General features: G+C 40.8%; 11 protein-coding genes and 1 long non-coding RNA gene across 23 annotated transcripts in view; 4 read left to right on the top strand and 8 right to left on the bottom strand.

Moving 5' to 3' along the window:
• Positions 1–28,194: 28,194 nt before the first annotated feature.
• Positions 28,195–30,877, top strand: LOC120545348. Its single transcript, XR_005636679.1, has 3 exons — positions 28,195–28,302; positions 28,596–28,761; positions 28,887–30,877. It is a non-coding gene; the product is annotated as an uncharacterized LOC120545348 (long non-coding RNA).
• Positions 30,878–34,763: 3,886 nt separating this feature from the next.
• Positions 34,764–40,253, bottom strand: dynll2a (dynein, light chain, LC8-type 2a). Of its 2 annotated transcripts, none has more exons than XM_039779581.1 (3): positions 39,857–40,253; positions 39,181–39,337; positions 34,764–36,572 (listed from the first exon to the last, which is right to left on the bottom strand). In XM_039779581.1, the coding sequence occupies exons 2-3, from the start codon at positions 39,310–39,312 to the stop codon at positions 36,435–36,437; spliced, it is 270 nt and encodes an 89-aa protein (XP_039635515.1). In that variant the 5' UTR covers positions 39,313–39,337; positions 39,857–40,253; the 3' UTR covers positions 34,764–36,434. The 2 variants fall into 2 exon arrangements, with proteins under 2 accessions (XP_039635515.1, XP_039635514.1); XM_039779580.1 differs by having other exon boundaries at positions 39,181–39,341; positions 39,857–40,238.
• Positions 40,254–41,441: 1,188 nt separating this feature from the next.
• On the bottom strand, positions 41,442–44,708 carry srsf1a (serine and arginine rich splicing factor 1a). Its single transcript, XM_039779573.1, has 4 exons — positions 44,262–44,708; positions 43,499–43,677; positions 42,322–42,494; positions 41,442–42,144 (listed from the first exon to the last, which is right to left on the bottom strand). Exons 1-4 carry the CDS (start codon positions 44,447–44,449, stop codon positions 41,947–41,949), a joined length of 738 nt encoding a protein of 245 aa, XP_039635507.1. The 5' UTR covers positions 44,450–44,708; the 3' UTR covers positions 41,442–41,946.
• A 4,959-nt stretch (positions 44,709–49,667) lies between these two features.
• aldoca (aldolase C, fructose-bisphosphate, a) lies at positions 49,668–53,460 on the bottom strand. Its single transcript, XM_039779561.1, has 9 exons — positions 53,407–53,460; positions 52,566–52,704; positions 52,180–52,391; positions 51,948–52,002; positions 51,693–51,853; positions 51,527–51,610; positions 51,217–51,391; positions 50,909–51,108; positions 49,668–50,427 (listed from the first exon to the last, which is right to left on the bottom strand). The coding sequence occupies exons 2-9, from the start codon at positions 52,675–52,677 to the stop codon at positions 50,335–50,337; spliced, it is 1,092 nt and encodes a 363-aa protein (XP_039635495.1). The 5' UTR covers positions 52,678–52,704; positions 53,407–53,460; the 3' UTR covers positions 49,668–50,334.
• A 2,018-nt stretch (positions 53,461–55,478) lies between these two features.
• On the bottom strand, positions 55,479–63,509 carry rskra (ribosomal protein S6 kinase related a). The gene is made up of 12 exons (XM_039821948.1): positions 63,399–63,509; positions 62,200–62,442; positions 62,026–62,109; positions 61,878–61,946; positions 61,194–61,263; positions 58,701–58,808; positions 57,903–57,943; positions 57,795–57,822; positions 57,371–57,460; positions 57,007–57,095; positions 56,807–56,917; positions 55,479–56,710 (listed from the first exon to the last, which is right to left on the bottom strand). The coding sequence occupies exons 1-12, from the start codon at positions 63,426–63,428 to the stop codon at positions 56,411–56,413; spliced, it is 1,263 nt and encodes a 420-aa protein (XP_039677882.1). The 5' UTR covers positions 63,429–63,509; the 3' UTR covers positions 55,479–56,410.
• Positions 63,510–68,632: 5,123 nt separating this feature from the next.
• On the bottom strand, positions 68,633–92,713 carry LOC120552939 (protein KIAA0100-like). Of its 6 annotated transcripts, none has more exons than XM_039790995.1 (41): positions 92,592–92,713; positions 91,871–92,003; positions 90,549–90,675; positions 90,322–90,371; positions 90,051–90,192; positions 89,844–89,962; positions 89,651–89,711; positions 89,393–89,576; positions 87,958–88,081; positions 87,728–87,852; positions 87,557–87,624; positions 87,317–87,453; positions 86,885–87,039; positions 86,259–86,452; positions 85,818–86,115; positions 84,029–84,234; positions 82,897–83,947; positions 82,604–82,795; positions 81,916–82,118; positions 80,755–80,873; positions 80,430–80,653; positions 80,121–80,311; positions 79,831–79,930; positions 79,506–79,705; positions 79,119–79,416; positions 78,875–79,032; positions 77,903–78,109; positions 77,345–77,444; positions 77,053–77,235; positions 75,662–75,783; positions 75,415–75,570; positions 74,901–75,022; positions 74,632–74,812; positions 73,288–73,374; positions 73,033–73,041; positions 72,608–72,718; positions 72,393–72,528; positions 71,827–71,951; positions 71,634–71,735; positions 70,211–70,345; positions 68,633–69,951 (listed from the first exon to the last, which is right to left on the bottom strand). In XM_039790995.1, exons 2-41 carry the CDS (start codon positions 91,939–91,941, stop codon positions 69,766–69,768), a joined length of 6,759 nt encoding a protein of 2,252 aa, XP_039646929.1. In that variant the 5' UTR covers positions 91,942–92,003; positions 92,592–92,713; the 3' UTR covers positions 68,633–69,765. The 6 variants fall into 6 exon arrangements, with proteins under 6 accessions (XP_039646929.1, XP_039646939.1, XP_039646930.1 ...); XM_039791005.1 differs by having other exon boundaries at positions 86,885–87,003; positions 92,592–92,712; XM_039790996.1 differs by having other exon boundaries at positions 91,871–92,000; positions 92,592–92,700.
• Positions 92,714–92,870: 157 nt separating this feature from the next.
• Positions 92,871–97,914, bottom strand: glod4 (glyoxalase domain containing 4). The gene is made up of 9 exons (XM_039791048.1): positions 97,693–97,914; positions 97,477–97,526; positions 97,238–97,358; positions 95,341–95,485; positions 94,549–94,685; positions 94,358–94,444; positions 94,148–94,261; positions 93,970–94,056; positions 92,871–93,868 (listed from the first exon to the last, which is right to left on the bottom strand). Exons 1-9 carry the CDS (start codon positions 97,798–97,800, stop codon positions 93,803–93,805), a joined length of 915 nt encoding a protein of 304 aa, XP_039646982.1. The 5' UTR covers positions 97,801–97,914; the 3' UTR covers positions 92,871–93,802.
• A 149-nt stretch (positions 97,915–98,063) lies between these two features.
• mrm3a (mitochondrial rRNA methyltransferase 3a) lies at positions 98,064–102,965 on the top strand. The gene is made up of 4 exons (XM_039791026.1): positions 98,064–98,720; positions 99,864–100,108; positions 101,975–102,136; positions 102,247–102,965. Exons 1-4 carry the CDS (start codon positions 98,341–98,343, stop codon positions 102,840–102,842), a joined length of 1,383 nt encoding a protein of 460 aa, XP_039646960.1. The 5' UTR covers positions 98,064–98,340; the 3' UTR covers positions 102,843–102,965.
• A 526-nt stretch (positions 102,966–103,491) lies between these two features.
• Positions 103,492–165,074, bottom strand: nxn (nucleoredoxin). Its single transcript, XM_039791039.1, has 8 exons — positions 164,766–165,074; positions 118,948–119,065; positions 114,488–114,621; positions 112,489–112,589; positions 112,257–112,363; positions 111,336–111,515; positions 110,653–110,777; positions 103,492–104,584 (listed from the first exon to the last, which is right to left on the bottom strand). Exons 1-8 carry the CDS (start codon positions 165,072–165,074, stop codon positions 104,402–104,404), a joined length of 1,257 nt encoding a protein of 418 aa, XP_039646973.1. The 3' UTR covers positions 103,492–104,401.
• An 811-nt stretch (positions 165,075–165,885) lies between these two features.
• txndc17 (thioredoxin domain containing 17) lies at positions 165,886–167,971 on the bottom strand. The gene is made up of 4 exons (XM_039818867.1): positions 167,678–167,971; positions 167,412–167,493; positions 166,642–166,717; positions 165,886–166,426 (listed from the first exon to the last, which is right to left on the bottom strand). Exons 1-4 carry the CDS (start codon positions 167,820–167,822, stop codon positions 166,358–166,360), a joined length of 372 nt encoding a protein of 123 aa, XP_039674801.1. The 5' UTR covers positions 167,823–167,971; the 3' UTR covers positions 165,886–166,357.
• A 250-nt stretch (positions 167,972–168,221) lies between these two features.
• kiaa0753 (KIAA0753 ortholog) lies at positions 168,222–191,867 on the top strand. 4 transcript variants are annotated; one of them, XM_039786579.1, is made up of 18 exons: positions 168,222–168,664; positions 169,326–169,619; positions 172,036–172,303; positions 172,463–172,572; positions 172,662–172,724; positions 173,143–173,364; positions 174,567–174,744; positions 175,844–176,031; positions 176,233–176,363; positions 177,016–177,168; positions 178,771–178,860; positions 180,134–180,185; positions 180,414–180,473; positions 180,613–180,783; positions 180,966–181,047; positions 181,275–181,395; positions 187,608–187,841; positions 190,854–191,867. In XM_039786579.1, the coding sequence occupies exons 1-18, from the start codon at positions 168,536–168,538 to the stop codon at positions 191,002–191,004; spliced, it is 2,697 nt and encodes an 898-aa protein (XP_039642513.1). In that variant the 5' UTR covers positions 168,222–168,535; the 3' UTR covers positions 191,005–191,867. The 4 variants fall into 4 exon arrangements, with proteins under 4 accessions (XP_039642513.1, XP_039642521.1, XP_039642507.1 ...); XM_039786587.1 differs by having other exon boundaries at positions 175,841–176,031; positions 180,417–180,473; XM_039786573.1 differs by having other exon boundaries at positions 175,841–176,031.
• A 14,397-nt stretch (positions 191,868–206,264) lies between these two features.
• Positions 206,265–288,358, top strand: part of pitpnm3 (PITPNM family member 3) — a 112,747-nt gene continuing 30,653 nt past the window's right edge. The window contains exons 1-9 of one of the 3 annotated variants that reach the window (XM_039778747.1): positions 206,265–206,705; positions 229,231–229,326; positions 248,227–248,337; positions 263,702–263,772; positions 263,938–264,158; positions 279,637–279,826; positions 283,460–283,582; positions 284,361–284,548; positions 287,818–287,975. In XM_039778747.1, coding sequence (XP_039634681.1) covers positions 206,687–206,705; positions 229,231–229,326; positions 248,227–248,337; positions 263,702–263,772; positions 263,938–264,158; positions 279,637–279,826; positions 283,460–283,582; positions 284,361–284,548; positions 287,818–287,975 — 1,177 coding nt within the window. In that variant the 5' untranslated portion in view covers positions 206,265–206,686. Of the gene's footprint in view, positions 206,712–229,230; positions 229,327–248,226; positions 248,338–263,701; positions 263,773–263,937; positions 264,159–279,636; positions 279,827–283,459; positions 283,583–284,360; positions 284,549–287,817; positions 287,976–288,358 lie in introns of all 3 variants that reach the window. The other 2 variants (XM_039778732.1, XM_039778738.1) reach the window with 2 other exon arrangements.

Raw genomic sequence — 288,358 nt, 5'->3', positions numbered from 1 at the left:
CTCGCTTTATGAAAGAAAACAATCAGACCTTTACACAGAATAATAAAACCCTTTAAAGCAGGAACCAGTGTTGCCAGATTGGACTGAGAAAAAGCTGCCCTACTAACTATTTGTGGAACAACATCAAAATCGGCCCTATCGCCTCCAGTGTCAAAACAACAAAAAATCAAAACCTGGAAGGTTACAATAATGAAAAGAGCTATTACAGAACAATGACAGGAATAGGGGGAAAGTTTTAACTTATAAAAACTGTATATTCAATATTCAATAAACTGAAATCGTTTGAGCTGAGCCGACTAAACTTAGAGCCCTGTCAGTCTCAAGTGGGGGGAAATCGCCCAAATGGTACAAAAAGTTGCCCAAATTATCAAAACCCCATCGATAAAATCATTTTTATTTTTTTATTTTACCAGCCCAATTATATAAAAAGTAGACCAACTGGGTGAAAAACTGCCCAATCTGACAACACTGTCAGCAACTGCACAGCATGCACATTCAACTAGGAATATGATTATATTGGCTGATCATATTCAGACACATTTCTGTCCAAGCCCAAAATCTACAGAGGTAAAACACAGGTCGTCATTTTAGTTTCTCAAAGGGAGCTTTATTATAAATAATATATTCAGGGAAAAATTGAATTACATTTGTATTTTTATGTTTTAAATGAGAAGAAATTCACACAACATGCACAAATCAAGTGCAAACTCAAAACTAATGGACCACGACTAAACCTTATCTTAAAGTAACAAGTATCTAAATGCTATTTTCTGTAATTTGTAGTTGAAAATGTATCTCAGCCTCAGTATACCGCTGTTTTATTTTTTCATGGTTTCATACGTATGTGTGCGTGTGTGCGTGTGTGCGTGTGTGCGTGTGTGCGTGTGTGCATGTGTGCGTGTGTGTGTGTGCGTGTGCGCGTTGAAGATCTCCTGGCTGTCCTCCTCCCAGCTGCTGCTGCTGCTGCTGCTTCTCTCTCCTGCTGGCTGCTGGTCAATATTGACTCAGGGATGGAAGCAACAGCCACTTTGTCAGGGTGAACAGGGGGGGGACCTGCTATCTCTATGGCGTCAGGTAAAAATTAAAAAATCATCGTATGTCAGAATAAAAAAAAAAACTTTGATAAAGCTAGCACAACATGCTCAATCACAGCAACATTTTATGATATTGTGAGGTTTATATTTTTTGGGGAAAAAAATCCACCACTAAAGATTCTGTTAGCCATGAAGTGAGAAAAGGTCTCATAGGCCTTTTTGTCAGCAGACATTTTGACTTGTCATAGTAGAAGAAACACAGGAGTTACTAATGACGTTAACAGTTTCACAATCCCTGGACCGTGAAAATGAAGCAGCTAAATGGAATTCAGCCATCATTAAGGCAAGACACCACAGGTGAAGAGAGTCAACATTTTAACTAATAAATATTATCATGAAACATCCCCAGTTACTTACATTAAGATCATGTGTTTTTGGTATTACAAGTTTTCTGAAAGGTAAATATGCAAATTGTGCATATTTGCTAATTTGCACCTTTCCAGAACAGAAATCTAAACATTGGATAAAGCCAGATTAAAAGTTATTGTTTAATTTAGTTGACATACGTATAGGAGTCAAAGGTATTTACACAGGGATTTTTTAAATTTGTATCACTGAATGAATCAGAAAACACTGTCATACAGCTATAGTCATAAAAAAATTAATTTATGCCAGGTTTTTAGGAATAAAATGTAGAAATCTTCAGAATATAGATATTTGAAACTGGAAAGTTTGGTGTATGTAAGTGCTACTGAAATGGAGAAAACAGCCTTTAAAGATATCCAGAAGCAAAACCTATAGACGCAAATAGAAAAAGTGTAGTAAAATAAACACATTAATGTCTATTTTGGTTGTTTTATTTCCACTAGTCTAAAAGAAGACATGTTATAGAAGCAAAAATGGCCCCAAATCTTAAAATTGACCACTGCATGAAAAAAAACACAATGCTTTTGCATGTAGTATCTAGTCTTCATTTAATTATTGGACACCTTTGTGTGTCCTACTGGGTCTTCCTTAAAAAAAGGCATTTTTCTCTGGATATGTTTTTTCTCTCATTTATCAGTCCTTTTTAAAATTCAAACATAAGAAATAAGCTTACAGAAAAACAGCAAATAAAAGTATTAAAGGTTCCTCTAGGTGTTACATTCCAATATGTTCAATGCGGAGCCTTCTCTATCCAATATTAACAGATTTGTAGACTTTACACTGTAATATGTTTTTGTGCGTAAATGTAAAACACTACTTTTGCAATGCTTTTAATTCTTTGTCATTATTATTATTATTATTATTATTATTATTATTATTATTATTATTATTATATTTTGTTGGATTTGAAAGCTTTTAGAAACTATTTTCTTGACCACTGACGCAGGCAAAGAGGTCGACAGCAGCGTCACATTGAAACAGATTGATTCAGAGAAAGTAAATGAGCCAAAAAAGCACACACAGGCACACCGATGACAGGACGACCACACCGTTGTGTTTTTAGGTTAAACTATGTGGTGTCACCACTGTTAATCAATAAAGATCAGCTCCTGACAGAAATACTATTAGTTGATTTCACACATTTATTAGAAAGAACACCCACTCAAAATGTGCAGGACTCAACACACAGAAGGTTTCTGTTGTTCATTTCACTTCTATTTTTGTGAGTTTGGAGATGAAATCATTTGATCCTTCCTGGAAGCATAACTGTACCCAAATATGTCCAACAGTGTGCCAACTGTGAAGATGATCCATTAGCCACATGTATTCCATGGTTATCTATTAGTGACTGTTCAACTGGTCAACTCTGGGGAGATTTGCATGACTCTGACACCGGCTCACGAGCTCCAGTTCCATACCGGTGGTTCATTTTGCATAGTCCTTTGGTGAAGGCATGGAAACATAGGACTCCTTTTGTTTAGGAGCTAAAGGTTATAGCTGCACACTGTGAAGCTCCTCTGAACCTCCTGTTGAACTCACTGCTGTCCCCTAGTGAACGACGGGGCATCATGCAGGTAAGGCTGCTGACCCACTCTCATGCACGCACCTGCAAAACTGATGTTTCTTTTGGTCTTTTTCTGTCATATTTTATTCATTCATATCGACTTATATTCGATTTTTATTCTTATTTAAGAGTTTTATTGCACTGGCCACACAGTGTATAAGCGTAGCATATAACAATAAAGTTCAAACACACACACACACACACACACACACATACACACACATATCACCCCTGACCTTATTTTTGTTTGAGCAGACCAACTGTGCCAGGTCCATGTAAGGTGTGTCACCGTGCAATAAATCTCCAGAGAACACAACCTGAGTGAATCAGATCCAAGCCGTTAGCTGCTGTACTCAGCGGGAAGTCAAACACACGCCTACAAGGAAGAGTTTGTGACGAATTATGGTGCATGATAAGAAGTCTCTTTATTTAGCAGTGCATTTGGAAACGAGGCTGGAATGCAGTTATCAGATGTTTGCTTTGTGCTCGTTAACATCCGAACACTGTGTGAACTCTTTGTTGTGCTTTGCAAGAAAGAAAATCTTTGCAAATTGGACTCATTCAGGCAACAGCAAAGTGTTGTTGTAGGTTCCGGTATGTATGTATGTATGTATGCACTGTGAGAGCTTCTACCAAAGAGCACTATAGGAAGAAGTATTCAGCTTCTTTACTGCAGTAAAAGTACATTTAGAACAATGTAAAAATACTCTATTACAAGTAAAAGTATTCATTCAAAATCTCACTTAAGTAAAAGTACAGAAGTATCATTAGCACCATGAATGTACTTGAAGTATCAAAAGTTAAAGTGAAATTGCACTTGTGAGTTGTATATTATTATACAGCCTATTATCTTATTGGATTATTTATAACTTTATTTACATATCATGTAGAGACAAGCTATCACATTTATGTCTGTAGTAGAACATAACATATTTTATTGAAAGAATGTTTTCAGCGAATTGCAGGCTTTTAATAAACACAAAAACAAGTTGGGATAAAATCAATTGACATGTAAATAGACTTATTATAGTTTTATTTCTTACATTCTCCTGCTGCATTTGTGTGAAAAAATATTTTTTGCAAACTTGAACTGTTCCATAATACTATTTTGAATAAAGATGTGTATATTTTTGTTGCCATTTTTCTTATATTTTTGGGTTCCTGGCAGCTTTATACTTAAAGTGACAGAAAATCAGACGTCATAGATGAGTTTGTGCTGAAAAACGGACAGCATATCTGTGGGGTAAAGACCGTTTAAAGGATGCTAAAAAAGACAAAAAAGAATGCATAGAAAAATAATTTTTAAATCAACTTGAACACAAGAGTTAATGTTGCCGTTGGTCACCAGCTTTATACTCAATGCATCATATTTTATATGAGAATTATACATTTTTGAATGTAAAATCTGCAAGATTGTCAGATAAATGTAATGGAGTAAAAGTACAATATGTCCTTCTGCACTGTGGTGGAGTAGATTTAGAAAGTATCACAAAATGGAAATACTCAAGTAAAGTATAAGCAACTTCAAAATTTTCAAGTACAGTACTTGAGTATCTGTAGTTACTTTCCCTTCATGAAGTTAGATTGGCTGCAGCATGGCTGTTGTATTAGACTGCATTAGTTAAACTAAGTGTAGCTAATAAACTGGCTACAGAGTGTGTTTTCCATTTGATCTGGGCAATAAAAACACGCAGTACATTTAATCTGAACCAATGACAAAAGCAGAAATAAAACTCCCTTAAAAGTCAAACTTATTCCCTGTCGTACTGCAAACACCAGCTCAAATCTCCCATCTGTATTGATTAGCCAGTGATCAGAGTGCCCTGATGCTTTAAACCAGCAGGACACCGAGGGACAACCCAGAAGACAGCAGTGCTACATGTGATTTTGGTTGGCTGGCTGCCTCCCTGCCTGGTGTTTTTCTTTGTCCTTGTCTGCGCAATTAGAGATTCAAAAGTAATTACCTGCTCGGCTTCCTCTGCGATTAAACGGCAGGTTCACAGCACCCTGATTAATGCCGAGGCATGCACACCTGCCATTAGCAGCCGCGAGAGGTGGAATGTTCTGACTGAAACCCTGAAGAACAAACACACGGCTATCCAAGCCTGCACAACTTTTTCATTACACAACATGAGCAAAGACACAAAAGTGACAACAATGTATATCCAGGCCCATGCTCTCACTGGACTCTAATCACATTCATTTAGACACTTTTACTCTCTCAAGTGCACTTTTATTATGATAATTTTTTCATCATTCTATCACACTCCACATCTTGTATGAAACGAGGTGAAGTGCAGATATATTATATGATAGTATTAAATACTGATTTTCAACAACCTGTTTTCAGTAATGGAAAGTAAGAATGTATGTTTACTTAATTTTGAGGTACTCATACTTCATTGAAGTGTCAATTTTCTGCTACATTAGACTCTCTACATTTCAAAGGGAAAATATTGTCCTTTTTAATCCACTACAGAAAAATATGCAATAGACAGTGTAAAATAAGCTCCACTCACCAGCTACAACATGTAAATGCTGAGTATCACTTTTTATTAAGAGTACTTACTACAAACTTTGTACACACAAGTTTAAAAGTTGTAACGAATGCCTTGATTCATATTTGATTGAAGTCATTATTTATTGATGCCATAGAAGTGACACGTCAGGCACTGGGCCCTCTATAATGGCTCAAACCCAACATTGTTTTATCAGCTTGATACATTATTACTCTTCCTAGTTTAAGGAAAATTGCGTAGAATCATGATTTTGAACTGATTGTAGATGACATTGACTGATGTAGATGATGTAGATGACATTTTCAGAATTCTGCAGACACAATACTTGAGTTTGGAGACTGTATAATGCCTGGTTAAATACAACAGATTGTTGTAAGCTTTATATCTGTGATTGGTGTTAACTGTAGCCCTCCCAAATACTGCAAACTTACCTGTCTGTGAATAACTTTGGTCTAATGAAAGGGATATAAATATTTGGTTATGCATAGCCCATAGGCTGAAAAATGGAAAACATGGAAAATGTCCTTATTTGATGTTTTCAGCTCATTTCTGTATTTTGTCACCTTTATCTCAGGTGCAAGTCTGCTTTGTGATAAAGGCAAGGGCCAACACTTTTAATAAGGTCAGAAGGTTGACTGCTATTGATTATGATTATGATTATTATTATTATTATTATTATTATTATACAGTCCCCATACAGTAGTGGACTCTGTGGGACCCCAAACAACAAAGAGGTAAGCCAATGTCAACAAAATGCAATGCTATAATTTTGAGGTACTTTATTCGAATATTTCCACTTTTTCTTACTCTGCAGATAAAGATTTTACAAACAAACCATATAAGGAGCTTACAAAGAACAACATAATATAGAATACATTTCACAACAGCTTATAACATTTTCAAATGAGCTCCACTCCAACCTCACCCATTTCACTATGTGTGACAATCACATGTTCTCTTGGTCTGTTTGTCTTGCCTCTCAAACTATGAGGGTGTTGCATGCTTGGTACTGTTTTTATGTTTTTCTTTTTATGCATCTGCCTAGGGACAATAGATGAAAATGAGCTATGGTGCTAACTCTAGCATATTTACATTGTGTACTGATGTCCATTAATATGCACTGTCCCTATCTAAATAAACAATTAAATAAAAAATAAATCAAATGTTGGAGTAACTACATTCTTTATAACTACAGTTTTTACATTCATTATTAATTAAAATAAATGATACATTACTATTTATCAATGCTCTGTAGATTTATCAGAAGTAATTATAGTGCTATATAACTTTCCATGTTTTAACATTTTAAGCATGTCACATAATAGGTAGGCTACTTGTGATACTTTTGAGAATATTTTGTTGATAATTCTTCTCTACTTCTAATTAAGTAATATGACTTTTGCTTGGAATGTGGAGTATTTCTACCCTGTGGTATTTTGTACTTATTACATAAAATCAGTGAATAGAACCTCAAAACACAAACACAGACCATGTGAGTTAAATGTGGGCTGTTATCAAGCCATTGAAATTATTCTCTTCCTCTTAGGAAATATTTTAAAGACACTGAAATTCATGAGTGAATTCTCCTCTCGCTCTCCCCGTCTACTATCCGACACTCATAGATCTTTATTTTGGCCATAAACGCACCAATAACACGAAAATGTGACGGTAGCAACAATGACCTTTAGTGTCAAGATGTTTTTTTCTGTCAGCAATTCATTTGCCTGGTCTAACAGACGCAGTAGCAGGTTATCTGTCAAAGTCTATGAGCTCTTTTTATTTCTTTTTTTTTGTGAACAGTTAATGTGTAACCGAGTGTGCGAGGAATCAGCACATTTCCTTTTACTTCATCCACCAATCGATGTTGGTGTGGCTTCGCTGCGAGGGAGCTAAATGGCATCATTGTCAAGAGAGCTACAGTAACTCATCTCATCCTGTCTGGAAGCTTGACATGAGAGAAATAAAGTCATACTGTGTGTTTTAAACTGTAAACTGAGGAGAAAGCAGTGGTGTAGTCTATGTGATACACGGGTATACGCCATAAACCCACTAAAAAAGCTCCAGAATTTCCATATACCCACATAAAAAAAAGTGCAATGATAGGTAACAACGTAGCTGTGTGACAGAACTGTTCACTTCACTTTGTTTTTCGCTAATACGGGTCGAGTGATGTGAACGCAAGAGAGACTATTGTAGTATTCCAACTGCAATAAACTAGACTGTACCGCTGGGAGAAATATAGCAATGAATAACTGCTTCTTCAACAAAAAGCTGATTGTTATGAAACACCTGTCATCACCAGTGACATAGACATCTAAACTTCATCTGTGGTCCCAATTTATCATGATAATCTCCAATCTTTTCTTAAGTGTATATAATCTGTTTTTACTGTAAACATGAACTTTGATAGGAGAGGTCTCACAGGAGCTCCTTTAACTCTACTCAGCTATTGAACAATTAAGATGCTGGCCCTGTGCCACCTAATGGGAAACCCAGTTATCTATTATTTCATGAGTAAAGAGAAATGCTTCTCACTCGGTCAACCATGGCGTCTGTCTTGTCCCCCTGAGATTGCTTAAAGCACCTACAGTTCCATTCTTTATAGTCATCATCAGACATGACTCTCTATTCCAGTAAACTAGGACCCCCTGAAATGCTGCTTTTTCGGATCCTGTTTAGGTCTGGTATTTTGGTTATTTGTGCTCAGATCAGGCTAATTGTTCTGCAGGAGATACATATTAACTTTAGGTTCCCAATCACTAAGATGACACAAGATAATTAAAGGGATAAGAAAGAACAAAACTTTAAATTTTGTTGATTTTTTTTCCATACTTGTAAGGTTAATTCTTGCGAGAGCTGTACTTTCACCTCTTCAGGCCTTGAAAAATGCTTCCTATGAAACAGTCCCCCCCCAAAAGCATCTACAGCGGGTCTGTAGTTAGGCACAGCAGTGCTTTGAGCTAAATGCTAACTTTACAGCTGAGACTAATGTGAATGTCATACGTTTTGCGTGTATTTGGTCATAAACCAAAAGTGCCGCTAAATGAAAAGTTATGGGGATAACCAAAGTTGTCAAAAATCATCCAGATGGAAATCTGTCCCATATATATTTCACTAAAAGCCAAAAATGTCAACCTCATGGTGTTGCTAGAGGATGACTAAAGTCAGTAGGATCCATCCTCTGGAGACCATGAATGTCCTAATAAGATCATGTCAATACATCTAATTAATGATAAATAATAATAATAATAATAATAATAATAATAATAATAATAATAATAATAATAATAATAATGAACTACGTTTTTGAGATATTTCAGTCTGAACATCTACAACAACAGCTACAGTAACATGGCAAAAAAAAAAAATTCTTTGGTTTAATTGCTCACTTTGTCATGAGTGTTTCTTGTGAGCCAGAATAGGTTGGGAAATCGCTGTTCTACTTCATATAAAAAACATTGTGGTTCATTTGTAAAACCTAGACTGGAAGTTAGATTTTTTAATTTAGATCTGCACTCAGAAACCCATTTTCCATATCCCCCGCCGCCCCTCCCCTTCACCACCAGTGGACTCTGGACCTCTGTCTCCACGCTCCTCTGCTCATCCCGAAAATTAATTCATCCGCACATCTCTGTCCCTCCAACACCACATTAACCCCGACCACAGGAGGCATCCTGTTGGAAAAAAATGTCCCTCACTGGCTTCACGGTGAAACATCAGTTTGACCTTTCCACCTCAGACCCTCTCTCTCTGCTCTTTTCCCACCCTCGCTTGCTTCACCCAGATTTCGACATGCTCACTCTGCTGAATGGTCTCAGGACTGACCAGAAACCAGACAAGTGTTATTAAAAGTGGGTAAAAAAAGATTTTAAGCAAGTATCATATATCAAAAACATCTATCTAGGATATAAAATGAAGCCTCCTCCCTCTCCAAACATGTCTGTTGTTGCCATGTTTTGTGAAGAAGACTCATTTCAGAGGGTCACGCCACACTGGCTGCTTTCTGGAGGACAGAGAAACTGTAATTGGGGGCCATTAGCTGTTGCCCAAGACCACTCATGCAGGGTCAGTTTGTAGATTGAGACATGGTGACTGCACAGTCCCACCGCCTGCATCAGTGTCCCCTACTTGTGTGACTTCCCCACCACCCCCGACCTCCCTGACCAATAACCCCACACACACACACACACACACACACACACGTACGCACGCACGCACACGCACATACGCACGCACAAACACACACACACACACACACACCTCCCCTTGTCCTTTGGTTTTTGCGTTGTCTTTACACCGAAGTTTAGACCAATACTGATCCCACTGGCTCTGACATTCATATCAGAAACTAGAGACACACACACACACACACACACGTACGCACGCACGCACGCACACACACGCACATACGCACGCACAAACACACACACACACACACCTCCCCTTGTCCTTTGGTTTTTGCGTTGTCTTTACACCGAAGTTTAGACCAATACTGATCCCACTGGCTCTGACATTCATATTAGAAACTAGAGACACACACACACACACACATAACCACACACACCTCCCCATGTCCTTTGGTTTTTGCGTGGTCTTCAAACAGACCTTGAATGGACTCAGGGCCAGAAAGACCCAACAGCAATCAAATAAAGAGTCCCTTTTATAACAGGCTTAAAATCCTGGGAGGGCAATCTAACCCCATCAGTTACCTGTCTGACAGCACCTGCACTGCTCTGCTGTGAGGATCAGCACTATCTTACCTCTGGTTCAGACCTGCACTGTGACCCTATAGTGACATCTTCAATGTATAAAAAAAAAGTCAGAGAATGGGGAATACCAAAATACTTTAATTTAACACAGATTCAAAGTTTTCATGAAGAAAATTAACATTATCCATTACAATACTGATTTTTCATAGTTTATTAACATTAATTCCTTAAAAAATACTTCATTAGTGAGCATTCCCTGGCAAATAAACAACTTAGTTAAGAAACTAAACCAAACCAAGCTAAACTAATCAAAACTAAGCTAGACTAAACTAGCCTAAGCTGAACTAAGATGAACTGATTGCTAAACTAAACTAAACTAAACAAAGCTAAAATGAACGTAACTTGTGATCTCAGTAACATGAAAAATGTTATCTTAAGCACTGACAAAAATGACTAAAATTTGAGTTACTAAGTTTAATTACTCTAATATCATCTGCACATGCCCAACAAAACGCCCATTAGCTCTGTGCTTAGTACTTTTTTTTTATATAAATCAACTTTTTGTGTGATTTTCTTAACTCCTCATTCTGTCTTGCCTCAAGATACAGACATTTGCTCCAATAAAACAACTAACATAGGTATTTCTCTCCAGTGACAGAAACTCTCACTTGAAGATTTGAATAGGAGGACAAAATGTTGTGTTATAGCAAACACTTTTTGCAGTGCATGGAGGCAGCGCAGGATCCCCCATGCAGCCACAGAGCCAGTCAGTGAAGCCGGAGTTTCACAGTCGCTCTCATAAAGACTTGACCTGCTTTATGGCCCTATTGCCCAACATCACATGCCTTCAGTGCAGGGATATGATTTGAGATAAGGCAAGAAAGTACCGAAACAAGTCTCCCTCTCCTCCTTCCTTATGCTGCTCATTCAGGTAAATGGATAAGATGGGGAACAGATTGGGGTTTTGTTTTTTTAAACTGCTGTGACAATAAATACAAAGTCTACTGAGTGAAAGAACGTCTTGTGTCGCATTATTTCTCAATATAAGATGAGAAGTCGAAACTGAGACCACTTCTTTGGAAGATTTCAAAGAAGGTCTTAATCACTCAGATGCCCTTATAGCAAGTTTGATAAATCATGTCTTTATGATAAGCTGATAACCTTATCCTTGACAGCAGCGCACAGCGAGGGCAGTAAAGGCACAGGATTACGAGGTTCATAAAGGGTTTGGCTCAGATAAGATGGTTTGTGGGAGCGAGAGACAGGACTGATGACTTTAGGCCAACAGAAACCAGGTTTTCTTATTGACAATCAGGCTGATTCAGACACATTTTACTGCAAAACACCTGAATGTTTGGTCAATTTTTTGATTTTCAGTTTTGCCAGGAGCAGAACACTTTATGTGTTTCCAGTAGTGCCTGACTGTGCTGACAAGGTCATAAAAATATTGCGGCCCATGAAAGGCAGCCATTCCAACCTTTAACCTGCTCTTCCCTTAGTCATGCAGGATGTTTGCTAAGATCTGGTGACTTTAAAACTAAGTGTTATGTACTTGTCTGCATAAGTATGTTGTTTTTATGTTTGCTTTTTTATTAAAAAAATCATTAAGGCACGAGGGGCAGCGAGATAACTCCTCTCTGATGCCTACCACCTGCAGTTTTCAAAGTCTGATGATCTTTATGTGTACATTGTTATGCCAACGGTCCCAATGAAATGCCTCCCCGCTGATTCCCACCTTTCTAGTCATCAGAATGGCTCCATTAATGAGCCTAATGGCACATGAGCGATACCACACCAGAGTGAAACTGCTTCAGCAACTTCCCGTATTGCAACGCAACCCTCCATGGCTGCACTCCATTCAGAGGAAACCATTAGAACAAACTGCTCTTGGGTGCAGCAAAGCAGACCGGGCACCATCATTTATGAACCAAATCACCTCTGGGTGTCCTATGCAAGGACAAAGCACCAACCGTCTGCATGCAAACTCTCACAGAGCAACCCTCAGGTTCTGAAGACATGGGGGAATAACAACAGTTTTTCTCCTCTTTACATATCCAGAGTTGTTGTGGTATGGCCAGTCCAATCAGTAACAATTAATAGCATGTAGTTTCCCTTTAGTGTTGGAAAATTCCGCTTCCTGTTGCACTTCATAATTATAGATTTTATTGCAAATAATTCTTTGTCCTACAATAATTTAGTGATAGTCCAAATGTAGTAAGCTCTATGTACGTATGTTTTTGTATGTTTTTATGTGAATATCCCTTCTTTCTTATTTCTCACTCATCAAATTAAAATTTATATCCATCCATGTTAGGTTGTGAAAGCAAACGCTTCTGGTTTGATGTATCAAATGTCTTTAGAGGAGCGCTTCCAGGACTCAAAAAGTTAGATTGAGGTGCTCTTTGGATGGGATAAACATAATGTAGAAACCAATAAGGAAACTCCAAGGCACTCTCTTTTAGGAAAATACAAAGCCTTTATTTATGGCTTAGTCATCATAAATCTTTAAGTACTCCGACGCGTTTCGGCATACAAGCCTTCGTCAGGGAGTCAATCAGGGAGCTTCTGGTTTGATGGCTGGTTGTTGACTCTGAGGTGTTTAGCTTTTCACACAGATAAAAAATATATATAAATGTATATATGTTTCACATGCAAATATATTGTCATACACTACTGTCAGTTACTAACCTCACAAAAAATATGCATAGATTCTCATTTGTGTTCAATTAATCAAGCATCCAGTTGTTTTTTTTGTCATTTTATATGTATGGCTCACTAAAGCTGTAATTCTAATTTTGAGCCTGACTGCTTTGGAAAGCATTGTGAAGCTTTTAGACCAATACTGATCCCACTGGCTCTGAAATTCATAGCGCACACACACACACACACACACACACACACACACACACACACACACACACACACACACACACACACACACACACACACAAACACACACACACACACACACACACACACACACACAGAAAGAGAATTGTTTGACAGAGAAAGGTTTCCCTCTTGTGGTTGATATGTGGAAGTGCATAAAAGCAAACTGACAATAAGCCTCAGCGAGCACTTCTGATTGGCCAATCTAAATACTCAAGACTAATTAGCTTCACGGTATGTTCTAAAAAAATATAGCTCTTTGCCTAGAAATATCTATCTATCTATCTATCTATCTATTTATTTATGTATCTATCTAACTATCTATCTATCTTATAGCACGGTTTGATACGTTAGTCTTTCAAATTGAGGCTACTGCTTTTGGTCAATTTTCTTTAAAAAACACAGAAATAATTTGCCATCAACTCCTGGAGGGACTTCAGGGACCATCATTTGGATAGGAGATTTTCCAGAAGTGGACGCACAATTTAGATGACATGTGCTACACATCATCGATTGTTCTTCATCAACATCCATCGGGTCTTGCATCTACAAATTAAACGGTAATTAAAATCCTATTCATATTACCAAGAATGTTTTATATCAAACTGATGCTCAGGAGCTTGTCTTGCTAAGGATTTGAACATGTCATTTATCAAAACAATATTACTTTTGGGTGTTTTTTTGTTTAATTTTGGTAACATCCGAACGTCTGCATCCAAGGAACAACCCTTGTTAACTGGTAAGAGAGGCCAATCGGCAGATGGAGGCAGCAGGAAAATATCATTATACTGTACATTCCTGATTGTATAGTTTATTTATTGTTATGATTATGATTGTTTGTTGTTGTTTGACAGTGGCAACACTGGAATAATGCTGCAGAGAGGAACAGCGGCTACCAAAGTGATGGTCATCTCTCCTGGATCCACAAGAACTAAGACGTAAAAACACAAGCCTACCTCACAGGACTATTTTAAGAGGTAACCTGCAAGTCTAGCTCACAGTGGCACAGGTGCCTACCTTACAGTTTCATCCCCTAATGTTTTTATTAATGCATATTATTATTATTATAAATTTTCTACTGTACTATAATAGTTACAAAATGGCCTTAATGCACATTTTCGAAATGTTCTTAAGTTTGTTTTCCAAATGTTGCCAATTCTGCATATGTTCAAAATGTTATTATGAAAGTATATTTTTACAGACAGCAGAGAATATATTGCAGATTACATATGTAAATATTTTAAGTTGACTTTTGAGGAAATTTTAATCTAACTCACAGGACTATTTTTAGAGGAAAAACCCAAAATGTGCCAAAGATGCTTGTATGCTGAATGTTCTTACACATGTAATCAAAAATGGTCTTAATGTTCCTTAAATAGTCGTAATAGTGTAGTTTACCAAATATTGCTAATGATGTGTATTTGTTGCCTTGGTCCTTTTCTTAGACCCATTGTGTTATTCAAGGTAAAGCTAGATAAGATAAATCACTTATGATAAGAATTTGATAAGTGTTCAAACTTGTCTTAAATTAAAAAAAGTCAACTATAGGTTATGCCCGTCACGTTTGGTAAGGGTTAGGGGCAGTCTCTGATGAGTAATTTAAGAATTGAAGTTTATTGCCATAGTCTAAAGCAGACACTACTAGGCCGTTTCTGTTTGCTACTAGAAATCTCTTGTCAGCGTCCTCCAACAGGGTTCATTTTCTTTTTTTCCATTTTTTGAAAGTAGCAGTATTCATGTTGACATTGCTCTTTGATTTTGAAGTTTTTATTGCTTATTTTGCATAATATTCAGAATAATTCATATCTTAATCAATTGTCTATAGCCCTGAGAATAACGTTCATTGCAATCAATATTGGTTGCAGTGAAGACTGATATTTTAGGAAAATGTTAAATTTAGTTATTGTATTATCTACTGTGCCTGTCTACAGTAAACTGCGAGAAAATAAAGTAACAACCTAAACAGAATATTATTGTAATTTCCAAATAATCACAGAAATATGCTGCATTTATTTTGTTACTGTATTAGACTGTGAAATCATTTAACAGTGTGAATACAGAAATATACTATATTTCTGGTTTACGGACTACTACTATCATTTTACAGTATGGATACCGTAAAATTATGGTATATTGCTGGCGTCTTTGCTGCCAGCTCTTTACTGTAAATTATAGAAATACAGAAATATACCGTTTTTCTGGTTTACAGACTACTACCGTAAAGTCATTTTACGTATGAATACCGTAAAAATAACGGTATACTGCTGGCGTCTCTGCTGCCAGCTCTTTACTGTTATTTTACAGGAAAATTATTTACAGTGTATTTATCTATCTACATTAGGAACATTTTAGAGGTTATACATTTTGGTACAAAGCTCTCCACATACTACTTCAGATTACTTTAATAAAGCTTAGTGCGAGACAGTTTCACTCACAGGTTTACAGTTATGTCATACTGTTTAACCGTTATGATGCAATAAAAAGTATATTATGTAAACAGAAGAAAAGAATCATGCGACTGACTTGATGTTTCACTATCAACTAACACGGCCCTGGTACCTCATATCTTTACTGTTTTTCTGAAGTGCCTCAGTGTTTGTATGGGGGATGAATGAATATTACATACAAATTTTAATGAAGGAATAGATGACTCGGCTTATTACGTAATCAGTGTTTTTATGGTTTCAGCCATTTAGATGGCACATAACACATAACTACTACAGTTTTTCTCAGTCGCTTTGGTACATTTCTTGACATTTGCAAAACAGTAAGTGCATTTCTCAAAAGAATTTGTACAAATAGCAAAACACCACGGATGACCTGCAAAAGCCAGTCTCTTGCTCAAAATCCTCAGTTCCTCTCTCCAAAGTAAATATCTGAGTCAATGAACACGTCAGTGCCGTCAGAACGACAAGTCCTTGTGTCACTGTGTACGGATAAGACAGTCAAATTGCTTAGTCATGTTGTCAATATAACAGTGTACTCTGGAGGGATGTTGTGATGTAAACTATGGCTAACGTTTTGATGACAATTACAGTTTTTCTCAATTGTTTAAACACATTTGCCCACTCTGACATCACATTTTCAAAACAGTTAACACACAGGATAAAACTGAAGCTCAATGGCCAAAATGACTCATTTTGTTAGCAAAATGCTCTAACACCCACAAAACATTAAAAGCATGCAACATAAGCAAATATTTCCATCAAACACCACATGACAGTCACATAAATGGGATTGATAAAACATCTGCATTACTGTAGACACGGTTTGTTCTGCTAACAGGGCAATACAGTAAAGCTGAAATACACAGTGGTATACATTACAGTAACACTGTGAATTACCTGTTCTCATTCCGAAAAAGCCTGACAATAGATGCCACAGTGCTCCGAGTCAGAATGGGCTGGACCCTTTGTCCAGCCTCTCTAAAGGACAAGCCATGATTGATGACATGGTCAATAATTGTTGCCCGAATATCATTTGAAACTTGAGCTCGATTTTGTCCTCTTGCTGCTGCAGCTCCTCCACCACGCATACAGGCTCCTCTTCCTCTGGCCCCTCTGCCATGGCCTCTTACTCTATGGCCTCTTTGATACATGCTTGCAAATAGCAACAGAGAGGTGGCATCTTTTATAGATGGATGAGGACTGATTGCTGATTGAAGAGTTGTGCATAGAGTTTTATAATTATGCAAGTACTTTCTATCAGCTGTGAATAGATGTTTTCCTTTTGTTCAACACAGTGAATTCAATAGAGTTCGGGGTCTTTCAATGAGATCTGTGGTAACTGTTTTGACAAAGGGTGTGAAAAATGTGTGAAACAAATGAAAAAGTGTTAAAACATTTGCAAGAGAAGACTTCTGCTGTGCTAATAATGGGATGATGAAGATAAAGCGGATCCCAGTTTCATTTAGTGTGTCTTAGCAAATGAGAAAAACTGTATTGTAAATTGCAGGTTACACCTTAGTGTATGTGGGAGTTTGATTGCAAAAGACTGGACAAGATTCACATTTACGTTTTTACTGTTTGTACTGTCATTTGTTGACAGACCATGTCATTGCGATACAGAAAGGAAAAGAGAGCACTGCATAGCACAAAGAAAAAAATGTGAACATAGGACAATCTCCTTAGGGAAAACTGTACATGCAGTGCTGTAGGAATTACAGTGCAGTCTTCCTTCACCTCCTGACGTTCCTGTCTGTTGGGCCACAAATTCTCATCCACATCACAACGAATATCTTCTCTTGCGCAGCGTGGAAACAATCTTTTAGTGTCTTATCCAGCATCTGCAGGCATCTCCTGTGATGTCATTACACGCTGCATCCATGGCAGCCAGAAGGGTCATCTGTGTATGTGGCTGGCGATCATATACTTTCCATCTCCATTCTGAGAAAAAATCCTCAATGGGGTTAAGGAATGGGGAGTAGGGTGAGAGGAACTCCATCAGCATCCTGTTGTGGGCCGCAAACGATTGCCTGATGATGTTGGAGCGATGGAAACTGACATTGTCCCAAACTATCACATACTTTGGCATGTAATTTCCAATCTGACCCCTCTCTTGTTCAGAGATGAGATCCCTGTAGAGAGTGTCTAAAAAGGTGACAAGACGCTCTGTATTCTATGCCCCAGTAATGGGAATATGCGTTAGCACACCAGTCTCAGAGATAGAAGCACCCATGGTTATGTTCCCGCCCCGTCGGCCTGGCACATCAACTGTAGCTCTGTGGCCGATGATATTTGGACCACGCCTTCTGCGTTTCGTTAGGTTGAAGCCAGCCTCATCCATGTAGATGAAGCGGTGCGGTGGTTCACTTGCTTCTCAGTTCCATTATACGCTATATCCAGAAGACACAAAATGAGTTTTATGAATTACATGCATTTTCATTTTGGGTACGATACAGTTGCATCAAATGTATACAGCACATATTGCATATTCTTTTCTACAGCTATAGCAAATGTGTAAAGGTCACACTTACTGTACTGTATATCACTATACGATGTTGTACTGTTTACTGGGAGGTACAGTTGCTGCATGCTCATACATGTTTTACCTGTACGTAATGGTAGGGCAGCTCCTTCACTCTTTCACCATTTCTTTCAAATGGAACAGTGTACAGCTGCTTCATATTCATTTAGTGTATTTTTGGCACCCTGTCAATGGTTGAGATGCTGACTGTTTGGATGTTTTCAAAGATGTTGTCCTCTATAATGGCACTCTTTATCTCCCTTAGTCTTATGGCATTGTTTTCTACAACCATGGTGCAAATAGCCTCCTCCTGTTCAGGTGTGAAAAGGGGCCCTCTGCCACCCCTGTGAAGTTGTCTTGCAGTCCTACGTGGAAAAAAATATAGTAATGCAAAACACAAAATTGAGTAAGATAAAATGTCACTGTTTACAGTTTTTCTCAGTCGCTTTGGGGTGTTTTTCACATCATCCCTAACATGTGCAAAATAATAAGTGCATTTCTCAGAACAATTTGTACAAACTGCAATATACATTAGATATGTTTCTAAAGCTAGTCAGTCACTAAAAATCCTTAGTACATCTCTCAAGAGTAAATATTCATGCCAATGATCATGTCAGTGTCATGAGAATGATAAGTCATTGAGTCATTGTTCACGAACAAGGTCGTCAAAATGTTTAGGCATGTTGTCAATGTAACTGTGTACTTTGACAGTATTACCTGATGTAAACTTAGACCACAGTTTGGATGACAGTTACTGTATTGAAAATGCACAAGGCATATTACATATTACTGTATGTGGGTTATTGATTGAAAGAGACTGGACAGGATTTTGTTTTTCACAGCTTTTACTAGTGCTACTTTATGAAAGAAGAAAACTAAATCATTTACAGTAAGAAAAAGGCAAGGGGCACAAAGGGAAAAAAACTTAATTAAATTAGAAAGAAACACAGGAAACACCCCTAAGGCACTTGCCCGCAGCACTGTTCTAGTGCTGTCTCTACACATCCAGATGTTCCTGTCTGTCGGCCCACATATTCTCATCCACATCACTCCGGATATTTTCCCTTGCAATGCAACGTGGAAAGAATCTTTTGGAATGCCTTATCATCCTCTGCAGGCCCCTACTGTGATGTCCTCACATGCTGCATCCATTGCAGCCAGCAGGGTCATCTGTGTGTGTGGCTGACGATCGTACACCTTACACCTCCATGCTGAAAAGAACTCCTCAATTGGGTTAAGGAATGGTGCATAAGGTGGGAGGAATTCTATGAGCATCCTCGGGTGGGTCACAAACCATTGCCTTATGATGTTTGATCGATGGAAACTCACATTATCACAAATGACCACATACTTTGGCAAATCCTCTCTAAACAGACCCCTCTCATCATCAGGGATGAGAGCCCTGTAGAGAGTCTCTAAAAAGTTGAGTAGGTGCTGGGTGTTGTATGGCCCTATAAGGGGGATATGGGTTAGGACACCATGCTCCAAAATAGCAGCACACATGGTGATATTTCCTCCCCGTTGGCCTGGCAAATCCACAGTAGCTCTGTGACCGATGATATTCCGACCCCGCCTTCTGCATTTGGTCAGGTTGAAGCCAGCCTCATCCACGTATACAAAGTTGTGAGAGGGTTCATTTGATTCCAACTCCATTATACGCTATATCCCAGAACACTAGGGGTGGGAATCACCAGAGGCCTCACGATACGATATCATCCCGATACCAGAGATGGGAAGTAACGAAGTACAAATACTTCGTTACTGTACTTAAGTAGATTTTTCGGATATTTCTACTTTACTTTACTATTTTTTTTGTGGCAACTTTTTACTTTTACTCCTTACATTTTAACACGAATATCGGTACTTTCTACTCCTTACATTTTAAAAATTGGCTCGTTAGTTTAGTTTTGTACAAGAGGTCGTAATTTCGGAGAATAGCGCGGACACGCGCCTCACACCGCGAGCGGGCGCGTGCGCCACACAGAAAAAAAAGTGAGAAAAAAAGAAAGAGAGACTGCTGTCCGGAGGATGATCAGTTGAGATGGTGTGTGTGCGTCCTTGAGAACTGTAAGTCGTATAACTTCTGTTGTCAGTTCATGTAAGCCTGTTGTTGTATTGGTCTATAGTTCCTGCACAGTTAAAGTAGGTTAGCTAGTGATTTAGTTGTTTGTGTTCTTCACCTGTTAGCTAGGTTTCACGTTGCTACACGCAACGTCATTCCCAAGCATCAAAAGAGAGAAGTTGTCCGTGTTTTACAGACACACCTGGGGGGGCGAAGTTGGAAACCAGCATCAGCTTTAAATACGGTCCTCCTAATCTAGTTCTCACTAGCAAGTTTCAAATAATTTCACTGGAGTTACCGTTATTATTTTTCACGTGATCAATACCGAATTCAATCTAATTGGATGGGAATATACTGTAGGCTACGTTGCATGTAACGCACCACTACAAGACGACTCGACAGATTCGGCCGCATTCTGCATTCATTTGCGGCAAATAATTGCAACATGATGGTGGTAACGTTAGCACTAGTAGTATGGACGGCGACATGATTGAAAATGAAGAAAACAGAGATCCCAGAGATTAGGCAGACAAGCAGCAAGACATTCCCAATCATCCCTGGCCTTATCTGAGAGAGATGTTTGAGATAGGCTAAGAGGCATCAAGTATGACTCCTGGCCAATGTGCTGTGTAACTCTAAAAGTATGGGGAACTTCTTAATTAATCTATGTTTAGTAATTCATATTGTATCCTTTATTTTCTTTCTATATTTGAGCACACACACATGCATGTAGATTCCTTTAAATGTTAAGGGGACGATTAAAAAAGAGAAACTGGATCTGTGAATTCTCACAGAATCACAGTTGAATTCATATCTTGCTACTCAGTCAGAATCTTATTAAGCTGGAGTCCCAGTCTCTGTCACAATAATCATATATGTGATGTTTGGCAGACATCCATTTAAAATGTAGACAATGGCATATAAAGAGCCTGGTTTTTATGTCCACTGAAGTTTCTCATCTTGCACTATAGTAACGTGTGTGGTCCAGGTAGCTTTGCATAAAAAGTGGTTGTCATTCGCAAGGCTACTTTTACTTTTATACTTTAAGTACATTTCAAAGCCTGTACTTTGTTACTTTTACTTAAGTAAAGAAGTTAAATCAGTACTTCTACTTTTACCAGAGTATTTTTTAACACAAGTATCTGTACTTCTACTTAAGTACGGGAAGTGAGTACTTTTGCCATCTCTGCCCGATACTTATGTCACGATACGATATTATTGCGATTTTAAACATATTGCAATATTCTGCGATATATTGCAATGTATTACCTTTTTTCCAACTTCAGATTTTTCCGAATTTCAAATGATGTTCCGAAAGGACAATTTTGTCAACATCTGTTTTATCTAAAAAGATACATTTCTCTGTTTGTTCATCTCACTTCAATTTTATTGGTGCAAAATGTGATTGTCAAGCAGACAAAGTGACCAACATATATATCATAAAAAAAATCGATACTTGGCGTCTGTGTATCGATACAGTATTGCCACGAAAAATATCGCGATACTATGCTGTATCGATTTTTTCCCCCACCCCTACAGAACACACAGTTGAATTTTTTTTGGTAAGGAAGATAAAATGTAACATAAAATGTACATATATTGCATGTTCCTTCCACAGCAATGGAAATGTGGGCAGTTTATGCTTACTGTACTATGTATCACTATAAAATGTTGCTGTAAAGTAGTTACATAGATATATGTTTTACCTGTACATACTGGTACCGTAGCTCCTTAACTCTGTCCTCATTCCTTTGGAATGGTACACGGTACAGCTGTTTCGTACTCATCTGGTTTCTATGCAGCACCCTGTCGATGGTTGAAATGCCAACCGTATGGATGTTTTCAAAGACATTGTTGTCGTCTATAATGGTCCTTTGTATTTCCCTGAGTCTCATGGCATTGTTTGCTCGGACCATGGTGCAAATAGCCTCCTCCTGTCGAGGTGCGAAATGGCGTCCTCTGCCACCGGTTTGAGGTAATCTTGCAGTCCTATGTTGGGAAAAATGCAGTGATGCATTACACAATTTCACATAGACAAAAACTATGCAAACACACATTTTACTGTAAAACATACAGGTGGGTGCATGTAAGGTGCAGTATGTATCTGTATAGAGTATATTTCTGTATGCTGTGAAATACAAGTGGACTACTGTAATATCAAGCATTGTAGGAAGCATACAGTATACTGCTTATATACAGTAACAGTGCATTGTACATTGGTGGACATAACTGTTCTCTCTTCAAAACGTTTGAACTATTGAGGACACGGTTGATCTCCCAATATTCGGCTGCACCCTTCGACCCGCCTCAGCCATTGTAAGGCCATGATTGACAACATGGTCTACAATAGTAGCCCTTATGTCATCAGATATGCGCCTATGTCCTCTTCTGCCTCTTCCTCTGTTTTGTCTTCCACCATGCATCCTTGCTCCTCTTCTTCCTCCTCTTGGGCCAAGAAACGAACAGGAAACAAACAGGAAACGAACAGGAAACGAACAGGGTCAACAGCCAAGAGTCTTGGCTGTTGACCCTGTTCATTTCCTGGTCCATCCATTATTAAAAAATTGCAACTCTGTCTCTGTTGAGGTCTGTCTATATATGCTTGCCCATTGATTGTTTATGAGATGCACCTTTGAGCAATTTAGACAACTGGTTGATTATTGGTTGAACTAACACTTTACATTCCTTCATGAGTGAGGGTCAAGTCTAATAGAAATGTGTTGAAATATGCTTGACAGTTTATGACAAATAGTTCAACAATTTTGCATGTAATGGCTTATGCAAGGAACTAATGCCTAGATGTTTTGAGGGGTAAGACTATTCAACAGAAAACCATCTACTATATTTTGATCAACATGACATGAGCAATTGAAAATGTGGAAAAAAGCTGACACTTGTATATTATCAATTAAAATATGTACAAAAACAATTGCAATTTGTTCAAAGGAATAAGAAATTGCTTTAATGATGTGCACAAGTGACTAGATGATTTGGAATTTGTACAAGTAGTATCAAGAATTGCACTTTTGATCTAAGAAATGCACCAAAGCGACTGAGAAAAACTGTAAAGTATACTTACTGTATATTGTAAAATGCAATATTGTATGAAGCATTACAGAAAGTATACAGCAGGGGTCACCAACCTTTTCTAAACTGAGAGCTACTTCATGGGTATTGAGTCATACGAAGGGCTACCAGTTTGATACTCTTCTGAAATAACAAATGTGCTCAGTTTGCCTTTAGTTATATATGATTATTAATGATTAATGATGCTCATCTATGTGAAAACACTGATCATGTTAATGATTTCTCACAATAATTATCAACAATGACTTAACAAGGTGGGAAACCGATAATATCAATATTCAATTTAAATTTTTAGAACAGGCCTGAGGGCTACTCATGTGGTCCTTGGGGGCTACCTGGTGCCCGTGGGCACCATCTTGGTGACCCCTGGTATACAGTATTACAGTACAGTGCCTATTGTTAGATTACATACCTGTTCTGTCAACGAAAAGTCTGAATGATTGAGGACACAGTTGTTCTCCCAACATTTGGCTGCACCCTTCGACCAGCCTCGGGCCATTGTAAGCCCATGATTGAGAACGTGGTCTAGTGTGGCTCTTATCTCATCAGGAACGCACATATGTCCTCGGCCTCTTCTGCCTCTTCCTCTGCTTTGCCTCCTAACTCCTCCGCCACACAGCCTCACTCCTCTTCCTCTTCTTCTTCTCTCTGGCTGTTGACCCCGTCCAATTCCTTGTCCTTCCATTATCAGACATTGTAACATTGTGTTGTGCTCCAGCTATATATATATATACTTGCCAGTTGATGGTTCATGAGATGCACCTTCGTTAGAGAAAGTCAAGATTCACCTGGGTGGAATTTACCAATTCAGGACAGATTTAGAAAAAAAGTCTAATTGAAATGTATAGAAATATGCTTGACATATTATGACAACTTGTTCAACCATTTTGCATGTAAAGACTTATGCTATGAACTAATGCCTAAATGTTGTGGGGTGAGACTATTCAACAGAGACCCATTATAATACATTTTGATCAACATGACATAAGCAATTGATAATGTAGGAAACAGCAGAGAATTGTACATAATCATTTGCATGGATGCACCAAAGCATTTGCAACTTGTTCAAAGAAATGAGAAACTGCTTTTTTGATGTGCACAAGTGACACAATGATGTGAAGATTGAACAGGTAGTTTTGAGAATTTCAATTCTGATCTGAGAAATGTACCAAAGCGACTGAGAAAAAAACTGTAAAGATCCCCTCCACTCAAAAACTTGTTTTTCTTTTGTTTCCCCTTAGTCTATATCCACGACGTTCCCCTCCAGGGATTGCTCTGGTGGTGAGAGAAATTCCGCCAGATGTCCCTCTTTTCGGCCAGATGTCCGTCCCCTTCCTCTTTCTTTGTGTTGTTGTTCTAACCTCTGGTGGATTTGTGAGGACTATGGTTAACTGCTCCTCAGATCTCTGCAGGGTAAATCCAGACAGCTAGCTAGACTATCTGTCCAATCTGAGTTTTCTGTTGCACGACTAAAACAACTTTTGTACGTACACATGTTCCACCAAAACAAGTTCCTTCCTGAGACTGTTTAGCAGAGGCACCGTGGCTCCGTCCAGAGCTTAGCACCGCCCAAGACGATTGTGATTGGTTTAAAGAAATGCCAATAAACCAGAGCACATTTTTCTTCTATCCCACAATGGTGTGTGGACTAGCCAGACCCTCCTTCGCAGCGCTGTGGAGGAAGGTCTGGCATTGCGAGACTAGTTTCCCCTAAAATGTCTAACCGTGGCTTTACTGACTTGTATCTGTGCAAGGTTAGTCACGAGAGAGGTGCTTTCACATTCCTCTCCTGAAGGGGGAGATGTCTGTGCACTTCCCTGAAATCTGACATTCAAACGTATCCTGGGCAAATTTGATACGTCACTGATTCGCAAGCCAATCGCTGTTTAATATGCAAAAGCCAGAAAGAAAACCTGAAACCTCATATGGACAGTGGACTGTCAGTACGGAGAGCGGAAACACACTGTCATTGTAGCTGTCAGCCACTGCCAGTTACAAGCTTACATGCTAACAAACAACATAAGCAAATCAAAGATGCTAACTACACTAACCATTCTGATACGTCTGCTAGTCGCCCATTTGGTGCACAACAGACTCCTCATCTGAGTCTGGATCTGACTAATGGCGGGTTTAGTCCATGGTTTAGACAGAACGCCAGATCACAGGCTGGCAGCGGAGTTCCTGCCTCCTGTCTGAACCCGGCCTGAGGGTCAAACATGTATGGCTGAATCTCTCTGACGTTTCTAGCCATCTTGATGCACACTGCTTTTTCACCGCTCAACCTAGCGATAGCAGCTGGTGAGCGGGGACATGAAGCCAGATCCAGAATTTCTCAATGAGGGAGAAAGAGTAAATTTGCTTCCAGACCCTTTTTAGAGTATACCTTTTTACTTTTTACATGGGAAAACGTTCAACTAAATATTTAATATAGCAGAATATTTTTTCAAACTTTAAAATGTGTCTGAAGGGGGACTCTAGGTATGAGCTCAATCTTTTCAGGTTTAAAACAGAAGAAACAAAGGCTTCAGTGCTGTGGTAAAATGTGTTATTGTCCTCCAAAACCATATGATCATTGAGCATAAACAAAAGTCTTTGTGGAGGCAACGTTCAATGATGTGTTTTTAATTAGTGTTATTTTGTGTCTATGAGTTTAATGCAAGTAGCCTACCTGTCTATTTCACCTTAATAACATACCTTAAAGTGACTATATGTTACTTTTATATGTTTATGAAACTGTATAATTTTTCATCTGATGTGGGATGACGGGTCACAGATTTTGGCATACCTAACCCTAACCCTAACACCGGAAAAGCTTGTTTTAGTGAGTATGCAGGAGATAGATAGCAGGAGATTTATGTAGGCCTAACTGTATTGTAATGTTATGTTAGAAGTTATCTGCTGTAGTTATGGCTGATACTGGGGCAGGACCATCACAGGAAAGAAGGAAATTATACGAAGAACAACTGAAAGCTAAAAGGGAAAGTGAAAGATAACGGGCGATAACAGATGGAGACAATTACGGGATTGTAAATGATTCAAAACCCACCCCGAATTGGCCCTCATGTACAGTACAGGCCAAAAGTTTGGACACACCTTCTCATTCAATGCGTTTCCTTTTTATTTTCATGACTATTTACATTGTAGATTCTCACTGAAGGCATCAAAACTATGAATGAACACATATGGAATTATGTACTTAACAAAAAAGTGTGTAGTAACTGAAAACATTCCACTAATTATCTCTGACAAAGCACACCTGTGAAGTGAAAACCATTTCAGATGACTACCTCATGAAGCTCATTGAGGGAACACCAAGGGTTTGCAGCGCTATCAAAAAAAGCAAAGGGTGGCTACTTTGAAGAATCTAAAATATAAGACATGTTTTCAGTTATTTCACACTTTTTTGTTAAGTACATAATTCCATATGTGTTCATTCATAGTTTTGATGCCTTCAGTGAGAATCTACGATGTAAATAGTCATGAAAATAAAGGAAACGCATTGAATGAGAAGGTGTGTCCAAACTTTTGGCCTGTACTGTATATAATATGTCTATTTCATTCATAAAAGAACTTTAGAATGTGTGATGTGGTTGTACGTCAGTAGCAGACAGTAAATTACGTCCTCCTTCCATTTAGCGCCAACGTTTTATTCCTTTTACTCCGTGTTTGTGTTGACCTACTATTTTCTTTTCCCTTGTGCCTCTGTAACGTTACTTGTGTAAAGCGTCCGTGGGTTTCATGAAATGCGTTATATTAATCTAAGTTCTTATTACGTTGGTTGCTACAACAATCTCTTAATGCTTGCGCTCGTGACAAAGTGACAATGATACCTGGTTTAGCTCACCAGACATCCAGGCTAAGTTTGCAACACTTGAAATGCAACAATGAAATGCAACATCTGTAAGTTATTCTCTTATTGTAAATGAATTATTTTCTGTCTGAGCAAAACTTTCATCGCAACTGTATGACCTCCCCGTAAGGCTAACTCGGTAATATAAAGTGGGTAATACAGCACCGTAAAGAAATGATCTTTATGACAGCAGGTTGTGGTAAAAACCCTAGCACTTTAGTCCAAAGGGGCCACTGGCATCAACACAAACTGAGAGTTACATATAGCCACTTTAATTCTGCAGCTTCCAAAGGAAATCAACATGGAACAGTATACAAAGTAGAGACAATACAGGCTGATAAAGCAAGGAAGTGTTCATTCTCATATCTGTATTGTTCCCAATGTGCACGGCTACTGAAATTAACATATTAATGTGGCACCTTTTTTTATCGACATCCCTGATGTTTGAGTCTGAGTCATTTGCCTCCTTGTTATGCCGGTGTAAAGTCCGCCCACTGGTCATCTCACTGTCTATGAGGCATCTGCAGAGCACAAACATGAAGCACATCAATGAGAGCGAACAAAGCAGGAGGATATTTTCAGCCTGAGCCAAAACAACAGTCTATTTGGTGCAATTTAGGCTATTCAAATGTTTTTCAGTAAGAACGTGTGAGGAGCTATAGAGCCATTTATAAGCATAAGGATAGAAATATGTTGTAATAAAAGGATGTTTAGATTTGAATGTCTCAGTCTGGTGGGAATTGAACAGTGTGAGACTGCTGGAGCTAGATTTGCTTTTACATCATAATAAAAGTATAGAATAGTTAGAAAACGGTTTGGCAACATGATAATTTTCACTTAACAAACCAGAAACAAAGAGATCTACAATCTGATAAATCTTTGTCAGTTGTACGTTTTAAGGTCACAGTTCAAACATTAACAGAATTTTCATCACCTAAATGTTTAATCCTGCCGTTTCTTTGTTCAGTCAATTATCTGTGCGGTCTACATGTGAATGTGCTCTGACCATGAATTACAGCTTTGTGTGGGAAGATGGATGAAGGCAGCCAGAGGCTACAGTATGAAAGAGAGGCAGGCAGGTATGTGGAGGGGGAGGATACGCTGATGGGAAAAACAAGAGTGGAACACAACAGTGAAGGTTTGGTGAAAAAGCAGACAAGCCTCTGACGCACTTCTGACGCACTTCTGTTTTAAAGTGTGAGTTAATTTTTTTGTTTTACATTATTCAGTATTTCTGGGAAACAGACCAAATAAAAGCTTTGATTCCTTATGTATTTCACTCACTAAAAGGGAGCTAAAAACCAGGACATTCATGTGTTAAAATGATTTTCTTTCCTCAAAAGCATGTAGCTGTGGGAATGGCACCTATGAGTTTTGAATATTTAGGCAAACTGTTCCAGTTAACTCCACAGAGTGTCTCAGTTTGCTCTCAGTCTGTCTCCAGAAATTATTCATTAGTCACTTGTCCTTTAATTTGTCTGCTTTCTCAGCTCCAATGGCTCTGCGTGCTCTTGTTTCTACTGCTGTCCACTCACAGACATCACGTAACTTCGGCACAAACTCTAAACACACAGGACTCGTGCTCCTTTTTGTCAACGAGAAAACAACTGCCACGTCATTGAAACGGAACAAAAGATCTCAGCTGTTGGTCATATTGTAGGTTGTACTGAAGGAAAACATAAAACATGTCATTTTTCTATGATTACATCCCATTGTAATGCACACCATTACATCAGCCCTGATCCTGACACATAACCTCTGTTCCTGTTTGTCGTCTGCAGACATGTGTACACAAGTTTTCATGGCCAACCTGACAGCACCAGCTCTGCACGCTGAGCTCACTCTGACTGAAGGTCTGTTTATCAGTGAAATCAGCTGATGTAGTATTTAAACATGGCTCTAGACGACACATTGTTGGACGCAACTAGTTTGTGCAGCATTAATGGGAAAACAAAACAGGCAATTCTCTACGAGGATTGAAATGCTACAACTGGGAAGCAAAAACATTATTAATTTGTCTGAATGTAGCAGCTTATTCTGATTTGTAATTCTCTAGATTTAAAGTGGTACTCGTACTACGTAGTATTTTACTTACATAATGTTGGGGGCTTGAAAGACAGATATATTAAAGAAAGAATGGTTAAAATGTATGCTACAAAAGTCGAGATATCCTGACATCAAGTCGTTACTTATGGGTCTTTTCTCCAAAAACGGATGCTACTGTACGTCCCATAATGCAACTTGAAAGCATCTTTCTGTTAGACCCTGTTAAACACCCACATTTTTCATTTTTCTGCACTTAGGGAATAAAAGACTTGCAGGCTTTATTTTAAAAAAGAAATCATAATTAGGGTTATGTTCTTGATTCTATAATAAAAATATGTTTTTGTATTTTACATTGCAGCTAACGGTAAGCATCGTGATTCCTTGTCCACTAGGCAATGATCAGGGTAGTACTCCACATGATGCAAAAATTACATTTAAAGTTAGTGGAGTGTCCCTTTAAGAAATTACTGAGAATATGGGAAATGTGGAAATGAAAAGAAAAGAATGACTTGAACACAGCATCGACAGATAGATAAGTGTCCTGGCGAGCCATATGGCTAACCAGCACAACAACTGATGTCACAGTTACGTGGTCTGTGCTCATCTCTGACTGAAGGTCTCACACACTTGTTGCTATGGACTGTTTTTCACACCAGACCACTTGAGCCTCCATTATTCAGAGTAAACACACAGTGAATCCAACACTACAGACATACTGTGTGCCTTGCAGCTTTAACGCAGGAATACTGAAATCTACATAGTATGTTCTTCTCTTTATTATCCATCATGTTCAGTCAGCTTGCACTGTATGGATCTCTGTTGTCCCATTCTGTTTGTCTATTGTGTTGTGATTTATTGTAGAATTGTACAACTAGCAAAAGCATTTTGGCAGTGTTATTTTTGGAAGGATATGTCTCAAGGTCTGTTTTGAACCTCTTCATCACATTTTCTTAGCGTCCAATGTGACTTAATGTGACCTAAATATGTCCAACAAACAGTCCAAAACTCAAAGAAATGTTATCTATGATTATCTAAAAAAAGCCTAATTCTCACAGTATAGAAGCTATATGTTACTCTTTTTTGCTTTACAACTGTCTTAAAGTAGTCTGGATGACAGTTCATTTACACACTTGGAGCAACAAGACAGGCCTGCTTGGTTCTTTCAGGGAATGATTGTAAAGATTAACAAAGAATAAGTTTACAGCATTTCCTTTACTCTTTCATGGCTCACTTTACACCAAAGAATAACAGTTACTTTAGGTACTATGATATATAACACATTGACAATGAAAATGCCGATTTCTCAGTTTAATCAATTAGTGTATTGCAACTCCGTGCATAATCATAACACTAGAAAGGCAAATACTGTTCATATAACAATCCCTTATCCAAAAACTAATTTTATGATGAAAACTGTCCTGTATAGAGCTATTGTCATCTGGAATAACATTCCTATTGAAGTGCGTCAGCTTTGTAATAAGCAGTCATTTAAAAGAAATCTTAGATGTTTTGTGTTGATGTAGGTTTTTATATGTTTTGATTAAAGTAATTATATTAATATTGTATTAATATTTAGTCCTACTATGAATGGAAACTAGAGTGTATGTATGTATGTGTTTGTGTATGTATGTATAGATATGAAATGTGTATATGTGATTTTGTTATGATTGAAATGTGTATATTGTTGTAATGTAATTTTTTTTTTTTTAGAATGGACCCCAGGGAGACTAGCTGATTGCATAGACTTTCAGCTAATGGGATCCTTAATAAATAAACAACAAATATACAGCATTTCCTCTCTAACTGGGAGGTTTTGGGACTGATTGCTGTGGACAAAGTACACACGGCGATACACTGGTAAGAGTCAATGAGGTTTAACCATGTATCAGCTCATTTAAATAGCTCACGTTACTGGATTGTGTCAACAGTTAACTTCATTTAATATTGTATGAGGTGTTTTCTTTTGCGGGATGCAAATGTTCCACCAAAACGAGTTCCTTCCTAGACTATTTAGCAGAGCCACCGTCGCTGCGTCCAGAGCTTACCACCGCCCAAGACCGTTGTGATTGGTTTAAAGAAATGCAACCAACCCAGAGCGTTTTTTTCTCCTATCCAGGAGTGTATTTGTGGAGGGGCCAGACCTTACTCTGCAGCACTGTGGAGTAAGGTCTGGCAGTGCGAGACTACCAAACATTAGATAGATATTGCTGGTATGGCGCTGTTACGCTACAATTTGATACCATATCATAATTGCTGTCTGTGGGACAGTAGCTTCTTTTAAAGGACTGATTTGACATTTTGGGAAATACCGTTAACACTTATTCCCTTTCTTGCTGAGAGTTAGATGATTAGATTGATACCACTATCATGTCTCTACAGCAAACTTGCCAACTGTGAGACATCAAAGATAGGGAGGATTTTGGGTCTGGGGTTCTTCCACCCAACAAATTGAGTTTCCAATATTTTGTTTCCTGCATTCTGGTGACTTAAAGAAGGAAAATAACTAAATAGTAAGTACACTACAACAGCTTTTTATGTTAAATACTTTTAATTTGGTTTAGTTTTATGGCCCTGGTACTTGAGCAGAGTACCAGGAAGAGGCAGACTCAGCGCATGGTCGCTGCAAACTGTGTGGTCGTTTATACTGATGGCGGTGAAAACCGTCAGAGCAGCGGTCAGAGTGACTTCAAAAATTGACTTCTTCTTATCTGTAGCCAATCATTGCATATGTTAGTGTTACAAAATCTTGGAGGTAATGGGCTCAGCGCCCAGACCCTCCGCGCACAGTGGCCCAGGCCGCAGCGTGAAGCCGCCGACACACGTGTCACTACCCGACGTGAGTCGAGTGCAGGTGTTGGAGCTTCGCAAAGGACGACTTGTGAGGCTTGTTCCAAGTTATTCAGATACAACGCTCACATCTGCAATCAACTCACATCGGGTAGCGACTGCGTCATACCGAAATTTGTGAAATCCATAAAATAATAAACAAACAATAACAGAAGATGGAAATCATTTCAAACGTTTTAGCTATCTATGGTTGTTTGATTGCTAACGTTAGCTCAAAACACCATTCAAGTGACAGCCTTTGTTGTGTTTGACTGCTAACTTGAAGTGAATGAACTTGGTTATGTAGGTCCATTTTTATTGTATTGACATTACAGAAGTCTCTCGTTAGCAGTTTGCAGCTGGATCCTGATCCCTTGGCGGTTATGCCCTAACCCATTTAAATCTGAGCATGCGCAACTCACATCTGCGCTCGACTCACATCGGGTAGTGACAATATATATATATATATATATATATATATATATATATATATATACAGTACAGGCCAAAAGTTTGGACACACCTTCTCATTCAATGTGTTTCTTTATTTTCATGACTATATATAAGTGTGAAATAACTGAAAACATGTCTTATATTTTAGATTACTCAAAGTAGCCACCCTTTGCTTTTTTTGATAACTCAGCAAACCCTTGGTGTTCTCTCAATGAGCTTCATGAGGTAGTCACCTGAAATGGTTTTACCTTCACAGGTGTGCTTTGTCAGGGTTAATTAGTGGAATTGTTTCCCTTATTAATAAAAAAGCAAAGGGTGGCTACTTTGAAGAATCTAAAATATAAGACATGTTTTCAGTTATTTCACACTTTTTTGTTAAGTACATAATTCCATATGTGTTCATTCATAGTTTTGATGCCTTCAGTGAGAATCTACAATGTAAATAGTCATGAAAATAAAAAGGAAATGCATTTGAATGAGGTGTGTCCAAACTTTTAGCCTGTACTGTATATATAGGTCTGAAAATATACATTTACATGAATCCAACATATTATTTGTAAAGATAAATGTATGATAGGCTTACTGGCCTATAGGTAAGGTAGCCATCCACAGATACAGTTACTGTTCCACATTTTAACATTACAACATGATGTATAAATATATGATTATGTCTACAATTATTATTTTAACACCTTAGTATTTTATGCCCCATAAAAAGGTATATCTAAAGGCCCTTGGCCACCCTACACGTTATTGTAGGCCCAGTTTAATATGCAACTCAATTCTATATATTATAGTACGGGGGTCCCTGCTCCGTCTCTTTGTCAGCTAGGGGGTTAGGGGTCATTGGCCTAAAAAATGTTGAAGACCCCTGGTGTAGACAACTCAAAGGAAGCGCTACCCTTGGGGTGGCACACAGCTCGAAATTGCTGCAGTGCTCCACTCAAACTTTAAATTATTTCAACTTTGTTGCCGCTCACCTTTCAAGGCACAACCATTAAAGAGGTAGCCAGAAGAAATGATGATGTATACAGTACAGGCCAAAAGTTTGGACACACCTTCTCATTCAAATGCGTTTCCTTTTATTTTCATGACTATTTACATTGTAGATTCTCACTGAAGTCATCAAAACTATGAATGAACACATATGGAATTATGTACTTAACAAAAAAGTGTGAAATAACTGAAAACATGTCTTATATAGCCACCCTTTGCTTTTTTATTAATAAGGGAAAAAATTCCACTAATTAACCCTGACAAGGCACACCTGTGAAGGTAAAACCATTTCAGGTGACTACCTCATGAAGCTCATTGAGAGAACACCAAGGGTTTGCAGAGTTATCAAAAAAAGCAAAGGGTGGCTACTTTGAGGAATCTAAAATATAAGACATGTTTTCAGTTATTTCACACTTTTTTTGTTAAGTACATACTTCCATATGTGTTCATTCATAGTTTTGATGCCTTCAGTGAGAATCTACAATCTAAATAGTCATGAAAATAAATAAACACATTGAATGAGAAGGTGTGTCCAAACTTTTGGCCTGTACTGTACCTTGTGCTGCACTTTGCCTCGGAAGTGTCTGCACTATGCTCTGGGCCCTACCCCGCAGTTTCTTCTCTTATCATGTGTAGGCAGCTTAAGCGTGGAGGACAGGGAGGGATATGAGAGTGATATCAATAACGTTACTCATCTAACTCTTGGTAAGAAAGCAAATAAGCATGTTTTCAGAATTATCAAACTATTCCTTTAAATTCTAGCTTAAGGGAGGCTTACTGTCCTGAAAGACCGCTGGGTACCCCCCCGTGGTCCGATAACTCAAAGCAAGCGCTACCCTTGGCATGGCGCACTGCTCGAAATTGCCGCAGAGTGCTGCGCTCAAAGTTCAAATTATTTCAACTTTGACCTCGTTGCTGCTGACCTTTCAAGGTGCAACCACTGAGATAAAGAGATAGTCAGAAGTGAGGATGATGAATACTTGTGCTGCGCTTTGCCTCTGAAGTCTCTGCACTATGGGTCTGGATGAGGTGACCCAATCTCCCTACCTGCACCTCTAAAGCTCACTAATTTACTTTAAGTTATAGCTCGTTTGTATATATCTAGATCTTTCCCCATTTCTGTGCTAAGCTAACAAGCTACTGTCACTAGCCTCATATCTACTGCAGAGACATGAGAGTGGTGTTTATTATGAAGTTGAAGAAGTGTACTTTCCAAAATGTCAAACTACGTCCTTTAAGTCAATAATTAATTCTCAAAAGTGATTTATTTTTTGTCCATCAACCAATCCACTGTTTTCAGGAAAAAAGGGGCGACGACAAAATGAAAGGCCACAGTGTAATAAGTCAACAATTAATTTTTATTTTATCGAGTTTATACGATTTTGGTTCTGTAGCAACCTACTGGATAACTCTAATGAAGTGCAATTGTACTCAAGCCGGTTACAGTTGAGAGCAATGACAGGCACACGTTTTGTGCAAATTTAACAGCATTGTAACGGCTCCTACATATACACAGCAAAAATACATGCCAGAAAAACAATTCTAAATCAGTTAACATTGACAAAAGTTAGGAAGACTTCCCTCAATGTCAATCCAAGCTAACACTTGAAAGATACACATTTTACCCATTGTTGGATTATGCAAGAGAGCAACTTAAAACCTTGTCTTACAGCACAGAGAGAAATGTGTGGTGTTATCCAACCGCATGACTAAATCCCTCCAAACTGCCCTCTTAAAAGAATCTAAACATTAAGTTTTGCCCTTTCCAATTAATTATACTGACATGACAAAATAAAAAACCCCAAATCAGTGTGCTAGACAAGGGATACGCCTCCTTGCAGTTGCTTTAAGAAGAACTCCTAAATGCTTCGTCTTTCCTGCATGTCTGGCAGTACACTGACAATGCCAAAATAAAAAGTATTACGAGCCACACAAGACAACACGTGAATCAGAAACACAGGGGTCTTGGTAGCCTTGGTAGAGTTGACTGCAGATGTTTTTCTCTAAATCACCTTCCCGACGCTGCTTTACATCGGGTCAGTCCAATATCTACATACTCAAAAGTTAAATAAACTATTTAGCTTCAAGGTGAGCTTTTGTTTGGGTCTGATGACAGTTAAAGAAAGTGTGGTCATTATCCTCCAAACATGCAGAAACACAGGATTATAGGACTGATATCTAGGTAGGTGAGTTGGAAGGTTTGAGTGACCAGTCTGTAGTGTTATTACTCGGACATTACAGGCTAAACAACTGTTTGGGAGCTTTATTTGCTCTACCGTGCCTCACAGTGAAACTTGACAAACTAAACATCCCTGGAAATGCATGCACTGGCTTGTGTTGGTTCCAAAATGTCAACTGTGTTGGATGACATCTTTTCTGAAATCCGTTGGATATTTTATATCCAAATAAACATTAAAGGTTTCGTATTTGCACGTACATATATAATTCCTTTTAAAATTAGTAAAATAGCAACTGAACTATGAACTGAACTCATGCGGTTTGTTCTCCTGGAAATCAAAGGAATGCCGTGAAGTAACTCATCATGTGAAACGACTATTTTGCCCCATTCATCGACTTCTTTCCGTGTTCCCGTGTTAAAATCTAGATAATTAAGTGTTAAACTGGTGCACGCAGTAGGATTTTACCATCTAAACCGACAGATGGAGTCTCATAACAGGTTCTGGCAATGCCACTTGTGAAGGAAAGCAGATGCACCATTACATTCTACAGCTTTCCTTTATTTTACAATCAAGGGCCACGTTGAAATCTTTTACAACCTAGAATTTAACAGTATCAACAAAAACTACTTCAGTTGCATTCAAATGGCAACTATCGAAAAGTAAACTTACTGTAACATACATTTAATAGTGTATAGTCCATGCATTTGCGCATGGCCTGGTTTGCATCATTATGGTATGTCATTATTAGTGTATGGGAGACATCAGCCACCAGTGCATTTCCAATTTAGGTTCAGGGAGAAAACCTCCTCAACACCCTTCAGGAAATTCTCAGCCAGACTTGAAGAGCAATATAGCCACTTGGCCCAAGTAGAAGTAAATGAAATGCTTTGTCTCGTGGGTGACGTAGCTGCCGAAGTTCCTCCCGACGATGCAGTGCCAGGTGGGGTTGTACTTCTTGTCAAACTCCTGAAAAAGGTAAAAAGGAGAAGATTAGTGAAAACCAGTAAAATCCAGGACCAATGGCTGCAATCTACAAATCCTACCGTACATATCATGACTAACAGTGCAGATCCACCTGGCCGTGCGACACTTCTATCGTGTCGCGCTCCAATGTATTCCTATGGGTGACATCAAGCAACTTTAACGCGCCCGCAAAGCATCCCAGGAAGGCGGCGCTGCATTTGAAAAAATGCTGCGTGTCCAAAAAGCTGGCCAACGCCCATCTTTATGCAAATGAATCCGTTGAACACGACGCGACTATCCAGTAGAAGTAGACGAAAATCTTTTAAACTGACCTTTGTCGATCTGAAATGAAGACAGATTCAGCAACTGCACGGCCCATTTCTCTCTTAAAATGTTTTCAGAAACACGTTTCGGTGAACCTTTTTCGTAAAATACGAGATCGTATTCTCAACGAGCCACCATGATGGTCGTTTTGAAATTCGGGAGTAGCCAGACCCACGTGATGTGTTCGTCCAATCAGCTGCCGGTCAGGGGCGTGAAGCATCAACCATGGATGTATGACGTGGCGACACCACGCTTCAGTCGTGTCGCAAAAATGGATCTGTACGGTAAGGCCACAACTAGGGCTGGGCGATATGGAGAAAAATCAAATATCACGATATTTTTGACCAAATACTTCGATATCGATACCGCAATGATATTGTAGTGTTGACTATTGGTGCTTTCACAAAATATTTACACAATGAGATTTTAGATAAATAATCAGCAGTAATGTGGATATAATGACTAAGTGGGTAAAGGTGAATAGTAGAACAGTTACAGCAGTCTGGTAAGTTCAGAACATGACATCACTTTACTGTAATGCAGCCTTTAAAACCAGGAAAAGACAACACTTATGCCATATTGCCATATTCAAAATCTAAGACGATATCTAGTCTCATATCACGATATCGATATAATATCGATATATTGCCCAGCTCTAGCCACAACAACCATTGAAGCTACTGAAGTAAGGTTTTATTTGAATTATTTCAGAAATTAATTTGCTGATCATGTTCCTAATTAGTTGTTTTGGGTATAAATTGTCAGAAAATACTGAAAAATGGTCATGAGAATTTCCCAGAGCCCAAGGTGAAATCTTTGATCTGCTTGTTTTATTCAACCAACAGTCTAAAACCTAAACATATATTGAATTTGCTCTCATTGTGGAAAAAAAAAAAAAAAGTATATCCAGTCCTCACATATGAGAAGCTGAAACCAGCAAAGGTTTGGTATTTTTGACTGGAAAATAAAACCATGGTTATCAAAAAGTTGGTGATTAGTTTCTGTTAATTGTCAAATAATTTCACCTCTTAGCCTTAGGAATTTGGGGGTTAACTACTTTAGGAGTGGCTGTGGTTCAGATGTGGAGTGGGTCGGCCCTAAAACACAAGATTGGCGGTTGCATCTTCAGCTCCTCCGGCCAAATGTCAAAGTGTCCCTGAACTGGCTGTCCACTGCTCCTACAGCTTCGGGTGTAATGCAGGGATTGAACTTCACCAAATTGTACCGTACGACTGTATGTGACAAATAATCAAGTTTCTTCTTATTTTAGGCCAACAAATAAATAGGATAAACCTTTATTGATCTCAGGATGACTGAAAAGGTCATTAAAGTATCAAGAATTAACAAACTCAAAACCTACCTTTTTAGACTGGCTTTTGATAAATACGTTTTATGGTCATTAAGGTGCTCTAAGTGATGTGACGCGTTTTTTAGGCTACAACATTTTTCGTCACATACAGAAAACATCTCCTCACTATCTGCTAGCTGCCTGTCCCCTGAACACACTGTAAAAAAAACGTGGTCTCTATTGACAGCCCAGGCTCCAAAACCGGAAACAAAAACACACTGCGCCAACCTGCGCCACCAAACATAACAAACAGTGTTCCAGCCAATAACCGATAAGAAGGAGTGGGGGGGGGGATTAGTGTGCGTGCACATGAAGGGGGTGTGGGGAGTGGAGGAGAGAGAAGCATGAAGAGGGAAGTTAGCTAGAGGAGAGCTGTCCCAGACCACGACCAGGAGCCTAGCCTCCCTTTTGTTTGACAATACTTCGAACTTCAACAAGAAGTGACGTCACCCGACATCGCTTAGAGCACCTTTAATGCTCTTAGCTTTTATTTTATTTTTTCAGTGCCTTCTCTATTGTCTTTATTTCAATATTGTATTTCCCTTGTGCATTTGTCTCTACTTGTTTGACTTTTATATTAATTACTAGTGTTTTTAGCTTGTCAAAGCACTGTGAATTGCGCTGGCCTGTGCTGACAGTGCCATACAAATACAGTTTGATTGATTTAGATCATGTTGGGGAATCAGTGTACATAAAATGTAAAAATTCTAATACTTGTGAAAAAAATTGTAGACACCTTCTGCTTGGTGTCAAAATGTTGGTAAACTCAGTGGGTTGGGGGGGGGGGGAGGGGGGGGGGACTTGGAGTACTCCTGGCTACAGGCGTGATCAGAAGAGCCTCTCCACATTTAAACTAAAATAGATGGGAGAATAAAAAGGCTCTGAATTTGCACATCATGTGCCAATGATGTAAGCGTAGAGAGGAGCGTCCTGTCTCACCTTCTTGATGTAGGCTGCGATGTCCTTCTCTATGTTGTACTTCTCCATGGCCTGGGTGGCACAGTCCACCGCGTCCTGCTGCATGTCCTCGGACATGTCTGCGTTCTTGATCACAGCTTTCCTGTCAGTCATGGTTAAGGATGATGATGATGCCTGCCTGCCTGAGGAAGAAAAAGAAACGAGTTCACTGCACTGAAAATTAACACCGCACGTGGCGATGATGGGGATGGCTTTTAGGCCAGTAGGAGCATCGCAAAAGCATCAATCATACGCAGAAGATTGGCCGTTTGGTACCGCGTTTTCGATCATGTGCACTGATTCCTCAATCATAACTCAGACTCGTGTTGTCATCTATATATTCCTAACTAAACGATGTCCTGAGTGTTGCATAGATTGGCTGCGAAACTTGATACAGGTGGAGTTAAATTACTTGGCGAAATCACTTTCCGATAAATGCAGCTTCTGCATCACGAGACCAAAAGTATCTAAATGTATCCAATTACCGTGCTGAGGAAAATGCGCCTGCTGGTATTCATGCCAGTACAGTCGACATGTCTAACCAGTCGAAATACATTAAGACATACACCAAAGCTCACCACCGTGAGAGAAACTCGAATCAGAAATATGCCAAGACATGCAAGTCAATGTTTTTCACATTGGGGAATCTGCAACTCACCTTTTCTTGAGCCGAATGAAAACACTAGTTTCAAAAGATGATGTAGGCTATTTCAGTCTGCCTGGGGTACAAGCTTTAGATGATGCTGCGGCTAATTGCTTTAAAAAGATTTCCACAATAAGCATGTAGGTAGGTTGGTTCTCTCTGCTGTGCTCCAGCAGCTCCCCGCCCCTGTGCTGCATGCTGCACCCTGCCATTGGCTGAGCTGCAGCCTCCCGTGTGTTCCAAGCGTTTTTCTCCAGCTCCTGTCTGCCGGCATCTTATTTCATCCCACAATGCATCATTGACAGTGTACACCACTGACTGTGGGCTAAAAGGAAACGAGACCTTGGCAGCGGGTAGGTATCGTTTGGCTCTGCGTGTGTTGTGTTCAGGCTTTTCATCAGTTGTCGTCCTCGGCGGAGATCCTGGAGCTCTCGACACTAACCCTATGCTCCGATACTGCTAGTGGATCTAGAGCTGCACTGTTGCTTTTATACAAAAGCCTAATTTCCCATTACATTGGTTTCAGCTTTACAAATATGGTTTTTAATTGATCATTTGTAGTTATTAATTCAGGTAGACCGACACTGTAGCTTTAATATTCCGAAAAATAGAGCACTAAAAGTCATTTATACATGCCAATAGTCACATGACTTGATATTTGGGTTTATGTTTCAAATAAAAACAAACTAAAGTGTCCTTGTTTGAAAGGGTTTTATTGAAAATGCTAAGAGAAAAAGCAAGATTAAGCAAAATAAAACATACAAACTACTCCCACACAAACCCCCCTCCCGCCCCCCCAACTTCCCCAATTTTTTATTCCTTCATACCAGGCATCTACGACTCCATCCTTTGATCCAACTTCCTGGTCCTCAGTTTCGTTTTCTTGTAAAATAAAGCCATTACCACTGAAAAACTTTAAATAGGCATTAGGGGGCCTAATAGAAAAAAAAAAGTTGCTCTGGGACTCCCGTTAATTAGTTCTGAAATCAAACGCTCATTTGAATCCTGGAAAACTGATCCCGTTCCGAGCATCCATCCTTGCCTATCCCTTCCCTAATCGATCCACTCATCCAGCTCCAAGGATTGGGATCCACTGAGCCACTCCTCCAATCAAAACCTTGAAATACCAGGAAGAAAATCAGAGGGAGACTGTTAGAATAAAATGTCAAGAATTTTGGGCCTAATTTTCCATTTTTGAGCACTCATGTCAGATCAAGAAAAAAAGAAAGCCACTGAGCACAAAAACTATCGCTCCCTGAAGTTAAAACATTTTAACCAATGAGGACATTTAATTTTTTTTTTTGCAACAAAAGTAGTGATTCAGATTTTTTTTTACATTTGACAGCAAAGATGTTACACTTACATCACAACACTTGATCTAGGACTGCTTATTTCTGTCACAAGCCAGAGTAGCATGTTAAAAATTGTATATTTAAACAAAGTACAGCACATATGGCTTTGTTAAGTATGACATGCATGAAATAGCAACCTATCAAAACGTTCAATTTATGGAATATGAAGCGTACCATTGCCTCGACCTGATTGCTCCTCAATTAGATGTCCTATCCTGACCATACAAATGAAATGTGCTCCACAATGGTTTTATTCCAAATCACTTTAATCCTTCTCTTCAGATGTCTAAAGGAAGACACAAGGGTAAAATACAGTTAAGCATTGGGCTCCCCATCCAAACAGCCCACCCCACATATCCAATAAGAAAAGCTGTGTGTTTTTTTTTTTTTTAAATAAACAAAAATAAAAATCAAATTTTCAATACTTCCAAAAACATTGAGTGTATTTATGACAACTCAACATTTTTGAAGTTCGACACAGCACAATTCCTAATGTTGCAAAAATTCAGAGGACAGAAAGAAAGGGAGAGAGAGAGGGAGTAAATAAAATGACAAAACAGCTGGAGAGGGTGGGGGGGGGTTAAAGGGCGAAAGAGGAGGAGGGGGTACATCTACATACCATGATCACCCACAAGGACATCGGGACATGAAATGCAAAAATTAAAAATCAATTGCTGACATTAGGAGAAACTCATAAGAGGTAAAAACAGGAGGGTATACATCAAAAGGGCAACACATCGGTGGTAGAAAGGTTTAAGAACGGGATCGAGAGCGGCTGTGACGAGGCGAGTAGCGGGGCGATCCTCTGCCACGGCCCCGGGAATTGCTTCGACTGCGGCTGGCGCTGCGACTGCGGCTCCTGCTCCGACTGCCACGGCTGCGGGAGCGTGATCTTCCGTAACTTGGGCTGCGGGGACCGTCTAATTTCACACGAATGTAAGCAGTCTCTCCCTGGCGGACACAAGAGAACTTGACATTGAAAAGGCAACATTCCTTCCTATGGTGGAAATACCATAGATGGAAATGAGGGCCAGGTGTGTTTCAAACATGTAGCATACCCGGAAGTACTCACCTCAACACAGCAAAGAAAAAACTATCCATGACAATTGATCAAATCAGTACACATACCTCATGCGAGCGGAATTTGGTGTTGTCCAGCTTTCGGACGGCATAGGTCATGTCTTCTTTGCGCACAAATTCTACAACTCCGGTTCCGTCTCTGAAAACGTCAGCGTAGCAAACGTCGCCTGCTTCACGCATGTGGTCCTTCAGGTCCTGCCAGCTGCCGCTCTGAGGGAGTCCTGAAACATTTAAACCAAAGTTATATTTGCTGACATATGGTGAACTTTCCAGATTTATGTGCAAAAAAATGTCAACACACGTCAGAAATACACAACTGATTTGTTTGCCCAAACAAAAGCTGTAGGATTGAGCGATACTGGAGTATTTCAATTCATTCAATTGCTGAGACCAAATGTAGTTGAAAGAAGACCTGTGGTTTCCTATAAATTTATTTAGTATGAAATATAGCAAAGTACCATGTGTTGTACTGTGGCATAATGTATTGGTTGTGTGTACTGTACTACTGCGCATATTTTCTATATATAGATTTAGATGCATGTCATCTATTTCTAGGGTGCCTTCTAATCATTTGCCTGGGGACCACAGATAAACTAACCTTCAAGGCTAACTCTGGCTCATTTACAGTCATTTGTATATCTTGATCAATGAGCATTGTCCTCATCTACTATTAAAAAACAAATCATATCAAGTCTTACATTGTGAAGATTATTAATTGAGTTCTACAGCCACAGCGGAATGTGAGGACACAGTTTACTTTCAGTAACACCACAACAATTACAACAGGTAATATCCCATTGCTTACACTTGCCTCCCTGCATAAACTAACCGCAAATTCAATTTTTTTAAATGGTACATGCACCAAATTAATAAAGAGGTTGTTCTCTAAATACACTTCTGACTGTAACTGGAGTATTCGCAATTGTTCAAAGTAAATGTGACAGACAAGACTGACAGTCACCCCAGGGTTTATAACATCGATAGTGTATGTTTGCATGTATGAGCCATATTTATCCTATTTTACTGTCCTAAATGCAGAGCACACTTAAAGTGAAGCTTAACTTTTTGCAAAGTTTGTTGTGATCTAAACTCTTAAAACTGCAAACAACCTTAAAAAGTTACACTCAAGAAAGGGGCATTCAGCAAACCATCCTTCAGACCGCAGTCTAAGCGATATGCTTGTATAATAGTAAGATTTCTGTATATTAGCCAAATAACTGCTTACCCGACACAATGACCCTGTACTCGGAGCGTCTGGATGGGGGCCCATATCTGCCCCTGGGAGCTCCACCGATCCCACCGAACCCTCCTCTCGAGCCCCTACCGCTCCGAGGAAACTCCACACGCAGCCTGTAGCCGTCATAATCATAACCATCCCGCCCATAGACCGCATCATCTGCGTCCCTGTTAACAAAACGTTACAGTTTAAACGTTAGCTGACACATGAAGGGCGGGCAGCGAACTGTGATGCACATAACGTTATGGAGAGAATGCAGCCATGCTGGCGGCTAGCTTGATCTGGTTTACGGCTGCTAATCCTCCGTGCAGGCGTGCACGCAACTAACGTTCAGTAATTTTGCCTCAATTTGTGCAAAGAGAAACACATTATAATTTGATATTCATTCATTGCACCGAAAAGCCACTGTAATAAATAGTATGCAATCAAGCGCAACGTTATTGGTGCATTGACTTAGCTAGCTAGCTAACTAGCCAGAAACGATGCCAAGTGTCACGTTAACAAACGTTACATGGACATTCAAGTGGTAAGTAACTTTAACGTTAAACAGGCTGGATCTTTATTATAGACGTCATAAACAAGTGACGTTCAAACACAAAATCGAAACCGGAACAGCACCATGTTTAGTTCCGATAACAAGGTATAGCTAGTGAGTCCAGGGAATGGTCCGAGCCCGCGTTAGCACACGAGTTGGTTAGCCACACAATGGCCTTTGGCCTACCGCTAACGTTAGCTAGCTCCTTCACGTTACCTGGGGTCCTCGAATTCAATGAAGGCGAACGGCGGCCCCCCTCTCCGGTTCTTCAGATCGATATCTCGAATTGTCCCGTATTTGTAGAACACGTCTTCCACGTCTTTTGTGCGAATATCAGGAGGAAGATTTCCCACATATATCCGGCAGTCGTTGTTCCCAGCGGGGCCTCGCACAACACCCGACATGGCAGCTAATGATAGCTCGTTACTTAAGCTAACGGTTTGCTGTTTGCGAGATCTTTAACGGCCGGCGGAGCCACACCGACACTCCAAGCTTGTAAATCGTCGAGCAGAGAGAAGAAAGCAATCAAACGGGCGCCGTTTCGCGCTACAATCTTTAGGATATTTAGTGGGTAACGTTAGACAGTACTCCGGACGAGGCGCCCACCACTACCCCTGCTTGTTCAGGGACCGCGCTCCTTTACAGAAACATTTCTGAATACCGGAAACACCGCAGCCAGAGCGGACACATCCGCCTTACAAAATAGTCCGCCAAATGAAATGACTAGGTGTAGTGATGAAAATCTAGGGTGACCAAACGTCCTCTTTTGCCCGAACATGTCCACTTTTCACCTACAGACATACACAGGGACCAGAGCAGACATACACAGGGACCAGAGCAGACAGGGACCAGAGCAGACAGGGACCAGAGCAGACATACACAGGGACCAGAGAAGGCATACACAGGGACCAGAGCAGACATACACAGGGACCAGAGCAGACAGGGACCAGAGCAGACATACACAGGGACCAGAGCAGACAGGGACCAGAGCAGACAGGGACCAGAGCAGACAGCTGAGCAGAGCAGACAGGGACCAGAGCAGACAGGGACCAGAGCAGACATACACAGGGACCAGAGAAGGCATACACAGGGACCAGAGCAGACAGGGACCAGAGCAGACAGGGACCAGAGCAGACAGCTGAGCAGAGCAGACAGGGACCAGCGCAGACATACACAAGGACCAGAGCAGACATACACAAGAACCAGAGCAGACTTTTGGAAATCAAAATATGGTCACCCTATGACAATCAGTCTTTTTTTTTCTTTTTTATAGTAGCACATTACATGTAACTGATATAATGATAGCCCACTTTAACTCATTTTATTAATTGGTTTACTAACAGTGCACATTTTTAAATATTGCGGTAAATGTACAAAAAGACAATTTTTCATCTGTAGTCCCTGGACATATAGTAAAGGTTTATGCTTATGCTTTTAAAATAATTTTAAAATGTTACAATAATATAGGTTACATGTTACAATTTATGTTGCTGTAAAAATACGGGCAGTTATATCTCTAAAATACTTGGGAACACTGATAGGCTACCATCTCAAGTAATTACAGAAGAATAAAACCATCACCCATAACCTTTTGTTAATTCAATATTTACCTTGATTCCAGGCAAAATATGTATGTACAAATCCTACATAGACCTACAATATTTAATTACATATTTTGACCTGGTTAATTAAATAGACACGGTTTCTGCTTTTTATTTTATTGATTTATCTACTGTTTTGTGAACAATGTGATAATTCAGCAAGTTTTCAAAAGTGATAAGAAGGAAACCAGTCCATTTTTTTTATTTCTCAATGTATGTGACAGAATCAATAGAAAAAATACATTTGGAAAGAGAAACCAAAAGGTAGCCTAGTGGTGGAAGAAGTACTCAGAACTGTGTAGAAATACTCATTATGCAGAATGGATTTTATTGTATCACTTTAATGTTGCAGCTGGTAAAGTAGGGCTACTTTTAATTACTTTATATGTAACTATATTATATGTAAATAAGTAAAGTAACTAGTAACTGAAGTTATGAAATACATCTAGTGGAGATTTTCCCTCTGAAATTCATTAAAGTAGAAGTACAAAGTAACATTAAATTGAATTATTCAAGTACAGTATAGGTACCTCAAAATTGTATACAGTACTTGAGTAAATAAACTTAGATACTTTACACTACTGTCTATAGGAAAAAAATGGGACATTACATGCACATTACATTACATGCATGCTTGCAAAAGTCAGGATCCGGTATTGGAGACTGCGCTACTCAGTATGACACGATGTGCCCTGCTATGACATGAACTTCCATGATTACCTTAGAATTTAATTTTGAATTTTCCATTATCTTTAATGTGACTATTATTGCCACTGTTCATCACACCCCCAACCGGCCCCGTCAGACACCGCCTACCAGAGATGGGAAGTAACGAAGTAAAAATACTTCGTTACTGTACTTAAGTAGATTTTTCGGATATTTCTACTTTACTTTACTATTTTTTGTTGTGGCGACTTTTTACTTTTACTCCTTACATTTTAACACGAATATCGGTACTTTCTACTCCTTACATTTTAAAAATTGGCTCGTTACTTTAGTTTTGTACAAGAGGTCGTAATGTCGGAGAATAAGCGGACCACGCCTCACACACGCGGCCCGGCGTGCGCGCCACACAGAAAAAAAGTGAGAAAAAAGAAAGAGAGACTGCTGTCCGGAGGATGATCAGTTGAGATGGTGTGTGTGCGTCCTTGAGAACTGTGAGTCGTATAACTTCTGTTGTCAGTTCATGTAAGCCTGTTGTTGTATTGGTCTATAGTTCCTGCACAGTTAAAGTAGGTTAGCTAGTGATTTAGTTGTTTGTGTTCTTCACCTGTTAGCTAGGTTTCCGCGTTGCCACACACACGTCATTCCCAAGCATCAAAAGAGAGAAGTTGTCCGTGTTTTACAGACACACCTGGGGGTGGGGGGCAGTTGGAAACCAGCATCAGCTTTAAATACGGTCCTAATCTAGTTCTCACTAGCAAATTTCAAATAATTTCACTGGAGTTACCGTTATAATTTTTCACGTGATCAATACCGAGTTCAATCTAATTGGATGGGAATATACTGTAGGCTACGTTGCATGTAACGCACCACTACAAGACGACTCGACAGATTCGGCCGCATTCTGCATTCATTTGCGGTAAATAATTGCAGCATGATGGTGGTAACGTTAGCACTAGTAGTATGGACGGCGACATGATTGAAAATGAAGAAAACAGAGATCCCAGAGATTAGGCAGACAAGCAGCAAGACATTCCCAATCATCCCTGGCCTTATCTGAGAGAGATGTTTGAGATAGGCTAGGAGGCATCAAGTATGACTCCTGGCCAATGTGCTGTGTAACTCTAAAAGTATGGGGAACTTCTTAATTAATCTATGTTTAGTAATTCATATTGTATCCTTTATTTTCTTTCTATATTTGAGCACACACACATGCATGTAGATTCCTTTAAATGTTAAGGGGACGATTAAAAAAGAGAAACTGGATCTGTGAATTCTCACAGAATCACAGTTGAATTCATATCTTGCTACTCAGTCAGAATCTTATTAAGCTGGAGTCCCAGTCTCTGTCACAATAATCATATATGTGATGTTTGGCAGACATCCATTTAAAATGTAGACAATGGCATATAAAGAGCCTGGTTTTTATGTCCACTGAAGTTTCTCATCTTGCACTCTAGTAACGTGTGTGGTCCAGGTAGCTTTGCATAGAAAGTGGTTGTCATTCGCAAGGCTACTTTTACTTTTATACTTTAAGTACATTTCAAAGCCTGTACTTTGTTACTTTTACTTAAGTAAAGAAGTTAAATCAGTACTTCTACTTTTACCAGAGTATTTTTTAACACAAGTATCTGTACTTCTACTTAAGTACGGGAAGTGAGTACTTTTGCCATCTCTGCCGCCTACCAAGAGTCTGGGTCTGCCGAGGCTTCTTCCTGAAAGGGAGTTTTTCCTCGCCACTGTCACAACAGCCACTGCTAATGCTTGCTCTTGAGCAGGGACGGACTGACAATCTATGCGTTCTGGAAAAGTCCAGAACGGCCGTCCAACCGACGGCCATCGGCACAAAAAAAAAGTCTATTAAAGCGATATTAACAGCCAACAGCAGGGGGCGCAAATACAATCACTTATATGCTGCGTGTAAAAATAAAACTGAAGATGAAGAGTTGGCCTACATCATTAGACGTGAGTTAATTTCACATCAGCAATACTGGTAAGTGCCAGTAGCAGGAAACTAATACTTAATATTATTATATGCTGCCTTTATCCCTATCTTAGCGAATTGCATAGTCAGCTCAACATGAGTGTGCATCATGATTATGAAAATGATCGTGCCATTTAGTGCTGTAACACTTAACGTATTTAATAATTTCTGTTAGGTTAATTTAAAACATTAAACGCGTTAGAAATTAATCATTTTCACTTGATTTCACTTGGTTGTATATGAGAGGTTGTAGTGAGCTCAGTTTTGCTGCTAGGTGAAGACTATGGTATTAAATTAAACGGGAAAACCTCAGGAATGCATTGGTACCACCTTAAACGTGATAACAAACAGGGAAGGGGGCTAAATAATTCACCAAATTTAACCAAAAGTTTAACCAAAAAATCCTAGCTTGCTCTTTCTGTCTGTCTTCCATCAGAGTGCAGTTTTTCCTTGTCTTTCATATATGTGTTTACTATTGTGGAACTAGCAAAGACCTGGTGGTTGTTTGTGAAAGCTTCACAGACAACATTGATAGGGCCTAGTCATTTTCATCATTTCACAGCCTTAATATGAATCAAAAGTGTAATATGTCATTGAGAAAATATTAAATAGGTGATTCAATGCTAATTCTTTAACACAAAGCAACACGTTATATACATTTATATTTGAATAGTTATAGTATAAAGTAACTAACACTGTGTAGTTTGGGTATAGGCCTACAGAATATCTCTGTTTAGGTACAGCAAGTATCTCAGAAAGTGTTGTCAGGAATACTCTGTACTGTTTTATAATTACAAGTTTGTGTAATTTGGGGTTTCTGTAGCCAGTGACATTTCTTTATTTGTATTTTATTTTCAATGCAGATGTAATGGCATTTACATTTTTAGTTTAATTTGAAGGCTGAGGCTTCATTAATAAACACAACCCCAATTCTCATCATTGGTTTTGAGTTGTTACTTGCTGTGAATACCTTGTCTTATAGGCAAATAGAGTATTGTGGCATAGTATCAGGACATCCTGGCTAGTGTCTATCGCGCACAGCTACGGGTGAATAGCCGGATGATGGGCCTATTTGGGAGAAAGTCCAGATCTGTTTATTAGCCCCAGTCCGTCCCTGCTCTTGAGGGAATTACTGTAATTGTTGGGGTTTTGGAATTTATAGAGTGTGGTCTAGACCTACTCTATCTGTAAAGTGTCTCAAGATAACTCTGTTATGATTTGATACTATAAATAAAATTGAATTGAATTGAATTGAAAAGAAGCAAGAACCTACGGTGAGTTTCCCTAACTGTGTGTAGTTAGTTTCTTCCTCCTGTCAGGACGAAGACATCACATAATCTTTGATTAACATCAAGCAAAATGTCCACACCAGACTGAACCTGAACACTGTTTTATTGCTTGAATGCTTACATTTGAACTATGTTTATCAGACTATTAGAGAATACTATTCAGAATGACAACACACACACACACACACAACATCACATTGTGTTCCAAGTTACTGCAATGCTGATTGTGCTTTCTACCCAGGGACTGCAGAGGCAAATTAGCTTGAAGCTAATTCTGGTTACTAACAAAACTAAAGTACACATACCCACCTACACAGAGAAGCTTTTCACAACCTGAAGATATTTCCACGTAACAAGAAGGGGAATTATATGTCAGAAATTCAGTCATTTTTACTATTTTGGAAACAAACTAACACCATTGCTCTGCAGCCTAAATTCAATTTACTTAAAGCACATGGCCAGTTATTTGTGATACTAAGTAGTAAATGCTTAACTTATGGCACTGTCACAAGATTAAACTGTACATCCATCACAATAGTAAAGCAAAACATCTTTTATTCAATACATGCTTTATAAATACCCAAGCCCATGTTCTGATTGTCCTCATTTGTCAAGGCAGGAATTTGATTTCATGTAACATCATCATGAGTGTCAGAATTCTGAAATTACCTAATTATCTACATTATAATTCCTCCTTTTTATGGTAATGGAAGAAAATACACTGCTAATTGAAACATGGCTTTCCCATGTACTCAGTATGCATGACAGGAACCATAGCTGCGCTGGCCAGCCTCGCCGTAGTTCTCTCCTCCAGGGTACTTCCCCTGACATGCCAGACTGTTCACCTGGAAACAAACACTGGTTAGTAGTACGGGTAGGGGGAGAAATTAATTCAGCATAGTATTATCGCAATATTTTCTGTGGCACTACTGTATCGATACACAGACAAGTATCAACCTTTTATTATAAAAATTGCACATGAGAATTTAACTTTTTAGGTACTAGAATAATTAAATCTATTGCTTTTTCAGTTTCCCATTTTGCAGCAATGAAATTGTAATGAGGTGAACAAACAGAGAAATATATCTATTTAGATAAAACATGTTGACAAAGTTTTTCAAGTAATAATTCCAAGTTGAAAAAAAAGGTCATTCATTCATTCATCATTTAGCTGACGCTTTTATCCAAAGCAAGAAATATCAACAACATATCGCAGAATATCGCAATAATATTATTGTGACACATTATCGTGTTAATATCGTATCGGGGGGCCTCTGGTGAATACCAACCCTAGTAGTAAAGTAAAGTATCAAGAGGTAGACGTACCTCTGCTCTCTTGATGAACTGCTCAGTGGCGGCTTTCTCATTCTCTTTATGTCCTCTCCAGGCTCTGAGTGCAGACGCCTGCAGGGCTCGGCCGAAGGAGAACGTTAGGATCCAGGGTTTGGCCAGAGGGCAGTTGTTGATGGCATTGAGGTTGACAGAGGCCTCTTCTTCACTCTGACCGCCTGAGAGAAAAGCCACTCCTGTGGTGGACAAAAGAATATCATTTTACTTTCATTTTGCTGCTGCAAACGTCAAACATATTTGCGTAAAATAAAATCCTCTCCAGACAGGACCGCGCTCTGGGTTACCTGTGACAGCTGGTGGGACAGTGCGGCGCAAGGCGGTGACAGTTGCCATAGCAACCTCCTCTGGGCTGTACTTGGTGGGGCAGCTGTGTCCAGAGGTAACCATGTTGGGTTTGAGGATAGTACCTTCCAGGTACACATGGTGGTCCGACATGGCCTTGTACACTGCAGTCAGTACCTGCAACACACAGATAGTTTCACCAAAGAGACAGCAGACAGGTACTTCCCTTCCTCTCCATCTCACTTCTTACTCTTGTAGTAACAATGTTACACACCCATGCACATGCTGTATGTAAGAAAAAAAGAAACCCACCTTCTCAGTGATGTACTGGCTGCGTTTCAGGTCATGATCTCCATCAGGCAGAATCTCCGGCTCTATAACGGGCACGATGCCATGCTGACCGAAGGGAAAAGATTATCAGAACAAAACAGATGCATAACATACATGTATAGCCATGGTTATATTATGAGGTTCTGACCTGCTGGCAGATACTGGAGTAGCGTGCAAGAACATTTGCATTTTCTGTTATAGCCAGTTTAGATGGATTGGTGTCACTGATTTTAAGCACACAGCGCCACTTTGCAAAGACAGCTCCATCCTTTTTATACTGCGCACAGCGCTCCGACAATCCATCCAGACCTGTGGAAAAGGTAAAAAAATTATTGGTAGTTTATCTTGTAATATGCGTTCCTTTTTGTGAATGTGAGTGATGTCGGAGATGTTTGTGTCTGACCCTGTGTGGTGGTTTCTCCACAAGTTCCTGCCAGGGGGACGACACCCTTGTCAACCTAGGAATAAGGAACAGTGAAGTGACAATCGTGTCAAATTCTCAGAAACAACTAATAATCAGCGCAGAATGCATTGCCATAATAATACACGTTTGATCCGAAAATCCACCTAATACCACACGGGTTGGTACGATTTGATGCTCCACATTTATGTTATTTGGAACTAAACTGCCGCACCTTGATGCCGACCATGATGCCCCTGTCCCTGATCATCTTGACAAAGGCTACGCCGTTATCAGTGTGCTGATACAGCGTCTCATGGAAGAAGATGACCCCTCCAATGCAGCCGTTGATGCGATCGTCTGCACTAAAGAGAATCTGCCGGTACTGTCTGCGGTTCTCCTCTGTGTTCTCCACCCCGACCTGAGCCAGCCGCTTAGCCATGCTGCCTGAAATGAACATATGTGTTGTGCAAATGAGATGTTAATAACCATACTATGCACTCTATGAACTGGATGGTGTTTATCAGTGACAGGACTGACTGTTGAGTGTGATTATCTCAGTGTAACATCAATGGCATACGTGTTGTCTACAGTTTGCAGTAAAGGAAGGGTGCTACAGACCGACAGACTCGTCTGCAGCCAGGATGCCCTTCCCTGGAGAAACTATGCGTAGAGCAGTCTCATGTAGCTCCCTCTTCTGCGCCTCGGAGAGTGTGGGGGACTGGTGCGTCATCCCGAGTGCCTGATTGTCCTACAACCTCTGGTAGAAGATGCAACCTCATGATTGTATTTTTTTCTTCTTCACATTAACAACCATAAAAAGACAGAAATGATCCATCTATGAAGTTTGTTAAGACAGAAAATGCCTTCATTGGGTCATGAGGGCTGAACCTGCTCAGCTTCTGTAGATGCAGTTCTAAAAAAAAGAAAACCATCAAGTGTCTGGATATTCAAGCCAGCCATACAACTTTGAGTGCACGATTATTTGATAGTGGAAAGAAAAGATTGAGTACACCCTATGATTGTAGGTCATATGAATTAAACCACTCATAACTGAACAAATACCATAATTATTAAGATAAGGTTTATTTTTTTTTAATTGATCCTTAGAGGTGAAACTCACATGTCAGAGTAGCACAAGAAGCAGACTAACGAGGTAGGAAACTGATAAAAACAGAGACATTTTTATGGTGTAAAAGATCAAGTGAAGTTTTAGAGTTGCTGCAAGTAAAAACACTTCAGTTTTCAGTAAACTTAAATAAGATCAAATATGAAGTCCAAATACTTCTAATTGCCCTCAGTGCAGTTCTATTTACATCAACTTGCTAAACGCTGCTGATATTAATGACAATTAATACATTCGACAATTCATATTTGATACAGGTGCATATAGATTTGCCCACTGAAGTCAGTGAAATAACCCGAAAGTTAAAAAAAAGAGATGAGCAGTTGAAGTTCTTACCTGACAGAAATCCAATATGTCTTGTCCACTGATGTGATGAACACTGACTGGAGACTCTCAGTCAGCTTTAGTTTGTACCCAGAAGTATGTCACACCTCATAAGCCGACACCCCTGGGCGGCGCTTGTACACCCACATCTGCCCCACATAAATTAGAAGGTTTTTGATGAATCATTGTTCTATTTAAATAAAGACAGTTGTTTTTTTGTCTTGCAGATGCTTGTTTTTCATGCTGTTATGGCCACCTTAGCATTTCTTCAGTCACTCAATCTCAATGTAACTCTTCTAAACTTGCTGTGTTGGTGTAAATTGGATGTCCACAAGTATTTTACAAATGTAAGTTTTGCATACATGCTGTAGTGTTTTAACTGTGTCAACTTTGTGAAATCATGTATTCTGTCAGCACCCTCTATGCCTATAGCAACCTAATTTAAGCGTTGAACCATACCCCATGGCGTGCTATTTTTATTTTAATTAGTAACAACGTGCCCAGAGGAAGGTTTCAAGTCTCTTGATAATTTGGTCTTCATCCTCCAATTCTCAGGGGTGTTTCAGTCTCAGAGCAATTCATGCACATGGTGGGTTCGTTTCCGTGAGCTTTAAACTGTAAAGAATGTGATGGAATGGCTTCAGAAATAGAAATCATTTTCAGGTTCCAGTCAATGTAAATGAACATGGTGAAATGGCCCAAATTAGACCAAAATGAGGTCAGCTAAATCATTTCCATTTTGAAGACAGATATGTTTTTTTTCTACTTTTGGTTGCATCTGTTCACACATATAAATATAGAAGCTGGTTATTTTATATACAGTGTGAGACAATGTTTGTTTTAACATGTTAATAAAGAGACATTAAATGATGCAATTACATTTCTGCAAGCTAAACAGGATCATATATATGTTTCAAATTGAAATTGATTGTTGAATTATGTTGAGCTGCATCGTTACATGATACGCTCCGTTCAGGAAACTCATGTGTTCTGTCATATAATGTTACTATTCGGTCAGACTCAGTGCAACGGCTCGCCTGCATTTCAGGGGACTCCTCTCTTCACCATTGTGGGTCAGTGTGCCTCTAAAACTAGATATGGGTCACTGGACTGCCTGCCACTACACAGACATCGTGGACCTGTCTAAGACAAGGGCCTGAGAGGAAATCCAATGTCAGGAGGCAGTGGGAGGAGGAGTCGGTGCACTCCCTTTCAGAAAGATGCAGGTTTAAATAGATACGTGACTTCAAGAAGTACAGCAATTATACGTGGCTGCCCCCGCCGGGGCTCTCAGCTTTTTTCTTTTTTACCTAATTAAAAACATTTAATGATGATACTTTATCTAGTCCTCAATTTTCTGTCCTATTAAGCTTGTCCTCGATGGGTTTGTGAGCGCTCCTCTAAATAGGTCGACCGAGGCTGAAAGTTGGCCATAATGTATCCAGGTACAACATTCACACAAAAAACTGGTTTAGAATAAGACATTTGTTGTATGTTTTAGTGTGAAACAGCATACAACAATTTATTTATTTCACACTGGTGTCACTGAACCTGCAGAAACATTTCAAATAGACCATTGACAGGAGCTCATTATTCTTTATAAGTACGATTGATGAAGGTTGTTAAAAAAAAAAAAGAAGGCCCTTAATGTTAATTATTATTCATTTATTTTATTTTAGCCGAAAAGTTGTCATGCAAGCTGCATTATTGCACAGTTTCAGTGCACTCCAAACTTCTATATCTAATTTGCAACTGCCCTTGAGATTGAATGCTCATTCTTGAGCAAACAATCACCACAAGGTCCAATCAATAGTTGTTCTGGAGCTTTCGACTGTATTACACAATCTCGACAGGTCTATTTGATTAATATAGCCCAATATCACACAAAAAATGTTTACAGTCTGTGCAGCATTTGATACTCTTTGTCCTTTGACCCTCCATTTGGATAAGGAAAAACTACCCCGAAACAAATCACCTATAACGGGGAAAAACTCTAGTGCAACAAGTGTCATGAAATTGTCGGTGTTCAAATAAGCACTTTAAGGTATGTGTAGTATTTAAAGAACGTTGCAGTACAAGAGAAATAATAATATAAGTTTTATTTTCACCATTTAAACAGTAAAACACAATTCACACTTCACACAGGATTTAATGACTACTCTTAATGAAGATGCACATAAATAGTATTTCAGCATTTGTAATGACTGCTTTTGGTGATAAGGTAATATTCAAACAATTAATACAAGTGCATGTGAGAGTAGCTCATAGATCATAACTGTACCAAAGAGTGCAAAATGTTTGCTTACAAAAGTTTCATTTCAAAATGTAAGGATAAACCTCTTGAAATGATCTGACACACTGTAAAGCTGTGACGTAAATGTACAGCTAAAATCTCACAGTATCTTACTTAACCTCATACAGGATCATACTGTAAATGGCCATGCATTCTGGGAGAAAATAATAATATTACAGCACTATCTGCGAATGTTACTGATTACAGGTATTTACTGTTAATACCAATGCATCTTGGGAAAATAAAGGAAAAGGCGGGAATTACACTGCAGCCAGTATATTACTGTAAATTTGAATAATACGGTAAGAAATGTCTACGTGTAGTTACAGTAAAATACCTTAACATTTAAAAACAGTATGCTTACTGTGAATTACCAGTAGTTTACAGGCCAAGCTGCTGCCAGAATATTACTGTCCATTTATCGATAAATAAACAACAAATAATGATAATCATTTAAAAGGTACCCTTCAACTTTGCTTTATTATATACTGACAGCAATAAAAATGGAGCAGAACGTGGTTGAAATAATAAGCCAGTTGGCTGCAGGAACACAGCAGGTTACACATCTGTAAATATGGTTAATTCAGAGGAAAAGACAACTTTCCCACACTATAAAAATATAAAAGCAAAGTCTAAGACGTTGTGATGTGTATCAGAGAAATATTCATTATTTGCAGAGTTTCTCATTTCCAGTCAACTTCTTCTCAGAAACATAGTCCAGTCTTATGCTTTACAAGCTTGCTCTGTAGCTGGGCTCAGGTCCATGTTGGCCAACGTAGGAGACAGTTCAGTGGGAGATGTCGGAGAATGAAGGATTTTATCGCAGTCAAAGTTAGCAAAGTAGTCCAATGAAAGGCCTCTCGTTGCTTTGGATGTCCAATCAGGATGAGTCCTGAGCTCCAGGATGACTTTAACAGGCATCTTTTGAAGGATGAGAGAGTCGAATGAAGTGCCACGAAAGAAGGCCTGCATCTTGAAACACTCCAGGTTACGAAGCCGGTTCAGTGGGTTCTTGCACAAAAGCTGCATCGATTAAGAGGAATTGAAACAGATACATATGATAATATTTCTATCAGAGGGAGAGTTTACATCAAAGAGGGGAGAATCACATTTACACACCTCGGTGAGCAGTAAGATCAGAGCAGAGCTGAAGGTCTCAGGTAGGACATAAGGAAACTCTGTGACCGTGTTCAACATGGTGCTGTGGTCCGGCTCTGCAGGTACTGGAAACTGCAAAAGGAAAGATGCTTAGACATGTGTGCACAAACCCCAGTGACCAATAATTGAGCTATTAAAATATTAGGTTTATGTGCCATCACCTCTCCTGTCACCAGTGAGAACAACATAATGCCAAAAGACCACCAGTCCGCAGCGTGGTTGTACGGACCCCCACTTAAAACTTCAGGAGCTGTTCAGACAGAACGGGAAAACAAACTTCAAGATACTGAACCATCATAACTCAGAGAATGAAATGGTAGAATCACAAAGACATAAAATGCAGCACAGTGGAGCAAAAAAAAAACATACAAATTGCATCACAGGTGCATCCCATTCATACCTGGGTTAACCAATGGGAGCGAAACGCAGGTGGGGCTCCAATGTTGGAATATGAAGCATACAAAATGTAGCTCAACAGGTCACAAATGACACTCTCCAGGTGAGAATATGAAACCAAAATCTCACCCATGTATTGGATGGTCCCACATATGGTAAATGCCCTTCCTCCTCGTTTCAGCCGCCGCGAGAGTCCAAAATCAGACAGACGAAGGTGGCCTGAATCATTGAAAACACACGCTGAAACTGATGTAGGACTACATACTGTTTATAAACTCGATGATTTAGAATGAAGACTCTTGAATGTTCGCTTATGGTCAGAGTTTTTCTCATTAAGTGATCAATTGTATTTATTTGTATTGTATTTTTTTATTTAGTGGCGGGCTTATGAGTTACACCAATGTCCTATTGAGATGTGTGGTAGTTTGTGTGTTGATCTTATTATTGCTTTGGCAGATCCTCCTTTGAAGATTAATAAAGTTAACCAATTTAATCTAATGACCAAAATTATTGTTTTTACAAGCCAGAGGTCAAAAATATAGACAAGCATTACCTTGATCACTTAAAAGAATGTTATCCATCTGAAAAAGAGTACAATTATTATCATAAAACATAAATACACATATATATGAATACGTACAGTACATATCAAACATCATACCTTTACATCTCTATGTATGATCCCTAAGTCATGCAGAAATCCTAGAAATAACAAACAAAAGACAGAGAAGGAAAATGTCCATGTTTAAATTCTCTTTTTAACACAGTGTCTCAACACATGTCAATGCTAAAGGTCAACATGATCAACTCTCAAAGGGCCCATATTGTAAAAGTGAGCTTTTCTGATCATACATTTTTGATTATAAAGCAGGTTTTGGTTTAAATACGGTTACAATATCAAGAAACTGTGCATTTGAACAAGCCGTCAGGACTTTGTGCTTGAGCACCTGCCCCTTTTGCCCTCAAGGCCAAAGTGCCCTTTCTTTGTCCATATTTTTTTTATATTATTTTGTTGACGATGAACCACAAGTGGTCAGTTTAAGAAGAATATTTAACAATAATAATTAGCTAGAAAAAACGACCTAGACCTTCATATCACATGATGACTAGGGTTATCGCGTGACGCGTGTCCCATTCATGCCAGGCGCGCCGCTTGGACACAAGTGAGTCCGTCGGCGGCCAACAGAAAGTGCTGCTACAGTGCCGTTACAGTCATTCCCCGGTTGCAATGACTGCAGAAACGCCAAGAGTGCAGATGCAGAAATCCCAGAAAACGCTGACCAATCAGAGCAGACTGCGGTTTTTCGGGAGGGGGGCTTAAAGAGACAGGCGCTAAATGGAACGTTTCAGAGACCCAGGATGAATACAGGTAAATTCAGACAGACAGTATGAGAAAAATAATGTGTTTTTGAACATTAAAGCATGTAAATATGTTCTTAATATAAATGACAATACTAACCCAGCGCACTGCCCAGCTCTGCAGCAAAAAGCCGAACCACATCCTCCCCAAACCGGCCCTTCAGTAACCAGTAAGTGTACAAGTCTCCAGTGCTGCAGTAGTCACACACTGCAGAGGACAACACACACACACACAGACACACACACACTCACATTTCTTATGTCTTTGAAAGCATTTACTGAGGTAATGCAGGCCAATATCCTCTTAAATAAAATATCAGAAATGAGGAAAGCCAAAAAATAAAAAGATTTGCTCATCACACACACACCTGTCTTGTTAGTATCCTGTTAGCTGAGTTCCATCATTTACAGTTTTTTTCAATTGCTAACACACTAAAATGACATGCACAGCACAACTATTTAAACTGACACACAGAGAGCAAAACCTCTTCTCAAGTCTCCAAAAGTCTAAACACATTTTCTGCTTTACACACATTTTGCAATTCAAAATGGCACTTTTTAAATGCACTGGACACAGTTCTCTGCATAAGACATAACAATCTGACATAAAGTCATATGTTGGCCATTCAAAATGACACTACATGAGCTGATTGGCCATTATATGTCCCACCTGGCCAAACACCTCAATCATTAGGCTCATTCGAGATGAGCCAGGTCTGCGCAGAATCAATCACCGGCGATCGCCGCCCAATGCATGCCGCTTAGATTTGTGTCCGACTTAATCCCGACTTGTTCTGACGTCATGCACACGTGGCCAATGATAATCTCACGAGATCAAGGCAGCCGCGGTTTTTAGAGCCAGGCGCCGCAGTTGCTCTCCACCGACTGCAAGACCATAGACATATATAAGAATGGAGCACCAGATCCCGTGTCTCTGGACGGAGACCAGTGAAGGATATTAGAAGTCACTTTTCCGGTGCTGGCTGAGCGTTACTGAGCAGCCTCCAACTGAGCTTGAAGACGTAGATGTGACGTGAGCAACGTGTCTGAAAGTTGTAAGTCTTCTGGTAGCTGTGCCAAGAGAAATCTCAATCATTCCCAATCTTACAGAGACGGAGAGCGTAGGTATATGTAAGGAGATAACATAGGCACAGGCTAATTATTGATCACTAAAATGCTAGTTAACATTAGTAATTAAACTTAAACAGCTAATAAGTGCAAACTGCCTGTGAGCTTCTCCTGTACTATACGGTAATTCCTCTACTGTGTAAGTAATCGTAAGCCTATTTTTATAAAAACGTCTGCTACGGAGCCATAACGTGAGGTACAAGGTAATGGAGCCTTTTATACATTGTCGTGTTTCTTTAGAATTAAATAATGGACAAATAGAGTCTTTAAACGCTTCAGATGTAAAGTTATTCGCTGTCAAAGTGACGTCAAAATGAATGGCAGTCAATGGAATGCTAACTGGAGGTGTTATTGTTGTAGCATCAAAATGGCGCCATAGGAGGTTTGAGTTCTGAAGCGAAGCTTACTCCCATTGTGCAAGACCCAGGCGGACCCAGGGCATGCTGGGAAACGCCGGCCTCTCAGCTGACCTAACAGCTGATTGGTTCAGAATCGACTCAACATGATGACGTTTTATATAAACTTTTTATTGATTTTGAATTGGAGGGATTTTAACTGTGATTTGTCTGATTTAAAAGCTTATTCTTTACAGAACACATGCTGTGTGGCTGATAGTTATGTTTAAAAAGTCAGAGAGACTAAATCTGTTCAGATTATGGATCATCTACAGTGTGTTGTTAATTAAAATCAGCACCAGATCACATGTAGAGCATTTTGACAGCTACTCTGTCTTTATGAAAACAACTGGAGACATATATGGGTCTGATAACATTTTAGTAAATCGGAATCGGACCACAGTGTTTCTGTCACTTCCTGTTCAGCCTGAAGGCTGCTGGAATCAGCTGGAAAACTGTCTGACTTGAGAGCAGATTTTTGTTTCAACAGCGTGTGTGTGTATCTGCAAATATTTCTGAATTTGAACTATTTTAGTATTATAGTAAAGCATACTAAAGATGAGAGTGCTTTTCATGATGCCCAGCAGTGTGTAGTTGGTTAGACAAACATCTGGTAATATGAATGAGGTGTGTGCCATTTGGTGCAAAAGTTTGATTTTGATAATGCTATATGTCGTTTTGGTTGCAGTGCTTCATTGTACAGGATATATGAGGTATTTCGCAGTTTGGGTGTGAATTGTGTTAAGTATTTTGATAAAAACCAGCCTAGTTTACAAAATTGTGTTTTAGCAATTGGAAAAAACTGTAATCCACTTTAAATGGATAGATATCAATGTATGATCATGGTTGGTAAACACTGGAAAGTCATGCAGGCAGTGCAGAATCTGAGCTTTACCCAGCACTCTCATTAGATGGCAGTGCACCTCTTCCATATCAGCATTGAGATTTATCCAGACTACTTTATGTTACTATGGGACCAGAAAGACCTCAGAAACTTAAAGAAGAAAAGGATAGTTCAAGGGAAGAGGGGTTGAACTGTGCCAGCGTTTATACTTATGCTATTAACTCACTAATGAAGAGATGGCGCTGTGTCTGCCAGCAGTCCTGCAGATTGTGGATGAATGGGTGTTTGATCTGCCGCTGCAATGCAACAGTCGACACACACAGAGCGAGAGTGAATCTAACACTGAGAGGTGGACAGGGAACTTCCTATAATCCAAATGATATACGTCTAAAAGAGTGAGGACAGAAAAATACTGAATCATTCAGACATCATTCAAACATTTACCTCTTTGTTCTTTGATCATAACTGCAAGTCGGGACATCACTTTCATCTAGCTCGTACTTTGAGCCATTTTTAAATGTTTTATTTAGATTTCGACTGTTGAGTAATGTAACTTTTACTTAAGTATGTAAGTAGGTCTGCAACTCATAATTCTTTGCATCATAGTTTAACCTGCTAATTATTTTCTTGATTCGTTGGTTTATTTATTAGTCGAAATGCCAAACAGTTCTGAAAAAACAGCCATCAGGAAAGCTGTGTCCTTAGATTGCTTGTTTGAACCAAAAACATTAATTTACAACCATAGGCTATGATAAGAACAAGCAACAAATCTTTATTGAAATGATAAATCAAAATATAAATCAAAAAACTAAATAGTTATTTCAGTCGACTAATGGTTGCAGCGCTAACATAAGCATAAGAACAGTAAAGTAACAGTACTTCCACAGCTGACAGTTTTACACGGTGATACCTGAATGATGACTTCTTCTTTTGACTGCTCCAGCACTCCATGCTTCAAGATGTCGGACTTTGGTAGAACCTGTGCAACAATGAAATAATGAGTACACAAAAAAAGTATTTTATGTTGTTCTTCTTGCTGCTATAGTACTAATTATTACCTTAACAGCATAGGTCTTCTCTTTGGTAATGTCCTTCACTTTCAGGATGGGTCCATATGAGCCTTTGGCTATGAAGCCCAGGATCTGTGAGCACAGATATAATCTCAATGTTTCCACTACTTTGCTTTATTTTACATTTTTTAAATTATGCTGAACCTTCATGTTTTGGGGTACCTGGAAGTGGTCTCGTCCAGGAAGTCCACGCTGTGGGAACTCAGGCAGAAAGACAGAGATGGAAGCTGGATGAGTCGTCTCTGTGTCCTCTGGAGGCAGCAGTAGTGTGGGGACGGGCGCTCTGCTCTCCTTTCCCACAGGCCCAGAATACACCACTGAGTGTCCCAGTCTGTGTGTGATGGAGCCCCCCATGTCTGAGAGGAACCCATGACTGAGTCGACGCTGAGCTGCTGCTCCCTCCCTCTAGACAATAAAACAATAATGCTTTATAATGGCATGAGGGGTGGAATGTAATTAAGTTAATACATTCATTAAGTTTGATTGTATGCCACTTTATATACTCCAATACATTTTAGAGGGAAACACCCATTTCTTTGTTTTACTAAATTAATTTCAGAGCTAAAGTTTTATTTTTTTTCATTATGTCTATGTTTTCTTTTGATACTAAAAGCACATTTTGCTGATGAACTTTTGGGCTTAATAAAGCTTTTTAATGCAGAACATTTTAACAGGCTACATGCATGCAAATATTATTTTAAATCATCAATTCCATAGTCACCAACTCTATAATTAATTTTCAGGCTGTAGCTACTTGTCTGCAGTTCTGTACAAAGACATTATAACAAAAACAAGACTTTGCATAATATACTGCATACCTTCATACATAAATAGAAATAAAATCTGCAGCAGCTTCATTCAGTCTAAGAAACTGTGTAGGAAATTACGTTTTTCACTGTAAAAAGACAATAATAAACACATTTTCCAATGATTATGATACCTGAAGCTGATAACCAGCTGCAGCCATTTCAATCAACGCTGCACAAAATCAAAGCGTGCATCGAAAGGAAGGCCAGTCCCTTTTTGACAAGACTTTACTTCGATGCAGTGGACATGACTCTCCGGCCCAGGCAGTTTGTATCATCTTGGATTATACACAATCTGTGCAACATGGATTTATTTATATCTCACTCCCTACCTTTTAAAGAAAGAGACCTAACTGTATGTACATTTTCTAAAAATGCTTCAGAAAAACATCCAATGCACAAGATCAATATTGTGTCACTGCTGCAAACATCTTTGTAACCTATCGTTACTATTTGTTATAGCTATTACTTATTAGCTGACATCTACTCATCAACGATATCCATGATATATCAGCATGTAAATACATCCAATCAGACAGACTCTGACTGACTCACCTTACTGCGTTTACTGATGTCGCTGCCCATAAAGAAACCAAAAGGATTTCACACAAAAATGAGTATGAGAAACAACAAATTGAGCTCTTCCTCGCTTGGCCATCCAGCCAGCCTCTGAGCCACGTGTTGGTGTGTTTTTGGGTGGGAGTAGGGAGTAGAGAGAGAGAGAGAGAGAGAGAGAGACAACCAATCCCTGAGGTTAGCCCTGCGCAGAGTGATGGAGGATCTCAGCCAACACTCCACCACCCAGAGCAACCAGCTGCAGACTCTACAGGCTGAGGTCCGCACCCTGAGACAAGAATTTTTTTTTTTTATTGTATATTTCTATGTGAAACACAGATCCTGTATCTAGACAAATGTCATTCTCAATTAGTAGTTGGAATATCCAGGGTTTGTAATCCACAACTTTTGGGGATAAAACTACAGATCCTGAATTTGTAAAAGGTGTAAATAATTTAGATATCATCATTCTACATGAAACATGGAACCATTCATATTTACTATCTAATTGTCCTAATAATTACATTAAATTTTCTGTACCTTCTGTAAAAAAAAAAAAAAAAATTTAAAAATGGAAGAGATTCAGGGGGAACATTCATTTGGCATAAAGCACAATAAAAAAATTATATCTCACCAGTGAAAAAAGGAAAAACTCACCTTTGGATAAAAATCAACAGAGGTATAGTTAATAGTACCAGAGATATACACTCACCTAAAGGATTATTAGCAACACCCTACTAATGCCGTGTTTGACCCCCTTTCGCCTTCAGAACTGCCTTAATTCTTCATGGCATTGATTCAACAAGGTGCTGGAAGTATTCTCTAGAAATGTTGGCTCATATTGATAGGATAGCATCTTGAAGTTGATGGAGATTTGTGGGATACACGTCCAGGTCACGAAGCTCCCGTTCTACCACATCCCAAAGATGTTCTATTGGGTTGAGATCTGGTGACTGTGGGGGCCCTTTTAGTACAGTGGCTCATTGTCATGTTCAAGAAACCAATTTGAAATGATTGGAGCTTTGTGACATGGTGCATTATCCTGCTGGAAGTAGCCATCAGAGGATGAGTACATGGTGGTCATAAAGGGATGGACATGGTCAGAAACAATGCTCAGGTAAGCTGTGGCATTTAAACGATGCCCAATTGGTACTAAGGGGCCTAAAGTGTGCCAAGAAAACATCCCCCACACCATTACACCACCACCAGCAGCCTGCCCAGTGGTAACAAGGCATCACGGATCCATGTTCTCATTCTGTTTACGCCAAATTCTGACTCTACCATCTGAATGTCTCAACAGAAATCGAGACTCATCAGACCAATCAACATTTTTCCAGTCTTCAACTGTCCAATTTTGGTGAGCTTGTGCAAATTGTAGCCTCATTATCCTATTTTTAGTGGAGATGAGTGGTACCCGGTGGAGTCTTCTGCTGGTGTAGCCCATCTGCCTCAAGGTTGGGCGTGTTGTGGCTTCATAAATGCTTTTGCATACCTCGGTTGTAACGAGTGGTTATTTGAGTCAAAGATGATCTTCTATCAGCTGGAATCAGTCAGCCCATTCTCCTCTGACCTCTAGCATCAACAAGGCATTTTCTGCCCCCAGGACTGCAGCATACTGGATGTTTTAACTTTTTCAGACCGTTCTTTGTAAACCCTAGAAATGGTTGTGCGTGAGAATCCCAGTAACAGATTGTGAAATACTCAGACCAGCCCGTCTGGCACCAACAACCGCGCCACGCTCAAAGTTGCTTAGATCCCCTTTCTTTCCCATTCTGACATTCAGTTTGGAGTTCAGGAGATTGTCTAGACCTGGACCACACCCCTAAATGCACTGAAGCAGCTCCCATGTGATTGGTTGATTAGATAATTGCATTAACGAGAAATCTTACATGTGTTCCTAATAATCCTTTAGGTGAGTGTATATTTATGTGCAATCTATATCCCACCCTCAAACTCCCCCTATTACACTGAGGAGATTTTTCAAGAACTTCAAAAGGAGATCATTAATTTCCAGTCATTGGGTCACATCTTAATATGTGGAGATCTCAATGCAAGAACTGGAAAAGAGAAAGACTACATCGAAGTAGATGGAAACAAACACATATTCGGCCAAATCTCCCCAGTCCCAGCTCACACAATACCACAAAGACAAAGTTTTGATAATATTATTAACAAAAACGGAAAACAAGTTCTCCAGATATGGAAAAGCCTGGGCTTATACATCGTTAATGGAAGGACCCGAGGTGACTCTCTGGGGAGAATGACCTATTCCTCCGTGTTAGGCAACAGTGTGGTGGATTATACCATAACAGATATCGACCCAGAGGATATCAATGCATTTGTAGTTTTACCACAACTTCCCTTTTCAGATCACTGCCAAACAACACTTTATTTAAATAAGTCTACAAAGTATAGCATTGTACCAGAATCAGAAACCAGCCAAATGTATGACCTCCATCAAAAATATATATGGAAAAAATGCAGGAACATAGAGGATTATGTAACTGCACTTGACAGTACAGAAATCAAATCAAAACTTAATATCTATAGACTCACTAAATTCCCACGCACAAAAGATGGAGTAAATTTGGCTACACAGCATTTAAACAATATATTTGATGAATTAGCTACAAAATCAAATCTCAAAATAATTAACTATAGTAACAAAATAACAAAACACAAACCTTCAAAAGAAGAATGGTATGATAATGAATGGTATAATATGGTATGGTATATGTGTTGATGCTAGAAAACAACTAAGACTATGATCTAATCAAAAGCACAGAGAACCCCATGAGAGTCAAATACGGGTCCAATACCATCAAGCACTAAAATACTTCAAAATACTAATCAATAAGAAAAAAGAGCTTTACAGATCTGAAGAACTTAACAAAATAGAAGAAGCCATTGACCAACCATTGACGTCTTCTGGAATTTGTGGAATAAATTCAGTCCAAAACAAACTAAAGATACATTAACAATACAAAACAAACTGGAAAAATCACTTTGAATTTTTGTATAAGAATATTGATTATAGTGCAATCACCCCCCAACAACACTCAGTAGTTGAAAATCTTCACCAGTTAGAGGAAAAGGTGAAAGACCACCAAACCCCCCTAGATACAGAAATACCACTTATAGAAATACAGAGCCAACTGAAGGCTCTGAAGGCTGGAAAGACTTGTGGAGTGGACAGCATCTGCCCTGAGATTCAAAAGCACATCAGCCCTACACTGCAGGCAACCCTCCACAAGCTGTTCAACCTTGTTCTGGAGTCTGGTTATTTCCCTGAGATCTGGAACCATGGACTCATCACCCCTATTTTCAAAAATGGCGACAGATTGGACCCTAACAATTACAGAGGCATTTGTCAGTAGTCTGGGGAAGGTTTTCTGCAGTATTATCAATGCCAGAATACTGTCCTTCCTTATATAGACTTTTATAGACTTTAAAAAAGCTTTTGACTCAATATGGCATGATGGGCTTTTTTATATATAGGGGGTAAAGTCTATGACACTATAAATCACTGTACACGGAAAATAAATGTGCAGTAAAAATTGGCTCCAAAAGAACAGAATTCTTCAAACAAGGGCGTGGAGTGAGACAGGGATGCAGTTTGAGTCAAACACTGTTTAACATTTACATCAATGAACTAGCAGCGATGTTGGAACAATCTGCAGCCCCAGGTCTCACACTTCATGATACCAACATCAAATTCCTGCTCTATGCCGATGATCTGGTTCTGTTGTCTCCAACAGAAGAAGGTTTACAACAGGGCCTGTCCGTCCTAGAGCAGTACTGTCAGAAATGGGCACTGACAGTCAATCTGAAAAAGACCAGTGTTATGGTATTTCAGAGGAGAGCCAGATCTCGGGGAAATAGACAGAGTTACAACTTCACTCTGGGCAACACCAGACTAGAACAAAAGGCATCATATAATTACTTAGGGATTGAAATTAGTGCGTCAGGGAGTTTCAACCTGGCCATAAACACACTGTGTAATAAAGCTTGGAGAGCTCTGTATGCAATCAAATGCAAATTTGGAAAAACAAATATCCCCGCAAGAATTTGGCTAAAAATCAATTTTCTGATAACACCAATAATGCTTTACGGAAGCGAAGTTTGGGGCCCGATTTCGAAACCAGAATTTAAAAACTGGGATAAAACTCCCACTGAAAAATTACAATTGGAATTCTGTAAAATTATTCTAAAATTTGCCCAAACACCCCAAACAATGAATGCAGAGCAGAACTCGGTATATTCCCTCTGAAAATTAAAATCCAAAAAAGGTCAATTAAATTTTGGCAGCATTTAAATCAAGCTGATAAAAATTCCATTGCATACAAAGCTCTCCTGAGCAACCAGCAGTGTATCCGATTGGCCGAATATCTCAAAACAAAAAATCCGAAAGAAATACGAATTTTAACAAAATCAAGAGTCAGTGACCATGAGCTGGAAATTGAAAGAGGTAGACATTTAAAAGTGTGGAGACCAAGAGAGGAAGTCTGTACACACTGCCACCAGGATATACAAACAGAATTACATTTCCTATGTACATGTCCCAAATATGAAGGCTTAAGAACCAAATATTTCCAAAAATGTGAAAAATATATACCAGGGTTCACTACCTACACTGAGGACAAAAAGCTTCCTTTTTTATTAGGGGAAGATAAAAACACAGCATGGCTAGCAGCTAAATATGTCTTCTCCTGCCACAATACAAGGAACAATAAATAGAAAATTGTATATATAATCATTTTTATTTTTCTATTATTTTGTTAATTTGTATTCTTTATATATATATATATATATATATATATATATATATATATATATTATTGTTACAACGTACCCTTTGAGGGACATGCACAGAATGTGTTTAGTATCTGCATTTATATCATAATTATCCTGTTTACTAGTACTATTATATCAGATGTATTTACTCCTTGTTGTTTGTTTGTTCTTATGCTTTGGCAACACAGATGTATTTTTTGTCATGCCAATAAAGCAACATGAAATTGAAATTGAAAATTTAATTGAGAGGGAGAGACAGAGAGAGAGCAAGAGAGACAGAGGGAGAGAGAGACAGAGAGAGGGAGAGACATAGAGGGAGAGGGATGTCATCAGGAGGGGGAAGTCTCCATTCCGCTCCAGTTAAAGCTGTCAGATTAATGATCAATCATCACAGACCTGCCCCTTTGATTTTTTATTCCACACAAAAACCCAAACACCACTGAGAGACTATAACACTTTTTATTGACGGATAAACAATAAGCCACAGAGCAGATAGAAATATGAATACATCGGCTTTTGCGATATGATCCGTTTAATTGAAATGCTCGGTGGCATTTCTTCTTAATAGAAATGTGACAGTAATAACAGGCGTAGCAGCACGGTTAGAGGCAATTCAACAGAAACAACCGTGGGGTTACAAAAATATCAAAATACTTTATTACTTTATAAAAAAAGTGCTTTAGTAATAAAATTACAAAACATACACGGCTATTAGCTTAACTGAAACATATTTTCTTTTCTGTTTTTTTTGCCACAATACCATCAAACCATGTGAGACATTATACAACACATTACATTTTGTTTGCTGCTGTTTTTGATATATTGCACTGGGGTGACGTACAGTAAAACAGCAAACTGAGGGATGCTCACATCCATTAAAGGTCAAATATTACATAATTTGTGGGAAATGGCCTTCCTGTCAGAGTGACACTCATACAGCCATGTATAATATCTTTAATTGATCAAACATATACTGATATATTTACTTATGGCTTTTCAAAATTATTATATTTTAATTTTTACAGCAGACAGCATTGAAGGTGCTCCCAGCTGACCTTTTCCTGAGCCAGCAGGAAAAGGTGCTCTCAGTCTTGCATGTATAGAAGCAGAGGAAACAGTAACAGTGAAGTGCTAGCTACACACTGAAAATCTTCCTCGCTTCATTCAATGCAACATAAGTGGTCATCATTCTGTGTATGAAATGCAGAGTGAGATTTTATTGGCACACAAATAAAACAAGATCATAATAGATATTTGGTCAAAATGGCACCCTGGTAAATCCTGGAGCTGTTTAAAGTTCCCTACAGGGATTTTGGCCATAAACTCAAATCTGAGACACAAAAAAAATATTACTTTTAAGTTCAGCAGGCTCATATTATACAGTAAGGTATCCCCATAAACTATTTGAAATGCTCGACCGTCTCCCTTTTTTATTGTGATCCACAAAGCCGGACTGATATTGGGACCCCTAAGAGGCAGTTTATTCCCTGATCCTCGTACCGAGGGAGTGTGGCAGCTGCTGCAGTGGATCATCCAGCCCAGCTCGGACTTGAATGTGCAAGTGTTTGTGGCTTCACTTGCGGCGACTGAAGATGCTCTTCTTGCTGGAGCTCTTGTCTGCGGTGCTGAGGCCGATGAGGAGCCGAGCCTTCTCGTCCTCCTCCTGTTGCTGCAGGCTGTTGTCCGACTTCCCTTCAGACACCTTCCCCCGCAGGTCTGAGCCTGAAGCCGGCTTCAGGCGCAGCTTCTCCTTTATCATCTGAGCAACCAGGAGCAAGAAGAACAAGTTCAGAAACACAGGACTTTTCGATGTCAGGGCAAATGGATGTCGTTTCTGCTCCTAGTCGTTCTTGGTAATAGTAAATCGATTTAAACAACTGATAGCACACTTTCTGCAAGGAAGGATTATTTTAAACTGCTGAAAGAAATGAACAATAGATCAGGGTCACAGCATAATGGGGGTTTCAAGTGGTGATCATTTGATAAGGACAGGAGTCAAAGTCATAAATGTTGCGTACCTGTGCTACAAGTGCTTTCCGGCTGTCCCTTTTCACAGCCATGGCAAAGTCGAGCCACGTCCAGGTATTGTTATGGTACTCCAAACAGGGCAGAACCAGGTTCAGGTCCTTCCAGTCCACACTACTCTTCTCTCCCTGAAGAAGTCAAAACATCAGTTCAACATGAAAAAAAAAGTGAATTACACCTACAATAACTCATGTTTTTTTTGGCCTTTTAGATATCAGAAGCAATCTGTCAAAGTCTTTTAGGTTAAAATGGTGAACTTGACAGCAAACAGCTGCTTATTTACACACATCCAGCAGTTACGGAGCAATTATCATTTTCATTCATTTGGAGTCGTGTGTGTGTGTGTGTGTGTGTGTGTGTGTGTGTGTGTGTGTGTGTGTGTGTGTGTGTGAGTGTGTCCACCACTCTCTTTTAGCTCGGTTTTTGGTCTCTGAGGGACATATCTGGCTCTTTAGCTGCTAAAGGCATCAATATGTTCACCAGCTAGTTGCTAATATTGTCTGTCTGTTGTTTGGTGCTCAGCAGGTAGCGTGCAGTGGATTTATCTTACTCATCTGTATATGTGTGTGTATATTGTCTGTTTATATAAGGGTGTTTACTGTGTAAATATGTTTGTATTATTACTATTATTAGTATAACTAATTCTATTTTTTATATTTCTAATACTTTATGAATATCTTTTTCTCCTATGTCTACTTAATGTGTGTTTGTGTTATTCTGATGGGTGTACATTTTGTTTTCTTTTGAGCTGCTGTAGCTCAGGAATTTCTTCTTTTCTTCATTAGAGCTTTCTTTAGCTGAGAACAGCTACAATGAGAGTGGTGAGAGTGAACCACAACATTAAAGTTACATGCCGTAGAAACAAAACCGAGCTGAGGGGAACTGCAGAGTCGGGTGATAACTCGGTCGGTGACACTTGTCACATATAAGTAGACATCAGATGCATTGTACAGATATTGATTATAGCCACTTGAACTAAGGTGTCTACATACTATATCCACCTGCACATGAAGCTGATAAAAACTAGCATTTTAATACCTACAGTATATTACATAATTTGAATTTTATATCACAGAATTTTTATCTTTTATTTTCTTTTTCTTTTTCTAACTCTATATTTTATACAATATATGATTAAACATTTAAAGCAACAAACTATCATGCAATTGCTGCCAAAATACAAAAAAAATATATAAAAGTGAATAGACAAAGTGTCAGGCAGCCATGAACATGATGATTTTTCACAATTAGAGATTGTTTTGTATGAATGCTCTTTTAGGGTCGAAGTATTGAGATAGAATATGACTGAATAATTATGTTTTTAGTCTTATTTGCATTCAAGGTCATTATCCGTAATAATTAACAGGGACAAAAAAAAAAAATAAATAGCAGTCAATACAGAGCTCAGTAACCCACCTTATAGCTGACACAGAGGGGCACTTGGGGAATCTTGATGTAGATGAAGGAGTTGTTCATAGCGGCTCTCTCCTTCATCTTATCAATGTCATCAACAGGATGCTGGTGGGAGCAGATCATACAATGCAATTACATTACCGTTATTTTTCTTATTCTTGACATCAGAGCACAAACAATCAGAAAGCACCAATACCTCTGGAGGTTTCCTAAAAGACCTCCTGACCCCCGCAGTACGGTTCAGTCCCTGGGCGACACCTTTGCTGGGGCCCATAGCACCCATGGTGTCCTCTGACGACTGCCGAGGCTTAACAGGGATACCTGTGACACAGAGCACATCAGCATCAGCACCGCGGCCTCTGGGTGACTCTGCACCCTACACCTTATACTCCCTCTGAGTCTCTCTAACACATATCTCAAGGCCATATCCAACGTGACAGAGCTTTTAATAGCTCAGAGGGATGACAACACAGTAATGGGCTATTCGATCTCACACACACACACACACACACACACACACACACACACACACACACACACACACACACACACACACACACACACAAAAACACACACACACACACACACACACACACACACACACACACACACACACACACACACACACACACGTCGGAGCAAATGGAGACTATTATTGATCCGATAGGTATAGATTACAGGCTGGTGACCCCACAGAGACATTGAAGACTGCGTGCTGCTCAGCCTACTGCTAGCATACTGCCACTGTCAACAACAACATACCTGTAGTAACCAATCTGAACTTGTCTTCCTCATCAGTGATCTCCTCCTCCTCAACATTTCTTCCAGGGAAGAAAAATCCCATCATCCTTTTGAAGAACTGGTACATCAGCTGGATGGTGAGAGGCACCACGTTCACCTGATGATGGAAACAATCACTCGAATAAAAACACAATCCAAATGTTTCAGTGAATGTGGCGGGATGCAATGTTCTTTACCTCAAAGTGTTCCTTAACAGAGATTCCTCCCACAGGGGGGCGCACTTTACTGAAGATACGCAAAGCAAACTGGCGTCCTGACTGGCAGTTACTCTGAGGACGAAGTACAACCTAAAAAAGAAGAGGGACTCCATTTAACCCTCAGCGACATCACAGAACAAAGATCTAGGTCAATATTGTGTGACAATCATTCTTTGATATTTAAGAGCACGTATTATTGATGATATGAACACAGTATGGACAACACCACCGCGTTAGGTGAACTTGTAATGAGTCCTTGGTCACACATGCATCAATGAATCTTTGAGTGTGCATGCAACACTGAATATGACACTCTGAAGAGCCACTGAGTGATCCCATCTGGACAAACAAGATGGAGTCAACACAGACGTCAAGTCTTGTCACTGTACGAGCACTGTACATACCCTCACACGCTGCACAGAGGAAACCAGGCAGAGTCATAAATATCACATATTGTAGGCTTTTTGGAAATGAACGTTGACAACTTCAGAGTAGTCAGCATCAAAAGGGTGTTTTGCCATGCATGTCATTTCATGTTGTTTTATAACTAAAGTCTAAAACAATTTAAGTCAAATAAATGTGCCTTTTCATGTTAATAACTCTAAAAAATAATAATAATAATAATAACAAAGTCACATAGATATGAGAGTCAAATGTACCTTGTATGCTGCATTTGGCAACAGGTTGTTCATTGTGAACCACCCTAACTCCAAAAGATGCTCCGCTGTGTCGTCAGACTTGTTCAGCTGTGGGATGGAAGTATTCACAGCCATCAACATTTACCATCCAGCAGTGATTAAGCATAACATTGGATGTGTCAGGAGTAACATATCATAGGATAGTGTATTAAAGAGAGTGTTTTTGCAGTTAAATAGTAGGGCTGCTCAATTAAGGAAAAAAAATTAATCACGATTATTTTGGTCAATACAGAAATCACGATTATTTAACACGATTACTCATTAATATTTGGATATAATGGATAGTGTCCAGGGTATAATCTGTTAGTGTCCTTTATCTCACAGAGTCTTTGGATCAGAATAAAATCTGTTTAACTACTGTGAGTCGGTTCAGCTTTACAGAGATCACACATAATGTTACACAGCTAATGAACAGTTCCACAGACATAACACAATGTGCACATCTCACATCACATGTTCACTCACTATGACCACTACTACTGGCATTACTAAACATTTGGCCAAAATATCAACAATAATGTCGCCGTCAGTGGGCTTATTTGCTAGCTAAACTTAGGAAAACTCCAGCACATAGACGGTACCTTAGAGTAACGTTAGGTGAAACAGGTGATTTAACGTCCCTGCTCATTTACATACAGTTTAACAACAAAACTAAATGCTGAGGGAACATTACTATGTTTTTTAATGTTGGTTTTGAGCAGTATGCCTATGCACCCCCACTAAGCTGGAAAAAGTTTTAAACAGTAAGTGAATACAGCGTGTCGGGGGAATACAATGTCTATAGACAGTATATTACAGCGGGGGGGCAAAGGCAGAGGGACCGCAGGGTTAGCTAACGTTAGCTGTTCCCAGACAACTGAGCTGGTTTTGCCTTTTTTTGCTCACCAAACGCTGCTGCCATCTTTACTCGCGCTGAGTTTTTACACATGCGCGTGTCATTCAGAACACAAGACAAAATAAGAGTGTTCTTGCAAAACAGAACATGGCGAAATAATCGTTTTTTTCTCGATTATAGTATTTTGGGGATCGTTGGGAGCCAAAATCTAAATCTAAATTCACCCCCCCAAAAAAAAAAAAAAAAAAAAAATTTTTTTTAAAAAAATAATAAAAAAAAAAAAAAAAAAAAAAAAAAAAAAAAAAAAAAAAAAAAAAAAAAAAAAAAAAAATATTTTAAAAAAAAAAAAAAAAAAAAAAAAAAAAAAGAGGACAGATGATTTAGTGGGATATCAGGTAAGTTTTCAGCCGCGGATGAAAGATAAGAAGCGACTCTGCTGTCCTGTCTGCAGCACGTTCATCAGCGCTCACCTTACTGTACATAAATCTCTGCAGCTCCAACTCAGCAATGCCAAGCTGGCCGTCCTCTTCGGTCAAACACCAGCGGGCCTGGGCAAAATAGATCTCCGTTCTTCTCACCACACTCACATCCTCCGGGGGCTTACGCAGCTCCAGCTTGTTTGCCCGTTGCAACTGGAAGTCCTTAAAACACCTGAAAGACAGAGAGAATATATATTTAAAATTTGACCTGTGTGCCATATCGTCTCAGTATCGGATGTGAATAAGTGCTGATGTGAGACCTGATGAGAATGTTGAGCTCTTCACTCTTCATCTGCATGTCGTTCTTCTCCTGGTTCAGCTGGTTCTGCAGTCTTGTGTTGATCTCCATCAGTTCATCGCCGCTCAGTTCCTCGGATTGTGCCTGCAGTAAAAAATAAAAATAAATAAAATATATATTTTTTTTTTTTCCAGATAAACTCTCGGTTTTAAAAAACAGTGGCCATTTGGCGGCACGGTGGCTCAGTGGTTAGCATTGCTGCCTCACAGCAAGTAGGCACTGCAGAGTTGGATCCGTGGTCTGGGCAGGGCCTTTCTGTGTGGACTTTGCATGTTCTATCCATGTTTGTGTGGGTTTCCTCCGAGTGCTCCGGTTTCCTCCCACCATAAAGACATGCATGCTAGGTAACTAGGACTACAGTTGAAAATTAGCCGGCTGGCTAACACTGGCACAGTTACAGAAATGTTGATGAATGTGCATTGTCCTCATAAATGAATAAAAAAAAAAATAAAGGAGTGAAGAACTATGCGACGCACCCTGATGTTGGAGTAAATCTGTTTCTCTAGGCGTCTAATCAGGGCAAGGTGCTGCCTGACTGCCTCCTGGAGGTGCAAGATGCTGCTGCGCTGCTCTTCAGGGTTACTAGAAATTTCCAGCTGGAAACGCACACGCTGCTTTTTCTCACTGTGTTCCTATAAGTCCAGTAGATAAAAAACAAAACAGAATAAGCAAAGATGAAAAATTGGTAAGGAGATGGGAAAGGTTTTGTAAATTAAAGCCTACCTTGCGTCTGGGCTCCACGTGTAACAACAGGTTGTTGACAATATCCAGGATCATAGCGTACTGAACAGGGTTAGTGGATATCTCAAGGTCATGGTGAATGAGGGTGAAGGTGTCCACAGCCCCTGTTAAATCAACAAAATTAAACTCTTAAAGTTAATGTATGGGGATTTAGTAAAACCAATAATCCCATCCCGCTCCCCACCCAAAATTGTTAACGAAAACTAATGGTGCGTTCTTTTTGTCTTGTAATCGCGACTATTAGCTCGAGCGTGACGTCACATCCGTGTCGAAAAACGAATAACCGCGGGTTGTTGCATTCTTTTTGTCACACAATACTACGAGTCGGAGAAAAGATGGATTTTTGTAACATTTAGGATTCTATTCACCTAGTTATTGACATTTTACACACATATTTCACAGTTTGATACATGAAAATTACGTTTTGATTAACGTTAACGTTAGGCTACTGCTCTGCTTTCTGCTCAAGACTCGGCTTAAAGCCATTGTTGTCCTATAGCAACCGAGCGTCTCTAGCCAATTTCAGCTGCACAAGCTACAAAATAACTAATTAGGCGGTATTTAAATCCTAATAAGACTGTATAGACATGCCTATAGGTAGCAGTATACAGCGCTATGTGTACGACTTCTTCATTTGGTTACAACAAAGACAAAAGTGCTTAAAATTGTAGAAAACCACAATGTTTACTACGTGGTGATGCCACGCGCGCCATCTTTGAAAGTGAGCTCGGGGTCCTCTGAGTTCAGACGACTTGACGAGTCGTAAATACGACCTCGGGGGCGTTCTTTTGCAACTTCCGGGTCGTAACTCCGGAAAACAACTCGTAAAACGACTTCGGTGGACAAAAAGAACGCACCAATAGTCTATATCCACAATGTTCCACTTCCGGTATTGCTCGTTCTGATGGAAATTCCACCAGATGTCCCTCTTTTCGGCCGGATGTCCGTCCCCTTCCTCTTTCTTTGTGTTGTTGTTCTAACCTCCGGTGGATTTGTGAGGACTATGGTTAACTGCTCCTCAGATCTCTGCAGGGTAAATCCAGACAGCTAGCTAGACTATCTGTCCAATCTGAGTTTTTTGTTGCACGACTAAAACTACTTTTGAACGTACACATGTTCCACCAAAACAAGTTCCTTCCTGAGGCTACTTTGCAGCGACTGGCTCCGCTTGGCGCTTAGCATAGCCCAAGACAATTGTGCCAGTGCATGTTTTTCTCCCATACCCGAATGCTGCGTGGACTAGCCAGACCCTCCTCCGCAGCGCTGTGAAGGAAGGTCTGGCAATGTGTGACTAATGAAAATGTAGTAAGATGCCCGTTTTACAAGAACCCAGCATTCTTCTTTGCAGATTAAAGATGTACAGTATGACATACCAGCCTGTTTTTTCAGCAGGTCCTCTTTCTCGTGGTTATTCCTCAGCTCTGGCGGTTTGATCTGTGTGGCCAGTTCCGGGTTGATGTCGTGACTGTAACTGATGTAGTGCATCCGGCAGCTACAACGTGAGATGATACGCTGAACCTGCTGAGAATCATTCACCTGAGCTGGCTGGTTCCAGTCTACAGACACAGAACATTTAATTTAGAGGTCGTGTGGTCAGTGTCCTACAATGCATTTTTTTCTCCATGTGGTAAGGAAGAACAATCCTGTGTTTAAGAAGTGATTTACCTGTAGTGGTGCTAACCATCCCTCCCACAGCCTGGCCACTCTCCATCAGCTCCAGCACAGAGTCTAGGTTGCGTTGCCTGTGCTCCTCTATGTTTTTAACCTGAACACAACATAGCATCATAAGAAGCAAATCAGAGCAGGAACAGCACTCCACACAGGCAGCAGGCACCGTGGCAGCACGGTGGCTCAGTGGTTAGCACTTCTGACTTCAAGAAGGTTCTCCCGGTGTTTGCGTGGGTTTCCTCCGGGTGCTCTGGTCACTTCCCACCGTAAAGACATGCATACTAGGACTACAGCTGGAAATTAGCTGACTGGCTAACACTGGCGCATTTACAGAAATGTTGATTAATGTGCATTGTCCTAATCAAATAAACTTACTTACTTACACAGGTGAGTTAATGTAAAGGCTTGGTTGTGATGTTGTAGTTAAATAGTTAGTTTTCTTCATTTTCAAACCAGGTGTGTTATACAATACTACAGAGTTAGCCATGTTATTTATTATCTGAAATCATTTTACCAATCCATGCCTTTAAGATCTATAACTAGAGCTGTGCTTACCTCCAGCCACAACTGTCTGTCCTCTTGCTCATATGGGTTGGGCTCCATGGTGGCAAAGTACTGCATGCCATCCAGTAGACAGGTCCAGGTGGTTTTCTGCTTCAGGGTGTCATTGTACCAGGATGGATGGTGCTCACACTGAAGCAGCTGAGCCTTTGCTGCAGACACCAACACACAGCCTGCAGTCTCTGTGCCACGTAACATCATCTGGGTAAAGCAAAGAACAAAAGAACAACCAGATTTACCTGCATTCAACCAGTATTTGGAGAAAATCTTGATTAGAATCTCAATTCTTTCAAGGTCAAAGAACACATTTTTGAGTTAAAACAAAAACTTTCGGGACGTGCTATTAGTTAGTTAGTGAAAATAAGACTCCGTCTCGCCAAGGAAGGTCCAATGCATTTATCAAGGTCTGGGGCCCCTTTCTCAAGTACATCAAGAACACTAACTTTTCAGATACATCAACTTAATTGTGGAGGGCTAAGGTGTGGCAAGGTTTTTTTTCCTTTCCTTTTTTTTTTTTTTTTTTTTTAATAAGTAGAGGTACAACATCAATGTGTTAAATTGGGAAAGTGTTTAAACTTTCTGGAGGGCTCTTAAGAAGCCTGTACAGTATACTGTCAAAATAAAACCGTTAAATCATTAAAAAAAAATGTGCGGGTGAGGTATTGTTCCAGATCGCACATTATAAAAGGCGAGTGTATTTGTCTTAGATGCAGATGTTGTATAATCCTGCAAAACCCAATAAAAAAAGAAAAGGAAAAACAACATGATACCAACAGAACTGGAGTAAACAAGCTTTTCAAAGTGACATTCAGTAGGAATTTGCATGACCTTGAAACAAGGAAAACAAAGCAACTCCTAGAAACAACTAGAATTACCGCCTTGGCCTCGCGTTCGCAAGAATGGGACGAACGGACAGATAACCTGTAAAAATAATGCTACTACAGGAATAAAAATCAAGGCAGCTACCTGACAGTTGACTAACTCGATAAACCAGTTGCGATTATAGACGTCGTCGGTCTGACAGGCTGCGATGCCACACAGCTGGTCGCTGACACCTGAATCCTCCTCTGAAAACACCACAAACTTGTCTGTTTCCTCAATCAGCTTCTGGAGCATTGATGTTCCTAAAAAATGAAGTGGAAAAGAAAGAAGTTAGTGGGTCTTAAAAGACTCTGCTGTCGTCTTTTGCTTTGTCAAGCTATTTCCTCACCTTCATTTTGACTTTTTTCTGCTCGACTGGCGGTGGGCATAGCTGGTGTGGTCGGGGCTGTGGGGGGAGAGTAGTTGGAAGGAGAGCGTTTGAGCTTCTTGGTCAGCAGCTGTGTGTCGATCCTCAGACCCTTCAAAGCTTCAGTAGAGAGATTTCTCTTCAGCACAGATGCCTTTTTATAACCGTCGTACAGCCCAAAGGCTATGTTCCTGTTAGTGGTGGTCCAAGAAGCACGCAGGTCCACCAGGCGCAGTTTGTGAGCGTAAGAGGCATTAGTCTCGTCCGTCTGGTTCACCTCCTGTCAGAAATATTCAAAACAAATGCTTGATTAGGAAGTCATTGACAGTGAAGAACAAGCTATTACTGCAGCTACCTCTGGGCTTTTACCTCCTCCATGCGGTTGCTCTGTCGCTGGTAGCTCAGGGAGGACAGGCTGAGCAGGTGAGTCTTCTTCACCTGAGCGTTGATCTGGTGGTCGGCTGTCTCATCCCAGGTGGAGGCCATCAGGTGAACCGTCACCTGAGACAGCTCACTAACCATCTGAGTCACATTCCATTCAGAGATCAGCCTCCTCATCACCGTGCCAGCTGAAAGATGATATAAAACACACAAACATGCATCTAACTACTTCATGTTCTGTTGGGAGACTAAATGAAGACTGTATGTATGAATTATTTGTTTGTCTTGAATGATATCATGCAAATGCCTGTACCCTGTGGAATAAGTCTCTGTGCCCCTCGAGTGAAGACGTGGCCTTTGTTGCACTCCACTTGGATACCTCTCTGCTGGGCGAAGGAGGCCCAGTAATGCACCTGAAGGACACACAGTTTAAAGACATTTACATATGGTAGATATTAGGTGTAGAGAAAGAAAGGGGTGGAATTCAGTAAATTATCTGTCAGAAATCAAGGTACATACTGTACAGTTGTAGACTTCATGGTAAAAATATAAAGCAGATTTTTAGTGGACTGTTGCTGGAGGGCAGCCTAGAAAAACACGTACTTGTAGTTGTGGGAATGCAGCTGTGTAGGACATCTGTTTGTAGTGCTGACCCAGCTTCTTGCGGATAGGCCTGAGGCTGTGGAAGAGCTTGCCTCTGCAGATAGGTCGAGATACACCCGTCCATGTGGCCCAGAAGTTCTGCATCCAACGCAGAGTGCTGCTGTACAGCAGGATTCTCGGCTGGGAGGGTTCTACAAAGAACAGAATATATAGTTTGCTACGGCAAAATACATTTATGATAGGATACTAGTTTTCAAGGGCAGTGGGCTTATCTTAGGTAGATGGAATATCTAACAGAGTTGTGTGTACCTGTGCCACAGTGCTGGTTCAGGTCCATGGTAATGGAGGGGTTGAGGTTCTCAGAGCGAAAGGCTCTGTAGGAGTCATGAGGTTGTCCTGACGTCACGTCTGCAACGTTCTCCGCACAGCAGATCATTACAGCATGGTGGTCGTGGGGGTTGCCATGGCAAAGCCATTGGAGGTCAATGGTCATACATAGGTTGGGCAGGTGTAGAAAACAGATATCATCATACCTAGTATGGAAGAAAGGCACTTGTATTACTGAAAGATTCTCTACGAATATAGTTAAAAGTTGCATTTAACAGCCATTTTCTACTCTGATGCATCCACTTACTTTGATGCTGTCCTGACATTTACATCCAAATCTCCTTTAAAAACAAACTGCCCAGGGTTCCAGTCAAAGTTCAGCTTATTCCACTCCCAGTGCAGGTTTTCTGTAGTGTTGTAAGGGTCCTGGAAGAATGCAAAAATCATCTTTATATTAGATTTGGTGATTCATTTTGTTTTACATCACAAAGCTCCGAGGGTGCAGTATATGCCATGAAACATACACCCAGTGACACACTTGTAAATGCCAACTGATACAAAGATATTGATTTGTCACAAACATAACACATACGTCCTGTACAAAAAGGGCCAAAGCCATCTCCACCTGCTGAGGTGGCTGAGGTCCTTTGGTGTGTGCAGGACTCTGTTAAAAACATTTTATGACTCTGTGGTCTGCAATATCTTATGCAGTAGCCTGCTGGGGAGCTGGGAGCACAGAGAGGGACAGGAAAAGGCTAAACAGACTGGTGAAGAGGGCTAGCTCTGTTCTGGTCTGCCCTCTGGACACCATAGAGGAGGTGGGGGAGAGGAGGATGTTAGCCAGGCTGGCATCAATCATGGGCAACACCTCTCACCCCCTACATGAGACTGGGAGTTCCCTGAGCAGCTCCTTCAGCAGCACACTGCTGCACCCTCAGTGCTATTGCAGGTCCTTCATCCCAGCTGCAGTCAGACTCTTTACTATAACATCATAATGTAGCACTGCTAGCTGGTTCTGCAATATGAGCCATCACTGGACAATATTCTGCACTATGCATATTTATCAATTTATTACTCTGTGTCACCTCCAACTGTGCAATATGTCATCTCTATTCATTCGCACCTTACTCATCTGTATATCTATGTTTATATAATTTCTGTTTATATAAGGTTGTTTATTGTGTAAATACGGTTGTTTTATTATTATTATTATTATTATTATTATTATAACTAATTATATTCTATTTTCAATTTCCTATAGTTTATGTATATTTTTTCTCCTATGTCTACTTAATGTGTATTTGTGTTATTCTGATGTGTTTACATTTTTCTTTTGAGCTGCTGTAGCACAGGAATTTCCCCAGTGTGGGATTAATAGAGTCTATCTTATCACTCTGCTAAACATCTTACTGTGCAGATCTACTGGAGGTTCACAACAGTTGAGTTTGTTAGGTGTACTTTGGTTTACCTCTGTAGCCAGCTGATGAAGATTGGCCTGTTCAATGTCCATAACCCAGTGCCCATGCAGAAGGAGACGACTTTTGTCCCACCAGGCCAGAAGAGGTGAGGGATCAACTGTGGGTTTGGTCAGCAGGTCAACGGACTGGCCAATCAAAGTCCAGGCAGGGTCCCAACATGGCCCCCACACAATAGTGTACAGAGAGATGTTCGCTGCATAAAGAAAATATTCAGTGAGAGATATTAACTTACAAAAGAGTAAAATCTCACATTACCCAACAGTAAGTAAGACAAGTAAGCACAACTGAGGCTAAATGATGTTCTAAATCAAACTAAATCATTTTATTTCTCTTTTGCACAAGAATGCAGAGTGAGAGAGTGACAGCTGATACAACGTTTTTCAGATAACGTATTACTGCTCAAGCAACCTTCATACTTTCCTCTCTTATACTGGGCTTAGCCATTTTACTACATTTATCGCTATGCATAAACGAGGGTTTCTCTCTTCCTTTGTGCCTGCAGATGCTTACTTCAGCTTTTTAACCTCTGTTTTGGTCACATGAATGGATACTGTATATTCAAAAACTGTGACTGGGCAGGCACAATGACGAGCTGTGTATATCTGATAGGAACGGATTAACAGACTGAGGATTGTGCTTGTAGAACAGAATGGTAACAGCATGATTCCCATAACTCACATTTGAAATCATAGTAGAACTTGAGTGGTGGCATATTCCTGTGGACCGTCACATCTCCCCATGGTGGACCGAGTTGGACAATCTCTTTGCGATGAGCCCTGGCCTGTCCATCCTGCTCTGTCCCAATCAGACGTCCTGATAGATCCCAGTCCCGGATCTCAAACAGGTAGCGAGGGTAATCGCGAATTCTCACTGGCACAGTTGAAAGACAAATTATTTTTCTCATTATTTGTCTCATCTGACTTATCTGTCTTACATCTGCAATTTGATGTTGTACATTTTCATCAACTTACCCAAAAATGCAGCCAGTTTAAACTTGACAGCGCGGCACCACTGGACCACCAAAGGGAGTCCATCTCTGGGGAAGGGACTGATCCTGTCGATGTCCCTCAGCTGCTCTCTCACCTTCTCTGGCCCATGAAGAGAGTGATCAGCCAGGGCTACTATCTCCAAGTCTGACACAGTCCAGGTCAGCAGAGACTTCCTCATGGGTGTGTTGGCGTAGAGGCGGCGGGAGCGCTGGATGTAGATCTCAATGTGCTTTTTCTCCAGGGAGCTATACAGCTCTTCAATCTTTCTGGCGGGGAGAAGTTCTCCATGCTGCTTGCGCAGATCTGCCACCTTCTTATCCAGAAGCTGAAGACGCTTTGCACTTTCCTTACTCTCATCCTTCATAAGCTCATAGTTGTCTCGCAGCTTGATTTCAAAGATGTCGTCCAGGAAGACAAACGAGAACAGGCTGATTTTGAACACAAGGTCAGGAGGCAGACGTTGGACGGCGGTGGCTTGGCTTGGGGAGCGATGCAGAGTCTTCAGCCACTTCTGCACACTGATGGCCATGTCAAAGGTGTTTGAGAAGTCGTACTGGTAGGGGAACTCGACAGCCAGAGAGGGGCAAGTGAGGACCCAGACACGGTTGTGAAGAGTGGTGAGGAAGGGGAATGTGTCCCTGTGCAACTGCATCTCAGTCAGCTCTGCCTGCATTTCAACATCCAGACCTTTAAAGGTGACGATGTTGTGGCCATCAAAGTTAAAGACCATGGAGGGTGAACGAATGTGCACGGAACCAGTATGCTTGGAGACTGCGAGGGCTTCTGTGTGCAGGAGAATGTAGTTCTGCTCACTAACATGGGCTATCAGACGAGTGCAGGCCAGTTCAACACGCACACACAGCTCTCTACTCTGGCCTAAAGTGATTTCGCTCTCCAACGGTTCGACTGGACCGTCCTCTCCTTTCTCTCCGCAGAGCATACACCAACAAGCCTGAGCTTCACTCATGTGCTGATATAAGACCATGTGGTCGGATGGCGTCCATTCCACAGTGAGCTCCTCTTCACATTGAACCTGATTAAGACACAAAATAGGAATATTGACACAAGAGATTCATTCTGTCCAGAGAGATAAAACTGATGGAGATCTGATTACCTGTAAGGTGGGGGTGGTGATGTAATAAGAAAAGGCTATCCTGGTGAGTTTGAGCACAGGGTTGGGGGTTTGGGAGGCGGGGCAACATGACTCCATGTTCTCTGTGAGTGCTTTGATGGCTGACAAGCTAACACCTTGAAGAGACACCGTGGCGCTCTCTGCAGAGCTCTGGACTTCGACACTGTCCATCCGCAAAGACACGGCTCCTACAGAGAACACAAGGAAATAAAAGATGATCATCAAAGGTGATGATAGTGACTGATGACTGAAGAGCAGAGAATTTTGTGTACGCTGTGGTCTTCAGCGATAATGAAGATGCAATGGGGGCATTTCTAAGAATTAGGCCTTTTACTTTTTTGGGCTAGCTCTAAAATGTATTGCTGCAATACTTTTGGCCATTTGTTTTCTTTCCTCTGACCAATGTATTTGTCATGTTTAGGATGATTGATTGACAACATCGCAGAGGTATATGGTGGCAACTAGTGATTACTTTTGCTAACATTTTCTTTCTTGATTGTTTGACGGAATAAAATGTCAGAAAATAGTGAAAAATGCTGATCACAGATTTTCTAAGGCCCAAGATTACGTCTTCAAATACATACATTTGTTCAACTAATAATCCAAAACCCAAAGAGATTCAGTTTATGGTCACGTGAGACAAAAAAAAGATCAAGTGCTTATTAATGTTTGGCATTTTTTTCTTGAAAATGACTTGTACGATTACCCGATTTTTAAATAGATAGATGCATTTTCTGTTAATCACAATCTATTAATTGAAAAACGGTTTGAGTTCCACAGAAATCACATCTACAGGTACACTATAAATATATCCTTAAAGGTCCAATGACATGGTGCTCTTTGAATGCTTTTATATAGGCCTTAGTGCTCCCCTAATACTGTATCTGAAGTCTCTTTTATATAGGCCTTAGTGGTCCCCTAATACTGTATCTGAAGTCTCTTTTATATAGACCTTAGTGGTCCCCTAATACTGTATCTGAAGTCTCTTTTATATAGACCTTAGTGGTCCCCTAATACTGTATCTGAAGTCTCTTTTATATAGGCCTTAGTGGTCCCCTAATACTGTATCTGAAGTCTCTTTTATATAGGCCTTAGTGGTCCCCTAATACTGTATCTGAAGTCTCTTTTATATAGACCTTAGTGGTCCCCTAATACTGTATCTGAAGTCTCTTTTATATAGACCTTAGTGGTCCCCTAATACTGTATCTGAAGTCTCTTTTATATAGACCTTAGTGGTCCCCTAATACTGTATCTGAAGTCTCTTTCCCGAAATTCAGCCTTGGTGCAGAATTACAGCCACTAAAGCCAGTCCCACAATGAGCTTTCCTTAGGATGTGTCATTTCTGTGTCTGTAGCTATTGAGGAGGAGAGAGGGAGGGGCAAGGTGGAGAGTGGGGGTGTGGCCTTGACCAACTGCCACTTTGCTCATTTGAAAGCCATGATGTCTCTCTCTTATGGGTTGGCCAAATTCTCTGGGCGGGCAAAGCAGAGAAAGGGGAGGTAACCTCGCTTGTTATGACCTCATAACAGTCCATCTGAGCTTTCATTTTCTCAAAGGCAGAGCAGGATACCCAGGGCTCGGTTTACACCTATCACCATTTCAAGCCAATTGGGAACCATAGGCAGGCTGGGGGAACTCATATTAATGTTAAAAAACCTCATAAAGTGACATTTTCATGCCATGGGACCTTTAACAGTACAGTTTATGTCCCACGTCGTGAATTACTGAAACAAGCCATGCAACATTCTTGCATATTCTCAAATATCTTACCTGCGAGATTAGACAGTGTGAACACATTAACATCTTCCAGACAACAGTCCAGTTTGAACAGCAGCTGTAGTTGTGAGGAGGGAATATGGTGAACAGTATCGTCACTAGGGGGGGGCACTGAGGCCACATCTGGCAGTTGTGGCCCCGTATCACAAGGAACACAGATGACGGACAGCAGGCGAGACAGACACAGTGCACAGGTCTCTGAGAGCTCCACTTGAAGCCCTTTCAGACTGGACTCCACGTTTAAACTCGGAGACTGGGTACTCAACTCCATGTGGGGTCGGTTGAAACTCCCCTGGAGGGATGAGATTAAAAGTGCACAAACATTAGCAGTTGATTATGCCAATAAAAATCTCTAACTAACTAACTTACTAAATGAAAGCAAAAATGAACCATTAAACAAATAATAAAACAAGTTATACTATTTTGTGCTCCTACCTGAAGAGTGAGCGAGTCTAAAATTAGCGCTTCTCCCCACACATGTTTACCAGGAGGGTGGGGTGCTTGTTGGATATGAGACCCCTGACCCACTCTCCACCAGAAGTTGTCCAGGGACAGTGAGGCACGCCGGTGCACACTCTGCGAGCCTGTGCTCTCAGTGTCAACTCTAATGTCAAGAAGATGCTGCAGTTCTACAAATACAGGAGGTACAAGGCACCATAAAACATTATTTTGAGGAAATACATTCAGAGTTGCTGTGGCATAAAGATTTAAGTTGTTTTCCAAAAAAAACAAAGCCAACTGGGATATAAAGGAGTACAAGTTAATGTGTAATGTTTAAAGGGCACTCTAAGAACAGAGCTTATCTAATCTACGTTTCGAAAAGAATTGAGCCAAAAGTTGACAGAATAAAAAGATTTACTGAAGGAAAATGTGTTGTAACAATAGTACAGGACTTGCACATGGTGTGAAGTAATAACATTAAGTGCTGTTGCTTAGCAAACGGTGTTGAGGCTATACTTTAACGCAACAGTGTCCTCATTTCACTTTGTAGCAATAACATCATGTGACGTTCACATGCCTTTCTCTGTGCATGTGTGCAGCATGTGAAAGACCTACAGTACCTGCACTGGCACAGAGGAAGCCTAGAGCAAAAGGCGTCGTGTCTCCCAGCTGAACAGACACATTAACGTTGGACACGGACGAGGTGATCATCACAGGAGCATCCAGGTGGGGGAGGCGCCTGAGGAAAAGGAGGGTGGGCAAATAATCTAATGGACTACACCACACAATAACGTCATGGAACAACACCATACAGAATGAGTGATGTGCAAACACAAACATGAATAAGAAAGAGAAGACAGAAAAAAGGCATTAGAAGATTTTTTTTTTTTTAACCGCAGCGGGTGACTTCTCAGACAAAACACAGATCCAATCATTCCAGTAACTTTTGGAGATGTCACAGAAAATATATGTGTGTGTTACAATCCCTGCCCAACCTGGGTATTAATTGCCATTCAGCAATCTAAACCTTTGATTTCCCTTTTGCAACTTGCCTTTTTCTATGCGCTGCCTTCCTGTGGATTAGCTGTTCCCATGGAAATAGATTTAGCCAATGGGAGAACTCCTGGTGACGGTAGTGGATGATGCAAGTGTTGACCGTGAATGACCCCGAGATGTCAACTGATGTAACCTAAATTTAGAAAAACATAAAAAAGGCAAAGTCAAAATAATGTCAAATATGAGTCATAGATTTAAGAAGCTTTGTCTTGTTATGTGACCATCATCTTCCTCACCTGCAGTGCTGTCTTCAGCGTGTTCACACACAGGATTCTTTGCCTACTTTGTGAGAGGAGAAGTCCATCTGCCAGTTTAAAAAAAAAAAAAACAACACAATGTGTTATTCGTAACTTTCTCCTTCGTCCAACCCTCTGTGCATTGCGTCTGGCACCCAGCTGTCCACTAACCCTCTAGAAGGAGCTCCAGGCTGCTGTGGGGAAAGCTCAGCTCAGGAGTGAAGCTTTTAAGAGGAAGCTGCTCATCGTCATGTCCATAGCTGACTTTTAAAGACTTCAGAGTCCAGTTCAGGTGTCTGTGCGGACAGGAAAAAGAGCCGTACAATGTTTAAATCAATAGGTCATTCAAAAGGAATCAAATTGAGCAAAACAACAAGTGTACATATAAAATGTTGACTCACCTTTTCTGGCTGTGCATGGACAGAGTAACATTTGTATTATCAAATTCCACATTGACCTTGTGGGGAACCAACCGATGAAACTGCTCCAACGTCTCAGTATGGATGAACTCAATGTTTTCACACTCTGAAAGGAAACAATACTAATGCAATTAAATCAAACAATTATGTATGATATAGGGCTGGGCGATATGGAGAAAATTAAATATCACAATATTTTTGACCAAATACCTCAATATCGATACCGCAACAATATTGTAGGGTTGACTGCTGGTGCTTTTACAAAATATTTACACAGTGAGATTTTTGATAAATCATCAGTAATGGTGATATAATGAAGGCAAATAATAGAACAGTTACAACAGTCTGGTAAGTTCAGAACATGACATCACTTTACTGTAATGCAGCCTTTAAAACCAGGAAAAGACGACACTTATGCCCTATTATATTACGATATCCAAAATCTAAGACGATATCTAGTCTCATATCACGATATCGATATAATATTGAGATATTGCCCAGCTCTAGTATGATACCATTAAAAAATGTCAAGACTGCCACAGCTAAATATTCTGTTAAATAGTTGTAGAAGCAAAACATAAGTCTATACAAAAAGCATGTAATAAACACAATCACATTTTGGTTTAATAAACATTTTTGTGCATATGATATTTTTCTGCATGGTGCACATTGTCTAGGCCTACTCTAAAGCATATGTCTTATACATAACTGTTTAGCTATCTGTCTGATAACCTAAGAATATGTAAACCAATATGTCACTTGCTATTATTTCCCCAGTTTTTAGTGTGTATTAATAGACAAAACATCCTGTCCTACGGGGAATCCAGTTTTAACAACACATTTCTTTAATTTGTCATTCAGTGAATGAATCCCCCAAAAGACCTGCAGACGTACAAAGAGATAATGAAAATAATAAAAAATTGTATGTTTTTGGTTTTTTTAAATAATTGCATAACTTATGCGTTGGTAGTTTAAACTTGAAATATATTTATCATTAAACATGTGGACATTTCAGACACCTACAGAGCTCAATGTTGTGACCTTGTCCTCATTTTCTTGCTGATTAGCAGAACAGCCAAAAATATCATAGATAACCCAGATCATCTAGGTGTTTTAGAACAAGCAGAAGCTCACTGATTTAAAGCCAGTAGAAAACAACTATTGATGCCGCCACAGTAACATTCTAGCTACTTGTTGTGAGTGCACAAGTACAGAGAATTCGCTTGGGCAATAAAGGACAAATACAGCTACTAGTTGTGCTTTAGAAACTGGTTATACAAGTTGGCATGCCCCCTACTCACACAATCAGATGTGAGATGAACATCCAAAGGATGATTGGTCCTTGCTATCGCTAGTTTGTTAAATTATTCTAATAATCATTTTGATATTTCAGAGATTATACTTTGCATTTGCTCACCAGATGCATCCTGAATGCTCTTTTTGGGAGACTGGGGCAGCAGGAGTTGGCTGAGAAATAGTCCCTCGTGCAGCTCTGCTATAAGTGTCCTCACATTCAGGGACAGACAACCTGGCTTCATCTCCGGTAGGCTCACATCTCCGGACAGCAGCAGGCTCAGGGCCACTTCAGCCAAACATATATCCTACAATGGAGAGCATGTTAGTCACACACATTAAATCACAAGTTTTCTGTTTCAGGGAAAATAGAACAACGTACCAACTGACTGCTTTTAAGCACTTTACTGCTTAGCTGCCCGACTGAGAAATCCCACACCAGCCTGTAATGAAAGATTGAAAGTTAATAACATTGTAGCACGAGCCTTCTTTACTTTTCTATTACATGTAATAGTTAAATCAGATCGATGGCAAACCGAAATAACAGATATACAGAGTGTGAACTGCGTAGTTACCTTTTACTTTGGTGGTCAAGTAACAAGGTGATGCCTGTAACGGTCATGTGCCATAGAGACTCTGACAGTCCCATGTTCAGTACCATCACATTGATTGAGCTGATGTGGAACGACAACAGCTGAAAACACAAGATAAGAAGAAGTGAGATACTTTTTACAAATCTTTTTTTTCTTTAGCAAAAGATTTACTAAGGTGAGGCTCCATACTTGTGACAGAAAGCGTAGGGTTGTGGGGCTGACTGAAATCTTCCCAGACTTTTTTCCATGGCTCTTCTTCACCAAAGGTCTGAGTGGTGCTTGCAAGTCAAACCTAACTCTGGTTTCGCCAACACACAACGCCAGGTATCTCCTGAAACACAAACATGCAGTTAGCTGTCTCACATAACAGAATTAAGAATTTTCATATATTAGGGTTTCCCATCTAGATTTGCTTTGGTGAAAGATTTTATTTCAAACTATCCAACTGACAAAAACTTACGGCAAATCCTGGTTTAGAAGTTTACTTGAAATCCATATTCTGTCGATTTCCTGTCACAAAAACAGCCACTCACGGTTATGGTATAGTAAGTCAAAAAGGACCCATGACATATTTTAGGACAGTTGACAAAACAAATAAAATGTGTCCTGGCAATTACTGAGCCAAACATGTACACCTGAAAGAGACACTAAATGAGCTCACTACATAAATGTTGTGTAATGTCTTACCAGAGTATGCTGGGGGTGAAACTGGATACTAATTCCTTGGACAGAAAACAGCCCGACTGATTTGATCTTTAGATCAGCACTGAGTGCAGTCTGGAAAAATCGAACAGCAAGTGTGCATATGAGCCACCTAGAAGCAAAAGAGAAAAGCAGACATCTTTGATTTTGCAAATACTTGTTCATAATTTTTTTATTTTTTATTTAACCTTTATTTAACCAGGTTAGTCTCATTGAGATATAAAATCTCTTTTCAAGAGAGACCTGGCCAAGATAGCAGAACAAGTTTGTTACATAAAAAAAACAATTTACAATCACAAAACAAACATCTCAAGTGCATTTCAATTAAATAAAAGTACCATTAGTTAAAACATTTGCACGTGTGGATGGACTCATGTTCTATGGTTTTAACATAACCTTTCAAATCGTTTAAGGAAATTAGACAGTGTAGTTTGAGTGTTTTCTGTAGGTCATTCCAAGTAGAAGGTGCAGCAAACATGAAAGCCTTTTTAAACATCTCTGTCCGGGCTTGAGGTACATTCAATGAGATTGTGTTCTGGAACCGTAAACCATAAGTACTCTGTGTAAAAGAAATAAATTCCGATATGTAACATGGGAGCCTGCCTAAAATGCCTTTGTATATGAACATATAAAGGTGAGTAAGCCGGTGATTTGACAGAGAGGGCAAATTCACTGTGGAATAAAGAATACAGTGATGAGTGAGGGGTCTGCAATTTGAAATGAACCTTAAAGCTCCATGATACACAGCATCCAACATCTGAAGACACTTTGATGGGGCATTCATGTACAACAGATCACCATAATCAACAATAGAGAGAAATGTGGCATCAACTAGCCTTTTTTTCTGGCAGAAAAAGTAAAACAAGATTTGTTCCTAAAGAAAAAACCTAGTTTCAATTTCAACTTTTTTACTAGGTTCTGTATATGAAGCTTAAAAGTTGATCATCAATTACAAATCCTAAATATTTATAAGATGAAACTACCTCAATTGTTTTACCCTGATCAGTAACAATATATACAGGTCTAACTCTTTTTTCCTTGAGTTTGAAAATACCATTACTTTGGTCTTTAATTGATAAAGCTGTGCTTGCACTCTGCCGAAAGCAGTTTGCAAGCATTCATACGCCTTCTTAATGGTAGCTGCACAACAATAAATAACAGTATCATCTGCATAAAAATGGGAAAAAGAAAATATCTGATATAATCTAAGGGAAATCAAGGACACACTGGATTTAAATCATAGTTAAACTAAATGTTGCCTATAGAGTATCATTTGCAATCAGATATAATGTAGAAACATTTCTCACCTGAAAATTACACATAACAACACAATCCCAAGCAGAAGGATTAGCAGGAAGGAGATCAGCAAGAGAGACATTGTGTCCAAAGTTGTTCACACCCAAATCTGGGACATGAGCCTCGCTGCTCCTCTATCAGCTGCTGTCAAAGAGGAAGAGAAAGCACACCTCACATTCAGGTGCTTATAGCTAACTACAGTATAGGTGGGACTGATTGGTTGCTGGAAAACAACAATCACTAACTTGTCCATCACAGGCTGAGGCAACATTTGCAATGCAAATTCTTGAACGTTAGTTGTGTGTTTTTCAGCTAACAGTAACAGCTAGCCTCACAGTGCTAACACTGCTAATTACAAGTGCAGTTACAACCCGAACATGAAATAGCACGTAATGTAAGCTAAACTTTATCACTTAACAGTGTGTGAAACCATTAACGTTAGCTACCTAAACTAAGTCCTTGTTAACTAGCTACACACCAGTGGCAAAACAGTGGCTAGCTAAATGTTGGGTAGCAGCGTTAGCCCAAAGTAATCAAACATGAAATAGTTAAAGACGTTTGTCGCCGCGTCATCCAAAAATCAGTAGGAAATCTGTGCTAGCATTGTAGCAAGCTAACGCTACAGCTAATTTAGCTAACTTAGCTGCGAGACAGGTAGCTACACAACTTAGCATTCTTTTTGGTAACTACTGTAGATGTATTTGGCTTCCGTTAATTGTCAAGGTTACTTACCCTGACATATTCACAGTACTGTGTTTTCGCTGCAAGGAGCAGTTTCATCTGACAGTTAACTCTTTGCTCCGACAGAGTAACACACTGTCGACTGGTCCGCCCAGCTGGACCTCGAGCCTAGAACTGGGACTGACGTTAGAGGGAGACGAGCTGGAGCACCGCCAACAAAATACTGCTCAGGCAAATATTAATCTTTAACTATGCATTCAAACATAAAGGCTTATTCATCAGCTCGCTTCCAACGAAACACACACGCACAAAAAATTGACTAACTATAACTAGTGAAAGGAAAATTTATTTCAACCAGATGAGTACATTATGTATCTTTGCAAATGATAAGATTCAGTGTAACTCAACCACATGAATAAACTTTTGCTAATACATTATAATGAATGCATTTATTTGTAAACATGATGCTGCATTTTACAGCATATACTGTGTGTACATAATGGTTGATACCTGAAGCTGGTATTCCAACAACTGCCAAAGGGTCCCCAAACCCCTAAACGCTCCAGGTGCACTGCATGTAATTGGGGTTTGGTCATTTATGGAATTTTACATGGTACATTTTTGTATGCATTTTTGGGGGCTTCTCCCTTTATTCTGAAGTGACAGTAGATAGACATGAAAGGGGGAGAGATATGGGGGAGAACACACAGCAAAGGTCGGATTCAAACCCGCGCCACTGCAGGACTCAGCCAACATGGGGCGAACGCTCTTACTGGGTGAGCTAGAGGCCGCCCACGAAGTAAAGTTGTTTTTAATCAAACTAACCGATGCATATGAATCTTATGGCCAGGTAGTATTACTCTAGTAATTAAATGCATTAATTAGTAAATAAACAATGCACAGACGATGGTTGGTGAAGGGTCAACAGGGGCTCACCAGCAAAAATCTTTCAGACTTTTGAAAGAATAAGTTGCACCTATTTGACTTTTTGCCTACCTCTCTACCTTATTGATAGGAACAATACTAATTGGAAAAATGTCCATCAAATTGAACAAGGGGCCCTTTCACAGTGTCGTTGTCAATGCTCCTGTGCCTTATGGCATGCATCCAGGTGAAAAATAAATCTCATACTGCCAGCTTTAGGATAATCGAGTTGTCATTACAAGAGCATTTACACCACAGGTGCCTTGTGCAGCATCTCGTCATCATACGAACTGGTGAGAAATTGATGGTGCACAATTTTCCAGGCAAGCCCCTTTATCTCATGCAGCAGCTTTCTGTCTTTTGTGTTTGGCAAACCACTCGTCACTTTTATCTTCAGCCATAGCCTAAAAAACAAGTTTAAAAGCAGAAAGAGCACAGACACATTAAATATCAAGCAAATGTTGCATATTTAATCTAAAAAGGAAAATATTGGAGCAACACCAACCTTATCAAGCAGTTCATTTCCTTTGGGGTCCACCAGTGACAGTTGCCTGAAAGCCTCATCTCCCACAAAGCAAATCTCATGACCATCCTAAAACAAACATTCCAGTCCAGTTAACTTTTATTTTTTTGACAAAGACTAATTTCCCTTGATTACAGCATCATATTGGTAATGCACTTACTGGGTCAGCCAAAATAACCACTTCTACTGTGGCCTTTCCAGGAGTGTCCAGGCTGACTAATGGAGTGAGAATTTTCTGATTTTCATTTTTCATCGTGGCTTCGAGGTCAGGCAGCTGTGGAATGTAATGGAAATATTTATGATACAAATGAAGATTACTCTTCTCCAATATTAACAAAGACAAGAATGTATCCATGAAATAATATTTTACTTGCTCCCGTGGGCATGAAAATGCTATTCTTCCAAATGCTGTTCCATGATCTACTGTCCCACCATTATCGTGAAGCTCCAGTTTACACTGCATAAAGACACAAAAATAAAATGAAAACGTATAATAAAATACATGCCCGATTTATTAACACAAAATACAAAAAACAATTACTTCTTTGATACTTGACTTACTTGCGTGTCCGCAAATCCCATCAGCACGGTTTTCTTTTCCTCATTCTTTTCAATCACCTTCATTCCCAGGAGCGTAGTCCAGTAGTGGGTCGATCTCTGGAGGTCCGATACTCCGAGACAAACCTTCTGCACAGGGTCTGGGACAAATGAGCAAAGGTTACAGGTGATCAATAACAGAGGTACAAACCGTAACACCTGCCAAGCCCAAACAGAGAGCTTGATGTTTCTTATGTATTTGTCATACTTGTTTGTGGCTTTTTATATCATACATTTTTTAATCATTATCAATCATTATTTTATTACTAGAATTATCCTTTTTTTAATCTTTTTGTTATTTCTTTTGGGATTTTATTATTGTTGTCCGTTTTTAATACCTGTGTTTTTGAATTGTTTTGTAAAGCCCTTTGAGCTGCATTTTATGTTACGAAAGGTGCTATAGAAATACAGTTTAAAATATTACATTATACAATGTTCAATTGTTCAGTTATACTTAAAAGTCTGTTTAGCTGAAGATCACAATTATTTTTTTTTATTTAAGACAAAATTGAATACGCCGTCTGCCCAATAAAAAATAAAACTAAGGCTTTTACTGTAAATAAATGTATAATACTATGAAACTAAGTAACTCCTTGCATCTGTGAAGCTGTAACCAGATATTTGGTATTTTTGCTTGATATACTGTATGTGATAAAATGACTACAGTTATTAATTTTCAAAATTAGACTCTTTTGATCACTGGAACAACTGTAATCATAACTCATTTTCATGCATATAAAGAGGCATTACACTGACCTCTGAGAGGCTGCTCTTTGTCTACAAGGTAGAAAGGATACCCTCCTGGGGCCTGGGTCAGATACAGAGCCTCTCCTACCTCAGTAAGAGGCCATCCCAGACGTTTAGCATTGCTTACAGCCTGGCTCGACTGCAGAGTGAGACCCTAAAGCGAAATCATATATGGCAATACAATTCAACTTTATTTTAGACACAGGTCCATATCATTATAATAATATGTAAAAAAAAAGTTATATACATTGAAGTTCATAAGATCAAAGTGATGAAAACACATACAGACATTCATTTTTCCAATGTTTCCAAAAATAAGAGGTGTACCTTGTGTCACTCTGTGTTTGGCTTCTTCTTTCTGCTCTCAACGAAGGCGGTCGCTTTTCTCCCTCTCCCTCCCAGGCCTACCCTGCTTGCTATCTTGTCTCGTGCTGTCTGCTGTTTCTTGTACTTTTAGAGTCTCTCTCTCTGCACTGCTCCTAAACTACGAATTATGGATTTGATTAACGGGTCTCTCGGCGCAATTGACACCATATTCTCGACGAGAAGCTCGGGTTCGGGGGAACCTGACTGCCCTGCCGGGACGTTCGCAGCCGGCTACACGATGGACGCCGTGGGAGAGGTGGCGGGTTCGGTGTGCTGGCGGTTCTTTCCGTGGAGGACATTGAAGATATCTACCTATTCGGAACCATGATAACAGGTCTTTTGCTGATTGGCTCAGGCATTGCCCTGGTTTATCGAGAAATTAAAGTGAAGATGGGAACAGAGCAAATTACCAGGCTGCCCGTCATGGTTGAAGCTGTGGGCAGAGCTGTCGGAACACAAATTGTGACTCTGAACTCCATGAGCCACAAATTGGATACTGTGATTATCATGGGCCCAAAATTGGATACCATCTTGGAGAGACAGTCAGCTCTAGACAAGCTGGACAACATCTTGGGGAAACTCACGGTTTTGGCAAGGAAATTTGATCGTTACGGAGACCAGAGGGGACATTTCAGAGAAGTCGGGAGTGACTAACTGCCGGTTCCTCAACCCCAAGACAAAACAAATTCCAACCTTATCTTTTCGGCTCCTGAACCAGCGCTGGCCTTGGCCAAGGCCGGTGTTGAATACTCACTCCCCCTGGAGCACTACAGCGAGGCACACTCTTCATTTTCCCCACCCGACTCCCACAGACACCTGTTGATTGTTGACTCGTACTGGGTCCTGTTTCAGGGCTGACTCCATGGCAACCGGCTGTGTATCGCAATGACAATCGTGCGGACTGAGTAAACCAGATTACGGGGGCCAGACGTAGCTTGACTAATCAGGCCTACACATACACAAACTTTGACATACATACAGATTTGCAACCACACCCCAGCCCCCTATCCAGCGCCTTCACCGCTTCTTCCCCCAGTCAGGCGGGCAGGTCTGGGGCCAGCGCCTTTGTTTGGCTGCAGGACCAGATGTCTGTTTGCCTGTCCTGGACTACCTCTACTCCATGACCCCCATCCCGATGCACCCATCATCCCACCCCCACTGCGTGTCATGTTATATTGTTATGTTGTGTTATGTGCAGCAGTGCAAATGTATTGCTTGTGTGCTTATGTGCTGAGGTGTTTTTTTCCTGTTCCCACACTGTACCCCTATTCAGGGGCATAGTCTGGGAGTTGCCTTTTTCTCCTCGTCTCTCCTCATGTCATGCTGTATTTTCTTCCCAATTATATGTGTATGTACCTTGTAAAGCGCTTTGTGATTTATATCTGTGAAATGCGCTCTATAAATAAATTGTACTTACTTACTTACTTACTTGTGTCACTCTGTGTTTGGGGTCAGTTAAAGCCATTATAGTTACATTTTTTGAACTGTTACACAACATGGTGTTTTCCTCTGTAAAGTCTTCAAATTAACTCTCACCCACCAAGAAGTCATTGCCAAGTTGATACTCTCCAACCCCATAATTGTATGTCAGTTCAGCAACAAAATGGTCATCTTCTGGGCCAAAGCCAACCATTGTCTTGCTCCATTTTCCATCGTAGGGGCTGTACAGAGAACAGAATGAGGGCAGAATGAGGGCAGCGGTCAGTACTGGGACAGCTCTGTATAATTCTATTATACAGCTTTATGAGTACAAAGTTCAGTAAGGTGTCTCATATCTACCCATTACACGTTGCTTTGCAGCCTTCCTCAAACTCTTCATGGCGTAAAATCTATAATGGTTAAGAAGAGATGAGAAATTAAGCATTCGGTATGAAAACACATGTATTAAAACACTCACTCGCATGACAGAAGAGGAATTTGCTAGCTACGTAACGTTGTAGAGCACAACAGTTAATTCATGGCTTCTGGCCATTAAATTAGGCTGCGAAAAAGTACCTTCATGCCCAGAACATCTCGGTAAAACGTGGCAGTTTTGGTCCTGTCACCAACTTTGAAAACAAAATGCAGCGCTCGTCTCAGAGCCATATTTATCATAGACAGCATATAAACGCTATTTATTGCCAGACTGCGGGGATCGATTAAGCTTCCTTGATGATCGAGTTTTCTGTCGACGATTGGCGGAAAGTAAATACAAAATAGAAAGTAAATACAAGTGGAAAACAGCAGGCATTTACAATTACTATTCCAAGATATTATTTCAGCTTTTGTAAATTAATTAACATTATTAAATACTTATGGACAATTGCTACGACTTTACGCAAAATAAACCATTACAACTACGTTCGCCGTCCCTATACAATTAGGTTAATGGTATAACCCAGTATGTCACATTCTCTCGCGAGGTTACCAGTTTAGCAGCAACTTTGATCGTTAGTTAAAATATAAAAAGAAAAAGAAGACACATTGAAAAAGAGTGTAATTAGTTTGGTAACTACGCAGTGATAATGATTAATAACGTTGCCTATTAAACAAGAATGCATAGCTACATGTATTATGTCCCTCACTACAGCTGGTGTCGGTAAGTAGGTTAGCTTGTGTTAGTAAAACGTTTTGTAGAACAAGAGAAGAAGAAACGGGGCAAACATGGCAGCGTACATGAGAAGCGTGATACGTCTTGTTGCCATTGAGCGAAAAGCTTTTCTAACAAGGGGAAGTAGTGTTATTGAGGAATCAAAGCGATATGTACGCGGACTAAGGAGGACACCTGTCCGAGTGTTGACGGAGAAAGTCCTCAAGCCACAGTGTCAGCCCGCGGGGCTGAACGTCCCAGCTTCAGACCGAGACTCCGTCAAAGCGAGGGATCCCAAACCGGCTCCTGGTACTGCTGCTAAGGTCCCAGCTTCAGACCGAGACTCCGTCAAAGAGAGGGATCCCAAACCGGCTCCTGGTTCGGTTCACTGTTCTAAGGATCACATCGATGGACTGCGCTTCGACAGAGCTTTCCCTGGAGATAAAAGACTGGCGTAAGTGTCCCTTTCATAAAGGAAGTGAATTGTTGCCATAATTGTCACAGATAAGTGGTGGAAGATATTTTACTTAAAGGTGCCCTGCCATACAAAACCGTTTTTACTTGCATTTTTTAAAAATATGTTAGGTCCATATGTGTTTGTGTTATGTTGTGAATGTGAAAATGAACTGCTACCTCCTCTGTCAGCTCTAGCCACTGAACAGAATTAAGCAGAGAAATCAGACCAATTACAAAAACTGGTCAGTCTGACATCATTTTGCCTGAGCTCATTACTATTCATTAGCTCGCCCAGTTGGGCTGGGTAAAGGATTCTGACAGCCAGGCTCTCATTGGCTAGCTTTTAGCCAATCAGATTCAAACAGCTTAGCTTGTTGAATATTAATGAGAACTGGCAGAAATCGAGCTGAGTCTTCCTGTAGGCTTTCTATACCACGCTAGAATGGCTTGAAACAAGGTAACCAAGGCATTTTTTCCACAAAAAATGTTACAGAGTCCATGGTAGAACTTCAGACATTACCACAAAGTCATGAAATACGTGTGGCAAGGCACCTTTTAAGTGAAAGTAGCAATACTGCTGTGTAGAAATACTGTGTTGTGTGTGAGATTTATAATCTTATTTACTTATTCTTTGATCATATAGCTCCAGGTTTCAATCAAAATGTTGCTAATTTTAGAACATTCAGGCAAAGCTCTGTCAGTACTGTAAGGTAACTTGTGTCTGGACAACATGTAACATCTTAGAAGTTTGGTGCCTTCTGTCTTCGGTCTCTTCTTCTGAAAACATGTACATGTGCCTATATGCCTGGCTAATCAGTACTTCAGACTGCAACTTTAAGTAGATTTGGCTGATAGTACCTCCATACTTTAACTTCAGTGATGTTTGGAATGCAGGACTTTAACTTGGAGTTTGTGGTAATATTGAGTAAATTAGTAGTACATTTAGATAGTAATAAAAAGTTTTGAGCTATTTCTGTCAGTTGACAGTTTCAGCTGCTGCCTTTTGCTCTTGAAGGACATAACAGCTGCCTGTGATTTACAAATGGCTTCCCAAATAGTAATCATAATTATGATAATTAGTCATATTCACACTGGCTGTAATCCACCTCTGCCTCTCTGTCTCCCCTCATCTGTCCTTCAGGAGGTTAGTGAGTGTTGCTCGTTCCAGGACATTTCGGGAGCACCAGGGTAAAATCCTCCTGGAGGGCAGGCGTTTAATCTGCGACGCCCTGGATGCTGGAGCCAACCCACAGATGGTGTTCTTCAGCACCCTGGATCGGCTCCGAGAGCTGCCATTAGACAAGCTGAAGAGGGCCACGCTAGTCAAAGTCAAGTTTGAGGACATCAAGATCTGGTCTGACCTCGTGGCCCCACAAGGGGTGATCGGTGAGGGTCATATTTTTAGATTTGGTTTAATATAGTATCAAAACCTGAGGAGGACATGCTGTTAGATGTTGTCCTCCTCTCCTACTCTTTCTTCATCGCCTAACAAATCTATCTCTTTCTCTCCCTGACCCTGTCTTTCACTGGTTGAAGCCTAAAAATATTGTAAACAAATTAATAACATAACTAATTCCACTGGTGGGACTGTTGAGCTCTGTTTCAGACTGATACCTCTGGTTCAGGCTGGTCCTCATCCTCAACACGTGCCTTTTTCAGTCACGGAAAATACTTTTCAATACTCATCTGAATTGAAGCATTCAGTGTAAGAGTAAAAAATGACATAACATAATTTATAATGCGTTTATTTGATTCACAGCTGCTACATATAGTGTTTTGACCTCAACAACCCAACTGCATTTTACCGCAAACTTGTGACAAGTTAACTTTCTAAAGCAGGCACAATCGCTTGTTTGCTAAGAGTCGGGTCGGGACTCAACATTTTATTCAGAATATAAAATATTTTTAATAGGACTTTTTAATGTGTGATTGTGTAAAGGTGTTCACGAGATACCAACCTTTCATGAACTTGTGAATTTCGCCAGCCGTCTTCTCCATAGACAGTGTGTTCATGGAGACAGACACTGTGTGCACGGGGGGGTGATCGGGGTGGGTGGGGTAGGTGGGTGTGTGAGAGAGACGCGTGAGCGACCGAGAGATGGAGGAGAGCAGGGAAAGAAAATGCAGCTAAACAAATGCGTGTTTTAAATGGCGTTAAAAAATATTTGTTCGTTTTTTATAACGAAACGCAACGGCAGGTGTGGATTGTGCGGCACAGCGCCACAATATAGTTTATCTGTGGGAAACACTGGGTTTAAAGAAATGCCAATAAACCAGAGCACGTTTTTCTCCCATCCCGGAATGCTGTGTGGCATACCTGTCAAGTTTTGGATTTGAAAATAAGGGAAATTTTCCGGTGCCCACCTCGAGCAGTCCCACCACCCCCACCAAACTCCAGCATCCCTTTTTAAGACAGGTGTACAAGAAAGCTAAAATCACCAGTTGATGCAGAATGCTGAAAACATTTACAATTTATAACATTGCTTGTCTTTACATTTACATTTTATTTTCATTCCACACATTCTTTTCATTTCATATTGCTTTTCTTTTACAGTTTTTCTTTTAATTTCACATAACTTTTCTTTAGTGAGTTATTGTACAAATGTGTTGCAGACTTTGCATTCTCTAAGACTGTTTTGGAAGGAGTGTATTTGTGGGCGGGGCCAGAGTGGTTCATTTTACATGAGAGTAAAGTATTAGAGCGCAAACAGTTCTGTTGTCTAACGTCTTCCTATTCTCTGTAACAATCTTTCGTACCATGCTAAACACCCTTTCTCAACTTGCATTGCTGTGGGGAATGCATAGTAAAGCCTTCAGAAGTTTTGGCAGCGCACCGTCTCTGTCGTAGCGTCCATCATCCGTCTCTGTTTTTTTTCTTCTTTTTTTTCCCCCGCGTTGTCACTCATCATCTGACCACACACACTATCGCGAGGCTAGTGACAGAGCTCAGATTGGGAATGTTTTTTTTCTTTTTTTTTACTCCGCTCGGGCCCGGGGTATTATTATTTTTTAATAACGCAGGTTAAAATACGGGAGATTTACGGGAAAATACTAATACGGGAGGACGGCGGGAAAGAAGAGTAAAATACAGGACTTCCCCGGCCAAAACGGGATACTTGACAGGTATGCTGTGTGGACTAGCCAGACCTTCCTCCGCAGCTCTGTGGAGGAAGGCCTGGCAATGCGAGACAAGGTTCATTATGAAGCCCAGGTGCTCCGAGTTCTTGCTGACTTCAATTTCTTCTTCTGCAGCCATATTTTCCCGTCCGGACCCATCAAGGTTAAACTTTGCCGTTGGAGGTCATTCAGTGCCCTTGTCCCTGATATGCGACAACATCCGGGACCCTGGCAACCTTGGGACTATGTTGCGATGTGCTGCTGCCGCTGGCTGCCACAGTGTCCTGCTCACCAAGGGTATGCTTATCAATTAAAGATGTCAACATGTGGACTCCACGTCTTGGAAATGGCTCTGCTTCTATGCTTCTTTTTCAAATCTGTTCTTTGTATTTTTTTTTCACCGACAGGTTGTGTTGACGCTTGGGAGCCTAAAGTTCTGCGTGCAGCAATGGGCGCCCATTTCCGCCTTCCCATCTATCCCAGCTTGGGCTGGGAGGATATGGAGAAACACCTCCCTAAACCTGTGACCGTCCACGTGGCTGACAGCAGCTGTGCCGCTGACGGAAGTAGAGGAGAAGAGGATTCACAAGTGAACGCGTCTCACAAATCGTCCAAAGCGGGAGACTATGGCTGGGTCAGCACCAGGCCCAATCAAAACAACGTGCGCTACGAGGAATACGATTCTGATTGGGACTCAGATCGTGAAGATGGGGGACTTTCACTTCCTAGAGTGGACTCAAAGCTGTACCATGAGAGCTGGGCTCGGAGTCCCACTGCTCTTGTAATAGGTGGAGAGACACACGGTCTGAGCGTAGAAGCGGTCCAGTTGGCGGAGAAAACCGCCGGACACAGGCTCTTCATTCCTGTCGCTCCTGATGTGGACAGCTTGAACTCAGCCATGGCCGCCAGTATCCTTTTGTTTGAGGGCAGGAAGCAACTGTTGAAACTAATTCAGACACCTGAAAGGAAATGGAAGTCTAAAGCGGAGCAGCAATTTTCATGACGTTAGCTCTAAATATCAGTACGTGACTTCTGGTGTACATTTGTCCTTGTTACTACAGACTGAACTAAATTATTCTACATCCTGTCCTGCTAATAATAAAATACTGAGGATTTGTGAAAGGTTTGTCTGAATTAATGTCAAGTAAATTTATACCGTGCCATTTTTCATGCTTAGTTTTTTTAGGGCTGTTATAAAGGGAAGGCTGAACAAAAAGATTTGGGATTAGAAAAAAGTTAAATGACCCTTCCTTCCCTGCTCTCTGAAAAAAGTCGGACTATACCCCCCCTTAAAGAAAAAGCACATAACTCCCCCTTTTCTCACTCCCTCCCTATATTTGTCATACAGTTCCTAAGAGCTTTAAATAGATGCATGCGCTTGATGTGTATCAATTCTAGAAAGGACAAGACTGACCTTTTATAGCTGCAGCCACATTGTCTATGTAAATGCAGAAGTCACTACACTTCCATTCCACCTGGAGTCTGCACTTTAACAAATGATCTGCATACGGTCTACAATAATAAATGCAACATTTGCATTGAGCCCACAAGTCTTATTTAAATACTTAAAATAAAGGAAGTGGAAGTTGCAATGTGTGTATTTTACATATCCAAGAAATAACTTTATTATGGAACTCAAAAGGAGCAAAACGTGCTTGCCAGTGAATTTTTAATGGGTGTGACAATTCAGTACTTAAGTAACAGAATACAGGGATTTATACAATCAACACTTCAAATGCCATTTCTGCTCCTTCAGAAATAACCTTTTCATTAGGGACCTTCACAGAAAATCCTCATAATGACTTTGAGATGAGAACCACCATCAACAACCGGCAAGAGATGACTTTCACTCACATAACACGCACAACAAGACACAGGGGTTTTAAAACATCAGTCATTGGTCTGTTACAAGCAAGTATAATGTGATCTTTACTGTATGTGCACCGGTTTTAGTTTTTTTCTTTAAATGGGGCCATAAAGGCTTGCGGCTACATCCAACTGAGGTTTAGCACATTTGCACTACATGTGAATTACAACTGTAAAAATGCATTTTATTCTTTCTCAACATCATTCAGAAACCAAAAGTAACAAAGATCACGCAGACAAAACGGAAAGCAAAGAATCAGCTGAATAAGTAGGTCCACTGTAGCCTAGAAATCATCAATCAATAATTTGCAGCCAGGGTCATGTGGGTCTGGCTTGTCAGGCTAGGTCCACTGAGTAATTCTCAGGTTTTCTCTAGAGTTCAGAAGCTATAGAGTGACTTTAGGCCAAAAAAAAAAAAAAAAAAAAAAAGAACCAACAGAATCTCCATATATATATTACTGTAGGGACTATCGTCAATGCAAGGCACCACAGGAAAAAGAGGAACATGTCTAAAAAATGTTAAAATGTCAGTAAAAAGTGAGACATCTCTCTAACAGTCTGACAAAGTCAGGGGGGAGGCAGGAGAGATAGTGGGAGGCTGGGAAGGGTGAGGGGGAGGGGGGGTAGCAACAGGTCGGGGTTCGATGATGGAGTGAGTCCCATATGGTATGTCCGATTTATATTTGGACTTTCTCTTTAGATGGGCTCTGGTTTGAGCTTTTCAGCCAGGAAATCGCCGACAAATTGCTCCACTTCGGCCGGCGTGATCTCTTCTACGTCGCGAACATACTTGGCCCGGGCCGACATGTCCAGGATGGTGAGAAGAGGAGCTGCTTCTGGGAGGTTAGTGTAGTCCCGCAGGGAGTCACTCATGTCATCCTGTGAAGAAATCAAACCGTGATTAGGGGATAGTATATATGATGTTACAGTGGTGCATTCCTGACCTGCGTGGATGGATTATTGTGAACAGGCCCAAACCACAGCCTTTACTTGAAGTGACTTATTATATTTTCTGTCTTGTTGGAAAGTCAAAAAGCTCAAGTTTTTTTTTTGACTCGCATGACATTTTTATCTGCCAATACTTCAGTAGTCGTGTTAGTAGGTCTACATCCAAATTAGTAAAGCAATTCAAAAATGGTTAACAACAAAAAAGCTCTTCTCTGAAAATATAACATTTATAAAGTTTCTTATAATATTGTGTATAGTTAGTGTCCTGTAGATTGTTCCCAAAGTGAGGGTGGAGACCCACCAAGGGGTTGGAACATAAATCTTAGATGAAGAGGATAGGAAAAAAAAAAAAAAAAAAAAACAGAAAATGGTTGAATGTATTTTAAATTTTATACTACCGATTTCCCACACAGTTGCACACAACAACATGCAACGTTGCAGTGCTGACTGGCAGGAATTCAACTTTTTCTGTGTGTGATTTCATTTTCTTGCACACCTGTTGACTGGGTGTGCTGTATGCAACACTTAGCTTGACTTGTTTTCTTGTAAATAAATAGTCCGTTAGACCTCTTCAGTCCTCTGTTTTTTAATTAATAAAATAAAACAATCTTAGATGGATCTATGTTTTGGTTAAACTGGCCCCACACCATCGATGTATCATATGCAAACTTAAAGGGGTTGCAGGTCAAAAGAAAAAGGCTGGGCTCCACTGGTTTAGACGTCCCATCTTCATCTACAGCATAAACTAACTAAAGTATGTTGGCCCCCCCAACATAGACTTGCTGTTATGTAAGAAGGGGGAGGGGTTGGATTTATATTGGCCCTCGTCTCCTAATGCGTCCATGCTCACATGGCATTTGAATTACTTTGACAAACATGCAAGTCAAACAGTGGATGCTTTCCAGGAGAGAAAGTATCCTAAATTACACATTTCTCTGGTGCTCATCAGTTCAGACTTGCTTTTGGCGGAGTCAACTAGGACAGCACCCATTACTTGAAGTATGCAACGTTACGATTACCCCATACAATTCAGAACTGCCAGGCACAATCTTTATTAATGCACACTTCTCAAAAGAGAATATAAAACGCTCTCCCGTCTTCCTGCAGGCAGCCTGCCCAGAGAGAGCAGAGAGTTGCTGCTTAGTCACACATCCTGCTGTGTAGAAAGACAGGAAGTAACCAGGTGGGGGTCCAACAACATCCATCCTTTTTCAAAAGCTCACTCACATCAGATATACTAAGTCTCATCACACACTGTTTGAATGGCATATGTGGGCAGGAGAGAGAGAGACAGAGAGAGAGCAGAGTTGTGAAGGAATAGGCTACAACAAGATTGCTGCTGGGTTTGGAGAGCATTACGCTTTTATTTCATTGCAGGTTTTCTGAAAGGGCCTCACCCATTTTCTGCCTGAGGCTTAATGTCACCTTTTCACCCTTTAACAACAACCCCTGTAGCCACAGGTAACAGAATGAATCACTAGCAGGAAGGCAGCAACTTTCAAACAAGCTTGAAAGGGCCATTAATTATTCTGACTGAATTATAAATCTCCCCCCTTTGTAATTCAGCTTCAGTTCCAGCCAGGAGTGCTTCTGGAATTGGCATTCCTACCTTGACAGAGATTCATTATTCTAGTCATATCTTCTCTAAGTCAAACGCATTTCACGTGTTATGTTTCGTAAGGTCACGCAGTTCACTTGTTAGATGTGCACAGCTCGATCATTTGACACATTCTCCTTTCCTCATGACAGCATGACCTGATTTCCCTCAGCTTAGTTTGCTGGCTCAGTGGGAGACTCGCAAAGATTAAAGATCAGTTTCATATGGTAAAGATTATGTTGAAAATGCAGAACTAACAAGAAAGGGCCAGAGGGTGGCACTGCAACAAAGATTTGGACTTCTCAAAGAGGCAGCGCTTCTGATGTTAATATTGTTACTGATTTATGTGCCAATGTGAATTTTGTCAAAACAAAGTCAAAAGATAAAGCGACTTTGGATGGATTTCCTGCTACATATAAGGCTCAGGCGTTCTCTCCTTTCCGGCCTCTTTGTTGCATTTTCCCTGTTATCTGTAAATCTGCAGCTACTTTCGCTAAATAGATCAAACCACACAATAAGCTCTCAGACTTCTCATTTAAAAAGCTTGGCTGTGCTGCTACCTTAAAAGGATAAGTATGCCAAGATGAAGTCTGTGAGCTCTTGCTAACAGATGGAACAGATGAGTTGCAGTGTGGTATTTTTCATAGGCAGCTAACTTCCTCTGAATGGAGCCCGTTTTATTACGCTGCAAATCACCATACGATGACCATTTAATACTGACAGATGTAAGCTGTCACTAAGGACAATGCTGTTACAAGTGAAATACTGCTTGATTCTCCTACTACAAATAGAAGCTGTGCCTTGCATGCTCTCTTGCAGCCATACTAATTGTACATTATAGATCATCTGGGCACACCATGTAAAGAAACCACAAGGAGAGAAATTCCACAATCTGTCACTGTGGCCTTTTCCAGCCTCGCTGATACTGTATGAGAAGATGTAATCTCTACATCAGTCTTCGCCTCTGTAGGAAGTCATGCATCTTCTTTTGTGTGGCTTCTCTGCTTGTGTAAACTGCTTCTCATGAGGTGCAGCCATTCCAGAGCCCCCCCCGCCCTCTGCAGCTCAGAACAAAAAAGACAAAGGGCCTCTCTGCTACAGCCCGCACTCCACTCACAGCTGCGATAAGGCTCAGCGTGTGTTTACCGTGTGTGGAACCTGCTGGGCCGTATCAGGCTTATTGGGATTATTGATGCACTATGGCATTTCACAGACGATGACCATCTGATAAGGCCTGAACTGATGAGGACTTTTTTTTAAAAACCTCCCCACAGGCCTCTGAGCCAGGGCTGTGTCCATCTAACTGGCCAGCTTTGATGTCTCAAGGAAAAGTCATGACTGTGAAATTTTGGATATTATCAGCTGCACTGCACATCTAAATACTAAATGGAATTAAAAAAAAAGTCAGATTTATTGAACTTTTAGGACAGCTTTTTACTTTTGAGCAAAGACACAAGAAATCTTTAATGTCTTTATATTATACAATACTTAAAGTCTACACGCCAATGTAGCGGCTCTACGAAGCTATGTGCTAATATCAGCATGCTTACATACTCACAGTGGCAATGCTAACATGTTGATATTTAGCAACTATAATGATAACCTTATTCACAGTCTTAGTTGGGTGTGTTTCATGCTATCATTTGCTAATTAGTATTAGACACATGATAAAAGTATTGAACAATTTGGACCTGATGATGGCGCTTGATAACACGTTACTGGATCACCAAGTTGTTACAACTCATGGGGGCATATGTAAACGTAACGCATTTCATTCTAATTGGTTTAATAGCTGTTGAGACATTTTACTCACAAAATAAAAAATGTGAATAGAGCTGCAGCTATGTTTTTATCATCGACTAATCTACCGAGTATTTCCATGATTCATTGATTTATCGTTTGGTCTATAAAACGTCAAGAAACAATGACAAATGCCCGACACAATATCCTAGAGCCTGAGGTGACATCATCAAATGTTATGTTTTGTCCAATCAACAGTCCAAAACCCCAACATATTTAAATCACCCTAATTTACATACAGTAAGGCCAGGAAAAGCTGTAAATCTTCACATTTGAGAGCCTGGAATTATCACATTTGGACAATTAATAGACCATTGGAATTGTTTTAGGCCTAGATTCATTTTTGGTCAATCGACACATTTTTTCAGCTTCAAATGTGAACCTCATTGTGGCGCTAGAATAAAACTTACAGGATCCCCAAAGTCATTAGGATTTATCCACTGAGCTCCATGAATGTGTGTAACAAATGTTATTGCAATCCATCTAATAGTTGTTGAGATATTTCACTCAAAACCACAAAAGTGAACCTCATGGTGGCGCTAGAGGAAAACTAACCAAACACAGTGGGCGTCATCCTCTGGGAACCATGAGTGTTACTCCAACATCACGGCATTCATCTTACAGTTGTTGAGATAGTACAGTTTGGACTAAAGTGGTGAACAGACAGACCGTATGGCCTTTACTAAAGAATGGCTAAAATAGCTCTATTGAGCTTTACACACAAAATAAAGCATGGAAAAGTTGAAGAGAAGAATCACTGCTGCTTGCCACAAAAATATGTTATATTTGCATGTTACTGGATAATACCACTAAAGTTAATTTTGCATGCAACGGCCAGTACACAGCAGGAATGGAAGAACAAAAGATCTTTCATTCTGCATTTATAAAAACAATATACTACTCTGTGGCAGATGGTTTTTTTCAGTAGGGTAAGAAGATCCTGTGTCACTCTGCTCAGCCTGGCCTCCCCCCTGAGAGACTGCCAACATACTGCTGTCTCATGGACACAGAAAACCCAGCAGCTGGCCTGGCAAGGAGTGTGCGACTACCAGGGCTACCCGGGCCAAGCCCAGAGCCTGGAAGCTCCTCTCTCTAAACGCCTGAAACGGGAAGAAATATCTGACCGTGAATCCGATCCGGAAAATGAAACCTGGTGATTTTTGAGCCAGGAAATTATACCTGCGCTGCGTGGATGTAGAAATATCTGCCTTAGCATGCGTGCCACAAGGGAAACAAAGCAAACTTAGACTTAGACTGAATCACTTCAAGCTCCAGTGCAACAATGTGTCTTTGTGTTAGGTCAAATAAATACTGGCACGCAGACAATGAACACGAAACACTATCCTGTCAACTCTCGTCTTTCTGTAAGCTTTTCTTGTTCCGTGTACTGTATGTCGGTGACATTTCCAGGCTGACGAGCGGCATCGGACAGACAGACACACACACACACACACACACACACACACACACACACACACACACACACACACACACACACACAGGGTCAGTCACTTAGCACATGTGCAAGCCCCACGGCCACGAAACCTGAGCCTGCCCTCCGTGTGTGACATGAGAAACCAGCGTTGGGCAGGGAGAACTGGTAAGGAAAGGGGAACTGGAGGGCAGAGAGCAGGGGACTGGGTGGAGGCAGCTAATCTGCTAATTATGTCAGCCGCTACTGCTAACTCCACCAGCTCTAGGAAGGTCGAGACAGAACAACATGAGTTAACAAGAGGTATGAAAACTTCAGGGTTCGTCCCACAGGGGGGTGACGTGGGAGGAGATAAAGTAGGAGATGGAAGGATTATTTGGACGCAGTCGGAGGTAGTAGATAAAGTCCGATGGCACGCTCTGGGTCTTCCCATCCTGATAAAAAGGCACCAAGTTAAATTCTTGGTCATGGATAGGAGTGAGTGGCACTCTTGCAGGTTCAAGAGGCTCAAAGAGTGGCCTCTAATGCTGCCATTTCAACAACAGCCAAAGTGTTGGGTGCGGAAACAAACCAGGGACTTGTGTGACTGACTGTAATGGCCGACATGTCTTGCTCACAATTCTTTAATAACCAAAAGTTAACGTGGCCATAATCAATATTTTCATATCAACAATGGATCCTATAACTATGTGTGATTTGAAAACTGATCGCTCGTTGTGGCAAACCTATGAAAATGATCACCTCACCCTGCAGTTCCCCAGACATTTCAGCATCTTTTAGCTCCTCGTTTTGGTCTTCTAGCCTGCAACTTTATCGTTTTGCTCACTTTCATCCCAATCAGAATCTTAACCAGAAATGATTGTTTGTTACATTACAATACAATATCGGCATTTTTTAAACTGTTAAATATTAATATCAGTAATTGGCCTCAAATCTCCAGTCTGTTACTATATGTCATATTGCCAAGCGCAGCACAGCAACACACACACACACACACACACACACACACACACACACACACACACACACACACACACACACACACACACACACACACACACACACACACACACACACACACACACACACACACACAATAATTGATCCAATTTCAGCTATGCAGGTTTGTGTGAAATGGCATTTATCTGTGCGTCGAGTGGCTTATCTCACCTCTCCAGCCACAAAGAACAGCAGCGGCATCTCCTCCTCCTTGGCTTTGTACTTGGCCATAAGCTTCTCCGCAATTGGCTGAATCAGCTCCTTTGCTGGCTCCAATTCACCTTCCTCTTCAGCGTCTGAACAAACCATGAAAAGAGACACAGAAAGATCTTAAAAGTACGAAAAAAAAAGCCACATGTCAGAGGAAAAATGCACAGATGAGTGAAATGGGAAGCAAGGAAGGACAGATGACTGGGGGACAGATGAGTGAGGACATGAAAGAAAGTGTACAGATGGTCTTTGTCTTGTTTTGTAATCCAGTTTGACTGCAAGAGACACCAGGCTGGTCTCACACTAATGAGGGTCACCACTGTCCAACTTTGTCATTTAGTCCTTCTCAGTCCTCACAAAACCACTAACTGTCCTACATTCATGTCAAAGTCATTTTTTCTATGCTATTCACAAACCTCCTGCGTTTCCTTTCTTTGCACCTTCTGTATTAGCATATAAATAGATAGATAAATACTAAAACATTTCCCACAGACCTTGGGACCTTTCAACACTGCAAGGATTTTCCACAGAGTCTGACATTCAATATGCTCCACATAAATGCCACACCATTCACAAGCAAGAAGCTCCAGGCAGAGCCCCATGTGGAGCTGCAGAGGCTGCATCCTAAATGCCCGTCTACTCACCCACAAACAGGACGAGGCAGGGCCCCTCGTGGAGCTGCACCGCGTTGGACTCGCTGAGCTCCAGCACGGGCCGAGGGTGCCAGGGAAAGAGCCGGCACTCCGGGTCGTTCAGCACCTCCACGCGGCCCTGTCGCGTAATCACGTGACCCTCTGCGTCCAACAGAATCAGCGTGGGAATACCTGGGGAGAGAGAAAGAGGATGTGAAGGTGGTGGGAGAGGAAAACAAAGAGAGGAGGGCAGGAAATGGGCAAGAGTGTGGGAGGTGGTTTCCGTTAATTATCGCTTCATGACGCAGACTGTTCCCTCTCCCACTGAGATATTCTTTGTTGTGTGGATGTTTCAGGTTTTTGGCTCTCGGTCTGCTTTTACTTGTGATGTGCTAACTTTTTTCCCACATGTCTTTGGCTCCCACCATCCTTCCGATTGCAATCTCCTTGGCTTATTAACCGCCTTATCAGAAACAGACACCATCTGTGAGCAAACAGTGTACGTGAGTGAGTGGGTTCCCGTCTGCGCATGTGGACTGAAGTCAGAGGTGGGGGGCCATCATGAACTGCATGGAATGGGGGCAGTGTTGACTTGTCTTCCATGCATTCCTCGCATACTTTGCAGGAGAGGCCGAGAAAACACACACACACACACACACACACACACACACACACAATCAGGAGAAAAAGAGCGAGGCACAGCGGAAGAGGCGCAGCACTTCCGTAGCGAACAAGACTGTAAACTTGATAACCGGCCCACATTCCTCAGGCAGCGGGGGCAATCTGTGTTGCGGTTTGCCTGGCCAGCACCGATAGCTGTCAGCCATGGTGCCAGTGTTTCAGTGTGTGGCAGAAACAATAAAGCTACACTCTCTCCTCTTAGCTTGAAGATCTGAAGCACATATATAAAAGGAGGAGGTGGCTGTAAAATACCTTGTATTCCATAAAGTCTGTTGAGTCGTGACCGTCGAGCCTCGTCCGAATATGGCACCGCCAACCACGGCATCTCGCTGAAGTACTGCATAAAGGACTCCTCTGACCTGGAGGGGACAGCACCAAACAGGTCTCAATTTAACAGCTGAACAGAGAAGACAGACAGAGAGAGTGTGTGTGTGTGTGTGTGAATAAATATGATCTGATCTGTGTTCTGGCTCGTCAATCTTACCTGTCAGCGCTGACAAACACAATCTCAAACTTCTGACCCGACTCTTTGACGGTTCGATATGATTCCACCAAGACTCGGGTCAAACTGCGGCATGGCGGACACTAATGGAGACAGAAAGAGGAAAGAAAAAAAGACAATGTAAAAGGGACTGAACGAGGGAATGTACAGTATACAAATATGATCGGTTGCTGCAGCAGGGTCCATTACTTTGTGTATTTCCAAACACCTTTCCACAAACTAGTAATTCTTTCTTGTTTTGTATCCAGCTACTTTCAAATATAGAATTCTTAAAGCACTAAGTCTGCTGTAATACTCTAGCTTGAGAAAGTGTTTGACTCTGTGTGTGTGTGTGTGTGGGTGTGTGTGTGTGTGTGTGTAGATCCCACACTATCAAGGCAGGGGGAGCTGTGGCATGGCTGGCATTAAGATTACATCAGGATCTATTTAAATCAGACAGGGTAAGGAACTTATGCAATTATAATCATTTTTGAACCACCTCTTTGAAGTTTGCCTTTGGGTAAGAGAGACGTCGGGAAAACTCTCCACACTGGGTTTCAGAGATTTATTTATTTTTATTTTTTTATTTTTTCCCAAATGCATTATGTTGCATTGTCTACAAAGTAGTATATTATCATCTATTTAAAATTCATTTAATCATTTTTATCTTGCCTTAAATCTTTAGGAGAGGTCTTTGTATACGCTTTCTGACTTCTCCTGCACAGGCTTTTATTTTGAAATCACGTACATGTGAGTATATGCAGGAGTCTGTAGAGTTGCATATGAATGTCTCTGTGTAGATGTCATATCTTTTAACAACAGTGGTATTTTAGTGAAAACAAAGAAATTAAATAAGTTGTCATTAACATTAGTAAAGTATATGATCTATTCCAATGTATTGACATAGAGCAGCCAGACAGCATTCCATCACCATTCAAGCCTGTTATAGTGGATACAGTATGTCAAGCACTTTCATTGATCCGGTCATAAATCCTCATCATACCGACACAAAAGGGACTGAGAGTGAGAGTGTGAGGCACAAAGCCTCGATCGATTCACTGCTCATTAATTGACTTCTTCTCCGGTTTCTCATAGAAGTAAACACTGTATATTATAGTTATACTATATTATAGTTTGCACAATGTGCTGTCGAAGCTAAAGCATCATAAAGCCGTATGTGGGCTAATGTGGGCTTTTCTTTGCCCGTGTCTGTGACTGAACTTTTAGCTCAAGTTGTATTGTAATGAGTTAAAAAGAAACATTCCCTCACACTGCAGGCAAAAAAGCAACTGCACAGTGAAATATAGGTCATGTTTCTCTGCCACGGGCCATTTCAAGTTCCTAGAACATTAAGGGGAAAATAAATTCTGTTTAAATGGATGCCAAGGCCAGGTGCTGGCATTTCATGTTTGTAAAATCACTTTAATAGCGGATAGATTTACATGAGTAACCAGGGGGAATGTGGTGTAAAAACACCGCAAATAAACTCCTGTAATGGCTTTTGTGACTTGTCCTTTTCAATTTCGTATGGGTCTGGGGTTTGAGCCAGCCTTCAGGCGTCACCGTTCTGAAGAGCCCGTCTCGGAGGCTGCGGCTCTGGCAGCTGCTGTGCTGACTGGCCCAGCAGCCTGCGCTGCATCTCATCAGGAACAGTTCACCGATCTTTCATGCATCACTGAGTCATGACCCTCACTGGCTATCAGCAGGTCCAGCAGAGAAAGAGACAATAGTGATGATGTCAGTGGGGTGCGGTGACCAATGAATACTTGAAAAAAAAATAAAATAAAAGGTTGTGGTGAAAGGACTGATAGGGATAGCTAACCACTGTTAGTGTAGAGTCGCCTCCACCCTCCTGCTCCTATCTCTTATCTGACCTGACTAACCACTCCCTCTTTCACCTCCACTGACCTTTCTTCTCACAGATGTTTCTGTGTTTTGACAGTCAGGAGTAAAGTAAAAACCAGGGTCCTCTTTGTCCTGTTTCTCTGCTTCCTGTACTCACCCAGTGTGCTGAGAAGTAGACGCCCACGTAGTGGCCTTCCAGAGAGCTGCTGTCAGTTGTCTGCCTGTTGTTCCTGAGCAGAGGCCCTGCCACCACCTCTGCAAATGGCTTCGGCCCCCAGGGGAACTCCAGGCCTGGGATAGGGCAGGAAAGTGGAGGGGGGGGGGCAATGGGAAGGGATAGAAGGGAAAGAAAATAACCAGAAAAAGAAAGATAAGACCGATAACAGGGTTTCCACCCAAAAAAATTGTTTATCCCGGTGGCAAGTGTCTTTTTTGACGAGGGCCTGGTGTGAGCCAGTAATAACATAACCGAATGATGGACGGAGTGGTGAAATTGAGGATTTAAAAAAAGCTAAACGCAGATTCCATAGGGCCTTTATATTGAGTCAGTGCTGAAAGCTAACTGGAGAGTTGAAAATATGACTACGTCTGAGTTCCCAACCGAGCCGCACACTGTAACTGTTGTTCATAAAACGTCTTAAAAATACATAAAAAAATAATTTCCAGAGACTTAGGCCTGGTGGGGGGCAACTTAGGCCCAGGGGGCCATGTGGCTTGCAATACACTGGGGGAAACCCTGGATAAGACAACAAAACTATGCTAATGCTAGCTGCTCTGTGAAGCTGTACATAGGCACAGCAGTGCTTTGAGCTAAATGCTAACATCAGCATGCTAACATAACAATGCTGATATTTAGCAGGTATAATGGTTACCATGGTCACTGTATTAGTTTGGCATGTTAATAATAATAAACCTGAGGCTGATGGGAATGGTATTACTTTGCCAGGTATTTGGTTAGAAACCAAGATATTTTACGATGGCGCTAGATGAACGTCAGTGGATCGCCAAGGTTATTACAATTTATCCCGAGGGGCACATGAATGTTTATCATTGTAATCTAGCCAATAGTTATGGAAATATTTCAGTGTGGACCAAACCCATCCATCGAGCCACAACACAAGAGTAGTTCAAAAAAAGTGTTTCAGGTTAGTTGAAAAACTAGAGTAGGGTTGGAACTAACAATTGTTTTCATTATTGATAAATCTGTCAAATACTTTCTTGATTAATTGTTTTCCCTTAATCCAAAGTGAAGCCCTCAAATGTCTTATTTTGTCCACAGATATTTAATTCACGGTCGTAGAAGACAAAGGAAACTAGAACATATTCATGTTTGAGAAGCTGGAACCAGATCATTTTGGTATTATATTTCTTAGAAATTTGTCCCAAAACCAATATCAACATTATTTTTTTGTCAATTGACCAATCAATTAAATCGACTAATCATTGCAGCTCTAAACCAGAAACGCTATTTCCGTCTGTGGCATGGCTGTTAGATAACAAAAAGTCATATGTGTTTGTCATGTATACGTTACTGACAGGCATTTTTGTCACATCTTCTACTAGAAATACACACTGGATTCAAATTATGGTTTTAATGACGACTGAAAGCCATGCCTCTCAAGCGATTCCCTCCTGCTCTCCTTCACACTTTCCATTTCCCTTTCAAGGTCTCTTCATTGTTACCGTCAAGCTCTTAGAGATGCATTTGGTACAGCAGAATTAAAAACGAGGCAATCATAAATAAAACCTGGCTAGTTCATAATGGGCTCTTTATGGGAGCATGGTTGTCTAGGGCTTCATTAGGCAGGAATGACACGTCTGCACCGCACTGACACAGCCTTTTATTGTTGTCCTGATTGTAAAAGTGCACTCCATCTTCACGCTGCGGGCTAGTCTGCCGCCACTCAAGTCAGGCTTTTCATCAAGAGTGAAAGGTAGACGGCCCTGAATCGTTCACCCGCCCCTCCCAGCCTCGATGTACGGCAAACTTTAGTGCCCTTTTCCTATTCCTAACCATAGTTGAATTGATTTCGTCAGATAGTGCTCTTAGTCTGCCTCTCAAATAATATGAACAGGAAAATACATCAAAATGAACAATAAAACCAAAATGTGAGCCTGTTAAAGTGCTCATATTATGCTCATTTTCAGGTTCATAATTGTATTAAGAGGTTGTACCAGAATAGGTTTACATGGTTTCATTTTCAAAAAACACCATATATTTGTTGTACTGCACATTGCTGCAGCTCCTCTTTTCACCCTGTGTGTTGAGCTCTCTGTTTTAGCTACAGAGTGAGACATCTCACTTCTGTTCCATCTTTGTTGGGAGTCGTACATGCTCAGTAAGCACTGCTAGCTTGTCAGTTGCAAAGTATGAGGGCGTGCCCTGACAGTAGCTAGGTAATGACTACTAACCAGTCAGAAGCAGAGTATGAGGGCGTGCCCTGACAGTAGCTAGGTAAGGACTACTAGCCAGTCAGAAGCAGAGTATGAGGGTGTGCCCTGACAGTACCTAGGTAAGGACTACTAGCCAGTCAGAAGCAGAGTATGAGGGCGTGCCATGCTAGCAGCTAGGCGAGCATTATAACGTGCGTTACAAAGTGACCCACGTTTGTCTCTGAAGTAAAGGCTGGACTACAATAGAGCTGTTTGGAGCAGTTGGTGAACAGTGTTTTCTGTTGGAGATGGTAAGTCCCTTTGGGGTGGACTTTGGGCTTTTTCACTTTGTAAATCTATAACATGCACAAAAAGATATATAACACCATAAAGGAAAGGGAAAAAGCCAAAAAGCATAATATGAGCACTTCAAGTGGTAAGCATTAACAGAAAATGAAGGCATGGTAGTGTGTCTGCGCCCATTTTTGCTACTCAGTCCAGAGATTCATGTGTTCTTCAGCCACATCTAGTTTGGAAGAACAGTTACTGAATCATGGATAATTCTCCAGACTCGGACTGGCTTTCATTAACCAAGCAGGCAGGGAAATCTGTCACAATCCTCGTGTGAAATCCATTCTGCTTCACCACTGCGCTGCCATAGAGCCGCTATTCTCCCTTCTCACATGACTAACGGCACTTCCTTTTCACGCTGACCTATCGAGGTCTGAAGAGGCAACGGTTGAAAATATTGAGATCTTCACAGCCACAGAGGACGTCCTCCGTACAGGGAAAGGAATGCAAGTTCACTCTTGTTAATTCTCTGTCTCCACTTCAAAGTGCAGAAATTATAGGGTTTGCAGATGAGGAAGAGAGACATGAACACACTATAATATTCATGCAGCACCATAATTATGGCAACACAAATGAGGAGGGGGGGGGCTATTGCAAAAATGTTTTAGCCAAATGCTGAATGATGTGGCCCTGCACTATCTCCACAGGGAACTGGGAGCATTTGGTAAACATCGTTACACAGAATGAGGGTTGTGTCTGTGTGTATGTAGGCGTGATTTCTGTACTTCTTTACATCATGGTTTACTACTTTACATTTATGAAGTTTATCTCCACTCATTTGTGTTGTGTAACGAAGCTGTACATTACACCGTGGTAGATTAGATAGCTTAAGTTGGAGTAATATAATATTTTGCACTGTTGCAGAATAAAGTTTGATTATTATTACTCCAATTGTTATTATTTTAGTATCACCCACTAGCACTGCATCATTAAGTGTCTGTCGGTTTCTTTTGCACGAACTGAAAAATCAAAATGCATATTAATGCACATTTTCTATTACATGTAAGTTGCTCATTCATTCTAGTTGAGAGACATTTCGTTTTGCAAGTAAACTCCTTTTTTGTCTTGTGTTCTGAATGAAAAAATACAAAAAAACGTTAAAAAGGGAAGGGAAATGACAGTTCAGGGTGTTTCCATTGTTGTGTTTAACTTTTGTTTTGATGTTTTTGTTAAATGTAATATCTGCAACATCTTTCCTAAAGTCAATGAATAATCACGTTAAATAATCGTGATTTCAATATTGACCAAAATAATCGTGATTAGGATTTTTTTTACATGATCGAGCAGCCCTACTGTATCATTAGGTGTCTTTCTGTACGTTTAAAAAAAAAAATAAAAAGACAAGAAGTAGAAATGCCACATCAAAACGCACATTAATCCACATTTTCTATTACTTGTAAATTGCTCATTCATGCCCCATTGCCTCAGGGGAATTTTCCTACCTGCTGCAGTTTTATTTGGGACAGGTGTAACAGTAGAGTAGAACGTCTGGTGTGAACCCAGAGCGAGGGGTGTGCAATTTGAGTTTGATACAGTCTTGATGGTGTTGATTAAATAGATTATTCAAGGAGAAGCAGTATCCCATCTTTTACCCAGAGACTCTGAAGAATGCTCCCCACCAAGAATTCAGGGTTACGCAGGTTTGACAGACAAAGTGTGTGAGAAATTGATCCATGTTGTTCTGTCCTTTTGACCCTCAAATGTCTTCCTATTACCTCATTTCACTGATATTTTTAGGGCTGAATGGCTGGTTGGTGGTCGGGGTTAATAAAGAGGATTAAGGTCAGAGCTTGGGGGTCAGGTGATAAAAGTAAATCAGCTTACTGTCTTCCCTAATAATATACCACAAATGCATGGGTGAGTGTGTGTGGCTGTGGAGTCTGCCGATCTCACCTTTAGGGTCATCTCTGACCACCAGTAGACCATTCCGACACACCACCTTCCCCGTGGCTGCGTCCACAAACACCAGAGATGGGATACTAGTTACTTTGTATTTGTTCCACAGCTTCATCTGTGGAGAGAAAAAGATGAGGAGAGGTTGGAAAAAGAAAAGAAAAAAAACCTTGATGGAAACATTGATATTTATTTCAATTTCAGAGCTGGAAAAACTATTTAACCCAGTCTAAAATGATGTCTTTAGTGCAGCTACGCGGAGCAGTGGGTTCACCTAGAATATTGCAGTTTAAACAAAACAAATGTCAACTGAGCACTATATGTATTTTATAGGACAAACACCCTCTCTGCTGTTTAAAAGAGACTCGGGAGACTAGGAGGTAGAATAAAAAAAAAAAATACAGGAGTGCAGTCAGCCCTGAGGTGAATTAGCAGAGGGTGAGAAGCACACTGCTGCACTTTAAAAGAGGCTGAACGAGAGCAAACTCATGCTGTCCCCGCTGTGTCATGAATAATAGTAAAAGCATGCCGAAAAAAGCACTACTTTAACTCTGCGGTAAAGAAGAGCTTTCTGAATCCTGAAGTGTTGAGCACTGTGAATTATTGGAGCGTCTTGGATAGACAATCCAAGCCTCTGTAGGCATTTATGAGCGCCCACTGGCCTTGAATTTAATCATAATAAATGAGTTGCTAAGAATATGGCCTCATAAAGTCAGAAAAGATCCTATATAGCCAGAAATCTGTGCATGGACTGACACTAGAGTTTAGCAATCAGTGTATTCCTTAACATCAAAGAGGAGATCAGCCATTTCACATATCTGAGACTCACTTTCCATATCAGAGGGAAGAGTCCTACGCTGTGAATAGAAAATAGCCTGTGTCTTGTAAACAGCGGCAATCGGCGCATGCAATGTTGCTGCTTCAGCAAGTTCAAAAGAATAAGAAGGGGATCCCTCGCAGCATGTAATCCAGATCAGAAAATTCAGGAAAATCTCCAGAAGACTATAGTGTCAGTGGCTCGGTCTTTTATTTGACTCATATCCTTCAGGTTCTGACCCGGTTCTATTTAATCTTTTATTGAAATGCCTTTAATGACTTTGCAGGACGTTCTATAAAAAAAAAAAGGTGAATTCATCTTTGCCAAAAACTAATTTAACACTGTACCATTCAATGTATTACCTGCTGTACTCAGCCAAACACCTAAGTGCCCACATCATATAATGATTTGCGTTGTCTGGATGCTGCAGTAGTTATTCTTCTAACAGGTAGTGTGCCAAATGAAGTGAGCACTGTTTTTCCTGAGGCTCTGTGAAGTAAGCTTGGAGTTGTGTTACAGTTTGACGACAACCTTTTGTTGCTCTTTCTGTGAAAACAGTGACTTCGCTGCAGGGGTCGAGCACAAAGATTCTGATGTGCAGACTGAATAAGAGAGAGGAAAGTGTGCGCGGTGTAGGTTTTACTCATATTGTGTGTCTCCTCTTTGCACAAATGTTGTCATACACTTGCCAGAGGTCAACTGCAGGCCCTTTCTGACAGCAGGTCAGACGGTCCGTCCCATGGACAAGACAGTCCGGAGCCTCCCGACAATGTTGGTCTGGAAGTCCCTCAAAAGCAAACTCCCGCGTCTGCCACGGTCAACAGTTTTACCACACGTTCCATGCTGCTTTTGGAAACTCGATCTCGGCTCACAAATTGATGGGGTTTAGGGGCATTAACTGTGACTGTCTCCGAGAGCTGGCGTGCCCGACACGGAATCTGTGCAACTGCACCCATTTCGCTCAGCCGCCTGCTGCAGTCATCCAGGGCTGATGATGTGAGATTGAGAGCCGGATTTAGCCGAAAGAGTGTGAGACGGCCACAAGAGGAAAGGAAAAAAAGCAGAGTGATAGTGTGATTGGTTCTGCACTTGCATGAAAATGTCAAGCGCTGTATTCTATGTCGAGGCCCAGATGTGTCCACACTGAGATAATATGATTTTGAAAACCTGCAGCTACCATGGCTCAAAATAGGAACCACACTACAGGTTAATGTACATCCTTGAAGCTCATATAAGATAATTGAAGCGCAGGACTTCTTTGTACCAAGGCTCTCTATGTCGTTCCAGTGCTCCAGAGCAGCTGAGAGATCTGTGCAGCAACTTCAGAGGCAGAAACCAATTCCTACCTCCTCTCTGTCGTGCCACTTATTTCCTGCATCCTTGAATCATGTCTGCCTGGTGATTTGGCTGCAGATCATAGTAGCCCCTGGTGCTAAATCCTTCGAGGGTTTAGATATGCCTTTAGAATGAAAGGGCCAGTTATGATTACAAAAGCTACATGTCAAATAGATTTCAGCACCTTGAAAGAATTCATCATGCATGGGTGGGGTGGAAAAGGGGGTTTCTCACGCTTGTCACAGCCGAGTGTTGAGTTTTCATTGTAATCCAAAATCTTTCTCCAAAACACCAAAGACAATAGCTCTCACAATAACAGCGTCCTCCTCGTGTCGTGAATAGAAAACATGAGGATCACATGCCACAGCGATCAGTTTCCCCCAAAACACGGTTTCATTGCCGAGAGCCGCAGGCTGTCTATTATAGCTGAGACAATAAATACAGAATGTGACATGATAGTAAAAAAAAAAAAACACACAAATCATACTGTCAAATCTGCATTCATCCCTTGGCTTGAGAAAAAGCTTCCGTCTTGTAGAAGTGGTGTAAAGGATATTTTTGTGATCTTGTCAGGTTTTATTAGTCTGTCACGGGACTCCTTTTGTTACAGTCTTATGTGCTGCTGTATGTAAAACTGAGAAGATGAATTAATGAAATAGTTGGGGGAAAGACAGTTGCTTTCTTGCTGAGAATTCAGAGAAGGTCAATACCACTCTCATCTGTACAATAAATATGAAGCTACAGCAAGCAGCCGGCTAGCTTAGCTTTTTGTATGATTAAGTTACAACGCGTTAATTAATAAGCTTTAGAGGTTCTAGTAGGTGGACGTCGTTATCTTTAGACAGAGCCAGGCTAGCTTTTACCCCATCTTACCCCAGTCTTTATGCTAAGCTAAGATAACCAGCTGCAGCTTCATTCAGCTGTGACAGTGGTGTCATCTTCTCATCTTCCCTTTCAAATTGATGGCCAATTTTTTTGAAATTTGATAATTTTTTCATCAAAAACTACTTATTTTCTAATATATAATTGGGTTAACTTTATGTAGGATTGTATTGCACTCATAATTGTTTTTTTTTTGCTGTTGTTTTTTTTCTAGTGGGACCTTGGTGTATCGGTTTACGGTTAAATTTTTTTGTGTATCTATGTCTCCCACTGTTTTGTAACTGAAAATGTATAAATAAATCATAAATTTTTTTTTAAAAAAAGACTACTTATTTTCTCAGTTTGATATTGTAAACTGAATACATTGAAGTTTTAGACTGCTGATCGGACACAACAAAACATTTGAAGAGGTCACCTTGGACTGTAGGAAACTGTAGAAGGACTGTTATTTTCCGATATTTTCTTAATAAAAAGATTCATTAAGAACATATTTTGCAGATTAACTAATCATGTAAATAACATTTATTTGCAACCCAAACGGTTCTCTTTTCCAATTTATGAAATATTTACGTATGTTGGAGAAATATAAAACATTCTGTCCAATGGAGAAGTCACTAGCTTATTTGCATGTAAACTTCTTTCAGATAGTATTCACCGTATCAAGATGGCTTGTTGCCATTCCCGGCTTTCTCTAAGGGCGCCTCTATTCACGATCAATATCAGATCAACAGAGTGTGTAACTATATAGCCGAGCAGGAGGCCGGGCTATATAGTTACACACCGGATTAAGGATGCCAATAACCCCTATAGAGAGCCCACCGAGTGTTAAGACCCCAGCGAGAGCTGGAAATCCATACTAACAATCCATTAACTCTCGTGGACATGCAAACATTAGGCTCGCGCTGCGCCTGGTGCTCATCACGCTAACTGGATCATGCATGGCTGCGGATCCATATCCAGAAGAAGAGCTGAAAATCAGCCCATGGTGGGGCCAGTAGATCAGTGTGCATGGACATACCAAGGTTGAAAGTCTTATCGCCCCAGTGATCAAAGAAAATGCCGTTTCTTTTAGGATGTAGCTACATTTCTTTTGATGGGATCAATGGCTGTATAACGTCCTACTGTACCTGTATATTCTGGACTGCAAGTGGGCAAGAAAAAAAAAAAAAAAAAGGAGGGAAACAAACCCCCTCCAGAGAAATCCACATTTCCATGTTATGTCATGCGTGGCGATCACTTTCATGCCTCTTTGCACTGTTGCACTTTATGGCAACATTTTGCTCTTTAAAAAAAAGGAGGTTAGCTTACGTGGAGAAGCCCCAACACATTTGAGGGCTAAAAGTTTGAAATCTGTACACATCTGTTTCCATTTTTGACCCCGTCCCTTTTGAATCCCCTTCCAGCCTGCAGTGAAATTCGGCCTCTGTCAGTAACTGGTGTGTGTCACCCTGTTGAGAGAACTAGAGTGGAAAAAATGTCATCACTCAACGTGCCCAATCCACCTATCATTGTTCCAGCCCCATCTCCTCACAGATCTGCTTTCACTGGGCCAGATAGGCCTGAAGCATCTGCCAGACGCTCCATCGCTGCTTCATTACAACAGGGCCTCTACAAAAGGTATCCTGCTGTGATGCTGACAGCAGCACAGTCCTTTATCTTTAGAGTATTATACATTATAATCCAATTCTTATCTTGAAAAAAGGGGGGCTTTAACTAAATGTTCATGTTATTCATTCCTTTTCATCCAGATAAACAACTTACAGTATCGACAATTCATAACCGCTCACAGTGGATTTGTGGAATTTAATTTAACCTACACAAGAATTCTCAATGGAATTTATGATCAGGCAAAAATGTTCCCCATATAATCTTTTTATTCACGCCAAAAGGAATTTATTGGCACAGTTTCCAGTGCAGCTTGAGTAATGTTTTCCATATTAGGGACACAGAGGAAATCATGTTCCAGTTTGATTTGATTTAAGTGTCCAGAAGAGGTTTTTTTTTTACAAAATAAAATAAAATGTTTCAATTTGTACGAGGAGATAACAATCAGGTGATCAATGGCTTCTTCCCATAGATGTTGGTTGTTAGTGTGTGAAGCAAGCCATTTGTTAGAAGATGGAAGCTTGTCTGTCTGATGGACTGACCAGCCCCTCCCACAAGACACGTTCAACAAAAGCATTTGTCTTTGATGGGACTTTTTATTGAGAGCGCCTGATCTCGGATCGTAAAGATTTACTGTAGTGGCGAGCAGGGGAGAACAGGCTGGACTAGACTCTTGGTTTGCCTCTTGGCAGGCACGAAGACAAGCTTCTTTAAAAAGCCAAGCCATCCCCTGTGCAACATGGATAACTTAATCTGCAAATGGATTCAAACTAACAGGTTGGTGCACAGCAGCAGCAGCAACAGCAGCTCATTCATCATGTGTCAGGAAGCTTTCAGGTTAAAATCTAAAAACATTTGGCATTCTCTTCTCAGTCCATGGTTGAAGACAGATGAGAAACAAACTTTTCCTGCCTGCTAACTCATTACTGACTACACCGCTGGAACTCCCATTTGGCTGGGCCCCTGCAGCTAGCTTTGACTTGCATTCCTCCATGTTACACCCCACCTCAATCTGCTCCCAAGGCTCTCAGTAACCGCCTGTATCCACTTCAAAACCCTGTTGCTTCTCTTCATGGCTACAAAGGGAGTCCTCCCCTCCAACCTCTTAGCCATACTTCAGCCGACACTACGCAGGCTAGTTTGTGTTACTTTGCACTTCCATCTGTGCTGCTCTGACATGACTATCGCTTTACCCGGTCAAGATTCTTCACGGCCGTAATCTCAAACCCTCTGACAGCTGCACAGTCGCTGCCCTTTCTCCATGCTAGACTGATGACCGCTCTCTTAATATGCTTCATCTCTTTTTGCATGTGCATGTTGTTTTGCATTACATAAACCACCACAAGAGCGGTCATCTTCAGTGCTTTACTATCACTGACTCTGCACAACTGTTGTCACATGATTTAATTTTCCAACCACATCTAATTTTCCAACCACATCTATTTTTTTTCCCCTCGAGTGTCAGCTATATTCCTAAAATATAAAAAGTACAGGCCACTCACTCCAACCTACTTCACTGTGCTCATTACAGAGGCTCATCCTGCACTACACATCCATTGTGATGGCCAAATCCACTTCCCTGGAAATTGTCGAGCTGAAAGAACATTGGCTTTGGCATCATGCCTCTTCAATGCAAAATGCTGCTGCTATCTCATGTATTTTATTATTGCTATGACATTGTCCGACCGAGCCATTTTGGTGGTGGATCCTGCAGAACGCAGACACTGGCTAAATTGCTTTTTTTTTTTCCTCGACAAAAGGCCCCCGTTGCTGCGGTAACCCCCCCACACACACACACACACACACACACACACACACACACACACACACACAAAGTCAGGACATGTCACCGAGTGCTAGACACACTGTGGGCTCTTAGTTAATAATTCAGTGATAAATTAACGGTTTTGTGAGGAAAACAGGTGCCAGAATGGCAGAGGGCTTAGGGGAAACAACCCAGCAGAAAAAAGGGAGGGAGAGAAAGAAAGAGAGGTGTGTGGGTGTTTCCCCCTTCTAGCCTTGTGTGGAGGCACAAAAGCGACCCCCTGAATACAGGCTCTAAATCCAAACTTGGACCCTGTATGGGGAGAAGTTTTTATGTAGTAAATAACGTGGCGTAAAAGCGGGGTTGAAAGGAATAAAAAGCCAGGACAAAAAAGGTATCTGCAGCATTGTTTCTCCACAGGCGTGGGCTGCCCCTGAGGCCTACATTCAGCAAGGCCAAAGGTCAGGATGGCAGGGGGTGCATTCTTTACTCCCAGTGGTGTTTAGACCAGTCTGTCTGCCTCCCTGCTGGTCCATAGACTTACGGTTCTGTATTTCTCTCACCATCCATTCCCCTTTCTTTATGATAAATCACAAAGAGCAAAGTGTAAACCTATTACACACACGGGCCATATCCAACCTAATGTGGAGAGAAATGTCATTGCACACTTCTCTCCACTTTAGTCATCCTTGCATGCTAAACTGACATTTTCAACAACAAACATGCAAATGCAAGAGGATAAAATTAAAAAACACCACTCATCTAGACATTTATGTGTGATTATGATGTTATTTTAGGCGGCTTATCATGTGATACATTTTTTGAGAATCCTGATTTGCTGTCACACTCGGTTTTTATGCTTTATAGAGCTCAGCAGTGTGGTTTCAGAAGTGAAAATCACATTTATATCCATCCCATTCTGCATAAGGAATATTAAATATTAGCCATAATGTCTTAACCATTCAAGGTAGACTCACCACAAGCTACGAGATTGTGAAAATATGGTTCATGCTTCTGTAGAAGCCACAAAACCTTGTTTTAAGAAAAACATGTTTTCATGTCATGGAGAACTACCCACAGTCCTAAGCGTTTGGCTGGAATTGCTGCAATGTAAACGTCGCCAAATCCAGAGCAGAGTCGCTAACGTTTAGCCTACACTAGTAGCATGCAGGAACAATTACATGTCAACATGTTAATACCTTATTCTGATTTATCTGTACAAGTATGTAAACTAAGATATACACAAACATTATATTTATGTATAGCCGCTTTCCGACCGGAGGGATTTTTGCCGTTCCTAGAACATACAATTCCTAGAACTCTTTTTTTCTCGTGTTCCGACTGGACCAATTTGGGGATTGGTCCAGCTCCTACTTCAGGGCAGGGTCTTTTCGCTGTTCCCTTCTCAGCATAGGGACCTAGGTCAAAGAGGCTCGGGTTTCCGGTACAGACAGACCAACAACGGGACAATTTCAACAATTTTTCGCCATCTTATTCATCAATAAATTCACTTCTGACAACGTTTTAGGCGAGAAATGAACTGTTAACATTTCGAATATTGGCAGTCTTGCGAAAAATTGATGCCGAATTAACAATTTGCTTCAAAGTTTTCAGAGGTTAGAAGCTCCATGAAGTGAGGCGACAGTCGGCAGGCGCCTGCCCCGGCCGCAAGCTCGCCGCTCGGCCAGTCCTGCTCAGAAACCCCGCTGTCTCTCAGACCGCTCTCGTCAATAAGAGGCTTTTATTTCGCCGTTGACAGTTTGTTTGTTTAAATATCACAACACATGTCCATCATAAGGTTAACGGGAACCTGTGGTTCACTGTCTTTTCGGAGTTAAACTCCACAAGCGTGCCCTGCGGGCTTGACAACCTCTCTGTCTGACTCTCACACACACACACACACACACACACACACACACACACACACACACACACACACACACACACACACACACACACACACACACACACACACACACACACACACACACACACACACACACACACACACACACACACACACACACACACACACACACACACACACACACACACACACACACACACACACACACACACACACACACACACACACACACAGGAGAGAGAAATACCCATTTCTCTTCGGGAGACTTGTTTACATTATGACAAATATGCTATATACGTTAGATTTAGTATGTAGTTCATACTTTTTTGGTGCATTTGTTTTCTGATTTTAACGCTATAAATACCGTTGCCGTGCTTGCATTAGGCTACTCCCTTACCCCTCCTATAGTCCTGGCCAGAGTGAATGTGTGAAATTGAAAAAACGGTTTTGGGGGAGAGTAGTTAGCAGAACTGCTTAGAAGTGGACTTTTCCTATAATATGTTCCTGTAACTACCTGGTCGGAAAGCGGCTTATGTTACAGTACATTACATATGTGTGAAGCAACGTGTAGTCACGGTAACATTCTTATTCAGGGCAATCTCTGTAAGTCAATCATTAAATTCAGCTTAACTCAAGTGAGCCGTAATGATTTACCTCGACACTGACAGAAGCTTGTTGTATGAATACTGTGGCATGATTTGTCAGTTAGTTGTAACTCACTCCTTCCACACCACCATCAGCCTGCATTTCATCAAGCGGAGGCCTGCAGGGTCTAAGGGACAGACCGATCGAGACGATATGAAGCTGGTCTGGCTCTGGACCAGCTGGACCAGCTCTATCAGTTACCTTAGCGTGACCCTCTGAGACTGGCATTGTATCCTTGCAGTCATCAGCCAACTCATGACTTGGAAAGCCTGCTGCATTTTCTGAGAGTTTTTTCACGGTGTGAGCCAAAAAGGTAATAGAACACACTCTCTCTCTCTCTCTCTCTCTCAACTGTAATCCAGTACAGTATGGACTGATTCTGACGTCACATAAGGTCAGATATGCGTCAGAAAAGCACTTATAGGGGCACCTGGGTAGCTCACCCAGTTGAGCATGCGCCCCATGTACAAAAAGGCTAAGTCCTTAACCGCAGTTTGAGTCCAACCTGTAGCCCCTTGCTGCATGTCATTCCCCCTCTCTCTCCCTATCCTGTCAAATAAAGGTCTAAAAGTTATCTTAAATGAAAAGCACCTTTAGCCTTATTAAGTCTATGCCTCTGCACTTGGGCAATCTGAGTCTATAACATATTAATAATGAGACAAAACACACATTAGAATTAGCCTTTCAGCACAACTTGAACTTAACGTGTGTTTTTTTTTTTTACACTTACTGTTCAATTAACAGCACTCAGCAAACAGACCCACAGCAGCCGTGCATTCATTCTTCCCATTGGCCTCCACATTGCCATTTCTCTGGTACCCCGGTTTCATGGAGTGCTGGCGGAGAGGGGGGGGGTTGGGTGCCGGGTTTAGACAGCTTCCCCGTTGTGCCCTCTGTTTGACCCCACATTTAACTCCCACCACTCCTCCTCGTGCTGGAGCCCTGGGAAGTCTCCCCGAGCCGCTGCTCAATCCCTGATCCCATCACATTCATATTTATGGACATTTAAAAAGGGAACATTTCAGACACATTATCAGCATTTTGTGCATAATCAGGGCAGCGCGGAATTCTATATACTACAATCCATCTAGCACATCTTTACATTTAGGTGGCTGGTTGGCACCATTGTGTATTTTGTCTGAGCTCACACTTCTTGGCCAATCCATAACAAGAAAGAAAACTACATGCGTGTGATTCCAGTATGAAACCAATTTATAATGGTATTCAAATGAGGACTATATCATTGCATCCAGGCATTACTGAACAGAAAGGAAAGCAAATACACAAAACACTGACGTAAAAAAAGAAAAAAAGGAAAAAAAGGCACCTTTAGACTGTGGCATATTCTTGCAAGTTCAATGCATGTCACAGTGTGTGAGATGGGTCTCACAATAAAGTTATGGGCTCATGTTTTCAATATGTAGTAATTTAATAAACAAGCTTTGACCATAGCGCTGGCTCATCTATGCATTAACAAAAAAAGAAAATTGTGAAGCTCGATCCAGACAAGGAAAAAAAGTGAGTTTGAGGTAAACATGTTTTTAGCACTAGCAATATGCTTGCTCACTGTGTTTTGCACAGTCTATGGTTTTGCATGATTTTAAGTCATATTCTGTTAGTAAATGTGGGTTGTAGCAGCATTGTAACACACTTAATTTTGATGCAGTTTGTCTTTGGTTGGGGGACGTGTCTCACAGTACGATCTGACAACACTGGTTTTGTCTGACAACCAAAGATTTCACCACATTTCTCTACTGATTTTTAATTTCGTCTGCCCAAAATCACACAGTGAAAATAACCAATAAAAGGGTAATATACACAATAATTGCCATGATGTTAAGACACTGTGTACTTGGCAGGGTACCCTCCACAGCCAGTGAGGAGCCTCATAAATCACAATGACACCCTACTGCTCTGCCTCTTAAAACAACACTCCTAACAGAGGTAGCACTCCCTGGCCTCAGCACGTGAACATATACACAAACAAACAGTTTATATATATATATATATATATATATATATATATATATATATATATATATATATATATATATATATGCTATGATACACAATGCTCAGCTGACACATCAACAATGGTTCCCATTTCCTGAGGGAAAGGATGCTCTTGCTCTTTCTGCCCATTACCTGAGCTACATGGTTTTTTAAGGGGGGGGGGGGTGGAGAAGGGGGGAAAAAAGGGTTTTTTTTTTTTTTTTGGGGAGGTTCCTTAAAAGTCACATCTGTTTGGCTTCCAGCCCCGTGCATTTTTATAGCTGAGCTGTACAGCTGGACCCCTCTCGTATCTCGCACGAGCTCCCTTCCCTTCGCCCACCCGCCCTTTTCTATGCACGCCTTATTCTCGGTTTACCCCCCCATCCCCCGACACTTTTCACAGCAGGGGCGACAGATTCAGACTCCCATAAGCTCCCTCTCCAACACAATCAGCCCATATTGGCAAGTTGAGGAGACTCTTGGGTACAGATTTCATTTCATCCACATTAAGTATTGCACAAAACATCATACAAATCTAATATCCATCAAGTCTGGGCCACATGTTTAGGGATGCGCTGGGGAAACACCTTACAGGCACACACTTTCAGCAACCAAAATGCATCTATTTACACTATTTCATTGATCAATAACCACTTCATTATGGCCTATAATTAATGCAGGTGAACATTATAAATGGTAAAATGGTTGACAGTTTCAATGTTCTTAACTTGTCTCGACTCCCACAATTTCATTGGGACATCGGGGATACTATTTCACTGTGTTTACATCAACCACAGAGTGCCTTACAAAACAGCATTACAAGGACTAGTGACGAAGAGTAGATAAAAAAGAAACAAGGACAATGGAAATAAAAAAAAAATTCAATTGGAGGAGACAGGCTGTCTTGGAACAGTGATAAAACAAGACATACAAGCACATTGTAAAAATGCTATCTTGTACAACTCAGCTTTGAGAAGTGGTTTAAAAGATGCTACTGATCTGGCTAGCCTCAGCTGTGGCAGAGTTCTGCAGACCTCAGGAGCCTCAACAGCACAGACCGGATCATCTTTTGTTATAAGCAGAGTCCTTGGAACAAGCTGGAGTGCTCTGCCAGAGGACCTGAGGCTACGCTCCCCCTCATAAGTACTTATAAAAAGGTCTGATATGTAGCTTGGAGCCAAACCCCTGCTGAGCTTCAAAATAAACATCCATCAATTTTCGAGATATTTAAGGTCAGGACTGTGGTGGCAGCACAGCAAGTGAGGTGTCCTTTTTTCCCTCTTACAACTTCCTCTAGCTTCTCTTGGGGGATCTCCAACAGCTCCCAGTACAGCGAGAGAGAGAGAGAGAGAGAGAGAGAGAGAGAGAGAGAGAGAGAGAGAGAGAGAGAGAGAGAGAGACTGGGGGAATTTCTATCAGGTGCCTGAACCACCTCAACTGGCTCCGTTCAGTCTGTCAAAGCAGGGTCTTAGAGTGCTAGAGAACACCTGCAGTCTAAAGAAGTTACTGGTGATCAACTATAAAAGTCTCAGTTGTGGATTTTCCTTGAACGGATCAACAGGGAGTTTTCAAAACAGTCCCTGCTAATGATTAAATTACCATAAACAATATACGTAATGTGAGAAAAATAAGGTGATGACAGGTTTATTGCGACTGATTAAGTATCTCAAACAAGTTTCATGTCTCTGCGATTTGATGGTCAACCTTACTTGCAGATACAGTAAAACATTAAATGATCGTATATGCTTTGGAGAATGGTCCGCAGGAAAGGGACTAAAACCTTTGGCTTTGGAGTCAAGTTTTTTCAAGGCATCAGAATGCATCTCGTTTTGTTCTCATTAAAGAAATCATATTATGATTCACAAGCAACGAGTGCCACTAATTATACTGTAGCATTAGTTGTGTATCCTTTTTACCCTGAAAGACTGAGTGATCCCTCCCGCTTTCCTGCCAAGTCAATAAAAACTGAAACACAGTCTGAAAGTATGGTTACTATATGCTCACCTAAGGGTTATTAGGAACACCATACTAATACAGTGTTTGACCCTATCCTATCAATATGGGCCAACATTTCTAAAGAATGCTTCCAGCACCTTGTTGAATCAATGACACAAAGAATTAAGGCAGTTCTGAAGGCGAAAGGGATCCCCCCCCCACACCCTTACACCCCCACCACCAGCAGCCTGCCCAGAGGTAACAAGGCATGACAGATCCATGTTCTCATTCTGTTTACTCCAAATTCTGACTCTACCATCTGAATGTCTCAACAGAACTCAAGACTCATCAGACCAGGCAACATTTTTACAGTCTTCAACTGTCCAATTTTGGTGAGCTTGTGCAAATTGTAGCCTCATTTTCCTATTTTTAGTGGAGATGAGTGGTACCCGGTGGGGTCTTCTGCTGGTGTAGCCCATCCGCCTCAAGGGTGTTCGTGTTGTGGCTTCACAAATGCTTTGCTGCATACCTCGGTTGTAACGAGTGGTTATTTGAGTCAAAGTTGATCTTCTATCAGCTGGAATCAGTTGGCCCATTCTCCTCTGACTTCTAGTATCAACAAGGCATTTCCGCCCCCCAGGACTGCAGCATACTGGATGTTTTAACTTTTTCAGACCAGTCTTTGTATACCCTAGAAATGGTTGTGCGTGAAAATCCCAGTAACTGAGCAGATTGTTAAGTACTCAGACCAGCCCATCTCAAAGTTGCTTAGATCCCCTTTCTTTCCCATTCTGACATTCAGTTTGGAGTTCAGGAGATTGTCTAGACCTGGACCACACCCCTAAATGCACTGAAGCAGCTGCCGTGTGATTGGTTGATTAGATCATTTCATTAACGTGAAATTTAACAGGTGTTCCTAATAATCCTTTAGGTGAGTGTATAACCAGTGTCGCTTTATGTTGAAGAGCTGATACGATTTACGAGAGCACGTTGATGTCAGAGCTGGCGTTGCCTGATGTGGTGAAACTCGAGGAACAACTAAACACTTACAAAAAGCATGTTTGTATTTGTAACACAACTAAAACTAGAGCTGGGCAATATATCGATATTATATCGATATCGTGATATGAGACTAGATATAGTCTTAGATTTTGGATATGGTAATATGGCATAAATGTTGTCTTTTCCTGGTTTTAAAGGCTGCATTACAGTAAAGTGATGTCATTTTCTGAACTTACCAGACTGCTGTAACCGTTTTATTATTTGCCTTTACCCACTTAGTAGTTATATCCACATTACTGATGATTATTTATCAAAAATCTCATTGTGTAAATATTTTGTGAAAGCACCAATAGTCAACACTACAATATCGTTGCGATAGAGGTATTTGGTCAAAAATATCGTGACATTTGATTTTCTCCATATCGCCCAGCCCTAAGTAAAACTCCGTCTTATCCTATGCCACACGCATTGTGTTCACATAGGATTAGTTAAAAACCTCAGATGAGCTCTGTTAAGTCATTTTTCTGTTACATGCTGCTAAAATGCTGTGTTGAAAGGTGACTCGAAAATTAGGGTTTTATAACTGTAAACAAATATCTGCCAGTAAGAGTGGACAAACAGCAGCAACAGACATGACGAAAGAAGAGTAAAACAGACAGAGGAGACATGAGTGTCAGTTTTCAGGGTGGTGTCACCTTGGTGGAGGGCTGACTGACAGGGCAGAGCACAGGTTCAAAGTTCAAGCCTTTAATAGCCTGGCTGAAACAGCAAATGGCCTTCATGCCATCCGTTCATGCCTAACCTCCATCCAACCCCTGATCCTCCCTGACACCACCGCCTCAGCATTTAAATGAAACTTTAACAAGGAAAAACACCTTTTATTTAAACATTCAGTAATCTCCCTGCTCACCACCTTCCCATTTCGTAGACCTGAGGGCCTCTTTAAGTGGGATTTGTCTTGCACACACCTGTAAAGACTCCGAGGGAAACAAAGCCAAAAATAAAACCTAGCTTTTTTTTTTTTTTGCTGAGTGATTTCCATTCACGGCGGCAAAGCAAGCCGTCCAGCGTCTTGAGCTTGAAGCTTCCGCTGCATCAAAAACATGAGCGGCATCAGAGGAAAGTGTGTGCTCGGCGGTGTGTTTGTAATTCAGCTCCACAAGCTTGACATACAGATCTGAGGCCTCCCACGGATGCAGGCAGAGGTCACTAGACCTGGCTAAGCCTTGGCTTCCTACAGACTCTTCGGATATCTCATTTCAGCAGTTCAAGGGCTTTTTTTTTAAGACAAGATGATGTAATCCTTAGGCACAAATCCTCCCCACTCAATCCAACACATTCATTTATGTTCTTACTGTTCAAGGCTGGAAATGCATGAGCCACTGGCAATTAAATACTTTATCAGTGTGATCATGTTTGGTTGAAAGCAAAGGCCTTACAGTGGGGACAGGAAGTAAAGGACAATGTGGAGGAAATTACAAGCTTGACATGGAATTAATGTTGCAAATGCCAACAGCACTAATCAGATCCCTTGTTTCCAAGATACCTCACCATTTCAATTCCAGCAGCCTGTGGCACCAGCTATGTGTCAATTTAAACATGGCTTGGTTACAACGTGAACACAGGGGTGTGCATTTTTCGTGGCATCCCTTGCATGCACACTTGATATTGTGCTACACTGTTACGGTTTTTGGATTGGACGAGGTACTTGTTTTGGGAATTGCTAAATACTTGGCTCTTTGTAACAGTTTTGTGACGCGTTGACTTCTGCAGTTTTCAGTGCCTTTTGTTGATACTATTATTGAATCTCCCACACCCTTCTGACATCAACTTAGCAAGAACTGTGCACGATCATTCCTGCAACTTCTTACCAATGATTCACACCCACTTGGCCAGCTGTACTTTTTTTCACTAATTTTACCTAAATGCCTTACTGGATGAAACGTCACTTTCTGCAACAATGTTCTGATGACAGTCGATTTAGTTAAGTTAAAGCATAAGTAGCAACTAACCAAAGTGGCGAGTTAAGTGGGAAAGATACGTAAGTAAGTAAGTAAGTAAGGACTAAGGATGGAAATTAGCCTTTGGCTATAATCCTGTATATGTACATTCTTCAAAATGTTCATTAATATACACTCCCTTTTTTGAAATAAATTAACTTAAGTAACTACAACATACAACATAGCAGTTAGTGTGTTGACCTTATACACTGGAACTTATGATCACACTTATGCTCAGCTGGTGCAAAAGGCTGCTGGCCTTAGCTTTACTGTCAATCCTACAGCAATGCTTTTGAGATATATAGGTTGGTCTACTGAAGCTGACTTTAGAGCAGCTGATAAACAATATACTTCCATGACTGCAGCTCTGCAAAGACATGATTACCTTGGCTAAGATGGCGAGACTCTCGTTCATCTCCAGTGTTTTAAACATCTCAGGCCACACATCAGAGCAAAGCAGGCTTTGAGATTTATAATCAGGCTTAACATTTAAAAAGCAGGGGGAAACTCTTTTTAAAGCCTGCCAATAATCAGGAAGTTAAAGGAAAAAAAACACAGTGTGGCTTTGTTTGTTTTTTTCAAAGATCTGTTCATTCCTTTTACAGGCACTGAAAGACATGAGTGCTGGATTTTTATCTGTATGTTTGTAGTCAAAAAACCAACAGCGTCATCTGGACTGCACAATGCAATACAAGTCACACAAACAAATCCTGAACTGAAATTAATAACAGGATCATACTGCTTCCATTACATTTGTAACCATTAGCTCATGGGACCTTTGTAGTGAGTAGAAAATGGAGTCTGGTTCAAAGGCTGGGGAAGGGGTGTCCTTTAGTGCTTGGACTTCCTCCAACAGTTCTCTGGACTCAGCCACAGGAAACCTGCACATAACCGCAGCCAGAAACAAAATGGTAAAGGAGGAAGAAGAGGATGGACCTCAAGGACTCTCCTGAGCTGCTAGTGTAAGAAACAAAAAGAAAAACAGCTGTATATTTTACATCGTCATCAGTAACTGGTGTGTTTTAAACAACTTATTAAGCATCTTAAATGAGGAAATATGAGTAAGCCAAGTTTCCTGAGAGTGACCCGCTGTCTAAAGATAAAGCAAACATGACGTCCTGCTAATGACAAAACCCTGAATGCATTATTGTCCTGTGCTGGTTTTGAAAAGCTGTCCAGGGAAATGTGATTAACGTTTTCCAAAACCTCAAAAAAAAAAAAAAAAAAAAATAAAAAGAAAAAGAGAGAGAGAGAGAGAGAGAGAGAGAGAGAGACATGCGAGAGAGAGAGAGAGAGAGAGAGAGAGAGAGAGAGAGAGAGAGAGAGAGAGAGAGAGAGAGATGCACTTTTCAAAAGGAGTTAAGTTCAGTAAAAGGCTAACATTAAACTGAGGAATCCATTGCCCAGTAAGGAGGCCCTCCCATTAATATGAGTAATGGAAGACCACAAGCAGCAGTCATAAAAAAAAAAAAAAAAGCAACAGCCAACAGCAAATTAAGTGCCAAAACAAGAAAAAAAAAAGTCAGTGAAATAGTTTTCCGTGCACCTCCAGAATTGGGAATAAATCCCAATGACCAGTTTCTTTGTCTTCTTCGCACTGAGCGAACGCCATCCCTGATCCTGACACCTAGGGTCCAGCTCCACTCACAGACAAAGAGGACACACATGGGTGAGGTGCAACTCTGCCCCCGTCTGTGGCAGCCAGGAATGGGCTGTGGGTTTACTGGGTTATAAATAACCGTCAGAAACAGGCAGACACAAAAGGCGCTGCTGTTCTAAGCCGGGCCACTCTTGCAGAGCACCCTCTCCGCCCTCCTGGTTACGACCAGCGTCTCTCACCGGAGCAGTTAGCACCAGTGCCCAACCCACCTACCAAGCCTGCCTGCCTCCCACACATGCAGCTCCAGCATCACCTGCCCAGTTAGGTCTGAATACAGAAAAGAATAGTCAAAGCAACCTTTGAGCATACAAGGTGGTAGTGTGTGTGTCAGGGGTGGGTAAGGAGGGAGAAATAGCATCCAATTAGGGCTTCAACATTGAGTATTTTTATGACTTTTTACGATGAATCAGTAATTGTTTCGTCCACTGGTTCCCAACCCCCCTTACAGGTGAACTCCCCCCCTTTATCGACACCAACTGTCACGGTCCAAAAGTGTTATTTAACACTATTTATTATAGAAAAGTGCATATTGTTATGGTATTTTTTTAAATACTATACAGTTTGGTTTTGTACTAGTACCATTGAAGTTGCAGAATCTGGACGTTCCAACCATGAGTTGATTCATTTTAGCTCCATTTTCTAACCATTTATCTATTAACTTATCTTAGCTAACTATGACACTACTTCTATCAATCTATTTCAACCATTTTTTTTAATAACCTGTAGCTATTTATTATTACCATTTATCCATTAGCTTACCTTAGCTAACATTCATCTTCTAATATGTTTAGCTAATCTACAGTTAGCTAAATGCAAGCGGGGTAGTTTATTGCATTTTTGTTTGTCAGGGACCATGTACAAATAACATTTCAACAACAATTTCTATACAAAAAGAGAAATATGTATTGTACCGATTTAGCCAATAGCAAATGTCCACGTTTTTCCACATAGCCACTGGTAACTGTAAGAGCACCACCTGGGGTACAGAGATACAACCCATCTGACTGGGACCAAACTGCAAGAGTACATATCAGCTCAAACAGCAATAAGGTACTCTGGGAAATAATGAGACAATGTGGCTGTAAGGTTGTTGCATGGCATAATGGCATGACAAGTGACAGGCTGTCTTTTTGAAAAGCAGTGTGCAAAACTAGGTGCTGCGCCAGAGCTGATAGGAACAGATTATGACGAGAATCAATCTGTGCTGCCACGTTACAGCCTTCATCCCTTTTCTCCTGGTTGCTGGGGCGCAGAAGCCTGCCGATTCCTGCACCTGGAGCTCGACCAAGATAGAAGTCAGTTGTTGTTTTTATCGCTCAGTCCACTCATCCTTTCCAGTCCTCCATTCCTCCCCATCATTCTTCTAAATGAAGGACCGTAATGGCATGCATTGAGCACACTAGAGAGGCAGGGAATGAGGAAGGAGGGGGTGGAAAGGTGATAGGCTGCACAATAGCCAGTCACACCGCATTTAAATGCTTTTCTCCAACACCGTAGAAATGTAAAGTGAGGAGGGCGGACAATATGTACTCATGTATGTCCTGTTCTAAGGCGCTGTGGAAAATTGGATTGTGATGGCGATTCTGCTCCCCAGCAGTGATTTGTCAGTGACGGTTTTCTCTCAAAAACACCACAAAGAAAATACATCATCCGAACCAGCTCTGTTTTCCCTGGCCAGGAAGCAAGGTTCCTCTCCTTTTAGGGCGCTAACACAGAGAGAGTCAATAGTGGCAAGGTAGGAAAACAAGAGAGAATGAAAATAGATGGGTCTGCCTCAAATGTATCATATCTGTTACCCTAACACCCCAATCCAACCTTTTCCATCCTGCTAGAAGTATATACCAGAGCAAGGAGCCACGCATTGTAGGTGTGGGCAATATGGAGAAAATCTAATATCACGATATTTTTGACCAAATACCTCGATAGATACTGCAGCAATATTGTAGTGTTGACTAGTGGTGCTTTCACAAAATATTTACACAATGAGATTTTTGATGAATAATCATCAGTAATGTGGATATAATGACTAAGTGGTTAAAGGCAAATAATAGAACAGTTACAGCAGTCTGGTAAGTTCAGAAACTGACATCACTCTACTGTAATGCAGCCTTTAAAACCAGGAAAAGACACGACCTATGCCATATTACGATATTACGATATCCAAAATTTAAGACGATATCTAGTCTCATATCACGATATCAATATAATATCGATATATTGCCCAGCTCTAATGCATTGTCATTTACAATCAGTCAGATCTCAGTGACAGCTAATCTGGGAGGTTTAATTCAAATTTTTAAAATTTTTATACTTAAACCAGCAATTTCGGTCACCAGCTTTAAAAGAGAATACCAATCATTTAGAAATACTTGGGACATTTTTGAAAGGACAAATTCATGTTTTCTAGACGGACTGGATGAGACAATGTTTTGAAGGCAATAGGTTTTAGAGGGGAAACATTTGCTGGCGGAGCTTTCCAATTCTTCCTGTGGGTGGGATGTGACTGACAGCGAGCCCAGTGCAGTTGGGTTACATGCGCTGATGTGAAAAAAAAGTCAACTTTGGCACAATACAGGGGAACTCCCGAGAAAACCAAACTTCATTGTTTGAGGTGATTATCTACATCTGGCAATTTTCACATTTGTGGTGGTTCTTTTTCATACAATACAAAAAAGTGAATATGAGGCAAAGACTTCCTCTGAAGGTTGAAAAACAAAACTCTAAGCTGACGGTTTTCAAAATAATGTTAATTGATAAAACATTTAGCAAGAAATAATTGTAAACAAAAGTTCCTTTCAGCTTCTCAAATGTGAGGATTTACGGCTTCTTTGGAGTTTGGACGAGAGCTAAGTGGACAAAGTTATTTCTCACGCAAAAACATCTAATGGTTCCAGCTTCTTTTTGATTGAAAAAAAAAAAAAAAAAAAAAAAAGAGCCATTTCAAGACATCACCTTTGGTTTCCACCTTGGAAAATACCAAACTCCTCAATCAATTAGAAAAATAAAATAATGTGCAGGTTAAGTGATAATAAATTATCATATTTTATATGATGAAACAAGCAATTTGAAGACATGATCTTGAGCTCTGGGAATGAATTGAATAATCAAAAAACAGATCACTTGTTTTGATCATAAGGGATGCCGATTAAATCTCAAGAGAAACCATTAAACTCTGCAGTGCCCTGCTGTTACCCCCTGTAACGCCCTGCAGTGCCCTTCTATGCCATGAACTACAACTACCATTTCTGATCATAGCTCCATTATCTCTATTGTGACTATTACGCCACTGTTCATCACACCCCCAACCAGCACCGTCAGACACGGCCTACCAAGAGCCTGGGTCTGTCCCAGGTTTCTCCCTAAAAAGGAGTTTGTCGCACTAAATGCTTGCTCTTGGGGGAATTACTGGAATTGTTGGGTCCTTGGAAATTATAGAGTGTGGTCTAGACCTACTCTATCTGTAAAGTGTCCTGAGATACCGCTTGTTATGATTTGATACTATAAATAAAATTGAATTGAACTGCAACAACAGAAAATGTTCTTTACACTCACAGCCATTGAGCCCATTTTCTTTTTTACTTTTACAGGTCCATTCAAAGCGTTCGCCGCATTAACATCAGTGTTTAGCGACATGCAGAGTGTCGTTACTTTGCAGACACAGATGCAGCTGCTCAATGTAGAGCGGATCTAATTAAATGCTGTTCCACATTAACAGGATTGAGCTAAATCTGTAGCGACCTACAGATTTCTGCCTGCTCCCTCCGGCCTGTGAGTGGCACTCGGTGTAATGCATACAAGCAGGAACCGGACGAAGTAGCTTCCTAGAATATACACACATCCTGCCAGACACAAGCGAAAACGACATCCTTAAACACAGATGACCGGCCCGCATTGTGCCTCGGGGTGGTGGAACATGGCGGTGTGGCGGCAGCGTTACAGTCGCACAATGGCCAAGTGGAGAGATTTCCACAGTGAAGCTGCTTTTCAAGGCTTAGGGTCTTTATGTAGCCCTGGGCGATATCTAGAGGTGTAACCTGTAACGTCACTCTCAATCTCTAATTACAGGTTTGGCTCTACCTCACTCATTTGGATTGAACTTAATATATTCAGTCTTTGCCTGCAGTCATTTTGTTGTCACTGGGCTTTAGGGCTTTGGATAAAAAACCCATGTTGCTCATGTTTTGCTCTCATGGCTGCCAAATACCAACCAGGAAACTGTGGCCTGTCAAACACATGGTATATGTGGTGGCCTAAGAGCACACTGTTAGTGAGTGGTTGCATTCCAACATAAACTACCAGCTAAATCGGAGTCCTGAATGTGGTTTGCTCATATATCGGATGAAGCATGTCTCAATGAGAGCAGACAATGAGCTGCATGCTAATTAACAGGCATCATGTTTGAAATCAATTCTGTTTTACTCAGAGCAAGCTCAGAGTGCTAAGCTCTGCAGCATAGCACCCAATGATATCTTCTACTTGTATCCAGGTGGAGAACTAAACAGCCTAAATGGACGAAATTAAAAGTATGACGATATCTGAGCTGAGAGATTTGAGATATAAACAGCAGGCCAGTGGCATGGGGGGTCCATATGGGAGTCTGCTGCAAGACCGGCTCTGTTTATGTGCTCACTCCCGTTTGTTGAGACAACAGAACAACTGGTCAAGATCTCGGCGGTTGCTGCTTCACCAACAGACTGAAAGGACCAAATAATATTTATAAATTTCTGACACATAACCAAGCACCAGTACACCGCACAGCCTGCTCTTTGCCCTTTTCAACCTGGAATTTATGGACCTGAAACTTCTCCTGCTATTTCTTTACCCCTATTCCATAACAGCCCACTTTAAAACCGTGGCACAAAAAGTGAGTATGCGTTATATGCTGTGCATAGGGGCGATGGTAAATTATATACATTTTTTTAAATCTATATGTAGCTGCTGTTGTGCGTTTCTAAATCATTTCAGCATTTCCTCAATGTTATATAGAGTAGGCACCCTATCTCATAAGATTCCAGCGGGAGGGGAGGGGCGGGAGCGCTGAGCGAGCAGGTACGAGCGTACGAGTAGGGAGTTGTCATCTATGGAAAAAGATAGATAAAGAAAAACAGCTGTCGGGGCCTAAAAATAGAAAAAGAAAGCGGGAAAAGGAGATGGCATGTCAAGGGATGGACAGCAGTTAAATAAGTGGATGGTGAAAGGCAGCAGGTAGGATTTAAAGTGGGACGTCTGTGCTTGCAGGCTTGCAAATATTCATGTCAACAGACTGTTCTCAGACTAGCTAGTGTTTGCCAACACTGGCAGCTAAAGTGGGGTTTACGGCTAGCTTAAGGCAAACCAAAGTTGCTGATAGCTACATTTAGATTTTGGGCGCCAAAATTGTTGCTGCATACCTGGGTAGTTGCGCCCATGCTTTAAAACAGCGTGAATTCACTCGGACTCTCCTGGGGTGACTAGAACAAGATAAGTAAAGGAAATGGCCTCAAGGTCTCTGCTGCATCCCCTTTTTTTTTTTTCCATCATTTCATTCATCTTGTGTGTAAAGTTTACATTTTGGCTTGGGGGTAACCAAGAACGAAAGCTGCAGTAAGAAGTCTTTGGAAACCAAAAATCTTCACCTTCTGGAAAGCATGAATGTGTTCGCCAGTTTCACCTGTCCATCAGATTAATGCAGTGTTCGGGCAGAATGTCTGGACCAGATGGTGACACTATGTGAAAGGACAAAGGGTCTGCAAAAGTGTGGCATTCCTTGTTTGGGGGATCATGAACATCCACACAAGTTTGGGCATTTCTTTTTTGAGACACCATTTAAATGTATCAAAGTTGTTCACGGGGGGGATTTTCCAGACGAAAGAGCAGCTGATTACTAAACTCGATGGGAGTCATCGTCTGGAGACTTGGCTAGGAGTTGTTGAGAGGTGTCCATTATCTTACTTTTTAATTACAGTCACCATCATTTGACATGAGAGGCAATTACGTGTCTTGACACTGTATTCAGCTTTTTGTTGATTAATCTTTTTTTCTCTAGCCAGAAATTTATCTGGGAAGCTGTTCTGCTACATGATCTTTTTCCCAGAGGAACACAATGTTCACTTGTGTAAGCCCACCAGAACAGTCTGGGTGGTCCAGCCAACTGAGCAGCAAGTGGACCAGCCTAGACTGGTTCAGCCCACATTAGACTTTTGTATGAGACACTTTCTTTGTCCCACAAATGCATTTCTTTCCTGTGAAATGACACTTGCTCACAATGCTGCCATTTATTTTTCCATTTTTAATGAGCTCACAAACATCCTGAATTGCCTTACTGTTTCCACAGGGAGATTTAGTCAGCGATTTTCATACATCACACAACAAAAACCAAACAAACAAAAAAAAACCACTCAGGCCCACATGGAATTACAGTGGAATATGAAGACAAAGGGACATGATGCAATGATGCTTTAATAATTGAATTCCTTCCACAGTCCATTCCATAATGGTCTACAGAAATCCAATAACCACTAATTGCTGTTCCAAACATGAGCACTTGGCTCGTAATGACTCCACGTCTTTCACGCTGTCAAATATTTCCTTCCGTCTCTACAAATAAAGCTCATCTTGTGCTTCAACCCTGTAATGAATTCGCAGCGCAGCGTCCCTCCCTTCGTCAGATCTTAATGATTAAGTGAAGTAATTGCTCAAGATTGCTCAGGGTCCACTCAGCCATTAGGAGCCCACCAGTCTGGTCCCTTAGCAACAGAGATCTGCAGCCTGAAGATGATTTCCTGTGTCAGTCAAATTGCAATCACAGAGTATTTTTTTTTTTAAATCCATTATGAGAGCATCTATTAGCTACAGCTGCATCCATCCTCTATAACTATATAGTGTAGTGTAGCCTACTGTTTAGATATCTTAACCTTTAAACCTGACCCTCTGTTTGTGGATTGTTATGTCCAATATGAACCTCTTAGCACAACCACTGGACAGCAGAAAAGAAAGATGTGTTGCAGGCATGGATCATCAGTTTAAAACCACTGCATATTTTTTCTAATTGGAAGAACCTAAAAGCACTCTATACAGCAAAATGTCTGTATCTGCTTTCTCTGGGAAAACCCTAACATTTAGAAAAAGGCATCGGGAAGTTTATTTGATTAATTCCAAACAGCTGCTTAATTGCTGCAGCGTTGTGTTCTATTAGGCCATGATGAGCAGCACAGAGCCAAGCTTTAGAAGAGTGAAAATAAAGTGGACATCTTGGTCAAAGATCTCTTTCATTCATTACTAATGATATCTCTAAAGGCGTCTGCCTGGAGGGGGAAAAATACATACTTTGAAGTGATCGGTGTAAGCGGAAGACAAACTACGGTTCTCTGTATTTCTATATGTTGCTATGCCTAAATCCACAATTCTGTATTCTTATTGACATAAATGAAAAAAGAACATTGCATGGTAATTTGCACATTAAATTAAGAAAAAATGGGTTTCATTGGTTGTTTCTGGCTAACTGCAGATTTGAGAGGGCTATAATATAACCTCTGCAAATTTGAACAAATTCTCTCCACACACACACACACACACACACACACACACACACACACACACACACACACACACACACACACACACACACACACACACACACACACACACACACACACACACACACACACACACACACACACACACACACACACACACACACACACACACACACACACACACACACACACACACACACACACACACACACACACACACACACACACACACACACACACACACACACACACACACACACACACACCTTTAATGTTTAACATGTCATCTCTATCATCCCACAGCAGTTTATGGACTGATCGTAATTATGACAACGGTGGATTCTTTGTTTGTAAAGAGAATTGGGAAAGGTATCCACCTTTGCAGCTGGAAACATGGCTCCTTTGAGGATCCTGAAGTCACAAAGGGAGTAAGAAGTCGGTTGAGCAGGGACTTTATTAATGGTAATAGCCCATACTGAAATAAATCTCTGGAGCAGGACTGTAGTATCGATGCTTAACAAGCCCCGTCAAGAGACGGCTTTGCATATATTGAGCAGCATTGTGGGAGCTGATGAGGCACCGCTCCAGTACTCAGGAAGAACAGGGCTCACTTTCCACTATATCACTCACACATACACACACACACCACCTTAAAGAGCTAAATGGATTTCACTTGCATCACCCTAAACCCTGCTAATAATGAAAACCATCTCAACAGTAAGGCTACCCCTAAGTCTACTCATAAAAGTGTATTAGCCACATGTATTAGCATGCTCTAATTGTTTGTTTGAAGTGGATTTCTGGAGTGTCACTGCCTTTCAGGCCCTCCTCTAGCACTCGCTCTCACTTAACTTGAGTGACAATGACGCTTGTTGCGGCCCGGGGCAGAGGGCAGGAATCACTCAGCGAGGCCTGGAATAGAAAGAGCAGCCCTTGTACTGTTGGCACGAGGCAAACCGCCACAGCGAGCCGGGGTTGACTTCATCAGCAGCACCGCTTGGCATTCCATTGAAACAAAAAGGCCATTTGATGCATAAAGGGATAAATGGGTGAATAATGACATTTTTAGTCAAGCTGAAAGAACCTCTTCAGCAATGAAACAGGGGATAGTTGCAACTGGAAAAGAGATTTGCTCATTTAGAGGGGAAAAAGAAAAGATCCACAGACGCCCCTGTGTGATAAGAAACTTTAACTATATTGAGATGCTTAACCTTAAAGTGATTTTGTACTGCCAATAAATATCCATTTATGAGTATCTCGGTTAAAGGAGAATTCCGGTGTGTATACTGACCTCTAGCATCAACAAGGCATTTTCACCCCCCAGGACTGCAGCATACTGGGGGCTAGATTTACTAACACTAGCGCAGTTTGCGCTGCGTCCGTTTATGCGAGTTCGGTAATAGCGCATGCTATGCTTCCACAGTTTGCGTAGTATTTATCAACCCTGACACCCATCAGGCAATCAGCGTCTTTCTCCGCCCACTATACCGTAAATTGCGCTGTAGCAAAGCGGTACTGGTGCTATGATATGGCTGAGTGCAGACTGTGATATTCCCACTGCTGATGCTAGGACTGTTTGAAATGATCCTGATGCCAGTATTTGTAATGTAGCGAGGAGTTTAACAACTGGTGGAATGGGATGTGAACGCTGAGTGCGAGATTCAATTTCATCTTTGATTTCTTCCAGTAACTCTAATATTGCATGGCTGCTTGATCTGTAACGCTAAATTATGTTGTGTTCACTGACAAAGTGTGATTCTTGTGTTAAAAATATTTTCAGCCTCGCCTATGTCTTCGTCTTGCTCAAATTACTGTTGCCATTTCACCAGCGGCATAAAGGTCTACGAGGAAACTCGATTGCGGCTGGTTTAGACCTGCTTTTAAGAAGCGGAGAATTTCCCCCGCAGAATAGAGGCGCGCTCTTACTGACAGTCTTTGTAAATACCACGGAATATATAATTAGGGGCACTTTGCGCTTATCCTCCCACCTTTTTGGGTGGAACTCCCACTTTCCCCACGACCCTCCCACGAACGCATATTGAAAGCGCAACTCGTCTCTTCTCGCTCATGTGGCAGACAATCTGCGATTTTACCCAAGTGCGCCCTGTTTGTAAATAGCCCGCATCGGTTACGTCCGTCTTTGCGACCAATTAGCGCCTGGAAACAGGCGCAAACGGCTTGATAAATCTAGCCCAGGATGTTTTAACTTTTTCAGACCATTCTTTGTAAACCCTAGAAATGTGAATGTGTGAGAATCCCAGTAACTGAGCAGATTGTGAAATACTCAGACCAGCCCGTCTGGCACCAACAACCACGCCACGCTCAAAGTTGCTTAGATCACCTTTCTTTCCCATTCTGACATTCAGTTTGGAGTTCAGGAGATTGTCTAGACCTGGACCACACCCCTAAATGCACTGAAGCAGCTCCCATGTGATTGGTTGATTAGATAATTGCATTAACGAGAAATCTTACAGGTGTTCCTAATAACCTCTTAAGGTGAGTGTATATCTATCTATCTATCTATCTATCTATCTATCTATCTATCTATCTATCTATCTATCTATCTATCTATCTAAGTTGCTGTGATTGGTCAAAATTGCGAGTCGCACCAAAGTCACAGTCATTGGTTGAATTTGCGTGAATTGGCGCAATCGCGACATCGCAAAATCCTGGAGGGATTGGCTAGGCACTTGTAATGACATTTCAAACATGTTTTGAGGCTAAAACCAAGTTTAACCCTTGCCCTGTTTCAGCCTCCTGGGTGCTAACTCTAGCAGGAGGATAACTCGGTGTAGGCAGCACCCATTGGTTTAGTTTTTCTCGCTACTGACAGCACTCCTCATTTACAAACAACAGAGCTACGTGTTGAAATCCACCGGAATTCTCCTTTAAGTCATGCAAGCACATATGAGATACATGCTGTACAAACAGAAACCTGGATGGATGTTTAGACAAAAACCGACTCACACAAACAAAAGGCAGCAAAGAAGGAATGTGACTAAATACTTCTTTTTCTTCCTCTCAGCATCCCTTGGCTCGGTTTAACATGGAAACTCAACACAGAGACCACAGAGAGCGATATCAAAGCAGATGATAAACAATGCATGACAAACCCTGTGCATCCTGAAGTGGGGCCTACAGTGATGGCCATCTTGCTGCTGTAAGACATAAAAAAAACAGCAACAAACACTGGAAGTGAGGGGAGCTCTAGCTATGCTCCTGATCAGCTGTCGCATGTCCCAGATACCACCAAGGTGCACAAATAAAATAATGCGAGCAAAAATGGCACCCCCACTCTGGCATGCAGCTGGGAAAATCAAACGTTTATCTATAATTCAACATCCTAGTCTTCTCATACAAGTTACAGTTAAATATCTAAAATCATTCAAGATGTCAAAGTATTTAACTTCCATATAAGCAGCTTTGCCTCATTTCCAAACATTTAAAAGTTGTGGCAGCTCTCAGCATGATTGGTTGATGTTGACAACACAGTGGGGTGCCTGGCCTATGGAGGGAGCTTGTTGGAATGAGGAGGAGAGGGCTGGTGGTAAAGAGGATTACGAGGGGCCAGTGGCGAGGGGACTATTGTTAGAGCCTGAGAAAGTGTGCAGGAAGAGTGGCACGCACTTTGGCCTCTCTGATGAATAACAGGAAACTGTGAGATACAGGTCTGCACAATAATGCACAGCCGTCGCCTATAATCACTGAAATTAATTAAATGTTCACATCTCCATCTTTGTACACAGACATTTATGAAGATGGGCAATCTGCAAAATGTGTTCAGCATCAAAAAATATACATATCATGGGAGCAATGCAGCATGTGAGTGAACTGCCTGTTTAGCATAATTTTGACCAAAGCGATTGCCTGTTGGAGGGTTTCCATTATTCGGCGGCTGCGTTTGGCAGGCGGAGATGACAGAGTGCTGCTCATCTGGGAAATGGCTGGGCAGGAAGATGTTGCTGAGAGGCAAAACCCACCATGTCTGTAAATGCAATTATCAAAAAGACCTTGAGCTGCAGCCATGAACTATGAATATGTTCTCCATTAAAGCACTACAAATTTGTGACAAAAGAGAATCCAAATTCTTTTGTTATTACACATTAAAAAGGCACTGAAAACATATTTCTTAATCAGCTTCCTACTATGCGCGACAGGGTCCTAAGAATTCAATTTTCTGCCAAGGTTACAAAAGGTCTTGGGAGCTTTTCTCACCTCTGCACCTCATGGAAAAAGAAACAAAACATCCATACGTTTTAAAGACCACCGAAAAGAGGAATAAAACATACATTTCATAAACAGAAAGAAACCTGACCCAGTTTGCTCGTCCTGCTCCCTTTTGTGTTGGTGGGAAGAGGACAGTGCTGCAGGGGTGGAGTCTATAAAAAACAACGTAGCGAAATGGTGGGAGTGCACAAGTGTGTGTCCAAGCTTCGCCAGGTGGATAATAAATCTTCCCGTGTCGGCTCCCTCTCCGTGTCACAGACGCTGACCATTAAACTTTAAGTGTATTTATTTTTCCAAAAATGGCACCACTGTGCAGCAAATCACTGCTAGCTGGTAGTTATGGCTCCACTTGCTAAAAATGAAATTCTTGAAGCTACATTACATCCTTTGAAATTCTTTCAACGGCTAAAGGAAACAGCTGCAGTTGAACAGTGTTGACTAAGCTAGCATGCTGCAGTAATTATTTCAGTCCTCATGCTGGCATCGTCCTACAGCTGCTCACACTCCACCAGTGCAAACACAAAAGCCGGCCCAGGATCGTGGTGGGAGCCTCACTCTTGTTTCTTGTCTCTCAATATGCTAATTTAGTGCCAAGTACACAAACCGTACTAACCGTAGACTTAATCACTACACCCCAAAACCACCAGCGGATTTCCCTCTGGCATTTATTTAAAAAAAAAAAAAAAAAGACTGTGACTGGAACAGATTTACATCATTCAGATAAATACTGTACTGTTATCTGGGTGTTTGCATAATGAGCAGCAGTAGTGTTATTGTTTGGCATAAATGCTGCACAAAAATCTGAAGTTACATTCATAATCACAGCATGGTGATATCAAAGCCGGGTCTAAATGAACATGAAAAGCACGGTAATCTGAGGAATTTTACATGGAATATTAGGACACGTAATGGCTGCAAATCATTGGAAATGCACCATTTCCTTTCTTATTTCCATCGCTGTCTTTCAGCTAAAGAAAAAAAAAAAAAAGGGTTGCAGGGCTGTCTCTACTGGCTTATTCTGACGTCCTGTGGGCGATACCGTAAAACAGGAATCAACAATGAAAAGGAGCAAGCCTAATTAAAAAGATGATTCTAGCACAGCAGGTTTGGCGTTCAAGGCCAATATAACTCAAGGGTCTCATAACGGAGGGGAAGCTGAACGGATAAAGGGACAGGAGATGAAAAGACCACCCTCGACAGGAGGCTGTAAAAGCTATTGAACTTAGCCACAGTAAAATCAGAACAAACTGTAGGTCACACCTGACTATTACCAAAGGAATATCAGTTTTGATATAATCTACACTCTTCGTCAAGATTCACAGCAATACTCTAATACCAGCAGACTCGAGTTCAAAGTGGTCACACTTGAGAAACCCCAGTGTATTATTACCTAATATTCCAGGACAGTGTGTGGTACACCCATTTCTCAAACACCGGCAATTTACCAGCCACAACTGACATGCAATCTGTTATCTCTATCCCTGAACTTACACAAACCGCTCAGCTTTCCGCGCAAATATTCGGAGCTTTGAGGCCACGCCAGGTATTTAACTTGGCTCTGCTTTCACCTTCTGAGAATGGATAAAGGAAGAACATAGAAAGCGAGAGAATGTACAGTCCGTCCCACCTTTAGTCCCAAAGCATTATACATTGTTCTGTAGTCCTTGGCTGTACCTTAAAAAAACTGAAAAACATCACCAATAACAGCCTGTTCAAATGATGTCTAATGCTGCTTTCATATTTTCTGATTATGCCAGTAATTAGATTGTAATTAGAGTATGCATTATGAACATATCTCCATCCCACAGGCAGATCCCTACCCAGAGTTTTTCTCTCACCACAGCAAAGTTAAGAGGATTCCTCGCACTCACTCAGCCCTCTCAAGCTTTAAGAAGTCCAACTGAGGGAAAGCAGAGTTTCATAAAGCACCTGTGAGAATTTTGACAGACTTGCAGAAAGTTCTGCCAATTTTTTTGTCTTCTTTTTAAAAAAGTATCTTTGCACAAGGTTTCGATCTGCAGTTCATCTCGACTGCTCAGACAGCGAACACCTGGAGCAACAAAGCGCGGAGGGGAAACGATGAAGGGATGGAGATGCCTTTGTTTCTCAGGGGGTTCGGACAGGAGAGAAATGATTCCACATGTAGGGTTTTCAGCTACAATGAGCTACTCTTTGCACTCGTGAGGAAGAAGCACAGATCAAACCTGTCCCTTCTGGTTTGGGGTCTCACCTTTCTCTCTGAGCCTGGTTTCATTCATACCAGAAAAACCTGAAGTCATATTTTCATTTGCAACAAAAATTCATGGTTTTATTCTGCCGCTTTTTCAGTCTTTTAAAAACATAGTACATACCTTTCGGCTCTTGCTGCACACCATAATTATAGGATGGATGAAAAGGGAGAAGGGGAAAAGGTATATTAACTTGGCAGAAAGACGCAGACATTCCTGACCTTAATCTGGCTTTTCTTTCAGCTATGTAAGCTTCTATGGGGGATTGTGTGCACACAAACACTTAGCTATTGATGTGGCTACAATATAGACATTTAATGATCCCAGTATAGTCTATATATTGCAGAAAAAAAGAAAGCTTAGTGACCACAACACACAGGCTGGGGTTGTCAGAGCGGAACCTGCTACCATTGGACTTAAAGAGCACACCTGCTGCTTCCAAAACCAGCAGCGCTGTCAAATGAGCAGGTGGCGAGTGACATACTGGTGAGCTGTGGAGTAGAGGGGGGGGGTTAAGTATTTTGTCTGTGTTTACCTACTCCCTACACTTGCACGGTCTCCGGGCTCAATTTAACACCTCACAGGCTATAAGTCACATCAGCAGGAAATGTCTCACTTCAAAGCTTGTAAGCTTTCTGCAAGTTAATTTCCTTCAGAGGAAGAAAGTCAAGTCCAAGTCCACATCTAGGATGACTAGAAAAACTAAATTAATTGGTCTTGCTGTGAAGATGTTAAAAATGTAAACAATATTTCGGGGATAGAGATTCTTTTTGTGTGTGGCTTTTATTGCCTTTATTAATAGGACGGATTATGACAGGAAAGTGGGAGAGAGAGGGGAAATGACATGCAGCAAAGGGCCGCAGGCCAGAACTGAACACGCGGCCACTGCGACAAGGACTGAGCCTCTGTACATGGGCGCACGTTCTACCAGGTGAGCTAACCAGGCGCCCTGGATAGAGATCTTTTTTGGATGCAAAAAAATTGCTAAGTTTTTTTTTTTTTTTTTTAGGAAATCAAAATGTTCATACTGTAGTTGCAAACACTGATGTGTGTGAATGTTTAGCAAAACCAACATAGGACATATTTTTATGACCATCCTCAAGGGAATGGTCCTTAAGCTCTAACCTTTAAGTGAACAACGCAGGTCTTGTGTGTGTGTGTGTGGGTCTCCTCTATCTCACAACATGCTCTTTTTATAAAAGTAAGTCACAGGGAATGAAAGTAATTAAATTATAAGTCACAATCACTCCTGGCACCAGATGAAAATAACTGCACCTGGAAATTGATTTGAGGACATTTTTCAAATCATAAAAAGTGACATAATGTGGATGTGAACTGAAAGTTTGAAAGAATATATGAATATATATTTTTATTTCACTTCAGTGAGGTTGTTGGGATGAAATTCAGACAGTGAATGCATTTGTAAAGGTTTGCTGCATCTGTAGAATCACAATTTCAGGATTTTCTTTTTGATTTGTTAAACCTTGACCTAGAGGTGGGAGGGGTGGGTATGACAAAATATACAGTAGAATATCAATATCATAAATAAACTTTTTGACTAAAACAAATCACATTTGAATTCCTGTTTTTGCTAATCCAGCAAATTACATAACCTCATAAATGAAGTTATTTTAGTTGTGCAGACATCCTGGGCAACTTCCAAACAGAGCCATTAAAGGGAGTACGCAGTATGTATTGACATATCGCCAAACCTAGGGTAACGACCGTTACTAATATGACTAGGAGGCTTACTAATAATAGCATTAGCCAAAGCCCCCTGCATTAAAAGCACAACAAGCACAGATTAAGTCAGTATCTGTAGCTCAGCTAAATTCCTTGCCATTATGCTGGCAAAAAATACATCAGATAATATCAGGATTTTGAGGTTGTTTTGGCTCGTCGTGGTCCATGGGCACCAAACCAGTTCAACATTCTCACTGGTTCATTAACGTTGGCACGATTCTATGCATACATAAACCCTATCTAGTTGCCACAGGGGCAAATAAGTGAATCCAGAAAGTCCCTGAAAGAGCCTTAATCAATATGGAATCATGCAATCTGCTTTAAAACGGTACCTTGATGTTAGGTTTCCATATAATAAGCCAAATCCAAACAAGGTATATTTAAACAAAATACTGAAACGAGGGAAAATACCTCCTCTGAAAATGTGGATACCGCCCCTTCATTAGGACACAAGACGGACTTTTGCCATAACTCTGTAGGAAAACAATTTACAGATTTGAAGTCTATAATTTGATGCTGCATCCAAAGAATGTTCCCTGGATAAGAGCCCCATGACTGCGTTCTGTTATCTCCTCCTCTGCTGCACTTTGAGAAAGCAGCACCAATCATCATGAGTCTCCACACCGAGTGAACAATGTGCGGCACAAGAAAGACGCCGGCCACAACTCTGTGTGCCAGTAATCTCTCTTTGAGGCCCCGGCGTCTCTAATTGCCTGGACACTTGTGTCCGAGGGCTGCTCTCGTTCCTCACTGAAAAGATGAGACCTCACATGCTCCTTACAAGAGGCTTAAGCTGATAAACCCTTTCATTCAACATGGCCGTGGGATCGGTGCTCCGTGCAAACAGATTGGGTGAAAAAAGACTAATCAAAACAGCGATTAGCCCCCAACACAGAGACAGAGCTAAGCCACGGTGCAGCCTCAGCAGGGGGTAGGCTCTCTCAGCCACTACAAGTGTCTGATGATTTGTGTGAGGCTTGACGAACACATTCCTTAGTGCAACTACATGAGCTGGAATGTGTGTGGAACGCACGCGGTGGGGCTTTTATCGAACAAAGACATAGCGTAGTTGATTTCAAAATGGGATGTGTCAGCTGAAACAATTGTGTCCTGTTGATTGTGTCCATTTATACATGTATGCACTGATGCTACATTCATCTTTTGAGGCCCTGATGCTTTTGTACTTGACTTTTTCTATTATTCTATATGTTCTATTTGTTATCTAACACATAAAGCAATGAAGTATTTGCCCTTTGTGAGATCTGTTGTTGTGTTTATTATGTCATGGCAAATTTTTCTATTTATCTATTGATGTAAAAGGTACCAGCAAGATTTGGGAACATGCCTGCCTTTCTATGAAATGCATTTTAGCTTGAGTTAGAGCTGGGCAATATATCAATATTATATCGACATCGTGATATTTTGTCCATGTCGTCCAGACCTAGCTTGAGTTACTATATAGAGTGTTGAATTTCAGCTCTATATCTATCTATAGCATTTCATGTGGAGAAGTAGTCGGTACAGACCCACAGTCACCTCCTACAAAAGAAGGCTTCTCAGTATGTAACACCATTTGCCTGATGATGATCTAGTACAGAAACACTGCCAGCTATTAAATGTATCTCTGCAAGATAGACTGTGTGCGGGAAGATTCTTTGCAACTTTTGACCTACAGTACTCGTCCCTCTCCGACGCACCTGTATCAGGACGTGCAAAGTATTTTTCGGTTCTGAAATAAATGGCGGAAAAAGACAGAAAACAGGCCAAATGCTAGCACAAAATCCAAGGCTGCTACTTCCCTCCGGGGGGTGTTCATTCAATGAGAATCCCTCTCACTCAGATACAGCACCTCCCATGACACCCTTGCTTCCTTTCATGGCTAGTGTTACCCTGCCTACTCAGGAATATTTCCCTGTTACAGCCAGCAACATTGCCAATACCTCCACACATGCAACCATCATCTGGCCTGCTGCTCTGGTATATTATACAGACTCCATGTGTTTCTCAGCAGCAAGGTCAAGTTGTGTGCTTGTGTCCTTGCTTCAGCTGAAGTGAACAAACAAGCCAGACTTCAACTTTCACTAGTCTGTACAACTACTAAATAAAAAGGCTGGTAGAGTAGATTTTATAACAGTATAGTATTTAGAATCGCTGATCAAAATTTACGTGCAAACAAATGGATCAAATGACAATGTGTAATGTGAAGGGTGCCACTTCAAGTGACAAGTGGGAGTGTGAATCTTGGCTCCATGTCTCCTGGATGTGTAAATATGTATTTTTTGCTAATATAATCCTATCAACTTGATAAGGTGATATGACAATGTTTTGTTGACAGCATATTGCACTGCTCCCGAATATCAATTTTTATTACATTTAAAAAATATATATTAATTATTGAATTAAGTCTGCGGTTATGCGGGTTTAAATAGTCTAACAACGTTTGCATCATAACAGTGAGAGATGTTCACTTTACAGATGCTAAAGAAAGGTCAATGTTTAGGCCAATAGGCCGTTAGTAGAATTAGGAAATTTACGAACAGAGCGCTCCTAGAAGTAGCATAAAAAAGAAAAACAGAGGATGATGAGACGGCACTAATTTTACTGCAGGTTGGCCTATTTTTTCTACAAAAACAAACAAACTTCAGTCATCACAAAAATGAGAACAAGGGGGAGAATTACCAAAACAAAAATCACTGATTATTTCATACAGTAGCTGGCATGAACAGGTAAGTCTATACCTATTCTTATTGTGCTTCGTCACAGGCTTTCAGTGCCGGTAATATCTTGCAGCCAGCTGAAAAATAAGCCCAGCTTCATATTGTTAATGTAATGTTACTGATAATACAACAGCATGAATCAATTTATTGGCAACACTGCAATACCATTATTTGTTTTCCAGATTATCCTGCCCACCAATGACCTTGAGTAATAGCTCACAAATGTATTCTAAAGCATCATCACCACAAATGTATTCTAAAGCATCATCACCACAAATGTATTCTAAAGCATCATCACCACAAATGTATTCTAAAGCATCAACACACACACACACACACACACACACACACACACACACACACACACACACACACACACACACACACACACACACACACACACACACACACACACACACACACACACACACACACACACACACACACACACACACACAATTATGTGGTGGTGTGTGTTGTTGCAGTAGTGTCATATAACACAGCCACAGTAAACTCAGTGAACCATGACGGTTTTGGATATTTAGAATAATAATCAAAATACAAACATATTAAATGGTCCAAATTCAAGAATGCATGTTTGTGTGCAATCTCCTGGAGGAGCAGGGGATGGGTACACCTGGAAATGATTCCAAGCGACTCTCCGGTTATTACAAAAATAATGAGCAAACTACAGGCCATGAGATCTACTTCAGCCAGATTCCCCTTACCTGAGTTCTTCTTCGCTTTTACTTAACGCAACATGCCGACTTAGCAAGGACAGCATTAAAATTAGCTACACCACTCCTGAGCCTCGTTGAGTTGCTGAGCTACGACAAAAAAGTACTTTTGAAGATGCTTACTTATAATTACTGGTTCTTTCAGCAGCTGTTGAAACTCTTAACTTGCTACCATGCTATGCCATGAAAACTGACTGAAAGAGCTGATTGGATATTATGGAAAAGATTCTGGAAGCTGTCTGTGACCTTTAAGACATACGATATATCCTCAGCTGGCTCATTATCCTGTAGGAGATTAACAGCTCACTGTAAATGTAGCGCCTTGGAGCAAAGTGAGGATCACCCAACAGTTAGAACCAACTAGTCTGAATCACGTAAAATCTGAAATGTGGAAACAACCCAATTTTTTTTTTTTTTACGTGAATATGAACCATTTGAAACAGTAAAATAATGCATATGTGAACAAGCAAGTTAAAATGAAAAAGAATGGGTGACTTGGCTTGATCTCCCAGTGGAGACTTGGCGCTGGAGAGCAAGTTTCTTTCAGCTGTCAAAAGGACTGTGACAAAGTACTATTTCTGGATTTTAATATGGCTCCGTTTCCTCTGGTGATCAGTGAGCCTCTTCAGGCTGAGTGACTGGGGTTGGCGGGCGCGTGAGTGCATGTGCATGGTGACAGGTTTTCATAGGATGTCCCTGACAAGACCTGGCATTTATATATTTTTTTATTATGAGCAAACCTGGCATATTGAAAATACTGTCCAGTCTTGTCAATACTTGATTAAAGGAATAGCTCAACATTTTGGGAAATATGCTTATTTGCTTTCTTGACCACCAGTCCGATATTGAATACATCGCACCTTTATAACATCCCTATCCATTCATGCCATTTACAACTTTTTTTTTTCCCAAAGTCTAGGATACGTTGAAAAATAAAGATCCTCTGTTTCTTTCAGGTAGGCCTTTTCTAGGGCTGTGCTCGATTGAAGAAATTCATAGTCGACTAACACTCATTCAATTGTATCAACTAATCGATTAGTTGATTTAATCAAACAGATCTGTAAATCTGAGTTTCTCCGCAAAGAGTCATGCAAAAGCACCACTTTAATTCTTGTGTTTACCAGAGATGTGCTCGTACGTTTCTTGGAAATAAGTCATTCAGCGTGAAAAAAGCATCAAACAGGACTAATGGACTAAAGAAATCTAAGTTGACTAAGACCAAAACGACCGATTAGTTGACTAATCGACTAAGAGGGAGCAGCCCTAGCCTTTTCATTGTCGTCTGTGATCAGGCCTACCACAGCTGTGCTGTCAGCAAACGTGAGATTGTGTTAGAGTGGACAGTGGCTACACAGTCGTGTGTACAGAGAGTACAGCAGGGGAATCAAACACAGCCTTGGGATGCTCCGGTGTTCTACTTTATTTTTAAATCCCTATTTGAATATCCAATACTTTCAGCTAACTATTATCCATTACTTTTAGCCAACTATTTCCAACCATTTATCCATTACTTTTAGCCAACTATTTCCAACCATTTATCCATTACTTTTAGCTAACTTTTTCAGGTGTTTTAACATTACTTTGATCACACCAGCTTGTAATCCAAACTGGATGCATATTCCTCCAAAACACAAATACAGTATTTGGATATATGTCTTTTATTTTTAATTAGTTGAGCTATTAGAAAATCTTTCCATGACTGCAGATGTACCCTCTGGGCAAGTGGTTGGCATTCCCGAATTCAAGTGTAATCAAGCACAGTACAAAAACAAAAATCAGTTTAGCTCTGTGACAAAATACGATTATTTCAGCAACATTGTAGAAAACAGCCTTGCGCTCCAAGAAATTGAGCTACCTTTTTCCTCACTTAGTCGGACTGGATGCTTGTCAGTTGCTAGATAAAAATCCCTTCGCCACATGCAACAGCTGAGCGGTAGGCAAGACTGCAGGGCTGGTGCCCGTGTGCCATGCTACATGCTGAGACAGTGGGTCTCTTTGTAAGGCGAGCTTCTTTTCAGACAGGAGCAGGAGCTGCAGGAGCACTTACACTTGAATGGAATCACAGTGAGGGGGGGGTGGGTGGGGTGGGGGTTACAGCTTGCATATACACAACAGTGCTTCCATCCTCTGAGCAGGGTGGTGGTCACATGGAAAGGAAAGGGTTATCGTCCAAGGGGAAACTTGTCGCGCCAGAAATGCTCATACTATGAATAAATTTACATCAAATCAACACTGCCACTCACTGATAGAGCAGATATCCTGGAGGAGAGAGGTTTCACCGAGTGTCAGAAATAAAGCTGTGAAATTTGCAGTGAGTGTAGACAGTCCAAAGCATGCATCCATCATTGTGTCTTCTTTATTTAACTTAAGAAATATGATCAGCAGTGATGATGAGGGGGGAAACTGGGCAATCACAAAGAGCCAACATTCAATCTAGGAGAGATAACAAAAGGAAGACGAAAGACAGCTCTGGATGGCAGGATGCCCCTGGGGCGGCTATGCTGTTATTATGTTTGGAAGGGGCTGCTGAGCTGCTGTGTGGGGCAATTAGAGACCGGAGGATTGAATGGGGGAGGGTCCAAGCATAACAACCCGTCCATAAAGTATTCTTAGCACACGGAAAAGGTGGAATAACCTCCCGGATACGGCAGCAATAGCATTAAAAAAAAGGAAACACATAGCAGATGATGGTGGATTTAGGAATTGAAATAACAACCATCTGCTTATTTCCATGGAAAGAAGCTTGGTGTAAGCTGCTTTCCTGTCATCAGTAGAATCCAAAATTAATCCCAAGCGATCGCATGCTGACCTTTATGCTGCACTGGTTTGGATAATTTGACTGACAAGTAAGTGACAATTGGGCTGGTTTAGGGTAATGTGCGCAAGCGGATGAATCATCTGTTGTTCTCATAGAGAGCAACTGCAGACACTGCGGTGAACACATTAGCCACGTCCATTATCTTTAACGTCACTCCGCTTTGGAAAGTCCTGACTGAAAACCGCACAGAGTCCAGGAGCAGTCCAGCTGGAGAACACGGGGACAAAGAAGAAAAGTCAATCCCAGAGTATCGTTTCAGAGGTTCGTGGACCGCAGACAGAAGTCAAAGCCTTACACCTATTGTGGGTTGTCTTTTAACGGGTAGATAAAGGAAGTAAAAACAGATTGAGTTGCAAGAGGGAATGGTTATTAGACACACACAGTGGGACTGTTCCCTAAACTCTCACTTTGGGTAACTTAAGCCTCCGAACTTCACCTCTGATGAGATCTACATTGTCGCCTCTCATAATATTACAGATCTCCCATTGAAGAGGACACAATGGGCAGTGAAAGGAGACAGTAATACAAGCTTGGTGGTGTGAGATGTAACAGTTGGCATTGCCAAGTATCCTGAGCCCTCACAAACACACAGTTTCCATGGCCTCTGGCCCCGAACGGCAGGTGTCTGCCCACATTCTTTACATAAGCTCTTGTCAAACATGGCGCACAGCAACAAGGCCTCACAGCTGCAGGACAATGGAGTCCCATTAAACTACAGCACTGCAGCCAGGCATGCACACTCAAGCCAGAGTCAAGGTAACAGTTTCTACAAGGTCAGCTTATCAAAACTTAAAAAGGAAGCGTAACACGAAACCCAATGGTGTGAATTGGAATGTATAAATAGTAGTCATTACAAAAGCCATGGTTCATTTGTATGCAACTCATACTACATGTGTCTAAATAACACCTCTAATTTCATCAGTTCATTCAGAGGAAATAAATGATATACAGTACTGTTGCTAAGGTGATCTATATTCACAACCAGTGAGCTGACACAAAACAAATATAATATCGCAAATATCCAATCAGCTATTTAGAAAAAGAAACACAATCATACCTGAAGCGCAAAATGCAGAGATGCAAATCCTTATCAAATAAATGCCAGATGAATGTCTGGAGCACTCCCTGTACTTTTCTGCTGTGTAATAGACGTCACGTCACAATATGTAATTTAAATAAAAATGACTATCTAGTTACAGGTACTGTATTATGCCAACACACCACTTCCTTTGTCTAAATCCAAGGCAGGCCCCTAAGTATTGTTGACCAAGTATTGCCACATTGGGGGAAGTAAAAAAGGCCCTTATTACTGAGTCATCATATTGTGCATTACACAGTAACCCCTGCATCACAGTTTAGTTTGATAATTAGAAACTTGAAAAAGAATAATAGTCTGTTTTCATGTTTATGTGTATGTAAATAGAATAAAGTACTGATTACATATTTTGCAGCAAGATCAAGTGTTCTTTTAGGGTTTCATGAGTCGTCTAATCTCCCAGGGTCAAATGCCTTGAAGAAAGGATTTTCTTATTTTCCCCCATTTAGTCCCAGAGCCAACTTCATATTAGGCTACTTACTAAAGCCTCTGTACTTCAGAGCAGATCAGAGTAAGGAATCAAAAAGAGTGCCACCGTTTACGTTAACAGCTTTACTTGGTGGAGGTGGCTTTGTTAGACCCCACTCATCTATCATCTGTTTGTTGGTAACCAATGTAGGGCTGCTGCATTGAGTAACTTAGTTTTCACTCTGCACACATCATCCTTAATTAACCTTCCTGCCACAGTCCTTGGATCTCATGCGTTCTGCCTATTTTAGGATGATCTATTCATTTTACTTCCAATTCTCTTTGAAATATGATTAGACCTACGGTTAGGGGGCCGGCAGAAATGTTTTATATTTTGCCTACTACCTACCTGGGGATCTTAAAAACCTCAGTTTGATATCCCGCTGATACCATCCATGACGTTTGTTCCCATGAGCTGGAGCACAGGCATGCTAAGCAGAAACTGGTGATGAATACACCCTCTCTGAATCCTACAATTAAATTTCTAAAGCTCTCAATTACAGATGTTCCACATCACAGAAGCCTCAAAAAAATGTCACATTCTGTTGACGTTATTAGCCCACACTGTGCGAGTGAACACAACAAAGGAGAAAACATCTAACGATACAGGCCCACAAAAACTAAATGCAACACTGGCGGATCAAGAGGAGAGGGAAGTACCACATGCAGATAAAACAGTTCTGGCTCTTATTTTAAGCCACGTCTCTTGTCACAGTGCAAAGAGCCATGATGGGCTGCACTGCAGTTTTCAACAGATCAGTGACCCATTGATGGAAGGCGTCCTTAACCCCTCTCTGAAGCCCCTCACACCCTCAGCCCCTGGCTCTGAGCGGGCGTCCTGCCTCTGGGGGGCCAGCTACAGAGCAAAACCGCTGACCAGGAGGGGCTGAACAAGAGGCCTTTCTACCACCCCCTCCGACTCCTGCAGGAGCAGCTCCGGCAGCTTCTCAGCTTGTTCTCCCCTCTTTGGTGAAGTTGGGATTTTCGACTGCGTTGGCCAAGGCTTTAATTGATTTACATGAAACTCTCTCACTCCTGCTGCACAAGTCCATGTAAGGCAGTGGTAGCACGCCAAGACAGCCAGACAGCTGGCCTTCCCTGGACAACAAGCAGACGTCCACTTACAGAGGCCGTGCTATTCGAGGATTCCCCGAGACAAATACTAACGGATATCCTCTATGCTGTGCAGAAACACTGTTCTGAACTCTTGGTCTGCCTGACTTTAAGAGTGACACCAACTTCAGTATGGAAAATATGAAAATGTACTACGGATATTTTTCCACTCCATTAAGCAATCTTTAACTGACCCAAGCGTAACCTTTATAGATCCACAATATGTCCGTCAGACATGCACAAGAGGAAATAAGGCCAATTACACTTTTCAATCTGTTTATTTTGGTTACACAACAGCTTTAAACCTTTTTATAAGAAAAGATTAAACAAAGCTTGGCCTCGACTTTAAGTTAACAATACCAGACTTTCCTTTCTCTCTGTATTTAAAATCAAGAATATTATCCCTGCTTGATTAAATAAACATTTCCTGCAACAGGAAGGCCTGGATAACCCCCGAGTAAAAAGAAAAGAGGACAGCCTCCAGTGAGAGATAGATAGCCAAGTCAGTACAGGGCAGAGGAGGGGGGGGGGGGAGCAGTGGTTGAGCTACAGTCGGAGATTCTTAGGTGGGCGGCGAGGCTCTGAAAGAGCAATTGCATCCTTCAGGGAATGAGTTCAGCTTGCACCAAGTCAAATAGAGCCAGAGAGGAGAGGTGAGAGGGCCACTTAGTCTGCAGACCAACAACATCAACACCGCCCTCCACCGGGTCAACATCACTCACCAATTAGGTCTGTCGATAGCACACATACAGTAGATCCTCCTCAGTTACTGGAACGCTCCCATTCAGACATGCCAGGACATCTTTAGCGGTCTATCTTCCTTCGGTACTCACAGCCAAATGAAACACTTTGTTGTTCAATTTCATCGCCCGCTGACTTCACACTTCCTCATTTGCAAAATATTAATCTCAAACTTGAAGTAGACACATCTAAATCATTAAATCATTAAAATGTGTGTATTTTTGTCCTGAATTGACCACCTTGTGTTTCACCAAGAAGACTCCCCAGGAGATTTATTCTTACCCAAGAACAAATCCCCACACAATACGCAATTAATTAGAACTGCAACTAGCAATTCTTTTCATTATATTCATGTTTTGATTAGTCAATTCACTAGTTGTGTCCAAAATATGTCAGAAAATAGTGAATAATATCCATTATAAAAATTCCCATAGCACAATATTTGGTATTTTTGCCTGGAAAATTACTAAAACATATAACAGATTATCAAAATAGTTGTTGATTAATTTTATGTTGCTCCACTAATCGTTGTTGCTTTACAACTAATTATGCCAACTATCCAGAGTAAAAAAGGAAATCAACTACCTGAATTATGAATAAAAAGGTTCGTCAGAGATAAATATCAACTATTTGGGCAGGAGAAAGGCTGCAGTATAAATTAATGCACAGAATCAAGCATACATATCTGTACCATTATACTAAAATTGCAATGCCAACATGTATAAATCATAAATTGGATGATGAGGGTTAACGACACGCTCTGCAAATCTCTGGAGAGGTCACATTTATAAAGTATTTCCACTGCTGTGTTTTAATGGTGAGAGAGAATAGGCCAAAAGGTTGGATGAAGCCCAAACTGAACCAAAACTGCAGGCCTCTGCAAAACACAGACACACAGCCGTGTTATTGTGTTCCCATAAGGCCGAGGCAGCCAGTGGACCACCAATAAGAGCATGAACAATGGTTATGTTGATGCCACAGCTATCCTCCACAAGCAGTCAGAAACACAATAAGGCTGCACTGTGGCGATGGATGTGCTCCGCCCAGACAACAAGACAACCCCCCACTCCCCTGTCATCTCGGAGCCTTTTTCACGCCTGGACTTCATTATGTGTAATGGAAATCATCATTGGCAATCTGAAAGAATTTACAAGACAATGATGCCGTCCAAGTCATGCCTCACCTACACACAGAGCAGATATGTGGCGAGACTGAAAAAGATGAATGCTGTGCAGGCTGTGTCAAAGACAAGAAGTTGGCTACTAAAGATTTTAGGCCACTATGGTTTTATACGCATATTGTATGACATGACCATGGTTAAAAATATTTTTATTTGCCATAGACTATTCTTTTATATATTATTTCCTCTTAAAAGTATAATCAGGCCTGATTTTAAAAAGAAAAAACGGTCAAAATCCTCTTTATTTTTTACAATTTTAAATCCATAGAAATCCATTTTACTTTGCAAACAAAATCAGCAGTCACCGACATGACTGACACGATGCAAATACAACTGACCACAGTAGCTTTGTTTATGACTTAGTATCTGCAACTACATTTAGTAAAAGGGAAAGAGACCTCACACACACACACACACACACACACACACACACACACACACACACACACACACACACACACACACACACACACACACACACACACACACACACACACACACACACACACACACACACACACACACACACACACACACACACACACACACACACACACACACTTTGAAAAGACATGTTTATCCAGCTGCAAATGTACTAACTGGTAAAGGAAATCTCTACCAGATGTATTTTTTATTTTATTTTGTATAAAGAATAGCAATTTATCCACAAGATGTTTGAGGGGGAGTTCTGTTTTGTGTGGCGGTTTTAGCTATAAACAAAAGAAACTGTCTTAAATAATAAAACCGCTTCAAATCATTCATCAAAATATTAGATTGGAGTCAAATTTATAAGAAGATAATAGTAATACCCTAAATTAAAAATATATTTTGTCTATTTCTAATGAAAAGCAAATATTTACACTACATTTTCAAAATAAATCACAGAAAAATAAATCCAAGCCTCATGATTTACAAAAATTAGAGGAATATTAAAAGAACTTAATAAGTGAGATAAATCAAAGTACTGAACTACTCCAAGCACTGCATTGCTGACATCATCAGGGAAAACTAGATGAGATGTCAAAATAAAAAAAGGACCTTCGCTGGGCAGACTACACATGCAGCTACATGGATAATATGATAGATGCAAATGTAACAGGGATCTGAGATGTTTAGCTAAAATATTATGTGCCAATAACCATTCCTTCAACAGAAATGTTAGTCAGTGGAAAGACAAAAGGAAATTAAGTCTTTCTTTCGGTTTCCTCTCCTGTTAATAAGTTAGGAATGTCTGGTCTGCCACACATTTAAGTCAGGATAAGTAGGGACAAATGGTTCCTTCACTAGCTGCAAGTTTTATTTATCAAAAGGTTGAAACATTATTATTTTTAAATGACATAGCTAATATAGCCTATTTCCTTGCAAACACTGCTGACATTTCACAGTCCATTTTCATTTCCCATTGGCTGTGGCTTTTTTTTTTTTTAAACCATGACTTTATTAAATTGTATTTTCTGTATATAGTCTGCGTGTGTGTGTGTGTGTCATCAATAATTAGACTTACTTAGTTCATGGAGGTTATTTAGGATGACAGCAGCCAAGGGAATCTGATTAAATATAGGTTAATGTTGTAAGGAAATCAATTGAATGACCGAAATTAAACCAAATATACCTGCACTGACAGAAGAAGCAGACACGACATATTCCAAACCCACTAAACACAGGGAAACCTCTTCAGAGAAGAAGCACTGATTTGGCGGTGTTCCTCTTCATCACCACAGCCCATCTTACCTTTTTGTGTCTGTCTTTGAGAGGTAAGGCAGGCCATGGCATCTCCTGCAAAAAGTCTTGCCAGTGTTTCTGGTCCTGATCAGACGAAATGAAGACGATTTCCAATTTGTCCTTATGTTCAGACGCCTTTTTGAACCTGCTGTAAAACTCGCACAGGCTGCCGTTGAACTGCTTGCACGGGGCGTTCAGGCTGCATCCGAAGAAGAGCCCGACCAGGGACAGCTTGGCGCCCAGCGACTGCACATCCACCTCGGCTTTCTCGCTGTTGACGAGCCGCTCCCCGAATAGACTCACCAGAAACTCCGACATCGCGGCTACCGTGCTCGAACACACAACGTTACTGTCAGCTAAGGTTGGTGCACATGTAACCGCTATGTTCAGGCGACAGCCAGCACTTCCTCCACCTCCAACGTGAGGTTTTAGGTGAGCTCCCAGCCCCTGTGAGGCGTCGTGGTCGGTTTCACCGCGGCTCGTCCTCCGGTGTGTGTGAGCGCTGTGCAGGAATGCGCTCCGCTTTAAATCGCCCTGACTGCAACAGCGCCCCCAACCCCACCCCACCCCACCCCCCAAGCATACACTTTAATCATGATTCTATTTACAAAGGTGAGACTTTATCACCATTTCCTTCTTCTTCTTTTTTTTTATGTGTTAATAAAAAATGCAGCTCAATTATTTTAATGTCTGTTTACATGTTTTATATCCTCTAACTTCACTTAATGTCAGATTAAAAGCAGCTGGATTCTAGGTTTCAACTCAAATGACATTTTATGAAATGCTTGGAATGTGATAATTTAACAAGCTTCATTAGGCAAGTCCACGAGAAATTCTGACATTTTCAAAAGATAAGGATGGGGTAAAACCACCCTCTATTCCTGTGGATATGCTGCCACGTAGTGTTCACAAGAGGAAACTACCTGGGCTGCAACAGGGATTTCTGGCACAACGTCACGTACTATAGCATGAAAATGGTGAAAAACACTTGTCATATGAATAAAATCTTTGTCCAAATAACCATCCCCAAGAACAAAAATAATCAAGAAAAGCGTTGTTGTGAGACACGTGTGGCCTTCATCAAAGTCATACAACACATTACAAAGAATGCTTTCTCCTGCTACAAAAGTAAATTAAGTGTTACTTTATTTGAGTCCTACTGCAAGGCACAAACAAACAAACAAAAACAAAAAAATCACATAAAAAATAGTCACAATAAAGAAAATCCTAAAATGTTTTTATAATTACCTTGTGCGTTAAGATTAACATTACATTTGAAGAAATGTATCAAACTCAGATTACAAATCAGGATTGAGTGATTGCACATAAAAGCAGCACAAGAAGATTTTTAGGAGTTACATTGATTATAGGTGTTTGTCTCTGCAGATGTTCCAGTACAGAATTAATTGAATAGCTGTGTCTTACGGAGGTTGCTCAATATTTTGGTTGTAAACTTACACAGTTGCTGATTTGCATCAAATTACAGGAGGAGATGTAACTTGTGCATGGATGTCAATGATGCTGGAATTGAATGGTGGTAAAATGTACTGTTTAGCAGTAGAGCAATGATGAAATGACCGATGTGAACAGCGCAGGCTCCCTCAGTCCTCCGTGAACATCATCCTCACCAGATCTGCTTTAAAGAGTTCTTCCTCCACCAACTTCTGAGGCTGAAACAGGATAATGGGGGGGTGGGGGGGGGAGGTATTACAGGTATATTTACTCCCTAGACCAGTCTAGTCATATTAAACAAAGATAATGTTTTTTCACATGCAACATTTTATAAGAAACATTTCTATAAATGTTTTTTTCTCTAAAACATTTTTAGTAAAACTTGTTTTAGTCTAATCCATGTCAATAAAATAGTAAAGCAAATTATTCTTACTGTGCCATATCGCAGCAGAGTGGGAACTCCACTCAACTTTAGTGTCTTCTTGAAGTCATTATTTGAATCCTTCCAACTAAAGCATGAAAAAAAAACAAAAAAAAAACATTATTACACAGCTGAAATTATTCTCCAGTACTACATTTGAAAGAGCACTCGGGAAGGCTGAAGAGAATTTTCAGATTTCCATGATGAAAGTATTTGCAAAAATCTGAAATGTTTCAGGGGAGTAAATGATTATGAAATCTATGATATAAGCATTACTTGGTGCTCTAAATTATATTATACATTCACACATTAAACTGTATAGAAATCCATTTTTTGTAGCATTATGGTCAGATCTAATTGACTGTAAGCAGATGGTTAATATGTGATACAGATTTATGACTGTATGGGTGTAATGATCACAATACCAAAGTCTTTGAAGCCCCTCAAAACATAATATAATAGTAGATTATAGTAATAGTATATAGCCTACCTGTTACTGGTCAGTGGCTTCACAAATACAAAAGGATTACTTGTTTTTTCATTTAATACCGTTTCAAAAGCATGTAACATCACATCAATTTGACATATTGGCTGTTTGTCAAACTAGCAAATTGTCAATTTTAAAGTTGTTACATTGAACTCTCATCACATTTGTTTGCCATTATCTATCATATTTTATAGAGCAACTGATTAAAAAAATACTTATGATTTAAGGGTTAGTTGCAGTAAAAATAATATGGTGTGTGTTTTTCATAAATTAAAGCAGCGTTAAATATACTGACTAGGCCCTTTCTCCAACTTGACAGTAGATGAAGACCGAGCCCTGAGGAAGATGAGTCATCTCTCCTCTAACAACTGGCTCCGCTGAAAGGAAAAAAGGGAAATTATTGAATGCACCAAACGTGAAATAACAGTATGCCTACTATCTAACTAACGTCGCCAGAACAATGTAAAGTTTCTCACATACGGGCACTTGAGCCATACATTCCAATCAAGTCTCCGCAAAATTAATTGGCGATATTATATCTGGTAATTCCAGGTACGTTACCTTTCACGCAGTCCGGACACCAGCTCTTTCCCTGGGCGTCTTTATCACCAGAGAAATAAGCGAAAATATCCTTTCCTTTTCTCTCAGACACAGCCTGACAGAATTCATCATATCCGCGCACAGTCACTTCTTCGTAGTGGGGCATCGTTTAGACCGAGCTAGTGTGGAAATGTACTACCTTCAAATATTAGACTACGAAAGCACTAACAAGAGTTATGAGAAATACTGCTCTTCTCAACCCTGGACCTGGTAGAAATCGGTAGAAATAGCTACCCCAAATGTGACACTACCACTTCCGGCCGGTGCAAAGGTTCTTAAAGTGACCGTGTACCCGAAAAGGTTTATTAAGCAGTTTAAATTCTCCTCATGGATATTTTATAATATGTGAATACACCTCTTACATGGAATTTCACACAGTCATAACATATTACAGAAAGGAGTTTATTTTAAAAGTTATGTCATAATATTAAATAATGCGGTTGCGATTATATTTGACTTTCTTGACGATCCGTACTTGGTAAAACTACTTCCGTCTAGCGGCGTGCTGTTGTTGTCATGGCGGCGTTTCAAACTGTTGACAAGCTCGGACAAAGATTTGAAAAAGTTAACCATGTCACATACTTTAATCAGCATCCACTTAGAGACGCTACGTGCCTAGCTAATTTAGCTATAATTTCTGTGTAAACTAAAAAAGTGGTTACACGCGATGGTCGAATGGATTATGTTGGGATTAACGTAATGTTTGCAAACTTCAATTCAAAAGCGTAGCTAGTTAGCTAGCTTGCTAATGCTAACTAGCAGTAGCTAACGCTAGCTATAGCTAGATCAAGAATTGTTTGCTGTTTTGACAGAACTGTAATGAGTGCACAGTTGTTGTCGAGTTGTCCCATGGCTTCCGTAGGACAGCACAGTCCCAAGAGAGACTGGCTTGTTTCAGGTTCAACCCGAAACGGGCCCATTTTACCTACTGAGATGTCCCAAACCAAGGTAACTTAAACAACAATGACATACACAATATTCAACTAGCTATGTTATATCTTTATTCTAGATAGCTTATGGTATCTGACAAGTGCACGCATGCACACTGTTGCCAGCTGATTTGGTAGAACTAGTTAAATTCAATTTAGTCTGACACGTCAGCCTTGCAATACACCCTACCTTCATGAAGGTTAAAATGTTCATTTTTTGTTGAAACTGTTCTAGAGAGGTGTTGATTTAAGTTAACGTTAAATGGTCATATTAGGGGACTGTTGTGTGTGGTGCCGTTGGATTGTATGGCGTTGTACTAAGTCATTTCTAAATGTTGTCCATGTATATCAGTGAGGATAGAATATATACTGTATTAGACACACCTCTCAGTATAGCACAATGCAGTTCAAAAGAACCAAATAGTACAACCCCCAAAACCACTTTTAAAAGCAGCTTAAACAAAAAACTTAAGATGAGATTTATTCTTGCACTGTTGCTTTAGATTCGCAACGAATTTAGCTTATTGCACCAAACAAATTTGGCAACTGGGTTAAAATGAAGTTAAAGACAGAAATAACTTGTTGAGAAAGTGGTGTGAAAAGCATGACTGAGTATCGCAATGGCTCTTTATATCACATATGAGACTGGTTAAGACTGATCGTTGTCTTACACGCAACAGCTATTGTTCAATGAAGCCATCCCTGCAAGTACCAGCAACCGTGCCACCCGTGTACGCCAGCCAGCCCCAATAGTGATAGAGAGGCTGCTGCCGCTGTCAGAGGAGCGTGAAAAAGTGGGCAGCACCAGAAGCTCCATCAGCTTTACCACTCTCTCAGAAGAGAGACTGCAGGCTGCGGTGCAGCTGGCCAAGCGAGATGTGAGACGAAGGCGCCTTGAGTCACTCGTAAAATCCCCTGCTAAACCCACACAGGAGGCCTCCCTCCTTGAAACGAGTGATGTCGAGCTGCTCCAGGTAATTGATGTAGATTAACGGTACATAGTTTATAATTAATACACTACCTTTATGTTGTGGTATATCTCCGTCCTGTCTATAAGAGTCTATATGATAGGGAAAAACCTAAAGTAAAGACTGTTAAGATGTGGAATAATGACAGCATTTTGGCTTTGCAAGGATGTTTTGAATGTACATGCTGGGAAGTATTCGATGCTCATGATATTGATGAACAGGTTGTGTCTGTGTCTGATTATATCTGTTTTTGCGTAGACTCTGTAATACCCACAAAGACATACAAGGTTTACTCTAATGATAAGCCTTGGGTATCTGGCAAATTAAAAAAACTTATCAAACAGAAAAAAATAGCTTATAAAAATCAGGATGAGTTTGCAAGGAGGGATATACAGAGACAAATAAAAAGGCAAATACAGCTGGATAAGCTCAGCTATAAACAGAAGCTGGAAGCCTCCTTGGCTTCTGGTAATTCAAGAGAGGCATGGCAAGGAATAAAAAACATGACCTCCATTCCGCATAAGGGCAGGGGAAAGCCCTCCATTAACCTGAATGGCAATGATGGTAAGGAAATGGCAAACCAACTTAATTCATTCTTCTGCCGTTTTGAGAGCAGTGAGAGTGATGAGGCTTTCACTAGGACTGCCATTTCTCCTAGTATAAGCATAGAAGAGACAGAAGTTCTTCAATTATTTAAAGGCTGTAACATTAGAAAAAGCCCTGGCCCTGACCATATTGGAGGAGATGTTCTAAAATATTGTGCGGAGCAGCTCACACCTGTGTTTACAGGCATTTTTCAGTCCTCTCTTAACTTGAAAAAAGTCCCCACTCTCTGGAAAACATCGACAATTGTACCAGTACCAAAAATCCCCAGGCCTAAGGAGCCTAATGACTTTAGGCCTATTGCATTAACTTCATTGGTAATGGAGTGCTTTGAACGCCTAGTTAAGAGCTACATCATCTCCAAAACGCAGCACCTTCTGGACCCTATGCAATTTGCGTATCAAGCATCTAGAGGAGTTGAAGATGCTGTTGCAACTCTGCTGCATCTCTTGCATACTCATTTAGAGAAGCCAAAGGCTCATGCAAAAATTATATTTGCTGATTTTTCTTCTGCTTTTAACACTATTAAACCCAGTATTTTAGCAAATATCTTAACAGAAGAATTTTTACTTGACGATGATGTCAAGTCTTATGTCAAGTCTTATGTCTTATCTTATATAACAATCCAAGGTCTTATGGATTGTTGACTTTCTTAGCTGTAGAGTACAACGAGTCAGAGTTGGAACGTCACTCTCCGACGATGTGACCACCTGTACAGGATCTCCACAGGGATGTGTTTTATCTTCTCTGCTGTTCATCCTGTACACAAACTCCTGTACCAGCACTTTTACTAACAGGTACTTTATTAAGTATGCGGATGATACAGCCTTGGTTAGTCTCCTATATGACCAGGAAGAGGAGCACGGGCCAGTTCTTGACTTTTTTATTGACTGGTGTAAGAAGTCAAATCTGATCTTAAATACTTCTAAAACAAAGGAGATGTCAATCGATTTTAGAAGAGCACAGTCCCCTAAATCCACTCTTATACACGGGGATCCTTTAGATAATGTCACAGAGTACAAGTACCTCGGCATGGTGCTCGACCACAAACTTAAATGGGACATATGGACTGATAGATTAAATACTAAGTCCCAACAAAGAATGTTCTTTTTAAGAAAACTGTTGTCCTTTAATGTCAGCAGCAGCGTTCTTCAAACGTTCTACTATGCCTTTGTTGAAAGTGTTCTTTCCTTTGGCATTATTTGTTGGTTTGGCAATGCCACTGAAGTACAGAAAAAGTATATCAGGAAAATAATAACAACATCAAGTAAACTATCAGGTATTCCATTACCAAGTATGGAAAGTGTATATAAAAACAGAATACTGAGGAAGGCAAATAGCATTGTGGGTAATCAGAGGCACCCTCTTGCCCCCTCATTTGAATTGCTGCCTTCAGGACGACGATACTGTGCTCCTCTGTTTACAAAAAACAGATCCAAGTTCTCCTTTGTTCCACAGGCTATCAAACTGCTTAATATATCTAATAGTTAACAAAGGTCCGTACGGTAATAAGGTCTTCATTTATTTATGTATCGTTATCCAGCTGGTCTGGAACCATACTTAATCCATACAATCTCTCCCCCCCCCTTCCATACAAGTGCCTTGGTTTATGAGTAATAATATCTACATGTTACAGTCTTCTTTTTGTCTTTCTCTTTGTTATTTGTTGGATGTTGTTTAAATGCCTTATGATGTGATTTCTGCTGCAACCTAATTTCCCCACGGGGACAATAAATTATTTCAATTCAATTCAATTATGTCATATTCAAAGCATGATTGCCACTTTGTTCAGTTATTGAGTCTTTTTCTCTCTCTTTAGGAGCTTGCAGCCACTCCAAATAAGAACAAGTTAAAAACCTCCAGTCCAAAAGAGAAAGCAACCCGACCTGGACGCAAATTGTTGGTGCACACACCCCAGAAGCGTCCCATTTCTTCCTTGCCTCGGTTTGGCCAGTCACCCCCAACCAGAGACCCTGGCCTAAGGCAATTTGAAGGAGGCAAACCGACTCCTTTAAGCCAGGAGATTTGCAAGCTGCTGAATGAGCTAGAAGTGTATATTCAGAAAGTAGAAGAGCTAGCCAGCAAAGGTAACAGCTCACCTTTGTCACAATAGGCGTGTGTCTTACTGTTAATACACAAAAATCACAATTTTGGCACCCACCACAATCAGCACACTATTATGGCTTTACATTGCACACATAATGGATTAAACTAATCAGTAATGAATAATGGGGTTCAAACAACAGGGGAGAAGATAGAAGATCCACTGGAGCCTGAAGAGCAAAACAAGTTGGAGATACGCAGACAAAAGCAGGCAGCCCGCTCAGCACGTGTCATCTATGTTCTTCAGCAACAGGTATTTAAACCTCAAGCACATAAACCATTACTGATTTTTAATTTGTTCTGTATCTATAAACACTTGTCTACAAAATCATTATTTAATAGGTAAACGAGATACAAGAAGATATAGAGAAACTACGAAGCCAGAAAATGCGCGGCGCCAAAAAGGTATGTTTTCAGCATTGTCACACATCTCTATACTGATGTGTAGAGCTCATGTATTAGTTATTGATGATACATCGTTCAAAACCCCATATCAAATTACTTTCTGGGGCTTCCTTTCCCTCAAAAAATAAATGTTCTACTTGCCAATCAGACACACCAGTGAGTGGTCTGATACCACAATTGTATTAGTTTTATTTGTTTCTATGACGGGCATTAAACAAAATATGTTTGTTTCCCCCAAAAATCAGTAACAAGTTATAACCTTGATGTTCAAAGTTTCATGTGGCAGTACTTTTACCAACAATTGTTTATTCTTTAAATTATATTATGTTGCTAAAGTTTTGTCAGCTGTACTGCTAAGCAGAAATCATCGATGTATCAGTGTTAGTCAATGGTAAATTACTTTCTGTTCTTCTTTCAGTCCATGGCAATAAACAGGCTTGCAGCTGCCCACCGTGGGACACTCAGGGCCTTACAGGTTGTAATCCACCAGCTTTCAGATGTATCTCATGGCAAGGTACCCCCTTATTACAAAGAGCTGAGCCAGCTGATTCGCCAGCTCTCTTTGTGCTCAGCTAAGGTTGAAGTACAACAGTGTTCAGCTGTGCCTGAGACGGCCCTCGACATCCTGCAGAAACTAGAGGTAAGGAGCATAAAGTTCAAATCCAAAGTATTTGGACAATAATATGGCTTTTCATTGTTGTGGCTCCATTCTAACACAGTTGTTTGAAATGTAACAACTATGAGTATGAAGGACTCGTTGTTTACATTTTCCCTAATTTTAGGACAACATAGCAAAACCGTAATCCGAAACATACAGGCAGACAACCTAAACAGTGTTTTGTGGAATGATTTACAGGCCTTATCAACCACCTGACCTTAGTCCAACTGATTTAGGGTTTTACTTACTGAAGGCCAGGGACATGTTTGTCCAGTACCTATCAACAAGGTCATTTAAAGTGATTACTGAAGACAATCATGCATCAAGTGGAGATAACTGCATCTCAAGTCTGGCAGAGCATCGCAAGTGATGAGTGATGAGTAAATCCAAAGTGTCTGCCACTGTTTGTGAGTCATCGTCGAGTAATGGCTGTAATGGACCAACCTTTCAAAATAAGATGACTTTATTCAAGTCTAAGTTAATCTTTCCATTTACTTTCTGTCCTCCAAAAAAAAATACTAGGGCTGGGACGGTATGCTTATCCTGATTCAATTCTTTCTTTCACTTTCATGGGTGTCAATTTGATTTGTATTGCGATTTCCATTTATTGCGATTCTAGAAGTATTGCTATTCGATAGTGTTGAATATTGCAATTTTCTTTTCCTTATTTAACAAAATCAAAAGAGACAATATATCATGAGACATTTCTAAAAACTAATAGTTTTCTAAGAAGAGTGCACATCACATGTCATTCAGTCAGTCTGACATTTATTTACTTTGTAAAGAAGAACATAACATGGAATTTTTTTATTCGCCATCGGCGGTACCGTATAAACAGAATATATTTAGGTGAATTTTTGGTAATAAATAAATAATATTGATCCTAGGGAAAATAATTGATTTTAAAAATCGTCACAAAAAGAAATCAATCAGATCCCCCCCTCCCCAGTAAATACCCTGAAATTAAAGATAAGTCGGGTCTCTACTTGTTATATTTCATCCTTACACTTTATGACCGCACTGCACGTGGCTTTTGGTTTATAGATGTCTGTTCCGAATGATTGTCTTTGATATGTTGTTTATTTTTAAAAGGACAGTAAGTCGAAAAAAGCGGCATTGTATAGTTGTTGTTTCGTAAGTGGATAATCTAAGATTTGATTGTCTTGTCCCTCTATTTCTCTTAGACTTTGGATTCTGCCCTCAGTAAACAAGAGCTGCTCCAAAAGATGCAGGCCCAAGCATGTCCTCCACACAGGAAGTCTCCTCATCGCAGCATGTCACCTACTAGTGCACCCAAGGGTCCCAGCACCTCAACTGTTCAAGGTCCTCGCAAACCGGCAAATCCCAAAAGAGGTGTCCGTGGTGAGTGGTTATTTTTCCTGGATTTAGTTAGCATGTTAATAAGCCTTTACTTCTCTTTGGTAAGCCGTTTGTGCGTGTGTAACTTTGTAAGTAATATTTTAGTCTGTTTCTAAATGTATACCCTCAGCAACAGTATTCATTAAGACAATTTCAAACCTCATTAATCCAATATGAATGCAGTTTTTTCCTTCATAATTTCCTGCTTAAAGCCATGGCCTACCTGTTGCCCAAGCCTCTGAAAACCGCACACATATTAAATTGTGTGTATGCCTTTTGATGAAGAACAAACCGTTTAGTCTTGAGTATCTGGAAGACACCTAAGGGCTTTTGTGCAGTTGTGCTTGGTCCCCCCACTGTGCTTAAATGGCTGTACCCGGCTGAAAATTAATTAGGAGCCATGAAGAAGTGATAGGAAGGGGAAAACGGGAACTAAAGTGCAGAACTCTGGCCGTCGGTCCCCTGTTGCTTAATCTTATGAACTCCTGCTGGCTCCTATTGGGCTGAGAGGCATCCTTTGAAAGAGATGGTTGTCAAGAGTGTTAGCTAATTGTCAAATTGGAGGTGTTTTGTTGGGTTGCATCATGCCTTCGGCCCCCAGGTCCCAAACTGATTTACTTACGTTTAAAAGTGATGACGAGCTCATGCTATTCCTTAATTTCTATTTACATGGGATTCAATAAATTAAAGCTTTAGTGCGTAACTTTTTGATATTAATAAACGTCCGTTACATTCAAGCCATTGCCAAATGAGTTGCTACAAAGCTAATTAAGACTATCAGCTCCACACAACTCTCTCTGGATTTCTCAGTATGACTACGTTCAGAAGATTGTGGCGTCCGGTGACTTCTTTCTTCGCGCGCAGAAACTTGAGTGAGATTACCTCTTCTGAAGAGTCCATCATGTTTTTTTTAATCCTCTGTGTCCTCCTTGGTTACAAGCAATAACGTGGAGGAGGGGGGGGGTGCGTGATCACAGAAAGCTTGCGTCATGTGGATGCAACGACAGTTGTTGTCATCCCTTAGAATTCCTCATGGGGGCGATGCACTATAGCTTTAAGATTAAAACCAGCCAAATGTTGAGTTTTGCATATGTGTCAGCAGGTAGGAGGATGACCTCACAGAAGCCCAAAACTACTTCTCACCAGCTTCTGAACAGGAGAGAGGTGCTCAGGGCTGGCCTGGAGAGCCTAGCCCAGAGAGAGCTCAGAGAGCTGCAGGGACCACCTCAGACCACCTGCAGAAAAGGAGCTCTACACTCTGAGAGAAGCAGGGCTGACATTATAACGAAGGTGTTGGCTTGACTTCTACAATGCTTAATACTGACTTAAATATGTTCTAACACACAGGAAATGCTTCATATTATATTATATTTTTATTAACATCCACTGTGAAAAGGCATATAAAGGTGTGCCAGCGGTCACTTCAAAGATTTAAACAATGTCAGGATCATGTAAACAATCTAAATGTATAAGTTATATTTCTTGTCGTAGCATAATCGGATAAAAGAGGCAGGTTTCCAGCAGCCTACGGTCTCCTCTCAGCTCCGAGTGAACCAGCTGCCCCAAAAAGAGCGCTCGGTGCCCTGGATACCTACATCGCCTCACTCTCCTCCTCCACAGCGGTGAGCCTTTCATGTCTCTGTACATCTGATGACACTTTCTTTCATTTAAATCATCTGTTGTTCACAAATATGTTTGCTCTCAGTGCACACTGGACGATTGAAGTCATTACATAACTAAGGTTATACTGTTATGTACCGTAATGTCAGAAACTCTAATGTCAAGATAACAGTTGTCATCCATTATGCTCATTAATGCATTGTGAATGACTGTGCTCTTGAAAAAATAACATTTAGAAAAAGAAGGAAGGAACAAGTGCCAGCGGGGACCTGTCTAATAAATTGTTCATTTTTGCCATAAGGTGGACATGAGCAGGCTTTATCAGAAAAATAATTTGTATTGTAAAATACATCATACCATCAGCCATGGCATATTCATATCAAAGTTATAAGATAAGAAACGGCAAAGGTATAGCTTAAAACAATTCCCAATCATGTCTGTTCTCTCAGGTAACAAACATGTTAGACAGGTCATATTTAAATTAAAAATGGAAATTGAAAAATGTATGTACGGGAGACCCCTATGTTTAGAAATGTTGCAGGTTCTTTGTATAAAATAGCTTGTTCTCTTTCCCTTTCCCTGTTTGTCATCTCCATATTCCTTCTATCTGTATGTGTTTGTTATTCTGTCATCCGTCTGCTATTATCTCAACAGATCCCCTCCAAGGAGAAGACCAGAGCCGCGATGTCTTTTCTCTCCCGTGAAGCCCTCAGCCAGCCCTCCAAAGCAGACGGTGGCCGGTGGTTTGGTAGCAGAGCCGGCCTTGAGCTCAGAAAAGAAGAAACAAGCTCAGAATGAAGCATTAAGGTAAATCTCCTTCAAATTATTTCCAGATATTTCTCTTCTATTTATCAGATATTTCAGCATGAAATGTTGTAGTTCCTCAAATTGGTCATTTTGGGGGTGGTTGTTATTTATTCTTTACATACACACACATACATACATACATACATACATACAGACATATATACATAATAGGGCTGAAACGATTCCTCGAATAACTCGAATAATTTGATTTACAAAAAATCCTCGATGCAAAATGACTTGCCTCGAAGCTTCGTTAAATCAATGTTACCGACGTATCGCTGACGGACGGTGTTTCCGCACGGAGCATTATTACTGTCGCACAGACGCGGCTCAGTCTGCTGCTGGGGTCACATGACAGGCCGGAGAAAACGACAGAAAGTGTCCAAAGTTTGGAATCCGTTCAAACGTAATTAAAACTAAAACTCTGTACTGTGTGTCTACTGCAAAATCAAACTAGCTTACCACGATAATAGCACGACGTCAGTGCTTTAGCATCTCAACAGAAAACATGGAGTCTAACTTAATCCTCCATTCCACGAAGCGGACCGACAAAAGTAAATCAGAGTCGTATGGACGGTGAAACTACACCAAACACAACAACTACCAAAATCAAAGACAAGAAAATAGGTAGTGGTGACCACGGTCTGATCTAAAGAGCTGACACGTTGACTATCCCTACGGAGAAACAGCTGATCAACGACCTAATAGCATAAGTGTAACAGAGCGGTGTGACATTATAATCCAATATATAAATGAAAATAGGTTGAGTATAACTAATATTTACATATAGGGGTACTGTATATACAGATCAGTCTCAGGTTGAAACTTGTAGTTCTGAAAGTTAAGTTGCACAACTTAATGTAATGTTTGTGTATGTTTAATGTATGCCTTAGTTTGAGGTTGATATCATCTGAAAAAAAACAATGTAATATGGCACTTAAATGCACTTAATATATTTAGTTTTTTGAGAGATGATATTGTAAGCAATGTAGGCAATACAAATGTTGTTTTTTTCCGAAAATGTTGCTTTTTTCCCTAGTTTGGGTTGCAAAAAAAATATCTGATTAATCGATCAATAAAGTGCTAGATTAATCGATTACAAAAAGAATCGATAGCTGCAGCCCTAATACATACATACATACATACATACATACATACATACATACATACATACATACATAAATCAGATTGTCTGTGCCAGCGAGAGGAAACAGCTAAATAAATGGAATTTTAATGACTCCTTCAGTAAGTTATTTCTAACCTCTGTGTCAGACCCCACTTGCTGAGAGCCAAAGGCAATACTCTGATTCTAATTCAAAATTAATTCTTTCCAATAAATGAATCTAGGTGCGTGCTAGATTGAGGCCATTTCTCTTTATGGCTGATTAATAGTTGGCCTGTTTTCAGTGCTCATAAGCACCTCTTTGATTGAGTGTTCCACATATATCTCTGTTTAATCAAATCTTAAATACTACAATTGTGCTTTCCAATTAATCAGGGGCGAGCAGACTGATTTCAGAGATGAGGATTATAAGGTATTTGTGTGAAATGCTTAATTGAGCTTGCATTTTGCTTCATTTGATGGTTATTGGCTTGGTACAGGAAAGCCTGGTTGGATAAGATGACGATGCAGAGACTGAAGAAGCTCAAACAGCTGAGTAAAGAAGAGCCTGAATGCATTCAGACATTAAGGTACACAAGTAATATAATTACAGATTTAGCAGGCTTAAAGGATGTGAGGGGATGGAAGTTGAAGGTCGTAATGTTGTTTCAGTTGTTGGATATTGATCCAGCTGGAAAACCGATACTTTGTTGATGCCATCTGTACCCAAATTACAACCTACATTAAAATTATGACAAGAAATACCAAACTACACAGAAAATTATGCAGACAATTAAGACAGCTGACTTGAAAATAAAACAATTCCCCAAATCCCTGGCTAATAAGACAAATTAAATTGATCTTAAGGGTGGAGTTTTTTACCTCAAGTAGCACCATCAAGCTATTTTCCTATGAGTGGCTCCCCATTTTCAATGTAAACTCCACAGGACACTTCATCAGGGACAAGGTCATAGTAATATTGGCAGAAGGGAGGTAGCGCTTTCTTCAGGGGCCCTATTAATCAATCACTGTACAATATACATTACATACTGTATAATAATGATAACACATGCTAAGATGTGTTCTATGTCCTGTTTGGATTACTGCCAACCCAAGGCAGTACTATATAAATCAATCAGACTTCAATTATATAGCACCTTTCATGCATAAAAATGTAGCACAAAGCGCTTGATACAGTTATTTAATGGACCCAAAACACCCACACACTCTACATTAAATATGACATACCATTATCAATGTATCATAAGAAAAGCTGTATACTAATGGCCGAATGTACAATTTTTGTAATGTTTGCATGCCCCTAAATTTTACAGGATTATAAAACATGTATTAGGGGACTGAGCTTTTTTTAAGGAGTAAAAATATTCCAGGTAACTTCATGGCAAAGAGCTGAAATCAGAGAGCCATCATATCTTATAGTGTTTTGGGCCAGGAGGCAGTTGCTCCACCTGATCCCCCTGTTAACAAATGACAGGTATTACACAAAACCTGTCACTTGTTAACAGGTGATAGGTATTGCACAATGTATCCCTTCACAATTACAGATTATTTCTTGTATGTAATGCTCATGTCACCTTCATCAAATGAATCTCTTCCGAGTTATTATGCCCAGAACCGATTTTAGTTGTAAGAAGCGTGTCAGGCTTTGTGAACATATTCATTGGCTTCTACAGTGAAATAAACCAGGGTACATTTACTGCAGTGTTCACAAGGTTTGCTTCTATGTGGAGTAGTGATAGTTTGATAGTTTTGACCCTGTTTAACCACAGTAAATTGTGTAGAATCCAATCAGGCTTAAAAAGAAAAAAAAAACTTCTTCTGTGGGTGTGTTTTGGTTTACAGGTCAGAAGTTGTCTCGGAGAGAATTCAGCCCCTTTTGGATGAAGCAGCACAGGTGAGAAGACCTATCTGTTGTCTGGGTAGTGCCAGATTTGATCTCACTTTCCTTCCTTTTATATGTCTCCTTATATGAAGAGGAAAACGATCAAAAAATCTTTTTTGTCAAAAGAAAACATAGCGCTTGTATTTACCATTCTAATTTACCACTGTAAGTAAGTGAAGAGTATCTGTATTGTTTTTTATGGACTTCAAAAGTGAGTTTGTTTTTGTCTGTTTACCTCAGCAGATTGGTGAGTCCAGGAACAGGATCAGCTCCTCGCTGTCTGAACAGGCTGCAGAGAGGGTGAGCTGCACTGCACAGGAGAAATAGTGTTGCTATTGAATACAGTTTGAATTTGGTATTATGGCCATGATTAAACAACATGAACTGAACAGTTGTACAATTTGGCCCAATATTCTTTTGTGGATGTTGTCCTCCACAGGCAGCACAGAGTGCTGAGCAGCTGAGTGAGGCGCTGCTGGAAGATCTGTTGGAGGACACTGCGCGGGCGGCGTGGGCTGCTGAGACAGAGGGACAGTTGGAGGGCATGGCCCTGTGTAGGCTGCAGGCCCCCACCCTGGAGAGTATGCTGCTTCGTATGGAGGAGATACAGGTGAGAGCTGCCCTAGTGTACAGAAAGGCCCACCCAACAGAAGGTCAGCGTGGAGCAGTGATCAGTCATTTATAGAGAGCTCTTGTGACAGCTTTGGTCTGGTGTTGTTTACTGATGCAGTGTCTATTGGCAGGTGGACAATTTGTTCATTAGAAGGCATTTATATGTTTGTGTCTGAGCAGAGAGATCAGGAGGAAGTGAGGAGACGGTTTGCTTCTATCGCCTACTCGGACCCTCTTCACTGGGACCGACCAGGAGCAGCAGGTAAAAACACTTCTCTTTATCCCCTCTAACTGCATTTAGATAAATGATTTGCCTGATGTTTCCTGTAGGTGGCGACAGCGCTACAACTGACAAGGGTAGGTTAATACTAGTCATTCTGACTTTATGCTCTGCTTGTTTTGTTCTGTCTATCTGTCTGTCCCCTGCTCCACCTCATCCCTCTCAACACACACTACCACTACCCCCCCTTCCTCTCTGTTCTCTCCCAGGAACCCAGTGCCATGCTCCGGGCTCCAGGCCAGCCTCTCCTCAGCCAATTAGGGTTACAAGGCCAGTGCCGAGGCAGAGCTCTGCAGCTGATATTGTCCTAGAGAAACCTGTGGAGACTGGGTGGGTTTCTATGTCCTTTACCCCGTTTTCTTACACTCAATTAACACACCATTTCTACCTCTCATCTTTTGCTGATGGCTTCCCCTCCTTGCTGTTTTATTTATCTTAAAGAGACATTTTGGAGTGCTCCCATAATATTAACTGGAGAGCAGTATCCTGCTTTGACCTATTTAACTTCATTCCCAATCTTTGGAGCTAAAATTAAAGGTCTGTGCCCCCATTTTAAGTAACCATGGCTCCAACACAATAGTGAGTATTATATGACATTATGATAAAACCCTTATTTAAAAGACATATACATCTACAGCTCTCTCTTGGAGAGTCTAGAGGCCTGTACTACGAAGCAAGATCAACATGTCCTGGATTTCTTTCAGTAATCCGGCTTCACCGCACCTAACAACCGCGGTCCCGCATAACCTGTACTACGACGCTGGTTATCAACTAGTTCAGTCAACTCAGGGTTTCCCAATCCAGCGGCGCGCGCGTTCACATAAAAGAGGCGGTGTTTGCGCACCACAACCAATCGCAAACATCTACCAGAGCCGCTTATGTATAGTATATATATACATATATATGTATATATATATATATAAGAAGAGCAAATTATAATTCTACATAAATATGAAGAACACAGACTCGGTTTTACAGGGAAAACACAATACAGTCGCTGCTTCCTTAAACAGGAGGACAGCTGGCAAAAAAAAATTGCCGACGCTGTAGATGTTTTTAATCACAACTCCAATATTACTTCCCCATCAGTCAGGACCAAGATCTGACCATAATTACACTTGTGCTTTCCATAAACTGTCGTTGCTTTAGCCTATTATTTCAGTTGCAACCCTGGCAGTGGGAAGCGATCGTGAGAGCAAACGAAAAATATAAAAACATAATTCAAACCGACGTGCGCATTGGCGACACACGGCTCAAGAATCCGATATGTAATTCCCTCCCATTAAAATATATATATATATATATTTCATAAAAATACCAATCAGGGAATGTTAACGGGGTTGTCAGTCTCTAAATGTTTTAACTTTTATGAGCGCATCTCTCTCTCTCTCTCTCTCTCTCTCTCTCTCTCTCTCACTCTCTCACTCTCTCACTCTGCACCGAGCTCCGCCTGATCTTCTAAAGAACGGTGACGCCGTTATCACCCGAGTATTGCTCCCGACCAGGTTAGGTGTTCAGCATGAGTTACCACGGCGATTGAACCCGATAACAACTAATCCACCTTCGTAGTACAGAAAATCCTGGGTTGAGCCTCAAGTTAGCTCGTTAACGCCAAATCCTGCTTCGTAGTACAGGCCTTAGGTCACTTTTTATGAGAAAAACAAATATCAAATTGCAGTTTAGGACTTCCTGTTGTGCTGCGAAACTAAGAGCAACAGCAGCATCATCCACAGAAAGCCATTCACTATTGGTTTAATTAGGCCTCTAGACTTGATAAAAAGTAAAGTAACGTTTTTCCAACAATACACAGTTAGTGTTTTAATCCACATAACGTGTCAGTGCCCTATAATCACTCTCCCACTGGGAGGCCTTACTCATCCTGCAAAAACTCACTTGGTGGCTACCATACCCAGGGCAGAGTCTATTCCTGACTCTGGCAGCAGACTCCGCAGAGAGACCCTCCACTGCCCAGGGCTTTGGCTACAGCTGCTGTTCTGCTTACATTAATGAGGAACTTGGAAGGAGGAGAAAAGGGAGTGGAAGGACTGGAAGTTATTGACACAGACAAGCCAGCAGGATGCTGCTTCTAACAAATTCAAGCAGCAACATTAGCAAATTAAAGCCAGTCAGACCTGAAGTGCCTCAGTTACAGTTCCCATAATGGAAACTTTACCCTCTGTGACTCATCTTAGACTCTGTCTTCGTAACACATCCATCAAGCAATAGCTCTATTTTTTTGCCAACGCTGGCGCTTGGAAGTCAACTAAGTACTGTCTTATTTTTTCTAAAAGGTTTAATGTCTTTTCATTACTTATACTTTCTTCAGAGGAATTCAGCCTTGCAGCTTTTTAACACGGACAAAGTCATTTGAGAACTGCCAGCTCATTTGTTCTGAATCTCCCTAATTTCTCTAGAGCATAAAATATAGACAGACCTGCCTACATCACTTTTATCCTCAGTCCAAATTACACTGCCTTTTAAAAAGCATTGCCCCTGGCTGGACCTTTTCATGTTTTCTTTTTTAACACATCGAATCACAGTCGATGTAATTAGGATTTCTTTGACATTGATCAGTAGAAATAATGTCAAAGTAAATATCAGATCTCTGTAAATTGACCTAAATTAATTGCAAATAAATAACAAAAGTTGTCATCAATAATTAAGCAGCTCAGCATTTCAGCACTAGTCTGCTTTTTATTAAGAAGTGGTTGATATGTATTCTTTATAATCTGTTAGTTGATGTTTTTAATAGCAACATCTGAGATTTCTTGGCCATAGAGTAATGACTATTGATTGCTGTTGGTACATTGATCAACATAGTCCCTTAGTAATCACTGAGTGACAGACAAATTCAGCAGCATGGAGTGGGTGGCTTTGCTGTCAGCTGACTCACACATCATGGCGTCACAGTATCTCTTTTCCATTAGAGCTCCTCAACATTTCTAAAGCAATGATAAAACCCACTCAACATGACAGCAGAACTTTGTTTGTATTGATGACGGTTGTGTATGTGAAATATGTGGCTCCAAGATTGCTTGCCAAGCAGTAAATTTACTCGTTATCATTTGAAAAATAATAACCATTGATTCTAATACATTGTCCACATTAGTCACTTCTTCTGTGCTCTTCATGAAGACCCGATCAATTTAGTAGTTACTTACCGGCTGCTTGAATAAGTACCTTTTGTTTGTGAAAAAAAAAAAAATTCTTAATTTTCATATTTATTTCATGTTTTCATAGCCAAATGTAATCTTCTTCTCTGTGCTGGTACAATATAATTGTATATCAAGAGTTCACTGAGAAAGCTGCCAATAAAGGTTACACTTGGCGCAGTTAGTGACCGCTACTACAAGCAGAATAACTTTTTCTTATGCCCTACAACGAGGTGCAAACAGAAACTTGTAGAGAGACAGCAGCTCTTTTTTCAAAGTGCTTAGTCCCTTTAGAAGTAGTACAGTTGGAAGTAGGGAGTCATTTGGCACAGTCTCTCTATAATTGCCGCATGGACGTTAAAACGCAAAACGTCCATGTGGCAATATTATAAATTCAAATTGGAGTGCTGTCCTAGTCTTTACATTTTTTATTATCTTAATTAAGGATACCAGCACCCAGATTTCAAGTTCTAATCGTGAGTTGAGGGCTTATTTTTAGGTTCTAAATTGACCCAGGTGGCACGAGGTGATGGAGTAGTCTACCAATTGGAAGGTCGGTAGTTCGATCCCTGGGCCCTGCAGTCTTCATGACGAAGTGTCCTTGGGCAAGACACTGAACCACAAATTGCCCCGATGCTGCGCCATTGATGTGTGAATGAGTGTGAATGTTTATCTGATGAGCAGGTGGCACCTCGTATGGCAGCCTCAGCCACCACTGTCTGAATGTGTGGGAACGGTGAATGGTGCCTAAAGCGCTTTGAGTAGTCGTTGAGACTAAAAAAAGTGCTATATAAATGTTGTCCATTTGCATTTTACTTCACATACCTGAGAAGATAAAGTAAAGAAAATGTTTGATTACAAAACCAAACCGCCTGTTTAACCAGCAATACCAAATCAAAAATGTACAAAGAACCAGCCTTACCTGAACTTATTGCAGCCTGCGTGTTGAATTCAGCTGTTGTTGATATATTGTATAGATCTTTTTTTAAAGATTATTTTTGGGGCTTTTTATGCATTTTTTTGTAATGGGGGGGAGAGGGAATGCCACGCAGCAAAGGCCCACTTGTCGGCTTCGAACCCAGAGGTCACCCCAGAATGTGTAGGTCTTTACCAGGAAGTAACAGGATCTGAGTTTGACATTGGTCCTTCATAATTGTAACATGAGATTTGATCGTTAGTTTTCATCTGCAGCCTAAGGAAACAAGCTGCATTCATGTCCAAGAAAACAAACTTGATTTAATGCTAATGCCTCAGCTTGAGCCAGAGTCAACACACTGGCCTCATTAGGGGAAGTAATTCTCCAGATAATGAAAAATGTTATTGTGACAAACACTGAAGTCCCAGTAGGTATTTTAAAGCTGCAGCCAACTTCAGGTCAGTCTAGATATTTGTTTATCTGCCAAGAGTTCAGATAATTAACACTTTTGTGCAATAATAAGCATAAAGTATACTGAGCTTTAGCAGACCGGGAAACTTTGTATGAATGTTATTGATGATATATAATTCTGCTTTCATGTTGCTGGGCAGCAGAATAAAAACACTTTCATCAGTTCCTATGGAGGAAAATAGCCTACAAATGCAGTTTGTTTTTGTGTGTTAATCCTCGGTCAGTGTTGACTCCTCTACTGTAGTGTTCAGTGTAGCAGAATGGCGAGGAAGGAAGAAAGTTTTTGACAGCAGACATTTTTGGAGGCTTCTTTGATTGTATATTGTGTATTTGATGACCATTAATGACACTGGCAGACTGTTATCGCTCATGGATCTTTTGAGTTTATTATTGTAGTTGCTGTCATAGATGCACGGAGGACTGATGGTGGAATGCCATTTGATTGACTTTTAGTTGATTTGAGGAAAAGAGGAAATAAAGCAGATTTAATTGTATTGTACAGGTGCTCAGGCTAGTGGTTACTTAGGAGTCATGACAACAGCAGAAGAGAGTTTGTTTACATCTCACCAATATTTCAACATTTCCATCATGTATCACTAGACACAACACTGGCACTGTCCTCCTGAAAAGTATTTCCAAAAACATCTATTATTCCTTACCGTGGCTGTTTTTGTGCTTGTGTGAGCGCTGCACACAGACAATGGAGTGAGAGATTTCATCTTTGGAAAATTTATGTATCCATGGTGAAGACCCCCCTGCTTGGCTAATGCTCTGACTGACCAACCGCAGCTGCATCAGCAGGTCAAACAAATCAATGAAAAGATGAAAGCCCCACTCAGCCATATTCTGAACCTTTCATGTATATTTTTTTTATCTGCTCTTTCATTCCACTGCCCCTTTTTGTTTAGGGCTACAGTTGTCCTCTCAAGCCAAGTATTACAAACAAGCTGAAGGCTGTGTTGCACAGTAAATGGCTGCATCCAGTCGCGACCTTACATTAAAAATGACTCCAATGCTATCTGATTCAAGTACAAGAGATTGTATTCAAGAGATTGAATATCAAATATGTCTGAGTAGTGCATTACTGTTAGTACGTTTTCCCGGGCGATACGTAGCTAGAGCTTTTGTACAGAAACTAGAAGAGCAACTTGAAAGTCACTTGAGGTGGTTTTGCTAATAGCTAATGCTGTTTATCTGTTAGAAGGTACCACTAACACTTAGTCGTAACATTTCTGTTACTCATATTGTTTTGTTTATTTACATCACCTTTTCACAGATATGTAATCAAGGTTAATCTTGGCCTTGGAGCTTTTGCCCCAGTCTGAAGGGTGTTTGTTGACAGGAAAAGCCGGCTGGTTCATGTTTGTTTTTGAATATGGCACAAAAAAGCGTGTGTGCTATTCTGGCTATAAATAGGAAGTGAATTTGCAGTGTGCTGTATTGATGCTTTCTCCACATTGTTCCTCAGATGCCCATCAGACATCGACCCATTTCAGACTGGAAGCAGAGTTGACTGTGCTGACACTTTGATATTTATGGCCACCCCGCCGCGGTTTTCAGCCCCCACAGTCAAAACAGAAACAAGTTCAGCCGAGGCCGGGGAGCACAATAGAGAGGCACTTTGCTTTGGGAACTGCTGCAACACTAAATATAGCCCCGAGAGCGCCATTGCAGCAGCCAGGCTGATTTGTCCAAGCAGAGAGGATTATCAAGCCAGACCATGGCAATGCCCAGCTGAGCCCCGACTCACTCTGGCCTGCGCTTTGACACCTCTCCTAAATTCATCATCCTCAGCCTTAGACGGCAAGTGTTTCTGGTCAATTTCAGCGCTGCACTCCATTCTGGCTCTTGTGCCAATAAATGAGTTTGCCTCTTCTCCACAGCCCTCAGAAGTCCTTTACCTAGCTCATATAGTGAGAACACTCAAGGTAATGAGAAGGTGTTGTGGAATCCCTCCCCCACCGTTTGCCTCTCCTCATGGGCATCCTCTTGTGTCTCCTCAGACACAGCATCCTCTCTGAGAACAGCCTGACAGAGGAGGCATCCCAGGACGAACAGCAGCACAGACACAGCGCCGTGTTCCCAGGCCCGTTGGAGAGAAGCAGGGGGACTGCTATCTCCGTGCCAGGCAGCATGCTGAGAAACATCCGGCGGTACCGGGAAGACTACGAGGCCTACCTGCATGTTGTAGCTCACGAGGCTGTCGGCAACTTTAACCCCTGGGCCATCGCAGACAGGTACTGTGAAAGATTAACAGTGAAGGTTTCCAAACATCGCAGTTCCCCCTCTGTGTTACAGAGTCTGTAGTTAAACTGTGCTAATAATGAATTCAGTCATCTTTTTGTGTCCTTTGAGGTTTTATAATTCTTATATCGTTTTTGTCACCAGAGCCTCATGGGCACGAGATGTGTCCTTCCTCTGTTTTTGTGTTTGACAGACATAGCTGTGTCTGACAGACCTGTGTTTGACAGACATGATGTGCAGTCTGAAGTGCTCACTCTGAGAGGATCATGCAGATTATGGTTTGCATAGTGTGTCTCTGGTATTCGTTGTTCTTCTCTCCCACTCACAAATTTGCATACTTAACAGAATTCTTAAGTTGCTGCAATGCAGAGTGCAGAAGACTCCCCCCTCAGCGATGCACATACATACAAACAACTGAATCCATGTGTTTGATATATCCGTTCTAAACTTCTAAGAGATCAGATTTTAAGTTGGTCTGTTTTTCTCTCTGCGTCACAGATTGTTGTTTTGCTTAAACTCATAGCCCAAGAAACTGTTGCCCAGTCTCACCCATGGGATCTGACTTCTTGTGCCACTGGCTCATTATCAGTCCCACATCAATGAACCAAAGTCTTCATGAGATGGATCTGTACTTTTCTGAAGTTGGAGAAAAATAAGGACAATGTGTGAGGGGAAGCCATCCAATTACATTTGTGTGTTTGGAGAGAGAACACATACATATACGCGTCTACATCTACACCCCCTGCTAATCTGACACAGTGCAGAAACCTGTCTGTGTGATGAGGTGGTAATGAGCTGCCTGGTGGATCCAAACCCCCTGTTTGCTAACAGATTGGATGCAAAATAGCAAAACTTCAGCACAGCCAAAACAAAGAAAACGTATACGAAGCTATTTAAACCTTCGTTTTAACTTCTTTAATGCATTTTTTGGACCGATGATTAATAAAATGCACTGCAAAATGGAGTAGGATAATAATTTAGTAGTTGGATGAAGTTTTGTTTAATATTTTTTTCATAAATTAATAGCAGACTGTACAATTACTAGCCTAGAGGTAATTCACTTTTTGTGGTGGGAATTTCATCATATTTGGAGCGTTAAACATAGAGATAATGAAGAGTTATTCAGTAGAGCATGTCTTTTAGCATATTAGTGTTATTAATATTTCCTAATGGCTGTTCCCAATCCATTCTTCACTCTGTTTCACCCTGTATGCAGCGTTGAGAGCAAAGTTACCTTCTTGATTCTTCAAAGGTAGAGGTAGTTCATCAACACACAATTACTCAGCTTGTTCCGTTGCACCGACAACCTAATGGTTTGACGTTTCTGGGGCTCTTTTTTTTTTGACGTTTCTGGGGCTCTGTAAGGGAGATCCAAGAGTGTACGTCACTTGTGCTCATCTCATATGTCCCTGCTTCAGTTTGTGTGTGTGTGTTGACCCAGATAATGTCAAATCAATCATGATACTGAAATATAGCTTGGTGCTGCGCCAGTCTTTTGAGTTATTTCGCACCATTTTATGCCTTTCAGGGCAAGGAGTTTTTTATGTCCAGCTTTGAAAGTCAGTAGACACACTGCTTTGATCACACCTTCTGCATTTTGGAAGATAATGACCCAAGGCTGATGATTTACATTTTCTTTAAAGGTCCAATGTGTGGGAATTTCTCCCATCTAGCGTTGAGATCATATATCGCAATCAACTCTCTCGCACCACGCAGTTCAAAGTACGTATTACAGCTACGGTAGCCTTCACTCTTCAAAAAGCCGGTCTCTTGCTCTTTTTAATCTCCTTTTTCTTTTTCTGGGCGAAGAAGAAGACTCCTGTTCCTGAAATTTGGATTTTGTATACGTGTGGTCCTCCATGTTTCCTTCTTCAGGAAGCTATGATACCCATTAGCAGCATTAGCAGCACCTGTGAGTTTATCATGTGACCGCAAAAACGCAAAAGCCGGAGCAGTATGTCCTGTATGTCCCTTACCGGCTAACGTATTTCAAGATGGAGCATGAATATGGAACGTCTACCCCAGTTGATGCAAATGCAAATGTCAAATTTCAAGCCAATAGGAATACTTGGAATTGATGGTTGGTGATAAATATTCTTGAAAAAGGACACGTTTGTGAACGGGCAACACAGATTTTGATGATGACCAACTAAACACGTTACACACTGGACCTTTAAAATCTTAGGAAACCAGATTATATGCCACATGCAGAACCTTTTTATCTGCCAATTTTCAAAAGGTCTAGTCTTGCATCTATTGGCAAGAACAATGTAGTATGGGATATAACAACAATCACAATGTCGATTCTTTGTAGTTTTATGAAATAGTAGTCTATATCCATGACGGTCCACTTCCAGTACTGCTCCGGTGCTGCCGGAAATTCTGCCGGATCACGCTCTTTTTGGCCGAATGTCCCGTCCCCTTCCTCTTCCTTTGTGTTGGGGTTCTAACCTCCGGTGGATTTGTGAGGACTATGGTTAACTGCTCCTCAGATCTCTGCAGGGTAAATCCAGACAGCTAGCTAGACTATCTGTCCAATCTGAGTTTTCTGTTACACGACTAAAACTACTTTTGAACGTACACATGTTCCACCAAAACAAGTTCCTTCCTGAGACTATTTAGCAGAGGCACCGTGGCTCCGTCCGGAGCTTAGCCCCGCCCAAGACGATTGTGATTGGTTTAAAGAAATGCCAATAAACCAGGGCAGGTTTTTCTCCCACCCTGGAATGCTGTGTGGACTAGACAGACCCTGGTCTGGCAAAGCGAGACTAATGAAATAGTAATAGTGGTCACGTGAATTTCATACATGATTTTGTTTAATTTGTTGTGATGCAGAACATGATTCGTCAGATGTTATATTCAGACTTTTCTATCAAATTAAAATGTTTATATACTGTATATCTATTTAATTCAGAAAAGTCTGACCCTCAGGAGACATCTTAGCTACTTGTTTTTAAGGAAAATGTCTTTCTCTTTCTAATGCCTCTGTTCTTTCTTTCCCCCAGCCTGGCAGACGAGTTGCTGTCGGAGGCTTTGGCTGACGTGGCAGCAGAGTTTCAGGATGTTGTGGAGGAGTACGCCGAGGCCGTCTTCACCTCCGAGTTTCTTCAGCCGGTCCAGTCACCGCCTGCTTCAGCTGCGGCTTTGGTCAGCTAATAGGATTCCAGCATCATGAATGAAGCCCTTTCTTACAAATTATTATATGTAATTATATTTAGTTGAACATCTGCATTGTCAGACGTTCAGCACAAAAGATGTAAATATCAAAGATCTAGGGTCTCTAGTTTCTCAGCGGATGTGTTACCCTTACACCTATGTACGTATTTTGTTAATTTACAGAGATTTTTATTTAACTAGGTTTGTAGATATTTTTTTTATTGAAGCTGCAGCAGACAAGATTGTTGACTTGCACAGGGAGCGTCACAGTACTGTTTGTGGTCCATCTGTATCTGTGATTGAATTCCGCTGGGAAAGTTTGGTTAGTTTAGATAAGCTTGGAGAGACCATTACGACATTACAGAGGATTATAAGATTACCGCCCTCCCCTTGCAGATGGTTTAAATCTCCCTAAGGATTACTCACACTTTCTATATTCATGTTGGAATATGGTAATAAATCGAAAGCATACGGTCACCAACAAAATGATGTAGGAAACCAAGGGCATCGTGTGTTTAATCTATTGTAACTTGATTTCCTCTTTTGCTTAAATGTATAAATTAATGCAGCATAAAGCTTTATTTCCCCTAACTGATAAACGTGTTAAGTCATGACCACTCTGAGGATATACAGTACAGTAAGGAGTAACATACATGTAGACATTAATTTTAGAGTTTATAATTGGTTTCACACCACTTTGTAATGAGTGTTTTTCTTCACTTTGGTTTTATTTTTTTCCCCACAGAGCTAAATAAAAAATGGCCACTGGTTTATGTACGGTTGCTACCTACCAACTTAAATCCTGCACAATAATGGGGAAAAGTGTCAGTTCTGAATGCAAAATAAACAGGATGGACTTACCAGACCAAGTAAATGTCTGAGTCCCTTGAGAGCGTCATGAAAGCCGTGCAGACAGAGCAGAGGGGACACATCCAGATGTTGCGTTGGCCTGTGGGGACCAGCCTTTGACAGGGGACATAGAGTGACTGAATGAATTAGCTCACATTGAATAAGCTGCCTCAATTTTCTCTCAGGCTGGCTTCTGTGTGGGCGTCTGCATACGTGCAGGCTTTCACATGCTCAAGCTCAGTGCAAATTTGTTCTTTTCAATCCAGGACAAATAGAAATCGGTGGGCTCAAAGCGAGGGGAGTGTTGCTTCTGCACATCGGTGTTCACACTGATTTACAGAACTGAGGTTGTTCTGACATGGCGAATGGGGAACATGAAACGCATGAAATGATTAGGTTCATTTTTAACAGCTTTCTAATTATTTTTCATTGTTGTGGTTCAGAAATTTCAAAACTTTCTACCAAGAGACATTTAAGAGATAAAAATACAACATTTAAAAACATATTTCCATTTCTGCCACTTCAGCAGGCACCACTTACCATTCCACTGTGAGACTGTGTTCAGCAAACCAGAGAATCAGCTCCCTACTTTATTTACTTTCACATGTGCATTTCTTTATGTACAGAGACCGTCTGTCACATAAGAAATGAACGTTCACAAACAGATATTTCTGTGCACAGACCAGAATTAGCACTGGTTTGCACCTTATTTCATTTTAAATGGTCAGATAGGTTTGACCTCGCCTCTGCTGGCACTGACTCCTAATCAGAGCTCATCTCTGAATCGGTGAGGACACAGATGACTGCAGTATATTCATGATGCATGGAGAGAGGGCACTTTACAGTACAGGTGTGCCGAAGCTGCTTTGTGACATTAATTTCCGCTTGATGCTCTTTTCTTGAACTACATGGATATGAAATCATATGGCTTATTACTCATGTTTGCTGTTCCTAGGGGATAATGTGTTGAAGGGATAGTTTCTGCTGAGAAACAATACAATACTGGCATTGTTTACATTTCACCACCTTCTAAAAGTTCCTTTTTAGTCAAGTTATTTTGAGGGCTTAATTTGCAGTCTGAGAACTCCTGAAACACCTGTGACTGCATCATTGATTCAGTCACAGCTTTGCTTTGTTGGGATAACTAAAGGCCTCTGAACCAGCATCTAGTTTTGAAATAACTCCAGAAGCAGAGTCCCTGCAGAGGGCCAACCAGGGACGTCGTTAGGCCTATTTTATGGGTGCTGAAGCTACCCTAAAATGTCCATAAGTCCCCCTAAATAATAACAACAATAATAATTCCATTTTTTTTTTACAGTGCACCCTGTATCACTAACTACAGTGAATCAATCTTCCTTCACCATTCATCTGTGTGTGTCGGTGTATAGTGTGTCTGTTTTAATTCTATTTTACAACTGTCAGCTGGTCAAAATGGCTGTTAGAGGCTCAACAAGCGCCCACGGGCACCGCAACGGTATGTGGACGAGCAAGGTAGAGAGTTTGCTAGGCCTACTGAAGAGAGCCAAGCGGCATTAAAGGGGTGATAGAATGATTATATAGGGTATTTCACACTGTTCCTTAAAGGAACACGCCGACTTATTGGGAATTTAGCTTATTCACCGTAACTCCCAGAGTAAGACAAGTCGATACATACCCTTCTCATCTCCGTGCGTGCTGTAACGCTGTCTGACGGCTCCAGCGGCATCAGGCCAGCAGAACAGGCAGGTGAAATGTTCCAGTAATCCTACTGCTCCGAATAAGTGACAAAATAACGCTAACATGTTCCTATTTCCATGTTGTGATTTTAGACGTTACAGGCGGTAATAAAAATAACGGTCATGAGACACAGCCATCTTCTAACCGTAAACAAACCGGGAACTATATTCACAGGCGGAAGAATATAGTGCTTGGGCGGAGTGATATGCTCGCAGCAAGCCTGTCTGAGAATATAGTTCCCGGTTTGTTTACGGATAGAAGATGGCTGTGTCTCATGTTACGTTGTTTTTTGTACACGCTGTGACTATACAAATCACAACATGGAAATAGGAACATGTTGGCGTTATTTTGTCACTTTTGTCACAATTGGGAGCAGTTAGGCTAGTCGGAACCAGTTACCTGCAGGATCTGTGCTGGGCTAAGCTAATGCTGGAACCGTCAGACAGCGTTACAGCACGCACGGAGATGAGAAGGGTATGTATCGACTTGTCTTACTCTGGGGGTTATGGTGAACAAGCTAAATTCCCAATAAGTCGGCGTGTTCCTTTAAGGTCTCCTAATAGGGTATGTAACATTGGTTGGGCTGAAAATGGCCCGGGTGCTATTCTATGGGCCCTCATGCATCCCTGTGGAATGGCTCTATTTGGAACGACAGCTTTTCTTCCAAATATGGTATGCTCATGAATATTTAGATGAGCTGCGTGCTGATTGGTTGAGGAACCACATATACATACATTGGAGACGAGAAAGCAGGTCTCATATTTCAGACACACACACACACACAGCTGCCCTGCGCACAGCACACACACACAGACACACTATGTGCCTGTTACATGCCCAGACATGCCCAGGTGCTAGCCGCAGTGGTTTTATCCAAGACAAATTCAAAGTTTCGGCACTTTCATTACAACTAGTGTTGTTGTTAAGTTATCCTTGGGACATAAAAAAATCCCCACTTCTAGACAAGGAATCACAACTCACCTTGTAGCTAGTCAGCGTGGGGACATTTAGCGGAGAGTGAAGCCCTGCAAGCCTGTCCTCTGCCAGTGCCTCGGCAGCGCTGCGTTAGATCCACAACTCCCTCTCCATTGTCCGATATCTACTCGTTCTAAACCCTTTTCTCTGGGCCAGTAGGCTATTCCGTTGTACAGTCTGGAACACTGCATTTACGACCGTGGTTCATTTTCAATATCCTTGAAAAACTTCCAAACTTTCTTCTTTTCTAAAGTACGCTGCGCAGCTCGTGTGTGAGATCCTGACAGAGCAGAGAAGGCAGCAAACCCGGCCAGCAGCCGCCGCCTGTCACGGCAGATTGTGGAGCTCCTCAACTCCGACACACTCCGACCAAACTTGCAATTAGCCATCAATTTTCGTAAAACGGCCCATATTTAAGCTTTACATAGTTGATTTCTCGCATAAAGAAGTCTCAGAAGAAAATTTAGTAATGAAATAGCAGGTAAACAATGTATACAATTTCTGAGATCTGCACGACCTAGATTAAGAAGACTAGCCGATGTCAGGTCAGTGGTGTATGTAAAAAAAAAATTTCATTTTGGGGGCGTGACAAAGGTAGAGACTAGAGCCAAATAAGGTAGGAGTTGAAGAGTTGACGTCAACTTTTAGCTGTGCTGAGATTTGCCCGTTTTCAGCAGCAGTTTCAAATTGTGAGATTTGCAGAGGAAAGAGGTGTCAATGAGATTTAGAGGTTCTATGTATGTAACTGTCGTTTTTCAACTATGACAAGGTAAAATCGGTTTTAAAACAAAGCAGAGAATCAAAGATTCTGCAACTGTATCAAGCATCTCATTATCACCAACAGTATCCCCATTCATATTTAGATGCAACAAATGATATCCATTGACATATAAAATGGACCAACAGATCCCATGTCTCTGGACGGAGACCTGTGAAGGATATTAGAAGTCACTTTTCCGGTGCTGGCTGAGCGTTACTGAGCAGCCTCCAACTGAGCTTGAAGACGTAGATGTGACGTGAGCAACCTGTCTGAAAATTGGAAGTCTTCTGGTAGCTGTGCCAAGAGAAATCTCAATCATTCCCAATCTTACAGAGACGGAGAGCGTAGGTATATGTAAGGAGATAACATAGGCACAGGCTAATTATTGATCACTAAAATGCTAGTTAACATTAGTAATTAAACTCAAACAGCTAATGTAAGTCCAAACTGCCTGAGAGCTTCTCCCGTACTATACGGTAATTTCTCTACTGTGCTATGACACAATCGTTAGCCTATTTTTACAAAAGCGTCTGCTACGGAGCCATAACGTGAGGTACAAGGTAATGGAGCCTTTTATACATTGTCGTGTTTCTTTAGAAATAAACAATGGACAAATGGAGTCTTAAAACGCTTCAGATGTAAAGTTATTTGCTGTCAAAGTAACGCCAAAATGAATGGGAGTCAATGGTATGCTAACGGGAGGTGATGGCTTGGTAGCATCGACATGGCGCCATAGGAGCAACGCGTTCCGAGGAGAAGCTCACCCTCTTGTATATATCCAGCTACAAAATAGCCAAAAAGTCCGAAGTTAGACAGAAGTACAAAGAGTCGTTGTGCTATCAACATGATGCACCGTGAACTGGCAGCTTTCAGAGCGTTGCAGACTGGAGCGTTGCAAGTAACTGGAGGATTCATCTCGTCGCTACTCTTTGGTCTGAACTTGCTACTGCACACACACACACACACACACACACACCCCAATACACACACAGATGAATGGTGAAGTAACAGTGATTACACGTAGTGGTATTTGTGTTACAGAGTGTGAACTTGTAAGTTGTTTTTAATGACCTGCTTACCTTTAGCTACATTTTCTTGTGGTAAAGGAAAGGGGATATTTTGGTTTACTATGGAAAATAATAATATGCCAATGATAATGAGATAACATAGCCTATCTCTATAGTAGGCCTATTCTAAAACAATATCAGTCCCCATAGAATGTTGTTGTCACTGAAAACTAAATGTCTTAGGGTCCCTGTTAATGCTATTGTACCGGTGTATCCTTCAATTCATTGAGCAGATGAGATGGATATTGGAAGATATTTCAGCAGAGAGAAAGAGAAGCAGGAGATTGGCAGGGCAGCTGATTCTGAGGGACCGGCGTGATTGAGGTCAGTAGTGGTCTACAGGTCTAAGGAAATGTGGAAATGTTTTTTTCTTCTAAAAATAAGCATTTGTTGGCAGGTCTAGGCACTAAGGCATAGCCTAAACTAAATTATTTCATTATATTTATTATATATGCTAGCTTTATTCTGATTCATTGGCTGTGATAAATTAAATAAATATGTAGATGTTGCCTAAATGTAGACCTTAAAGGGGTGATAGAATGCAAAACCGATTTTACCTTGTCATAGTTGAATAACGACAGTTTGGAGGGTAACTAGGACATACATAGAACCTCTAAATCCCATTGACACCTCTGTCCTCTGCAAATCTGAAACTGAATTTCAAACTTGAAATTTGAAACTGCCTCTGAAAACGGGCAAATCTCAACGAACCACCTCCTTATTTGGCTCTAGTCTCTACCTTTGTCACGCCCCAACATTTACACCACTGATCTGAGATCAGGTAGTCTTCTGAGTCTAGGTCACGCATATCTCAGAAATTGTATTGTTAATCTGCTATTTTATCACTAAATTCACTTCTGAGACTTTTTTATGCGAGACATCAACTATGTAGAGGTCAAATATGGGCCGTTTTGTCCTAATTTTGTCTGACTGTGTGTTAGAGCTGTAATCGGGCCTTAAAGGCCCGAGCCCGACAGAGTTCAGCCCGAGCTCGACAAGTACATTTTGATTGACAGCTTTTTAAAAGCCCGAACCCGTTTACAGCCCGACTGTACAAAAGGCCGTCTGTCAACAGTCATTTGAGTGTCGGAGAATAGCGCGGACACGCGCTTCACACCGCGAGCGGGCACACGCACCACTCGGCGGAAAAGGTAGAGAAAGAAAAAAGAGACTGCGCCGCACGCACACAGCTCCTTTGTCTTTCCTAAAAAAAATTAGTCATTTATACGTTTTAACATCATTTATTCATGACTAACGGAGGCTATAGGCCACTTGGAAGTTCAAACAAAGAAATAGGCTAAGTCCTCCAGAGACCAGCCTCCGTTTCACCTCCTCAGGATCCATTTTCACGCTAATTGAAACGCATCAGCTGACCGCTCATTTACCATGCAACCCGAAGCGCAAGCCCGAGCCTGGCCCGAGCCCGTATAAAATAATAGAAATTAAGACCGAACCCGACGGAACCCATCGGGTCCCGTCGGGTTCGGGCAAAGATCTTCAGCTCTACTGTGTGTCGGATTTCAAACTGTAAATATACGATAGTTATGCCGGCAGCTGGCAGCCGGCCAGCTCCACGGAACACCGAGCCCCGGTGACTTTCCCCTGGGTTTGGAGCCCAGCAGGGGCAGACTGTGTGGAGCTCCTGAAGTCAGACACGTCTTACCAAATTTGCAATCAGCCATCAATTTTCGTAAAAACGGCCCATATTTGACCTTTATATAGTTGATTTCTCGCATAAAAAAGTCTCAGAAGTGAATTTAATAACGAAATAGCAGACAAACAATGTATAACGTTGCAGTGTCTGAAATATGAGACCTACCGTCCCATCTCCAATGTATGTGTATGTGGTTCCTCAACTAATCAGCACGCAGCTCATCTAAATATTCATGAGCATACCATATTTGGAAGAAAAGCTGTCGTTCCAAATAGAGACATTCCAAAGGGATGCATAAGGGCCAAAAGAATAGCACCTGGGACATTTTCAGCCCAACCAACGTTACATACCCTATTCGGAGACCATAAGGAACAGTGTGAAATACCCTATATAATCATTCTATCACCCCTTTAAAATTCTGTTTCTTCTGGGTTATACTGTATGCAAGCCAAACTACACAGCGAAATGACACTGATTGAACCAATCCACAGCGTAGTTACAGTAATTAGTGTCATTAAATAGCATTCTTTGGACAACTTATCTTATAGAGAGAGGAATTAGATATAGTATGCTATTACTTTATCACAAATTTGCATAGGCAGACAGATAGCATTTAAGTCATTGCTTACAGAAGAACAGAAGAGTGAAGTAAATTCCCCCATGCAGCTTTGATGTGTCTAAAAGCTAACATTACAGTAACTTTTGTTGAACAGAGTAGAAATGGAAGAAGATGATATGTCTGTCACTTTTTACTTGTTAACATCTTGGTTTCTTGACTGGTTGTTGACATAAGTGTAGCTCTAATACAGTAACAAAAGATGTGGGTGCAAAGATTTTGCAAACGAAACTTACAAATACCCTGGGGGCTAAGCACCCCCTGTCTTTAAATCCTAGTGACGTCCCTGGGGCCAACTAAAATCACACAAATGGATTGTGGGACTGAAAAGATTATCTGTCAACCTCAAAGCCAATGTGAGTCTGAAGCAGTGGATACAATAGAGTAATGTAGAAATACTGAATGATTTTCAATGGAGAATAGACTCTGACATGCAGAATGACTTGAGCAGGAAGTGCAGTGTGACCTCTTTCCTCACTGGTACACCAGTCATCAACTTTCTGCTTTTCAACAATCATTACAGTGAGGTTATAGGCCATCTAAGCCTCAGTTGCTTATTTAATGGTTTAGCCATCGAAGCATAATGCACTTCTTGATCATCATATCTAACAGAGATTTAATAAATTAGTCTTTAATATTCTAATTAATAAAATGATTGAAGTATTCATATCCTTAAGTAGAAGTAGCAAGACCACAATGTACAACTATTAACTCCATTATAACTTAAAGTCCTGCATTAAAAAAAAAAATGTATTAAGGTAAAACTAAATATGAGCTTAATAGAGTCGACTGAGAGAATCAAAAGTACACATTAGTCAAAATGGCCCCTTTCAAAATGTTGCATATTATTACTATTGATGCATCAGAATCAGACAAGTAAGTAACACTTAGAAGGAATTTGCCTTGGTTGTTGTAGATACGTAAACATTAATATGAAATAAACAATAAATACATTAACATGTAAACAGCATGTTACAGTTGTAGCTGGTCGTGATGTAACTAAATGTAACTATTTTATATGCTGTATGAGAGTTTATAATGCATTATGTATTATGCATTACATTTTTGAATCTATTATGCTTCGTACCTTATATCTGGATCTGAAAAGTGAAATGATAACAAATAGTGCAGTCAACGTTACAATATTTCTCTAGTATAAGTAGCATAAAAGTAAATGTACTTTTACAACTGTAGCCTATTTGACATTATCAACAAACATTTAAAAATGTATTAAGGTTTATGAGTAGGTAATATGTAGAAGTTGTGCTAAAAGAAAAGAAAAAAGGTTAAGTTACGAGAAGTTAAGAAAATATATATAAAGCTAAATATAAGTGCAAATATGAAAAGTGCAGGACAGTGCAAAGGATTCCCTGAATACGAGACAAGGCCGATTGTGGTCCGAGTTCACTATCCAGAGAATGGAAAACGCCCCTGTGGGTCGTATTTCCTGCCACCACTAGGGCCGCTTATTAATGAAACACTCCTAAGGGTTGTATTAAAGTGAATAAACGATGTATATCGTGGTATGGTTTGGAAGACTTGTTGTCCAGATGTTCCTGAGGAAAGATGCGTAATTGCATGCGTTGTGCATTTCTGCCTCATAATCAAGTTCAAAACTTGATAGCAAGGACAACAGGGTAACAAGAACCAAAATAAATGTATTCTCAAACAGTAGAAGTAGGAATATGTAATCCGTTGCTAAGCAGTTATCAATCCCTGAATGTGAAGTGCAGTCTACTATCTCACCTTGTGTAAGAGTCGCTGTGATGCAGAGGCTGAAGAATATGTTAGTATAAATCATCATAGAGCTTTTGTTTCAACGATTCAACTAAGTTGTTGGTTGTGCTTTTCCCACCCACCTGGTTGCTGAATCGTTTATTCACACAGGAAAGAGCAACAAATCTGCACCTCAGGTGTTAAAGTAGAGCTCTGCTGACTGCCAGCTATTCAGTGGTGTAGTCTACGTGATACGCAGGTATACACAGTATACCCACTAAGAAAGCTCCAGGATTTCCATATACCCACTTTCCATTACATTTTTGATATGTTTTGATTTGTCATATGTGTTTTTCTTCATTTCCACCGTAAATTGGTGCATAAAAGTGTATCCGAATACAGGAAATGAAGTCGTTGATGCTCAAAACTTACTTACTGGGGGGAGGACACCCAGACCCCCCACTATGATTTGCATTGAGAGATGATTTTATGGAAAGTACCCCATGCCAATCTCTAGGTATGGTGAAGGGCATGTGATGATGGGGGGCTATTTTAATTCCAAAGGCCAAGGGAACTTTATCAGGATGCATAGTATCCTGGATCCATGAAATAACTGGCCTTTATAATAAACATCTGCCTGCCTCTATGGGAATCTAACATAGGGGTGGACTGATTTATGCCCCCTGTATTTTAAGGAAGAAAATTTATTTATTTACGATACATTATTCATTCACAAAGAAAATTGGTGTCCTTAAAGGTTGGACTTTCATATTTTTTTTAATTAAGGCATTAAGATCAATTTCCAAAAGATGATTTTTTAATTCCTCTTTTTAGTCAACTTAGCATGGGTGTCGTAATTGTCCAGCACTGAGCTATCATTTTCTTAGTTGCAGTTGAGCCAGCTAGCCAAACCTTCCTCTGTCTCCCAAGCAGGTGTAATTTAGAGTCATCATTAAGTAACAAAACAATTGGGTCAGTAGGAATTTGACATCCTATCACATAAAATATTGATTAAAAACATATTATTGATGTTGTTTTATTCCAAAACTCATGCACCTGTTCACACTCCCAGACCATGTGCAAGAAAGTTCCAGTTTGTTCAGGTTGACAGAACGTGCAATATGGAGTGGGACTGACTTTCGAGATGTATCTCTTCTGAGGTGTCCAATATGTCCTATGGCATATGTTGAAATGGATCTGCTGTTATTTGGGTTCTTAGAAATGTTGTCCCAAACTGTCTCCCAATTAATTATGTTCCCCTCCGGGCTCAGCTCTCGCTCCCATTTCTTTACTATTGGGAGTTCTCCTATAGATACTTGCAACAGTTTAGCATAGATCTTGGACACTAATCCTCTCACAGGAAAATAAACAAACCATTTAATGATTGGGTGCGCCTCAAGACTGTTTCCCCATGGCACTCCATAACATTTTAGAGCTGATCTTAAGCGAAGATAAAGGAAGAAGGATGTCCTGGGGACCCCAAAACTAGCTCTTAGGTCTTCAAAACTCAACATACCTTTCTCATTGAATAACTGGTTTACAGTATAAATGCCTCTATCACTTCACTGCTTACAAGCAAAGGGTTTGTTACCAGACATTAAGTGTGTATTGTGCCAAATTGGGGTGTTTAAATGCCACTTGTTGATGTAGCACAGTTTCTCCTCCATAGTTGCTGGTGATAATAGGGCCATAGGCTAGCATAAATGTTTTTGGACACACACCTGCAAAGGCAAGGTCTTGCAGTCTTAGACTTCTAGTGAGGTTTTGCTCTATTTCTCTCCATGGGACTGTAGATGAGGGGTCCATCCACACTCTGAGGGCTCATAGCTGAAAGACTCTGTAGTACATTTTAAGGTTAGGGAAGGCCAAGCCTCCAGTGTTTGTGGTACGTTGCAGGGTAGAATATTTTAGCCTAGGTTGTTTATTATTCCAAATATATTGCCGAATTAAGGTATCAAGTTTCTTCCAGAAATTTATCGGTGGGGTAAGGGGATCATTGTACTTAAGAAATTCACACGAGGAACTATGTTCATTTTAACAACAGCAATCCTGGACCGTAGTGATGCCGGCAGTGCAGACCAATTGGCCAGATCCCTTTGAACACTACTTAGTATAGTTTCATAGTTGTCCTGGACAACTCGCTGTAGCGATGGGTGTATGGTGATGCCCAAATGTGTAATTTTGCTTTGGGTTGGTATTGTAACACTAATGGCTGATTTCACATGCCTGTTGTTCAATAAAAGAAGATCAGATTTATTCCAGTTAATTTTATAGCTGGAGATTGAGCCAAAAAAGATTTTTTGGAATAGAGTCCTCAAGATCAGCAATGTACAACAAGATATCGTCTGCAAATAATGATATTGAGCTACTACTGGATTTAATCTAGATACAGATATTATTTTGCCTTATGGTTTGGGCTAACGGTTCAAGAGAGATTGCAAATAGCATGGGGGAGAGCAGACATCCCTGTCTCGAGCCCCGCTTAATGGGAAACAGCTGAAAGTGCAATCCATTGGTTAAGACTATGGCCATGGGATTTGCATATAAAGTACGCACCATGTCAATGAATTTTGCACCCAAACCAAGCCTCTCCATTACTTGCCACAAGTAGTTCCACTCTAGGCGGTCGAAAGCCTTTTCTGCGTCCACTGATAAAACTGCTGCCATTGTTGGAAGGTTTTTGGCTTCTTCTATTACCTGAAATAGTCTGCGTACATTGTCTGTAGCATGACGCTTGGGTATAAAACCTAATTGGTCGGGGTGGACTAACTTCTCGATAAAGCGCTTTAAGCAGAGAGATAGGACTTTGGAATAAAGCTTAATATCAGTCCCGATGAGGCTGATGGGCCTGTAATTTGAGCAATCTGTAGGATCTTTACCCTTCTTTGGCATAACGGAAATCAGTGAGGTGTTGGTTTGTTGGTGTAAAGTCCCCTTCTCTATGGCTGAAATTAAAGCTTGTAAAATGGTAGGTTCTAATATGTCAAAATACTGTAGAAGAAGTTCTGTTGGAATTCCATCCAACCATGGCGTTTTCCATTTTTTAACAGTTTTTAATGCTGATTTAAATTACTCTAAGGTTATCAGTTGACCCAGTTCTTCAAGAAGAGGCAGGTTTAGTTCTTTTAGGAACTTCTGGCACTGTGTCTGATCTGGGTTGCAGGAGGACTCGTACAACTTTGAGTAAAAGGATTGAAAAGTGGCGTTGATATCCTTAGAATTTATTGAGATACCTCGGTCTGTGCCAATGCTGTTGGTAGTAGATCTGGATTCGCTTTGTTTTAATTTCAGAGCAAGCAATTTGCTTGGTTAACAACCATTAAAATAGTAATTTTGCCTCACTCTGTGCATTATGAACTCAGCTCTCCTTCTTAGCAGATCATTCAGCTCTGTTCGACTTGTGACTAGAAGAGAATGTGTAGATTTAGAAAAACAAGTCTTATGAGATTGCTCTAACGATTTACAACGTTCTTCCAACTCCGCTATCCTTGCCTCTCTTTTCCTTTTCAAGTTGACTGCGAAGGAGGATGTAAAATCTCTAGTAAATCCTTTAGTTGCCTGCCATGTATATGCAGGGTCAGAAACAATATTAATTGATATAAACTCCGCCAGTTTGGTTCTAAATTCTGCATGAAAAGCTGTGTTTTGGAGAAGGGAATTATTAAATTGCCATCTCCTAGATCTTTCTCCTAACATAGCACAACGGAATGTGGTTATCAGCGCATTGTGATCAGACAGAATTTCTGGTTCTATTGCTATCATGTGGAACATTGCCTTAAGTTCACTGGAGCACAAAATATAATCAATGTGGGAGTGGGTGAGGTGATGTGTGGAAAAGAAGGTGTAATCCTAGCTAGTAGGATTGTGCATCCTCCATATATCTGTAAAATGCTTTAAACATGTCCCATATGCATTTTTGGGCTTTCGTGTGACTGACCTCTGATTTAAATGAAGTACCGCATTCATGTCTTCCCCTAACATCAATGAATATTCATTTAGAGAGAGCAACTCATTGGTTAGGCACGGGGAAAAACTTTCATCATAAGTAGCTGGTACGTATATCGAAACAAAGGCTATTTTCCTACTCCTTATTGTGGTACATATAGAAGATATTCTGCCTGATAAGTCCTTACTGCTTTTGTCTACGGTGATCACGTAATCCCCCATTTTGTGACTTTTTAATGGCTTCCAAAAAGCCTTATGTTGCTATGTTGCAACAGGTCTTGCTTTCTTTTTTCAAAAGCCCTGGGGTGTTTATCTACCACCATAACAATCTTTCTGTGTGCTTGTTTAGCCAGTCTGCCTGGATGTTTGCACTCTAAATCATCACAATAAAAGGGGTTATTTTTGTTTATTTTTCCAAATTTAAACCATTTATTTTTTTCCTTTTTTATGTTGGTGTAAAAGTGTTAAGTCTCTCCTGATGTGGACATGCTGCAGAGTAATGTCCTCAGTGGCATGGAGAGTATTCTCCTTACGAAAGAAATTCACTTAATTCAATTAGCCTTTATTTTTTTTTCACTTGGATCCAGTTAGTGCAGCCGTTTGGTGTAATCAGTGCTATCTGTCTTGCAGGCTTCCTGGCCTTAAGGCTTTTTCCTATTAGTTTTTCTTGATGGGATCTCAGCTCAGTGTTCTGGCCCAGAAGTATATTGTCATTGGCTATCATGATACAAATTGGCTGCATGTATTCCTAGTAGAGTTTGTTAATGTGGCGTGTCCGGCTCTCAGATTCCAGGGCGATGGTTCGGCCACAGGCATTTTCCTCTATCAATATTCATTTGTGTGGACACGGCTGCCAAATCACGCCACGACCAGACCATCCTTCTGGGACTGTGTGACCTCATGTGTGGTTACATACGAGAAGAGGGATAAACACAGCAGGTGTTACCACTATAAAGTGTAATGCGTCCCAAAGGAGAAAACCTATTTTGCAGCAAGTCAGGTCAAGTATTGCAGTAGTGCAGGTCAAGATGAGCTTAACAATGAATTAGAGGCAGCCATTAGGTAAAGCATCTGTCAGATTAGACCAGATCTCACAACTGGATTTAAAGGATTTAAAGCTGAGGGAACATGATTCACATGCTTCATTTCTCTTTAATCCCTGGAAAGCAAACTATGAGAAAAGAAATCAGACTTAATGCCTGTGCACAGGGCTTTCTTTTGATGGGTTTGGTTGTTTTTTGAAGCAGTTCTTGATTTTCTCTTCTGCCTGGATGACTGCCTCTACGTGACTAAGGTGGCACTTGCTGCTTCAGTGATGGATAGTTGACAGGGGTGTTAGCTTTCACCCCTTCATCCTTAGCTTGCAGTGATTTAGTGTGCTTCTGCTCTTCATCCTTACACTTCATCTTCTCTTCATCCTCTTTTACATAGTAGATATGTAACAGTAATGATGTAATATCCTGTGTAATCTTGTAATATTCCCTTTTAGATTCATGATTCAGCTTAGTGTCCATCTTCATTCTTTAGTAGGTAAGACAAACAATTAAAGAACTTTAACCTACTTTATATTTCAAAATCTGTGTAATTCATATTCATGTATGATTCTGCTCTGAACGTTTGTCCTGCTCATCATCTCCATACCTCATCTTCTTCTATATAGTAGGCTAAATAGGCTATGTTAAGCTACACCCTGCATAGGGAAAATGTTGTGACATATACAATGTCTTTTACGTACTTCATATTTAATATTATGTTTAATTCCTGTAATATTTCTGTGCAGACATGTGATTCTTATAGATCCAATGGAAATGAGTTGTGTAATTTAATGAGTAGGCTAGTGCCAATGACAGTAGGTTAGCTTTCGCGTGAAAGCGTTGCTTTGTGTTTTATATGCATGAAATCACAGAAATAGCTATTTTTCGTTCTTCATTTAGTAAAGGCTACTTCCTCTTTGCAAAGTCAAAAAACGGTGACAGGGAGGAGGACGGACGCCCTTCAGGAGCTGCAGCCGCGGACGTGCGCGCACCGCTGGAGGCAGTCGAGCTGCAGACCCGGGTCCGGTTTGGAGAAACTCGGGCTGATGTTAGCGCCAGAGCGAGAAGAGAGAGCTGGCTGGGCATGACATGTGAGCCAACGGTGCACAGATAAGACAAACAGCGAAAGGATGTCTGCGCCATGGGCGGGTCGGCGCTCTGAGAGACTTGACACAGGTGAATGAGAGCACAGCTGCAGATCTTTTCGGGTTTTCCTAGTTCCCCTCCCCTCTCCACAGCGAGAGGACACCGACACGGCAGCTGCATCCCCCCGTGCCTGAGAGGGACGGAGGAAACGTTACCGCGCAGACTAACGTGACCGCTTTACTGAGACACACGGGAGAGGACACAATGTCAAAGGAGACGAGAGGTAAAGGTAAGGGGAAACACTAGATTCATAGTCTCGTGCTAACAGGTAGACACCCGCCGCGTCTCGTGCTGCTTCTGGACGTTGGCGCGCACAGCCGCGTGCTGCACGGATGGAGGCAATCTGTAGGAATGTGCGACGGTCCAAAAACGGAGCAGGTGTTACACACCTCGGGTTTGTGGACTGTTCAGCCGGTCTGTCCTTTTATTCGTCTGCCCTGTCTGTCTCTGTGTCCGCGCCGGTGTTATAACCGAACGTGTGACCCGTCAGATTCTGTGACGCTGCAGGGTCAAATAGACAAAGAAAGAGGAAATGTTTGAGAGTTCAGCTTATAGTGACCCATTTCTGCTATCCCAGTATGCAGCTCTGTGACTCTCTAAATACCGTATGGATGTGACGCTATTTTTGGTTACAGCTATTTAAATTAAGGATGCGAGAATATATGCTAGTAAAAAGAAACTTCTGCTGAAATTCAGGTCATGGTCAGGTCAGGAAAATGTAGACACTGGACACAGGCATCGCACACTGTAGCCTACTCTATCCTATTCAATCCTAGCATCAGACAATACATGTCCAGGACAAGGTAAACCAGGTTAAACCAGGAGAAGTGAAAACGAATGATACAGAGGAGTTCAGTGCATTGCTAATACTAGCAGGCAGTTGTTTTCATGCAGCTCATTTGATGGTTAACTTGGCTATGAGGTATGTGGGCCAGTGTTGACAGGACAGCCCCAGCAGGCCTCTGAGGACCTGGCATTTGTGGCATAAAAGGTTCATTGTTGCCCATTTAAAAGATTTGTATGCTGCTCAAAAATGGCCTGTTTGCATTATGGTATTTTAGGTACACAAAATGCAGTGCTTTATGAGGTTGTATTCTAATTCTTGTTAAAATCACCTCTTTCTATGAACGAGCATTATTTTATGGCGATTTTTAGCCTTTAAAAAACAGTAAGAATAATATTGTGTGCCTTACAGTAATAACTCACAGGTTCTAGTGTGCTATTGGTAGCAGGGTGGCTTTTCTTCAGCCAAAGGTCCTTTGTTTATTTCCTTGTGTCGTCTTGCATCTCTGCTCTGCTAAAGAGCCTTTGAGCAAGTCACTGAATCTCTTCCAGCTTCAGGCTTGCTGTTCTGTATGTTTGTGCTCTGACCTTTTCCATGAGGCGAGGGGCGGAAAGAGAATTTCCCTGCAGGGATCAATAAGATATCGGATCATTCTTACTTCTGTGACACATTCTGACTAATGTGTCACAATAAAGAGGGGGATTTTATTCAGTGTGGTTTGGGCTTTGAAATATTGCTGCCTCTGATTTAATATAACAACCGTACTATATACGAGGGCGCAGGGACATACAAAGTGCAAAGTCTCTAAAAATAATAAGAATAAAATACTTCCATTTTTGAGGCTGATTCAAACTAAGTGCTGGGGCTGAGATCAGGAGTTGCATTAACCCAATAAATCTCCACAGAGGTTCCTTTCATTTATACAGAATGTAGTTTCGGTATCTGCTGGTTCCCAAACTTCATTGCAGCTGCCTTCATTGAGTGAATTATTCCAACAAAGACACACTTAAAATTAAGTGCAGATATTCAGTTTCTGCATTATTTTAAACATTTTTGGGGAGAACTACTGCATATGTGGGGAAAAAAAGTTGTGTAAATGCATTAGCATTTAGGCATAACACATGCAAGTCTCTGATGAGACTGTTGGAGGTGTAATTGCATTGTGGGTAATGTAGGTGCCAGGTTTTTGACAAGGAAGAATAATGTGTAGAATGAAAAAGTTGATATCTCTGATTCTGTTGTATCAATTTATTTTAATCCTATTTAAAACGACAACAACATTGAAATTGAGTTATGATTTACACACAGGAGGACTGGCAGCACAGCAGATTCAACATGAGGCATAAGCCAATAAAACCCTGAGTTTTCAACATTTTCAAACTGAGTTAACAACCGATGTTTCAGTCACAGCTGGTATAAAATGTGTTTGCATGTTCATATAAAAATGTCAGGTGCAGCCTCAGAGGTCCCCAAGATTTTGTTCCACTCTAGAAATCGAGCAAGTAGTGCTATTTTTAGTAGACAATCTCACAAGACAAAGTAGATTAGAATTTTTTTGGGCATTTCATGCCTTTAGTTATATAGGACAGCTGAAGACATGAAGGGGGAGAGAGAGGGGGAATGACATGCAGCAAAGGGCCGCAGGGCAGACTCAAACCTGCGGCCGTTGCGTCGAGGAGTAAACCTCTATATATGGGCGCGTGCTCTACCAGGTGAGCTAGCCAGGCGACCCGAAGTAGAGTCTTTGAATGGATGGAAAAACTTTTTTTTCCCTCAACAGCTGCAACCGGGTGCCTTCTCCAGTTAATCTTAATTATACTGCATTGAGCCTCACCCTAAAATTCACTCGCTAATGGAACTTGTGAAGCCTTACATTATTTCAGCCCAGCTCTATAAAATCATGTGAACCCTGCAATGCTCCAGCAGGCCGGTGGCAGAATGAAATGAAGCAATGTGCAGTATGTGTGGGTTTACTGGCAGTATATTCATATCTCAAGCATACAGTATATCTGTTTTTATTATATATTTCTTCCCAGCATAACTTAGAAGTAGAGCGGTTCTCATAGAAACATTGTTCTTCAAAGTCCCGCCAACATTGACAGGGCAGACTTTTTAATTTAACGACTTTCACTTATGTACCTAGATCTTATCTTTGTCATTTTCAATTATAAGAGGCATGCAAGGGATTCTACACTTCTAAATTCTTATTTAAATATTTGACTCACTTGAGAGCTAAATCTGCACTATTATCTAATATAGGGACTGTAAAGTAAAAAGCAAGGATAATATGAGTGCTGCATATATAGCATTTCATCATTAAAGTATGGCAACCAGCATTTATGGACAATCTAATAGGCTTTACAGTTTGCAGTGCTGTTTCTCAACTTCTGCAGAAACGATGGATTCACTGCCTATTAAAACAGAAGAGAGTTTTAATTATTCCATATAAAGAAAAAGAATTTGAGCAGAGTAATAAGGAATTAGGAATGTGAATTATGAGGAAAAAGCTTCAGTCCTCAAAATAAAGCTATAATAACTTTCTCAATCCCCTAAATTTAGCACTACCACTAGGTCAGTATTTTAATTTATACTGTGAAATTTCTCGATGGATTGGTATGAAGTACAAATATTCCTGGTTCCCAAATGATGCATCTTATCGACTTTGGTGATGCCCTGGCTATCCCTCTAGCGCCATCATGAGGTTAAAATTTGTGGTTTTGACATTTGGTGCACACATTCATGTCCTAAATAGCTTTAAGGTTTCATCTAGCATCAGTATCTGGACAATTGGTTTATGACAAAATACCTGTCAAATGAATACCTACCAGCCTCATATGTACTTTTTAGCATGATAACACGCTTAACTAAACCATTGTATGTGTGTTAGCATGCTGATAGTAGCAGTTAGCTCAAAGCACCACTGTGCCTACTGTAGTACAACCTCACAGACCTGCAAGCATGGCTGTAGACTCTTATTGAATACACTTTCAATTTCAGCCATTCTACAAAATGATTTTGTTTAATTTTACTTTTCATAGGGAAATACGGATACTCAGCCCCAGCTGGGCTCTGCTTCTCATTCAATCAATTTCACACCTGCGACCATGTCAGACTTTTCATTGGCCACTGAGGAGCTGATGAGGACAATCAGACTGTGCATCTTTTAATGGGACCCACAATTTAACTGGCTGGTATGGGAATTCAAACCATAGACTCTTTAGTCACGTGGCTGTTTCTCTCTCCTTTAAGCTACTTCCACCCCATTGCATAAGCTGTGGCGTGGAGCCAGATAGGTCTTCTGCTGCCAAATGTCTTTGAGAATTTTTGCTTTTCTAATAACCCAATAAGTCATCTTCGTCATCCTCCCCTGCCAGAGTCTAACTGATCCTTACTGTTTGTCATCCCTAAGACTTCATGAACCATTCCGGCGCTCCGTGTGAGGTAATGCACCTCTGATCATTGTGGATATCTCATATTTGACCAAATTGGATCAGTCTGAAGGGGTGTTTTTTCATTTGCTGTCCAAATAAAATAAGTGGGTAGCCAACCTGCTGTGTTGTTGAGATGAGATTCAGCATCAAGCTAAAAATAGAGCTCTTTTTCTTTTTGCCTCTTCTCTTTCTCTGTAAAGGTGAATAGTAAATGCTAACCATTTGGCAGTATTTTACTATTGAATCAACTGTCATGTTGTTTCTTAATAAGGAATATAATGCTGGCACATTTTCTGCAAAACATCATTTTATTTGACACCGTCAGTGATTGCCCAAATCTGTTTGGGTTATATATACGGTATGATACTGCAACAGCTTGCTGTGTGTTGGGCTGTCGTCCAGCCTGCTCAACAAGCAGCACTACAATGTTCTCTGAATTCTACAGAGGCGTGTGCTAATGCATTCAGCCCGTGACCCCTGTTATATATGTGATCATACAAAACAGTGCTAATTTAAATTGAATAGGTGTTTGTCATGGGGAAGCACACTGGGCCTGTGTCGGGAAGCAGCTATTCACAATGCACACAGCAGCTGGTCCGCTGCTGTTTGGGGTCGAAGACAAGGCAGTGGCAGGGGACTGTCTCACCTGGAGCCGGGCAACAGTCTACTTGTTGTTTGTCACGGCCAAAAGTCTTGACGTCACACTGGTGTCTCTGAATACATTGTGGAAGGCTGAAAACAGTGGTTTCTCTAAATAGGCTTTTAAAAGGCACACTGACTCAGCTCTTTCATTCTAGACTGTTGGCAAACACATTAAGTTTAAAGCAACACTAGAGAACTTTTCCCGCTTTGGTCCCCCTACAGGTTGGAAGCGGAATTGTCCATTACATTATGCAAGTCTGCCAGATCGGGTAGTGGATCTGTAGTTCGAATGAACTGGACTATGTAATGTAATGGACAATTCCGCTTCCAACCTGTAGGGGGACCAAAGCGGGAAAAGTTCTCTAGTGTTGCTTTAAAGTCTAAGCCTAGAAATCTAGACGCACCCTAGCAGCAGCAAATGTAATTTGCAGCCAGGGTCGTCTAGCAACTCTCGACGGTTCTGTGTGAATTCCCTGCTACTTGAAAACAAAGAAGATGGCTGCTGCTGCTGGCGAACAGTGGTCTTTGGAATCAGCTTTGGCTGAGTCTCTGGAAGACTTGGAGTTAGAAAAAAGAGAATTTTTATTAAATAACATTTGAAAAACCTGTATAAACTGAACACCAAAGAACAATATTAACTATGCAAATTATTAACAATATACCTAAGTAAAATAAATAAATAGCCAAAGCTATAACACTTCTGTTTTCTATACAAATACTGTTGAAAAACCAACAGAACTAAACTCCATTGTGCACAACGAGATGATTCAAGCATTTTGAAAATTCTTCTTCAATCAAGTTCTCTTACATTTACAAAGTCAATTAAATGGCTACTGTTTCACAGCACTGTGCAGGGTCCGAAATGAACATTCGCCTGTCACCAAATGTGGGGGCGGGCCGACACACAAACGCATAAACACTGGCACACACCAGCCACTAGCCACTACCTTCTGTTTACTGATAGCTAGTGTTTACCTCAGGTTAATTAATTAGCTAGTAAGGTGTGATTTTTGGCAGCCAGCCTTCCAAAAGAAAGAACAGGAAACGGGAGTCTCAGTTCACCTGTCCGGGAGGCTCTGACACACTTTCCGCACTCCGTGTCTGCGGACAGCTGTAGGCTTGTTGATGCTTTGTACATTGTCGGACACATGCAGCCTCTTTCCTGAAACTGCTTGCGGGACTGACGCAAGTCCACAGCGGTCCGCGGCGTGTATGTCCGAGTCTGTGTCCTGTGCCTCCACCAGCAGGTTGTCAGCTGTGTGTCTGCCTGGAATACTCTCGGACGGCCGATTTAACTCGCCGGTCCTCATCAATATAGTTTCATGTGTCATGTAGCTCTCCACAAGCAGAAAAAAGAGCAGCTAAAACGCAACTTGCGATGTGATCTTGTGATCTGGACGGGAAGGATAACTCTGGGAGTTGGAAGGGGTGTGTCGCGATTCTGCCTTCTCAGCACGACACCGGTTGGTGGATCTGAGTGTCGGCGCTTTCGGTTTCATATCGCATATCGTTACAGCCCTACTATTAGCAGTAAAACTGCTGTTGCAGTTAACTATGGTTTTCTTTCGACAGGCACAAAGGTTAAGCCTACAAAAGTTGTTATGGTTTTATGGCCCACTGCTTTACTGTATTGGTTCACTCTGGACACTCTCATAGAAACAAGTCCTCCAAATTATTTTTATTCCTACCCTCTAATACGACCCACAGAAGCGGTTTCTGTCCTCATATGTAAACTACGGAACGTAACAGTTGCGGTTTTAAACACGTCGTTCTTTTATTCACCCAAACTTTGTCTTGCTGTTGTTGTTGTTTAACTCTCTGTTGTTTTATTGACGTCTGGGTATCCTCAGGCTGGACATACGATTCAAGTCAATTCAGGCTGGGCGATATGGAGAATATCAAATATCACGATATTTTTGACCAAATACCTCGATATCGATTCCCACAACAATATTGTAGTGTTGACTATTGGTGCTTTCACAAAATATTTACACAATGAGATTTTTTATGAATAATCATCAATAATGTGGATATAATGACTAAGTGGGTAAAGGCAAATAATAGAGCAGTTACAGCAGTCTGGTAAGTTAAGAAAATGACATCACTTTACTGTAATGCAGCCTTTAAAACCAGGAAAAGACACTTATGCCATATTACGATATTCAAAATCTAAGACGATATCTAGTCTCATATCACGATATCAATATAATATGGATATATTGCCCAGCTCTAGTTTTATTTGTAGTATAAAATATTAACAGGATTAATCTCGGTAGTGGTCGTCGGTATATAAATGCAGTCCATATGTGGTCAGAGGGGTGAGTGCGCAGGCTTAGTAACAGTGAGTATCGCCTAGTTATAGCGTAGCAGTCCATTAACAGTCCATGCAAGCTCTGATCTGCATAGCTGCAGTGCAGATAAATAGCATCCAGGAGGATAATGTCTGGAAGGTGAATCTGTGACCAACATTTTTGAGGAGAGATCAATCTCCTCGATGTCTCTCATTGGCTGTAAAGATTGATTTTAACTTTGTGCTGAAATGAGGTTTATTTAAGTTAGAGGGCAGGCTATAAATAGCTATTTCTGGCTGACAGGGGACCAGGCAGACATTTTTGTTGTTTACGTTTTGTGAACCACATAATATTCACTGTGGCAGGACTTAAACAGACACAGTCTTTTTCCTTCTTTGTTTTCTGTACAGTATCATCTATTCAGATTTTCATCTTTACTGGGATATGTTGCATGTTAAAAACAAGAAGCAGAGGCATTTCTCATTCCCTCACCTTTCTCCATGAAGAAAAACATTATTGGATTTCCAATTTGTGTGGTAGATATCGCACTCTGTCCATTTGTCAATCAGTGGTTTGCATCATCAGAGAGGCAGGCTGCACTTCCTCCCTGCGTGACGGCAGCCGTTGCCATCGCATATGATCCCACATAGCTCTTTTGGATGCCGTTAGTTGCCTAGAGTTCTGTGGATATGAAATGCTGCTAATTACAAAATGAGGAGGTTGGCACTCGCTTACGTAGCTTACAGACCATCTGGGTTGGAGAGGAGAGAGGGCAATGAGAGATAAAGCTCCGGCATGAAGAAATTCCTTTAGGATGGTAGCAACTGATCAAAAGAGGTTTCTCCTATAAGAGGTCCTATTGGTATTGGTGTGAATGGCTACTTTACCTAGAGGCCAGTAAGCCTATCATCACTGTTTTTTCACAAATAGGCTGATTTATATTTGCTAATAATATGTTGGAAATATTTGTTAACACAGTTCCTCCAAACTACTGTGAACAACAAAATATGCTCTCTCTCTCTCTCTCTCTCTCTCTCTCTCTCTCTCTCTCTCTCTCTCTCTCTCTCACAATTCAATTCAAATTGCTTTGAATATGCATGAATATCCAAAATAGCAATATTGCCAAAGCATCAAGGATAATAATGTGAGAAGAAATACATACATACAATTCATTGAGTAAACTAAAATATATACATTTAAAAATAAAAACAGGAAAGCAACAACAGTATATCAATATACAGTAAAATCGCTAGTGTCACATGTTAGAAAGAAAAGAAAGACAAAAGCAAACAAAAAAACATGAAAAACCCATGAAGTAGAGGACTGAATAAGAAGGCAGAGTAAACTGAAGTAGAGGAGTAAATGAGAAGGCAGAGTAAACTGAAGTAGAGGAGTAAATGAGAAGAGTAAATGAGAAGGCAGAGTAAACTGAAGTAGAGGAGTAAATGAGAAGGCAGAGTAAACTGAAGTAGAGGAGTAAATGAGAAGGCAGAGTAAACTGAAGTAGAGGACTGAATAAGAAGGCAGAGTAAACTGAAGTAGAGGAGTAAATGAGAAGGCGGAGTAAACTGAAGTAGAGGAGTAAATGGGTAAATGAGTAAACTGAGGGGAGGTGAACTCCAGATATTAGGTGTTGTTGTGCTGCTTGTCTCTCAGGCTGTGACATGCACTCACATATCTCGCTGCTTCTACAGCGCTCACACTATTTTCTCCAAGTAGATGTTGCATTTTTGTCTGGTCGGAGAGTGTATTAAAATCTGGGAGTTTACATTAAATTTTCATATGGAACTGAGTTCTGATGTCAGTATATGTGCTACATTGAAGTAGGAAGTGTTGCTCTGTCTCCACCTGTCTCTGTGGACAGAGCTGACGCAGCCTGTCTTCTCGAGGCAGCCAGGTCTGTCTGTGGCTGCCGGTTTCTACAGCCAGACTGTGTCCACTCAGCCTGGACCTGCTCAGAGTCTTTCTGAGTCTGTGGTCACGTATGGTGCTCAAGCATTCAGCTACTATGTACTCTCGGTTTAGGGCTAGGTAACAATCCATTTTGCTTTGAAGTTTAGTAGTGTCTTTCCAATAGGTCATGTATTTCTGTTTTTGTCTGCAGATGATTTGGTTGGGCCGGATGGTTTGGGGGGTGTCCTGAGGTTCTGGGGGCTGTGAAATGAGTAGAAAAAAGAAAAAAGAAAATCTATGTTAAAGTAGTTTCTTTATGTTCTTTTTCCGTTATAACTGACTGTCAAACTGGATAATAAAAGAGAGTTCTGTGGCATTCATTGTTTGTGTTAGTTCATGTTTCACAAAGAGTTTAACCTGAACCAGACCGACAACAAAGATAGAAATAATATCACATCCATACAGGGATAGTAGTATACAGCTGTTAAAACATAATAAAATATATGACACACTGGTATCGGATCAGTACTCGGTATCGGCCGATACGAAAGTTCAGGTATCGGAATCGGTATCGGGAAGCAAAAAATGGTATTGGACCATCTCTAGAAATGAGGGAGCTGAGGGGGTGTCCTGAGGCTCTGGGGGCTGGGAGGTGAGGGACAGGGCTAGCTGACTGAGGGGACTTTTCTCTAGGTTTCTCTCTTGGTATTGTAGTGCTTTGTAGTGGAAACTATATTGTTTTCAGGTGGTTGTAGAATTTGATGGATCTTTTTTCACTTGTAATTTGGAGGGGATATTGGCCTAGTTCTGCTCGGCAGGCGTTATTTGGGATGTGTCTTGGTAGGTGCAGAAGGTTTCTACAAAATTCTACATGGAATTTCTCAACTGGGTGATTGTCCCAGTCAGTAAATTTTAAATGTCTACTGAGCGGGCCCCATATTTCGCTGCAATATAGAACGATGGGTTCTATTACTGATTTAAATATTTTAACCAAATTTTAATTGGAATGTCTGTCTTATCTCTCAGCTCATTCAAACTACCTGATGAACTAATATTGAGACCTAAATATGTGTAGTTTTTCACATGTTCTAATTGAACTGTATTTAGATAGAATTGATGTTTACTGTAATTCCCAGATCTTTTCTGGACAATCAGTATTTTGGTTTTGTTTAGGTTGACTGTCAGAGCCCAGGTCTGACAGAAACTGTGCAGGAGGTCCAGGTGTTGTTGTAGGCCTTCTTTTGTAGGGGACAGCAGGACTAGATCATCAGCATATAACAAAAAATTGATGTCAGTATCTCCCAGAGTGATACCAGGGGATGTAGAAAGTTCCAGATTTTTTGCCAATTCATTTATATAAATGTTGAACAGAGTCGGGGACAGGCAGCATCAATTCAATTCAATTCAATTTTATTTATAGTATCAAATCATAACAGAGTTATCTCGAGACACTTTACAGATAGAGTAGGTCTAGACCACACTATATAAATTCCAAAACCCCAACAATTACAGTAATTCCCTCAAGAGCAAGCATGAGCAGTGGCTATTGCGACAGTGGCGAGGAAAAACTCCCTTTTAGGAAGAAACTCTTGACTCCAGACTCTTGGTAGGCGGTGTCTGACGGGGCCGGTTGGGGGTGTGATGAACAGTGGCAAATAATAGTCACATTAAAGATAATGGAACAGTGACTTTGAAGGTCATCATGGAAGTTCATGTCATAGCAGGGCACATCGTGTCATACTGAGTACTGCCCTACAAAGCAAAAAGGCAGTAACTGCATTTTTGGTCAAAAATGAGTTATTATCATTTTCATAACATTCAAGGCATCCTTTGTTATGTGACAAAACATCTTATCTCAAATGTGTGTCGTTTTGGAGAAAAATGGTAGTCGTTTGTACAGTAACTGCAAAAAGCCCTAGTGAAACAAAGCAAGAGTACAGTAACATCCATTACTGTATTCTTGTTCTGTTTTACCTAACAAAAATAACCGCGTGTTACGCGCGCGAGTGAAGTTACTGTTTCCATGGTGAACACACACAGCTAATTTCGCGGCATCCTCACAAGACGGTTTTAACATTTGCGATTTCACCCTTCTAACTTCACACAAATGTATTTATTAAATTAAACATTTAGAGGCTAGGTTATCACAATATAAACACCTGTCAGCCGCCAGGGCGGGACTTTCTCTCAGAGGTCCATTCAGATAGCATTATGCTAACAGGCGATGTTTTAAATAGCTTTGCTTACCTGCCCCTGATCCTCCCTGCTCCTAGCTGTAACTTTATCCTCTGTAACTTCACATCATCGCCGATGTCATGTCATCATTTTGTTGTTCATGTCACAAAGTTATAATCCAACCAGCGGTGGAAAAATATTCAAATACTGTTTAGAGAAGTTAGCGAGTTGTGAGCAAAACTGACATATTCTATTTACTGTAAGCATCCTTTCAACAAAAACAAACTTCTGCATGCGAGCCGGCAGGTATTTACGCCCCCCTTAGCTCTCGGGCTCAAACACATTGGTTCCTGTTCCTAAGCATTTATGTTTTGAACGGTTTCTTCTTCTGAATATAAAATTATATATTTAATTTGGATTCCCCTTAATTATATTAACCTAAAATGGTCAAATTAGTTTTGGTTTTGGTATATCCATGTTCAGGAAAACAAATGGTTCCAATTATTTCAAATACAGTGTATCGAACACACCCAGAGCCCAAGTTGTGGCAAAATAGTTTTTGGAGAATCTGTAGTTACTGCCTTTTTCCTTGGTATGGTGCCACGTTTTTGGTAAGTAATACAAAGCAAGAATACAGTAACTGCAAAATAGGGGTAAAATATCAAATTAAATATGAGGATTGATATGTACAAAGAATAAGCTAATATCAAGTAACAAAAACAGCCACATGTCCAATAATCTACCTACAACTACTTAGCTGGATGACAGGATAACTTTAAAGTCATTTTTCTCAGTTCTGCACTCTGCGTAGTTACTGCCTTTTTGCTTTGTAGGGCAGAGTAGTGCAGTCTCCTATACCGGATCCCGACTACTCTGTGCATATGAACATCACAGCAGGGCGTTGCGGGATGTAACGTGGCACTGCAGAGCATGGGCGGATGCGGCGGACGCAGCAGGACGCAGCAGGACGCAGCAGGACGCAGCGGGACGCGGCCGGGAATTGCAGAGAATCTCAGAGCATAGCTCTGTGAAGAAGAAACATAAGGACTCCGGGCAGTAAATTCCCCAGAGCTAGGTTAGTAACAAGCATTTCTGGGACAGGATGCTTACAAAAGGAAACAAGTGGAAACAGAGATGAGAGAGCAGCTCACTGTGTCATAGGAAGGAAGGAACTTCCCCGGCAGTCTAGAATAATAATAGCATAACTAAGAGAGGCAGGTTAAAGAGAGGTGCCTGGTCGGGCTAGAACTCTCCCCAACCGGATCGGGCTCTACTGGCCTGTTTCACTCCACGTTCTTGAGGAAAGAAATGTGTTTGTTGGTGGCCAATTTTAACTGAACATTTGTTGTTAGTGTACATAGATTTTATGATATCGTATGTTTTTCCTCCAAAACCCATTTCAATCAATTTATAGAAAAGACCATCATGCCAAATTGAATCAAATGCTTTTTTAAAGTCTACAAAACATGAAAAGATTTTTCCTTTGTTCTGGTTTAATTGTTTGTCAGTGAGGGTGTGGAGAGTGAAGATGTGGTCTGAAGTTCGATATTTTGGGAGAAATCCAATTTGACTTTTGCTCAGGATATTGTGTTTACTAATGAATTGTAAGATTCTGCTATTAATAATACTGCAGAATAGTTTTACCAGGTTACTGGTCACAAAGATTCCTCTGTAGTTATTTGGGTCAAACTTGTCTCCATTTTTGTGGATTGGGGTTATCAGTCCTTGGTTCCAAACAGCTGGGAAAATACCTGAATTTAGGATGATATTAAAAGCTTTTAGGATGACCAATTTGTATTTATTATCTGTGTATTTGATCATTTCATTTAAAATGCAGTCAGCACCACAGGCCTTTCGGAGTTTAAGCTTTTTCATTTTGTCATTTTGTCTCTCTCTCTCTCTTTCTCTCTACTCTCTCCACTATTGTCGTGACTTCATTTGTCAGTGCGTTTCCATCCACCTATTTTTATGTGCATTTTCAGTTTGTGCATAAAAAACTGGAGTGGAAATGTCAGAAAAACAGTTTTTATGGTGGAAAAGTTAGTGTATTGATTAAATCAAAATGCGACAGTGCAATGAAAACAGACTTGGTGAATAAATCATGACGTACATGAAGCACGTGTCTTAAACGTCTACTGAAGCTTCCTCTGAACAGACAAAAAAACATCAGATTTGTGTGGAGAGATGGGGGTTCTTCAAAGATGCAGTTATTGTTGACTATCCCTTTTTTACACACTTCTGTGCATCAGTAACATTTTTAGGTAGTTATACTTTAATATTTTCACTCCAGAGTAATTATAATTCATTCAGTTTCAGGAATTACCACACTTTCAATAAAATGTATGCCACTTTGAGATACAAGTACAATTATGAAGAAAATGCTCATACATATATCCTGTGAGATGTGTTGAAATGACACTCTTCTCTGAAAGCCACCTGCGATGAATTAAACTGCAATTAGAGCCAGCTGCATGAAGAACCATTAGATGATCAGACTTGTCCCCTCTAGAAACATTATGATAAAGAAACACCTTGAATAACCTCTTTGAACCCACATTTATATATACTTGATCTTGTTTTTATTTGTAATGTTTGTCTAATTACTGTTTTATCATTGTTTTTACTTTTATATATTTCATAATATTCAACAATTCAGGAAAATACTTGAGTTGAACTTTGTAAAAAAGTGGGATTTAGGGATATTTCACAGTTGGAAAGATTAATATATCTTTAAATTGGGTCACTTATGCAGTAGAAATGTGATTTTTTTAGTTGTTGTTGAAATTGGTGGCTTCTAGGCTGAGAAAAGCCAGAAAAGGTGTTTTTGGCTCATGTGGATGAAAGACACCAAATCCCAGAATGCACTTGCTTCGCTGCTTTAGAGTTTACTCCCAAGCCACGCCTACCGTTTACAGACAGACAGACAGTGAGACAGTCAACTCAACTCAAGTGTGTTTTAATGTCATTTCAACCATATACATGAAACAACATTTCACCGTGGCTCAAGTGGTGTTACACATTTAAAATATAAAAAAAACGACATTATATAAAAACGACATACGAAACAGGTTCCATTTTGTGGACACACAATATGCTCCGTAAAGTTCAGCTAACACCCACTAGCATTAGCGCTTGGTGGGCTGTAAACACCAAGTATAAACACAGCCGTACATTTGCGTGGAATGTAGAATGGTCGGTATTCAACAGTCACAAACAGTTAGTTGGATGTAAGCACCCCATTTCTGCACCAGGCAGTTCATGTTAACACAGCCCACCTCCACTAGTGTTACCCGGCAACAGAGCAGCAGGCCTGGTAGCTGGATAGTCCGGTACACTGTTGTTCAGCCATGTTTCCACAACAACAAAAACACAGCAGAGTCTGAACTGGCGTTGGGAGTTTGGTTGAAGTTGGATGTAGTCCAGTTTGTTGTCTAATGAGCAGACACTTGCAAGCAGGATTGATGGGACAGGTGGCCGGCTAGCGTTAGCTTTCCACCGGCACACTCGTTCCCCGCTGATGATGTCCCTTTACGGGCCAGAGGCATCGAGCAACACCGCTGGTCTCCGTAGCAGGGGGGCGAAGCTCGCATAGTGTGTTGAGTATTCCATCTGTAATAAAGTGTCCTGCATATAAATATAACACATAATTGTTGTTCTAAAATTTCCTTCGGGATGAATAAATCTATCTATCTATCTAAAAGTTTTCTGCTGAGAGAGAGAGACTTACTGTTAGGGAAGATTCAAGATGGCTGACACTCCTTTTGCTTCGTCAATCCTCGGGTAAAGACGACAGTCCAGCCCCCTATGGGCGGGTTGAAAACATGCGGAAGTAGCTCCTACTACCGGCTGTATTCAATGGCCTCTGGTCAAAAAATCTTCCGATGAAGCAAAAATCCTTGTTTTCCGTCATCGGAAGATTTTTTCCAGACCCACAATCCAGAGATCTCTGGTCTCAGGGGGACATGAGGGAGGGAAGCACAGTCATTCAAAAATACTACCGTGTTTCTACTGATACAAAGCTTAATGCTAAATCGGTGAAGTATCCCTTTAACTCATTTGCTGTACAGCTGGAGGCAGTTGTGCAGGCTAAGGGCCAACGTTATCTTCTTAGTATGCTTTTTGTCGGAGTAGTGGAGGCAAATATATGTAATAGAGAAGATGGAAAGATGGATGAGTTCAATTATAAATCTTTCAGCAGCTGCAGTCAAGCTATTTCTTACTCGTCTCCCAGAGTTACCAACCTGAATCCATAACTTCACAGCGCCTTTAACAGCTGCCTTCGAAAAAAAAAAAAAAAGGTCCCTTCATATCATAGCCCTACAGGTTAACGTATTGAATAACGGTAAATCCTACGTATGGAGTGTCTGTTATACTGCAAATCAATGGAAAACACCTTATAGATTCATAAATTATAGGATTTTAACCTGAGTCTGAGAAAGATTTTCTGCTGTTGTGAATATCACCTAACATATGAGTCATGCATGCAGGATAAAAGATGTTAACATTTACTTAGAAAAAAAATAACTTGGTTATGCTTTTCCATCCATAAATACACACACATCTGGAGCAAATCATCACCACAGGTATAACTGGATATTGATTGGCAAAATTTCAAATACTAGAAGCTCCTTTTTATGACCTTCACCCATGAACATAAAATATATGGTAGAACACTGTCTACCTATTTTTATACAATAATAAAAATAAATAGATATAATATAGATTCCTCTAACAGCAGCTGTGCAGTATCTGCTTCCCTCACTCTCTTTGAGAGAGTAGTTTTACTCGGTAAGGCACAAGTACTTTAAACGGTGTCTGTGTATTTGTAGCTAAACGAACAACTCAGCACAGTTTCGTCAAAGGTGCCTTTAAACAACTCAAAAGCCCCCACACCCCCGTGTCAAATGTTATGTATTTAAAATGAGAAAGAACGAGACCTTTGGTTTAACAAGCCTTCCGTTTGGAGGCATTTACTGACAATCAACAGCTATAACATTAGCCCTAGTGACTCTCTGTAATAATAATACTAATAATAATACATTTTATTTGGAGGCGCCTTTGAAAACACCTTACATTAGATAAAAACAATAAAATCGCAAGACAGGCAATGACAAAGACAAAAGACGACGGAACAAGAGACAAATGTGACACTAGTTCAAACAATACGGGTTTTCTCTAGAAGTCCTGTCAGGGTTCACACACACCTCCAACTCTGAACTTCACCTGGCGAGAATGTAGGCTTTAGCCTTTTAAATTAATAAAAAAGCAATACATTCTTAAGATTGAACCATCCATTCTGTTTTAACATTAAAAGTGAAGCATTTGACCCAGTAGTGTCCTGTGTAAAACGTGGTGTGTGTGTGTGTGTGTGTGTGTGTGTCTAGTAAAGCTAGAGATTCATTCCTGCATGCGAGGGACAGATATAGAGGGTATAACCTGTGATTGCAATAGAGCTGCTCCAGTAATGGATGCCGTCAGCCCACCGTTTCCACTGGCTGCAGGCCTCTGTGTAAACACCGCTGGAAGTGGATAATAGAAAGAAAGAGATGAAAGGATGAGATGAATCACAAGCAACCTTGTGTTGTCTTCCTCTGAAGTAAAGCTTTTTAGATACTTAGACACAGATTTTCTTTGAACAGAGCCCAGTGATGTGCCCGGCTTCTCCCCTCTCTCTTTCTTTCTCCTTGTTAGTTTTCATAAGTTGCACATTTAGATTCAAAAGACAAGCTGTTTTGGTTTTGCATGCTTTAATGTAGCAGACAAAAGCAGTTTGATCAGAGTGACTGATGAATCACCCATTGCTGTTTTTGGTAGGGGATTCTGTTGAACACTGTGAAACAGAATTTAAGCATGTCTAATTAGTGAGAAGGACTGGAACATCATTATATCTAATTTATAAATTGCTGATTGGTATTCTCCTTGATACTTTGCCAACTCTTTGTTAAACCGACATTAACATATTAATACAGCACAACACCTTTTCATGACAAAATTGTTAATCTTTTAGGGTTAAAAAAGGCATCAAAATCAGTTGGAGCTATTTTCCAGTACCCTTTCTTCTCACTATTGACACAATGTTGCCATTCCTTATTCTTGGCGTCAAACTGCTGTCTGCTCAGATTTGCACTCTTGCTGGTTGTGTGATCAAAATTTGTAGTTCGTCCAAGCATTCACTCAGTATCTGTGGGAATATGGTTTACAGTGATGCCCTGCAGGGAGCTACAGCAATCATTTCCGTTACCCAGCGGGGAAGGCATCGCTGATAGGCACTCTGGCGTGAGGTTTCATCCACACAAGCAATTGGTTAGATTTCTTAAACCTAATTTGACATTCAACATGCATGTAGAGCTCCAGAAGTAAACAGAGTGCACGGACATCCACAGTATGGGTGTCTGTTCCAGCAGTGGATGAATTAGAAAGAAACAGTACTTTAAGATCACTTAGAAGGCCTCATATGGTGACTGTATCCACTCAACAAATAAAGTCCCATGATGGAGAGAACTGTTTGGCAGTTGTTTAGGGAAACAGCTGGTGTGGGATGGCTGAGTTGGGAGGGTTTTATTTCTCAAGGTGATGTGCTGTGCACCCCATCAGCTCTGCTTCCCCTACTCAGTGTGTGCTTTCTGCGCACACAGGAGCCCTCAACACTGTGGCGGACAGGAACGCCTCTGCCCTTCCATATGCCTCCTCAAGATGAGTCTTGTAAATCCTCGGACGTCCTAGTAGAAAGCATAGCGGAGAGTGACTTGTCCAAAATTTGATGCTGAACACCAGGCAGAAATTTGCAACCAGGCCTACAAGTTTGTGTTTTGCTTTTTGCAAAATCAAGGAACCAGTCTTTTAAAAAATTCTGATTTTAATCTTTAAGTGTTACATTTTTAAGTGAAGTGAAGGAAGAACCAGAGACCACAAAGGTTTGTGTGATATTCCTCCATCTCATTGTGTACTTCATGCTGAGTGTGTATTAATGTCTCCACTATCTGACACAAAGCATGGAACATAAATGAGCTGATCAGCAAGTACCACAAGCAGGAAGGCTGGCTGTCTAGTTTGATAGCACTCTAAACACAAGTGATGCACATGCAACATAACGGAATAATGTGCGGTTCTCACCTGTGGTAGTTACCTATATATATGTTCTGGTCAAGAGTTTGCTTTCAGATGTATTTATAGCTACTGTTGCCAATTTGGTTAAAAGAATAGTGTATTCCAGGAAAATAGCGATATTTTGTACAGTAATTACTTATTTTGTATCATTTAGCCAAATGTTCTTGTGTGTGTATAAGGTAGTTTGGTAGCCTCGTGAGACCGTCCTGATTTCGCTCCAGTTTTCCACTCGCAGATCAGTCTGGCATCTTGAGATAGAGAAAATTTGGAGCCGTTCGCCAAACGACCGGGCCAAACAGCGTTGGTTTTGAGGCGGGTTTAGGTGGTGATAGACACTAACCACTAACTAATCAGCTAACCGGTATTTTCAGACAGCGGTAGCCCTAATTCTTTTAGCCGCTCGCTAATGCTTTTTTCTCTTGGATCCTTCTTTTGGAATATGGACCGGGAACCTGAAACGGTGCCTTTTATTCGTAAATTCTCGTTACACAAACGGCAAATATCCTTTACTGACATGTTACTTGCTTGCTGAGCTAACGAGCTATGCTTTGCCTGCAGCAGCAGGGGCTTGTGGTTGTATTTTCATACGCTTCGTTGATCTGATTGGTTGATTTGGCCCGTCTATCACCAACATAGGTGATAGACAGATGGTTTATCCAATCAGCTAACAGCAGTATTTTCGCCCCTTCCCAAAAGTTCTCCAACGGAAAGTTCCCAGATGGACATGCCGAGCAAATGCGAAGCAATCCATCTGGCGGAGTCAGGTTAGTAGTTTGGGTGACACAAATTAGAACTCAGGAATGGTATATAAGGGATGGCTGTGGTGCTGTTCAGTGCTGCTGCTGGTCTGTATGTTGATGCACAATAAATACTCACACAAGGACTGAGCTCATCCTCGCCTGAGCCCCCTTACTCATCCTCCAGTAGGCTATAGACCAAGATGATGGGGTTATAGGCTCTGCCGAGGTTCAGGGAACCTTGAGAACGATTCGCTGACAGGCAGAGTTGACGCTTAGTCAAAAGTTGAAGAGAAAGCTTAAAAGCTTATCCCAAACTTGGTTGGCATGAATACTATTTATTGTGATCAGTATCCTGGGTCCTTCCACATTTAGGTAGCTTTATTGTTATGCTACAGTTTTTATTTGTACAGGTTTTTTTCAAAATGAGATATTAACAACATATCAGCCCTAAATATAGTGGGAGGAGGGCCTTGCTATTCATGATTTTCTGACAGTAATGTTAAATGACATAGAGGCTTTTTACAGAATGGTTTTACAGTGAGTGCTAACATGGTTGGTGTGTGTGAGAAATGTACAAATGGAAATTATAAATTGGTGTGTTATTAGCATTGCAGTGGAACTGTAATTTCAAGCATTTCTAATGTTGTACAGTCATTACAGTGCCACCATACAGAAAATGGACATTTATCTTTAAAATTAGTCGCAATTGTGGCATTGCTGGAGATAGACGGCAACTAACACATTACATTGAAAATACTCTAGGGAGGAGTTTGTTAGTGACACCTTTTTGAAATGCAGGTGCTCAGGAGTTGAGCTAGAGCTGGGTGGTATACTGTGAGAATCTCAAAATTCATGGGTGGAAAGTGTTCAATATCCCAGGAGGGAAACGTCTTCTCCAGCACAGATTAAATAATGCATGCATGCAATGTAATAAACAAAATTGCATACTGTTGTATGCATACAGGTGTACAGCATGCATTTGAATGATATAAGAATAGCTTCTTAGACTATCTTGTATCTATTCGCAAGCAGGTACATTTAGTTATATTGAATGGTGCTGTTTGGGCCTTTTTATTAAACCTGGGCTAATTCCCATGATTTATATGATTGTAGGTGTAATGTAGCAAATTTTCTAAGTCTTGTGTGAATGCTTTCATAGTGAAACATTTGATGAATTAGATTTGGCCATATTGTGTCTTTCCTGTAAAGTCAGGAAGGATGCAATGGACCCAGACCATGGGAAAATAGAGCGAAAAGATTTTTGACCCTGGGCCAGCAGGGAAACGTGATTAATTACATCATCAGAGTGCCGCAAGACTGAGAGGAAGAGTTATTGAGAGGCTTATCAAAGTCACTGTCCCAAAGAGGAAGAAAACCTCCAGGAAACTCAGTTAATTGCATTATAAGAAAAAAAAAACTACTGCTTTTCAGCCTGGTGTTTCGAAGTCTGGATCACAAAAGTATACATTGCCAGGATAAGACAAGCTGGCACTTTGCCCCTTCACAACCAGAAAACGTATAAAATAAGTTTGTAGGAAAAAAAAGAAGAAGAAGAATATCTGGCTTTGCCCCTTCACAACAAGAACAACCTCCGAGCTTTTAAGCTAATGTTACACACTGAAAATGGCAAGTTTTGACGGAAATATGAATCATGCAATAAGCCAGGCCTGCTTGGTTCTTTCGGGGAATGGATTGTAAAGATTTACATAGAATATGTTTACTGCATTTACTAACTCTCTAACTGGGACCTTTAGGGACCGATTGGCGGGGATTGCTTTGGAAGAAGTACACACGGCGATACACAGGTTAGAGCAAATGAGGTTTAACCATGTATCAGCTAATTTAAATAGTTCATGTTACTGTTTTGTGTGAACGGGGGGGATACCCAGAGTGTTTTTGTCTCCTATCCCAGAATATATATAAATGTGTATATATGTATATATGTGTGTATGTATGTGTGCATTTATATATGTGTATGTATGTGTGTGTGTGTGTGTGTGTGTATATGTGTGTGTGTATGTATATATATATATATATATATATATATATATATATATATATATATATATATATATATATATATATATATATATATACACATACATACATACATACATACATACATACACACACACACACATATATATATATATATATGTATGTATGTATGTATGTATGTATATATATATATATATAGTGTAGTCAGATCTTACTCAGCACAGTTTAGCAGAGTTGCATTTTAAAGTACAGTTCGGGCTGCAAGTCATAATTAATCTTGTCTACACTATCATTACCTTATGGTGGTTATTAATACCAACCTCAGCAGAGTAGGCTCTTTGTTTTGTCAGTTTTACCCACTTTCACTTTCTGCTTGTTTGCAATGGTTTTATATCTAGATACTTGAGAGTGAATATTGTCAATAAATTTAAATCCCTTTTCATCCCTGTTCTTGTATTAGAAGGTCATAAAAAACACTGCCTTGCTGAGACACTTGTGTGCTATGACACCGCTCAAAGACAAGTCTATTTGGGTCTTTTTGCGTGCTGTGGCACTCGAAAGGCCATCTATCCCCACCTGGTGCATTCACGCTTTACTTTTAACTCTGAATTGTTACTCTCCTCTAGTACGTCCTCTCTCTCCTGCCTAAAGATGACTTGGGAAAATGAGATGCAAATTCATTTTTCGGAAGAGCTATGGTCTGAGGCCCTTGCCAGAGTTAATTCCACTTCTGTATGTGCTCGGCTAAGCCTGATTCAGCTAAAAGTCTTTCATCGAATTCATTTTACCAAAGCTAAACTCCATAAATTGTTTCCAGAAACAGAGGACAGATGCTCATTTTCTCCTGCCGATCACACCCATACATTCTTTAGCTGCCCTAAATTGGCCTCATATTGGTCTTCTTTTTTTGACTTTGTGTCTAGGGCTCTGCACGTTTCTCTATCTCCATGTCCTCTAGTCGCCATCTTTGGTGTGTCCCACTTGTCATCCATCACGAGACAGAAAGCAGAGGTTATTGCTTTTGCTTCTCTTATTGCTAGAAGGTGCATCTTGTTGCATTGGAAGTGTCCAACCCCCCCTCCAACTACCTCTTGGTTAAAAGATCTGATGTCATTCATTTCACTTGAAAAATAGTATTGAACTCGGGGCTCAACTGATACATTTTATAAAACCTGGAACCCTATTTTAAATCTTTACGACTCTGTATCTTCACTAGATTCCGACTAAATACATTTTGATAACATATAATTATTATTATTTTTTTTTTAAGATAATCGCTTGTAGAGACTGCCGATATTTTCTATTCCTCCTGGGTGGGTGGGGGGCGGGGTTTGGTATGGTGGTTACTCTTTTGTTGCTGTGATTCTTGTTCTTTTTTCTTTCCTCTTTTAGTTATATGTTGGAAAGGAATGTGTAAAAAGATGGAAGTGCAGACAATGTTTTCTTTTATGCTTGTCTCTTTAATGATTTAATGTTAAATTTTGTCTGTATAATAAAAATTGTTATGAAAAAAAACAAACTCTGAATTGTTAGAGCTATCAAATGAAAGGTAAAAAGTAAGGAAAATAGTATAAATGCGCTTGATTTATTTGTCCTTGAGTTCTGTGATTAATGGCGCGGCCCTGCCTGTCATCCTTTCAGTCTAAAAGCAGATTTTCTGTCTTTTCTTTATTGTTCTGACCCACAGGATCATCACGTAAGCACAGCGCCTCTCATTGGTGTCTGCAGAATATTGCACAAGAATCAGTTGACAGCTCCGATGACGAGTTCTTTGATGCCAGAGGTTAGTATTACATTTTATCTTCCCATTTTCTCCTGTCTTCACCTTGTCGTTTTTTTGTCTCTCCAACCGTAATAGTCAAATAAATGATCTGGACTTCTGTATAAGCATTTTAAATAGATCCTATTTCATCAAGTGTGCATACTTGTGACTCTTATAGCCCTTTACAGTTTTTTAAAGAATCTTTAAATGTCTTGTTTTGCCTGAGCAACACTTGAAAGTATAATTATTGATCATCAAATGAGTTGCAGACAATTTTTCTGCCAGTTGACTAATAGATGAATCAAATCATTGTCTGAGCTCTAGTAAAAGTGAAAGGTCCTTGTACCAAAGCCTCGGGTGAAAGTGTCTGTGGTGAAAAAGGGTCGACAGTCTTTGGTTTTTTAAAGCTGGGGACAGTACAGCTGTGATGACCAAATCACAAGCAGAATTGTCTGTCAATTACTGTGTGTTCTGGGTGGAATTATTTCATTTTCATCTGTGATTGCTGTTGTTATGACTGAACAGAGTGAAATCTGACTTCAGCACAAACCTGATGGAATGTGCAAGAAATGGGTCGAGTACTAACTTTTGTCATTCCTAATTATTTTTAATGGATTTCACTGTCCACTTTGCTGCTAAAGATTCTTGTAAATGTATTCAAGATGTCACACTGACCAGAAAAAGACCCACTTTAAAAGGTAGTCAACTACTAGCCTTTTCACAGTCCCAGAGGGAGTTAATCAGCGAATAAGTGGAATACTTATATACTTAGCACTAATTATCCACTACAAGTGCGTATCCCCTCAGAAACGGATGGTACAGATACTCATCAATTATGTGTTGTTGTTGTTGTTGTTGTTGTTGTTATTATTATTATTATTATTATTATTATTATTATTATTATTATTATTATTATTATTATTATTATTATATATATATATATATAAAAGTCAGTCTGCAGTGAACGTAGCCAGGGGGTGTTGAGAGTTTCTGGTGTTCAACATTCCTTCATATCATATAAAAACATGCTGAAAATGAGGCTCAGTGTGTAACAGATTAGTGCTGGAACGTGCTCTGCACCATCTCCACTTTTGTCCATGGAGGAAATTTAAAGTGCTGTGGATGAAGTCACACATTTTTTGTTTATGGAATTGTGTTTAATACATTTGTCATTCACATTTTGTTTATCTCACTTTTTTTTATTTGCTTCCCACCCTTAATTTTAATTTCCCTCCACTCCCTTTCTATTACATATTCTGTTTGCCTAAAAACCCACATTCACTGCAGACTCCTAGAAAACATGGAATATTAATCCTTATCACATCTGTCAAGGAGCAGAGCTGGGTAAAGCTCAAAATTCATTTTGTGAGACCGGTGTCAAGGTGCCTATCAGCGTGGAGGAATCACCAGGGATTAAGATAACGTGTGCATGCCTTGTACTGTATGAGTGCACAAGGACCCCGTCATCCTCACACACACATCTGCAGCACGAGATTCTACACTCAGCCGTGAAATATCTCTACTGGGTAAGATGTAAGAAGATGTCCTTTATCTCTTTTAATTACAGTAAATAGCTTGTGGAGAGGCTGCACACTTGTGCATTTTGTGTCAAACAAAAGCATAAAGAAATAATCAGAAGTTTGTTGTATAGTGGTTTTTCATCATATGAAGTTCAAAAAGTACACACTGGAAACACACTTATTCACTTTCTTGCAGAGAGTTAGATGAGACAATACATACCCCTTCTGTTTGTACGGTGAATATAAAGCTACAGTCAGCAGCCGGTTAACTTAGATTAGCAAAAAGGCTGAAAGTAGAGGGAAACAAATCCACCTACCAGCACATATAAATAGTCAGGCAGAGCAACCAGACTCCAGGATGTCACTTCACCCAGCTATAAAATAGTCAGGATATAATCGCCATAAAACTGCCTACCAGCATTAAGGTGCTGGTAGGCAGATTTAGTTACCTTTGAGTGTCTCCCTGTTTTTATGCTAAGCTAAACTAACTGGCTGCTGCCTTTATATTTAATGGACAGCCACGAGAGTGGCGTCGTTCTTCACATCTAACTCTTGGCAAGAATAAGCGTATTTACACAAAATGTTGAACTATTCCTTTAAGACAGGTGTCGTAATTTTTTATTTCCTGTGTAATGGTGTGAGTATACAGTATAATTCTACCAGCAAGTTTAGTAATAATTATAATAACCTTTCATAACAACTTTTTGTATAAGGCCGGTTACACACTGGCTGCTTGGCATGAGCGTGGCGTTTCTGTTGCCTGTCAGTTGCGTGGCAGCTGCGTGGATTTTTCTATGTCTTTACACACCAGAAACGTGTCTGATGCGGTGCTGCTGCTGCTAGCCTTGTCTGGACACATCTATGTTTCCAATTGATAAAATTAAATACCATGTTTGTCAGGTTTAGGGACAGAACTCAAACTGAAGTAGTGAAAACAGAAAAAATATTTATTGTCAACAAAAACTTGTGGTTGGAGATGAACTTGCGAGGAGGTCGAGGTTTGTAGAAGCTGGAGACTGGGACGTGACAGTACCTCCCCTCCGACGAGCGCCCCCTGGCGCTCCACCAGGTTTAGTAGGGTGAGAAACATGAAAATCCTTCACCATAGCAGCGTCCACAATCTGACACCCAACTCCTCTCCTCAGGGCCGTAACCCTCCCAGTCAATGAGATACTGACCACCCCTACCCCTGCGGCGGGAGTCGAGAATCTGACGAACCGTGTAGGCAGGATGATCGTCAATCATCCGAGGAGGTGCAGGTGGAGGTGGCAGTAGAGGGCTGATCCTGACAGGTTTGATCCGAGAAACATGAAACGAGGGATTCACCCTGAGGGTGCGGGGCAGCTTGAGACGAACCACAACAGGGTTAATAACCCTTTCGATCATGAAAGGCCCCACAAACCTTGGAGACAACTTCCTGGAGTCAGTCTTCAGAGGAAGATCCTTATAGCCAAGACACACCAACCAGACGGCCGACCGTCGACAGAAAAGCAGTCGGGTCCCCGAGTTCCAAAAAACTGCCTCGGAACACACTGAGTCGACACCGACTTGAAAAACGTAATACGTCTCCATAGCAGCAGGCGGCACTACTCTGTATTGTTGCCCAAGAAATGAAAACCAGCTGATTGGACGAATGCGTCACATGGGTTTGTTTTCTCCGGAAAATTCAAAGCCAGTCGTGGCGGCTCGTTCAGAATACCATCTCATATTGTACTAAAATAGTTCACTGAAACATGTTTCTGAAAAATTTTAAGCGAGAAATAGGCCATGCAGTTGCTGAATCTGTCTTCATTTCAGCTCAACAAAGGTCAGTTTAAAAGATTTTCGTCAGATTTTGAGAGACTCTAATCAGGCTCATTCCGCTCGCCATTTCCGAGTGAGTCCCGACTGCCCTGTCTCCGACTGAACATGTCAGGTCGGCCAAAATGAAGGCTGACAGCCCCCCAGACTGACGACGATGCAGAACACACCGAATAGACTCGACTCACCGACCTCGCCAGACTGTCCAACGGCCGATTATGTGTCCCGGCCTTTAGAGGAGAGCCACACCTTGTCCCCAACCGAATAGGATGGGGCGGGAATGCGACAACGGTTAGCGTGCCGCTGGTAGTGGACAGAGTTCTTTATGAGTGTAGACTGAGCCCGATGCCAGGTCCAATGACTCCTACGGATGTAGAACTGGACAGAAGGCACAGAGATCTCCTTTTCCTGGGACGGAAACAGAGGTGGTTGAAAACCATAAACACGTTGGAAAGGAGACAGACCTGTGGCAGATGTAGGCAAGGTGTTGTGGGCGTACTACACCCAGGGAAGTTGGGACGACCAGGTGGTAGGGTTGGTAGAGATCATACAGCCAAGGGCAACTTCCAATTTCTGGTTAGGCCGTTCTTCTTGACCGTTGGACTGAGGGTGAAACCCTGAGGTCAGGCTCACAGAGGCACCAATAGCTCGGCAGAAGGAGTGCCAAACAGCTGAGATGAACTGGGGTCCTCTATCTGACACTATGTCCACGGGTAGTCCAAAAATCAGAAACACCTCCTGTAACAACAATTCTGCCGTCTCCTTGACAGAGGGTAGTTTAGGCAGAGGCAGGAAACGAGAAAACTTGCTAAACCGATCAACAACAGTCAGAATAGTGGTAATACCTTTGGATAGTGGCAGCTCAGTCACAAAATCCAGGGAAAGGTGAAACCAAGGATGATGAGGACTAGGCAGTGGTTGCAGAAGGCCTGAACTGGGCTGAGTAGATGTCTTATTTTGGGCACACACAGAACCGGCAGAAACGACTTAACATCCGCCTCCATAGTTGGCCACCAGAACCATCTTTTGAGGAAAGCAAGGCCACACCTGGGTGACAGGTAAGTTTAGAGGAATGTCCTCACAACACAGATGTTCTGACATACTGGGGTACAAACAGGCGTCCATTCAGACCATTACCTGGACCTGGGTCACGTTGCAGGGCCTCCTTAACCTCCTCTTCGATCCTCCAAGAAACAGCTCCAACGACGCAGGCGTCAGGAATAATGGTGTCAGGAACAGCAGATCCACTCTCCTCTTTCTCAAACAGGCAGGACAGGGAGTCAGGTTTGACATTTCGAGAACCGGGTCTGTAAGTCAGAGCAAAGTTAAAACGACCAAAAAACAGGGCCCACCTAGCCTTCCAAGAGTTGAGACGTTTAGCTGAGCGGATGTATTAGAGATTCTTATGGTCAGTCGAAACCAGAAAAGGTTGTTCTGCTCCTTCCAACAAGTGCCAGTTTCACAGCAAGCAGCTCCTTGTTTCCGACATCATAGTTTCTATCTGTGGGAGACAAACGGTGAGAAAAGAAAGCAGGGTGGAGTTTATGATCAGTCGGGTTCCGTTGAGATAGGACAGCTCCAACTCCCACATCCGAGGCATCAACCTCCACCACGAACTGTCGGCTGGTGTCAGGTTGGGTGAGGATGGGAGCTGTAGTGAAAAGCTCCTTCAGTCCCGTGAATGCCTCCTCTGCCCCAGGAGTCCATGAAAATAGTCTATTTGTGGAGGTGAGAGAGGTTAGAGGGGCAGCCAGATGGCTGTAATTCCTAATGAAACATCTATAAAAAAAAAAGTCTGTAATTGCTTCCTATTCTCTGGTCTGGGCTACTCCTTGGCGGCTCTCCCCTTGCTTGGATCCATCAGTAACTGCCCCTCAGTGACGATGTATCCCAGAAAGGCAACTGATGGGGCGTGAAATTCGCACTTCTCTGCTTTCACGAACACGCGGTTCTCCAGCAGCCGCTGAAGAACCTGGCAAACATGTTGTGTGTGCTCGACAGGATCTCTGGAAAATATCAAAATGTGGAAAATGACGTTAGGGAAAGGGAGAAAACAAAAACCCACCAGCCACACTGCAAGCAACCAAACGAGAAAATAAAACCAAAACACAGTCACACCAGACCAGAGAGTCACCGGGGCGTGACAATGTTAAACATAAATTTATACTGATCTGATTACAGCAAAGACAATGTTGGCAGTATTGACGGCAAAATAGGCTACAGAATATTCCATTCTGTATTGACAGGTGCAATATTAGAAAATCTATTTCTTTTTTTTTTAATTACATTTATATCAAAACCTAGCCTGGGTAAACCCTGACGAATTTCCGGCAAATTTGAGATTTGCTCTGCAAGTAAGTCTGGCGAAAAGCCCTTCAAACCCATTTCCAATGTCCCCAAAATCGAGGCACCAATCACAACCGCAGAGGTGGGCTTTACACCAATCACAACTAAGTTGGAAGGCCTTTACGCAGCAGCGATGATACGCAGCGCGGCGCGTAGCGAGCAGCTTTTGTTTACATTCAACATGACCGAGCTGTGCAATTTTTTTTTCCTTCCTAATTTTTTTTCTCTCAACTTTTCCGCCGCGTGTCCATGCTATTCTCCCACATGTAGGGAACCTCGTGAATTAACCTGCAACATGTCAGCTGTTTGGACATTCTTCAGCATGTGTGCAGAAAATAACAAGTTTGCAATATGCAACACCTGCAAGGAGAAAGTAGGGCATGGAGGGACGACACCAAAAACCAAAATCAAATTTTTTTTTTTTTGGATATTGGATGTGAAAAGCGTCACCCGGATTGTTGGTCTGATTGGTTGAAGGACTATCCAATGCGCCCAGAGGCATTTGAGCGGTGTCCGTTGGTGACGCCCCTTTGGAAATTAACTGTCAATGAACCTTTCCCAGACCCACTCTCAGTTACAACTGAGAAGGGTCTGATGTCAACCAGGCTAATCAAAACCTAGAGGCTTTCAAACATAAACATGTCATTTATTAATGTGTATTCGTGTCTAAACAACATATAAACATCTTTTCCTATTCTGTTTTGCCTGGAAACGCTTCCAACACGCTTGCGTGTCGCGTGAAAAATAGGCGTTTCTAGCATGCACGCGTTTTCGGCGCTGCTCGAGCCGCGCCTGAGACGCGCGTGTTACGCAGGCAGTGTGTAAGCTCTAACCTGTTAACATGGGAGCCGAAATATAAACGGACACGCCACGCAGCTGACACGCTCGCGCCACGCATCCAGTGTGTAAACGGCCTAAGCTGTCACGCGTACGCGGTATACCGTGTTCACAAGCTTTAGAGGTGCTGCAAGGCAAATATTGTTATTTTTGGACAGAGCCAGGCTAGCTGTTGCCCCTTGTTTTCAGTCTTTATGCTAAGCTAACCTAAGCAACTGCTGGAAGTAGCTTCATATTTAACAAACAGATCTAGTTTTGGAGGGGGTTATGTATTTTTGTTCTCAAAAGCAACATGACTGCCATTGCAAAAATGGCACATGCAGTATAAAAGGTTTGGGAACAAAGCCCCCAATTAAACAGTGTATGAACTAACCAAATGTCTATTGCACTTCTTTTGTTTTGCTGCAGACACAATCAGTGTGATGATGTTGTATTTCAGTTATGAGTCGTGCAAAGTTTTGTGTAGAATCAGTAATATTGAACTTTCCACAACCATCTGTCATAAAGTTCAGGGGTCTCATTTATATGTACGCACAAAACGGGGCTGAAAATGTGCATACACCACTTCCCACGCAAAGGTTGTGATTTATAAAAAACAAACTTGACCGGAGAATGTGCGGTCCTCCACGCAAACTCTGACCCATGCGTACTAGAGTCCGGATTGGGCCGAATTTTTCTGTCTGATTTTTTTCTGTCCTACAGAGCCGTGACCGAACCCGGCCCGAGCCCGACAGGTATTAAGAAATTTGTGTCCGAGCCCGACACAGTTAAAATCTCATTTTTTTCCCTCATACTAATGACACATGTAGGCTACGTTTTTGTTTGTGTGGAAAGCCCGCTTTTGTTAAGCAACTGTAGGAAGGCATTCGGAAATGTCAACAGATGAGCACATCACCGCACATGGGGCAACAAGCGCACGTTAATAAGCTGTTAAAATGTTCAATGTGTTAACCTTTCCTGATCGCTTCGTTTCCGACTGTGATCAGAAAACCAGGGGAGACTGGTTACCTCCAGGGCCCACGTTAGGCTATAACATGAATAACCACTAACTCTGCTCCGGTTGCATCTTCAACACGTCTGCTTCCTCTTTCTCTATCTCTCTTCTGCCCACTTAACACACACACACACACACACACTGAGCTCTCAGGAGCCGCAGCACCATTTTACAACAAATGCCTTATCGCGCTGATGTGACCGAGCCCGACCCGACCCCGACCATAATTTCTAAATATCTGTCCGAACCCGGCCCGGCCCGTCGGGACCCGTCGGGACCCGTCGGCCTCGGGTCGGGTATCCATGCCTTAATGCGTACGCACATTTTGGAGAAAAAATAGGAATTGGCGACGCAGATGGTGAGGTGATGAACTGAAGAAGAAATGCCTGCCGTTTTGGACGCATTATAGATCAGGGTTCCATACACTGTGCAAGAACAGGCCGAAATTATAATTCAATTTGCAGCAATTCCTGAAGATATGAGAAGTTTTTTGCTTATTCTCCGCCAGTCATCATGATTCAGTGTAACAGCTGCCATGGTCATTCATATACTGATCAGCATTCATGAGGTGCTTTGCATTGACTATTTATGGTCAAAAATGGGCGTGTACAGGGCGGGATAAGAGGCTGATCCACGTGCACACACTTGTAGGTAATCTCTGATTTATAAAGGGAACATTGCTTACAGATGTGCGTACACACGGTTTTATAAATCTGACTTTTTTTTGGCGTACGCCATTTTGGGCTTTTGGGCGTACGTACACTTACAGTAAGGATCCTACACACCGTTTTATAAATGAGACCCCAGGTCCATATGCTCGTGGTGAAGGCACCACTCAGCTTTTGTCCCCCCAACTTTCAATTCAGTCTGTTTTTTCATCTCTAATTGTCTTATTATTCGGAGACCAAACATATCATCTCTCATTTTGCCTTCACTCATTGATGCACTGGACTCTGTGGCAGGCCAGTGTTTTTCAGGTTTTAGGTTGTCATGTTACATGAAAGCATGGCTGTCCCAAATCAACAAAGATGCTCCATTATACTGTAGAGGAGCGAAATGTGGAAACATGAAATACAACAAAGCTAAAAAGAAAAATCCAAGAAAAGATAGGAGGAGGTGTTTGAATGGTGTTTTTTTTCCTTGCAGTTGCTATGTGAGTTTATTGTCTGAGCTCAGGGGGAAAGTGGAGAAAAGGCAACAGAGCAAGTTATTCCAAACATAAACATAGGCTCAGTATGAAGGGTGCCTCCCTTAAAAGGGAAACCAGTACAAGGTTATAAAAGGTTGTTTAAATTATGGCCCACCACTGTCACTAACTGCAATACTGTGACTCTCAATCTTAGCTGCATATAGCTACTCTGGTGTAACTTTTTATTTCTTTTTTTCTTTTCTTATTTCTATTTCTTTTATTTAAACTTGATATATATTTTCTTTAGCCAGAAGCAATTTCAGCCTTTAATAGAAAAGCAGAGAGAGAAACTGAAAGAATTACATTGAAGAGTGACTGAGGGGATGTTTGTCATATTATAGGCCTACTACTCAAACCAGCACAATAAGCTTGGGGGAGTTTTATTTACGTGGCTTTGATGAATGCTTTCATCCACACTGTGTAACCCAGTGGACCCAGAAACAGCATGAAAATGTATGAAGACCGTCAAGGATTTGCTCAGCTTTCTGCTAAAAAGATGAAACCTGACTGTTATTGTTATTGTGTTTGCGTTTTTTATATACCATATACTGTCTCTAATTATTTTGTCAGGAGCCTCTGGGAAACAAGATGAAGACCTCTCCAGTGGCTCATCCTGCATCCTTTAGAATGCTCCTTTATGTCAGTTTTTTTGAGACACTTTAATGTACTTGGCCTTTGTCAGTTTACGTCTAAGCTGTTAAAGATAAAGGTGCATCCTCAAGTGCATGCCACAAGTATTTGACATGTTCTGCTTTTTTATTCTTTATTCCAACGGATTGGAATTGAAAGAAAACAATAACCTTAAGGGTTTAAGAGCTTACTTTTATTCTTGAGGGTGTTTAAGGATGTTCATAATCCTACTGGGTCGACAATAAAAGACTAGTAGCACTAGGGCTGGGCATCGTTCAAAATCTTTCGATCCAGTGCCAATTTTGATACCTCAGTTTCGATGCCAGTTCCTTAACGATACTTTTTTCAATACCATATGTTTTAAAATCCATTTCAACATCAACACAAATACATTAAACACAAAGCTTTTATTTTCCACCTTAATTGTGAATCAAAACAGTTATCAAAATAAAAAAATTCTGGTAACACTGCTCACTCAGAGTAACATTAATAAAAAACGGTTGTGCTTTTGGATTTCTTCTGTCTCCCAAGCAGGTGTAATTTAGAGTCGTCATTAAGTAACAAAACAATTGGGTCAGTAGGAATTCGACATCCTATCACATCAGATATTATTGATGTTGTTTTATTCCAAAACTCATGCACCTGTTCACACTCCCAGACCATGTGCAGGAAAGTTCCAGTTAGTTCAGGTTGGCAGAACGTGCAATAGGGAGTAGGAATGGCTTTAGAGACGTATCTCTTCTGAGGTGTCCAATATGTCCTATGGCATTTTGAAGTGGATCTGCTGGTGATTTGGGTTCTTGGAACAGTGGGAAATGTTGTTCCAAACTTACGTTCCCCTCTGGGCTCAGCTCTCGCTCCCATTTCTTTAGTATTGGGAGTTCTAATACGGATACTTGCATCTGTTTAGCATAAATCCTGGACACTAATCCTCTCACCGGAGAATCAACAAGCCATTTAATCATTGGGTGCATCTCAAGACTGTTCCCCCATGGTACTCCATAACATTTTAGGGCTGATTTTAAAGATAATAAAGAAGGATGTCTTAGGGACCTCAAAGCTAGTTCTCAGGTTTTCAAAACTTAACATACCTTCATCTTTGAATAACTGGTCTAGAGTATAAATACCTCTGTCACTCCACTGGTTATAAACAAAATGTTTGTTACCAGACATTAAGTGTATGTTGTGCCAAATTGGGGTGTTCAAATGCCACTTGTTGATGTAGCGTAGTTGCCTAAGTAGCATATTTGATACAATTTGTAGAGAATGCAGCAGAACAATGATGCTGAACATAAAGCCAATGCTTAAGCAATAAAGGCCCTCTAGGTGAAAATGGGTGTAGTGCAGGTGTGCCAGAGCCTCATTAGGAAAGATGCAAAGTGTCTGCTGATGTCGGTGGGCCAGTGATTTTAGGCCTTTTAGACTTTAGTCATTTTGTAAAGGCTTTGCAACTGAATATCACATACCATTAACCTGTATTTACTGTAAGAATATATTACATTTTTCAACTTCTTAAACTGAATGATTACAGCTGAGTCAGCTAAAACATTAGTTAATTAGAATTTTTTTCTACACCTGGGCCGATACAATACCTGAGTTTAGGTACTGAAGTCTTCTTAAATGTTGCTTAAATGAAATGCAGTTTAACATCGGCAAAATAAGAACATTGAAGAAAATCTGAATCGAACGTATAAGTATAAAGGGGGTGTTGTATAGGCCTACTGGACAGATTGTAAAACTATTTGAGGCAAATTTGTGATTTATGATTTCGAGTTACAGAAATAAAATTCACCTGAGTCATGAAGGTACTTAAAGAAGAATTGTAATCTGAGCAAGCATTCGATGCCAGCTTTACAGTCGCTAAAATATCAACAATGTAAATCTTACTGTGGGAAGCAGATGAAATGATTCATGAACACAGATGTTAATGGGTAAAATCCATTAACATCTGCGTGTGTTGTTTCTTATGAGAACTGAGACTGACGTTCAGTTTGCATCAGTTGATGTTGTGTCAGCCAGTGTTTGTGTGACATGGTGTGGAGGCAACGCAGATGTTGGCTGGATGGTTTGATGCTGTCACTCTGTTGATCAACCCCTCTGACATCCGCACAGCTGCCCCTAGCAAATATACACACAGACACACACACGCACACACACACGCATGCACGCGCACACACACACACACACACACACACACACACACACACACACACACACACACACACACACACACGCACATTTAGCATCACTTTGTCACATTGTCGCAGCCGCCTTGAGCTGTCCTGCAGTGATGATGAAACCTGAATTGTAGCACAGACTGCTGTCAGAGTCTAGAGTCTCAGACCGACACACAGACACACTGTGCAGGCTGCATGACGCGTCCACATCCAGAGACCCTTCCACTATAGTGTATAATACGTTCATGTCCCAGCAGTGGAAAGTAAAAGCTCCAGTTAATCTACAATCCAGATACAGAAGCTCTCAAATGTGACTCTTGGAAGGAAACAAGCTCACAATAAAAGAAGAAAAGCACTCTTCATTTCTAGTGGTTCACTGAGAGAATGCACTTTTCTACTATAAGGTGTTTAAAGCTTTGGCTCAGTGAAGGAGCCTCATGCAGAAACACGGTGAAGCATCACATTTTTAACACTCTTCACTCACGGTGAAGAGTGCCACACATTTATTTTCTTTGATGCTGTTACTCCACAAAAAGGATGTATAATGAATAATACAGCATGCTTGAATATCGCAGATTTTTCATTGTATTTTGCTTCCTGGTTTTACTCAGCCAATAGCACCATCTCATCTTCATCAGTTTGCTGGAAAAGCTCAGTGGGACATTTTCAATACTAGTTTAACGAGATTAAACACAGTGCTGCAGCCAGAACATTTTGGCTTTGTTTTGGGTTGAGGATAACAGTTTCAGTTTTCTTATTTGTGAGATAAGAAGACAATATTTTGGATTATTTATTTATCATCATTTATCCTGTGTGTTTCTATTTGAAAACATTGTTAAAAAAGCATCATAAAATGACATTTTATGATAATTCACAGTAGCAGACTAAATTCTGGGGATACATTATTTTGGTGTCAAATATGTGCGTAATGGATTGTCACGTGTTTCAGCTCTTTCATGGTTGTTTCTGCCACTGGTGAGCAGAAGCAGCAGCAGCAGGAGGTATTTATGCAGGATAGCACATCTTTTTATTCTATCTGAAGAATCTGATTAATTCCAGGTGCCCTTTACTCGCCTCTAGTAATAAAAATGAAAAATCATACCTCTCTTCTACTCAGCATACTGCATGTATCCACCTCACAGCCCCCCAGCATCACTCAACCTCCGTTCACCTCGCTCACATGTAAATCTACACACATTTGTGCACAATGGTGGAACGTCTCATTTTATATCAGGACCGATTGTGCCTTCCGGCTGCTCAAGCGCATGCCAACTCAGTTGTCACATTGTTTATTGATGTGAGCTGTTGACTGTTTGCTGTGTGTTAATCCAGATTTGTTATTTGATGACATGAATTTAAATAATGAGGGGACTTGCCAGACTAAGCCTGAAAGGAAATTCATGGTGTTGGCTGCTCCAACAGTTTAATTACATAATAAATTGCCACTGGAGGTAAACTATGTTTATATGCAAGTAGAGCATCTATTCTTACGAGGCTGCTAGCTTAAGACATCACTATATTGCACTGTGCACTATATGTGGATGGGAACTGGGGTAACTGTGTGTTTTGCCAGATGGAAAACCAAGTCTCTTTCGTACCAATTGTCCAGTAAATCTGTAATGACATTTAATGGCTAAAGTCATGTAAAAAATCATAAAACTTGCTGGTACAATTATATATTCACACAGACTTGACATTGTGGGGGGAAAAAATGCTCACTTGCATAATAAATGTTTACATAAATGACTAGAGCTGTGTATATGATGAAGATTTTAACCAACAAAAGTCCAAAGAGAAGAAGGAAGGAGTGTATTATAATTGTACTTGCTTCCAATGCTCCACTCACATTCTAATTTCTTGTGAACAGGATCTTGTACATGTAGCTGATTACAGCATTTTATCGCTAAAGTCCAATTGTCAGGCAGTCTTCTGTACTTCTGAGCACCCTCATTGACATAATGCTTCCCCGTGCCCTAACCTTAACTTTAAAACCAAGTCTTAATACTTGAATCAGCCTGAGGAATGGTTCAAACTTACTTATCAAAAATGTCATTGCACTTTAGATCAAGAACTAAAGCTGATAGAAGTACAAGAGCACAAAGACACACTCACACACTCATACACATCTCATTCCCCCTTGATTTTGTTTGTGTGAGGTGTTGGTGAAACAACATGTCGGTAAGGTCATCCACTCCATTCCCTCGCCTGTCTTCACTCACTTTGATCTTACAACTATGTGACATGCGCAGCTCTGAGATAGAGTAAATTAAAGAAAAATGTGATCTTGTTTTCATATATAATCTAGTTACATCTATCATGTATATACTCATTCACTTCTGTACAGTATGTCCTCTTCTTTCTGGACAGAGGCTATGTTTTGTCTGTTGTTCATTTTTAACAAATTATCTCAAGAAGTTATTAACTGATGTGGCTTTAATGTTGTGGACCAGTAGCCCACTGACCCAACAACAGTTGATTAGATCTTGGCAGGGATCCAGATCTCTTTCTTATAAAAGGGTAAATTGTTTTAAACAGCAAAAATTATGCTGCTTTCATATTCTGGCTAAGTCCATGTCCTTCAAGGCTAAACAGTAATTGATTTGTGTAACATTTGATTGGGAAATCAAACCAGGAAGACACATGATTAACACAATAAGCTATTTAGGAATTTGCACAGTTTTGTGTTTAGAATATACAGAAAAAAGACGTCTTGCTAGTACTAAACATCTGCTGCAGTGGATTGGAGCCATGTACCACTGAAACCCAGACATTTGTTTTTCTGTTGCAAACCAGTGGCTGCAGGACTTTGTCTCTGATTGGAGTTGTGTTGATCAGTGAGATCAGCTGCTTTAGAGTTTGATTCCAATGAAACTGTTGCTGCACAACAACCTGTTTCATCTCAGTGGCTGTACACAGGGATAAAAGTATAAAAAAGCGATATGAAAATAGCGATGAACATTAAAGTTATATTAAAACAATATAAAGCAAACAGCATACCTATGGGAAATTATATTGGCTATTAATAGGCACATAAAATGAGGTATACAAATATACATACATAAAGTGCTGCGGCTTGCAGGAGCAGACTATAAAAAAGGATCAATCTGGAACAGTGGGTTACAGAATAGCTTTTGCATAAATGGGTTGCCAAGAGCCCCATATGAAAAAGCTCTAGGGCAGTGTGCAAAAGCATTTATTGAGAAGACGAGCTATTATAGGTGATATTTAAAAAGCATACAGTCAATCTGTCAACACAAACAAGACATATACAAGTAAGGAAAAAATAATAAAAACAAATGTGGGGTTTTCAAATTTGAACACACAATTCTGTAAAATAAATGCTTGCAGTGCTTGTACAGTATTAAATAGGATACCATTTATGAAAACAAGACCATGACTTAACAGTCATGTTAGAGGCTTCGTACACATCTTTACATGTGTTTCTCACTCTTATACGTATATCTGATTAGACACATATTGTCTGCTTGTGAGCTCTGCTCATGGTGGATAAATGCCATCCATCTCCAGTAGCCTACTTACCTGACAGACTGTTTATGCCATTTTACGGGATAATCCCCAAAGCAATCTCATTTTCAGAGTGCGTCATCGGTAGTTGAAAGAGCCTAAAATAAAGCCAGAAGTAGTATTTTGGTAATTCCACTGCTTCAACGAATGCATGATGATGAGATCAAGAAATTGAGAATGGGACACTAAAAAGCAAATTAAAGTGGCAGAGGTCACCTGAGGCCGTTTTCTCATTGTGTAACAATCTCGGCATCTATTCCTCTCTCTTCCACTCTGACACTTGCTCACCGTGAGCCGACAGGTTGAAGGATGTTTCTAAATCTCTTTTCTCTCCCTCTGGGCTGTTGGCTGCAGGCAGATCTCACACTTCTATTTCTCTTCTCACCTGTTGTTCAAATCCGATTTAGCTGGTCTGTTGTATAATCTAAAAGCAGGAGAGCTTTAGTCGGTTAATCTTATTCTCTTGGTTATTTGTGCATTTAATTTGTTAGTGTTGCACCAGGTTTTTAGTGTAGGTTGGCTCAAACACATTTTGCTTCTCAGGGGAGCTTCTGTTTCGGCTGCAAGCGTCTCTGCTCAGCTCTCCCTCCAGGACATCATTTAGTAACTTGCTTTTTCAAAGTGTAAAGCCTGCTTTGCAATCTCCTCCTGTCCAAACACAGGCTTTCTTACATCCTGCAACGCCTTGTTCAGATCCAATATGCATCTCTCTGTGTGTCTCTTTCTCGCTCCTCTCCATTTTCTTTGTGCTTGTCTGTATGTTTGAATCTGCAAGTGGGTGTGCTACGTCCCTGCATTATTACATTAGTATTGTCTGACCAGAGGGAAGAGAGGGCACCAAAGGGAGGAGGGAGTCAGAGCAGAAAGGGAAAGACAAACTGTGACCAGTAGACCGGTCGCTGTGTGATCCAAATGGACAGGCGGTGTAGACGCACGTCAGAGTGTTTCAGAGCTGCCGCGCAGGAATGTGTGAGAGAGGAGGAAGTCTGTCGGGTAGAGGGTTTTCTTCCTGGATGACTCATCCTGTCTCAGACTGTCTTGGGTGACAGTCTGTGACGAGCAGACAACCATTTTGGTCATGCTGAACCACACAGCACACCTAGCTTGTCTTTTTTTGTCTCCACTACAACAGAGCTCGTCATTTATGACAATGTGGTGGTTCCGTGTTTTAAAGGGCCTGCATGGCAACACTTCTGTTATGCAGGGCAATTATTTTACCGTTCACCTTCATGTTCTCCTTCAAATAGGTTTGAATAATCTGAGGGGTTTTGTTTACAATCTGTTTGACTGTTCATGTTGGTTGCCCTAACCTATGTGGTAGCAATGTTGCCAACTTGCCATGAGCAGAGATATCAGCAACTATAGAACTGATGGCCAGTGCTAATAGTTAATAGTAAAACTGATGCTGTAATAAACCTTAATTTAAAGAAGACAAAGCATGCTCATCTTCAGGTTCATACTTGTATTTTGGGTTTCTGCTAAAATAGTGTACATGATTTAACGTTCAAAAAACATGATTTTTCTCATACTGTATGTCTGAATATACCTGTATTCACCCACTGTCTGAAATGTAATGTTTTAGTGCCTGTCTTTTTTGTTTAAGTTTAAGACCAGTCTGCTCTTATTGGCTTGGGAGAAAAATATGGCACACCTTTTAAAGGGGTGATAGAATGCAAAACCGATTTTACCCTGTCATAGTTGAATAATGACAGTTCGGTGGGTAAATAGGACATACGTAGAAGCTCAAAATCCTATTGACACCACTTTACTATGAAAACTATGAAAAAATATTTTGAAACTGCTGCTGAAAACGGGCGAATCTCAACAAAGCTGGAAGCTTACGTAAGCATCTCAGGACCTGTACCTTTGTCACGCCCATGGGTGTATTAAGAGAACGGTCACGCCCCAACATTTACATAGGCTACACAACTGACCTGAGATCAGGTAGTCTTCTGAATCTAGGTTGCGCAGATCTCTGCTATTCCTTTACAAAATTCACTTCTGAAACTTCTTTATGCGAGAAATCAACTATGTAAAGCTGAAATATGGGCCTTTTACGAAAATGGATGGCTAATTGCAAATTTTGTCTGACTGTGTGTCGGAGTTCAGCGGCCGGGGCTGCCTGGGCGGTCTGCGAGTCCGCTATTAAGAGGCGGTCTGCGAGTCCGTTCCGGGTTTTTGACAAGGTTTGCCGAAGAAAATAACTTAGCCTTGTGGTGAGCTGGAGTCCATCAATGAGAGCTAGCTAGCCTCCTCCTAACAAGACCTCTGAAATTCACAAAAATGCATTCAATTGAAATCCGAAATTGGACAAGTGTTAGCTAAGCTTTGTAAGACCTTGGGGAACCTGTAATATACATGCCGTGACGAAATTCAAACTGTAAATATACTATAGTAATGCCGAAAGTGTAGCTAGCTAGCCAAGATCGTTTCCCATTGTATTGAATGGGACACATAATCTTAAAGTCCGACACGTCTTACCAAATTTGCAATTAGCCATACATTTTCGTAAAACGGCCCATATTTCAGCTTTATATAGTTAATTTCTTGCATAAAAAAGTCTCAGAAGTGAATTTGGTAATGAAACATTGCAGTGTCTGGAATATGAGATTCTGTCGCGTCTCTAATGTGTGTGTATGGGGATTCGCTCAACCAATCAGCACGCAGCTCATCTAAATATTCATGAGCATACCATATTTGGAAGAAAAGCTCTTGTTACAAATAAGGCCAAAACACAGGGATGCATAAGGGACAATAAAATATCAACCAGGCCATTTTCAGCCCAACCAATGTCACATACCCCATTAGGAGACCATAAGGAACAGTGTGAAATACCCTATATAATCATTCTATCACCCCTTTAAGGTACTTCTTTAGCTATGGTAGTTCTCAAGCCGTGGGTGGAGATACTCAGATTGGGGGTGGTATATTCTAATGAGCCTGCATGTGACATAGGAAGGCAAGCCAAATCTGAATGGCAGATCATACATTATACATACGTTTAATCCCATGTTTTCTGATCGAAGCAGCCCACACATAACTGACTGGGTTGTCTTATTTCACAGTTTGTGGGTGGGTAGGCGCTGCAGATACCCAAATGTATGTGCACAAGCACTGAACTTAAGATTTTGATGATACGTCCCTTTTAAGATCCCCTGTGGAGTTTTAACCGCTAGCGGCACTATGGATCGTCTCAAGGCTACACACACTGTGTTTTTGCAAGAAACCGTGAAAACATGCATTTGTTTACAAGAAAACTCCACAGGGTACCTTTAAATGGAGTGCAGGCAGCACATGGTGCGGCACGTATGTCATTGAATATTTATCAGCTAATAATTAAACAGCAGCAGCCAGTAGTGCGGCTAAAGATGGAATAATGCTTCCCGTGGGGAATAGATAAATACAGATATCTGGTTGGCCAGCTTAATAAAAGCTACAACACAGTCTTTAGGGTGTAATTAATTTGTGTCAACATCATTCAGGCCAAATTTACATGTTATCTTAGGACAGCTTGCAAGTGTAGGCAACGGCAGCACAAAAGCTATTTCATTTGTGTTCAGCAATGACAAGCCACGTAAATGTATATATGTTGGAAGCCATGCCCAACAGGCACAGATCTGAACTGTGTCAGTTGGGTTTTGGGGTGCACCCTCTGATAAAGGTATACATTATTCACCCTAACAGGTGCTGCAAAACAAAAAAATGAGAGTGAGGGGGGGTGTCAGACACCTGACAAGAAGTTTAATCTGGCAAAAATAAAACACCTGTGTAACGTTGATCGGTTCGAATGCCAAGAACATTGAGTTACCATATTATTGATATGTAGAGAGAGGAATGGGTTTTTTGTCTTTGCTGCACTGTCTTACCTCTCTTTGTGTGTGTGTGTGTCTATGTGTGTCCCAGCAGATGTTATGGAGGGGAAGAGCGCCATTCTGCTGGGCATGAGTCAGTGGAACTCAAATGACCTGGTGGAGCAGATTGAAACTCTGGGACACATGGAGGACCAGTCACATGGTACACACTCTACACTCTATACACACACACACACACACACACACACACATCTTTATAATCACAGTCATGAGTCACTGAATGATGTTAATGGTGGCTAGACTGTGGATGAATTGTAGCTTCTATTTAAAGCTACATTAAGTCATGTCTGACCTCTAGGGGGCTGAAAGAGTAAAAAAACAACAACCCTGAATTAATCTTATCGAGGTGTAATGGGTACAAGCAAAGATTTTCTTACTTAAGTCTCCATTCACACCCACAGTAGCCCTCCAGCTAAACACCGGGGCTGTGTGATTGTGTTAACTACTACAGGGTATCAGTGAGAAGATGGATTACAAATTAGGTAGGTCCAGTTTAAAGACCTGTCAAAACATAAAGACATTTATTCTTCTTTGAGGCATGATTTATCATCATGTTAGCAATATTTCCTGCAAAGTCAACTATGTAATTAGAACAATGCATCAATTCATCTTACCTGGTAGGAACATTTGCCTGTATTTGACTGTCACACAGCACATGGCCCGATATTGTTGCACTGTGTTTGGACGAAAGTTGAGCCAAGATCCACAGGGCGCAGGACATGTGTGTTACAGTTTTTTTTCAATTTCTTAAGCACTATTTTTAAAACAGGGAGCGTTTTTCAAAACACTCCACCCAGTTACCAGAACACCTCAGACCCTTAGCAAAATGAAACACTCTTGCAAAAACTATACACTAATTTATAAAATAGGTTGCTAACCTAAAACACTTTTAGCAATTATACTTCTCAGTGAGTACTGTAAATGAAGTACACAGAGAAAGTGCAAATATACAATAAGTTCACCAAACACTACACACGACCAATGCTGCTGACTGGAAAATATAATTTATTTCTCTCCATATACCCAAATCAGTCAACATGGAGAATCAACAACATGTCCCAGTTTTCATACAGCTACTATAGAAGTGTGCATACCACTGGTAGCTCAGCAAACAACAGACAAACATAAAATACTGGATCCAGTACAGGTTACAATTACAGTAATAAAAAAATCTGTTCATAGGTGTGGTCATGTGACAGTCAGCGCTTTGGAATTGCAAAGAAGTGACATCATGACATACTTCTGTATCTAATGCATACAAGTGTGTTTAGTGTTTTGCAAATCACTGTGTGTATTGTTTTGCAAAAAGTGTGAGGCTGACAATGTGCTGCTAGTGGCGCACATCTGGGCCAACGTTTTGCTCCTTGGGTGTAAGGGTTTGATAATTGTGTAATACTTTTGATTTCAGTGTGTGAGCAGTCGGCAAAAACTGTATTGTCTGTCTGGATGCAGCGTATCCAGCAGCAACACAGCAACATGTGTGTGTCTAATATTCATAAGCATTTTAGTTATGGCTCCGTCCACCAAATCCTGGCGAAAATATATTCAAGTAGTTCCAATCATAAGATTAAGACATGCATTTTAGTTATGGCTCCGTCCACCAAATCCTGGCGAAAATATATTCAAGTAGTTCCAATCATAAGATTAAGACATGCTTTTTTTGATCCCACAAGGGCAAATTATATTTTTCACTCTGTTGTTCGTTATTACACACATTACACACACGCTGGAAATACACACACATGCCCAGGACCTATACATTCACTTATGGAGAGATAATAATAAAATAATAATAATAATCAAAAGTGAAAAAGATTGTATGCATCTTGCTTGCAGAGGGTGAACATTTTGTTATTGATGCTTTAGATGAGCGTGAATCAATGGGAGCACCAGATTAACATAACAGGGGCTGAGATGTGTTTACAGCTCAGTGCTCCTTCACTGACGAGACTACACACTCTCTTCTTGTCCGATTCCTTTCCTCAAATAGGTTAATGAGGAAATTCTGTTCATTCAGCACAGAAGTGCCTAATTAACCTAACTTCTGTGCTGAATGAACAGAATTTCCTCTCTACTTGTTTTCAGTTTGAATTTACATCTACCCTTCCTAAATGCTCTTTTTTTAAAGATCCGGAGGACTAACATAGTTTCTCTTTTTTGTTTAATTGGCCAAAGATAAAATCCTGCCCCCTGTTACACAAGCCAACAGGTGATAACATTGTGGTTTTTAATTAGATGGCAGCAGAGAAACTATCAGAATTAGTTTCACCATATAGAGCAAAATCATGATAATAACATGGATTCCTGTTCTTCACAGCTCCTCTGGCGGTCCTGTGCTGATAGCATGGCACTTGTTTTTTGGTTCTGTTTACTGACAAAGAGACCGGCTTTCGTCGTAAAGGTCAGCGCTGAGGTTTGACAAACTGCAGTGGATGCTTTTAATCACTGCACTTCAGTGGGATTGTCGTCTGGTCCTGCAGAGATGAAAGAAGCCACTCCAGCAGGGATGCTGTGCTAAGTCGGGTGGTGGTAACTGAAGAAGTGGGTACACTGTGAATATTTTAGACCCCCCACACATCCCATCAAACAAACCACTCACGAAAAGCAGTAATGACTGCTAAAGTGGTCCGCTGCGGCAGCAGTACAAGTCAGATTTATCATAGTGCTCCAGAGCAGGTCCAGTGCCTGGCAGAATGAAGGATTAATACATTCATCCTACTAATTAAAATATAGAATATGGCCAGTTTAATTTTTACACACAATACACTACTCACATGTCATATGTTTGTCCAAAGAGTTAGAAGAGTAAGTCTGACTTAGACATATCAAGTGGGTATCTTCCAAAGTCATTGGCCCTCATTTATGAAACGTGCGTACGACCTAAAACAGGCGTAGGACGGGCGTACGGCGATTCCTACGCAAAGCTCGGCATTTATCAATTTGAACGTGAGCGCAGGCCGCGATAAAATCTCACGTCTGGTCTGAACTCGTGTACGCAAGTTTTGGAGTCAGTGTGGACTCGCGGTGCAGCATATACTCAGTTTAACAGGAGAAGGAGAAGTCATCAGTTGATCTCTTATCAGCAATGGCAGATCTGGCTCTTTTAGAAGACCTCTATGCACCGGTACAACAGTGCACACGTACGCACATGGACCTCGGTGGAGCGCTTCATCGGTTTGTTTAAGGGCAGATGGCTTGCATCAGCGGGGGGGGGGGGGACCTTATACATGCCAGAAAAAGTCTGCAACATTGTTTTAGCCTGTGGGTTTCTGCACAACATCTCGCAGGAAAACAGGGTGCCATAAATGTAGTGATGGAGCCAGATGACCCGATGCCCAGACAGCAGTGTCCAGCACAGCCCCAACTGGGGGCTATACGAAGGAGACAGGATATTATCCCTCGCTTTAAAAAGGTAGCCTATAGTGTTTTGTTTGGCAATGATATTCAATACAGGAAACATGACGATGCACAACATTTTTATTTATTCTTCAGGTTTTCATTTCTCTTTCAAGTGAACGATTTATTGCTGCCATTGACCGAGTTATTTTGGCTTGTTGTTCCAGCTCCTCTGCTGTCAGGAGACAGGGGTGGTGGTCCAGCGGGGAGGTGCAGGACAACCGCTGTTGCCTCGTTCTGACTCATGAAGAAAAACACGAGTAAAATAAAAGACACTGCACAAACTCCGCTACTGTGTGTTTATTTAAATATAGGTACATCTACATGTAGGCCTAAGAGATTGCAATAGAAGCCTGTATATTACTTTTAGGACTATAGAATACATATGTCAAGGATGTATAAATTAAATAGGCTAAATTTCAGCTGGAGTCCGATTTACTACGGCAACACTGTTGACCGCATCGGTGATCTTTTTCCATCCCGCATTCTTTCTACAGCCTTTAATACCAGTTTTCAGGCTGCCAAATAATACACGTTAGTGCAAATGAACCTGCGATATCAGGGTTTCAATCGCCACCTCCGAAAAGTGCCGCTTCTCAGCTGGATTACGTCTCACCATGTCGTAAATTGTAGGGGCGAGGCCTCAAAACCGAGAATATATTGGGGCGTGATATTTAAATGACGATCGTTTCCAGCCGCTGCATTTATCAATGTACGACTGACTGGTGTGATACGAACGTTTCATGAATCACACGTGAAGCCTGTCGTAAGAGGATTTCTGCGCTCATATCTGCGCTGGTTTCTACGTTAGGTTGATAAATGAGGGCCAGTGTGTTTGTAGTACAAAAGTGTATCCCTGAACAGTATTTTGGTTTTACGAACCACAACTTTATTGTTTAGTTTCAGTTTGTTTTCGGCCTGAGCAGTCAGCTGTTTACAGAGGAAAGAACCCTCCAAAAATGAACTGTACGCTGCCTGCTCAGCACCAAACAGCAGGCATATAAATGTTATGACTAGCTGGTGAACACAGTGGAGCATTTAGCAGATAAAGACTCAGATCTTTTTCTGATGAGTTACAGCTAAACGACTTACATTCATCAGAAATGCACCAGAAATATGACTCTAAATGAATGCTAATGTTGCTTTGTGTCTGCTGAGAATGTAAATATGCGACATTTTACTCCATTACTAACAAGGTGTCTGGTGTTGGAGCTGGAACGCACATCAGTGGTGCTTGAGAAGTTAAGTATACTCAGTGCCCATTTAAAGAAATAGCCCTGCTATAGACCACTGGGGATCTGTTACCTCAAATGAAATGTGTGATGTATGTGGAGATGGAGTCTGTCGGGGTCTGAAGCTGGCATCTACCCATATTGGGAGATGCTGAACTGAGACATCATTACGTTGTCATACAGTGTCTGTTCTGTAAAACTGTATGTGCTTCCAGCATCTTCCACCCTCTGAGACCCTCTTTTTTTTAATCTTTTATAATGTATGAAAACATTATGAGTACGCTGGCCTAGGGCTGCTCGATTATGGAAAAAATAATAATCACGATTATTGTGGTCAATATTGAAATCACGATTATTTGACGATTACTCATTAACATTTGGATATAATGGATAGTGTCCAGGGTATAATCTGTTAGTGTCCTTTATGTCACAGAAAGAAAAAATCTGAATAAAATCTGTTTTACTGTGAGTCGGTTCAGCTTCACACATAACGTTACACAGCTAATGAACAGTTCCACAGACATAACGCAATGTGCATCTCACATCACATGTTCACTCACTATGACCACTACTACGGTCTTTACTAAACATTGTGCCAAAATATCAATAATGTCGCCATCCGTGGGCTAGCCAAACTTAGGAAAAATCCAGCACATAGACGGTACCTTAGAGTAACGTTACGTGAAACAGGTGATTTAACGTCCCTGCTCATTTGCATACAGTTTAACAACAAAACTAAATGCTGAGGGAACATTACTATGTTTTTTAATGTTGGTTTTGAGCAGTATGCCTATGCACCCCCACTATGCTTGAAAAAGTTTTAAACAGTAAGTGAATACAGCGTGTCGGGAGAATACAACGTCTATAGAATACAGCGGGGGCGGCGGCAGAGGGACCGCAGGGTTAGCTAACGTTAGCTGTTCCCAGACAACTGAGTTGGTTTTGCCTTTTTTTTTTTTGCTCACCAAATGCTGCTGCCATCTTTACTCGCGCTGAGTTTTTAAATTCCAGCGGATGATACGCACACGACTTGCCTCCCTGACTGGCTTCGGGAGGGGCGGATGTGCGCGTGCGGATGTGCGCATGCGTGTGTCATTCAGAACACAAGACAAAATAAGAGTGTTCTTGCAAAACAGAACATGGCAAAATAATCGTTTTTTTCTCGATTATACTATTTTGGTGATCGTTGGGAGCCAAAATCGAAATTGAAATTAATTCAATTAATTGCACAGCCCTACGCTGGCCAATCTTCTTTATGAAATAGAGGCAAGGATTAGATGCTTCTAATGTGATATATGATCAATGTGAAGCTGTGTCTCATACAGCAGATGGTTTTTATTTCAATCACACCTCACCACTGAAATGACAAAGCATGTGTGCAAACATATAAACATATAAACATTTAAGACCCACTGGCATGGAAAGAAAATACTGGACTGCTGGTTCCAGTACACTTTTACGCTCATTGTTGAGAATTAATAAGTAATGGTTACTAAGTAATCACATTCTCCCTCTCTTCCTTTCTCTTTCAGTCAGCCTAAAGTTACAACAAACTTGCCCAAAATAGAAACACTCCCCAACACGGTGCTGCATACAAATGTGCAAAAGCCTGCTGATGTTCTTTGGTTGGTTGTTTACATCCTACACTCGTGGGGGCACAGGATTATTAAAGACATAAATTTAGCTGAGCGAAACGGATCTCAAAGCAACACCAACAATAGCTGCTGCAACAAAAGTGATTGAGGTCATATGGGAATCTTGAAAATTATTATAAATGGAGGTGAACATATTCTCTACTAAGGTGAAGAAAGTGAAACAATAACAGAATTGGGTAATGTTTTAAACATATTGTGCTGCACTGAGAAGTTGAGAACCACTGTGCTCAAAGATGTGGTTTCTTTTTAAATTATTTTTGGTGTATATTTAATGCAGTATTAGATAGTTCTAGAAGGGAGGTGACAGGAAATGAGGGAAGGAGAGAGGCAATAAAAGTCTGCATGTGGATTCGAACTGGACATTGATTTGCGTCTTAACCCCGAAATCACAGGGGTGCCCAGTGTCGGTATGTCTGATGGGAATTTAGAAATTGGGTTGCCATGACATAGTTTGTCCAAAAGAGAAATGAGCCAAGTTTGTGTTTTTAACTGCAAAATGTCCCGCTCGGTATGAACAGAGAACTTGTTAGAAAACAGTTGCCTGTTATCACATGCTGCAGAAATTAAGCAACATTAATATTAATTTTGAAGTTGTATTTCTGACCACCTGACAAGTGTAAGTCCATTATTCACTCTTTTTATGCTCTGTTTTGGTCTTCATCAATATCTGGCTCTTTAGCTGCTAAATGCTCTGTGTTCCCAGGTATACTGTGATGTTTTAGTGTCATCTCTAAAATCTCTCTGGTAAATGAGGTTGTGACAGCTACAGCTACCCATATGCTTAATTACCTCATTCTTAATAAAATATGAGAAGACTGGATCAGATCGTGGTGTTGTAATCATCAGGAAACCTTAAAGGTGCAGCTGGACTACTCTCAGCCTGTGTAGCAGTTGAGCGGCGACATCCACTACCCTTTCATCTCTATTTGTCGGTTCCTCAAATGCGTCTCAGGGTTTATAACCTCTTTCCCTTTGCTCTCCATTATTCCTTCATTCCCTCTTTTGTTCTCCTCAGCTTCTCTAACCATCCATTCCCCCCCCCCGACCTCTCTGCACTTTCACTCCCTTCCCATAGCATCACCTCATCATGTTCTTATATTTCCACCTCTCTATCTTCCTACATTCATTACACCACAAGCCACTGGTGACTGTAAACACTTTCCCTCCCAATAGAGGCAACGGTGATGGAAACCTCGGTGACAGAGAGGAATGCCTGGAGCACAACTGCCCCTTATTTTCCACTCTGCTCTTTCTTCTTCATCTCTTCTCAGTGACATCCTGTGATCAGACTTCAGCCATCGCTCCAACGCCTTTCAGGCTCCCCATCTGTTCACTGTGCAAAACACTCAAATCGCTATATTTAGGCTGTGTGAAGGAAAGATAGTCTCACACACTTGTAGCCACGATGCAAAGAATGATTTAATAATTCACCAACCTTTCGACATGACAGTCTTTTTCTTCAATACCCTGAAGAAGACTGTCATGTCAAAACGTTGGTAAATTATGAAATCATTCTTTGCATCGTGGCTATGAATGTGCGGCTGTCTCCCTCACACCTCTACTTTCATCAAGTTCAGCACTTCTTCCCTCTCATCCTAAGTCGTGCTCTTTTCATGGCCATCTTCTCCCACTTCGTTCACTGATTGATGCAGTATAATATAGTCCAACCTGAAATAGCCGGCTGACATAAACAAACCTACTGACTCTGACTTGGCTGCTGTTCCTGGTGTGAGCTGCCAAGCTGGAATAACATTAGCTAAAATGGCGACGTCACATGTTCAGATGACTAAGTGATAAGTCCTGCCCAACAACCTAACACAGACCAAACATAATATATTATATGGTAAGAATATAATTCCACATGAAGTGACCCGGAGAGAAATATATTACCCATTTCCTCAGAGCACAACAGCTCTGTCTTCTGCATGCCCCCTGTAGCTCTATTCAGAAACACATGCAGAGAGAGAGTGGCAAAAACAGAAATTTAAGGTCTGAGACTCATCTGTATTCTGCCCACCACCTTCCCTTGGCCATTTTTAGCGTACGATGCTTGCATAGGCACAATCACTTTAATGTTTCTCCTTTTTGTCTTTCTCTTGAAAACAAAAACTACGTAGGGAGGCTTAGAAGCAAAGACAAAAGCAATTTCTCTGCAGAATTATAATAAAAGAGAGCAAAACAAAAAAGGTGGAGTGGTGAGATAATGATGTGATCAGATGATAAGAGTATTGTTCTGCCTCTTATTTCTTATTTGTACAGCCCTTTGCACCTTTGTTGTTAAAGGATCTTTCTCCTGTGTGTCTGTATTTCTGTGTGTGTCTACAGTATATGCCTATAACGTGTGTGTAAGTCTGCATTTGTGTGCATATGTGCGTGTTGGTCTGGCAGGATATGAAGTAAGCAATGCTGTGTGACCCCACATTGAGAGCACATAATCACACCCAAACAACACTGTTGCCGCCTGAAGCTCCAGCGGGGGGAGGCAGGGTGAGGAGGGGAGAGAAGGGGAGGAGGAGGAGGTAGAGAACGACTGTATGAAATGACACCAAACAAACCATTGTGGTAACGCCACATAGCTTTCTCCTGCTAATGGTAAACACTTGTCCTTGACCCTTTAGAAATAGTGTTCAAGCGTTAATGTTGTTCGAGTTTATGTGACGCAGAAATGGATCTATATCCCGTAAACTCTAATAATTACTTAGTTTTATATGTTATGTGCTGCATTAACTTAGTTTCTGTAATTAAATCTATTTATTCATATAATAAGTATACTACTGCAACCTATGCCCACTCTGTATACACCTGTTGAATATCTGTTCCACCTTGAAGAAGGATCCCTCCTTTGTTGCCCTTCCTGAGGTTTCTCCCCCTTTTTCACATAAAAGGACTTAGAGAATAGACTTGACTCGATAACCAATTTTCCTTTTCCAAAACCGATACCAAAACATTGAGTATTTGTTTAATATGAAGTGCCATTTTAAAATATTCTTGGTAGTCAGTGTTCCATATCAGCATTAAAGCGTAACTCTCGCCAAAATGCAACCTAGGGTCATTTTGTGAATGTACCTGAGTCAAACTTTCGTTTAAAAGCATATTTAGGACAGAAACGCCACTTTTAAGATTTACCGTATTTTCGTTTTTCGGCATGGTCAAATGGCCTTTTGAATGGGAGTGATAGGGGCACTTATGCTAGCCTCAAAATAGCTATTTTTAAAACCCTAAGAAGGCTCGACACAACATGAAACTATGCTCCAAGTATCACCAGGGGCTCTACACATGAACGAAAGCGTTGACAACATTGTTTGTGTACCCAGAGTTTACTAAAAAGAAAGGTTTTGAACAACTCACCGTAGCTCTTGTTGTTTCCAGCCGCAGCCATTTTATCAGTCAAAACAATCGATTTCCGAATGCAACGTAACCGGGAGGAGAGTAAAGATGGAAAGCTCCTAAAACTTAGTTCCATATAAATGCACGGATAAGTCGTTGTTTTGTCGTTATTGAAAACCAATATTGACCTTGTAGTTGAAAAAGGAGCCTCACATGGAGTCTGTTCATTCGCATTCAGATATCGACTCGTTTTGACTGCCAAGGTGGTAGTGGCCGGAAACAACAACAGCTGCGGTGAGTTGTTCAAAACCTCTTTTTAGTAAACTCTGGGTACACAAACAATGTTGTGTATGCATGTAATGCTTTCGTTCATGTGTAGAGCCCCTGGTGATACTTGGAGCATAGTTTCATGTTGTGTCGAGCCTTCTTAGTGTTTTAAAAATAGCTATTTTGAGGCTAGCGTAAAAGTGCCCCTATCACTCCCATTCAAAAGGCCATTTGAAAACGAAAATAGGGTAAATCTTAAAAGTGGTGCTTCCGTCTAAATATGCTCTTTAAACGAAAGTTTGACTCGGCTACAGTCACATTTCAGAGGCATTTGGGGGAAAAGTTCATTGTACTACTGTAAATAACAGACACACTTATTGCTAGTGTGCCATTGGTTGAGCTACAGCATGCCAATGGTGGAACGCGTGCCTAAGGTTGCTGACCCCTGGTTTACACTGATAACAATCCAATACTGATTTACTTTCTCTTTTTTTCTTTCTTACATTTAGATCCAGTGCTTTTGGTGAATATCAGATTAGCACATCCCTAGTTACAGACACTGAATGAGCTTTGGCTACCGTGTGTGTGTGTGTGTGTGTGTGTGTGTGAGAGAGAGTTTGTCATGCAGTGGAGCTGGTGGCGTCTCCTGGGGGTCTTCTCGCAGTACATGACATGACATACACAGATTTCAGCAGCAGTGAACAGATGGCTGAGCGTGTTAGCATGCCTGTAATGTGCCAGGGGTCAGGGGGGGCTGTTCAACCAGTCAGGAGACATCATACATCCAAATGAGCCCCCTAACCTGTTGCTACTTAAGCACACACTTTCAAATCAAGTGATACAAATAAAAAATGTCTTCACTTCTTGCAGTCGCGATGTCCTTGGTTTTATGCGGACTCGGGACCTTTGTCAAAGAAAGGCAAATGTTCCACAACAAATATCTCCTGAAAAAATCCTTTAAAAAAAAAAAAGAAAACCAAGATTTCTTTCCTAGATAACGTGTATGGCTAATGGTTATTGTACATTGCTGATAAAGATGTGCAGACACAAAAATTTTGTACAATTACTGTATCTCAGCCCAAATAATCACATGTAAAAACCTCTCATCTCCCCGTGCCCTAGATCACTATAAGTTATTCTGTATTTTTGCATTAGAGAAGTGTGTTTCGGAGTGCAAAACACAATTTGCATTTCAGATTTACCCATCTATCAATCATTGATCTTGTGTGTGTGTAAGTGAACTTCAAGGGATTTGTCATTTACCATACCAGCTCCCAATGGAGGAAATCTCTCTTGTTTGGCAGTAAACAAACACTGTAACATGTAAAAATGCTCATTATTTAGTTTTTTTGTTTTTACGGCGTACAACTTCACCATTTAAATTCAGTTATACTGCGCTCATCAGCGTTGTTTCCAGCAGCAGCAGGAAGCTGTTTTAAAAAATGCTCTCTATCTTGAGGCAGCAGGAAGTGATCACGCCATTGACCAACAAAAACCTGGTCTAAAGTCATTAACGCAGAATTTCATTGTTATTTTAACAGCGTAAACACACCCTATGCTTGTTACACACACAGGGACATGCACCAGCACACATAACATGCAGAAGATTAAAAATATAAATATTAAAATGTGAAAAAGTTTTGGTGGCATAGTGCTCGTGCCATATATGATCTACTTGCGCACTTTCACTTCACGCACAAGCAGCTCAGTTTTTTCTCATGAACATCTCTCCTTCCTGCTCTGCAAATCCTCCATCATAATAGCAATGCTCCAAGGTCCAAACGCGCCTGGCTTTTAAAGGCAATGGGAGATGATCTCTGATTGGTTGATTACATGTTACGCCCAAAACACACCTATGATTAATGAAGACACTAAGTACAACCCTTTTGAAACATGCGCCAGGCGCATGGACCCTTTATTCCCCCATCAAAAGCAAAATCTTCTTTTGCCACAAGCAAGCGCTTAGATCGTTAAAATAGGGCCCAAGCTATCTCTGTTTTTCTGATGTTGTCATGTTAATTGAATGAGGCCAAGAGGTTCTCCTCATGACCACAGCTGGTAATTTCAATAAGACACTGCCATAATACTATGGGTCTATTGCAGTGTGATTATACCTTGTATAGTACAGTTATATTGATTATTGTCCCACATATGTGTACTATAGGGTGTTCATAATCAATTCCTACAAATGTAAATCAGAGGCTTTGTTCTGCATCCTAAATTTCTTCTTATGTTTCTCAAAATCGTAGCATGTCTTGTGTGAGCGAAATATTTAAAGGCAAAAATAATTTTCAAACTAAAAGCCAACTCTGCTGTTTTCTGTGCATATCTTTCCAGGAAAACAGATAATTGCCCGCATTACTGTACCTCTCTGATGAGTCAATTTACACTCCAGGCAGGAAACTTTGAGGGCATTTTGCCATTTTCATTCTCCCTTTTGAGGATAAAAATCTCTAGTTTGGAAGTAAATCTTCCCAAAAATGAATGCAGTCTTTTGCCACTCACTTGCATCCCCCCTTCTTGTTTTTCTCCCATCTGCTCAATCGAAGGTTATAAATGTGTGATAGTGATAGAAGTGGTCGAGACCTGAGAGGAAACAGAAAACAAAAACTGCATGCTGGAGAGACACCCCTTGTTTTAAGGAAAAATTACATTTTATATCATAGCTGTGCAGACAGAATGACACACAAGAGGGATCCAAACTTGGATCAATAGATCAATATTTCATCCTCTTATTCAGCTCTAGTAGACTTCTCTGTTGAGCCCTTTCCTCTTCACAGCCCTCTTTCTGGGGTCAATTTTCTCTTCACAGATAAGTTAAGAAATATGTCAGACTGCAGTAGATAACGGATGCTCCGTGTGAACTTACATTGTAGTGTGTACAGGTGTGTGCCTGACTGCACTTTAAGCCACTGGAGATGGTCACAGTGCTGCTGAACTACGGCATTGTTAACTTTTCACAGGGTGCTTTCAAGGTTAGGCCATTTGTTGGGAGAAAATAAGCGCAGATTGAGAGCTGCTAAATACCACTAAGCTTTAAAAAGCACATATTGACTGACAACTGAGAGGAAGCACCATAAATGAAAACAGAGAAGCAGACGGACGGAGCACTAATCTGCTGCAGGAAAAAAGAAATTGGCCTCATAACCACAGGAAGCCGGTTAATACCACTGAGCCGTGCCAACAGAAATAGGATTTTGTCAGTTTCTCCCAATATCAGACAAATGTCTTACTTGTTGTTAGATTCACAAGCTGGGCTGCAGCATGCATGCTGCCCTCTAAAATTATGAGGTGAGCAAAGCTCTGCTATTTCCTCTGAGAGTTTTTCTACATTGTTCTGTACCCAGCGGTTTGGCTGATTGGCAGCCAGTACATTTTCTAGTACAGTGTGTGAGATGCAGGGCTTTTTATATTGGCTGTGTTTGAGTGTGTGCTTGAATACACTATTATTATCTTAACTTGTGTATTATGTGATAAAACAATTTTGCTCTTTTGTTTTGCTCTTAGTTAACAGAATTTCCTTTAAGATAAAGGTACGAATGAGTCATGATCTGTACACTTATAGTAATGCTTCTTGGGGCATTAGAAATCCAAACTACATTGAATGAAGCTGCAACTCTCCTCTCCCCAAAACCTGTGAAATCATATTTCACTCAATCGGCCACAGAAATTGTTGTGGCGATACTTGTAATAACACCTATTTCAGCCATCTGCTTTAAGGCATTGCTCTAACCCGTCTAAAATAATTTAGTTTGTCCAGGACTGAGTTTCTGTCATAGAGTTTCATGCCACACACACTGTTTCAGCATATTTCTCACCTCAATTGAATCAACTCTTCATTTTCCTGACAATGAATATACTTTGAATCTATCTGAGAGCAGCCAGTGATATTGCACAATGGATGGGAAAGGTGTGTTTGGCAGTGCAGAGCACCAGACAGACAAAAAAACAACATGTTTGAGACTTAAAGCATAACGTTTATGACTTATACTTGACTCCCGGACATCATAGACGCATCTTGAGACTTTTTTTTTTTAAGATTATTTTTTGGGGCTTTTCCCTTTAATAACTAGTGGGAGTGGATAGACAGGAAAGGGGGAGAGAGATGGGGGATGACACGCAGCAATGGGCAGCAGGTCGGATTTGAACCTGCGCCGCTGCAGGACTCAGCCAACATGGGGCGAATGCTCTTTCTGGGTGAGCTAGAGGCCGCCCCACAGCTTGAGACTTACAACGACTCTGTCCCGCCTCTGTCAAATATTTTATATTGGGCTCCTGGGTAGCTCACCTGGTAGAGCATGCGCCCATATATAGAGATTTACTCCTCGATACAGCGGCCGCAGGTATGACTCCGCCCTGCGGCCCTTTGCTGCATGTCATTCCCCCTCTCTCTCCCCCTTCATGTCTTCAGCTGTCCTATACAAATAAAGGCCTAAAATGCCCCAAAAATAATCTTAAAAAAAAAAATATATATATATATATATATATATATATATATATATATAGTATATCAATTCAATTCAATTTTATTTATAGTATCAAATCATAACATAATTTTTGATAAAAGACATACATTGCATAGTCTATAAAATATCAGAAAATACTAATAGAATCGATTGGTTGACTTGTTAATAAGTGTTGCAGCTCTTTAGTAAACAGGTCTATTAGTGTGTTTCAAAAACACAATAATGATCTAGCCCCACAAATGAGTACAACCACCTTCTTATCAAACACATTTATCTGCTTGCTGTCGAATCACACAGCAAACTTTTCACTCTAAAATACTTGGCAAGGATTATGGAGGAACTTTTTATGCCCTACCTCCCTCCCTCTTTCAGAAAAAAGAAAACCTGCCTCTATTGATTTCCCTTTACTTTGTGACCAAAATAGTGCAGTGTGCTGAGTCCCTTGTGTGTGCTGAGCAGTCGGAAGCAGGCTGTAGGCTGTGAACGGAGTAGAAGGGAGATGACAGCGCGTGAGTCTGTGAGAGCCTCCCATGGCAGTCGGTCCCAGACGAGGAGGCCAAATAAACAATGAGCGAGCAAAACACAGAGCCATGCCTTGAGCCCGGAGAGAGAAAATAGAAAGAGGGACAGAACAGAGCTCGGGAATAGGATGACACAGCGTGCACAGGCTTCCAGAGAGGGTAATGAGTTTGGCTAGGTTCCCATCAAATGCTGCACCGCACAGAGAGAGAGGGAGAAATGCTTCTAGTTGGGATAAAAAATGTCCCCATCCCTTCATCGTTTGTCCCTAGAAAAGAAGTCTATTGTTGCTCCTGCAGCAGAGGAACTAAAATCCAATTACATGTGATGGCTATAGATGCTGCAGCAGAAATGCAACCACACTCCTGCTGTTTACTGTCACTATTGACTTCTGAATCTTATGGTTATGCCATTTGAGCCTAAGGGTACATAATCCCATCGCCCAGTATGGAGTACAAATGAAGAGAGATGAAGAGGCATTAGTAATATTGACCATATTCACCAATCAATATCCATTTCTGCTTCTTTTATGGGGGCATCTGGGTGAAGTGGCTCCTGCAGTGACCCTTCTCTCTCTCCTTATTCTTCCCTCTTTCTTTTCTTCTTGCCACTTCCTGCTTCTACTCTTTACTCATCCAATACAGAGGGTCTCTACCAGCTGGGGGGTCCACGCTGCCCCCCTCAGAGCAGCATTGAAGGACTGGAGGACATAGAGGTAGGATCATTATGAACAGCATCTCAGTATAGTCAGCAGTACCCGGTTATTTGTTTTGCTTTGTGGCCCCACTGCTTTCACAGAATGCTGCCTCTATTCTTTCACTCCTTTTATGTCTCTCTTTTCAAGTCTCTTTTTTTCAACTCTACCTGAACCCTTTTGCAGAGGAAATGTAAGACGCATGTGCTGCTGCTAGTGGTGCATGGGGGAAACATCTTGGACACAGCAGGCGGAGACCCCAGCACAAAGGCTGGCGATGTGGCCACCCTGACGTCAGTGCTGGATAAGGTGACGTGGGCGCATTTCAAGGCTGCCGCCGAACACGTGAAGATCCAGCTGGTGCCATGTCCGGCCGTGTGCGCTGAAGCCTTCTCCCTGTTGTCCAAGTGAGTGCTGTTGCCAGAACAGGGAGGCCTCATTGGCCCCGTTTACACTTGTCATTTCAAGTGTTTAATAGTCTTTTGTTTGTCCCTCCAGTATAATTCCAGAGGCTTGAATAATCTACATCAACAAGCATTAAAGCTGGCCCAAAAGCTTAGACACTTTATTCACCTTCATAGCCCAGGTTGTCCTTCTATCCCTGGGTAGCAGAAGGAGCTATGATCGCATTATCCCATTTAAAGTGTGACAGGTTATGTTCCCACACCCTTTATTTCCCAAAACGCTCCAAGAAAAGGAGACACCTGTTGCATACCGTGAAGTATCACAGAACAGACAAATAACTGCGCCCAAGGTATTTTGACTACTCACACAAGGTATTAAGATGGATATTAGTTATTTCCTTTAATTTGTTATCCAACTGTCCATGTGTCAGCTTCAGCCAGATCACAAATCTGATTGCATCTATCATGCTTTTCCAGAGCTGCACGCAAATCTAATATTTGTAGGTGGTACTACTGCATCTGAAGATATTCAGTAACTCCAAAACATGCCAGAGAAATGATTTGTGCTGAAAACAGTTTACCTAGCTGGCTAACAACTATCCATTTAATTAACACGAACACATGGATAGGCTATGAGCGAGACATTATTGCACATTATGGTATGCTTTCTGTATGTCAACAGCTAATGAGTTTGCTGTTCCTGCCTTCTTCCTGTCACTTTTAATGCAACAGGAAGAAATACTGCTAATTTCAGTGTCACTTAAGACGCCATTATGTGTACACTGTAAGTGGCTACTTCCACAGGCTGCTTACTGACGTAGTTACACTTGGGAGGTTTGTTGGAAAGGCTCTGCTCTCAGCTCTCAAAGAATCCGGGCATCGCCAAGGGAAACGGACACATGAACATTAAATCTTAATTAAATTCGACAAATAACAAAAGCTTCACACATAACGAAGGAGGTTGGGGTGGTTGAGGGAGCTTTGGAATGAGTAATAGTGAGAAGCGTCGAGTTATATTGGCCGTGCTGTACACCTGCATGAATGTGATCGGAAGTTACTAGGCAGCTGGTGAAAGATTGTGAAGCATGAATGGAACAGCTAATGGAAAGACCACTTCAGTGCTCTGCCTGAACTCTATGCTGCACGGGCTCTTTTCACAGAAGAGAGCTTCACGTGTCAGAGTAGGAAAAACAGCTGTGAACAAGTCAATATAATGAGGCTGAATTCCATTTAGCTGCTTCAGTTTCAGGGTCCTAGTATTGTGCATGGTGGCTCACTGTCACACAGCAATGGCATACTGGGACATTTAAAGAGAACAGAGTTGATGCTATTAGAAACATTATTTATATCATTTAATTATTCTATTTTCCCCTTTTTTTTTCTTTCTCCCTTGCAATTATCACTTTACTCATACACACGTACACACACTATCAACACCATCCACACTTATGCATAACATGTTTTTCCAACTCCCTTCAAACACGAAAACCGTGATCACCCAATAATGAATGAATCGTAGATCATTCTACCCAATTACTACCTGCCTGTCCTGTCCCGTCTTGTCAGTTCTGTTATTGTCCTGTCTCACTTCCCTCTGTTGTTCTGTTCGTCACCTTGTCGCGTTTTATGTGTTATGTGTTACACTCCGTGCGTAGTGCTTTAATCCCCCCTGCCCTTATATGGATCCAGGGTCTCACTAAAACAGGGTGAATGGCACGGTGGGGCAACTGTTAATGCACTGAATGTAATTCTAAATCTGAATGTAAAATACTGTGTACATAAAAAAATATTGCTCTATAATAAAAATAAAGTTGTCCTCCGAAGAGGGGGGGTTGTGGTATGAAAAAAAAAAAACGTCTGTGCTTTCCTACCATACGTCAACATGCCCAATGTGAAAAAAAGCTCTTTTCTTTGCTGTTGACATCAGATATCGATTTGATTCGATTTGATTTGAATAGCGTAATTGCTTCCCTTATTGGTTTTTATGACGTTTTAGTTTTTAGTCTGTTGTGTTATTCTTTTCAACCAACATTCTCACTAGTTTGACAGACAGCCCTAATTACTATTAAGCAGTATGATACAGACTTCACAGGACTTGCCTGCCCAGTATGAATGCATGCCTGCAAGAATTATAGAAATAATTTAGAATTTGGCTAAGGTAGTGAAGGTTAATTGAGAATATATATTGACCCCGAAACAGCCAGTGCAATGTTATTATTCTAATAATTAGTATGCTGATGACATTTCTCAGCCCCTAGAAGCATGTGGCCATGTGGAATATTTAACTCCTAACCTTTTTAAATGCTGTTGTTTTTAATTGTTCATTCTCCCGTCAAGTCCTCGACACGGCAAGATAAATGACTAAATTACATTATACATTTCACTGTACGCTACAGTACACTGATCCTGAATGAGGCCTCTGCAAGGAATGTGTTTGATTATCTGTTTGTCTAATAAGCTACTGTTACTTTGTATTCAGGATTCATTAATGGTATTAATTTCAGAGTGGGAGTTAATTATGGATGTTAGTACAGCATCTCAGCGATGTACAGCAGTCAGTACTGTAGATAAGTCTTCCCTCATGAAAAATAATACAGTTTTAGCGTCATTAAAGCTCACATGTCTTATTCCTGGCTGGAAGATATTTCTGAGATGCAGGAGGTAAACATATGTCTGCATTCATGTGCTTGCTCTTTCTCATGTGCTGCATGTGTGCAGAGCGCTGCCTAGCCGTAACTAATGATTTAATGTCACATTTAATGCCACATGTCCCAGTGGTCACCAGTTTTATCTTTGACAGCGCCACTTAGTTTTCGCTGCTCTCCAATTATATGCTGAGGATGTTTTGTCTGAATTATCACTAATCACCGTGGCTGAGAGAATGCGTTTGGCAGTTAAGTCGAGGTTTCTGTCTGGTTTTGTGATTGACGTTAGCAGGAGGGAGGTAATGACTGGAAGCAAGACGAGTGTAAAGTGGTTTGAGCTCTGAAGCTGCTCGGCAGCTTGACGTCCGCTTAGCTTTCACCACATCCAGAGATGAAATATTGAAAACAACATCTTTTCATGGGAATTGAGCAGAACTGAGTTACTGCACTGTGTCTCAATTGCCTGCTCTTGTGTGTGCTGACACATGCACAATGCATAACATTTTGATTGAAAAGAGATTGATTCATATTAAAACGCTATGTCACAAAGGACAAAAGCTGTCTCATTATTGGTAAAATAAATGGTAAAATAAAATGGTAAAAAAGATAAATAAAGAAATGCACAAGCCAAATAATTCAGAAACAGGTTAGGCAATGGGTAGTCTATATCCACATTATGTCTGTTATAACCTGACTGATACAGGACTTTCAAGGCCGATATTGATATTTTGTAACATTTCTGTTACTTATTGTCCGACATATATAGACACATATAGACCTAATATCCACCAATAGAGCTAGATAGAACTAATAATCCACCGTCTAGCCCTAATTTATAAGTGAGAGAGAGAGACAACATTCTGCGTATTAACAGCTTGTTGAAAATCTCCTGAAAACAATGAGAAGTGAATATGTGTTTTAGCTCTCCAGTGAAATTAGACAAAACATACTTATGCCCAGATGGCTGCAGGTCCTCTCTCACAATACATCAGTAGGTATTTATACACACCCACACAGCAGCAAACACAACACTTATTCAACTACACTTTCATCAGTTAACAGTGTTTGCTCTAATGACAGTGTTGGACTTGTGGCTGAGCGGAGCCTCATTTATTTGCGTGCCAACATAAACAAGGAATAGGCAGCCCCACGGGAAGGAATTGCTTCTGTGTGGGTAATTTACTCTCATTCTGGGTAACAGCTTGGCTGAAAACTGCAGCGCAGAGTGGAGGTGGCAAAACCTTTTAGCGCCTCAAGACAAACTTTCACATAAACAAACCAGTTTTGACTCAGTGCTTCATAATTTCTCATGTACTGTAAGATGTCCCCATAGAGACTGAACATGGTTTTTCAGCTTGTGTTGTCCTTATTGCCATGTGTGGGGAAGGCCTGCTGTGCTCCACGGGGCTCTGAGCGCTCATTATTAGCTCTGCCTGCTAATGAATGTACCTGGCAGTGCTGGCTAGGAGCTGGGTGTCATGACAACACACACGTGTCATCCATAAACACACTCGCACAAATACATCCCACACAAACACAGTTGGAGCAAGTCCAATTAAAAGTGACAGTGAAAAGACTCCCACATTGGTTTCCTCTCGCAACCAACACACCACCTCTGTCACAGTTTGAAGAGAAATAAACATTTCAACTATTGAGAACTTCATCTGAGTAGCAGGAGAAAAATAATGAAAATGGATTCCTATCTTAGTAGATTCTGCATCATTTCACCGGATCAGTTTTCTATCAGGGAAAGGAGATGGAGGAGGAAGTCCACTTGTCCGTGTGCACAAATAGTGACCTCAGTTCAGGGAGATAGCGACTCATTATTCTGCCCATCAGGACATGCTGCTACTATTTCTGTACCCTCTCCCTAATTAAGAAGACTCTGCAGAGACCCATTGCTGTTCATCTTAATTGTGCAAAAGTTGTGCATTGCTAAGCCAGCCATTAAGAAACAGGGAGAGCAATTAAGCAGGAATCTGACAGACTTCAGAGTTTTCAGTTTGACATTATATGGCAAGAGGCAAGAGGGTGGCGAGGCAGCATAATAGAGTCCATCGCAGGGTTATGCTGCGTGAGATGAGGCTGATTGGAGGTTTAATCGGCTCACTCGGCCTTATCTTCTCCCCACTGTTGTTAATGGATCTCTTCATCATCACATTACCATTAAACCTTGAGGAAGAGTTCTGTACATCTCTCAGTATAGAATACTATGTAATTAGCCTGCCTTCAGGTGTCATTGAGTGAGTCTCTGACAGCGTTTCTAGAGAACATAACATCATAATTACTGGAAAAGCAATAAACTGTAAAGCTCTCTCGGTTCAAGGATGAAGGATAACCTTACAGCCGATTTAAAGCCAACTGTGGCAAATAACAGAGGTTTCTCTGTTATGTAAATGAGTCTTCTAAGATGTGCACTTCACACCTCCATATGACCTCAGCATATTCTCATTTAATATCGCTTGGATTTTACTAATGAGAGCAGAGAGACGTGAACACGGTAAATGTCTCCGCTCGTGAGCGAGTGACTCACATCTTGAGACAACGGGGCCAACTCGTCATAGTGACGTGAGGCACGCTCCTCTGCCATTCAGGGCTCTGTTGATGTGCATCCTTTGAGGAACAAAAAACCTTCCAAGTAGCAGTAAATCTTTGCACTGATTGATGGTTATCTGGAAGTTTATAGTTCCCGTAGCCCGGTTGGATGAATCATGCACTCAATTAATTTAAATCTACAATCATATACCATAAAACCCAGACTATAGAGCACTATCTTTATTTAAAAGATAGCTTTTCTTGGCGACCTGGCCAAGAAAAGCGTAAGCGTACAGGACAACATACAGTTACACATTCAATACAATACAGGAATACAGAATACAATAGGCTACATAAAGTGCAGGTTAAGGAGGCATTACAGAGCCGGTGCAAAGTGAGGTGTAAGTAAGATAAAGGATATGCGAAAGTGATATGGTAATAACACAATATACATGAATAGGCAGTCTATAACACTGCTGAGATGTAGTGAAGAGGCAAACAAAATAAAACAAAAACAGTGCAAATTGTGATCTAGTTTGTGGTGTTGATCAGTTATAATGCAATATATATGAATAAACAGTCTCTATAAGTGCTGAAATGTAGTGAAGAGTCAATATACAGTTGGTGCAAATAGTGGACTAGGTAGTGATGTAGATTAGAAATTACAATTCCCTTTCGCCTTCAGAACTGCCTTAATTCTTCATGGCATTGATTCAACAAGGTGCTGGAAGTATTCTCTAGAAATGTTGGCCCATATTGATAGGATAGCATCTTGAAGTTGATGGAGATTTGTGGGATGCACATCCAGGGCACGAAGCTCCCGTTCCATCACATCCCAAAGATGTTCTATTGGGTTGAGATCTGGTGACTGTGGGGGCCCTTTTAGTACAGTGAACTCATTGTCATGTTCAAGAAACCAATTTGAAATGATTCGAGCTTTGTGACATGGTGCATTATCCTACTGGAAGTAGCCATCAGAGGATGAGTACATGGTGGTCATAAAGGGATGGACATGGTCAGAAACAATGCTCAGGTAAGCTGTGGCATTTAAAGAATGCCCAATTGGTACTAAGGGGCCTAATGTGTGCCAAGAAAACATCCCCCACACCATTACACCACCACCAGCAGTCTGCCCAGTGGTAACAAAGCATGACGGATCCATGTTCTCATTCTGTTTGCGCCAAATTCTGACTCTACCATCTGAATGTCTCAACGGAAATCGAGACTCATCAGTCCCGGCAACATTTTTCCAGTCTTCAACTGTCCAATTTTGGTGAGCTCGTGCAAATTGTAGCCTCATTTTCCTATTTTTAGTGGAGTTGAGTGGTACCCGGTGGGGTCTTCTGCTGGTGTAGCCCATCCACCTCAAGGTTGTTCATGTTGTGGCTTCACAAATTCTTTGCTGCATACCTCGGTTGTAACGAGTGGTTATTTGAGTCAAAGTTGATCTTCTATCAGCTGGAATAAGTCTGCCCATTCTCCTCTGACCTCTAGCATCAACAAGGCATTTTCACCCCCCAGGACTGCAGCATACTGGATGTTTTTCCTTTTTCAGACCGTTCTTTGTAAACCCTAGAAATGGTTGTGCGTGAAAATCCCAGTAACTGAGCAGATTGTGAAATACTCGGACCAGCCCGTCTGGCACCAACAACCACGCCACGCTCAAAGTTGCTTAGATCCCCTTTCTTTCCCATTCTGACATTCAGTTTGGAGTTCAGGAGATTGTCTAGACCTGGACCACACCCCTAAATGCATTGAAGCAGCTGCCAAGTGATTGGTTGATTAGATAATTGCATTAACAAGAAATTAGGTCTTTAAGGTGAGTGTATATAAATACTGAAATGTAGTAAAGAGTCAATATACAGTTGGTACAAAGTGTGGTCTTGAATAGTGATGTAGATCAGTAATATCACAGTATATTTGAATAGACAGAATATATAAATGCTGAGATGTAGTAAAGAGTCAATATACAGTTGGTGCAGATTGTGGTGTACAACAATTGTGTGACACATAGGTTAGAGGAATGACAGTGAGCATACCTGGGTGTAAAAGGGCGTAAGCAGAATATGATAGCAATGCAGGTGAAAATGTGCATCTGTGCAAATATGCAATGGGACGTGACAGAGATAATGGAATGCAATAATGCAATAAGGGTGCGTAAACAGAGCACGAAAGATGGAGAACGGTTAGAAAGTACAGTGATCGGACAGGAGCTCAGATAAACGTACTTTGAAGGCAGTTAGTGAGATGAAGGGTTTTGAATTTCAGGGTTTTTTGAAGTGCATTCCAATCATTTGCAACTGAGAACTGGAAGGAGTGGTGGCCAAATGAGGTGTGGGCTTTTGGGGTGACCAAGGAGATGTAACTGCTAGAGCCCAGGTTGCGGGTGGGTGAAGCTATGGTGACCCGTGAGCGTAGGTACAGCGGGGCTTTGCCTAGCATGGATTTGTAAATGAGTTGGTACCAGTGAGTTAAGCGACGAGTGTGGACGGAAGCCAGATTGTGTAGCGGAAAGGATACAGTGGGATTCAAGGTGGATGGTAATCTGTTTATTGACCAAGCTTTCAAGGACTTTTGAAAGACAGGGTAAGATATGATGCTAGATATGGGTCTATAGCAGTTTGGGTCAAGGGTGTCTCCCCCTTTGAAGAGAGGGAGGAATTTCTGAAGATGCGATAGACAGGTTGAACAGGTTGGTAATGGGGAAAGCGATAATATTTGCAGATAATTTTAGGAAATTAGGATCAAGGTTGTCTTGCCCGGCTGATTTGTATGGGTCCAGATTTTGCAACTCCCTCAGCACGTCAGCTGTCAGGATAGGGGTAAAGGAGAAGCGTGGTGGGGGGTGTGGACGTGTAGCTGCGGGTTTTGTAGAGCTTTTTGTTGGGGGGCCGGCTGATGGAAAGCATGACCGGCTTCAGCGAAATGCTTATTGAGGTTCTCTAATATCATAAGCTTGTTGGTGATGATATTATTACCTCAGTTTCTGACAGCAGATACACCGCTTTCCAGTTCTGCCCTGTCATCACAGCCGCAACTATTTTGATCACCAGCATTTTAGAGAAATTTATAGTTAGGATTATTGAGATTAAATACAACCATTAAATGCAGATGGGATTTGGATGGTTTGGTGGAGCAGCCTTTTCCAAAGCACATGTTTGTATAGACCAAGATGTTAATGATCGCCGCAAAATGAATTAAGGACCATCGATTCTGAACGGAGAATAACCTGCAGGTCGAGGACGTTCACACCTTCAAACTGCCTCTTGCGCACAGACAAACAAATCATTTATGTGCACTCTTTTGCATGTAAAACAGTGTCTGCGCCGTCTTAACGTTACTAACAAGTGCTTGCATAACCAAGTAATTATGCAACACAAATAATGAGTGTCTCACCTGACATTTGTTGAGCAGTGCAGCAGGTGTTAAACCTCTGTTCCTGTCCTGTGACTTGTGAAACTGTTCAGAGGTAGAGCTGTGTTTGGAATATAAATTGGTGCTTTTTCTTCCTCAGTAGCAAGTGTGTGTTTTTGGGAGTGTATGTGAGCAGTAGTTGTTAACAAGACTCTAATAAGATCAAGGCCAAGCGACTACAAAGCTTGGCCAAAACCCTCAGTGGCACTCAGCTGGAATGTTGGGATTTCTTACAGCTCCTAAAACAAAAAAAAGGCACCTGATAAACAAATAATCCTGGTTTGAATTATGAGTTGACCTGATTTATTTAGTATATTGTTGTTCAGAGAGTCTTCCTCCTGGAGCAATACATCACCATCTCTGTGCTTGAATTGCCTGAGCTGAATATTTCACACAGCAGCTTCTGTAGAGGGAGTGACACTGTTTGTTTTGCAAATAACTGTGTGCAGTGCTGTTACAGTGATGATACAGAATATATTACAAAGGTTTCCTTTTTTACTGTTTTCTTACAAATCTGCATGGGAGCGTCTCAAAGCGTAGAGTCTGTCTCAAAAAGCTGCCCTCGAGAGCAGCGTTCATACAGTGTGGGTCCTAACACAGGTTACATGTTGGGTGCAGTTTTATCGGGCAGATTTTGCCCAGCCTTCATTCGGTTCATTTACATGTCTATCGAATTATGACAATAATAATTACAATTTGATTAAGGCAATAAAAACATGTAAACAATTTTATTTCTCTGTATAAATGTAATTGAAGTGTGAAGTTCTTTGATTATAATTGCTGTTTGTATACCTTGATTACATTTTTCAACTTGTAGTTTACTTGCAGAGTTGATTTCCAAAATCTAATTTTACATACAAGTAAGGGGAACTGTGGTCTGGGCTGTTTTTCATCCCTACTCAGACTCAGACAAACTTGTGTGTGTTCTCTTTTACGTCTCTATTTGTAGATATTTGGAAGAGTGAGATTACTCTAGGTTATTGCTGGTTGACACATAGTTTAATTTTGAAGTCTTTGAGCCAGTTATTATCACTTAATGTTTGTGATTATATATGTAAAATAGGAACATCTTTTACTGAAATGCATACTTGAATTAATTTGAAGTGGCTGTGCAACTAAAGAGGAAGAGGATTGCAAGTTTCAGTGCATATCATAATGTTAATGGTAATGGTAAAAATAACAGCTTTTAAACATTTTTAAAATTACAATTAATATCCTAATATTATTAGTATCCCTCTGAGGGTTGATTGTATTTGTGACACCTTGTGGCACATGGCTGCTGGGGCTGGCGAGATGGCCTTTTTGTTGGTCTCACATACTTTCACATTTTGGTGACCTGCTGTGAACTCAACTTTGCCCAATTCGGACAGGAGGCGCAGTAGGGGGGGCATGTCAGCAGCAATCAAGGGCACAGTGCAACTTCAGTATGCCTGGTGCTTTTGCTTGCCACACCCAGCTGCTTAGAGCAGGTCAACTGTGATTTGTTTTAATATGGCTTATACAAGCAAAACAGGTATAAACAGATCTTGTTCAAATCATTTTGTGGATGATAAGTTTGCCAGTTAGATTTTCACATATTTCTGTCAAACAGAATAGGTTAAAAACTGATGTAAATAATCACCCGGAGGTAGCTTCATCCACTGTAGATTTCCTGGACTGACCGGTGAACACTGTGTTGCTGGGAACATCAGTCACATCAGTTGTCTCTTTTCTTCCCAACAGGTTCCATAAAGCCTGCAGCATGGTATTTTGTAATTGTAACAGAAATTGCCACTTTTGAGCATGTAGTGGTGCAGAATTGCAGCTACTGATAATGGGGCTTCAGGATTTGTTCTGATTTGCAAAGTTAAAAAAAGGATTTAATGGGAAGATTTACATGCAATCAGTGTAAGCAATCAAGTAAATGACTTAATTTGACTAATATAAAACGGGACATTCACAATCAGTGAAATAACATTAAGTTGCTCTGGCCCCAATTGTTCTTGGGTTGATACTTGGAGAAACATTTACTTGCATACTAGATGGTACACAAACTCCATTAGTTAGCTGGGGTATGTAACCATGGCAACACAATGTTTAGCTCTAATTAAACAAAGCCAGTTTTGATGGATGTTCCAATAAATCATGCCAGTCCAATTAGCAGGACAAAAGAGCATCTCCCTGAAAAATAGAGCATAGAGGCAGCTTGATTCAAGTGTGCATTGTTGTGTACACTTCAAACATATTGTGCAGACAGACAGCAGTAATAGTGCTTGAGCTTACACTACTGTAGGACAAAGACTGATAGCAAGAGAAAACAATTAGCCTCCATCAAAAGATAAACAGACAATTTCAAAACTATTTTATTTCCGTGCTGTATCTTGTTGGCTAGATTCACCGGGGCTTGTTCAGTGTCGGGAATGGAAATTGTGCAGCGCCGGTGACTTTACCATGAGCAGGGCTCGACATTATCTTTTTGAGGCACTTGTCCTTTGGACAAGTACATTTACGTTTCACTTGTCCATGCACAAAAGTCACTTGTTTGTGTAAAGATTTATCATTTTGTAATTTTTACGAGGCAGAGAGCCAGCCGCTAAATGAGTCAAATTAACGTTATGCTTCATCCACACAAAGCAAACAGCTATCGCCATGAGTGACATCTGTATTCGGCTCGTTTTCTGTGAATGATGTGGCGAGCAGTGTTGGTCATGTTACTTTAAAAAAGTAATTAGTTACCACATTGTAAAAGTAATTAGTTGCTCAGCAAAGTAACTGTGACGTTATTTTTTATGTTCTATAACATTATTACGTTCTATAACATCTTTAACGTCAAAGACGTTTATATTAACTGATTGATGTGTTCAGCTCAGCCTTGGTCACCTGTTGCTGCCCCAAAAAATCGAGCGTTGCTTGTTTTAACAGAGTAGCTCCGTCTCCTTCGTTGGAGCTCACGCTAGCTGCATTTGGGGTTGGGTTAGCAGCAGCAACAAGTGTCGTGTTAGCATGTGTTGATGTGAGGTGCTTCATGAGATTTGAGTTGCTTGAGGCAGATGTGGATGAAGTCTTTTTTCCTGGGCATAGCGTGCATATTACATAAACATTCTTGCCTTTAATTTCAATGAGTAAGAAGTAGTGCCGGTACTTCCAGTTCGAGAACGGTACCTTTGAATTTCCCTGGCTCGACGCGGTCTTGTGTTTAGTAGTAGTCAGAGTGTGCAGTCATATGCAACGGTGTCATCATCATCCCCACCCCTGCTCTCTCCAGGCAGCTGATGTTACCTCGTGCTTCATTCAACCAGATTGTAGTAACGCGCCACTTTACATTCTCAGTAACGATAACGGCGTTGCAACGATGGGAAAAGTAATTAATTAGATTACTCCATTACTGAAAAAATAACACCGTTAGTAACGCCGTTATACTTAAACTCCGTTACTCCCAACACTGGTGGTGAGGGGGTAACGGTAAGACGGAGTTAGCAAGCTAACGTTAGCTAATTTACACCGGCTGGCTGCTTTCATGCTGCATCGCTTACAGAGAATGAGCTGAACAGCGGGCTGGGTCCAACGTTAGCGGCCCGCTGACCTGCTGCACCTGGGTCCGCTGCCGCGGATTGTGAGGAAAAAAATGTATTTGTTTCAAATCGGTAACATAGACGTAATGAGTGGCACATAACGTGAAGTAACATGGCATTTTATTTTGTTTGAGTTTTAACTTGTCCAGTGGGGCAAGTAAATTTCTCTTCCACTTGCCCTACAAAAAATCCACTTGCCCTGGACAAGCGGACAAGCCTTAATGTCGAGCCCTGCCATGAGGACTGGACAGCTGGGCCCAGGTGTTAGGTATTAGCTAATTAGCTCCAATTTGAGCCATCTGCTCAATAAGTATTTAGTCTTTTTAATGTTTACTTGGCTGATGATCGTCTATATTTTTTTATGTTAATTCAGCCCATGAAAATCAAAAAACATCATGAATGTATCAACTTTTGCTACTTTGGCCTGAGTATTTTTTTTTTGTGATACATTTTTTTTAGCACCTTTAGACATACAAAACAATCTCCACAATATGTGACAGATAATGTCAGATGGCGCACAGAACAAAAAAAACACAAATTGAACAAGAACAAAGATCCTCTCCCACCCTCTGCGGCTCAAGGAAAACAAAAGAAACAAACAGAAACCACACCTTACCTAATCATTCTCCTCTAGTTATTGTGGGTTTGAGGTCATTAAGTCTGATATTTGTGCTGCTGTTCTTTCCAATAGGCTGATAGTTGATGATTTGGTCCCTTACTATTGGGAGTTTCCCTATAGATATTTGCATAGTTTAGCATATATCTTGGACACTAATCCTCTCACAGGAAAATCAACAAACTATTTAATGATTGGGTGTGCCTCAAGACTGTTTCTCCATGGCACGCCATAACATTTTAGGGCTGATCTTAAGCGCAGATAGGCCTGAGTATTTAAAGCCTGATATATGTTATTCCTCTGTGCCATAGAGCTCCATCGTTCTCCAAAAACTCCTTAAAAACACAAGCACAACATCGTTTCACTGACTGGTACAGTATATTTCTTCTGTACAATGAACATGGACACTATCATTTATTCTGACTCAGTCTCACACACCGTTGGGTAGCCTGTGTTTGTCCGCAGTTCAAAACGGTCCACAACAAATGCTGTAATTATGTTTACCCCTGTTTGAGTTGCTAAAAACCACCTTTAAAATAAATCTAAAAAAAAAAAAAAATCTAACTATAAACATATTTGTTACCCATTAAAAACAAAACAACCAAACAGTTTTGAAGTTGTTGTAAAGCAGAGCCTGGCAACCATTTTCTCTCCTTAATTTCAGTTTGGGTGTTAAGCCAGGCTAAATAAATCACATATCTATTTCTCTATTGATTAGATTAAATGGAGATGAAATTAATATTTATCTTGTGATACAAGCTGTATCTTGGAGAGCAATTGTGTGCTTTCTAAAATGTTGAATTATGTAAATTTTTGTTTCAGTACATCAGAACTGTCAGCCACTTGCAGAGGTTGTGCCCTTTTGTGTAGTGATGTGTGCATGGTTGCTGACATATTTCAGCCTTGATGTGGCTGTGCTGCTTCTTCCTGTAATCAGAGCATCTGATGGATGATGACAGGGTTGGCACTGCTGCTCAAGGAGAGAGTGCAGGGCAACACCATCTTTTACGTAGTGTCTCGCTTGATCTGCATCTGCACTGTAATTGGGCAACAGAGAGTCAAATACACACACACACACACACACACACACACACACACACACACACACACACACACATCCATTAATGTCTACACATCAGTAAAGACACAAAGACACTGCTCTCATTGCTGATATCTGTGCAGGTTTGCTTCTGTTTTATTCCTTGAGATAACATCCCTCTTCTCCTTATCTTGCTTGGGTACGTACACACGCGCACACTCACTCAAACACACACACACACACACACACACACACACACACACACACACACACACACACACACACACATACACACACACACACCCAGTAACATTGTGGAAAGCCTGGCCTCAAATCAGGTGGAGTGCATCATGGACAGATTGGATTAGACATCAATACATTTAGGAAAGTCAAAGGGACGTGTATCACAAAAGAACACCTGAGGAATCTTTCAATGAACAAAACCATCTATTTTGACATTAATGTGCACTAGAAACTGATGACTGCCATTTTACAAAGTATGTATGGGAACACTCCCAAAGGGCTTTGTTGATATGTTGTATTTCTTACTAGTGTTTCCCACACATAGACTAATGTGTGGCGGTGCGCCTCACTATCAACACCGGCCGCCGCACATTGCGTTTCGTTATAATTATTATTTTTTTAAACGCTATTTAAACATTCAGCTGCATTTTCTTTCCCTGCTCTCCGCCTTCTCTCTGTCACTTGTGTCTCACTCACACACACAAACACACACACACACACAAACACACACACACACACACACAGCTCCTCCCACTGTGTGGTGTTTGGTGTTTTTAGCCCCCAACTTCGCCTTCCAGGCAGCGCGGCAATGGTTGTCAAAGAAGTTATGTTTAGGTTTAAGGTGAGGGTTAGCTGCCTGTAAGGCGATATTGGAGGCTTAAAACACCATCGAGCCCACCGTGTACAGCGTCTGTCTCCATAAAGGACAGAAGACAGCTGGCGAAATTCACAAGTTCACGAAAGGTTGGTAACTATCTCGTGAACACTTTTACACAATCACACATTAAAAAGTCCTATAAAAAATATTTTATATGAATACTGAATACAATGTTGTCAGCGTGTTAATGTTGAGTCCCGACCCGACTCTTAGCAAACAAGCGATTGTGCCTGCTTTAGAAAGTTAACTAGTCACAAGTTTGCGGTAAAATGCAGTTGGGTTGTCGAGGTCAAAAAACTATATGTAGCAGATGTGAATCAAATAAACTTATTATAAATAATGTTATGTCATGTTTTACTCTTACACTGAATGTTTGCTGCTTCAATCCAGATGAGTATTGAAAAGTATTTTCCGCGACTTAAAAAGGCACGTGTTGAGGATGAGGACCAGCCTGAACCAGAGGTATCAGTCTGAAACAGAGCTCAACAGTCCCACCAGTGGAATTAGTTATGTTATTAATTTGTTTACAATATTTTCAGGCTTCAACCAGTGAAAGACAGGGTCACTGGGAGAGAGAGAGAGATAGAGAGAGAGAGAGATAAATTGGTTAGGCATTGAAGAAAGAGTAGGAGAGGAGGACAGCATCTAACAGCGTGTCCTCCTCAGTTTTTGATACTTGATTTTTACAAAAATAAGTATTTCTAATCTGTGGGAAACACTGCTTACTCTACCTTTCTCTTCCCCCTTTCATCCCCCTTTCCTTGCTTCTTACTCCTCCAGTCTGAACCCATACAGCTATGACGAGAGCTGTGTGTCCAGTAGCGTGGACCACCTGCCCCTGGCTGCCCTCCCGCTCCTTGCTATCGTCTCACCTCGCTACCAGGATGCTGTTGCCACAGTGATCACCCAATCCAACCAGGTCTACCACAGCTTCCTGCAGTCAGAGGATGGCCAGGGATTCACGGGTCAGGTCTGTCTCAAACTTCTTCTGGTTGGAGAGGAGAGGAGAGGAGAGGAGAACTCTAGTTCACTCTAGTTCACTCTAGTACCTCATCATTGAATAATGAGCTGGAGGCACTTTAATTGAAGTCAATGATTGTCAAAGGAAATTAAGACTGCTTTGGAGTGGGCTGTATATTCTGTGGGAGCTCAGGCCTTCAGGGGGCTCCAGATGTCTATTGTTTAAGCAGAACACATTTCACTCTCTTGCACATAACAACTACTAGGCTCTTTGTAACAAGCTGTATTTTCTAGTGAGATAATGATCCATGAGGAAAGTGTTCACAATTGATTTGAATTTGACAGCATTAGGTTAGGGCTCTGAAACACAACTCTGCTTTTATAATTAATAATAATAGTTTTAACTCAAAGTGTAATTTAAAAAGGCAGGTCAACAAGTGGCTGTGGCTCAGAAGGTAGCAGGTTGTCCTTTAATCACAAGGTTGGGGGGTTCGATCCTCGGCTCCTACTAGCTGAATGATAAAGTGTCCTTGTGCAAGACACTGAACTCCCTGCTGCTCCTGATGGGAAGGCCAGTGTGTTGTGTGAATGAGAGGCAAATTGTAAAGCACTTTGTCCGGTTAGATTATTAGGCGTTATATAAATGCAAGCCAGTAAGTGGATTTCACAAGTAATTGCTGTTTTCATTTATTTTTTCTATTAGCTGCTGTAGATCAGCTGCTGTTGTGCTTGTTTGAAGTGAAAACCCTCAGGTGATTCAGATTCACAAGGTCCCGAAACAATTGTTTTTCTGATTCTTTTTTATTTCCAATTTGATTTTCGATTCAATATCGATTAAGTTAGGAACATTTCAGTTACAACGCCAATTTAGCTTGGATATGAAAGAGATTCTACAATTGTACAAGGTTCCCTCTAACCTGCTGCATTCTTAAAAGTATAAATGTTTATATTAAGAAGTGACCCCAAAGCAGTTACATTAATGTATTTTTTTATCTAATATGAACACACAGTGTTCATATTAGATAAAAATGTTTTCCTAACTGTCCCGTTCTCGTGCCGCATGTCAGTTAAACATACATCCCAACCCAGAGCGTCCAAAGTGACGCCAATTGTCCCGACCCAGCTCGTTTAGATAAGGATACTTTTAGCATCAATAACAACACCAAAGACAAATGGTCAAGCGTCTGTATTTTACGTGATGGGAGTGCGAATGTGTTAATACTGGTGTAGGATGTTGGTATGTGTGGGGGAGGACTTTACCTTCCCACTTTATTTTTACAACTTGGTTTGCTCATTAGGATTAAACAGCTGATTTGATACTTGTATCTGGCAATGCTGAGTATGAGGAAAAATGATTGGTACATTTTTCAAACTTCATCCCATATTTGAAGATATTGAAAAGCTAAAAGTACAGATATTGATTCAATGACTAATTCAGTCATTCACTCGTTTTTTTATTTACAAATTCTTGCATGTTATTGCAATTTCTGCTTAATGCATGTATTTAATGTTATCAAAACAATGAGTAAAGTGGAGAGGACAACTGTTGTCAAAGTGCCCCTTTGCATTCTCCAATAAACTACATTCATTTTCCAGTCATTTCTACCACTATGAAGAATTGCCAGGACCTGAGGATAACGTCTCAAAGCTAATTATGTTGTTAGCCAGTTATCTTTGTAGCTACACAAATTTTTACACTATACCACCACTGCTATGGAGAAGCACAGGTTCAGGTAACCTTACTAGAAAATATCACAGGTTCTGACAGGCAGGTCAAAATGTGACAAAGCAGGGTTCCGAGTAAGTTTTTAATAATTTACAGAAACATTGCGTGAGATAGTTCTCTCTCTCTCTCTCTCTATCTCTCTCTCTCTCTCTCTCTCTCTCTCTCTCTCTCTCTCTCAAACCGCGGCACTCTGTCCCTCGTGTGTGTGTGTGTGTGTGTGTGTATATATGTGCACGTGTGTGCGTGTGTGTGTGTGTGTGTGTGTGGGCAATGTGAGAATCAGCCAATGCACTAGTAGTCATATGGATCAATACAGGGCACCCCTCTTAACTGAAAAACCGGAGTTGTGTTTTGAGTATGTAGAAAAGTGATAAAATAAAGGATAGTGAATAGGAGAATGAATAACAGGAAAAACTACTCTCATTCTGACTCTTGAGTGTTCACACATTGGTTAGAATACCCATTTCAGTAAGCTAAAATGAATGGGTATATTTCTTTTCACCAAGTGGGGATATCATAGCTGTTAGAACTTCCCCATATGTTGGACTCTGAATTACAACTCAGAGGCCTATGTGAACAGTTTCCTCACTTGGCTGCTCATAATTACAGTCTGAATGATATGTTGTAAACGTGGCAGGAAAAAATGCTTTATTTGTGAATGTGCTGTTCCACATTGTCCCACAATGCAATGCACATGGAGGACCTGCTCACAGCAGCAAAACATAAAAATAAATTGTGAATGGTGTTGAAACAACTCTTGAAAGATGCAGAGTAGGAAAACATTTTAAGAAAAGCATTTTACTTTCTCTTTGTGTAGTTTTATTAGCAGTCTTGGTCAAAGGTTGTTGATTGATTGAAATTGCATTACCTGTTGGTATAAAATGATAAAAGCATTGATTCCTTGCAAGCTAACTTAAAAAAATAGTATATTAATACAGTTATAGTACATACCATATCCTATTTGTATGTATTCTGGAATTGGGACAAAATGATTGTCATGCCTTCCTCTCCTGTGTATTAACTTGTTTTCTTATTTTTTTGTCTCTGCGCCTTGGCCGGAATTTTTTCAATTTGGCACAAACATCCACTTGGACTCAAGCATCAACTGATGAGATTTTGGAGGTCAAAGGTCAAGCTCAATGTGACCTCACAAAATGCATTTTTGGCCATTACTTAAGAATCCCTACGCTAATTATGACAACATTTCACACTAATGTCTAATAGGATAAAATTAAGTGGTGACATTTTATATCCTAAAGGTCAAAGGTCATCTTTACTGTGACATTATAAAGATTATGCCATTATTCAACGCCATAACTCAGGAACAGAAGGGGAGATATTTGGTCAGAAACTGAAACATCTAGTTGAAGATGTGTGAAGCATGTTTTGCCAGGAAATACACTTAACACCTTTTTTATTGAAGACCCTGAACAGGTACACAGGTGTTTTTAGTTAATTTGGCTGATTAGACCTCTTCCCAGGACTGTGTGGGTGTGTATAGACTGATTGACATCTTCCTGAGTCTCCTGTTAGCTTTGTTGCACCTGTTAGGGCAGGACAGATGACACCTTTATCGTTCTTATTGGTAGATGAAGATTTGTGACCTAATAAATTCCCACCTAAGCTCCGGCCCACTTTCAACCTGAACAGAGGTCAGCCACAATAACTGAAATCACCTGTGTGGGTGTTCAGAGGCTGTAAAATGCTTTAAAGTCTTCACTACATATATTATATGAGCCTTGGCAGACATGGATGTAAACTGCAACCTGCCTGGTTGGCAGAGGCATTCAACCGCAAGGTGGCAATTCTGGTGTAAATTCCATTCATACACCTCTCTAATTGTCCTCCTGTTAAGGCCTTCACTGTCTGAGTGCACCATATGTTGAGGCTGTCTGAATTATATATTTTTCCGAGCAGGTATGCCTGATGGGCGACTGTGTGGGAGGTGTGCTGTGCTTCGACGCTTTGTGCTTCAGCAACCACCAGAGGCCTGGCAGCCCCAACAACAGCAGCAGAAACAACAGCACTGAGAGCCTGAAGGTAGGAGCTCACTGTTACAGTGATGAGATGATGATGGTGATGGTGATGGTGATGCACAGATGTGTATGGTGTCCAGGAGAAATTTTACTGTTGATACATCATTAAGCGATCACTGCAAATGATCAAGATTACATGCTTGAGTTATACCTTGTCTTCATCAGTGGAGTTGATTGCTACAAGCGTGCACATGTGGCACCACCATTGCTCTCTAGTAAACAAACAGACACTCTCATACACAACAGTCACCTCGGCTATGTCTATTTCTTGTCAGCTTTTTTAGCACAACACCTCTACCAAGACATAGCTTTTAGAAAATGTCACTGTAAACTAGAGGCAATGTCCTTGGCGCTATGTTTTCTGAAGTCTCATACATAAAAGATGGAAATACAAGTCACAGTGGAGCTGAATTTTGTGTGTGGATCACAATTTGTTTTCAGTGGGTAATTTGATGGGCATCAGAATGTTTCTAAGCAACATTTTTAGCAGTTTCTGTGGCGTGCATGTAACATTCATCATAATATTTCTGCTGAACTGCCCTCTTGAAGCAGCTTGTCATTTAATGTTCTTTTCCCCCTGCTAAGCGTTGCATACTTTCTGTCTGTTGCTCCCTCGCTTTCTTCTCCTCCCTGTTGCTATTCAGGAGGTTTCCCCTCCCACATTTAAGTGTTTGCATGGGAAAACGCATTAACTCCCATCTGATTATATGTAATTTCCTGATGCACCCACTGCTTTGTGTGTATTAGGATTTACAGTTGCACACTCTCCTTCTTCCTGTCAGGATAACTCGGGCCTACTCGGGGAGTCCAGCCCGGGTCTGAGTTCTAGCAAGAGGCTCAGCAAGAGCAACATTGATATCTCCGCCCCCAACGAAGGGAACGGCCAGTGCGGGCCGCCGCTCAGCCGTAAGCAGAGCGACTCTTATGACGGAGACACCTCGTCCACGGGTCAGCACAGCTTTTTTTCCAGGTGGGACAGCACGCATGAGTATACCCCCACACAAGGGTTGACAATATTTACTGTCTGGAAAAATAACTCTGTCTACCACCAAGGATCTTGACATTCTGTTTATATCAAGGTATTTACCCATTTAATATCTCTGGATGTATTAGGCCATTACGGGTTATGTTGAACAATTTTTTAAGTAGGATTCAATGTTTATGATTTTCTATCAATTTTTTTGTATCAGCTCACCTATCAATATCATGATACTGTGTTACACATATCCTTTGCAATTTACCAAAATGTGTCCTTTGAAAACCTGGATATTTCTCATGTTTCTGTAATAGTGGTTATATAGCAGAAATAGAAGAACAAAAACAAACACTTATTTACACCAGCACACACACAAACAGCACCCACACTGCACTCTAAGTAAGAAGATGCTTTGGTAAACTCAGATCTGTCAGTGCAGAAAACAAGCAAAATCAAAAGGATCAAAAGGCATTTTAAGGCAAATTTTTATTTATTATCCTTTAAATGTGACCTTGCATGACTTTGGTGCAAAACCCAAACTGTTATTTCTTTACTGTTGCGTGCACATTCGCATGCTCACACACACACACACACACACACACACACACACACACACACACACACACAAAAACACACACACATACATACATACATACAACATACATACATACATACATACATACACACACTTTAGCGCAGACTATAATTTTAGATCAGACTCCTTCTTCTTCACAACAATGGTTGGTGCAGAAAAAGGGTTGTAAACAAACTGTGTGCAATCAAACAAATGTAGTCTATCAAGTACAGCCCAGTCTGCTACTATTAGTCAATTATGGTACACTGGTGTAAAATGGGATTTAGTGTGTTGTGCAATTAACAGAATTTCACGGATAATATATGATTTACTGCATTCACATTTGACCCAAAACAAAATTTTGTTTACAAAAACACCCACACATTGGCAAAAGAAGCATATCATACGTACAGAGTAGAAATTCTGTCATCCATTTCTGTCAAATAGCATTTTTCGATGATGATGAGTGTGTTAGTGGTTCATATGATAACCCAGAAGTTGCATGCGGGCCCTCAACCAGGTTTTCCTGGAATGTGTCACCCTGTTTCGCCCGTGCTCTTTATCAATATTTGCAGCTTGACTGCCCTGCCTGCCTATCTGCCTCTGCTGGGCTATAAATAGCCTGTTTGTGTCTGTGCCAGCCAGTTTGTGTGGGAGACAGAGCGTTGCGGGTGAATTTAGCTAGGTCTGGGATAGGTGGCTGGAGGGGGTACAACTGCCATGTTGACTCACTTCAAGCAACCAGTGTTCCCATTCCAAATCCCATGCTCCACTAAGCTTACACCATCACAGTAACAGTCACCGAAGTAAGGATCCCATCGATTCACAGTCACGCCACATGTGTTCACGGCTGTGCACCTCTCAACTTTCACTTCTTGTTACACTCCTGATTAATTAATCCCAAGCCTTGCAGAGTGGAGGGTAACCTCTACTCCTGGATGTGCTCCTTTTCCCTGCACTTCCCAGTGGATATTCCCAGTCAGCAAGAGAGCTTATTAAAGCTCATTTTCACACACATTATCCCATCTTTCAGTATGGCCTATTGAATGGCTGTCTGCCTTTGGTTCACTCCTTCACATGCACCTTGCTCTGCTTTGGCCCTGACTGGGAATTTGCTGTGAGATCACCTGTGAATGGTCACAACACTGCTATAATGAAAACACAAGCAAGCAGTGGGGCTGATGTCTTTTATGTCCACCATTTCTTTTACTTTACTGTCCCATTATCCCCCAATCTATCTCTGTTAGGTATATGTGCTTTGGCTCATTTCACTGATATTTAAACAGATAGTAATACACTCAATTTGAGAAAAAACAAACACCTATAGTACTATAAATGGACATAATTGACTACATTTAGACATCTATTTAGTCTAAAGTGCTCAGAAAAAAAGGATTATGTGCAGTTATAGCTACTGAAAGGCTTTGTGCATGCCTAATGCCCATAAGGAAATCTATTTGCCATGCTTCAGTTTGATAGGTAGGCATCAGCGTCAGATCTATTTGCTGCGCTCAGTAAAGAGCTGGGCCTTTTTGATACACATCATGTGTTCATCGCCCATTATTGCTCATAAAACTATGTCAACCATTTACTCGATAACAGTGAGCCAATGTAATATTTATTTGTCATATTAATTTAACATATTGGTTACAATCTGCAATTAAATTACAAGTGCTATTCTGTAGCTGCTAAAAGAGAAATGTAGCCCATCCAGGCTGCAAAAATAACACTTAACCTTCTACGCCAACAGGAAATGTTGTATGTGCCGCTGAATGAAAAGTGCACTTGCTAAGAATGAATTTTAATTTCTTTTAATGCCCCAATGCTTCACTGTCTCTTTAGCCACATAGATACTAGTATTTTCTTGGAGTTTGGAAGAAGTTACTTCCTATGAGGATATTTTGCAGCAGTAGTTAATGTTGGCAGACAGACAGACGGACAGTTTCTTAATGGCATGGTAGGAAGAAGTGAAGGAGTGGACACATTACGAGAGAAGACAAAAACCAAAATGGAAGCGGAAGGCAATCAAAGCACTATTGATTTGGCTTTTGAAGATTGCTGGAGACTGTTGGCTAATCCTTTCTCCCCATGCAGGACTTTTAATAGGGAAATGTTGGCTCGCTGGAGAGCAGTGAGATATCTTTGGGGCTGAGACTTCCTCTGCTGTTTAACAGCTGTAAGCATTATGCTGAGTCATAAAGGCCTAGTGCCGACAACAACCCCAGAGTGTTAGAACTATCCAGCCTACGACTGAATATTAACAAACCAAAAGCATCACTGACTCATCTGTGTCAGGACTGAGACTTTTACCTTCCCAATGTCAACAAGCACATTATTGACTTTTAGAATTTCAGATTACCGCTGCCTTTTATAAAAACATAACTGTTAAGTGCAATTGAAAAGAGCCATTAAAAAAATAAGCAACATTTACTGGCTTTTACTTATTTACTTTAATAGTGATGAACAATATCAAATGTCCCCAAAGTAAATCTGCATTACTAAGTTATTGCTGAATAAACCACTCTCACAAAATCCTATCTATTTATTGGCCAGTAGTAGCTCACTGTAACCATTGAGTTTGAGGATAAGGAATGTATGTCAGAACAAGCATCCAAAGAGTGAAGGACCGCACATTTGGCAGGTAGGCCATGGCGACAGACAGATACCATTCTACATTTTGTGTCCCCAGTTTGATGAAGGACAGTGTGGAGGTGCGTGGAGGCAGTAGCACCAGTCTGGTGTTGAATCCCGGTCGATTTGACTTTGAAGTGTCAGACTGCTTCCTGCTGGGCTGTCCACTGGGCCTTGTGCTGGCCATGAGGCGCACTGTGCTGCCTGCTGTCCAGGGTAAGACGCATAAACACATGTAACATATATATCGGGGAATGCAATGTGCCACGTCCACACCTCTACACGAGTATAGTATGTGCTCAAGCACTCACAGATGTTTCTATTTGTTTTACTTTCTATTTATACTATCTTATTATAAGTGGCTCCCCTGGCTGTAAAGCACTTGACTGCACTAACCTGTACAAAAGGTGCACTACATATCAAGTTTGATTCCTTGAAATGTGACATACAGTAGCTGGATTGTCTTTTACTGATTTTTTTTCTTTGAAAATAATCAACATTTTTAAAATGAGCATTGAGATTGAGATTAGTTTTGAACAGATTTTCAGCTTGAAATGTTATTTATTTATTTATTTATTTTTATATATATATATATATAT

The sequence above is a fragment of the Perca fluviatilis genome, chromosome 2 (assembly GCF_010015445.1).
Source record: "Perca fluviatilis chromosome 2, GENO_Pfluv_1.0, whole genome shotgun sequence".
Classification (NCBI taxonomy): domain Eukaryota; kingdom Metazoa; phylum Chordata; class Actinopteri; order Perciformes; family Percidae; genus Perca; species Perca fluviatilis.
This window is presented reverse-complemented; position numbering and strand designations above follow the sequence as displayed.

What these genes read in the sequence shown, in the direction of transcription:
- txndc17 (XM_039818867.1), bottom strand. Translation starts at nt 167,822, where the DNA reads ATGCCCCACTACGAAGAAGTGACTGTGCGCGGATATGATGAATTCTGT. An exon ending in GTGTCCGGACTGCGTGAAAG is followed by an intron (nt 167,494 to 167,677) that starts GTAACGTACCTG and finishes TTTTCCTTTCAG; the next exon opens with CGGAGCCAGTTGTTAGAGGA. An exon ending in CAAGTTGGAGAAAGGGCCTA is followed by an intron (nt 166,718 to 167,411) that starts GTCAGTATATTT and finishes TTCATGCTTTAG; the next exon opens with TTGGAAGGATTCAAATAATG.
- aldoca (XM_039779561.1), bottom strand. Translation starts at nt 52,677, where the DNA reads ATGACGCACCAGTCCCCCACACTCTCCGAGGCGCAGAAGAGGGAGCTA. An exon ending in ACTCCAGTATCTGCCAGCAG is followed by an intron (nt 51,611 to 51,692) that starts GTCAGAACCTCA and finishes CCCTTCGGTCAG; the next exon opens with CATGGCATCGTGCCCGTTAT. An exon ending in AGTTCATCAAGAGAGCAGAG is followed by an intron (nt 50,428 to 50,908) that starts GTACGTCTACCT and finishes GTTTGTTTCCAG; the next exon opens with GTGAACAGTCTGGCATGTCA.
- dynll2a (XM_039779581.1), bottom strand. Translation starts at nt 39,312, where the DNA reads ATGACTGACAGGAAAGCTGTGATCAAGAACGCAGACATGTCCGAGGAC. An exon ending in TCGCAGCCTACATCAAGAAG is followed by an intron (nt 36,573 to 39,180) that starts GTGAGACAGGAC and finishes TACCTTTTTCAG; the next exon opens with GAGTTTGACAAGAAGTACAA.
- nxn (XM_039791039.1), bottom strand. Translation starts at nt 165,074, where the DNA reads ATGTCGGAGTTTCTGGTGAGTCTATTCGGGGAGCGGCTCGTCAACAGC. An exon ending in TCAAAGACAGACACAAAAAG is followed by an intron (nt 119,066 to 164,765) that starts GTAAGATGGGCT and finishes TTCTCTCCACAG; the next exon opens with ATGAAGCTGTGGAACAAATA. An exon ending in CTGCCTCGTCCTGTTTGTGG is followed by an intron (nt 110,778 to 111,335) that starts GTGAGTAGACGG and finishes TGGTTTGTTCAG; the next exon opens with ACGCTGAAGAGGAAGGTGAA.
- srsf1a (XM_039779573.1), bottom strand. Translation starts at nt 44,449, where the DNA reads ATGTCGGGTGTTGTGCGAGGCCCCGCTGGGAACAACGACTGCCGGATA. An exon ending in ATTGAATTCGAGGACCCCAG is followed by an intron (nt 43,678 to 44,261) that starts GTAACGTGAAGG and finishes TTTTGTTAACAG; the next exon opens with GGACGCAGATGATGCGGTCT. An exon ending in GTACAGGGTCATTGTGTCGG is followed by an intron (nt 42,495 to 43,498) that starts GTAAGCAGTTAT and finishes TAAATGTTTCAG; the next exon opens with GACTCCCTCAGAGCGGCAGC.
- glod4 (XM_039791048.1), bottom strand. Translation starts at nt 97,800, where the DNA reads ATGCTGTCTATGATAAATATGGCTCTGAGACGAGCGCTGCATTTTGTT. An exon ending in CAAAGAGCAGCCTCTCAGAG is followed by an intron (nt 94,686 to 95,340) that starts GTCAGTGTAATG and finishes CATTTGTCCCAG; the next exon opens with ACCCTGTGCAGAAGGTTTGT. An exon ending in GAAATGAACTGCTTGATAAG is followed by an intron (nt 93,869 to 93,969) that starts GTTGGTGTTGCT and finishes CTTGTTTTTTAG; the next exon opens with GCTATGGCTGAAGATAAAAG.
- rskra (XM_039821948.1), bottom strand. Translation starts at nt 63,428, where the DNA reads ATGGGCAGCGACATCAGTAAACGCAGTAAG. An exon ending in AGAGCTGGGCAGTGCGCTGG is followed by an intron (nt 57,944 to 58,700) that starts GTTAGTATTGTC and finishes TGTTATTTCTAG; the next exon opens with GATTTCTGCATGACTTAGGG. An exon ending in CATTCTTTTAAGTGATCAAG is followed by an intron (nt 57,461 to 57,794) that starts GTAATGCTTGTC and finishes TCAATGATTCAG; the next exon opens with GCCACCTTCGTCTGTCTGAT.
- kiaa0753 (XM_039786573.1), top strand. Translation starts at nt 168,536, where the DNA reads ATGAGTGCACAGTTGTTGTCGAGTTGTCCCATGGCTTCCGTAGGACAG. An exon ending in TTTTGGATGAAGCAGCACAG is followed by an intron (nt 180,186 to 180,413) that starts GTGAGAAGACCT and finishes TGTTTACCTCAG; the next exon opens with CAGATTGGTGAGTCCAGGAA. An exon ending in TTCGTATGGAGGAGATACAG is followed by an intron (nt 180,784 to 180,965) that starts GTGAGAGCTGCC and finishes GTGTCTGAGCAG; the next exon opens with AGAGATCAGGAGGAAGTGAG.
- LOC120552939 (XM_039790995.1), bottom strand. Translation starts at nt 91,941, where the DNA reads ATGTCTCTCTTGCTGATCTCCTTCCTGCTAATCCTTCTGCTTGGGATT. An exon ending in TAAACTGGCTGCATTTTTGG is followed by an intron (nt 82,796 to 82,896) that starts GTAAGTTGATGA and finishes CAACTGTGCCAG; the next exon opens with TGAGAATTCGCGATTACCCT. An exon ending in CTGTTAAGGAACACTTTGAG is followed by an intron (nt 72,529 to 72,607) that starts GTAAAGAACATT and finishes TTCCATCATCAG; the next exon opens with GTGAACGTGGTGCCTCTCAC.
- mrm3a (XM_039791026.1), top strand. Translation starts at nt 98,341, where the DNA reads ATGGCAGCGTACATGAGAAGCGTGATACGTCTTGTTGCCATTGAGCGA. An exon ending in GGCCCCACAAGGGGTGATCG is followed by an intron (nt 100,109 to 101,974) that starts GTGAGGGTCATA and finishes CTTCTTCTGCAG; the next exon opens with CCATATTTTCCCGTCCGGAC. An exon ending in CAGTGTCCTGCTCACCAAGG is followed by an intron (nt 102,137 to 102,246) that starts GTATGCTTATCA and finishes TTTCACCGACAG; the next exon opens with GTTGTGTTGACGCTTGGGAG.